The 203,624-nt window shown below is 33.0% G+C and overlaps 2 protein-coding genes across 2 annotated transcripts; one reads left to right on the top strand and one right to left on the bottom strand.

Annotated features, from left to right (window-relative positions):
• Positions 1–29,985: 29,985 nt before the first annotated feature.
• Positions 29,986–76,177, bottom strand: LOC129231579 (uncharacterized). Its single transcript, XM_054865937.1, has 8 exons — positions 76,161–76,177; positions 68,597–68,729; positions 61,392–61,546; positions 58,210–58,362; positions 46,988–47,109; positions 42,512–42,773; positions 37,996–38,054; positions 29,986–30,459 (listed from the first exon to the last, which is right to left on the bottom strand). The coding sequence occupies exons 2-8, from the start codon at positions 68,709–68,711 to the stop codon at positions 30,120–30,122; spliced, it is 1,206 nt and encodes a 401-aa protein (XP_054721912.1). The 5' UTR covers positions 68,712–68,729; positions 76,161–76,177; the 3' UTR covers positions 29,986–30,119.
• A 1,631-nt stretch (positions 76,178–77,808) lies between these two features.
• Positions 77,809–181,131, top strand: LOC129231482 (uncharacterized). Its single transcript, XM_054865811.1, has 15 exons — positions 77,809–77,984; positions 147,620–147,728; positions 148,612–148,769; positions 150,336–150,425; positions 151,293–151,373; positions 151,688–151,783; positions 151,888–152,069; positions 154,873–155,005; positions 156,518–157,311; positions 160,395–160,666; positions 163,428–163,618; positions 167,909–168,114; positions 168,780–169,076; positions 174,037–174,094; positions 180,480–181,131. The coding sequence occupies exons 1-15, from the start codon at positions 77,943–77,945 to the stop codon at positions 180,645–180,647; spliced, it is 2,877 nt and encodes a 958-aa protein (XP_054721786.1). The 5' UTR covers positions 77,809–77,942; the 3' UTR covers positions 180,648–181,131.
• Positions 181,132–203,624: the final 22,493 nt, after the last annotated feature.

The raw sequence follows: 203,624 nt of genomic DNA, 5'->3' as shown, positions 1-203,624 counted from the left end.
CTTTTAAATTATTTAGTTTATTTAATGCAAGTAATAGGATTTAAGGAATGTAAAAAAAAAAACTAGTTTTTCAAGGCTTCTCAATATGGCATGTTCTTACATGCTAGCATGACACTTCAATAATTAAAATACTTAGAAATGTATTCACTGACAATTTAATGCTACCATTTATAAATTTTTACTGTCCATTTGTCCTGAAACAAGAAGAAAAGTGATATGTGCATAAGCAAAGCCTTTGATTGCTATGCTCTGAGATGCGATATTTTTAAGGCATATGTGATGAAAGTTTCCTGAGAATATTCATTTGGTGCTCATTTTCCCTATAATCTTGTACAAGCCGTCCAAGGAGGCCTGCTCATAGCTAGTCTCTTTGTGTGCTGAAATGCAATGTATGATCTTTTGTTTAGACTTTATCTTGTACATAGTAAAAAATCTTGCAAAAAAACATAAACAAAAATTTGAACTGTTTTGGTTGTAATAACATATGTATTACGGCCACAGCTCAATCAATAGTTGTACAAATGATGAATCTGGGCTAATGGTACGATTAAAATGAGTTCTTAGCATTTAGAATGTGCAGTGTTCATAGTTTCTAGACTATTTTTAAATTTTGTGAAGAAGAAAAAAATGACTAACTTACATTTGAAGTTTTAGTTTTTTTTTTTTTTTTTTTTAATATTGAACATGTAAATAATGCTGTATTTCACTATAATATAATTCCGTTTTGCACAAAAAAAGCACTTGCATTCCTAATAGAACATTTTGCATAAACTACCATTTAAAAAATTTGTTGTTTGACAATTCTACCTCATTGTTTTTGATGCATATGTTATTAAAAATCTTTTAAAAGCGAATATTTTATCAATTTTTTGTGAAATTTAACGTGATCAAAGAAGCGGCATATATAGAACATTTTGTGATAGCGTTTGATTTCTATTATTTGTTGCTTGAATTATACTCTTGTTCTAATTTATCTGATATTTGAGCAGTATTTATAACTATGTTTTAGCTGCGAGAATCACATTTATGCTAAGAGAAAAAGGAAATCATCTGTAACTTTGTTTTATTGAAAATGATAAGCTACTTTTGTTATGTCTGTGTATGTGTGTGTATGTATATACATTACATATATATATGTATATATATACATATATATATGTGTGTATATATGTATGTGTATATATATATGTATATACACACATATATATATGTATATATATATATATACAGTATACTCCCGATTATCCGTGTGCGGATTATCCGGTTTGTAGATTATCCGTGCATCATTTCGGAATCACACTTTTCTAAAGCTTCGATGATGTTATCGATAATATCGGTAACAGCATTCAGGAAGTTAAAGAAATCAAAGGTTTCGAATCAGTTGACGCTGAAAATGTTGAAGAGTGGTTTAAAAGCGACAAATGCGAATCAGGATTTCAATGTCTAACTGACGAAAACATCATTGAATTTGTTACTGAATCAAACACAAGTGATGATAACGAAAACGAAGAACATGAAGAAAATACAATTTCACATTCTATTGTTCTACAATCTGTGGAACATTTATTGGATTACATGAGTGAAAGAAGTTACGATTACGGAGAAATAATTGCAGTAAGAAAAATTCGTACGGACATACACAACAATTTAAACAAACGAAGAAAACAAAAATGTATCACTGATTTTTTTTTAAGCAATACATTTCGAAGAAAAGTTCCTGGTTTGTGTGAGTATATATATTATTTAGTTTTTTCTGATTTCCCCTTAAATAGTTACCCTGCATATTCCTTAAACGATTTTTCGGATTATCCGTGTTTTTCGATTATCCATGCTACGCCGCCCGGTGATTAGCACGGATAATCGGGAGCATACTGTATATATAATATGTATATATGTGTGTCTGTATTCATATTTATAAACAGTGGGTGGCCAAATTATTAGGGACACTACTCAAATTCTTGTACTTTCAAGTTTACCCCGAAACCACATTTCCCCCCCCTCAGCATAGCAGCTGGTATCATCATTATTATTGTTTTTTAGAAGTGGCAACAATACCAGACTGCATCAATTTAAAAGTATTTGAGGTTATTCCAGTTTTAGTCTCTTGTGAGATGAAACTGCTGTTGATGTGAGGTTGTATAAAGTACTCTAGAATTTTTTCTTTGAAAGTTTTAGTGTCTGCAATAGTTAATACGTAAGTAACACTTATTAATAAAGCAATGTTGCTAGATTTTTGTGATTAAATTTAACATTTGATTTATATTACTGTTTGATATTGTTAAAACTGTTTTTTAAAGACTGGGCAAGGCTTTATGGTCAACAGTTTTGACAATATCAAGCAACAATATCAATCAAATATTGAAATTTAATCGCAAACTATAGTAACATTGCGTTATTAATAAGTGTTAATTATGTATTTACTATAACAGACACCAAAACTTTCGAAGTATTAATTCTAGATTACTTAATATAACCTCACAACACAGCAGTTTTTTCTCACTAGAGACTAAAACTGGAATAACCTCAAATATTTGTAAAATGATGCTGACTGGTAGTGTTGCCCCTTCTAAAAAATGATAATAATGATTCCCTCAACAATACAGAATTTAAAAAAGGGGAGGGGGGGTCCATGGTTTATTTCTTCAAAAAAGGAGCCTAAACTTGAAAAGAAGAGAATTTGAGACATGTCCCTAATAATTTGGCCACCCACTGTATATATACAGGATGTTCTGTTTTAACCTGCAAGATCTTTATTTTTGAAACCGTTAGTCCTAGATGTATACTTCCAATTGAAAAAATGTTCAAAATCAGATGCAGAGTTATATATAAGATATTGAAAGTTTGAAGCAAAAATACAAATAAGTCAAAAAAAAAAAAATATATATATATATATATATATATATATATATATGCAAACTTTAACTTTTTATATTGACCCCAGGTCCCCTAACTTATATTAAGGGAAATAATCTCCATTGAAAAAAATTCCAACTCAAAAAGTTTGAAATTAGTATGACCAATATTCACTGAGATATGAAATGCAGCGTTTTGTGACTTATACCACTTTTCACTCACCGTCAATAACGCTTTTATTTGGGGGGGGGGGAATATAGTGGTTTACAAGGGTTTAAAATTATACGCCTGCATAGAGTGCAGTTTTTCTAGTTCTTCAAAGTTTTGTTAGTGTGTTTTTTGAGTATCATTGCATAATGTTTGCATTTATTTTTGAATAGCAATGAAAAATATAAATACCTTCTTTTTCTTACTTTGACTACCATTCGTCTGAAAGGGTGATTAAGTTCCAATCTCATCTTCTGTATGGACCCTTTAAACTTTGAACTGGAAAATCTCCTTGAGTTTTGGCCTCCCAAGTGTCAAGTTTTTTGTGTCAGTAATGGTTTTCAATGGAGATTATTTCTCTAAATATTAGTTAGGAGACATAGGGTCCGTATAGAAAGTTAAATTTTGTACTTTTTACTCATTTTTGCTTTTGCTTCAAACTTTCTATGTCTTAACTCTGCATCCGATTTTGAACATTTTAGCAATTTGAAGTATAACTACATCTAGGACTAACGGTTGCAAAAATAAAGGTCTTGCAAGTTAAAACGGAACACCCTGTATATATATTTACATGCTATTAATTTGATATTGTTTATGGCAGGGAATGCTGTGTAGTGGAATAAAAAGTGATGTATAAATTTGTCAGATTTTGTAAAATGTATAATTTTAATGTTTTCTTTAATAATAGTGTATTATATTACTGTTTTAATTGTGTTAACTAAGTGACAAAAGTATGCTTTTTGTGATTGTTGTTACTCTGCTGCTTGACTTGAATTCAACAGTTTGGGAATGATTGATATTTTTTCGTTTTAAAAGTATAAGTATAGGTATGAGACTTATGTAAATCACTTAATATAGAGCTGCCTACATTTTTTGTTGTTCGGTAGTTATTTGTTAATTGATTAATTGTAAAATGTTAGTTTTGCATGCTGGAAATGCAAACGAGTTATGTATTGAATTTTTTCCTGATGTTGCTGACCTTATTTTAATGATAAAATTTAGTTGTATAAATCCTCATTCTAACAAATAGAACATACATAAATTTGCAATATTAATGAGATTTATGTGAGAACATAGTGATATAGAAATATAATTTTTTTTCAAATGAATACAAATAAATGTTGGTTATATTACTTTAATCATATTTTTCTCAATTCTGTTGGTTGCCCTGACTCAGTGAAGGGAGAGAGGGGGGGGAGTCAAAACTCCCAGAGCCCTTTGTTTTAATACATATTGGCAATCCTAATATAGTAGTTTATATACGTGTAAGGACTGTTAGCTCGCCCCCCCCCCCCCCGCCCAGAAGATAAATTCTTTTTGTGCTAGTGTGGTGTGAAATGTAGTCATTCCCTCAAGTAACAATGTTATAACCTCAGCCTGTACTCCACACTCTGAAAGACATCATATAATAGAAAAAATATGACTCTTGTTCCATTATCTGTATCTATAATTATCTATAAAAGTGTTATTATGTATGTACATATATATGTATAATGATAATAATTTGTCAACATCAAACGGGATAAGACTTAATTATTTTGATCCACTTGAAAAAAATAAACAAGAAAACTAGAGACTATGTTCAGAGGCAAACCAACAAAATCAAAACTATCCAAATGTAGAAATTTTAGTGGAATCAGACTGGTTTCTTCCCAGTGCACACTTGATAAATCCATTTTTTTTCCTTTTTTTCCCCCCTTCTTAATTTAAGCTTTCAAAAGAAATGTTAACACATTTGCCTTTTTAAGGCCTACACATTCTAATACTAGAAAAACTGAATTGGCAGGCTACCTTGAAAAGTATTTTTCACACAATGACATTACAGACAACTACAAAAGAACAGTGTTTTAACTACATGATATAAAGCTTAGGAGAAAATTTTGCATCTTTGTCATGTTGTACCTTGGAACATTTGAAAGTTTTGACAAGTGATGCTGTAGAGTAAGGGGTTTGGTATCTTAAGTACATTCATGGTGCAGCCTGAATATTAATACCTTTTGGTACTTTCATTCATTTTTTGCTTCAGAACCATGATTTTCATTTTTTTGTTTTGTTTTGTTTCTCCCATGATATTGTAGATAAGCGATGGGTTATTAATTACAAACTACTGTGTACCCTTGGTAGTGTTTTCATTATGGAAGATCCCCATCAAAAAAGCAAAGGTCATGTATCAGAAGTTCATATTTTTCTCTTACTTTTCTTTACAATACTGATGTGTGTGTGATTTCTGGTAAACAACTAACTTTCCAACTTTTGTTTTCTAATTTAGTAAATATTGTTCTTTATGATAGCATTTTTGCTTTTGTAAAATTGTTAGATTTAGCTATAATGCTCATTTGAAAAAAAAAAGAATATCTGGTATTCTTAATTTGATGAGAAAATACATATTCCTACTTAATTTTTTTAGTTACTCTTGATCACAATCTCTTTTTCGAGGTATATTATGAATAAGAACCAAGCAAGTAGTTTAAGCAGTGCTATTTAGGCAAAAAAAAAAAAAAAAAAATTTTTTTGGATATTTGATCTTGAATTTGACCATTCTGTGATTTATAATAAAAAATAATTTTCAAAGTGATATCTATCGAACTAATAAGTGTTCCTAGGTATAATAGTGTAAGCCTATTGCATTATTTACATAAATATGATACATATCAACCTTTCTTATGTATTTGAGAGTAATGAAAAAGCAGAAGGATAATGTGTTCTTTCCTGAATGATATTGCTAAAAAAAGTGAAAAATACATGTTTTGGAAAAAAATTTTCTAAAGTTCACCTTGTTTAAAGAAATGGGGTAAAAAAAAAAATTCTTACATCCTGTAAAGTTACAGTATTAATTGACATTCCTAAGGGGAAACAGATATTCTTGAAAGCTACTGGCCACTCAGCTTGTTTCCTGTGCTGTTGAAATTTGTAGAATTATGTGTATGTTATTACTTAGCTAGCTGCAAGCTAATATCTTCAAATGACTGGAATAATTTATATGCAATTGGAACCTTTTTCTGATCTACTAACTTATTTAATAGTTGACTATCTTGGAAAAATACATTAACAAAAGCTAATAGTAATGACATTCCTAATCTGAGAAAATCTTCAATAAGGTGTAGATCCCTTCATTACAAAACCTTTACAATTTCTGATTCCTTTTGCAGTAATAGAATTTTGGATATTCAGCATTTCTTATTTTTTTTCTTCTGGATTGGACAATAGCGATGTGAATCTTCAGTGGGCAGAGTTTAAGGAAAATCTAGCGAATACGGTTGGGGATCATGTTTCTTTTAGGAGAAAGGGTGTCAACACTAAAATTTGGCCAATGTGGTTCTCCAGGGAAACTAAAGGCGCTCTAAATTACAAGCAAGCTGCTTTTCATAGGTTTAGAGAAACAGGTCACTGTGCAGATAGGCTCCAATATTGTAAGGCAAGGCGTAAATTTAAGTATTTGGTACGGATTCAGAAAAGAGAGTTGGAGTAAAGACTGGCAAATAACATAAACAGGAATCCCAAGAGGTTTTTTGCATAGGCTAATTCGGGGAAAGTTCGAAATAGTCATATTGGGCCACTGGTTGATGAGCACGGAATTTTAATTCAGGATGATAGTGATATTGCTAATGTTCTTAATACCTTTTTTTCGAGTGTTTTTAACGATAACTGTATCTCAACAGTTGACACCAACAAGACACAAGCTATAGTACAGCTTGAGGACTTTATTTTCCAGGGATGACGATTTAGTTCATTTGAAAAAAATTAAAGAGACTAAGGCTCTGGGACCAGATAATATTTATCCAAAAATTTTAGTTGAATGTGCAGAGGAATTAGCAGATGTAATCGCAAAAATTTTTAATGCTTCTTATAATCCGGGGACAATGCCAGAGGACTGGAAGCTGGCTAACATTACACCGCTCTTGAAGAAAGGGTCTAAAGGGAGTGTGGGGAATTATAGACCTGTGAGTCTAACTTCGGTGGTTTGCAAAATTTTTGAAACATTGATGAAAATTAAGATTGTAACTTTTCTAGAGACTAATAATCTATTGACTAGTTTTCAGTACGGTTTCAGGAAAGGTAAATCTTGTGCAACTAATTTATTACATTTCTATGACAAAGTTACCATGGCTTTGGACAATAAGAAGCCTGTAGATGTTGTTTACATTGATTTTCAAAAAGCTTTCGATAAGGTACCGCATGTTGCTCTACTTAGCAAATTAGCTGATATAGGAATAGGAGGGAAAACTTTCATTTGGGTAAAAAACTGGCTGACCGGAAGGAAACAAAGAGTAGTTTTAAGGGGAAATTATTCTAATTGGAGTGAGGTCTTAAGCGGGGTTCCTCAAGGATCAGTGTTAGGGCCTGTTTTGTTCATTGTCTTTATGAACGATATTCACAAAAATATTTCTGGGAACATGAATTGTTTTGCTGATGATGTCAAAGTTATGGGGACTGTAGAAAATGAAGAACAAGCAAATCAGCTGCAAGAGGATCTAGATCATATTACGGAGTGGGCTGATAAATGGGGTATGGCTGTTAATGTTGGGAAATGTCAAGTGCTACATTTAGGGCATGGAAATAAGTGTACAAGCTATTATTTGCAAGGTTCAGTCATTAGTCAGGCAGACAAAGTTACTGATCTGGGGATCTTAATAAGTCAGGATTTAAAGTTTAGCCAACAGTGCGGCATTGCTAGCAACAAAGCCAATAAGGTGCTTGGGTTTATCAATAGATCTATTTCAAACAAATCTAAAGTTCTTCTGCCATTATATAGAAGTTTGGTAAGACCCCATTTGGAGTATGGTGTTCAGTTTTGGTCTCCTTATCTTAAGAAAGACATTAATGTATTGGAAAGGGTTCTAAGGCGGGCTACAAGGCTAATAAGTGGACTTTCCCGCTTAGATTATGATTCCAGGCTTAGAAGGCTTAAAATGTACAGTCTTGAGCAAAGAAGAGACCGAGGAGACATGATTCAGCTGTTTAAATTTATTAAAACGAAAGATGTTGCGGGGCTAAAGCTTAGCACTGAAAACAGGACAAGGGGTCATTGTTTTAAGCTATTTAAATCTCAGGCTAACATGGATATTAGGAAAAATTATTATTTTAGCAGGGTAGTGGAACCTTGGAACAGCTTACCGGAAGAGGTGGTAATGAGCAAGGGAGTAGACAGTTTTAAGAGGGCCATTGATCTTCACTGGGGATTGTAAATTGACTAGGATCAGTCTAGCTGGGCCCAGAGCCTGTTGCTGGTCATCACTTTTGTATTTGTATTTATTGGGAGTTAATTTTTCAGATTGAGTTGGAACTCTGTATTACATCTTGCATGTTTTGCTGTTTGTATCTCACATGGTGCTTATTACTTCTGTTTACAATTCAGTCCTCAATCACTGCCTAGATACTTCTTTTATCTTGGAGAAGTTTGTTTTACTCATATGTCCAAACCAGAATTCTCTTTTTTCTCCCCCTCCCCCTTCAAATTTCACTTTACTTTCCTCTTCATAACTATATAAAATTATGAGATCTTGTGAAAATAACTGGTATTGGTTTAATGTGGAGTTATCCCATTATTATCTTAGACACATTATTATGGATGATGTCATCCTTTGGACACTGGCTTCTCATTACAATTTATTGAGAATCAGATAGCTTGACAATTGATCATTAAAACAAACAGTAATGTCATTTTTTTTATGTATGGAAAAATATTTCCTGCTCTGTTACTAAATTTTTAACTAATATTCATGCAATAATTAAAACTTCACTGCAGGTTTTTCCAATCTGTGACCATTTGTTTTTGGGAAGCACCTGGAGGCTCTGAGCATTGCTGTTTAATTCTTTTGCTTTTGCCCTGAAATGTTTACTTATTACATTGATCTATCTTATTCTTATTTATGTACCCTCCTTCAAAAAGGTTATTCCTTGCTCCTTTTGAAGAAAATGTTTATCTTATTTTATTGGAGTTAAAGGAAGTGAAGCTTAATCCCCCATTCTTATCTAATCTAAGATTGCTACCCCAGCACTTGTTTCTTGCTTCTCCTAAGAATTCTACAGCTTGTATTACAGCCTTCTTACCACTTTTTAGTCTTCCATTCTTTCAATATTTCATTCCTTTTATTGGTTTAACTTTTTTCTTCCTGAATGTTATTTAAAAAAATATTTCCAATACTTTATAGTTTAATTTGAAACATTGGAAAGGAATTGCATCTAGACCCAAGAAGCATAAGTTTATATATATACATATATTTCTTTTTATTTATACCTCTTGAATAAAAAGCGCTATCCTGTGAGTAAAAAGTGTTTCTCAGATCTGCAAAAACATGAATTCTCTTTGAGATTATTCACCTGAGATAGAGAAAATGACAAAATTCACCTTAAAAGATAATTAATATTTTGTTGCAGTTGTTTTGGCATCATAGAGAAATATGGTAGCATTCCAATGTATTTTGTATTTTTCTTTGGGATTAATGTGCTAGGGTTTATTCTTGCTCAACAGGCATTCAGTTGAGCATGTTGCATCACCTTTTGCAATTTATTATGCAAATTACATTCTAACATATTTGCTATTTCTAACTTTTAAGATGATAGTTTTTAGGTATTCCTGCAGTTAAAAAAAAAAAAAAAAAGCATTAAAAGTCCGCAGTTAGATGTGTTCTAAAATATTTGCTAATAGGAGAATGAGAACTGATGATAGTCCCAATTAATTTTACCTAATGTAATTGTCCGATATTGAGCCTTTGCATATAATAGGGAATTAAATGAGTTTCATTAACTATAGAAATTTTTTACCTAAAATGAAAAATAAATAAATGAAAGCCTTACAAAGTTCATTTTACTTTTAAAAATTGTTGCCTTTTCTTCCCTTCCCTTTCTTTTTTTTAAGAATAATTCTCCTGTATGTCACCAGTTTTTTATTTATTATTTATATATATATATTTATTTTAATATGAGCAGGTGAACTTTTATTTTCTGTGTAAATATTTGCTTTCCAAACATTTATTTATTATATGTGTATATAGGTTACTTTACATAAAAACTTAACATAATTAAAATGTATTACCCAACAATAAATCGGGCCTTTATGTATTTCTTCATATAATTTAGAAGTCTGTTGATATCAGATACAGTAGTATTTTTTTTTTTTTCATGTGAATAAGTATTGTAAGATGTCATTTTCTTAATCATTATTATTTTAAGTATATGTAATGAACCAGTGTTTGTATGAATAAAAGAGGAGATTTAATATCTTTCTGTGTGTGTGTGAACTTACAAAGTTTGAAACTTTTCAAGGTAAAAACCCTTTTCTTTTTTTGCTTAAAATTTTGCCAATTTTATAATATTTATATTGTCATGATAGTGAAATTTCTGTGAACTTACATAGCTTATAATGGTTTTCCAAAAATTACTGTTTTAATGATTTTTCTTGAAGTATCTGTTCCCTTAAGAATTCATAACTATGTTTCAAAGATGTGCATTTTAAGAAAACATTTGATTTTTGAAATAATCGAACTCTTTATTTATTGTTATTGAAGAAAATTAATGAGAATGTTAAATTATTTCAACTAGTTTTTTAATGTATCATGGAGAATGCTCATTGAGGAAATTAGTTATACATTCATAATTTTCATCACATTATCATTATTATAAATTGATACAATAATACGATAGTATTTTCATTGCCTATTTTAAGTTTTAATCATAATGAAATTTGTGACCATGTCCTTAACAGATGTAAAATAATTTTTACTTTCTTGACTACTGCAGTGCTTGCATACAAGTTATTCTGTGAATATCGCGTGTGCCTCACAGATGTCGAGTTTTTAAATGCTTCTCTTTAGAAGCAAAGAAGTTTGCATGATTTCTGCAATACAGCAGCAGTGGACATGCACAAAGAGCTTCATCTCTCTGACACTATTTTAATGATTTCTATGTATTTGTGTTTAGTTGAAAGGAAGTTAGATCAGCTAGCTCATGCAGTAGACTGCAGAAGCCAGTTGGTCTACCTTCTTAAAAGCAATGAATAAAATAAATGTACCTGTCATCTGTGAAAAGCCTGCCACATGAGCACTGCAGTGTTAAAAAACTTTACCAACTTTTTGGGTTAAGTGTTTTAGTTTTTTTCTATTTTGCAAAAGCTGAATTACATGGTTTTGATTTAGTAACTTCAAAGCTAGTTTTACATAAACTTAACAAACAGTTGCACACAAATCATAGTTTGAGTGCGGGAATCAGAAGTAAGATTATCAGTGCATTGCTAATTTTCATTGGTCACTGTTTCATTGGTCCTAAAAATATAATGGTTTGGATGGGTGTTGCTATGTTTGAGTTAGATCTGTAATTACTAAATACTCTGTACACCAAGAAAGAATGCTACATCATGCCTACTATGGTTGTGGTAAAATATTACAATAAATATTTCTTGACTCATTTCTGAATGAAAAAAGCACTTTTTTTTCCGTATCTTATTGGTGATACTTTGGTAACTTCACACATTTTTTAAACTCATATAATCATTAAAATGTATATTAACATCACTTCATCATGCAAGTCTTAGCATTTTATGATAGTTAATTAATGAATATGTATGTATTAATCAGTTAACAAGAATGTTTACAATTTGTACATGTGATCTCTAAATAATTTGGTGAGGTTTCTTTATTTTATTTACCATTATTTTTTTATTTTAAATATACAATATTATACATGCTGTAAGAATATTTTTGTTTCTTTTCGGGCTTCTTATGCTTCTTTTTTTTTCTTTTTTAAATATTCCTTTTATTTGTACTTAATTATTTTTCAAAAAATAACATTGGTTTGATTTAGTTGGATGTTCATACTACACTGGTGAACAATTGCTAAGGATGGATGGCAATAGCAGCATTAGGAACCACAAAATGGAAGGCAAAGAAATATGGAAGTTAGCATAAGTGTGGGATACAGTAAGGCGTGTTGTGTGTATGCAAATTTTAGATTCACGACGATGCTCATCATATGATAGGACTGACAAGGTATATAAAGAATTTGGTGCGTGACGACCATTGCTGTTCAAAAGCAGAATTCGGCGGAAATGAATCACTTGACAAACTTGAATTTTTCCGGTATGCCTTCCCCACGTCCCTTAGATGATTTTACAAGTGTTCCCGTTGCTGGCAAGTTTGAAGCAGGGCAAAACGTAGCAGTTGTTACCAGGTGTTCGACCTTAGCCACAGGGTTCTTTCGAAGGTTTGAAAATCATTTCAAACAAAGGGAATGTGTATTAAATATCTTGGGGGGGAGGGGGTCCTGTACTTGGTGGGACATCAGCAGAAGATTGGTACATAATGCTAGCAGCAAAAATGGACTGGTGCAACACAGATACTAAGGTAGCAAAGCTGTTTCCTGCTGCTACTAGCAAGCAAATATCCCGAAAAACTAGCCAGGCATTTGCAAGCAGTAGGACTACACGCCTGACAGCTTCATTTGTACACCCCCATTGTCTACAATTAGCGTTTTGCCCATTTGTAATGATGTCGCCAGCATCACAATTGGAGAGTAGTCGATGGAGCTTTTGTACTATTCTCAGATAACAGCAGGTAGAAGGTTCTGTCTGTGGTCTAATTGTGCACGACAACTGATCTGGCGTGAGAGTAGTACTGAATACAGGCCAGAAAACATAAAGAAAAAGACAAATATCCTACTAGTGGTGTCATGGTGTGGACTGGGATTATGATTAATGGCCGTACGTCGCTCATGTGCTGCCAAAAGGACTATGGCTGCCCAGTGATACATTGATGTTGTTCTGCTACCTCATGTTTGCATGTTCCGTGGTGCTGTGGGCGATAAATTAGTTTTCATGGATGACAACGCATCATGTCATCAAACAGCCGCTGTCCAGGAGTGTCTAGAGAGCAAGAAAATTCAACCCAGTTGGATGGCCCTCCAATAAAGAAGGCACCCTCATCCGTGGCTGATAGAGCAACAGGATAAATTACCCCAAAAGCAGCTGGATATTGTTGTGCAAAACAGCAAACGATGTGTAGAAGCTTAAATTGCTCTCCATGGCGGCCATATCCCATATTGACATCTTGCACCGTAATGCCTGTGGACGGTAATTATTTTTTCGCATTTACGTATTTAGCACAAAATGATCGTTTTGTCCTTTGAACACTTTTCAACGCCTTCTGTATTTCAGAGCACAATAAATTATGGTCATTGTAATGTTCTAGTGTTCTGACATTAGTTTATTTCACTTGGCATCAAATTACACTTACTTTTTTGCGCATTACATAGCCCATTGTGATCCGTCCTTAGCAATTGTCCACCAGTGTAGTATGGTTCTACTTTCTTTGCTGCTTCACTTTTATTTCTCTTTAACATAGACATTTATGGTATAAATTAAGGGATGAATTTCTTTACAAAACAATTTTTAAAATTAGAATCATAAATTATGTACTGTCGCATTGTGTTTGTGGAATAAGCACTAGGCCTTAGTGACCCAAAATACAAGATATTTTCCTTCTACTTATTTTGCTTTTTAGTTATTGAAAAAATTGTATTGCTTCATCAGATTCAGTGATTTTAAATGAAGTCACATAGAAAGGAGTGCTTGATTATAGTTTTAATTTTGTTTTGAAGTGTAGTGATGGAATCAAGGAAGTAATGGAATATTTGGCCTGTGTGTATGTTATATATCTAGTAATAGACACAGTTGGCAAACCGTGTATATGTTTTTTTTTTTTATTCTTAAGAACTCAGCTCCTGCACTTCTATTTTTTTTTTTCATAATGAGTTTTTAACTATCAGATGGGATTTAGATTGTTTAGGTTTCTGCAGTTTGTTAGTAAGAAAGTATCGAGTTAAAAATCTTATATATTAATTTGTTGGAAAAAAAACATCTCAAATTGCAAAACAAAATATTTATTATTAATTATTTGTTTATTTTTTTCAACATGTGAAAAATTAGTATTTAAGTTGATAATTTATAGCGTTTTTGTACAGCATTTTAAATTTGAAAAAATTTTCTATGTGTGAAAATTTGGTGCATTAACTTGATTGTGTAAGGTGTAGTGTATATGCTTTTTGTCGACTTTTTATTTTAAAGTATTTTAGTCGGTTTTCATATATATGTGTGTGTGTATATGCATCATTTGTTGTGTGTTCATTAAGTAGCCTTGAATTTCATCCAAGTTATATTATACTCTTTGTAATCATATTGCATTTCACCCAGCTCAGTTTAGAAAGTATGGTGAAAATAATTTCGGCAAATTAATTTTATAATTTATTTTCATTAATTTTTTTTCTTGCATATTTGTTTCTACAATCCCTTTTATTATTGTTTTGCTGCAGGTTTAAACTTGAGTCTTTCAGTTTTCTCTTTAACTGTTTGATAACTTTGCAGTTATTACTTTTTCAGAACACTAAATGTAAAAATTAAAGAATTCTAACATTCTTCAGAGAATTTTCGTTTTTAACTGCCTTTGGTGAATCATATTTAAAACCTGACATTGTCAATATAATAAATTAAAATAAAAAACTATTAGACTGTTACACTACTGGGGGAAAATGCTTAAAGATTTAGTGATATGAATTGAAATATATGTGGTTTTTTGAATGTATTTCAGTTTGTTTTATAGTTATTTTCTATTTTGTGAGGTGTATAATAATATGTACATTCAAGTAAAAATTATGCATAAGAGATCACTTTTAGTTGCTGCTTTTTATAATTTGACTCGGTCCCATAGTTATTTAATACAATCAACAAACATATGGATTATTGCACAATATTGCTTTTGAAATAGTATCATTAGTGTTCATTAATGAATTTAAAGTAAAGTTGCTTCACATGTGCAAGATGCATAAAAAAATTTGCTAATACTCCTTCTGAGTTTTACAAAATTACTTATATTCTCTAAAAACCATGTAACACCTTTGAACCCTAAACCTTCAGATCTTGTGCCAAATAAATTACTATAAATTACAACTCAAAGTAATTTCCCGAATTAAAAAAAATCATTTACATCCTTCATGTTTAATAACTTCTTGAAACTGGGAATAAAATCTCGAGTTTTTGCTTTCTTTGCCAAATTAGGATGATTTTAGTGAAAGTTTGATGAAATCTATAACTCACCCGGCTAGTCTCAGCGACAACTTGTCAATCATTAAAATTCTAAATCAACTGCATATAAAGCTCATGCTATGGTAACTACCATATTTGTGTGGTTAAGGTTTTTGTTGATTTGTGGATTACAGTGCTAGATGAGTGCAATTTGTACCTAAGAGTGTTTATTCGACTTCAAAGCAAAGTGAAGGTTTCAATATGCATTGAAACATAATTTGAGTTATGTTAAGTAAAATAGCAATGCTAAAACTCTGGAGAGTGTAAGCATTAATTAGTGATTTACCATGTTTTGTCATTATTCAAAATCAGCACATTTAATGAACCACCAAGTGTGAGAGATAATGTGATTTAAAAAACAAAAATCTTTGATGATTAATATAGGGTGCTCGTAGTTAAACTGTCCTATTTTAAAGTTGTGTAGCAACAAAACTATTGCTGCAAAATAACAAAATGTTGTGTACATTACAATTAAGGGATGGGGATTTGTTTGCGCAAATAAAAAAAATAGTTAAAAATTTCACCTCCAGGTTGTGCTTCCTTTATAGGTTTACTATACATTACTATACATTTAAGATGGCTTTAAAAAAATCTTACAACAAAACATGTTCAACATGACGGCTCTCATTTTCGGCAACTTTCTAGAATCGTGAGATTGCATGTTCTGTTGCAGTTGACAGCAGTGAGCTCTGGGAAGTGCTAGGAACATTTTGTGATTTGCTGTATTTCAGATCACGTAAAATTCTAGAATTATCAAAACTTCATATACCTCTAAAGCTATGCTGCCGTGTGCAGGTTAAGGGCAGTAACTGCAAATTTTCCATTTTTGTCATCTATTGTACGTTATCTTTATTGTACAAGCTTGCTTATTTTGTTTCAGCTGAAAAAAGGGCGTGAAAAAAAAGTCTAATTTCAACATTTTCCCATAGTTAGTATTGAATCCACCACACAATTCTTCAAATATCTTGAAGACTCATTTCTGCAGATACTGCATTTTACCTGCAAACGGCAGTATAAGTCACATGGATCGAGGTTTGATGATCAGGAAGTAATCTAATTCATTAAAAAAGCACCTCTGATGATGAAATCTTGTACTAATGTTTTTTATTCCCTCAAACGAATTTCTATACCTTCATTGTGTTCTAGACAAAATTTCATTAATTTTTGAGCAATAATTTCGTTGCTAGACGACTTTAAAGTAGGGTCATTTAATTATGGATACCCTGTATATTTACTAGACATGCATAGAAAATTAATTTTAAAATATCTAAGACTATGTTTGAGCCTATTTCAAATAAAACTGAACTCTCTTTGCTTTCTTGTAGTATGCATTACTGAAAATATAGGAGGGCAAAATATAGGCGAAAAAAAAAGTTCAGTTTTTATCTTTACAGACGAAGTGGTTATATAAAATTCTTTTGAATGACAATAAATGTTTAAAATATTTGATTTTTATTTATTTATCTTCTGTAGTGCATAATTCCACATAAACCTCTATTTACCAAAAAACGGGTTCAAGCATTTGATTACAATTTTCCTAAGTCTCTTCAGAATTGTTTACTTTTAGAAATATCGATAGAGAGAGAGAGAGAGAGATTTATTGATAGGACTTGAACAGAAATACTGAGTTATATAGAGCTCATTAGGCTAAACAAATTATAATTCTGATGGTGAAATGTAAAATGAAGCTTATAGAATGTTGCTAATGCCGGGATTGTATAGAAAACTTTATTGTACAAAATATTATCGTAATTGGGGTATAAATGATGAGTAATTTAAAAATGTAATTTGTTATATGTTGGTGCTTTTAATCTACAACTTAAAGTTGGAAAATGAATCATATATATTTTTTCTAATATGTATTAGGTAAATAAGCTTAGATTTAGTGTAACAAAAATGTAACATGTTTCCTTTTCAAAAGATACTATAAAATCATTTGATGGTTCTTGAAATTCAAAATATCCACACTGTAAGAGTAAGGAACAATCCTTTTGTTTTTCTTGACTCATTTCAATTTTAAGTGGTACACTTTCGATATATGTTTTCATTTCTTTACCAAAAAGAAGAAAGAAAATGAATTGGAATGAATCAAGTATTTTTCAATGAAGAATCCAACCAGTAGGAAAGCGCCCATGCGATAGAGATTACAGTTATAGAGATTATTTATAGAGATTACATTGCATTTTCTTGGAACCTATCTACTGTACTGAAGGAGAATTACAGTCAAACTTGCTTATAACAAGCCCTGATTTAACGAGAACTCGGATTTAGAGAGGAAATCAAACAGATTTGGTTGATACAATGTTAAGTCATAAATAAGACATAATTCCTGAGAAAAATCCAACAGCCCTTGACACACTCAATGGCTTCTGAAGTGCAGAAAAACTTCAAACTACTTTGAAGCCACGGACGCAAATGACGATGTTTTTCAGGTTACATAATCTTAAAAAACAACAAAAAAGAGACAATAAGACAGTTCAAAGCAAATAACTGCTTTTTTTTCTGAACCCATTTTTTTACGAGCTCTTGTTTATAACTAGCAAATATATGGTCTCTTTGTATTTGTTATAAGTGAGCTTGACTGTACTTGTATTACATTTCATTTGTTGCATTTTGAAAATATAACATTTAAAACATTTTTTATTGAACCTCCTTTAAATTTTTTCTTTTATAAATTAAATAATGGATAATATTGAATTACCTCATATATATTTAAGCATTTTTATCATAACAGATTAACATTTATAGGGAAGAAAATGTCCCTACAACTTTAAAATAGCATTAAATATAAATTTAAAATAGAATGTACATTGCATATGATGACAGAAACTAGTTAAATATATTGTGAGGGTCTGAGAAGTTGAGCTCCGACTCTGACAATCTTTACCTCTGTTTAGGAAAATTGGGAGTGGTAATTGGCGCTAAGTTGAGTTGAGAAACTTTCTTGGTAGTTTTTCAAAAATATTCCAACTAAAATCCGAGCCCCAATAACACGTCTATTTTTCACTAAACTCTTCTAAAACAGGTAAACATAGTCAAGGTCACAGCTCAACTAACCAGAGCTGCACTATAGCTACTTTGGAAAAAATAGTTTGTTTTAGAAGTTATAAATTAAAAAAGATATCAAAAACATAGTAGTTTCTGTTTGTCCATCGGTAATCTTTTTAAATTTATAATTACGAACATTAAATATTTTTCTCTAAGCAACCATATTGACCTATATCAGGGCACTGGTGGGAATTAAACCCAAGCACTTCTGTAACGCTTGTAGGCAAGCACAACCACTGGGCCACAGAAGCCCTTGTCTGCTTATATGTTACATATAATTTTCCTTGAAAAATATCCTTGGTTCGTTACTATTCAATATTCTTTTACTGATTACTTTTATCTTCTACATCTTAAAGATTAGGTAATTTAGATTAAAGATTAGGTCCATTTATAACTAAACTATCAGGCTGTATTTGGCAGTAACATTAGAAAAAGGGTTTGGGTTTTGACCCTCCTCCGGAAATTTTCGAAATGGAAGCCCTAAAAATACATTTAGAACTGGCTACGGAAATTTTTTTTATATTGAAGTTTTAAAAATGCAATTTCGGGAGACATGTTGCCACGTTTGGGGAGAAGTTGGTTGCTCTCCCCGAGAAATTTTTTGAAGCTATAAGGCCTATGCCTGATGACGCTGGGAGAGAGAAGGTTCAGGGGAGGAGGGGGTCTCAAATTTTTGACAATAAGACGTGGAAAAACGCCATTTCAAATTATGTTTAGGTGAGGTTGAAGGAAGGAGGTGCATTTATGAGCTTTCCTTTCTAAAAACACATTATAAAGCTCTCTGTGTTAGAAAAGGACAGTTCCGCAGTGAAAGGGGGATTTTAGGGGTAATACACACAGTAGTTAATACACATATATAGACTATTTTGATAAAAAAACCCCATCCAAAAGGTAATTCTGACTGCGTTAGTGGACAAAGCTGAGAGGTTCCCCGGAGTCCAAAGCACATGATTTGAGATATTTTTCACTAATTTCGAACAAAGGAAGGACGGGTTAAGCGGCTGCTGTCCTCCCGTAAATTTTTTAACCCAAAATTCTAAAAATGCTCCTTTAGGTTGTTTTTAGTGATGCTAGGGAAACTAGTAGGAATCCAGGGGGATCTGATTTGAATTTTTTTTTCAAAACTAGGGTAAAAACACAATTTTAAGCTCTTCGATCTTGTCAGAGGGGGTTACGACCCTCTTTTGGATCAGAGCTAAACGATTTTAACTCCACACTTGAACTTACACTGCCCTTAGAAGTTGCTGCATGTAGCCTAGTCCGACTGCTAGGGCCGTTGCAAAGTCTAAACAGTAGGAGGTGTATCTATGAAAATGACAACCCCTTTTTTATATCAATTGTATCTTAAATACAGTTTTTTCCCCTGGAAATTTTTGGAATTTTTAGTCTTAAAAACTGTATTTTAGACTATCTTTAGTATTAAATACCTTTGTGCAGAGAAGTAAACGAGGATGTCTTTACATCCAAAAGCTCACTATTTTGCATTGAAAAAGGAGTTCCCTAAAACCCCCAAACACGTGAATTCAGTAATCTGCTAATTTTATGCATTAGAAAGTTGTTGAGTTCCATTTATATCTTTGGTAATGTTTCAGAGAGAAAAGATTTGGGAGCACTTCCCTGTGTCAATTTTTTGGAATTGCAACTATAAAAGCGCAATTGTTATGTCTCTGATTATGTAAAGAAACAGGGTTTGGGGGTTCTCCCGCGAAACTTTTTTGGAACTGTCGTTGCAAATATGCAGATTTAGACTAGTGATGTTAGGGGGAAGTGGGATTCTGGGCTCATCCCTGAGAATTTGTCGAAACCAAAATCTTAAAAATGCGATTGTAGCCCCCCCCCCATGACCTTGAATGTACCTTTTGTTTCGTATATCAGCTACTATTTTGTGTTGAAAACCAGTATTATACTGTTTTATATTTCTCTAGTTCTGTTAATAACTATTTTTTTTTGAGTGGAAAGAGAGTCATTCACATCTAGTATTTTCTACTCAAAATACTCATAAAAGATTCACCTTTTAACATTTTTGAATTAGTAAATATGTGTGCTCGTCTTGTTTCAAAATAACAAAATTCCTCTTTCTTTAAAATTAATTTTTTTTTATCTGCAGCAACTTTTAACTATTGCACTTCAGTTAATGTCTTCCTTACTGGAATAATAAATTCTTCTGTTAAATTAGCACCCATAATTAGTCAATGGCAACAATGTAAATATAAGAGGTTACACCAACAGAATGCATAAAAGCATTCTCTTTTAACATTTAATGTAATTACAGGATTTTCTCATGGCATTGTATTTTTACAATAATTTTGAACAGGGTATATACCAGGGTATATATAAACTGTAATTGCACTTCATATGTATAATAAAGCAAGGTAAAATGTAAGGGATAAACAAAATTTGATTTTTCTGTTTAGTTATAATCCTGTGCCTCTCATTTGTAGCATTATAAATCACTCACTTTTTTTACATATTGTATATTTGTATGATGTTTAAGAAAAGGTTATTCTGCAATGTAAGTAATTTATCAAAAAAGATATAATGTACAGTTCCAGCGCTTTTATATTTTATTCATCATTGAATTTTGCATGTAAAAAATCATTCTTTCATTTTACGAAATTCAATGTTGTACCTTAAAATTGAAATTGATATGTAAAAAAAAATTGTTATTAAAATATGTTTGAAGAAATTATTTTTCTGCCTTTTTTTTCTGTTTTTTTAACAATTCTAACACTTGTTAGAACGTAGTGTAGATAATTCTATGTTTTATCATGTCCATTCTTGAACACTAAAAATGGAATTCAAATATTATAATTTTTCTTTATTTTACTACACAACCAAACTTATTCAAGGGGAATGCAATAACATTTTACACGTATGACTATATTAGCATTAATAATGACCAGAAAACCGTAATATTATAATCATTTGGTTGAATAATAAGAGAAGGAAGGTTTTTCTTTCAACGTTTCGGCCTTAATACTTCAGGTTTACCAGGGGTGCAATAAAAGTGTGCATGCTTAAGCAGGATTGATTCTGCTGCCTATTGTACACAGTAAACATTTCCACACATTTCTTTTGTCAATCATTTTTGAGATTAACACGGTATCAAAGTCTTCCCCTATTAGAGCCCAATACAGAATATGATGGAAAACCACTTACACCGTCATCTGTCTACTCTAACCTGACGATTTAAGAGAGATTTCTAAAGAATTTCTAGTATGCCAGCTATCAAATGTATGAATTAGTAGAAGCTGGTGAAGTTTGTATAAGGGCAGTCACATGTGGGCTTGTTGGGCTACAATCTTTCTTCTATTTTTCTTAGACTGAAAGTTTTTGTTATATGGTTATGTTTGTTCAACTAAAATAACTGAGTAAAATCTTTTCATAAAAGATTAAATTACAGATCAAAACCTAAAACATCTTTAAGAAAGTCGAAAAACAGACTATTTATGAGCCAGTTTTGATAAGAACCGGGCAGAAATGGGGTGTTCGGATATACACCATTTTTTGATTTTGCTCAATTTTTTATGGTGGATTCTTTTAAAGATTTTAGAAGACAAGTATTTTTTCTTTTCCTCCAAAAAATTTTTTGGGGACCTGTAAAAATTCGTAAAGTGGAAACCGACCTAGAGGTTTTTCCAAATCAGCGTTTTTTAAAATGTGATTATTACTGTGTATTAAGCATCAGCTAAAAAAATTCTTGTGTTTACAATATGACATTTAGTACCTAAATTGAAATATATCGTAAATTGTGTGGCTGATCTTCTGTGCAGCCTTTCAGGGGTTCCCAAACTTTGCCAAAATATTTGAAAAAGTGCCATGTTTGAGGTCTTCTGGTTTCCTGCTTCCAGGTTCAACCATGGTTTTTGTACGTAATTTGGGTAAGAATATATATAAATTCTTTAATACCCACATTAGTTGCATGGCTCACCCTTTGAGCTGCCAAAAAATGGCCGTTTTTGTATTGAAAAATACTAAAAAGTGCAGTTTTCATAAGCCTTTATTTCAGTGCACTGAGGGTCAGTGTAGAACTGGATGCCTGCATTTCAAACTAGAGTATGTGTATTTTCACAAACAAGTGACAGAATTATGGGCAAATTCTTTTCAAGAACACAATACTATGTTATGTATTTTTAGCATTCAACATAAATTTTTTGTTTCAGACACGTCATTTATGGGGGTCAGTTGGGTCAATTTTTCCCCTCTCTGGCTTTGGAAAATTAATGCTTAACTATACAAGTTTGTGCGGTTTTTGTTGTTTTCAGATAAAATTTGCATTTAGTATACATCCTTGCTAGCCACCCCCCTGGGAAAAATCAAAATGACAGGCCAGTTTTAATTTTAATCAGGCAATAAAAACGAATATTGTTTTATTGGTTTGATGATTTTTTACCTCCTTGATCCGAAATTTTTGTCATGGAAAAAAAAAAGGAAAAATCCATGCATGGTAAACATATCATTTTTATCAAAGACAAAGATCAGTTACTAATGTTTCTCTGAGCATAAAAGGGAAGACGTAGTTTCTCTCAATCCTTACCATACAACAAAAATATTCATTAGGAAATTGTTCATGAAATTGAGAGTGAGGGAGGAGCACCTGGTATCAAACAGTAGATACGCTGCATCGGTATAATTGCCGCACCCCGAAAAGAGTAAGAGTCTGTCAAAAAAATTTTTAATGTTCAGAAATGCTGCATTGCTATAAACGCAGCACATGAAAATGATGAGCAACTCCTCGCTTTTGATGATATGTCAGAGCACAAAATACCCATTAAAAAGAAAAAAAAAATACAGTACATATTTGCTTGTGGCTTTATCGACCAACTTTTAAAAATGTGAAGAAATAAAACCAAAATCTCGCATTTAAATTGATTTCTGATTTTTCTCCAAAAATGGGGAACGTTTTGCCCGTGTTTTTCTTTTTTTGCAAATACACTCTTTGCAAGGAAAGGAAAGGAAATTTTATAATCATGTTTATGATTTAGAATGAACAATAATCATATTTATGTATGAAAAAAAGTTTCCTTGATTATTTTTGAAGTGGTCTGTGTTTTTACGAATTTCTCTTATCTGTCGCTTTTATTTTATACTAACATCAATAAAATATGTACAGTGTACAGGTTTTTCATTTTTTGCTTCTTTACGTTCCTTTAAAGGTTTTACATTGCCTTTCTGTTTAAATAGAGCTCCATTTCACTTGTAATCAACTATACAAAAATTTGGCGAATAGGAAATTCGGCTTTTCCCGCACTTTTTGAACAGTCGGCCGTTTACTTTAATTAAAGCTTCTGATTGACGGATAAATAATATATAATTGCATCAGAATGTACTAGTATCTATTTCTTTATTGTTTCGTTAAAACAGTAGGACTGAAGTTAGGGCGATAAAAAGAAAAGTCGATAGTGAACGCAGCAACCGCAAAAGAGTCACTTACGAAAATTTAACTTTTAAACACGCAAACGCTGTGGCCAGCGTTCCTTCCAGAAATTACTGTAGCCAGTCAATGAAAAGCTCTGGATCCGCTTGTATCTTTTGCTTTTCAAAATTAAAACATGCAGAAAATAATTGGTGTGGCATTGTAAAAATAAAAGTCAATGCACAATTAGAAGTGCTATACTAAAGAAAGAAAAAGTAGGAAAAAAAAGGAATAAGTCGGAAAATAAGAAGAGAGCTCTAAAAAGTAGGAAAAATAGGAGCTCTTCGGGGGCTGCAATACATATTTCAAAACAGTAAAGTGAACTATTCAGTTTTCAATTCAGTCAACATATCCGGGTTTAAACTTTCCTCCAGGGTCTTCCAGATACTATTTAAAAAGGTAGTATGATCAAAAACTTACCATAAAAGAGTTATAAACTTGCAAATATACTGATTATACTTACTCGTATACTTTATAATATAACTAGAAGCAAAGTGAAAGAAAAACATAAAAATACGATAAAAAATGTACTTTTTATTGGCCTGTATCTTAGTGCACTGAGGGTTGGTATAGAACTTGATGCCTATGTTTCAAACTAGAGTATATGTCTTTTCACAAACAAGTGACATAACTATGGGCAATGGTTCTGCTGGCTCATAAATTGCACTTCAAGATGACGAAATTGCATAAGAGTTTATGACGCATCCAGTTAGTTGTACTCAAGCTACAATGCTTTGTCTTGAATTTTTTTTAGTTGCACTAGTCAGTTAGGCAACTATACCCTTGCTTTATACTGTCATAGTATTGCTTTTATCATAAGTAATAAAATATGACTTAGTAATTGTTTGCTATGGTGCTAGTTTAGTGCAGAGAAAATAATTATTGTCACTATAATGTACAGCCTAAACGAATGACAACAAACTATTATGTACAGTACAAATGGAAAAAGCTATCTTAATTAAAATAATTAAAAATATTTCTAAAAACCCCTTCACAAAAGTGTTACACACACACACACACACATATATATATATATATATATATATATATATATATATATATATATATATATATATATATATATATATATATATATATATATATATATATATATATATATATATAACTTACGTTTTTACTGCAATAATGTTTTTTTTTCTCACTTTGCTTCCAATTAGTATATTATAATGTATGCGAGTAAGCATAATCAGTCTGTTTGCAAGTTTATAACTCTTTTATGGTAAGTTTTTGATCATACTAGCTTTTTAAATAGTATCTGGAAGTACCTGGAGGAAAGTTTAAATCCAGATATGTTGACTGAATTGAAAATGAAATATTTCATATTACTGTTTTGAAATATGTATTGTGTTCTTGAAAAGAATTTGCCCACAGTTCTGTCATTTGATTGTGAAAATACACATGTTCTAGTTTGAAATGCAGGCAGTAAGTTTTGTACTGACCCTCAGTGCATGCCCCTAAAAAGTACACTTTTTATCATTTTTTGATGAAAAAACTGCTATTTTTAAAGCAGTGAGCATTAACCATGCATTTAATGAGCCTATTTAATAATTTATATATACTACTACACAAATTGCTCGCAAAAACTATGGTTGAACCTCAGTGCATGGAACCAGGATGTAATAGGACCAGGATTCCATAAAATTTACAACATATTTCATTTGAGGCACTAAATATCATGATGTAATCATGAAGATTACTTTTACTGATGTTCAATGCGCAGAGATAATTGAATGTTAAAAAATGTCGATTTGAGAAAAACCCTAAGTTGGGACCAACTTTGGGAATTTTTGTGGGACACAAAAATTTTTTTTGAAAGAAAAGAAAAAAATATGTGTCTTCTAAAATCATTCAAAGAAACCACTGTAAAATTTTTAGCGAAATCAAAAATGGCATGTATCTGACCTGCCTGACTCTTATAAAAACTGTCTCTTATCATCTTTCATCACTTGCCAAATGGCCAAATCCAAACCCAATTTCTCAATATCGCCAAATCATTGACATGAACATTTTGCCAAAACAAATGCCTTGGTACGTCAAATAACTTATAACTCTCTTTTATTGGAAAAAAATTAGTGTTAAGAAAAAGTTATTCCTAAGTTAGATTTCAGTTTGCATGAGTTGGATTCTGATTCACTTAAACAGATAAGACTATGCTATTTATCTATATATATATAAAAATGAATGTTTGTCTGTATGTCATCCATGAACTCAAAAACTACCCGGCAGATTTGGCTGAAACTTTCACCGTTTGTTATTTTTGGTACTGGGAATGTTTATAGACCAGTTCGAAAAAAATCCGATCGATAGTTCCTTTTTTATTCCAATTTGAGTCACAATCCATTGGATAAATACGAATAAAATTATCGGCTGCAGAAATTAATTCGCGTGAAAGATCTCATTGATAAGAAGTTAGCTGTTGCCATTTTTCTTGAATTTGAACAAATAAATTCTTTCTTTATTGTTTTATGGCTTTTCATGCAACGGGGGGATTTAAAACTTTTCTATTTGATATTTTTAGCGATTGATTGATCTTGCAAACTGCGTGAGTACAAAATTTGAGTATAGTCACGGCTTCATTTGATACCTGGATCGATTATTATGAAAATTGCTATATATATGTATTTTTCCACGGAGAAGGTGCATAATATGCTCATTGAAGCCACTCGCTACCAGGTGGCACTGCAGAGTAGCAACTTCTGCCCATAGGCGGATATAGGCCGAAATATTTGGGGGTGCAACAATGACAGGGATCTTGGGAGGGGGGTATTCCCGGAATAACAAGGCAGTAGCGAAATCAGAAAATAATTTTAGGGCGGGACACATTTTTAAGTCTAAAAAACGCGATGTAAACCATATTTAGTAAGATTAGGGAATGGGCAATTCTTAACATTTCAAAACTGCAGAAAAAAGTCTTAAACGAAAGTCGATATTAGAAGCAATGGGTGAATCCAGCTACTGGTTTGGAATGGGATTCACGCCCCAGAAAAAATTTGAAATAATAGTTTTGAAAACGCAGTTTTACAGGTGATATTTTAGGGGCAAGAAAGGTGCGTGTGGCTCCAAGGCTATTCTTAGAAATTTTAGTCTTATAAATGTGATTCTAGTCCATATTTATAGTTTGAGTTAAGAATAATACTCATAGACTGTCTCCAATCGATTTTTTGAAAAGCAGATAGAAATACGTACCTCTACCTCTAACTTTTCACAATAGAAGTTCCAAAAATATTACGGAGATTAATTTTTGATGCTATTACCGGACGGGGTGTTCTGGAGCTCTCCCCTGGAAAATTTTCGAAATTGAAGTCCTAAAAATGAAGTTCTTCTGCAATACTCCATGGTATCAAAAAAAGGATTCTTCCACTTAAATATTTCGAAACAGAGTAGTTTTCAAAACCAAAATATTAACACTCCTTGATGATATTAGAGAAAGGGGGTCGGAGGCCCTTGTTCGAATATTTTCCAAAATTAAAGTCTTAAACACATGAGTGTAAGACGATATTTGGTAACGTTAGGGACACGGCAGTTTTTCAAAACTGAAGCTCCAAAAACGCAATTTTAAACTATTTTCGATATATTTAGGTGATTAGAAGATCTTCCTTGGAAATTTTGCGAAATTGAAGCCCAAGAAACGAAATTTGAGTCAATCTGTAATAACTTTGGCTGGAGAAAAGGCGTTGGAGAAGAAAAATTTTGAAGATTAATAGAAAAAATGAAAACGAAACAGAAAAAATGAAAAAATAAGGGAGGGGGGAGATATGAAAGAAAGAGAATTTTGTACGAGGAGGGGGGAGGAGGCACACAATTCGCCGCCAATAATCTGAAGCTGTTGAAAAATTTAAATGTCAATATTTCTTTTTGAAAGAGAAATCATGATTTTTTCCCCAACATTCTTTTTTTTTCGTAAAATAACTGCGTTTTCCCAAAATGAGATCTTTTGTTCTCTTTAATAATAAAGAATATTTTTTAAAAACATCTACTCAATATTTTGTGGGGAGGGTCACCAGTCTTGTGTCCCCTCTCCCCTGAATGCATCACTGCAGCAAAATGTCCGGGAGTCCTCCTTCAAAAATTTTTGAAAATTTACCTTAAAAATGTTGGTTTTCGGTTGATTTCGGTGTAGATTTTATTGATCAAGTTTCTTGCAATAGCCATGTTTTTTTCGGACTTTATTAGCCATTGTTGTTTCAAAATAGAAGAATTGGTATTGATATATACGAATAAATACCCAATTACATAACATGTAATTATTCCATACAGTAACACAGCACTGAAAAATAAACTGTTTGAGAAGTTTCTTTATTTGCATGAAATTATTTATTAGGTTTTTCTTTTCCAAATAGATAAAATTACTTTAATTCTTAATATGAGCACAGTTATGTTTTTCTTGCACTAGCGACGTGTGGCGATACACTGGATTCAAGTAAATTTACTACTATAGCAGCTATGATTTTTTTTCCCCCAACTGCGTTTCTGAGTGAAATGTACTAAACTAATTTTTTTCAGAACCCAACCAAAAAGTTTTGGGGGTGCGGCGCACCCCCTGGCACCCCTGTAAATCCGCCTATGCTTCTGCCTCGTTCAACCGATTGTCATGAAAATCAGTATAATGATGTATTTTTTTGTTGGCGTAGCAATGAGCATCGGGTACAGCTAGTATTAAAATAAATACAAGGGGATTAAATAATACCAGGTTTAAATAATGCTAATAATTATTGTATGTAATTAATGTATGGGAATTGTAATAATTAATGTATGGGAATTTGGGGTAGAAATATTTACTCTGCTTATAGTTCCACAAATCTGGTAATATTTTAAATATGTAGTACCTAGCACATGTATTTTATTCCAGTCAGGGGGAAAAAATGCTGCCAAAAATTAAAGCACATATGACAATATAGGCTGTTTTCAAAAATTGATACTTATATTGTAATATTTGTTGTAAGTCAAAAATTATTTTTGCTATTACAAAATGATTAAGTTTTTATTATTAGCATTTTAAACATTAATTGAGACCTTCTAATATTCGATGCTGTATTTATTTAGTTAACATTTATCTAATTTGTATTTTGAATACCTGACTCAAATAGTGTCTGAGAGAAGAGCTGACTTTAGGAAAAACTTTAATATTACTGAACAAACTACATTAGACTAAGCCAACAGAATAAGGATGGCTTTCATAAAAAACAAAGTACACTTGCAGTGTTTAATGACTTTAAGTTGGCTTTTACGAGTGTTTGGAGAAGGGGGGCTGTTAAAAAAGCTCTGTCAAATTGGCATTTCTAGCCACCTCTACAAATGGACCTTTGACTTCCTTTCCCAACGATTTATTGATGTTCAATTTGGTAATGCAAAATCTGGCTTTTGGCAAACTGCTCAAGGACTCCCACAAGGATCTGTGTTAAGTTCTGTGTTATTCAATCTTATGAAAAATAACCTTATTTATACCATCTCAAATGCTTGCCCAGATATACAGGTTCTCTAGTATGCTGAGGATCTGGTCATTTGGAATACTGGCTCTGATTTTCAGACTATTGAAAATACTATAAACGCTGCCCTGGACTAAAGATAATGAATTTTCTGTGAACATGGACACGACTGATTTTGAACTTTTTACTCTGAATACGAAATACCACCAAATCAATCTAAGATATAGAGACCGATGTTTTCAAAGAACCAGTTGTGCAAATTACTTAAGTATTGCTTTGGAGACAAAACTAAATTGGAATCAACAGAGGGAGGTCTCAAACATCATTAAAAACACTACTGGATGACTTGCTGTTGTAAAAGCTGAGTAAGCATTATATGTGTTTTCTTTCTCTATTCCTTCCTCAATTTCACTCCTTTTCTTTTCTATCACCTTCGGATTTGGTATTCATTTCGTAAAAGGTTTCTGAAATTTCAAGGCGAAATCAGCAGCATTCAACAACTTTTCAGTTTTAATTTTCACCCTCAACAAATAAATTTTCCATCCTTTCCATTCCTTAGATGAATTTTCTCAGAGCTTCATATCAGAGAAGAAACTGCCAATTGTTGCATTAATGAAACAAACATAAAAATTACATATTTTGCATTGATATTCTAAATTTTCTAAAATGAAAGTATTTTGGCACAAAGATTTTGATCTTACATTCATGAAAAAACTTTTCCTAGATGTCTCTATTCTTTAAAACATAACAAAATGTCTACAATAAATATATGCCACCTTATTAGCAAAAAACTGAACTTCACTCCTAGAGATAACCTCCATATTTCTGTCCACTAGAGGAAAACATAATTATATCTATTAAAAGGGTTATTGTATTTAATAGTTGACAAATTAAATCATTTTCTTTTATGAAATTGAATTATTTTTTATTTTTACTCACAAGATATGAACCACTAAAAATAACAAGGACAAATTGGAATGGTAATTCATTCATACATAACTACAAAGGTGAAAGTTTTATAAGCTCTTTGAATTTGCTTGTGATCATAATAAATATGTATATCCCAAAAAGCAAAAAGTTAAAGTTCTTCTTTTTTATTTATTTCAGATTTTTCAAACTCAGAAATATCATTTAATAATAATTTTATTTCACCACTCAATGACTGCTTTAAATCATCGTCAACTGGAATAGTACTGACTGTTTGAGAATTTGAAAGTTCTACAAGTTCACCTGTATAATAGGAAAATAAATGTTGGATAGTGCGAAGAATTTCTGTGTCCTTAAAGACTTGATGGCAAATAGGTCTAACCGCTCTCATAGCAGCAATAACTTTTTGATGAACCTCATAGTTATTTATTTTCAAAAGATGAGGGACTTCTTCGCAGATCTTTGATCTTTTAATTTGGTTCTCTAATATCCTGAAAAGAATAAAAATAAATAAATAAAACAACCATACCACATAAACGCTTATTATTAAACTTACTTCCTGGTTTGAACAAAAACAACTGAGTATATTTGTAATGCAGTAGAACCTTAAAAAACTGAAGTGGTCGGAACTGGAGTTCATTTGAACTCTTCTGGTTAAAAGAGAGGATTTTAAAAAATGACCCTCAGGAGACCAAGAAAACTTTTACTCTGGATTTTAACATGCACATATGAGACAGTGAGAAGCAAAGGGATGTTGGTGGACATTTTGAAGTTTTGAGTAAAACACATTTAAAGATAACACCCTAGGTAGGCTTTCATTTATTTTTTTTTCTTAATCGTACAGTACAGCACCACCTACCAAGACTACTTGTACTATATCTTGCCCCAAGACATAGGAGAGGTTCCCCTACATTTTGTACTGGTTATCTACAAACTTTTAATTTTGCCACTTACATCCCTTTGCTTCTCACTGCCTCATATGTAAAAACGATCAATAAATGTGGTGTTTTATTTTCATATTACTTCAATAAAAAACAATAACTTTATTTAATAAATGTTACACAAATCTAAAATTGAAATGTAAATTTAGTAAAACACATTATGTTTTTTACATACCTTTATGTAAATGCCTTTATTGACTTTGAAGGGATATTCCCTTTATTTCATATGGTATTTGATTACAATGTATTAATATTAATCACATAATTAACAGCGTCCGACCAAAACTTAAACCTTAGAACCCAAGAGAAATTTTTAGGTAGCAGCCAAATTATTGAATATAACCCAAAGTTTAGAGGAAAGTTCAGGGTGACAAGGCCATACATATAGGGGGTGCCCAGTAGAGATGAGTTCAGGCTCATTTTTGAAAGCCTGAGCCTGTGTGATACTGTCTTGTGCTGAATTCTCAGCCTGCCCGAGTCCGAGGGAAATTCTCTTGGATCAAAAACAGAGCCTACTAGAAACAGACATTATTGAATAAAATGTTAGTCTCAACTGTTGTTATTCATCAACTAAAGATGAATAGGGGAAAGTGGGGTAAAACCGGGACCCTAAGGTTTACAGGCTATCAGAAATCAGTTTTTAGCATAAAGGAACAAAATTTTGCAAAAGTATGCACTACTTATCTATTAATGCGAACACAGTTTCAAAACCATAAGTGTTTTTTTTTCATTTTTATTAATTTTTTGTAAAAAAATCATTTTACCCGGTTTTGTCCCACTAGCGGGGTAAAACCGGGTGGACATGTTATTGCTATGAAAAAATAAAAATTTTAAAAGTTTCCACAAAATTCAAGTTTTGTTTAGCGACAGATGTTAACTATTGTCATAACATACTAGAATAAGTATTAAAAGACACATATAGATAAGTTGACAGTAAATTTAATTGTCTTTACCATTTAATTTTTTGCTATAATAAAAAGCCTATTGACACCAGTCGCAAGTAAAATAGTTATCATCCTTTTTGGCCCCACAGCAGCTTTCATAGGCCCAACAACAACATTGGATGCTCTGGATCCATCCCTCACCAAACTTGGAGTCCGAATAAAGTTCATTGCAGTAAATGCAAGACCCAAAGCAGAATACTACTAAATTTGCGACATACATTGCAGAACAGATGCCTGAGCTGCAAAACAATTCTGTTCAAATGTTAGAGGAAAACTCAGACAAAATTTCTGAAGAAATTCTGCAGTTTTGCAAATTTTCTGCTAATATCTTCCAACTCGACACAGAATTTTGCACAGATTCCATAAATTTCTTTAAATTAGAAGAAAATCTAAAATTTTCAGAAATTAAGATGATTTTGCGGATCGGAACGTTGAATCCGATAAGTCATATCTGCAGAAACTTTAGATTTACTTTGAATTTAAAGGAATCTGCAGAATTTGTGCAAAATTCTATCTTGAGTTGCAAGATATTTGTAGAAAATCGGCAGTTTTTTCAAATATTTCATATTCTAAATCTGAAAAGATTCTGATTTTTCTAGTGTTTTTGGTTCCCCCTTTTATTTATTTTCCCAATCGATCTTCATCCACTGCACTTTCCTCCACAAAGGTATGCTTTGGAAACATGCCAACATTGAAACACGTCCATCGCCGAAAATTGCGTGTCTTGTTTGAGATTTCAATCCTTTTACATCCTGAAAATATTTTAATTATTTAGAAAGTTTTGCAGTGCTTTATTATATGCCACCCTAATTCGACTTATTTTACTTATTATTTTAGTAATTTATTTATTTGTTAAAACTATTTTAATTGCACCCCCATGCCATGTAAAAAAATTAACCAAAAAATAAAAAATAAATAAAAAAGATAATTAATTTGAATTCTGAAATTTTGAATTCAAATTATGTTTTTCGCAATCACGAACTGAGACAGGACCCTACTCATTGGAGTTATTGTTTCTAGAAACGGCTCCTGTCCCCCCCAAGCCTGCCTCTCCTCCTGGGCGGTTACGTGGGCATAGTCGTTTGTGCAAGTGTGTAGGCTTGTGTGTGTGCGTAGACCTGTGTGTATGTACGTAGGCGTGTGTGAGTGTATGTGTGTGAAGTCTTGTGTGTGTATGTGTGTGAACGTGCGTGTGTGTAGGACATGGACGCCTCCGACCAGGGGAAGCGGATAGCTCAAAACCGGAGTAGCCGCGCCGCGCCGCCAGCAGAGGACAGTGGGCGGTGGTGCTGCAGAGGCTTCTGATTCAAGTTGAAAAAGGCACGGACACCAAAAACGGTCAAATGAGAACAATAAGCAATCGTGATTGCTCAAAAAAAGAACGTGGTTTGGAACCAAGGTTTGGATTTTTATATAATTTTGTATCTTTCTATGCATTTTAGAAAGCATGTAAAATATTTTTGGAGAATCTCAATCAGTAAAGTTTTAAAAACTGGAAAAAAAAAAAAACCTGTAGGAAACGATTTTGATTTAGGGCTCCCGATTTGTAGAAAAGGTCGTGTTGGTTGCTTGTGCATACAATGCTTAAAGCACTTGCAGAACAATTTTGGTCAAATGATTTTACGTTGCAGAACAATGTCAAGTATTTCAAGTATTCTGCTTTGGGGAATGCAGACAGTATTGTCATCCTCTTCACTGGACTCATCCCTCATTTGCTCCTTTGGTTTTTCTTTTTTTTGGACGCTCATTTTCTGTCCGTTCCTTTTTGGCATCTTTATAATGTTGCCTTTTCTTTGATTCGTTTATCTTTCCTTCAGGCTTTTTTTCTTCCGCCCATCTCTTTGTGGTCTTCTTTAACCATCATTTTTCTTTTTCTTTTCTTGTAATGTTGCCTGAAGATGAAGCTTGTATGGGGAGCCCGTCCAAATGAGTTTTTCCTTTTCTCTTGTCCTCCTTCAGCTGCGTCTTTCTCTCAGTGTATGGGGGTAGTACGCAATTTTGCCCCTTGGTTTGTACCCGGTTTTGTCCCCCACATACAGCTTTTATAAAAAATGCCGTCATATGACTATACAGAAAGCTACAGTTACTTACAATGATAATGATGGTAATTAAATGTTGTGTACAAAGAGCTACATACCTCTACTGTTGAAGAAACAGGAACGTAGTATAATCGGTCTAGTTTTGTTCAAAAATTTTAAGCAAAAACCACTCGCACGGGATTTTCTACACAGGAACGAAAGAAGTGAGTATTTTGCGTTCTAATTTAATGGCCACTGCTTTTTCATCAAGGTGGAGGGTAGTTCCTCTCTTGTCCATGCGATTGCAGCATTTACAGGGTCTAGAAGGGGGTACCCGGTTTGCTCCCGACTTCCCGGTTTTACCTTACTTTCCCCTACTTGTTTTGCAACTGTTATTTGAACATAAAAAAAATCTTTTTTAAAATCCTTCTATTAATAAAGAATATATTTTGTTAAAATTTCTTCAAAATGCTCCTGATTTTTCAGATTCATTACTAAATGATGTGTTGTAAGCGAAAAACAAACATATTATAAATAACTTAATATATTTTTTGTTTTTGTTTCTGTTAAATTTTCATGTGCACTAGTGTAGTCATACAGCAAAGGGGGCAGGGGTGAGAGGTTTAGGGTAAAAACACTCTCTAGAGACCTTGGGCATCACATTAGTGTCAATTGATTCAAATGTTCTTTTTCCACAACATGTGTGAGTATGGAAACTGATGATTGAGTATTTTCCCATTAGCCTGGTTCATCTCAAGAAGCCCTAGCCACTCCCAAATCAGGAAAAAAAAACATAACTTAATTATTCGGTTTACATTCGTTCAAATAATTTCCTAAGATTTTAGCTCCAAAAAATAACTTTAGTGCAATTAAATAATACGCCAAACTTAAAATTTTCATTTTATGTGTGATTTCCTATTAACTGGTCATATTAAGACAGTTCAACTGTTTAATATGCAAATTAAAGTTTCTGCATTGTGTGAGAACTTTTTCTACCTGCTTCTGTAAGAATTCACATTTAGAGATAGATTAAAATTGAAAAGTAAAAAAAATTATTATGAAGCATTTACTATTTTCTCACACTTCCTTTTGCAATCTTTTGCTGCTTAAAATTATCCATAATTAAACATAACATTTCGTGGTAAACCCCCCCCCCCTTCACCATTCTAGCCGATTCTTGCGTAAAATGACCACCGGAATACAAATGACCACTATTTACTCCCATCACGTCCAACTTGTTGAAAATGGTGCTCTTTTTTTTTTCAGGTTTTGAAAGTTTCATAGCCTTTTTGTTTCTTTTTTGAAGGGAAAGGGAGCATTATATCAACCATTAACATTCCTCTGAGGGGCAAGAGAGGTGCAAAGTTCAAAAGCCTGAACATTAGGAGCAAGTTGGACTCCTGGGGGTTTTCCCCTCTAAAATATTTTTTAAATCAATACTGATCTCTTTTTCTACGGCTTAGTTTTACAACTTTTTCACTTATTTCCCAGCATAAAACCAGAGTATAAGACTCACTCCTATTAGCCCCATGTCCAAAACAATTTTCAAGTTGCAAAAAAAAAAAAAAAAAAAAAAAAAATATATATATATATATATATATATATATATATATATATATATATATATATATATATATATATATATATATATATATATTATTTGAACTAGCGCATATTGCATAGTCAGTCACATCACAGATTATCAAAAAAGAAACCTTTCCATGATATTCAACTTACATTCACAGATGCAATTAAAATTAAAAATGAACTTAAGTACACTTATAATATAGCATTGATATATGTACAGGTATCCCTCGTATAACACAGTTAATTCGTTCCGTGTAGTATCTAAACCAAAAGTTATATGAGACCTTTTTATAAATAATTTTTTAACTTATTTTTTAAACTAATTAATAATTTACACAACATAAATCAGGTCAATGTGTATCATGTTGTATCGAAACTTATTTAATGTTATATCGAAAACTGTGTTATACGAGACTGTGAAATAATGCAAATGAAGCAGTGTGTACCGTGTTATATAGAAACCAAATCTTGAGGTGCAAATTTTAAATTCGCAAAAAATTTCGGCTCATGAAAACATACAAACAAAAACTGGGAAGCAAAAAACACAACAGCTCACTGATCCAAAATAAGATTTGTTATAAATGATAAGGCTTAATTATTTAACATACCTCAAATTAAAACTTTTATGTACAACATGAAAAAACTTTATCAACTTTCATTGCTAAGAACAAAATGCAGTCTATGAGAAGGAAAATATGAGCTTTTCTGTAGCAATAAAGTATGTCTGAGCAACAACAATGAAAGAAAACATAAAAAAATAAATAGAATTATTCTATTTTTCTTTTTGGCAGCATTTTTTAATTTGTTAGTCAAATTTAGCTTATGTTTAATCCTAATGTTATTTTCTTTCAATGCATCGGAAACAAAACAATTTTCATCTATTTGTTTTTGGAACACTAATGAGAAAAATTAAGCATTTGAAAATTAAGTGTTATATGGCAAATTGAACTTTCGAGCATGGGGAGATAGACCATTTTTCGTATCAATTTCTTAAAAACAATGTAAAAACTTATTAAATTAATATCATACATTTTTTTAACAGTGTATCAAACAAAATTGCAAATCCATCTTTTCAAATCATTCAAGTTTTGAACCATGTAATATCCAAACCGTGTTATAATGATCACAAATTTGGTACTGTGTAATATCGAAAACTTGTTGTACAAGTACCGTGTTATACGACAGATGCCTGTATATACTTCTGAGGATGCATCGCCTCCATTGCTGTCCTCTAAATCAAGAAGTAATAAACAGTGGGGACGATGCATCCCCAGAAACATAACTACAGTAAACTCCCGATTATCCGCGGAATTGGGTGGCACAAGTGCCGCGGATAATAAAAATCGCGGATAACCGCAAAAAGACTAAAATGGGGGACAAATTAGGTAAAAATTATCCTATCTCAAATTCTTAACTGTATTGATGCATAACACTTTCTGCAAACAGTGAAAATATATATAGAGTACAGTACAAATGTTTTGTATTTTTGCACAACCGAACTTAACAAACAAGTGTATGTACGATGAAGAACGCACAAAAAAAAAAAAATAATAATAATAAAATTAAATTAATCAATCAAGCAAAAACAACTGAGTGTAAATTTAAAATTTTTCAAAAAAAAAAAAAAAAAAAAACAGCCACTGGTATTTGCTTTTTACTGCGAAAATACATGTTCGTGATTGTTGATTGATTCGCGGATAATCCGCCCCGCGGATAAACCGCTCGCGGATAATCGGGAGTCTGCTGTATATACATTGTTGCATTATAAGCATACTTAGGCTCATTTTTAATCTTAATTATACCTGTGATTTTAATTGAATAATACTGGAAAGATCTCTACTGAAAATCTATGCTGCAACTCCTACTATACAACATGCAGTGCTTCCAAAACTTTCGGAAAAAAATGTTTACACTGTAAAAAAAATCGGACATGCGAGTCATAGGGGCGAGTCCGACACTCTGGTTTTATGCAGAAAAATAAGTGGGAAAATTGTAAAACCAACCCCTAGACGAAAAAGATCAACTTTCATGTTTTTATAAATATTTAAGAGAGGAATACTCCTATGAGTCACATTTTCTCCAAACGTTCATGCTTTTGAACTTTGCATCTCACCAGCCCCTCAGAAGAACGTTAATGGTTAATTTAATGCTTCCTTTCCATCCAAATAAAAATAACGGCTATAAAACTCAAAAAATGAAAGAAATTGAGGGTGACATTTCCAAAAAGTGTGACATGACGAGGGATAACGGTGGTGATGTTTGGATTCAGGGGGTCATTGTACATAAGAATCAGCAAGAATGGTGTCAGAAGCATCTTGAAGAAATTCAATTATTGCCGGATGAGCTGACAATACTTAAGTGGCATTTTTGTGTCACCCCCAATTCAACCACTTAAGTAAGCACTTAAGGTGTAAGTTATTGAGCTGTCTGACTCATGTATTTAGTTACTATATTTTGTCTCAATTAAGAGAAAAGAGAAAAAAAATACTGGAAAGATAAGAGGAAATGTTTAAAATGCCAAATAAAAGCAGTCTTACACTTTCAGATTTTGAAGTCTTTGGAAATCCTGTGAGCTCACATCACTTTCACTTATTTGCTGTAAGAAAGCAAGCTAATTAGAGTCATGTAAGAAACATACATGAGATAACTGATATAGATTTGTTATGAAAGTCGAACTTTTCACTAAATTTTTAAAAATGCAATATCCTCCTGAAATTTATCATCAACTAAATTATATATTTTGGCTTTCTCTTCTATTCCAATAGATTCTGTTGTACAGTCAATTCGTGATAACTCGTTCCAAACTTTTAAGAATGCTGTGAAAATTTCCCATAACTTGAAGATTTTAAAGGTTTCTTGTGACTTCAAGTTACCAAGAGTTGAATATATTAATTAAGAATTACAGTTGCATCATACAGGATGCATCAGAAATCATTCTGGAGTCTTGCAGTGATATTTCATTTATTAACAACATGGTGCAGTGCTTGAGTAAGCTGGAACTGCAAATTCCTGTGATGTTCAAACTTTTATTTTCTTGTCATTATGTTTCAGCACTTCATACACTCCTGTTTGTGAAAATTGCAACACCATGAAGGATGCATCATAGTTGGATGAAATTTAATACACAGTTGAGTGGTAATGGTACAAATAAATGATTACATTTTCAAACCAAACAAACAATAAAAAGAGATAGAAATTAGTATTTTATGTGGCCACCACGCGCCACAATAAGAGCTGCTACACAACTCGGCATGGAAGAAAACAAAGTTTGAATATCTGCCTGGGAATATTGTTTGTATGCACAACCAAAGTTTGTCTGTCGAAGCAATAGGACGAGGATCACGAGCGAGACGCCGCCCAACGAAATCCCACGCATGTTCAATCGGTGATATATCTGGGGAATATGTAGGCCAAGGAAGAAGCTGTACTTGCTGCGAATCAAGGTAGGATTTGAAAGTCCTGGTGACATGTGGATGGGCACTATCCTGCTGGAATACAGCCCCTGGCAATCCTTGCAGGAAAGGAATAGCTTGGGGCTGTAAAACTTCGTTTATGTATCGGGTGCTGTTCAAATTGCCCACAATTCGTAGCAATTGTGATCATCCATGATATGCTATGGCAGCCCAGATCATAACTCTGGGTGTTCGTCCAATGTGGCGTTTGATAATGCACTCTGGAATGTGCCGTTCACCGCATAACGCCCGACACGAATTCGGTCATCATGGTGCTACAAATTGAAGCGGAATTCATCAGAAGAGACAACCTGCTGCCAATCAGCATGCCAGCTCCTATGCACATTGGCCCATTGTAGCCTCAGGCAGCAATGGTTTTGCGTGAGAGGAATCCTGTATAAAGGAATCCTTGCATGCAGCCCACACTGCAGCAGACATTTCCGAATTGATAAAGCACACAATGAAACACCTGTAGCTGTTGACCACTGTGCTGCCAATTGTCTAGAAGCTTTGCAGTTCGTCAGCGCCATATGCACCAGGTGTCTGTCATCGCGAGCTGACGTCACATTTTGGGGTCCACTCCCGGATTTCCGAGCTGTACGACCCTCATCTGTCTACTGCTTCCAAACACGTATGATTGTGCTGCTGTTACGCTGCACACAAACGGCTACTGCACGATAAGGCAATCCAGCTTCATGAAGGACGATGATTGTGCCCCGTTCAAACTCCAAAATTTGCTCAAATTTTGCTTTCTTTCGTGGAAGAGGCATAGTAAAGATTCAGTTAACGTTTACTCTAGCATATAACCACCGATAATCATACATGCCTTGCTACAGCCGTGTATTTATATTTGGTTCGATCCGCCGTTCAGAGGGCGCTGCTCAGCATACGCATGTGCTACCGGTCTGCAATTCTAATCATTTGAATATCATGCCCTACTTTATATTTCCTGCAATTTTCAGCTCACTTGCGTAAGTCCTTCGTGGTGTTGCAATTTTCACAAACAGGAGTGTATATTCACGGCATTTTGACCTCTTGTCTTATAATATGAAGAGTAATCCAAAACATTTCACTGCTTGTAATATTTTCATAATTAACTTGTTTTTAAAAGCATCCATTGAAATGGATACATTAAACCAATGCATTCAATCTGATTAATCAATCATTGATTCCGTCATTCAATAAATCAATCAATATAACTACATTGATTTATTCAATTAATCAATCCATTTGGCTCAATAATTTATTCAACCAATCAAACATATTTAATCAATCATTTAATCATGCAACCAATCAATTTTTGAATGTGATCAATTATTTTTTAATTCACTCAATTAATCATTCAACCATTCATTTAAACTAATCACTCAATCTATGCAATCAATTTTTTATATTTTCATTCAATCAAGCATTCATTTATTAAATTTATCAATAATTTAATTATTCACTCAATATTCATTACTCAATCTATAATTCAACCAACAAGTTTTTTTTTTTCTTTCATTCATTTACTTGAGCAACAAATCATTTAATTTATTGATGAATCAATTATTCAGTTAATCAAAAGGATACTATCATTTGATGGACCAATCAATCAATGAATCAATTCAATCAGTGATTTAAACAATCATATTTATTCAACCATAGTTTTATTTATTTGTGTAATCACTAATTTTTTAATGTAATCATTTTACACATGCATTTATCTATTTACTAATTTATTAAATTATTTAATCTTTCACTCAGTCAGTTATTTATTCAAGCATTTAGTCACACCATAAAATTTTAATCTGAAACAAATTTAGTGTATTAAAATTAATAATCTAGATTTATTTCAATCTGATTATTTAGTCTGAACTAAATCAATAAGATTAATTTCCTCTGAACTAAATTAATCTAAATTTAATTAATCTCTCTTCATCCACTAACCAAATTAGTTTCAACTAATCTTAATCCCTCTCTGTAAGTGAATTTAATCACACTGCAAATAGATTCAAAACAATAAGTCCATCAGATTACTTTAGTAAGTTGAGAATTCAGTTCATTAATGCTTAACACTAGTGTGATCTCTCTTCAAAATTCATTGAATCAACTTTACTTTATGCCTAAAAGTCCCTGTTTGCATAAGTGTAGTCTGTAAAAATCCCATTAGGTCAAGGATAGGCATAGTCCTTAAAAATCAGTCACAAAATGGTCGCATAAGTTTTCATTTGGGTAAAGACATAATCTGTAAGACTCCTACAAAGATGAGGGTACATTTCTCAAGAATACCATTAGTACAATGACATAGTTCTTAAAAGTCCAAGAGGGAATAACTACACTTCCTAAATATTTATTAAGAAAAGGACGCAGTCCTGTTGCATTCGTATAAGAAAAGAGTCTATAAAAATTAAATTAGCATAAAGCCAGCACTGAAGAGTACTATAACAGTTAAGGGCCGAGAAGGATGCAGTCTTGAAAGTCCCATTTGAATAAGGAAATACTGTAAAAGTCTCATTATGATAAGGACTTACCATAAACATCCCATTATGATAAGGACATACCATAAAAGTCCCATTATGATACGGACATAATCTCCGAATGTCTCTGCTAGAATAAGAAAGTCATTCATGAATGTCTCCCATAGAGTAAAGACAGCAGTTAAGTATCCAATTTGAAGCTCATAACTGAAGAAACTGCAAGTGCTGTCACATTATGTTTTTTAGCAAAAACATTCATCTTTAATAAATTTAAAAGAATTATTCTGAGTAGATAAAAAAGTGATTGAATATTTTAATTTATGAAAGCAGAGGGTTACAGGATTTATAGGCATTAAATTTCGCTCCCAGTTACTTATAAGCAGGGCTGCGAAGTCAAAGGGAAAATGGTCAACTTCGGTCTTGTTTTTTCATTTTTCCCCCTTGTGGGTAGGGGGAAAAATCCCCTTAACTGATTGAAATATAAATTCTGAAGTTTTTGGGTCATAGCTTATTGTGAATCTAAAATACATACAACTTTAAAAATTCAATTTGTAAATCACATTTTCCAATAGTTATGATCTTTTAAGTGAGATATTTAAAAAACCACAAGTTTTTCAAAAACTTGAAAAAGGATTAATTTATGCCCCTTTTAACATTTAACAAAAAGATGTTCATCAAATCGTGTACTTCCAATTTTTTAAAGCTGGTACTGGAAGAAAAAAGCTCCCTTGTGAGGTCAAAAGCTTTTTTGCAAGGGGGTCATCTGCCCTCTTCTTTAACTAAATGCAACTAACTGACCACTTGCTTCTTTAATAAATAGTAAGTTATAAATTAAGCAAACTAGATTGTAAGCACAAGTAGCTATTACAGACAGTTTAATAAAAAATCAAGCCAGCTGCTGCCTGCAATCAAACCAATTGGTTCTCAGTTTTTTTTTTTTTTTTTTTTTAATGTAAGGACAGTCTGAAAATTAAATAAAAAAAAGAAGCCTGGAAGTTGGCATGTTTCGTAACCACTCAACTCCTTTACAACAAAGCCAGTCTATTTCAGACTCAATCTCTACAGCCCTGCTTATAAGTACTAATACAATATCAACTGTTAATTGCTAATCAGGAAAATAAAACAAGGCACAAAATACTCACATGCTCAATTGACAAATCATGCAACAAATCAACAATTCTCATTTTAGCTTTTATGGCAACGGTTGAACTTCGTAATAAGCTAGTGAAATTAATAATTCCATCATTCTGATAAAAACTCTCCTGTGCTTCTGGCATATTACGAAGATATGCCGACAATGCAAACAAGATGTGAGAAAATGTATTATTTTTTTTAGACTTTAAACACTCAAGGAGACTGCCTCCCACCTTTTGATCCACAGCATGTTTTTGGACTTCTCTGTTACTGCAAAATAAGAAAGAACCAATTGAAACAAAGTTTTGATAAAAGGTACCACATGATGGAAGCAAACAAAAATGAAACAATTTATATTACTGTACAAAAAGGGAATTAAAATTGGTTTTTTTAGAATTACTATGAATATTTATTTATAAAGACTTCTTTGGATTACAGTTCCACGGGTCGGAATGGAGATTTAGAAACATTTAGGACACAATTCAAACACAATTTTAGGACATTTTAAAGATAATAAATAACAAATATAAGAAACTCAAACATCAGTATTTTAAGCATATGCTTCCTTTTTGTCAACTTTGTATTGAAGTGCATCTTCCTCCCCAAAAAGATGCTATACAGTCAAGTCCGAACTTACGCGATGGATGAGTTCCAAGACTCCTTGCGTAAGTCGAAATTTTGCGTTGTGGAAAAACATATGTATAACTTTTTTTTTTTTTTTTTGAAGCATACCAAATTTTTTAGACATTAACAAACATTCCTCAAACTTCTTTAAAGCATTCGATAAGTATACAGTTTCCTATATGAAGAATTGAACTTTTACTGTATTTAAAAAATAAAAAACTATTCAAGATGAAATACTTAACGATGCATAAAATGGGAGGGATCACTGGGAGGGAAAGACATAAAATAAAACAACACAGTACACACAGTATGTAGTAACAATAAAATGCTGCACTATAATAGTGCTGTACAGTAAATACAGGAACAATATTTATGAGTTAGAAAATGATGATAATGATGATTTAGGCTCCATTCTAAGATTGCTATTCTTATCTAATAAATTTTTAAATATAATTGCGTCGCCTTTTCTTTTATAACGTTTCAATTTATGGCAGCAGCCCCTCTTCCTGATCTATTTAATCCACAATACAAGAGCAGCTTCCATTTTAATATTTACTTTGCTAGACTGCTCTGCAAGCTTCAGTATTGAAACTAAGTTCTGAACTTTTACGGATATCTCTTTGCTTTGACTTTAGTTGTCGTACAGAAGATTCACTCAGACTTATTATCACGCTAGCGTAGTTTTTTTTTTTTTTTTGCAGTTGTTCAAGCATATTGAGAATCTTAGAATTTTTTTTCTTTTATCAGAAACTTTTTTTTTCTACCCATCTTCACAAACTTTAGATGAAAGTACCATTAAGGTGCCATTATATTTCACCAACTTTAAACTAGTTTGGTGTGGGAGCTTTCGCTGTAACAGTCAGTGATGCTCAAAGGGATGTAATAACGCTCACAAAAGCAATATTTAGTAGCCAATAACAAAGCCGATACTTCCTTCCAAAAAAAAAATCGTGTTGTGGGCAAAAAATTCGCGTTAACTCTAAAATTCGTTACACGTGAAAAATTTGTGTTATAGCCATTTCGCGTAAGTTGAATCGCGTTGTAGTGGGAGTCGACTGTATATGGTTTTTCTTGAAAGAAAAATTGGAAGCAATTCCTAAGCTTGTTTTATCATAAAATACTCATACATTTTGAATAGTTAGTTCCTTTTTTTTCCTCCTTCTCATATGATCTAAAGAAATAAGTCACACCTGAAGATGAAAGCCCAGCTTTGTGAAATAGAAGTTATTGGACTTAAACTAAGAAGAATAATCACTAGTTCTGCATCCCAGTTGCGGTGCTTACTCTTAAATTCAAATTTCATGAAATATTGTCATATGGATGCCATATAATCTTATATTTTAAGGAATACAAATTCACTTAAAATCTTTTAAACTTACATTCCTGTTTCAAAAAAAAAAAAAAAAACTATGTTAAACATCTTGTAAAAATAAATATAAAAACTTAAGTAAGTCCCAATCATAATAATAAATGAAACAAGTTACACAAGTTACAGACACCCCCTATTTATTGTGGTTAATACATTCCAGACGCTGTTCCAAAAAGTAAATTTCCGTGAAGCAGGACTCTTTATTTATAAATCAAACATTTTCCTATCTATAGAAAACTTATTCACAATCTTTTAAGTGTATTTTTAAACATATTTAAGATCTCTAGACATTGAAAAATTAACTTTCAGTCACCATTACAGTCGTAATATCCAAAATAGTCTCCAAAATATGAGAAAAAAAAATAATAGTGCAGCTGAGCATTATATATAGATGTGCATTAAACAACAAATACAAGCAGTTTTTACACACTATCATTTGAAAGTAGTGCAACTTGAAATGCTTGCAACTTGTTAGTTATGAAAGAAATGCAAATGAGTAACAGCATCTCCCCCGCTCTACCTTATTATTTTCTCCGTCGTGAAAGTGATACTTACTTTTGTGAAATCAATCAGAGCATAGTCCACAGATACATTGAAAACCTTGCAATAATACAGTGACAAAGACTCTTTAACAAGTGTTTAATGGTTTGTAACAGATAGTGATTTTTAACTCTCTTCAGCATTTTATACATCCCCCCTCTCAACTAGTCCTATTATAGTTCCTCAAAAGAACCAGTCATACTCATTTTTTTTTTAGTTCAATCATACTATTAGATAAAAAGTTTAAAATTATCTTCCAAAACCATGCAAAAAAAGTACAGTAACAGATGGAAAAATTTCTTGAAACATTAAGAACAATGGTATGGATCATAGCCAAACTGTAAGTTTAGGATTAGATTTTCAGTGCTAGCTTCATCCAAATCATGTGTTCAGAAATGAGTTTTGTGAAATTAAAGCCTACCTTTAAGAGCTTGAAATTATCCTTTCAAATTATCCCTCAAAATATCTTTGAGATTTGAAGCATTCAGTGTCTCTTCAAATTTATAGCTTCATCCAGCTTAGAATGAACATGCATAGTAAAATGAAATTGAAGCATGAGTTCTTGTTACTAATGCCCATTCTTGTTACTAATGCGAACAAGAATGCCAATGAGTATGTGTTATTGTGTTCTCATGTTACTAACGAGCATTCTTGTTACTAATGTGAACAAGAATGCCAATGAGTATTTCAAAATGCTCTGCAGATCATGGAGTGGAAATCATGTGTAAGGGGGGAATAGCTGTCACCCTACAAGAGTCAAATTGACAGCATACTTTAATTGATAATATTAAGCAAAGTTAATTACCACAGGAAATTCAGCTAAAAAGCAGGAACCAAGATGAAAAAAAAACTTAACTAGGAATAAAAACTGGTTAATTTATTGAAAAATATTCAAACATAATTAGTAATAAGAGTTACATTTTAAATGAGCCATAGACCAACAAATACTAAGCCTAATACTCACACCAAGAAAAATATTGAGATCAAACGATCCAGGAACCTTTCATGAGAAGAAAACTAACTTTATATTTTACTGGTAAAAAAATTCATTTTTGAAGTTTAGTCAATTACATTATCTTTATCAAATGTTATCAGTATCAGCCAGGTGCAGAGGTTTTCGACTCCCTATGGCAATCCAAGAATAAAGAAAAACACATGTGGGAGTACCTATCACTTTCAACAGCAGAAGTATTAAATCTCATTTGAATAAAAAAACACAAAAACATTTTTCAATGCATGATGCAATGCAATGACAAAGTTAGTTTGCAAGACTGTTACATGGTTTACGCCTGCTTCACTGACTGGTTATTCTGGAAATTGTATAATCTCTGTGATCAGAATTCTCTTCTTCTCTCTCTGACTAAACTCTCAGCAATGTTCAGAAGTGGCATTTTGCCTTTGAACATGAAGGTGTCAGTAGTTAAACTTTTAGTCTTTCTATTACCAAAATTGAATGTTTAGAACTAGATAAGTATTATTATTTGAAAACATACAATATAGATAACATTGAGAGGAATAAAATATGTATCATATAGTTAAATACTATGCAAGGAATAAGATAATACTTTAAGTTTGTGTATGCGGGTATCTGTAGCTTACTCTGCATGCACGGACACTCCAAACTTTAACTTGTGGTAGGGGGAAAATTCTCAATATACCAAACAAAACTTTGAAGTTTACCAAATGATAAAAAACAAGATTGCATGCATACATAATTCAAATCCGAAGAGACATTAAAAAAAAATCGTGTATCAGTTTTGCAAGAGTCTCAAAAAATATAAAAGGGAAAATTAATCAATTTTTAAAGTTAGGTTTTTTTTTCTTTCTTTCTTTTTCTTCTTCTTCTTTTTTTTTTTTTTTTTTTGTGCCTTCCCTTATTTACTGGATTGTTGAATAGGTTGAATTGCTTACAATTATACAGTAAAAAAAAAAATATTACTATTTTTCCTACCTTTGCAAAGCTGTTCCTAGCAATAAAGCAGCAGCTGATACTAATTCCTCCTCTGACGATAGTAAATAAGGTAATACTGCTTTTATGCCACCGATTTTGGCAAAATGTACAGCAACATCATACTAAAATGAGAAAGGAAGAAAAATAATACTGGAATGATATACTTACAGTATTTCTTAGCAAGTAACAAAATATAAAGATACAGAAGAAAAGAGTAGGGTGGAACAAACTCTTAATTAAGGTACATATACTACAGCTTTCCAAAAAGCACATAATCAGCCGGAAATATGAACTTCTATTAACTCCACCAAAATAATCACTACAATTCAAAGTAGCAGCAAAATTCAAAATCAATGGGCAATAAGATAATAACTATACTATTTTTTCTAAAAAAATAGGAGAAATCTTCAGCTATATTTAATTTTTATAGTATTCTTTGACAGAAATAAAGGACAGAGACATGCCATTTGAATTCTTATAAGTCCCAACATTAATAATTTGTGTCAAGGGTGCCCATCGCCCCCAAGTTTATTAGAAATGACGTTCCAATAGTGATCTCTGAAGTGAACTGAAGAGGAACCTTGCTAAACGCAAACCAAAACTGTAAACTGAAATGCGAACTTTCAAATCCAAACCAAAACTTTTTCATTTTTGTTCCGCGTTCGCGTCCATATTGTAAAACAGTCAGTCTCTCTCGAACCACCGTAGTGTGTAGATATGTGATGTAACGTTAGCTAATAAATGTATTTAATTTCTTCATTAGTTAAATTATTGAGCAGTGACTACATAAAGCATGTAATAATGACAACACTATACAATTAAAGGAAATATAAAATGATTATAGAGAGAAGGCCCAACGTGAACAATAGATGAACAAATGAAGGTAAGCTCTTTGCTTATCTATTATCATCTTGTTTTATTTAAATTGATTTCATATAAATGGATAATTATTATTAGAATGGCCTACCGAGTCATAAGATTATGAGACTGAAGCGCTCTTTCGCTCGGATCTCATTTAAAGGCAAAAGCTAATTAATACATTTGAATTAAATTATTATAATATCCAAGCACATCTAATAAAGGTCAGAAAAACGGTATAATTAAAATGGCTTCTTCTTCAAAAGAAAGCTTTACAATTGATAAATTAAATCAAAACAATTATGCCGTGTGGAAATTCAAAGCTGAAATGCTTCTCATTAAAGAAGATTTGTATGACCATATAATCGGTAATCCACCGAACCCTCTAACTGAAGCTTGGTCTAAAAAAGATCAAAAAGCAAGAGCGTTGATAAATTTATCCATTGATGATAAACAAATTGTTCACGTAAAAAATGAAGTCACTGCTCGAAGTACTTGGGAGGCATTAAAAAAGATCCACGAATTCTAATTTATCAAGCAAATTATATATGCTGAGAAAATTATACAGCACAAAATTAGAAGAGGGTGGTAATATGAATAACCATATTATTAAAATTCTTGAGATCACTGATAAGCTCAAAGCTATTGGTGAAGATATCAAAGATTCCCATTTATCTGCTCTCTTATTATGCTCCTTACCCCCAAGTTATGATACATTAATTACAGCATTGGAAGCACGGCCAGAAGAAGAATTAAACTCAAATTTTATACAGGGTAAATTAACAGACGAATATAACAAAAGAATTGAAAATTCCACTTCAATTAATGAAAGCGCTTACAAAGCAAACAATACAAATAAAAAGAAAAATTATTCAAAACGTGAGAATAAAAAATTCTGTACATATTGTCACAAGAAAAATCACGAGAAATTTGAGTGCTGGCATTTAAAAAAGAAACAAAGTAACTATCTGACAAATAATACCAAAAGCAATGAAAAATTCCTAAATAATTCATCGCTCTGTTTCGAGACGAATAGAGTTCCGAAATCAAACGCATATAGTGAAGCGAGTTCCGATGACCCACTTTCAAAAGGAGAAAGATATAAAACCTCAAGTAGGGATCTGGCTTATCTCTCCTCAGACAAGATCCAGAGGTACAGTGTTTTGGTAGATTCAGCTTGCAGCTCGCATATATTTAATGACAAGCGTTTATTTACTGAAATGAATAATGATCACAGCTCGGTAACAGTCGCGAATGGTGAATCATTAAGCTCCTATGGCATTGGAAGCGTCAAACTTAAAACGAGGATTTCGGATGGGAACACTTGTAACATAACACTTAAAGATGTTTTATACGTTCCAGATCTTGAAACTAATTTAATGTCAGTAAGCAAAACAACATTGAATGGTTGCACTGTAACGTTTGAAAAGGATCGTTGCAAATTAACATATGAAGGGGAAACTTTTCTGGAAGGAAAATTAAAGCAAAATCTTTATGAAGTAATATTAGATAATTCTAAAGATGAATGTTTTGCTAACCTAACTCATCAGTGCAATAAGAAAAATTGCATTGAACTTTGGCACAAGAGATTAGGACACAAAAACTACAATTCAATTAAAGAATTAGCATCGAAGAAACTTGCAACGGGATTAGAATTAGAAAATTGTGCACACAATTTTTCATGTGAGACTTGCATCAAATCAAAATTAACAGATGCACCTTACCCTAAGCAAACACATCATAAATCAAAACAAATTCTCGAGTTAATTCATTCTGATTTATCAGGTCCATTTAAGACACCAACTATTGGAGGAAAAATATATTTTCTTACTTTCATAGACGACTTTAGTAGGTTTACAATCATATACTTACTATCTAAAAAGAGCGAAGTGCTGACAAAATTAAAGGAATATATCGCTGTGACTAAAAATAAATTTGGGCGGATTTTACAAACTTTAAGATCAGACAATGGCGGAGAATATATAAATCAAGAGATTGAAAATTTCTTAAAAGAAAAAAGTATTCAGCATCAATTAACTGTACCATATTGCTCTTCTCAAAATGGGGTAGCAGAGAGAAAAAACCGAAGTTTAGTTGAAATGACTCGGTGTTACTGTCCCAAGCAAATTTGCCTCAGAAATTTTGGGGTGAAGCAATAAACACAGCCACCTACCTTCAAAATCGGCTCCTCACAAAAGCTAAAGAAAAAACTCCCTATGAACTGTGGACAAATAATAAACCCGATCTATCCAATATAAAAATATTTGGATGTAAAGCGTATGCGTATATTAATAAAACTAAGCGAGGAAAGCTAGATGACACAGCTATTCAAGGTATTTTTGTGGGATATGATAACAGATGTAAAGGATACAGAATTTATGCTGAAGGAAAAAATGTAATCAAAGCTCGCACTGTGAAATTTATTGAAAATGAAAATTCAAATATGAAAATCAAAGATCATTCAAACCTTGATTTACTGGAAGACAATGAAAACACTGCTGCAGGAAAATGTACAAAAGCAGGGGAAAGTTCTGGAGAAATAAAAATCAATATACAAGAAGATAACGAGAATTCAGATGATGAAGAAACAACTGAGCAACCGCGAAGATCAGGAAGAAAAAATAAAGGAATACCTCCTGACAGATTTGCTTACACTACAAATGTACAAAAAATAACAGAACCGAAAAACTGGAAAGAGTTGGAAGATATTAAAAACCCATATGAAAAGGCAAAATGGCTTGAAGCTATAGAAGATGAAATAAAATCCATTAACAAAAATAACACTTGGGAATTAGTTAATCCTCCCCAAGGGAAGAAAATAATTGGATGCAAGTGGGTTTTTAAAGCAAAATACAACTCTAAAGGAATTGTAGAAAAGTTTCGCGTACGACTTGTTGCTCAAGGTTTTTCACAGAAGTTTGGACAGGATTTTGATCAAACTTTTGCACCAACTGTTGCATACACAACAATAAGAACTTTCCTATTCAACGCAATACACAAAAATCTGAAAATAAACCATGTAGATGTGAAAACAGCATTTCTTCATGGAGAGTTGAAAGAAGAGGTTTACATGTGTCAGCCGGAAGGGTATGTAAAACCAGGTGAAGAAAATAAAGTTTATAAATTGAATAAGGCCATATATGGTTTGAGACAAGCTGCCCGAGCTTGGAATTTGAAAATTGCTGATTTCTTACTAAAACTAGGTTTTGTGCAGAGTAACACTGATAAATGTCTTTTTAAATGTTCAAGAAGTAATAATACAGTGTACATTATTGTATATGTAGATGATATACTGATAGCAGGAGAAGAAAAAGACATAAGTAACATAATTGAAGAACTGGAAAAGGAATTTGAGATAAAAAACTTAGGTTTCGTAAATCATTACCTAGGAATAAATATAGAAATAACAAAAGAGGGAAACATGATGTTAGATCAAAGAAACAAAATACAAGAAATAATAGAAAAATTTGATCTTGAAAATGCAAAACCTTGCGATACACCAATGGAACCGGGTTACCTGAAACTAAATGATGAAGAGAATTTACTCCCGGATAATAAAAAATATCGACTAGCAGTAGGAACACTGTTATACATAGCAACAGTCACTAGACCTGACATATCTGCCTCTGTAAACATCCTCAGCCGAAGGAATGAAAAACCCAGACAGAAAGATTGGGAAGCAGTTAAGAGAGTTATAAGATACTTAAAAACAACTATAGAATACAAGTTGATTATAAAGAAAGAGATGAATCCAATCTTAACAACCTATGCAGATGCAGACTGGGCTGGAGACATATCTGACAGAAAATCTACCAGTGGAAATCTCTTTAAACTTGGGAACTTTCCTATTCAATGGATCACCAAGAAACAAAATTCAGTCGCTCTTTCATCTGCTGAGGCAGAATATATTTCAGCAGCTAATGCAGCACAAGAAACAATATGGATAATTAGTCTTTTAAAAGATTTGGATTTACCGCAAGAACTACCAATAGTTATGATGGAAGACAATCAATCCTGCATAAAAATGATTCAAAGTGACAAGTATCACGCTAAAACAAAGCACATTGATATAAAGTACCAGAACATCAAACATCTGAAGGAAACCGGAATAATTGACTTAGAATATTGTCCAGGCAAGGAAATGACTGCAGATATCTTAACTAAACCTTTACCTAAGCCTGACTTTACCAGACATAGAAACAACCTGCAAATAATGACTTCAGAGATCAAGCAGGGGTATTAGAAATGACGTTCCAATAGTGATCTCTGAAGTGAACTGAAGAGGAACCTTGCTAAACGCAAACCAAAACTGTAAACTGAAACGCGAACTTTCAAATCCAAACCAAAACTTTTTCATTTTTGTTCCGCGTTCGCGTCCATATTGTAAAACAGTCAGTCTCTCTCGAACCACCGTAGTGTGTAGATATGTGATGTAACGTTAGCTAATAAATGTATTTAATTTCTTCATTAGTTAAATTATTGAGCAGTGACTACATAAAGCATGTAATAATGACAACACTATACAATTAAAGGAAATATAAAATGATTATAGAGAGAAGGCCCAACGTGAACAACAGATGAACAAATGAAGGTAAGCTCTTTGCTTATCTATTATCATCTTGTTTTATTTAAATTGATTTCATATAAATGGATAATTATTATTAGAATGGCCTACCGAGTCATAACAGTTTGGTGGTGCAAATTCCCCCTCAAAAATTTTCTCAACCCTCTTTCCCTTTCTTAATTTTTATCTCTCTTTTTTCATTTATTTATTAAAAAAATTTTTTTGTTTATTTATTTATTTATTTTAAATTACTATTATTATTAGAAAAGTTCTGTTCTATGCCAATGACATACGCACACACACAAACTAAATAAATAAATGAAATAAAATATAATAAACAGAATAAAATAAAATAATTTGAATTAAGAATAAATCAATAAATAAATTTAAATAAATAATTAAAAACCAATTAAAAAATCCCCCCCAAAAATGTTGATGGCACAACTTGCGCCATAATCCCCTCTGTAGGCACCTCTGATATGGGCATTGTTTTGGATCACACTTAGTGTGATAAGTTTGTTTTAAATAACTATAGGTTCACAGGTGGAGCTGTACGCAAAGGTGGCTGGTGTACCAAAAAAATTGGAGGTCAAAAGAGAAGCAAGTGGGCAGATAGAGGGGGAGGAGTAGGGCAGTGTTTCCGCTACAGTGACATTTTTCACAAAATGCAAAAATGCTATTGAAATTATGAAATTGAAATAGGCCATTTTCACTTTTCCATTCAAATAAATAAATGAAAGAAAAAAAACTGTACCGTTCAAGAAATGAAGCAAGCATGGAGAATTAACATAATTTTACTATAAACTTTAGCTAAGGTGCTTAAATTAAGACTAAGTAAGTATTGTTGAAATATTAAGTTCAACAATGCTTAGTCTTAAGGGGCACTTTTTCCCCCCAATAAAAGCAATACAGGGAAGACGAGAATTGTACTGTTTAAAAAATTACCTGTTAAAAAATTAACTTTTGATCTCTCACTGATGAATGCAATACTAATGTTATTGCTCCAAACTAAAAACGAGCTGATGTGTGCATCACATGACTTCCTTTTACTCCAATTTAATGTCATTTCCCCATTATTCGCTATTTTAATGTGATTCAATATTTATTCTCTAAATATCACCAACAATGGCCAAATTGAAACCAAAAAAAAAAAACTCCGCCAAATTTGTCGCCAAGTTGGCGACAAAACTTGGCGACCAAAAGACTGGCGATATATCGCCAAGTGTCCGACAAATTATAACGCCACTTGAGTTTACATCGAAATTAACAATGATTTCCCCCCAAAAAGGTGCAAAAGACCCCCTTAGGAACATCCGAAAGCAACCAAAAGGGGAGGTGCACAACTAGACCCCACTACGAGTCTATGTACCAAATTTCAACTTTCTAGGACATACCATTTTTGAGTTATGCGAGATACATACGCACATACGCACATATGCACATACACACATACGCACATACATACAGACGTCACGAGAAAAGTCGTTGTAATTACCTCGGTGATGGTCAAAATGGATATTTCGCGTGTCTATACATTCTTAGGCACTTTTCCGCATGTGGTCGAATCGAAAAAAAACTCAACATTCATTTGGGGGTGAGCAAAATGGAAATTAAGGGCGATTTTTGAGTGAAAATTTTTTCGCGAATACAATACTTCCTTTTTTGTAAAAGGAAGTAAAAAAGTAGATTAGCTATTGAGCAATGATTTCCTTAGCAATGTCTAAGCTGAATTTTGAATGCAGTTTTCAACTGGAAATGAAATAGGCATTTAGGAAGTCATATGATATATATTCACTAATCTTTGACATTAAAGCATTTTGCTAAAGCTTTTCTTTTTTTCCCAGTTTTACCTTTTTTTGTAAAAAAATTTTGAATTCAGCTTAACCCTGGGTTAGGGGGCAGTGTCCCTAAAGATTTTTTTCGTAAAACTGAGCTGTATTATTGGATTTTAATGTCATTATTCGTTAAATAACCTTCTCTAAAAAATAGAGACACAGCCGCAACAATTGGAATGGACAGCAACCGTAAACCTCTCAAGTCCAAATTCCATGTCCATTTTTGTGAAAAAATAACAAGAGAAAAGCTTATTTATTGGGAATAGCAAAAATTAAGATTTTTGTTTCATGAAATAAATCAATCTGCACTATAAACATAATGTTTTATGATCAATCATTAATAATTTAACATTGAAAAGGGGGGGGGTCGTTTTACTTTTGCAAGTTTAGAGGCAGTTGCTTCCTTACCCCCTGGGATGAGCCACCTACAGGGTTGCTATTTTGTACACTTTTTCATAAAAAAAAATCTGGGAAGCCAGGACAAACTGGACAAAATTGTACAAAATAAAAATCAACTGATTTTCCTTATGTTTGATGCATAAATTTATTGTTATGGTGTAATAAAATTAATCTGATCTGCAACCTTTCTTTTCAATGAAAAATAAGCTGAGATCAAATGAAGGAAGTAGTCCTCAGTGCAGTGTGAATTTTGGGTGAAAATTCAGCACTTTGCTTTACAAATTTGATTAATTTGTTAAACCCATGCATATGTAACCTTTATTTGTCATCACTTCTTTCAATTGTCAAATATTTTCATTTTTACAAGCGGTGCAATGTGGAGTATCACATTTATTTGAATTGAACGTGCCAACTGATGACAGCTCACAGGCAGTTGGCGATCTCCTCTCATTTGTCTTTGGGTAGCTAGAAAGTGAAACGATTTACCTGTTAACTCGGTTTTACTTTCGCGCTTTATCAAGTATATGTGTCAGTGCCAAGAAACTTTGCAGAAAGGTATAGTAAATAATTATAATACATTAGCTATTGTCAATTAATCATTTAATTAAAATAGAATGATTTTATATTTTAGAACCTAAGAAATCCAAAAAAAAAAGTTCTTTACACATTGGTGCTACTAATTTTAGGTTACAAACTATTTGAAAGTAATAAAATTTAACAAAGTGAACAAGCTATTGAGCATGATTACATATTACAATAATAGAAATTGAACTCAATGGAACAGTCAAACGCTTGGAGATATGCATACAAAACAAAGATATTTTTTTGAAAATTATTGATGAACATGAGGACAAAATTGTTAAAAACATAAAGAATATAATTAATAAAATTGGGTTACATAAATAATTTAAACATCTAATTACTCTTTTGAAACCCATCAGGATTTCATTAGATGTACTACAAAGAAATTTCTCAACTATTGCGCATCTAAGTAATGAATTTTTGACTTTTGAAAGCTGATTAACTTAAAATTCATAGCAAGTTTTATGGAAAAGATTTGATGACTGCATTACCCCAGCTCACATTTCATCAGAAATGCATGGGTGAAAGATTTACTAGTGAACAAGTAGAAATAGCAAGAAATTGGCTGAATGACATTGATAAAAAATCTCTTGCTTATGTTTGTTACATTTTCTATCAAAACATCTCCATTTCCAGCAACCAACACATCAACCATCTTCTGCTTCAATCATAAACATAATCTATGACCAGCAGATTGGTGAGAATCATTGAAGAGATACAATGATTTAGAAAGTATCTTCAATTTCATATGTCAACAACTTTTAAATTGCATAGCCACATCAGCAAGTACTGAACTTACTTTCAAATGTTGGTATGATACAAAAGAAAACTAAGAAATAAGCTTGGACTACAAACTGGTAACAAAAAATTGGTAATAGCTTATGAAAGCTGAAATTCTAAGAACAAACAGCTTACTGATGAAGCATTAAACAATTATTAAATATTTTTCAATCTATGCACATTGAATATCATATTAAAATTTCATAGTATGCCTTGAATGCATTGTTTAATTTTTTCTTCTTCTTATTCTGCATTATGCAATAAATTGAACTAAAAACATTTTTACTGTCGCATTTTTTGAGTTTTTTTTTTTTTTTGATGTCACCCCATAGTAAAATATTTATGCACACTGCATGTTTTTATGAATGCGTTAATGTCATTATATAACTAAATATTACATAAAAACTAAACGTTACATAACTTATGTACCGCATTTCCCTGCGTATAATCCGCAGGTTATCTGTTAAAAAAGTGCAAAGTTAATGAGGTGCAGATTATACGCTGCTGCGGATTATCTGCGAGTTTTTTCTCAACAACAACGAATTGATGCTCAATATTTACAGCAGGATTCACCAATAGAGATCGTTTCCGCTGCCTGTATGTTGTTTAATTCACATAGCTTGAATGTTTTGTCACTGCCTGTAGGTTGTTTATTTAACATATCTTGAATGCTCCTCTTACAGGATTCAGGCTATTTAAAATAGACAACATACAGTTACAGACGAAACCTTCATTCGCACAAGATTAGACTGTTTGCTCCTTTATCTTGACTCTTTGTCTTTAAGTAATTAGGGTACTATAATCATGATTTCAAGAAATAACTATTTTTTAAGATTAATTTTGATTATATCTTAAAAGTTATTACGGTAGGAATACTTCATGTTTTTAATTTAGTTTGCTAAAATTGTAAGTTACTTCAAAACTTCATTTCTTTTTACATCGTATTATCCGCAAATTATAGGAAGATTTTTTTTTAGGCAAATTTTAGGATCTGCAGATTATACGCCACTCATGGATAACATGCAGGAAAATAGGGTACACTGTATGCTTTTATGACTATGTTAATGTCACACAAATTAGGGAAAATTACTACTTTGGTATGGTTGTGGTCACTAGGAGTAGTTTATTGGAAGAGGCTATAATAAGTATAATGGGGGTAAATAGCTTTAAAAGGCCCATTAATCTATATTAGGGACTCATAAATTAACTAGGAATGCCTAGCTGGGCCTAGCGTCAGTTACTGATCACCACATTTGTATTTGTATTAAAAGAACAAATTTCATTTCATAGCAACATTTTTTAAATTAATATCAGTTTTTTTCATATGGTTTTTAATATTTTGAGACTCCAACTGTAAAAAAAAATTTTTTTCTACATTTTAGTTTTATAAATACATTTATAGTGAGCAATAACCTTGCATGTCACAGATAAATATCTTAAAATTTACTGCTGATGTGTTTATTTTTATAAATGCTATTACTGCATTAAAACTTATTAATATTCAGTTGTATTAGTTGCATAACTTTGAACTGATCTTACTATTTTCACTCTCATTCTAAAATATTTTACAATCAATTGTTTATAAACATGTTTATGTTTGCAATTTTTATATTAAAATATTACTTGAATGGGAAGACTCTATATACAGTGAAGCACTGTTTATACACTTCTCTTATATACGTTTTTATCAATTACACATTTTTTAAATTGGTCCCTGCAGAGTCTAATGCACAACCTTGCATTAACCTAGACCCCTATTATACATTTTTTCATTCATACCCTTTTTTCATACAGTCTTTTCAAAAATGTATAAACAGTGCTTTGCTGTATTTATTTATTATTTTCAAACTTTGAATTTTTAACTAAGTACATTCAGTTTACAAAAAAAGTGGACGAAATGATATTTTGTCCAGGTTGAACAAAATAGGACAATCCTGGCCGCCAAAATGTATCATACATTTTTATCATTATTTACAGAATGCAGCACAAGTAACACACACAATTCTACAGTGGTTAATGAAGTGCAACGCATGATAAAAATATCTCTATCAGAAAACTTTTTTTACCTATTCTCGATTAAAAGTATTAGTGAAAAGCGTAAAATGCTTAAATGTAAGTAATGGTTTTAATTAAAATAAAAAATGAAGTAAAGTATTATTATTATTATTATTACAATTATTTTAGTCATTAAAAACAGCTCTTACTTCATGCACTAAGTATTCAATTTGCTTTAGGATTGAGAGTTTATTGCTAGTGTCTTCTTGGAAAGAATGCAAAAGGTCCTGTACAACATCTGAATATGAGCTAATTGCCAGTTTTCTGCTGATGGATCTCCTTAGTTTCACTCCTTCACTAGGCTAAACGGATAAAAAGGATATGTTAAAAGTGATGCAGTAGCAAGATAAAATAATGTTAGTGAAAGAAAATCAGTAACATAAACATAGAATATTTATTCACTTAAAATTCAAAATTATTATTGATATTAAAGATCACTACATCTTGTGTCAAGTTTTTAGCTTACCTTTTAAAAAATGTATTTTACAGAGAATGAAAAGCTTCTTTTTGCTTCTTCCAAAAGAATTTTAAAAAAGGTTATCCTAGTGAGGAGTTAGGTGCAAGTACGAGGTGATTATAATTAAAGTTGCAATTTCAAAAGGGTGTAAAACAAGAAATCATTTGTTAGAATGATCTGAAATTACACTGTACACCAGTTAAATGTTGGAAATTTGTTACGGAAGAAAAAATTCAAAATTTCTTAAGTACATAAATAACGACTGCATTCAACTCTAGAGTATGTACCCATGGTGGATGATTGGTGCTAATTTTCTGACTTTCACATAGTAGTTCTGTCTCATTAAAATAACATATTTTATTATTGTTCAATAATTATTTATCATGATCTGTTAACTGTTAGTTAGAGCATACATTAGCCACATTCTCTCTGTCATTGTGAATAACATTCTTTATAATGCTTTCCCCAAGCTTGTGGTTAGAAAAATAACTGATGTTTCTTTTACCTTTATCTATCAAAATGCGGCTATTTTTGTGAAGACACAAGCACCTATCAAAGCAACAATAATGATAACTGGTGCAATCAAAAAAAAATTTGGGTTTGCAAATATATATATAAATAGTCAGGTTAAATGTAGGTCAGTCAAAGCTAACTGTCAATTTGACATTTGGTCCAATCAAAGAATTTTTTTTCTTTGGAAGTCTAAAATATTAGTTTAAGCAAATACCTAACAGCTGATAACAACATCCAGAGACTGCGGTTTCACCCTCAATTGGGATCATCAGTCTAGAGTAGTCAAAACAGAGCTGGAAGTAGTAAACCTCTCATAAAAGCTCAGAATACCTTCAAACTCATAGCAAAGTTAAGTTTTAGCACATCCAGAAGTTGATACAGAAAACCATTGCAGGGATATCATGTTGAAAAATGACCCCCACCTCTCCCCCACGAAAGAACCTACGGTTTGGGGTACAAAAGTTTCTAAACTACTTAAGGGTCAATAAGAAGCACGAAGTCCGCCAAAAATATAGCACCTAATTGGGATAAACAATGCAAATTAATTTCATAAGCAATGAAACTAAGTAGTAGTTCAAATATTTACTTTTAAAGATAATTAATGAATTGAAAAGACACTGTAAGTGTTTTCATTTTAGGCATAAAGTGATTCAACACAATGGCTGTCAATGGTTTGGGGGGGGGGGGGGGTCATGACCTCCATAGCCCTCCCCTTGTATTGCTTGTGTTGTGCTAAGCACATCCTATATACACTCAGGAACATTGAAAATAGTGCACCAAAAAAGGAAGCATTGGATTGAAGTGAAATTTAATGTACAGAATAATGCAGATGAGAGATACACTTGATCCCAATATCTAGACAATTAAACAAATACTGGCTAAGAAATGCGATAAACACCGTGCTACCCTAATAGCGTGCTGGACCACTTTTTGCTGCAATACATGCCCCAATATGGTCCGACATTGAGCTAATTAAACTTCCGATATTGTCCTGAGGCAGATAGACCCCCCAAGTTTTGAACAGCCACCTGTAAATCTTGCACAGAGTAGCACAGCGACATCTGGGGTTTCAGCTGATTCCATACGTGCTCTACAGGGGACAAGTCGAGGGGGAGCAGGGTGGCCATGGGGTCTCAAAAGGACGTAAGAAGTCTTGAGCAACTCTAGCTGCATGCGGGCGAGCATTATTTTGTTGATAAATTGCTCCTGGGATGCCATTTAAGAACGGTCCTATTGTGGTTGCAGCATGTCATTAATATAACGCTGGCCCGTTAAGATTCCACATACCACAACTAGAGTGGACCATTTATCAGAGGTTATAGCCTCCTAGACTACTATGCCCGCTGTACGGGCAGTGTGTTGTACGATACAATTGGTGGAGTGGTACTTTTCTCCAGGGTGCCTCCACATCTGTGCACCGATACTATCTGACCCCAAAACGAATCGGGATTCATCACTGAACACCACCTTTTGCCAATCAGTGACATTCCAGATCGCACTTTGCACCATTGCAGACGGAGTGACCATGTTTTGGTATTAAAGAGAGTACACTATAAGGGCGCTTGGACTGCAGATTTACTTCCGCAAGACGTTTAGAAATGTTTCGGGGAGCAACTACTACACCTACGCCTGCTGGTATGGTGAAACAAGTCACTCTGGGATTCACAAACACTTGCCGTACGATCCTTCCATTCTCTCTCCGTGTGGTCTTCCGGGTCACTCCAGACCCAGTTTTTTGCACATGAGTACCATCTCGTGTCCACTAACTCCAACAGTTTCTAACGGAATACTCAGAAAGGTTCACCTAGACAGCAAATCGGCTCATCGACGAGCCTGCAATTTTCAGGCCAATTATCAAACCTCCCTCAAACTCGCTTTACTGTGAGAAATGCTTTCTAGCTCGTCTACCTGGCATCCTTCACTCATTAAGGTTATCCGACAATCTGGATGTAATCGTAACATTTAGAAATCTTAAATTATGCACTGGTTTATATAGCACCTTTTTCCTGATTTCACCGATACTGTAGGGTAAACGGTCATGCGCATTGACACACCAAACTTCGATCATTTGCATATCAAATGTCACTCTTCTTATATGCAAAATTTTACGATCGTCCCTTTCTTCTTTCTTGGGGCGCTATTTTCAATGTTCCTCAGTGTATATCAAAATATCTTTGAGGCACCACTCGGTTCATCTCTTACAGGCAAGTAAACATTTCATGGGATTTGGTGAGTTATATAGAAAATTTATCCACAAATCAAATATATCAGAAAAATAAATAATACTAAATTTCAAGTTAAAACATTTAGGAACATTCAAAATCAAAATAGAATGAAATAATGAAATCATCAAAATCAAACCTCGTTAGGATTTTTATCAATGAATATTCCTCTTGAATGAGAGACTTTTTTTGCAATTCCATGAATAGATGAATAGTTTTCATTCGAACTTGGTGCATCTTTAACATGTACCACAGGAACAAGTTGGTCGTCTTCATCAGAATGTTTGTCTCCATCTATAGAATGAAAGACACAATGATAATATATTAAAAAGGGAAATAAGATAATTAGTTTTACACAAGTAGCTTTTCTTCAATTACATGTACTCATCGTTAAGGTTCACTTAAATAATACAATATGACCTCTTTTTCCCCTATAACAAACCATCACTAAAACTTTTCTCTCTCTGTCTAAAAAAAAAGAGACCTTCGTTTTAACGCATATTACCTATACTAATATGTTAGTTTTATATACAGGTAAAGGTTTTCAAGACTAACCCTGAAAGGTCATTTCTGACAACACACAGTCTTGAACCTAAGTTAGCTTCAATCATTGTGTATGCTAGAATCAGTGTTGGATCAATTTTTATACTGTATATAAGGGGTTCCCAAACTTTTTCAATTTGCGGCACCCTTTAAAGAATTCGAATTTTCTCAGTGCATCCTAGCCTATCTCTGCTATATTATATGTGTTAATATTGTGGGCATTTTACGGCACTCCTCGCCTCTTCTTATGGCACCCCAGGTTGCTGCGGCACCCACTTTGGGAACCCCTGATGTTATATAATGTAGTTTTTAAGTAGTTTGCATGTTGAGAAATGAGTAGGTTTTTATGTGGTTAATTTACACAAGCTCCACTATTTTTCTAAATGTTATGAAATATATGCTTTTTACTTGCATGTTTCATAGAATTTCAATTTCTAGCTTTAGCCCTTATGCACTGCTTTTTTTCTCATTAGATCTCTCTAAAAACTATAGTATGTAGTTTCTAAATGAGAGTAAAATGTTACTAAAAATAATTTTTACTTTTGGTATCCCTAATTGGAATCAGTAATAAACAGAAAAAATGGTTGTTGTGGTAGGAAAATTCATAAGAAATGCGGGACATTAAAGTAGAGAAAAAATATGTGGTTTATTCAAATACAGTTTCTAACTCAAACTTGGGTAACTTGAATTATTGGTTAATTTGAACTCATATTTAGCTCCCTTAAATTTTCTATTGCTCTCTATGTTAAAATTGTGTTTTTAATTCAAATTTTTCAACATGTTTTTACCCAAAACTGTCAAAATCAACATCAGAATGCTGTTTGTCTTGACATTGCAGTTTGTGTGAGTGGAGAAACAACTAAAAATATTATTCAAGCTGTCACCGGAAAAGATGATTTTTCAGACAAATACAGAAAAACTCCACATGAAAACTTGAATATTCCAATACCTTCTTTTGAAGCCAAAAAAGTACTTGAAAATCTGTGCAGCTTTGTTGACTCCCAAATGATGACTGAAGATTTCTTACGTAAAGTAAAATCAAGCAAAATGAAGGAAATGGTTATCACATGATTCTTTAAATGAGTCAAAATTATTATTGTGAATACAGTCGGACCTCCATATATCGAAATAGCAAATTGTCGGAAAAAAATTCGATATATAGAAAGTTCAATATATAGAAACAAACTTATTTTATCATAAAGATCTCATAAAACAGTAAAACTACAGCTAATTTTTGTGCATGAAACCCAATTTCTAATTTATACAAGCATCGGATTAAACAAAAGTTAATAAATGAAAAATTAACAGAAATTATATTTTTGTGCCTTCATACATCTTCATTCTTCGGCAGTTCCACTTGATTCATAAAACATGAGGGGATTTTCGTTTTGACAATGTAATCGAGAGAAAAGTAAAAAATCAATCTACTTAATTTGAATGATTTTTACTGAAGCTAACAGACAAAAAGGATAACTTGAAACTGATTTTACAGTGTTACTGATTACAACTAAGATTTGAAATAAATATGTCACACTTTTTTTTCACCATATTTGCCCCCCCCCCCCCCCCCCCCCCCCCCCCCCCCCCCCCCCCCCCCCCCCCCCCCCCCCCCGCCATACCTTCTTTCCCTTTGTAACACTACTCTTCAATCGGTAATTGAATTTTGACATCTTTATTGACTAAATTATCTTCTCTAAAAAAATAGAGACACAGTCTCAAAAAATAAGATAGATGGTTATAGCGGACTTCATCCTTCCAATTCAAAGAACCGTTTAAATTTGTATGAAATAATAAGATGAGATAAAATTTTAAACACACATTTACTGAGTCTTTTCTTCTTTCTTTAAATACCTATATAATTTTTCGATTGATCGTTGATTTTTAACTTAGAAAAGTGGAGGAGCAAAACCCCTTTGCTTTTGAAAGTGAGGGGGCAGCTGCCCTCCATGCCCCCTCATAAAAGCTGCCTATGCCTCCCCTTGTTACATGTTGCACCATATTACATAAACAAATTGTTATAAAAAATGCATTTTTTTCAACTAAAATGTGTGGTGTCACACTTCTGGTAACCCTCTCTCAGGGCCGATCCTAGCAGGTGTGCAGAGTGTGCGCCGCACAAGGGCGGCCAAAGCAAGGGGCGGCCGTAGGCCGCATCATATAATTTTTATAATCAAGTAAAATTCCTCAAGAATTTCTCACAAGATAACTTATATAATAAGTAGAATAAATATACTGATTTTTAAATGTTCAATTGTCAAAGTATGTGTCGATTTCCCGACAGCATAGCATAGTTTAAGAAAAATAGAATGTCAGGGAACATTGTGTTGGTTCATTGTCCATTAATATCTACTCTTAACACACATGCTTCATTTGGTTGCAAAGTTTGTGACAGAACCGGTAATCAGGCATGGATACAGGGGAGGGGAGAGGCCCCCTTCTGAAGCATGAAATGGTGCCGTCTAAAAGGAACACCGAGGGCGACCACTAATGTTTACCCTTCAAGCTTTTATAGACCTAAACAATGAAAACATATTTTATTTATTTTAAAAAAAAAAAGTTATACTGATTAGATACTCTCGCAAGCATTTCAAACAGCAAACTACGTAACAAACTCTGTGTTTACAATCGTGGATGCGTGGAGAGAAAGTGGAAAATTGCGACTCCCTTGAGAGTAACATATATGAATGACGAACTAAAATGTTGTACTTTTCCCCCTTTACGACAATTTTTCTGATTAAAATCTTGCATGAACTGCTCGGTTTCAGATTAGGTAGGAGGAAAAGACCCTTGCCCCGGGAAGTAAATTTAAATGTAGCTCCTAAACGAAGACCCAAAAGGATGCCATGACCTCCTTGACGAAACTAAGGAAGGTTTAAAATTGCGTTTCTAGGACTTTACTTTCGGAAAATTTCGCTGGTTGAACCATCGATCTTAAGGACCCAATTAAGTCTCTGATTCACCTCTTCCACCTTAACTTAATCAAACATAACCTAAAAATGTTGGCTCCAAAATTCAAAACGTGTTTTCAGACGACAGCCCTTCCCATCATCAAACGTCATATAAAATTGCTTTGGCATTTTTCGAAATTTTTGCAGTGGAGGACCCCGAAATCCATTCGCAAACATTACTGCCAAAGACAGTCTCAATTAGCGTATATCCCCGCACGCTCTTAGTCCCATCGTTATCAAACAATGCTTAAAATACGATTTTGGGACTTAAATTTCTAAAGAATTCCGGAGGAGAACTGCCAGGCCTATGCAACTTTTCACGGCGCTGGGTTATATCCATCAATCGTCGAGGTGAGGTGGACAAAAGTTTATAGTTATATTTTTCAGATATTAATGTTGAAAATATCCGAAAGATCCGTAGAAGCTTCTCAGTTTTGTTTAACGTGACCAAAGATAATATAACATCGCGATTTTAGAAATATTCGCTTAAGAGCCCCAAAATCCTTCCTTCCCAAAAATAGCCTATAATGGATTTTAGTTCCAAAACATATTTTGGTTCGGAATATTTTCACGTTTCCCCTATTGTTTTCAAATCTAGCCAATAACGGGTTTTTGAAAAAATAGTGCCGAGAAATTACCTGAGGATACCCGCCAGATCGCCTACCGTCACCAAAGACGGCCTAAATTTGCGTTTTAAACTTATAATTCGAAATCTTTCGATGGAAGACGATTGAATCTCTCTCCCTCTTGCAACGTCAACAAAGGTAACCCAAAATTGCGGTTTAAAATTTCAGTTTCGGAGATTTTTCGGGAAGAACGCCGATCCTTCCTAAGCTACGGTCTTAAAAAGTAGCTTCAAATTGATTTCAATTTTGAAAGAATTTTAGGAAAGAACTGCAACATTAAGTCTCGAAAAAAGTTCCTAAAATTGCGATATTTGACGTCAATTTCGAAAATTTCTCTATGCACCTTGAATATACTTGACTCTTTTGTCCTTGCAATCAAACAAAACTAAAGATTAACTAAAAATATTTTTCATACGCCAATTTCGATAATTTTCTTGGAGCAATCATCTTTCCCTGAACCCCTGACACCTCTCCCCACGCTTCCCCTTCCTCCGTCCCTTCTCTGATGTCACCGAATAAAGACTATAAAATGCGAAAAGTAACAACGTATAAAAAGCACAAATTCGCAGATGGTAATCTGCCGAATTTGTGCTTTTTATACGTTGTTACTTTTCGTTTCTTTACAACAGCACAAAGGTATTTTTTATCTTACTATAAAATGCGTTTTTACGACTAGTAAATTTTGGTATCTATTACTTTCTTCAAAGATATAAATTGTATCTAAGGAGTTTCTTACTATAAAAAATTTCTTCCTTTTTATAAGATCATTCTTCTGTCCCCCTCCCCTTTTTTTTAAATTCGAACTTGGCATAGAAATTTAAAGAAAGATTTATATAGACGTTAAAGATTAGTCAAAATATGCAAATTACTCTTGAGGGGCGGCACATTAGGTCTTTGCACACGGGCGGCCGACACCCTAGGATCGGCCCTGCCCTCTCTCTTCACCGTATCACAAACAGCCACAATTTCAAGAACCTACCCTCAAAGAATGACATCATTTGTTGACGACCATAATTCAAATTTTGGATGATTCAAACTTTTCCCGTTTCCTTTCGAAATTGAATATTTAACAGTCCTCTGAATAGTATAGAAAATGCAAGAAAGCTGAAACCAGCGGAGGATCCAGACAACCCTGTTGGGAGGGGCAATTGAGTAATACATTGGGGAGGGGGGGGGGTGACTAATGAAAATAAAGTTTTCAAAAATTTTAAGAACTAAACATGATGTTTTTTCAGTTTTTTTTTTTGGAATAATGTGATTATTCAAAGAGTTTGAATGAAAGTTACAAGTGTTTTGAGTACCAGAAAAATAAAAAATTGAAAAAAAAAAGAAAGAATTTCTACTAATATTTTGGATTAATTATCCACATTAAACCGTTCAACTTTTGATTCGTTTGAGAACTCGTGAAGTATTTTCACTAGCCATTTAGGCAGGGCCAGATTTGGAAGTGTGGAGGCCCTTGCGCAATGAAGAAGTGGATTCCCCTAATCAGGGATCGAAAAGATCATCATATTTTCGAAAATATCCGATACTTTGATATATATCTGAATATTTTGATATATATGTATGTATCCAATATATTCGACCCGTGAAAGTCAGTATATTTTGTAAAAAATTTATTGTGGGGCCCCTTTGTTGCGGAGGCCCCGGGACAGTAGCCCCGCCTGCCCTCCCCTAAATCCGGCCCTGCATTTAGTTCCTCAATTGTACTTTTTTCATTATAAAAGAAAGATTGCAGCATCAAGAGAGGGCATCATTTTTTACCAGTTTTTGTACCGAGCATAATTAAATACAAAAATAGCATTTGTAAATTAAATTTGAAGATAATTGTGAATTTGTTTGTTGATTGAGCTGTTCAAAATTTGCGTATAGATAAGGGTGTTTGCGGGCTCTCCCCCGAAATTTTTTATTAGGAACGCATTTTTAGACTCTTTGGTGGTCAATAGGAGAAAGGGAGGCTTGGGGGTCTCTCTCCGGGTAATTTTTGAAATTTAAGGGTACATTTTAGAAAACACAAGTATTTGCTATCTCTGGTGGCTTGAAGGGAAAGGATGAGATTCGTCAATTTTCCCAAGTCGTTTTTGATATGAGAGCTTCAAAAATGCAATTTTAGATATCTTTAGTGATGCTAAAAATCAGGGGATTCGGGGGAAATTTTTTGGAAAAGAAACCCTAAAAATGCAATTGTATTCCACTTCTGATGACGTAGCAGAAGACATGTGGTTCAGAATTTTTTTCCCAGAAATGTTTTGATGTAGAAGTTCTAAAAATGCAGTTATAGATGATCTTTGAATGATGTTGAAAGATAAGGAAAGAAGGGACATGAGGGCTGAAATTTTTCGAAATTGAAGTCCAGAAAATGCAGTTATAAGCCATCTTGTATGACGTAGGGGGAAGGAACTGAGATTGGAACTTCCTATATCGGAAATTGTTCGAAATTGGAGCCTTGAAATGCGATGGTTGGTCATCTTTGTTAGCGTTAAGGGAAAGGTTGGGTCCAGGAGTTATTCCTCAACTTTTCCATATTGAAGCTTCAAAAACGCAATGTTAGTGGATCTTCACTGATGTTAGGGGAAGGATTCAGGATCAGGGGCTCTTCCCTGGAATTTCTTTGGAACTGAAGTTCTAAAAATGAAATGAAAGGCTATCTTTAACAACATCTGTGATAAAAAATGTCGATTGCAGCGTTTTTCTCAAAATTGAAGCTTTAAAAATTCAAAATTTTTGATGATCTTCGCTGACATTGCAGAGAGGGCTTCAGGGACTCTCCCTTGGAAACGTTTTGGATTTAAAGTCGTAAAAATGCAGTTGTAGGCGATTTTTTGTGATGTGATGGGAGGGGGGGGGGGGGGGCGAGAGAGAGAGTTTGGGAGACTACTCCCGGAAATTTTTCAAATTTAAAAACCTCTTGTGGGGCTGATCGCCTCAATCGCCCCCTCCCCCAGTGGATCAGCTACTGGCTGAAACCCTATCAATTTTTCGAATTTTACTTAATGAAAAACAGAAACAAAGATATGATTTGTTACAGTTTGAAATCTGCATATAGTGAAACCTGTGTAAGTTGACCACTTGTGGTGCAGTACTTTAGTGGTCAACTTAAACAGGTGGTCAACATATAGAGGTTGAATTATATGATAAGATCTAATTCTGCTCCTAAAAATTGTGGTCAACTTAGATAGGTGGTCAACTTAACAGGTTTTACTGTATTAAAAATAACTAAAATTTACCCTTGCTCGACAAGTGTGTAATTTCACTCACTACAGCTAATCCTTGAAGTCGGCAAATTTTTATTTTGGTGCAAATGATTAGAAGAAATAAAACTGCAAATTCTTGAAGTTTCATGACTGTCAAACTTGATGTCTGAAATAAAAAAAGGAAAAAATATATTTTTTAGTTTAAGGCAGCATAAAATGCAGTAGGGCAAGTAACTAGCTAAGGGCATGTAAAAGTTTTTTTTTTAATTTGCATATAAATGTTGCAGCATCTTGTTGGAAACATGAATTGTTTTGCGGATGAGGTCAAAGTTATGGGTATTGTAAAAACCGAAGAACCAGTAAAATAGCTTCAAGAGGATTTCGATCATTTTTGAAATAAGATATTTTGATTTTGTATTATTGCACTATTTCACATAAGTTCAAGCTTTGTTCTTCATTTGTTTCACTATTTTTGTAGCATCAAAAATGTTTTAGAGGATAGTTCTCGGGAAAAAAAAAGGATCAATTTTGCTAATTTTTCTGACGCCAGGTCAATTTTACTTATTTTTTTACAAAATAAAATTTATTTATTGAAATTTGTATCAAGCTGGAATCAAACTTCGACTCTTGGGATGGAAAATAGATATCTTACCACTTGGTCACCCAGAAATATTTTACAAAATGAATTCTAATAGCCTTTATACAACTAAACCTAAGTAAAATATTTCATGATTACATTTTTATCTGCATATTTTCTTACTGTTTGCTAATTTCAGTTGATTTTCTAAAGAATAAAATTACCAACAGAATGAAACATTTTCAATTGTGCGTGAAGAACTCAAGCAGAGAGATCACCTGAATGAACCAAGTTGTTCAAATGAAAGACTCCAATGAATGGGTAAAAGAAAAAAGAATGATCTTCGAATGAACAGATCAAACAAACAAACAGAAAAAAAAGAACGCCATTGCTCATCTCTAATATAAACTATCAATTTTTTGGGGTATTGACATGTAAAAGGCAGACTGTTCCAGATTGGTTACTTTTGATGACAGTGAGAAGTTATTGACATCAAGAACTGCATATGAAAGAGAGGTACACTTTCTTCTGATATCTTCTATACTGAGATCGGGATATGGGGACTTGACAGGATGCCACGAAACCAAACAAATGTGAATCAAGCTCTTGGTTTGGATTGATTAAATCAGTAAAATATTACGCAGTTAAAAAAATTCTATTCAGCCACCATATATACTCCCGTATAAGTTGAGAAATTTAGTAGGATAAAGGAAGTTAATAGATAAGGGGTCTACTTATATGCAGTGCGAATTTCTAAAAATCTTCCCTGAGCAAATTTTGGGGGCAGAACCCCCCCCCCCCCCCTCAAAAAGATGGACATCTTCCCGATCTTAGTTCAACCCTTTTAAACAGATGCTAAAGAAGTAAATACTCACTTTCTGCTATAACTTTACATGGTATGACATAATCACAGCAAAAGCCCAACTTCTCAAAAAGAGTGGGAATTGCTGTATAAACCAATTTTCACAATAGTTTGTCACAAATTAATGCTCAAAAGAATGAAAAGAGTGACTGCTTGAAATTTTACTGATATAAATTCAAAATAAAAGCAACAAGTAACAAAAATCATTACCACGAAATTGTACTCTCTAAAAAAAGTATGATAGCAGAAATGAACTTTTTTTGCACATAAGAAAGTGCACTTCTTGTAAAGTGAGAATTTTCATTCTATTTCATTTTTCTTCTTAATACTTTCCACTAAACTTTCCACTCTAATACTTTTTCCACTTACTTTCAAAAATTGCGGCAAAACATTGCTGATTTTTTGAAAAATTGGGGCTTGTCTTTGTTGCAGTTTTTTGCTTTTTTCCTGACTTTCCGTCTAAAAGCAGGTTGGTGGACTTGCATATGAAATTGAATTATATGCAAGTATATAAAGTATTTGTTGATGATTTCATTACAGATTTGAAAGCAGATGCTATTTTTCCCCAAGTCATTTATCTCTCTTAGCGATGTTTTATATTACTCATAGTAATGCCTGATACGTAAACCAACAAACAAAAACTCAACAAACATTAGAAATGTAAACCAACAAAAATGCCACACATTTAATTGTGAACAAATAACCAAAAGTTAGATACTATAACCATTTTAGATAAATAAACAGAATTATATATACTATACAAACCATTGACGCCTCACACTTAAATTTTTGGGATGGAAATTCACAATTTGCCAAATAGAAATCCAAATTTTGTAGAATAATAAAATACAGGTATGCTTTATACCAGGGCTGCAGAGTCAGAAGAAAAATGGCCGACTCCTGACTCCAGGATTTTTAAACGTCCGACTCCCACTCTTTTATTTATTTTTTCAAATTCTTCCCTCCCCCTCATACAAAGGGGGAAAAACACCGAACAGAGATTGAAATATTAATTCTTTTTAATCAAATTTTCGCGTTGTATTTTATTATTAACCTAAGATGCATACAACGTTAGAAATTCAATTCAAAACTCAAATTATCCAATAGTTGCAATTTCTAAAATGAGATTACTTATAAATATAATTTTTAAAAAAATCAAAAGGATTAATTTGCTCCTCTTTAATGTTTAACAAATAGATGTTGATCAAATCCTGTGCTTTCAATCTTTGAAAGCACAGAGAAGAGTGAGAGAAAGAATTTTGAGAGAGAGGAAAAAAAACTTTTTTTGCAAAGCCAAAAAAACATTTTTTGACAGGGGACGGTCCCCCCCCCCCCGCTCCTGGGGGACACCCATATGGTGGGTGATACCTCAACTTAATTTCAGAGTTTATAAATATTGAAATGCTTTAATTCTAAAAGATTTCCTGCATAATAAATCTTAAATTTCATCTTTAAAATTTCAACAAAAATGTTGCACTATATTGCGGAGAGAGGTCGGGTACATGTACGTCAGGAGTAAATTTTACACAAAATGCGGTGGTATACAGCTTTGTATGAATAGCTTTTACTATAGCTACATTTCTTGGCTCAATTTTGAATTTTAATTTTATTGGCAGCTTCAGAATTAACCTTAATATGAAGATTTTAAGGATTAACTACAATTATTGAGTGTTGTAACAAGTAAATCATGTACTAATTCTATTTTGCACTTTTCAGTGATAACCAAGCTTTCTTAGATTAAGTGTTTAGATTAAAAAAACATTTAGGGGAAGGTTGCTGTCAATGGACCGGTTTCATGACTATACCGCGAAGATATTTCCCGTACCAGAGTTTGTTCAGATGTGTAATCAGTTTTAGTACCTTCCTTTGTCTGAAAACAGTCTACTGCAGAGTCATCAAGTAGCTAAAATTACTTCATTATATTGTTAATCGGTCGGATAAGATGTCTACCATTATCTTACTAATTATTGAGATTTTCATTTAATTATAACATGCTTTGAATATCACTGATCAATTAAATGTGAACATTGATTTGAGCTTTTTCAAGTACAATTCCCTATACTTCATGTTTCATCATGATTCGTCATAGCAGTAAAACCTACAAGAATATTCAAAATGATGCAGTTGCTATCATTGGAGCGGCAGGTGTTTTCACGAATGGACCAAAGTACGCTGACAAAGTGGTCCATTCATGGAAAATCGCAAATACTGTTGTAACTTCAGCTCAATTACCTTTGAAAATTGCTCAATCGTTACAAAATAAATATGACTTCATTATAATTTCAATTCAAAATTCTTTATAAAATTAATTAAAAATAAAACATAATAACACAATTTCAAATACTTTTCGCTGTTCCAGGAAAATCCAAAAATTAGTAATATATGGCCAAAGGCATGTGAGGTGCTACAGTAGCTTACAGAAATGGTGGCAGGGACCTTAAAGAAATCTGACAACAATATAGAGTCCTGAAAGCTACTTTAAACAGTCGCACGAAAGATAAAAACTAGTTTGTTGTTACCTTAGTCACTCATTTTATAATAAAAATTTAAGAGGTAAGCCCTCCAAAATAGGAATATAATTAGTGAATCATATTTTGAAACTAGAGAAGACGTTTTTGGAATTACGTCCAAAAAATTGGGGGAATTGGCCTTTCAAAAGGCTGAGAAAAATAACACGTCCCACAGATTTAATTAGGACAAAAAGTCTGTTAGTACTCTATTATTCTCAAAGAGTTTGAGACTTACGCTTCTGTTTTCAGTAACAAAATGGTTAATAAGTTCTTTGACATTTTAGAGAGCAAGAGCAATCTTGCATCAAACGAAAATTTTCAAAATGGATTTAACAAAACTCCCAACAGTTCAAAAAAGATTGAAAATGTATTAGCTAAGAATTCAGTGTTTCACAGGTTGGGAAAATATCAAGTGGTGAACGAGGCGTACTGACAACAGCTGTATGTTGTGTGAGCGCTGGAATTTTTTTATGTTCCTGTAATCCGAAAGTAAAACATTTTAGAAAATTAATCTCTTTTTCTATAACTTATTGTTGTTTGTAGTGTTTATTGATTGCATGTTATAAATATTTTTAAGTTTTGCATTGATTTTTTAATTTGCAAATGTGTTTCATCGATGGAAACTCGATGGTCCATCCATAGGAACCGGCTGCCATGAAAATCACACCACACATGCATGACCACATGCTAAAATATTTATTCGTAATTTTTATTCTTTATTGTGTATATTTATCATGAAAGTGAATACAGTAGAGCCTCTCAATAACTAAGGGGACCGGAAATTTTGTCCCTTAAATAGAGTTGTCCCTTCTTTGGAGATATTTGAGTTGATGTAGGCAATGTATTAAATCAATGTAATTTCAAAATAAAACAAACTATTAAGATAAAATGCTAAAAAAAATTCATCTATACTGAATAAAATTCAAAATTATTCAAATTTGAAAATTTATTCTTTTAATAATTAAAACTTAATAGAAAAATGGCAATGGTATAGTTTTGTAACTTACATGAATTATTTTGTAGTAATTCCTTGCATAAAATTGTTAGATTTCATGCAATTTAAAAAATTCAATTTTAATCAGTGTTCACATTTCAAATTTTCTACACAAAGCTATTTATGGGCCGTTGATTATTCATCAGATGTTAGCTTACATGAATAAAGCGAGTTACATTTCGGAACTAAAAATGTAACCTAAATTATTGTCTACAACATATGAATATTACGCATATCTAAGATATATGCAAATGCGCTTACCTTTTTTTTTATGCATCATAACACGAAGCAGCGAAATTACAACGAATTAAAAATCACAAGACTATGATTGCACAAATTATAATACAAGATATCCAAAATGGGGATTAACAAATTTCTTGCGCTTCATATGCTTAGCCCTACAAGCGCTTGTTTTCAGTGTAAAAAATAGTGCTTTTGAGTAGCAACTCAATAATTTTTCCTTTTAGCTTCTCAGCAAGACGTATTAATTGTTTCAATGATCAGTATAATTTCACCGCGGCCATTAGATATAATGAAAATTTCTATTTTCTTTTTTGGTTAGAGTTTTTTTTCTCCCCTTCATTTGGAACATTTTTGACCAGAAGAACTTGGCGCCTTTTTGGCTCTAGCGCCGTTGTGCTTCGCACGACCTTGCACATAGGGACAGCGCGGCCCTGATCCCAATGACCATTTTTTTCTTATTAGTAGGCTTTTATGCGTGTAATAAATTTAATTGGTAGTAAGTTTTTTAAAAAATGTAAGGAGAGTCTGGAAATTGAAGAAAAAAAAGAAACCAGGAGTCAGAGTTGACATCGGCATATTTTCGAACGACTCTGACTCCTTTACCCCAAAATCAGTCCAACTCTGACTCCACAGCTCTGCTTTATACAGTACATCTAATGAAAAGGGACATTTGGGCATTTAAATATTGCAACTATGTCTCCCAGGCCGTACACAACAGCTCTTACAAAACTAAATCTGTAATATATATTTTCTTCGGCTTAAACCTGCACATGAGAAAGTAACTAAATCTAAAAATTTGTAAAATCCTTATTCCTCCCTTAAAAAAAAAAAAAAAATAATAGTCTAAATAGCACTTAAAATAATCTAGGTAGTTATATGTTGGTAAGGAGCTTCTAAACAATGCCATGTGTTTCCTATTGAATTCTAATGACATCTACATCGTTTCTGGATTAACAAAATGTTAAGTTGTGATTGCTTGTCATATGATCCCTACTGCCGCAAAATTTTTTAAGCGCTCTTACCCATCAGAATTAATTGTTGACCTTGCTGCAACTCATTACTCAATAACCCCCCCCCCCCCCCCCAACAAATATTTTCCTAGTTCTCTTCCGACTTTAAAAAATAACATTTTTACCATTCCCTTTTAACTCTGAAAAAAAAATGTCCATCCACTGCATGCCCCCCGAAGTTTGATTCATTCATTTTTACAAATTTCCACACCGAACTATATTTTTCTAGATGTAATTTGATATAATTCAATATTTCCTTCCTTTTTACACTGTCGCTAATCTTCTGTATGGATGTGAGATACAAAAAATTACTGATAAACAATATTTGAAGTAAGATAAATAAATACCTTTGTGCTGAATAGTAAAGTCAGAACAAACAACGTAAGTAGAAGCACAAATTTGTAAATTACAGCAGACACGTGTTTCGGCGTTACAGGGAACGCCTTTTTCAATGCAAAAAATAATGAGCTTATGGATGAAAAGACATCCAACAAAAGCTTTTGTCGGATGTCTTTTCATCCATAAGCTCATTATTTTTTGCATTGAAAAAGGCGTTCCCTGTAACGCCGAAACACGTGTCTGCTGTAATTTACAAATTTGTGCTTCTACTTACGTTGTTTGTTCTGACTTTAATATTTGAAGTGTTCATTCCAGTTAACAAGTTCATATGTCAAAATAAAAATTTCTTCATACAGTACTAACAGTACCTACTGCTCTTATTTATTTTAAGCTTCTCCATCAGTTATCTTTCGGCAAATGAAACATATCAATCACAAACTATTCTTGATTTTAGTTCTTTGGCAATCTCACAGTATTTTGTCCAAATATAGTCCACAACATGACTTTTTTTGCCATAACTATATAATTTACTGTTTGAGTAGCACGTTGCTTTATTTTGAGTTTACATGTTCGTAGGATTAACTCTTAATAAAATTTTGCGCTGCTCAAACAGCAAATTGAATAATTTTAGGAAAAGAAGTGTCATGTTGCGGACTCTACATTTGGACAAGATACTGCAAAATGGCCCTCTTGTTAGTTTTACCTCATTTATCATTTCATTTTTTAAATAATCCAGTTCCCACAAAAATAGCAAAGCGGCACCCTCATTTTCTATTTGTAGTTTAACAGTAGTAATTTACAAGACTTCATGTCAACTGATAGATAATGTTGTACATTAAAAATAATATAATCAGATTTATAGCACAATGACAGTAACTTGCTGTACCGAATTTTAACTGAACGTGACTTTTAAATCACAGAAGACATCAGATTTAACTGCACAAAAATACTCAGAATAAATATTTCACCCTTTAAACATAATTTATTGCTTTCTTACATAATTTATTGTTTTCTTTAGTTGTATTTCGAAAACTTGTCGGAGAAAGGAAAAATATTACAAACCTGAATAATCCACTCTTTTATTTCTATGTCTCGTTTAATTGATTAACGCTAGATGGCAGGAGGAGAAAATCTGATGCAATCCAGCACACATATTTTTGAAAAATGTTTTACTCGTGCTGCCATCTATCATGTTAAAGGATTAAAATTTAGAAAACTTTAGTCGATCACCTTGATTTCAAAGTTTAAACCATGCAACTCAATTTTTGAAATTTCAGAAGACTAAAATAGACTCACGAAATTGAATTTTTTCAAAGAGTAAAGTTTATACATTTTTCGCTTATTATAGCGTTTGCCCATGAATCAGCTATGTCATGTGTCCCAATTGTGATCAGTTATAAAGTTTGTAAGAATGAGAAAAAAAAATGCTTAACATTAACTCTTGAAAACCTTTATTATTTTTTACCTTTATAAAAGTAAAATATATATACGCCCAGTACAGATCATGAAAAGCTGACAGAATAGTTCTTGAATTAATTAAAATAAAGAAATAAAAAGTATGATGATGAAAGAGATTCTTTTAATAAAATCTATGTTTACCTAGTTAAAAAGTAACATGACTTAAAAACGCATATGAGCTAATTAACGATAACTGCTGAAAGCTTTACCTATTTTGAAAACTGAACACCAAATTTTCCTATCTTGCACAATCTCAGGGGGAAAAATGCTTCTGACTATAATAATGCAGAAACAGAAGAGAGAACAAAATCTTGTCATTCGCTTGAGCAATTCTTCTATTTGAATGAGCGCCTGTTTAAATTATTTTTATTTGCTTTGCCATAAAAACATACATGAGCTTTTGTTGACATTTTGGTTTTGGAGTATAATAACGGTGGAGTGACCTTACAATTTGCCGATTTTATTTATATAAAAAAAAAATTCTACTGTTTATAAAAGCTCTCGAACAGAGGTAAATTGTTTATAAAACTTTGTTTTTAGTTTGCATTGTTACGAAGAAAACATAATAACGTAAATCTCTGCTGACTACATCGCACTTCGTTTTGTATCAGAAGAATCCATTCATCAAACATAAATCAATTTGAAAGTCAGAGCAAGAAGTTTTCGTACGTAAATGTATGAAAACAGAAATCGGCCTTTCCAGAAATAGGGACTGTCTATCTGTGATGAAGGATTTTGTATTCAGTGGTGCCTATTTCACTCAAAAGCGATGGCGCATACCCTATGGAGCCCTTCATCCCAAAAGCAAGAACCCCTAACCCCCCCCCCCCTTCCTAAAACGTTCAATGCCGGTGCCTGTGTCATAGCCGCCCACCACCCCCTCCATGGGGGGCACTCCTGGTGAATTAAAGTGTCTTTGTATCTTTAAAAGTCTCTTATTTAATATGAACTGACATAATAATTGACCGGTGTCGTGCCCTTTCATCATCCATTGCTTTCTTCAAACCGTCATTTTTTGAAAATCCTGTGTTTTTGGATACGCTATCTCTTCCCTTTCTGTTTGGGTGTAATTTGATTCAGCTAAATTCGATTATTTATTTATTTTTCTAAACTTTTAATGACGTAGTTGATTGATGCTTGAACTATCCAATGAAACAGACCAGAGAAAAAAGAGGAGGAGTTAAAAACTTTATCACGTGGTTTGCCCCTTGCCCACCAGTAATGACAGAACAGGTGTCTAGTGAGCGGAAACAGGGGAAGTAAATAGGGGTGAGAAGTTTCCGGGCAAACGGCAAACTTTTGGAACTTGCAATCGAGCCGAGATGTTGGTAACGCGATGATTACAAAGAGCGGAAAAAGAAAGAAATTGTACATAGAATCGTCATAATGGCACAACAATATCGAAGAACTCAGGATTCAGCCTCCACGGTAAGTTCCTGATTATTGTTTATAAACTTGACAGATCAGAGTGTGACATCAACCTTAAAAACCGCAACAAAGTAACAACATGAAAACAAGCTGTGTATGTAAACACAAGTTTGGTGATCTTTAGAAGTTATATTTATCTTGCTTGTATGTGTTTAAATCCTGAGTTGATATTTTCATTTTGTACTCCCGCGCATGCCAGCACGTTGCTTTGGCGAATAAAAAGCGATTCTGTTGAAGTGGCACATTCAAAATGCTTATTAAGGTCATTTTATTTTCCCTTTACTTATGTTTCGCTAACTTCATTTTGACGCTTTTTGCATTGAAATAGTGTATCTTCATGAATTTCTTATTCAAATGCCTAAATTTTATCAACATCAGCCGATTTTAGTCCTTTGAAAATAATGTCTGAAAGTTTTTTTCACCTGTCAAAAGGATTATTTGAGCAAAAAATGCTTTATTTTGACTAACTGCAATGCAGTGTTGGAGAAATTAAAAAATCAGTTGCCAATTTATTCTTGTTTTTTTGTGTTGTCAAAAATTTATTTACATCAAAAGTTTCAACAGAGTGAAAAATTTTTATCAGCTTAAAAAACCTATACCAGCTTTGTTGTACTTTAAAAATGACACAAAATAATTAATTTGTAGTGCTTATGACTTCAGTTCCTTTTTTTTTTTTTTTTTTTGCTGAAGTAAGAATATGTTCATCATTGTCGACATAATGTGATATTATATTCTAACAAGTCTAAGTTTAATAAGTGGCACAGCCAGGAAAACATTTTGGAGGGAAGATATGATTCAGTTTCAAGGGGTAGAGAAATGATTTGTTTTAGGGGCAATTTCACAGTATTTTGTCAAAATGTTGAGTCCTCAACATGATACTTTTTTTGCCTAACTGTTTAATTCACTGTTTGATTTGCACATCATTTTATTTTGAGTTCGTGTTGCCAACAGATAAACCAATATACCAACGAATCATTTTACAGGGTGGTTACACAACTTGGAAGTCAGGGAAATTTTTTAATTTCTGGAAAATATCAGGGAAACATCCGGGCATTTTGAAAATGTCTCAAAATATCAGGGATTATAACTTTCAATCGCCAAACTCAAACCTCTGAAGTACCTATTCCTCCCTGAAATTACTTTTCATTTGGACACTTTTTTTTTCTCTTTGCCTTTCATAGGGCACTTTTCTTTTCTTTCGCCCAATGAAACATGCTAAACATTCTGAAATTATTTTTAAGAACTGCTACAAACCAACAGAGCCTTGAGATTGAATCCGACGTGGAATTGATAAAAGTTGCAAAATCAGATGTATATATTTTCATTTTTTTTTTTTCAATTTACTCAAAAGTTCTGACGATTGTGTTGATAATTATTAACACCATTTTAATATATATTTTTTAGTTTTCAATTACTATTAAGCTTTATTGAAAAGCTTGTAAATAAAATGTGTTTATTTTCATGGAAACCTGAATAGGGAAATGTTTAATCGAAATTCTGCGGTCATTGTGAGTGTGAGTTTTCAAATGTCACAAGTTAAACCAAACAAAATTTAATTTAAAAAAGCTTAGTCTTAAAAGTATTCTTAAAAGTGAATGTTAAGCTTTCTTGTTTTCTGATATAAAAAATCTGTTTTTTCTCTTATTTTCAAACTAAAATATACTGTTTGTATTTCTTGCAAACATGTATGTTTGCTATATTAATGAAGTTCTATCTTTTAGATTATATATGATAATCACGATTGTAAATTCAGGGAAATTTTTGAAGTTAAATCAGGGGATTTTCAAGAAACTTTTTTCTTGGAACCTTGTTAATGTTTTTGTGGCTTTCTTGATGCTGAAAACTCTCATTTTAATTCCGTGGCAGGAATACCTACCGATTGTCGTAATTAAGAACCGTTTACTGTCGATTTTTCTAGTTGATTACTGGTGCCCTGTGCACGGGGGGGGGGGGGGGGAGCGGAAGGGACACCTGTTGAGCCCGAGCCTGAAGACGTTCCAGTTTTTTTAAAACTATGGGTGAAATTTAGGGGTAAACAATATGGAGCGGCCTTGAAAAAGTCATTTATGACTGGCCCCAAATTTTCAGTGCATGCCTCTGCACCCATGACCTGAGTGTCATTGGTTTTGTACCACTTCTCTGATGCCTTATTGATTGTTTTTAAACATATTCAAATTTCTGCTTCTTTTTTTAAAAAAATCAATATTAATTCTCTATGAAATACAGTGAAATCCCATTGCAATGCACTTAAAGAGAAGATAATTTTTTTTGTAATGGAATTCAAGCAAGGTAATGGAAATTAAATCAGACTGAAAGTTATTTCGTTGAAACAGATATTTCGCGTTGTGTTCATATTCTTTGTAACAGGATTCCACTGTATTCATTAATGTTACTTTGCTTGAGATTTATGACTGGAAATTCAAATAATAATAAAATTGAAAAAGTTATTTTCTACCACAAAAGTTATTTTAATTTGTTCCACCAACATCCAGCTTAGGAAATCAACTTTATCAGATCAGTTTGTGATTCAAAACATATGAAACGCATTAAAACATCTTAAATTGCATCAAACATTTTGCGATGTGAAAATTTTTTTTTTTTTTTTGAAATATGAATGACAAATCTAGATGTCGATGTAGTGTATATAATGATTTTATATGAATATTTTTATTATTATATGGGGTGCGAATGATTTTAATATTTTGTGATGGTATAAATTTAATTTTTGAAATTTTCACACCCTAATTATTCTAGTTTTTATAGAACCCTCAATTAGCTCAGTTCTTCTATTTTGTGAAAGTTAATGATAACAGTTTGTAAATGATGTTATCGTTTCAAACCCTTTTAAATGGCACGCATTAAATAGTTACATTTATTAAAACTTGTTTTTTTCTTGTTGAAAATGAAATATTTTGCAATTGTTTTAAAAATGCTCCGCAATTTAAGAGAACTGCTCCTCAATATCAGAATTTGAGGAGCAGTACTGCTTCTCAAAACAAAGTTCTTATTTCCCACACTGTAAAAACTAAAGTTTAAATGCCTTATGATTTTGCCCAGATAGCTTACAAACAGCATGACCAATTACCTCGGGGAGCTGATTACAGCTGGCTATAACTAATTAACCTGTGACTTTATGAGACCATTTCTTTTTAGTGCCTCGTGAGTTTCGGTCTACCAGGTGGTAAATTTGAGTGCAGCACAAGTTACACAATTCCTGCTAATAAAACCTGATTTAAAAAAAAGTTGAATTATGAAAGAAGATTTATTATTTATTACTGCGCTTATGAGTATATGGTGGAATGGATGAGTTAGACAAAATGAAAATCAACTGATTTCCCACATGTTTGGTGCATAGAATTTTTACGATAATGTAAAAATTATTTAAAATTTGTAATTTATTTTTTAAAGAATTTCTTTTGGATTAATCAATTAGTCGAACCTTAATAAGTGTATTTTAATTGTAATATAATAAATCCACAAAAAAAAGGCATTTACTCTTTCATGCAACAATATTTAAGTTTTTTACTTCCTTTCACGAAGTAAAGGAAGTACTGTTTACTGTTAAATAGGTCAAATTTTACAAAATGAGATACGGTTGTTGAAGGTAATTTGCATTATTATATTGATACTAATTTTTTTTAAAGGAAAGACTGCTTTTAATCACAGTAAAAAAAAAGTTTAAAATTAATAAATTTAATAATAATAACAAATTAAAAAAAACAATAATGTGTCATTAGTTAGTAGCAAAGGACAACATCAGATTAGGACAGTAAATTTAATGAATATTATAAACAATATCTTGCAACAACGCATAGATACGGCTAAGCTTTTGTACAACTTCTCTGAATCCCAATGTTGCAATTCAGTCTACATTTGAAATAGATATGTGTTCATGAACAAACGGATCAAAAAGCATGAATCTTTAAAATGAACGAATCCGTTCGTTCACCAAAAAAATGAATGACCATTCTTCTGAACGGTAAGCAGTCTGGAACATAGTATTGATGCACTTGTGATTAAATGATTTTTTTTTTTTTTTTTGAATTACATTCATCTTCAAATATTTAACTGTTAATCAGTCTCAAATTTCCTATTTCTAGGTGCAGTACAAAAAATTCATTTCAATCTCTTTTACTTTCTGCTTTTTTCATCATTTTTCTTTAGCCGTTGCAGTTCATCTGCAATTTTCCAATGTATCCATTAGTAACGTTTTGTGTAACTTGTTTGGGCGACTAATAAAATGTTTGGACTTTCCACCTCCTGTCCACGCACAGACTGAAATCCTTCTTGCGCTTTCTGTCTTTCTTTCACTAAAATAAATTCCACAAATATCCTTTATTTCTTTTCTGATGATCCTTTTCTCTTCTATAATATTCCTCCTATCAACAACCCTCTGTATTGATTTGACTTTCTTTTATCTAGGCGACTTCCAAGTCGCTTATTTTCTATTCAATATCCAGAAATTTTCAGTAAGGATTATTACTGCCTAATTTTCCCTCATATAAAAAAGTGTTGCGTTTTTTTTTCTGTTCTCATTGAGACTGTGGAATAATTTTGAATCGTCCTAATATTTAGGCAAGTTTTTTTTTTTTAATTAAATTATCCGGTACTCCGGCTGCGCTACCAATATAGTTGTTACTTTTTTCGGTATACATGGTTTATTGGTAATACTATAAGTATGTAGACAGATGTTTGTTTTAGGGTCAAAAAGGTCAGTTCCGACATCTTAGGCCAGTTCTTCTTTAAAAAGCAGACCTTTTATGATTATAACATTTTTGTTAAATTTATGTTTAACTTATATAGTTTTAGTGAAAACTATGTACATCCTCGTGTTTTATATTTTAGCCTTTTTTTACTTTTTATAGTTCTCTCTTAAATTGGTTTCGTGATTTACATTTTTTAAAAGTAACCTAATGTACACATTCAAAATTATTTTTGCTTTATTTTCACCTGTGACCATACTACACTTGGAGATATGATATTTCTGTTTAGAATTAGAGCACTATTTTACATAAGTTCAATTTTACAAATTTTCTGACATCACAAATAGTTTTTTTTTTTATTGTAAAATTTAATAACTTAATTATGTGACCACCTGAAATGGTACTTACAATTTTTGGAATGGAAAACATACCTTTCCATTCGGCAACTGAGAAATATTTTAAAAAATTGCTAAACTATAATCGTTTTATACATCTAAACTTCAATAATGTTTTTTTGATTCATTTTTCATAGGCATATTTTCTTACTTTTGGATAATTTTAGTAATTTTTCCATCAAAGAATATTACTGATCTAATGAAACACTTCGAATGTACGCGAGTATGTCGTGCAAAGAGATCACCTGCAACAACTTTTTGAAATGAACGAGTTAAATCAACGGATCAAAGGAATTGAACGATCCTTTGATAAACGGATCATTAAAAAGAACAACATTGCTCCCCTCTAATTTGAAAAGAGTTTTTCTGCTGAGTTAAGCCGGCAACTGTTAAATCTCAGATTTGTGTGTAAAAATGTTTCTCCTTTTTCCACCTCATTTTTTTATGATGCAAATTGCAATTTAATACATTTTGTAAAATAATAAACCTTTGCATTATTGCACTTAAGAACATGTTTGATTTAAATTGTTATAATTTTTGAATAAAGATTTCAATTAAAAAGTGTATACGTATTTGGAAGTACATACAGTAGAATTTCTCTGGAATGACTGCTCTCCTTTCTTAAATAAAATGGTTTTAATGGAGGTTAGTCGCTTTTGAAGAAGTTTTTGAAAACGTAAAAATCAATAATAGCACCCGAGGATTTATCATCACTTGCCCATTTTTTTCTACCCCCATCTACTCAAAATTTCTATCCTTACTGAAGTTGAAAAAAGTTGTATATGTTCGATGTTCATGTTACAAGAAGAAAAAACAAAATGCATTCACCAGGGGGGGGAGGGGTCATGGCACAGATTGTGGCATTGAAAGAAACTTTAAGAGGGGGTCATTTCAGGGGTATTTTTCTCTTTTTGTGTGTGGGGGGGGGAGAACATCCCCGCATTCACAAATTTATAATTACACTATGTTTGTAAAAAATCCAAATGAACTTAGCTTTGATCCCTCAAATGAACAGCCTGTAAAGTAGAGTTATTTTCTCTAAAATGGCAACAAAAGCAGAATGATCTCGTTCTCGAAGAAAAGACAGGCTGGGTGGCCCACCCTTGAAAAAGTCACTTAAGGAGCATACTCTATTATGTATTTCAAATTAATTTGTTTCAAATGGAAAGCAGTTAATCTTGTTAGTGGCATACCTTGCTCGTCATGATGCAGTTTAGATGTCACTATACGTCTGATTACGCTGCCCTGAAAATCAGCTTTCACACCATATTTTGTCATTTCTGATATAATCCTGTATCAGAATGTGGCCCCTTTTCCCCCCAATTACCAGCAGTTTTCTTAAGATACCTCTTCCCTGTTTTTTTTCACTATTCTTTTGTGGCTATAATTTCGATTTGGAAAGGGCAGAATATTTCAACCTTTTAATTTCTTCTGAAGCGTAAGGCAGGTGAATAGTTAAAATATGTATGTTTGTGGCAAGGGGGTGGGAGAGAAGGATTTTCTCCCACTTCACATTTTTAGAAAGCATTGAAACAAAGATTTTTTATCCACTTTTTTTTTTTCTTTTCTTCTTTGTAATGTCGGAATATTACTCTCACTCATGTTAAACTCCATATCTGGAATTATACGCATGAAATAAAATATTATAAAAAGATCTTGGAAGTACTGCACTATGTATGTGAGTTGCGCTGCAGATATTCATTGAAGAAACTTGCAGTAAGGCTTATATTTTTTCAGGTTATGTTCGCAAATATAATTATGGTTAAAAATTGTAGCAAATTTATAAAAATAAAGCAAATTAATAAAACACTTTGCTGGCATAGCTCTCGGCATGGATAAAATATTTTTTATCCTTTGTTTTTGTGTTGACATTTTTTATCAATCTCAACCTAATTAGCTGCTGCTTGATTCTTTCTCAATGAGGCAAGATCAACCACATAACTTTTCAGTCATTTAGGCACTTTCCTAAGTAAATTTGTCCTTGGGATAACTTTAAACTCTTTTAAATAGCATTGTTTTTTTGGTGTCAAATAGTAATTGTTGACATGAAAAGGTTACAATTTCCGATTTAACCTGTCAAAAACTGCTTGCAAACTTGAGCTCACTGATAAAATTTCAACTGTTGTACAAGTAATTTGCAGGTTTTAACAGCGCCACCTGATGAAAAGTCGCAGGAGGTCACTGACCTCTCAAAATATTTTCTGGTTTGGTAAATTTGGATAGTGTAGTGTTTGGTTTTTACTACTTTTTTTGTTCTGTCATTTGTTTTTTTAACGATGCCAAATCTCTTTTCTTATTACATGTAGATACGTGCATATGCTCGTATTTTATGGTTTGGTAAAATTTGAAATTTCTTATGGTAATTTGAGAATTTTTACCCTTCCCGGAAATTTAAGTTTGAAGCTCCCATGGGCCTTAAAGTAATCTTTATTATTTAAATTCAAGGAAAAAGGATTTCTATTTGCCGAAGGAAAGCCATTTTTTATAAGTCGTAACGTGTTTGGTATGATTAATGAAACATAGATTTCGGAGTCTGGAGTTTTCTGGGGAATGTCAATATTTCCACATGGGCTTTAGCTATTATTATAGAATAATTGCTGGAATAATCACTTATCAAGAAGTCCGATGACTTTTCTATATTGTAGATCTTAATAGGCAGATGATTTAGTTTGGGCTGCTCTTCGCTCCCTAAAAGGGATATTTATTCACCAAGGATATTTATTCACAGAGACAGGCCGATAGCTGTTCTCAGTTGCTTGGAACACCCATCCTCCCAAGAGTGGGGGCGTTCCCGCATCAATTTTGCCGTGTCCCCCCTCCCCGAAAAAAACTGCAGCCTCCTAAGGTAAAGACTGAAATCCTTTAAAAATAATTTCTGTAACATTGCTAATGGTATAGTCAGTGCCATGCCCTTTCCTTCCTTCCCCACGCAAATGGGCACCCATGCTTCAGCTATTATTATTAGAATAAATTAACTGAGATGGCTGATGGCTGTTTTCTATTGCAGATATTAGAATGCAAAAACTTTAGCTAGGGGTGAACCCCCACAAGAGTGGTGGAGCGTTCTCCCTGCAATTTACCCAAGCACCCCCCCCCCCTCTTCATATAGACATCCCCTGCTTTTACTATTATTGTTCGAATAAATGCCTGGAAAATTTATCCCCCGAGAATGCTGTTCTGTATTGTAAATACTTTAGTAGCATAATATGCATTAAATGAATATTGACTTTTCTCATTTTTGATGTTTATTATGCTATAATGCGAACAAATGAAATTAGATTTATTAGATAAATTAAAACTTTAAACATTAAAACCATAAAATTATGTACTCATCTGCTGCAGAAAGAAACCCGGTACAGATATATAACACCTTTATAAAAATTGTGCTACTCTGCACAGAATCTTTTCGATCAAAGAATAATTGAGCAGTGAACAGAAGTGTAAAATAGGGGAAGGGGAAGAGTAAGTGAATTATTTCCAGTCATGACACTTATGCAATTTCTCTTATGATAATAGCTGAATTTTAATTAAGCTTTTTTTGGCAAATTCAATCCACCTATTTAGAGCTATTTTTAGGATAACTCCGATGGAACAAAAGAATTTTGAGCATAATAATAACTTTAAAATTGCTCCTTTTTTTCCCCTCCAACTTTCAGCATAATGACAACATATAACATTATGTGCTTACCCCTTTCATTAAATATATTACTGTTTACTGTGGTTGGGCTGGATGGTAAATCTAATTTTTTTAATTTCTGAGAAATTGTTAAGTGATGGAATTTTTCGACTATTTTTCTTGAAATCAGCATTCAAAAGTCAATGAATCAATCAGAATCAGCTATTTGTATGTAATTACTTTTTTGGTTGTTACCGCAGTGATTATAGAACTTAAAAATGTAGTCGGTTGCAGTTACAAAATGCTGGGTAATTCTATTTTGAGTTTGGAATTTAATGTAAAAAATCATACTATATAGATCATAGGTGGCTTGAACGGGGAAGGGCGAGGAGGGGGGGGGGACTGCCCCCTCACTTCCTAAGGCAAAGGGGCCTTGCCCCCTCACTTTTCAGAGTTAAAAATTAATGATTGATTTAAAAAAATTATTTTGTTTTTGGATGGGTTGATTCATTTTACAAAAGTAAAAACTAATAAATGGACTTTTTTCATATTATTTCTGAAGAGTGGAATTTTGAAATGGTAGGGGAAAGTCTACGGTGGCCAGCGGTCCCGATTTTTGATGCATTTCACATTTTTACAAGTTATTCAATCAGTAACATTTAGAGCCAGTAATAAAGCCCAATTTTACATTAAAAAAAACACCCGCCTCGGGGGACTCGCCCCCAATCCCTCACTTCTTTTGACCCCCACTTTTTTGGTGCACCAGCCGCCTATGATTTAGACAGGGCCTGATTACCGCACAGGCTGCCTGGGCCTGGGGCCCCATCTGCCAAAGGGGCCACAAATTATTTAAAGAATTATGCATAGCATTACAACTATGAGAAAAATTCATGTATTTTTTAAGTAGCAATAAAAAATAACGACTTTTTAATTGGAAAAGAACTTATAAAGGATAATTTTTATTAATTCTACCAGTAGCGAGTTTACCATGTCCCAATTATGAGATTCCCTGAAGGGGTTCATGAATGCACATGATAAATAATTTACATAGTTCTGTGATAAACAAAGGGCCCCCCAAAAATCACTCTTCAATGGCCTCGAAATTATAGTGGGCCTAGGACCTCACTTTTAGTTAGTCGGGCCTTGGATATAGATTATTGAGTTATATTCATGGTTTTCCAATTTCACGCCGAAAATTCAATGAAAATTATCGTTTAAACTTCGAAGAAACGAAGAATGAAATTTAAACCTTTTTCGCAAATTGTAATGCCCTGAAAAGTCGAACCTTGTTTGTTACTGAGTTACAATGTCAATTCCTCGTAAATTCATGCTAAACTAATATTTGATTAATCAATTGTGTTTAATCAAGCGATTTTTTTCGGCGTGATTTAAAAGTTTCGTGCAATCGTTTTAAAAGTTCTGAAGCATTAGAAATGTAGTTGCGGAGTCTAATTCTACTCAATTAAACCAGATTTATTTTGTTCTAATAATCTGACATTTCTCAATACCATTTCTTGACCTTGCAAGGTAGACAGGTTTTTCTTCAGCTAAAAGCGCGGTCGCCAACCTTTGATGGTTGAGGGTGGGTAGATAACAATGGGTACGAGTTCTAGACATTTTCTTTTGGAAGTCTCATTTGCTCTACTCAATTAGTTTTCAGTCTCATTATTTAAAATTTAAATTATATTTTCCTCTTCTGTAGATTTATTTCGTAGAAATATGATACGTCATTCGTTAAGAATAGAAGTCCTTCATTTGTAAAATTTACAATGCTATTTTTTTTCCGATTACTATTATTATTATTATTATTTGACATATTAACATTCTTCTGAGTTAGCACATGCTTTAAATGTATGATTTGTTCGTAACTTCAATCATTATAAAAAATTAACAGATACCAAACGCGATGGTAAAATACTTAGCTGCTAATTAAAACAAAAGAACAAGCAAAGTTTAGAAATGTGACAAAAATGTTTTTTTTTTTTTTTTTTCCTATTTAACGTAGGGTAAAAGCACCAAATATGGGGTACCTTTTATTTTTGTTAATAAACAACTAACAAAAAGTGACATTAAGACCTAAAATGAAATACAGGATTCTGAGTTGGATCATTCGAGTTTAAAAACTTAAAAGACAAATTTTAATTAAAGCTATATTTTGTTTCAAAATCGGGAAAATTCTTGTTTACACGGGATAGCTCTTAGTATGGGATACCACCAAAATGACACTATAAAGCAACTATTTGCATTTCATAAATCAATTATTTGCACCCAAACAAGTTATAGGAACCCAAATGATGGGAGATTAAAAGCAACTCTGGTGATTCTCCCAGAGAAATAGTTCTTTTTTATTTGACCACTGAAATAGAATAAATCCTTTTTGAACAAAACTTGTTTTCTCTTTTCGATTTTAAGTGGATTTTTTCCCTCCTGTACGAACTTTTGTTGCTTTTAACGGGCTGAAGAAATATCCTTTCTCAGTTCACTTTTTGATCGTTTGTGATTCAACTCTTTTTGAACTTCACCTCCTCATTAATATTTCGAACTAATTTAGTTTTGACTCTGTCGGCTTTGCGAGACTTACTACGTGGGAGGCCTAGCTTAAAGCATTGTAGGCGGGCAGTTTAAAAGGCTCCCGGTTCGGGTCGTAATACAAATGATTAAAACTTTTCAACAACGAAAATAATGAATTGAAAGATTGAAGAGGAAAAAGAAAATCAGTCGTTTAAGTGAAAAGCTTCAGTTTCACTATGAAGGGTATAATCACCTCGATAAATTCGTTTTCCTTGCGGGCAGCGAAATTTTTTGTTTTTTTCTCCTTTTGCATGAAATAATACCGGGCTGGGCGAGCGGCATCGGAGGATCAAAGCTAGTTTTTACACAATTGGCAGTCGACATATAATAAAAAGGTCTCAAACTAACAAATATACCTGTTCTGCACAAATTTATTTTTAAATGCTTAAAAAAATATTTATTCTGCCGAACGTTTGCGTTTATTAAGCTAAGATTTCTCTTTACACCATTTTGCAGACAAATCATTTTTTTTCCACTAGCTAAAATTTTGGTAATCTTTCACGAAAGTATAGTTTATCGAGAGAAAAAAACAAGAACCTGTGTTTATTTCCTTTTCCGAAATGTTCCTTATTCTCAGTATCCCTCCCCCCCACAAAATGAGACATTACTACTAATACTATAATTTCGCATGAAGAAATGAAAGATAAAAAACTTAATACGGTAAAGGCTTAGGAATAAGTTCATTACTACTTTTCTGGGGGGTGGGGGGTCTACTAAAGCTTTTCGCTTCCAAGATCCCTGTTATATTTAAAATCTTCGTGTATGAAAAAAAAAATCATTTTCATGTTGCAGTTGCACAAAGAAATACATTTTTTCATTGAAAATGAAAGTATAGGTAAAACTTACATACGTAGTATAACATATAAGAAAATGACACTCAGTACAGCTACGTACGTATTTGCACGTTGCAATTAAACTACGCATCATAAGAATTTTTCCTGACACTATTCGGGCTGATTCTTATATAAATTGAACTCTTAAACTCGGGTGGGGGGGGGTCTCCCACATCTTCCGGAGAATTTTGTGATAATGATTTTTATCTGCAGGGGGGTTGGGGGGGTAGCATTGCTTTAACTGTTTTATTTCTTCTGAAGAGCTATAGGGGTGGAAGATTCAACAATAAATATTTGTAGTAAGGGGAGAAAGACTTGATAATTGTTTTGTCTCTTAAAAAATTTTAAAAAATAATAATTTAAACCGATTTATTTTTCAAATATTTTTTACTGTACATACATGAAGGGGGAGGTGGGGGTGGGGCTTCAAATACTGATCTCTTTTTTATTTGTTACTTGTGATGGTCGATATATATATATATATATATATTGTTTTTATGGTATATTGATTGAAAATAGTACAATGTAATTATTTTTTCATTTTTAATACAGTTAAGTTATTTTCATGTTCTTGAGAAAAATAGTGCATCACTCCAGTGATAAATATATATTTTGACCATAATTTTGAATGAGCTGATTTCTGTTTCTTTGACATCTTGAAGGTCGATAAGTTTAAGCGTTCAAAGTTTCGCCGCCCAAAAAATGTTTGAGGGGAAAGTCTTGTGGGAAAGGTCGCCTTGGGTCAAACCTCAGGGAATAATTCCTCCCATTTCTTTGAAGGATTTTTTTATTGCTTTAATAACTGAAGCATTAATCATGGGTTGGACATGGTACATTCGTCGGATGTCTTCATTCTTCAGTTATATTTGAATTGTTAGGAGCTAAGCTAATGTCTCTCAATAATTAAGATGATTAACTGAATTTAACACTCAGTGTTAGATGACAGGCAATGAAATGCGAGACGCTGCCTTATCGTGCACTTCTTCTTTTGAAAAAGCTTTGGATAAAGCAGAGTATTTGTGTGTCATCTCTCATCACACATTTTTTTTTTTTTCGGTATTGTTATTTATTTCATTTCCAGTTACAGCAGCGCACAATTACGTTGGATTTTATTCGGTTGTACGCACCCTGTAGTCTAAGATCCGGCCTGGGTTGACCTACGCTCATCGAGTTTCCTTATCGGTTATGTATGAAAATGTAGGCAAAAATGTTACAAACACGATGATATTGGGTTATATAAAACAAAAGTGGTCAAATCATGGAGTTAAAATTTCAATAATTGACTGATTCTGGAAATTTCCTGCAGTCATCTTCAAATTTTGCAGGAATCTGCAAATTGTCTGCAGATTTTTTTGATTAGAAGTAGATCTAAATTTCCCGCAAACAATGCTTACTCGGCTCAAAACTCGACATTTTCGCAGGAAAAAGATTGATGTCTCTAAGAAAATCTGAACACTTCAGCAAAATGTCTTCTTGAATCTGAAGATATTAGCAGAAAATCTGCAGAATGACTGAATTATTGGAAGTTCAAATCGCGATGACACTAGATTTGACCACTTCTGCTGAGACAACCCTTTAGCATCGTTTTTGTAACATTTTTATCTACATTTTTATATACGTAACTTATTAGAAAACTAGATGAGAGCAGGTCAACCTAAGTTGTATCTTAGACTACTAGAGCAATAATTAGATCACTAGTGTAAAAGGGATGGGTAGAGCATTTTTAGGGTGGTTTGACGGACCCTTAAAGTCCCCAGTGTTTTTAAACTTGAGGCTCTTCAAGTACTCTTTTTCTCATTTTTAGATTATTCATTCATTTATTTATTTATTTATTTATTGTTTTTGAGAAATAAGTGTTAGAAGACTTGTAAAGGTTATCCTGTCCGAATATTAACTCGTCCACAAGAGGGTTTTTTTTTTCTGCAGTTGTGAAAGAGTAATTATTAAAGAAATTAAGTCAAGAAAAGTTTCCTGATCAAGTCCACTATTTCGAATTTTAACGAGGGGGGGGGGGGAGTAATGTATATGTATTCAATAATGGCGAAAACCAATTCCACCTAAATGTAAATGCATTAATTTCTCAAAGCCGGGGGGGGGGGGCAGTTGACCTCCTTAAATGACAGCCTGAGACTGGTGTTTACTAACTTCCTTATTTTTTGTGTTGTGCCAAAATTTTTGTAGGACGTAAGCAAAAATCAAATTTTCTACCATTGATGAATTATTATAAATGAAACAAAATTATTTTCTGACCTTGAAATATTTCAGACTGTCTAATAGCAGCACAATTCTAGACGCTTCAGAATCAGTGAAGCGAAATAAGTTACGTTAATTATCATTCAGGTAGAAAAATATTTTTTCCCCATTTTGAATAGCAATATTTATTTTACGTTTCCCCTGTTTACATTAAATTGAATCGTTGAATCGTGACCCCCCCCCCCCTTTATATTCTTCGTAAAATCTTCGACACACTTCATTTTAACTCACTTTTCTCAGCAGTTACAGAAAAAGAAACATAACTTGTTTGGTATCGTTTCTTCATTTGACTTGATAAACAGCGAAAACTACATCAGACCACTATGAAATAGAATTCAGTAGTCCGTGAGACCAGTGATCAATCAACTTCAACTGAACCATTTCATTTTTATTTACCTATTTTACATTTCTAGTAATTTTTTTCTTGTAGCGTGACCTAGACTAAGGTAAACACTCCAGTAGTGGCCACTTCAAGGTTACTTATATACTTTGAAGAAAAAAATGAACAATACTAATGTAATTAATATATTGTTACTCAATGTAGCTATCATATTGAATCAATTCTATTCATCAGTTATTGGAATTTAAAGTAAGTAAGGTAAATTCTTTGGATGGGAAGATGGCCAGTTCTGAAATTTTCAGATTTTTAATATTTTACTCTTTATCGTATTTATTGCTCTTAAGTTGTACCATCCATGCCCTAGTTAGGAAAGAAATTATAAGTAATCCAAAGTGTCAAAATTAAAAATATAAAAAGATTTGCATTCAGTTTTGCTTACAAGCTTTTATAGAATAATTCAAATTTTGCAGTCCCTAAAATGTAGAGGCCTAGGGCCGGGCTGCCCTTCCTGTACATATGTCTTATACTTCTCAAATCCCATTTAAATACTCCCCCCCCCCACGAATCTAGTTTTAGGCCCACCGTTTCCCCGTTGCTACACCCGAAACAACTTTACACGGGTCTCAAATTAACGAACATGTCTGTAATATGCCGATACATTTTCAGATCGTGGGTTTAACTTCCATACTTAAATTTAATTTTGAGACCAATATCATGATTCAAATCTTTTGTGGACCTTCATGTGTCCCTACATAAAGAGTGATTTGTTTGTATCTTAATACAGTTAGGGAAGTTTCGACCTGGGAACTAATTTCAACTTGTTTATAACCCTTGAAAAGATTGATTTTATTTATTAATTCATTTATTCCCTCTGTGTGTAACTATGTTTACTGAAAGGAAGTATTCATGTCTGCTTTGCCAATTTCGTGATTATCTTTTCTTACCAAAGCAGCTAGGATCAATTTTGATCTGAAAACTCATGGCTGTATAAAATTGGATTCTTATTTTCCCCGAGACATTGAAGATTGAGATGGCGTTCTGACCCGACGGTATAACCAGCTAGTATCATCGCATTCTCCTTCAGACAAAGTCGTTAAATTCATTTTTGCCAATTCCGGACCTATGACGCCTCTGGGCTTTCAGCGAACATGTTGGGCAACTGTCTTCGGTTCTATATTTAATATCAGTATAAATTGGGATACACCCTGACCTAAATTTATTTTCTTCTTTAAAGGTTCCGGTTTTCTTCCCTTTTGGAGTTGGATGTTCTATAGAGGTCATCGCGTGCAATGCTTGTTTGTCATCAATTTTGTTATAATAAGAAGAAAGTTGTGTTTACTTTTATTTACGCATCTGAGGAATTGGCGTGTATGTTGTTAAAATTCTAGTTTAACAAGACATTGCTGATCGGCTGTTTTCTGAAAGCTCTTCTTGTAAATAGATATGACAATAGAACATTGCTCACACACAAAAAGCAGTAAATTGCCTCTTATTTGCAGTTGTACTAATCATGTTTTCTATATGCTTTCTGTGTAAGGAAAAAAAAAGCGAGAAACCTAAGCATATTCACTTATCAATGAAATGAGAGTTATTTTTAATATATGTATATATATATACGTATACAAAATGTGCTGTACTGTTCTACACCGTATACCTTCGAGCAATTATAAGGGACTCACTGAAATATCTTTTAACAGAACTACATTGAGAACTTGCCATCGGTACCTCACCGCATTGTACGAGGGGGAGTCGGAAAATAAGTTTCCCTTGCTGACTGTGGTCACAGTTGTGTATGACATTAAAAAACTAGAATGAGACGTTAATGGTAAGACATAAATGTGTCCCAGACAAAATAAACCAACAAATGCCTTTCCTCGGGTCACTCCTTTTTTTTTTTTTTGAAGAGCAAAATATTCAGTGAAAAACTCTGTAATATGCTTTTATTGTGTTTCTCCCAGGTCCCTTTGCATTTATATGCACTAAAGTTAAAAAAGCAAAAATCTGAAATTGCATATAATTCGGGTTCTATTGATAGGTGCTTGCAACTAACCAAAGTGGATTTTCTTTTTTTTTTTTTTTTTTTCGGTGAAAAAAAATTTGTAAGCTCAAATGTAGACAAACTACTTGTACAAATGAATACGATTCATTGTATGTTATTTGATATCATATCCCCATTTCCTGCTTCCACGCATAAAAAGGTGCAGTGTTCTATGGAGGGGGGGGGGGCAAAGGTAAAGAAACCTTCATGTATTGAAAGAAATAGTTTGCTGGAATTAAAATCCAATGAGGCTATGAAAGGTGGCTGACCGTTAACATAAGCAGAAATGCTTCCTTAAACATGAAGAAACGTCAAACATCTGAGAAATGCCTAAAAACAGGATTAGAAAGATAATGTAAACGAGTAAAGGAAATCGGTTTCATTAAAATAACGATAAACATTTATGAAAAAAGGACTGTAAATGATAAAAATAGTTAAAGCGAAAAAAAAAAAAAAAAAACACTTTCGCAAGAATGTACTGTATTTTTAAACGACAGCTGAAACGAAAGAAAATATTTTGGCATGTAAGTTTTTTTTTTTTTTTTTTTTTTTTAATCTTTCAGAACTCGCGTCAAAGCGTGTGACTGAGAGCTCGATGGGTGAGAATTTTAATCACATTTCCTGTTTACCTCAAAAAATGTTTAAAATGTTTTTTAGTTAAAAATCCAATTTCATATCCTGCTTATTCTAAACGCTTGTTAAACAAAATAATAGTACTTGCTGAAACAAATAACGTATTTCAGGAAACAAAACGAAACATTTTTTCTCTTCTTGGAGTGAGTGTTTTGCGCACAGTCGCGAGTTCTAGAGGGTTAGTGCATTTTAGATGAAAAAAAAAAAACTCTTTTCTGAAAATACTTGAGGAGATGTATTGAAAGCATAGTAACAGAAAATGCACTAATTTTGTTCAAGTTCGGATTTTCGTTTCGTACAATATTACATTTGGGCAAAGGTGCCCACATAGGGGAGGAGGGTCTTTTAAGGGGCATTTTTCTCTTTTTTTGAGGGGGGGGGCGCTCCCGATTTAGGAGGGGTTTTCGTGATATTTAGCAGGTGCGCCCTTGCTCTTGGGAGTAATGGGCATCTCTGATTTAAATTAATAAAGAGCATTAGCATAAGTTTTCATTTTTGTTTTTGCTGAAAGTACAATTAGTGATACCAATGGATCCAGTTTAATATGTAACTTTGCACAAAACAGGTGATGAATGCGGTTAGTGGTGGATTTACATTTTCACGTGCATCGGATTTAAATCAAGATTTCTATTTGGTGAATTTAAATAAAATCAAAGTTTCAAATTAAAACATTGGAAGAATATAGAATGACTCCATAAAGTATGCAACTGTGCATTTCACATCAGATTTTTAAATCGGAAAAACTACAACAGCTCACAATTAAGCAGCTTAAAATCTGTATTTTGATGTTTTTTTAAACATATCTTGTGTTGTGGAATATAGAAATATTTTGTTAATTAGCTTTTCATGGGTATAATTTTTGTACATTAATTTTCAAAAAAGAGCATCAGAAAATTTCAAATTATTCCTTCGCATATCGAAAATGTTTTTTTTCTTTTCTTTTTTTTATTTTTTGTTATTATTAACAGCTAAATATGTTTTACTGTTCACCTTCCCTGTTTTAAGAATAGAGATAAAAGACAGTATTTCCAAAAGCTAATGAAAAAATAATCTTTGCCTGTTATGGTTTGTAGGAAATAATGAAATATTGCCAAACCAAATGGGGATCTTTACAATTTCTGCTCACATGCATCAATAAACTGAAATTTCATACTTTTTTTTTTTTTTTTCTAGCTCTGGAAACGTGAGACTTAGTTTTAACGCCCCAAAACAAAACGCGCATGACGAAAGACATTCAAGCTAAAAATAGTTAATATTGCATCTTTTAATTTACTGAAACATGACGTTTTAAGTTTGATACTGATTTTTTCCCGAATCACTGCGTTACTTTTTGAGATACAGCAATCACGAGTAACGAAGAAACCGTTTGATTGCTCCTACTCTTAGGAGGAATTGGCGCCCGAAACTAATTAGCACCAGTGGCGCCGGTTAACATGGAGGTGCATATGTCGTGTGTACGATATTCTGTCCGATTTCGTGCAGCTGTTTTTGAATAGAGAGGTAGTAAAAAATCGGTCTCGCACACCGAGAGACATTTTCCAAAAATTGTCAAAATGGGTTCAGCACACCTCAAAATTCGAATCCGTCAAAATTCGAAAATTTCACGAATCCATTTTTTTCCCTGTACGGAGATATTTTTAACACACATACAACATACAAGCGTATTTCACTCATTGATAATCAAAAATACGCCTCAAAATTTTAGTCAACCGTCTTTTTACGCTTTGTAATGTAAACAAGAATTTATCATTCTGAAGAATTTGAGGGCTGGGAGGTGATCGGAATTTTAAAAATGTTATTGGGGTCGGAAAGAATGTCTTTTTTTTTTCAAGCAAATAAATTTTTAAAATCTTTTATTTTCAATCAACGATATAATTACCTTCGTTATCAACAACCATTTGGCGATGGCATTGTGGATCATAGGACAACTTTCAAATTTTCTTGTCACAAATAGATGAGAATGAAGGGAAATCAGATGGTGCAATGTCAGGTGAGTATGGTCGGTGATGCAGCCCACCACTGCTCATTATTTTTTTAAGAGTTCGCCTTGAGCAGTGTAGTGTTGCCTCATCGTGTTTCTGGATCATTTCTTTTTTGTTGAAAATAGGAGAAATATTCTCGCCACAAATTATTTCCCATTCTTCCAATCGATAAAACAATTTCTGTAAGACAAAATATTAAAAATTGGGCTTGTATCCAAGATGCCATTTCCAGACATTTTGTTTGAAAAATCAATTTTCTAGATGGCAAAAGACTGTTGATGACGAGGGTAATTACTTCGTTAATTAGAAATAAAAAATGTTAAAATTTATTTGTTTGAAAAGAAAAACGAAATTGCTTTCCGGTCGCCCTTTTATTACTTTTGAATGTAGTTTAATGTTATTCAAAATTTTAAACGTTCTTAATATTAAAAAATAAAAATATTACATATCTTTTCTTTACTTCCATCTCATTCTTAGATTTTTTTTCTTTTTCTTTTTTTCCCCTTCTATTGTAGTTTTTATTGTTTTCGTGTATTTTGATTCTTAAAAATGATTTTTACTCCTCTAAAAACAGTCAAGAAGTGTTTTCTTTCTTCGAAAAAAAAAAAAACTTTAGCAATATCTCTGTTTCAATATTTCTATTTCTATATAGAAAGAAAAAAAATCGATGTTGGCATACGAAAAGGCCCGCTTGTTTACTTTTGGACGATTTGTTTGCTTATTATTTAAACGTCCTTATCCTGCACATTTCTTTCGGTCCCCTCCCCCTTCCCACCTTTTTTTTTTTTTGGTGTGTGTGTGTATGTGCATGTGTATGTCCCTTTCGAAAGCGAAACGAGTTACGGGAACGGAAAATCAACTGCCTTGGAAAGAAAAATTCGTGCAAAAAGTTTTGCACCTGCCCTCAATTTTCACTATGGACGGATCTGTATGTGCCCCGATGACCCCTACGCCTATGCGCCTAGCTGACACAGTTTAATCCTTTAAGAATTTTTATGCAACTCTTAAGTATTCTTACTTTTAAGTAAACTTTTGCCTACAGCTTTACTTGCAGCAAACATATATGTGTTTTTCCTTACAATGTGTCAGCCCAATAGTAGGGGTTTTAATATCGTGTGTTTAGTAGCCGTTACTCTCTGCTACGAACAATGCTCGTTCCTGTGCGACATGATCCACACTTCCGCCTGTTCCGCTTGAAGGTATAATCATTAGCTTCTTGGAGTTTTGATGCTTCGCTTGGTCCGTGTTCCTCCCACACGTAGTTTCTTTAACAATGTTCAATTTTCTATTATGTTTCGCCCACAAAATGCAACGTCCACCGATATTATAAAATCTTCTGCTTCTGTAATGTATATGTATCTGATGTTTGTTCCAAATGTGTGATTGCCAAGTAGAATGTCTTCATTTGAATTCTTGTAGTATAGTGAATAAGTTTCGTAAATGTTTCTTCTATGACGCGTTAAAGTTTTTTTCTTAAAAAGCAGCCATTATGTTTTAACCACAATATAAAGTGTCTTTACGAACAATATTATGAGTTCTTCATACATAATTCATGTGCAGGTTTTGTTGTATAGGCGAGTCTGTGCGTAACTCACGCAAACGCTTTGGCGCAAAAGGTTTTAATAGGAGACAAACGCAAAATTCACCTATTTTTTCTTTTTTGTAGTTTGATTAATATATCCTTTTGTATATTGTTTTTCATGAACTTAAAAATTCGTCTTCACATTGTTGTATAGCGTGCCTTTCAGTCATTCAGGGTAACTTTGAGCCTTTGAGCCACGTATTTTCTATTTTAAACTGCCCCACTTTTATGTTTAACAGTTTAACTGTATTTGTTGGTACAAAACGAAATAAAAAAGCATAAAAAATTGAATAGCTATTCAAAATTAAGAAATAATAGTTTTTAAATCCATCTAAAAAGAACTATTAATTTGGTTAAAAGTGATATCCTGCCATTTCGAGTAGTTTTAGTCACGTCAGAAATGATATACAGAATAACTTATTTTAATAAAAGTAGGAATAAAATGTCTAAATGTTTGAAAACAATCCAGGGGTGTTGTATTTCCAGGGGTGCCCATTGGATGGTCATCTTGCGAGGGTGACCAAGAGCAGGGGCAACCCCCCCCCCCCTCAAATACCACAAAGACCGCTCATGAGCGAGAGCCCCTCCCAAAAAAAGAAAAGCCTCCCTCATAAACACCAACCCTCCCTCAAAATAAATACATAGTTATCACATTAAAATAAACTATATTTATCAGGTTTCTATAGCTGCTCTGTGTCCGCCGCTCCGGGGACATGGCAAATATCTATGCGGTATATTCATTCTCCTGCCACACTCGTAATACTGCAGTGGGAAGGTAAACCGCAGTATCTGCAGAAGTGAGATTTTGAGATATTTGAAGAAACGTATTTGGGATTCTATACTAACACCTTCTTTTTGTGCTTTATTTTCAGCAGAAACCAAATAAACAAGCTTGTACAATAAAGCTAAAGTGCAATAGATGACAGAAATATAAAAGAAAGTAAAAAATTTGCAGTTACTGTGCTTTACCTTTCCACGGCAGTATATATTGTTAATGATTGGAGCACTTCCGATATCCGCTGCTTTTGGGTAATGCCTCCTTTTTTGGATTTACAGGAGTAAATCCTTCAGACATAGAGGCATGAAAGAATTTTTAACAAAATTCCGTGGAAAAAAATACGAAGTGTTAGATCGGGGGATGTCGGTGGCCAACACAGCAATGGTATGCTGTTTGACCTAGCACGGGGGGCCAATCTGACTATGGGGTATGGCTATTGAGCTCAAACTAATTTATCCACCGTTCCATGCCATGACTATGTGGTGGTTCTTTATCAAATTTTGTGCAAAAATGTCTTTGAACGATGATAAACTATGTTGTTTTCATATATACCAAAACGAAATACAGTACGCTTTCTCCTGCGTGGATAGTTCCATTTTAATTAAGAGTGCCTTAATTGGTTTCGCATAATTTAATCAGTTTTAGAGTTTGTACTAAGCTATTTTTATTGCCTCATTCAGTATGAATCACTCATATTGCAGTGTAGGAAGAGCACATTCAAACTTTCAACAACTTTAAAAATTGCTTCTAAACAATAACTTTACTTAGAACTATTCAGTACAAAATATGCTATGCCAACTTCATTTTGTAAAATAAAGTGTAAAAATCTTATTTCATAACCTTGCAGAAGAGTACAGCCCTGTGGCTTCTAGTTTCTTTTTTTAGAGTCAAATGTTGTAAAACATTTAAAGTGGAGCAAAGTTAAACGGCATGGCACAAAGTTACTCCACGATTATACTTTTATCTTTCGCAGCAGTTTTGCGTTTAGATTTCTTGTGATGTACGTTTACGTAAAGGAGAACAATGTTTGCTATCTTATCAAATTTTTTCCTCAAATTAATGCAGGAGTGATTGTGATCCGAGAATTCCGAAAATTTTGGGTTGCCGTTTACGAAAATTTTGGACTAACAACACATTCTAAAATAAAAAATTATGAGAAAAAAGAACTTTCAAAATGTTTTTTTTTTCATTGATTTTTGTATGTATATTTGAAGAGTTTTTACGGGAAGAGGGGCGGGGGGAATCAAGCTTCCTCGTAGTTTTCGATAATTGCACCCTGTCTTCAGAAAATTTTCCTTCAGTCTACTATCATCCTGAATTAATGTTTATTGTTTGAATATTTCTCCTTGGCCACATGCTTTGCCCTGATCGAGATATGGTTAAATAATTCAATTTGATCCAGAAGTTGGTGTTAGTCAATGAAGCAAGATTTTGAGCAATGGAATGGTTCAGTAGCCACTATTGAACTAAACAACTACTGCTGTTCTGTTTTACAATTACTGTCTATCGGCAAATAGTTGAACGTAAACTTACACCACTATCGCACGAAGTAGAATGAGGTTAGAACTAATTTCTGGTGTTTATTTTGGGCCGTTATTTGTACGTGTTGCGGATGTGATTGTACGATCACACCCGCAACACACACACACACACGTACAAAATTATTTATTTTCAGCCCAAAAAATCTTCTTAGAAAGCTAATACTTTATATGACACACATAATGGCTTCTTATATTTAAATATATAACAATTAAAAGCCAAATTTTAAAATTCCGGGAATAAAGTGCAAATATATAGGTAAAAATTTCACACCAGTGGCAAATGAATTGAGCAATTAGTCATAATTAGGCCCCGAATTCGATATCATATTTTATGAAATATAGTTTCGATTTTCACTGTCTTCCTCAAATTGTTTCGAACATTATGAACTTGAACCTTTAACTAACTCATAAGGTGGTATATGTCACACCATAGAAGAAATGGACTTTTTCTTTCAAACGGTTTTGTGTTTGTTTACGTGTTTGGCTTTATATGAATATGCTTGTCACTTACATCACCGTTTCAGTTGTATCTATATAAATATGTTACACAAAAATCATTGGAAATTTTGCTACTTGAATTTGCTAAATTTTGTGGAGTCTGGAGTGCACCAGAAATATAATGTTGAGGTTACATACACCCATCTCACCAGTTAAGAGTTTGTAAGAATATTTTTCGAAATGTTTGTGCTTCCCCATAATAATCAAGATTTTAAAGAAACAACTAAAGATATTTATTAAAAATAAGGCATTGGTCTAAATCTGCTTTTCCTCTTTACGAAAATCTTAACGCAAATAATTTGGTATTGTATTTTAGCTAGCTACATAAATAAGACTTACATCTAAAAATACCACGCACACTTCATTAATTAGCATAGAATGCCTAATAAACCACTTCCGAGATAGCGAATAGCCACTTGCTAAGTTAAAAATTTATGTTCTAGATTTATCAGTTACGTTGACTTCACCGAGACTCGACGACAGTTGCATACCTAAACGGAAAGATCGTCTTCGTTAAGAGATTATTCCTATGCGTATTCTATTGGACAATGAGGTTGTGAAAGTTTAATAAATGAATGGCTTCATTAAAAATATTCTTATGCGAAACTCGGATCATGTTGCTTGTTTGATAAACCTCGAAACTGGTTCTTGCTGTTATTTCCTGGAAGTGGTCGAATGTACTTGTCAATGTTTTACTACCTTTTCAAGTTCAAGTTCGTAATGATTCGGTCATGGTAAATGAGCAGGAGATTGAATTCATGAAATTTTTTGAAAGGTTCATGCATTTTGAAAATTTATACGGACATGTTTTAGATGTGTACGCATTATTACATATTTGGAACAAAAAACTCGTCCAGAACCACTAGTGCAGAAATAACCAGTCGTTTGGCTTATTTTGTGACCAAAAATTTCTTTTTCACTCCCAGATTTTCAATTTTAGGTGCCAAAATTAACGACTAAAATTTTGGTTTTCATCAAACATTTTATTCCCCCTATTCATTGCCATCACAACCAACAATTGCCCTGATTGAATAAATTCAATTTTGACGTTTGAAAAATGCATTCATCTGTGCATTATTTCTGTTAAATAGATTTTTTTGAAAGTTCATATACGTGTTTTAATTCGTCAGAAATGACATGTAGATTTTTCTTTTTAACGCCTGGGAAAACTTTGTTCTGGCGCCATCATGACGCTTATAGGTTGTACATTCTCGCGGTCTCTTGCTCTATAGGGAACCCTGCATTGAACTATTTTCAAAAATCACATTTTATTTAAACATAACTGTTGAACAATGAACAATGCTTGAGTAATTTGGATAATTTCTGGTGTTTTGAACACAGAAAGAGACGTGCTAATTTTTTACTAGGTTTAAAAATGTTAATGATTTTTCTCTTAAGAAGTAATAGTAATTTTGGTTGCCTATATATTTTTTAATGTTTACATTATTTTCGTTAACTAGTAAACTACAGTATAATGTGTATTAAAAAAATAATTTTTTTTCCCAATTTTTCCAAAAAACAAGGGGGGGGGGGGGATTGTTTTTATTACGCCGCCTTGAAATTTCTAGAAGTTTTACATCTCTATGGATGACCCCTTAGGGCGCTGAGGTATGGATACCACGAAAGTTAAAAGTTTGCAAGACTGCTGCTATAGAAGAAAAAAAAAAACTATTCCTTACTCAAAGAAAAGAAAAAATAAATAAATAAATAAAACCTTGCTTTAGATTTTCGTTGCAAGTTTCGTAAAAAAAATGAAGCTTGATTTAATTATTTAAAATAAGTAAGCGTTTTGGGTTTGAGTAAAGGTAAAAGAAAATAAATTAATGCAAAATTTTTCTATGTGGTTTTTGCTCCATTTATTTCTTGCCTTCGCGGTTTCTGTGCATTATTCAAAGAGGGTGGAGGAGCTCTCCACGCACAATGACCTTTTTCATTCTGCATGAACTGTTCTATTCTTTTCTGGGGAAAATTTTCGTTCTCGGTTTAGCAATTTAATTTCCCTTTCGGTTTAGCAATTTTCTTTCCCTTTCATTACAATGAAGTCTAAGATGTCTAATGATGTTTAAATTGCCAATTATATATAAACCATTTCATTATCTAAAGAAAACACATTTCCATTTCTCCCTGCATTTATTATTACTGACGAAAAAAAAGCAAAACTTCTTTTTCCAGTATTCCGACAGGTCCTTCACATTTCACTCGTTTCTGCTTTGATTCAGCGACAAAGAACCCTTTAAAATGAATAATTTTAAATTCTTCTATTTTTTGTCATGGTGCTTTATTCTTTATTTTATTTCATTTTATTGTTACATTATTATTTATCTATTTATTTTCAAAGTTCTTTAAAAAAATGTTTTATCTCTCTTTTTCAATTATCTCTCTTTTTAATTTCACTATATTAAGAAGCAATGCACAATGAAAATATAAATATATATATTAATGCTGCTTTATAAGCACATCTAAATTCATTTTTAATCATAATTATGTCTGGAAATATTTGTTGAATAATACGGGAAGATTCGTTACTCAAGATCTACAATGCGACTATGACTCTGCAGCATACGATGCTTCCAACATGTATTCATTTGTTTTTTACAACGTGAATATTTTTTCGGACATGAGACTCATAGGAATGAGTGCTATACTTTGGTTTTATGCAGAAAAACAAGTGAAAAAATTGTAACCCTTAGGGGGGGGGGGAAGACGATCAGTTTTGATGATTTAAAAACTATTTTAGGATGGAACCCCCACTATCCTCCCAACTTGCTCCAAATGTTCATGCTTTTGAATTTCGTACCTTTCTAGCCCTACAGAAAAGTGTTAATGTCTAATATAATGCTGCCTTAGAAATAAAAATAATGGCTATGAAAAACTGTCAAAAGCTGGAAAAAAAATGGGAGGCGTCATTTCAAAAAAGTGGGACGGGATATGGGAAAACGGTGGTCTTACTTGGGTTCAGGGAGTCATTTTACATAAGAATCAGCAGGAATTTTGTAAGAAACATTTTAAAGGTTTTATTTATTTATTTTTCTGCTGTTCAGTGTTGTTGGTTATTCCTTCGATTGAACTTATTTTATGACAGAAAAAGAAAAGAGAAACAAATGAAAGGAAATTGATTTTTTTTTTTTAATTTGGAAAAAAAAAAATCGGGCCGAACATATGCTTAACGAGTTGTATTTATTGCGTTACAGTTATATTTGGGCAGCTGGAATTATTGTGGTGTAAGTCAAATGAATTACAGTTTGAGTTAAGCATGGGTTAAGTTTCCTCTTTTAGTTCCTTAAAGTGTACCATTTGCGCAAAAGGCAGACTGAAATAGGCAACTAGGAGAGCACTAAGTTGCTCACTAACTTGTATTTCTGTAGAAGGGTAGATAATAGTGGTGTAAGTCAGTTTCCATGCCGCAGATTGGATCAACAACCATAATTTTCTGCTAGAAGTTCTTTCAGTGTGTAACATTCCATTCTTACATACTCATATATATTTGACTTCCTTTTTGCAAACCCATTGTAAATGCAGATGACAGTGGTGTTAGACTTTTCAAGTTACTTTTTAAAAAGTTACATATAACTTCTGATTTCAGTTGATGCATAATTAAAAAAGAGCTTGTATGCTTGAGTACAAATCTTTCTCTTGAATTAAAATTTGCGCGTTTTTTTTTCTTTTGCAGATGTTTTTACAAAACTTCAATTACAGTGTGACTTTAATAATCCGAATTGCTGATTATCCTAATCACGCTCAATAAAAAATTCTTTTTGTTTGAATTTTTTTTCCTCCCTTTTTCATCACACATATAGTAAATTAAAATTGACCCTTTTTTTTTTGAAAAAATCCAATTTTCCGAATGTTTGATTATCCAAGTGGGTCCGGTCCCAATTGATTCGGATAATTGGAAGTTGTACTGTACTCGAAACAAAGTTACACCACTCTCATTTTAACCACACCATTTGTCATAATAAGTTGAAATTATCATTTACGACGCGTAAAGAAATTCCGTCATTTTTTTATCATATCACTTAATTAAATTATAAGCAAAAGTAAAGCTCTCTTTTTTTTAAGCTGCAGGTTTCAGAAGGAAACCACGGGTTTCTTTTCTTACTTGATTTTTTTCTCATCTTGCTTGAATGAAACCTTAACTGGTTTTCTAATAGCATCACGTTATTTATGCGATTTCCTGCTACAATTTGGTCGAAAACCTTATCTTTGGATAAATTGATGCGTTTGAAATGTTTATGGAGGAATTTTAATCGCTTTTTATGAGAAGATAAGACTCCTATATGAGTTAAATATGCCCCATAACTGTCACAAAATTAACTATATTCTGCATACTAATGGGATATTTGAAGGAAAATATTTTTTAAAATGATAAAGAAAGCAGAAGAAATATGCGGCTTTTTTAAGCATGCTTAAAATGTTCGTTTGCAGTCATTGTGATTGAAGGTTTGTGTTTTTGTCTACACTTATATATTTCTGTTAAGATTTTCATAATAGTAAAAGAGCCGATGAAATTAAGGTGGTTAATCTGCTTTAAATGATTTCTACATGGGATGATGTTGACATATTTTATTGCTGGTTTCTCTCTTATTTGTTTCTTCCGAAACCTCGGGACAAGAAGGATGAGGATAGGTGTTGCATCAAGTTTGCCTGACTTATGGAAGAAAAAAGGATGAAATCTTAATTTCAAGCTTTAAGTCAGCAGAAAGATCATTTCAAGGGGGTTGATCATAACTGATGGCACACTTTTTTTTTTATATATATATCCCTCCTCTATTCCCCCTCTTCATCATAAAATATCTCACTTCACCTTACCCCTTACCCTTGTCACATCCCATGCTATTTTTAACAAACCTGCTGCAATAAAAATGTGTTTGATGTCACACTTCTTGTTACCTCCCTTCCCTCCCCCTTGTCACAAACTGTTTAAATTTTACGAAGCCTTTTACGAGACATCATTTGTGTACGACTAGAAATGTCGTTCATTTCAGACATTATAAACGTTATTTTTCTCAGCTTTTTGAGACTTGTCAGTCAGTTTTTCTAAAATAATTCGCAATGTACTTTCATTTCATATGTATTTGTGCACGTTATAAAACAACAAAAGGGAACGAAACTGACAGCAATTTCCAAGAACATTTATCTTTTAAATAGTTGGAAAATCTCGCTATTTTTTTTTTTTTTTTAGTTCTTTGTGTAATAATAAAAAAAAAAAGTTGAAATCGGTAGCCTTCAAAAGAGACTATCATTGAGACTATTTTTGATGCAAGAATTATTTGCCCTCTATCCCCGTTATCGAGAGTTAAAGTCATAAAGTCTGCCGAAATTTTAAGAAAGAAATTAAGTGCCAAACTTGAAGACTTGGCGAGAAATTGAAAGTACTACTAATTTCTCGCCGATGATTTCACCGTCTGCGTGTTGTAGTACATTATCTACAAAGCGTATGAAAGATGTCTTCTATTATTTACCTAAACTCGCTAAATTTTGCTACTTTTCTTAAAATTTCGGAGGACTTTAAGATAGGGTTGTAGTTTTGGCCAGAAGAAACCCATTTTGGCCATGCCACTGGCAAAAACAGGTTAAAACCGGCCAAAACTGGATTGTATAAAAGCACACTAATATGTGTATACATACAACTTGCATGCATAATATTGCACATTTTAATGCATGATCAAAAGAAATATGATGCGTATTTATCATAATTGAAATAATTTTTAAAATTGATTAAATGCAACTTTTTTTAACATTAAAAATTATTCACAACGAAGATAAAGGGACACTCATATATTAGGAATACTAAACAGCCTACAATATAAACTAATAGCTATTCTTCACAAAACTTGTAGGTAACATGTATTCAATGTATTAAAAAATAAGTAATTTGCTTTAATAAAATTTTAAATTCATTTTGTGCGCATAAAACTTTGAAACAAATATTTATTGTGCTATTTACACTGTTTGAAACATTGTGATCTGACTAACCTTTAGGAATGTCATTTGTTACTTGCATAGGGTGTAAAATGAACTGTTTATTTAAATAATGAATAGTGACAGATTATAGGATTGATGTTTCATATTCCTTTTACTTATGTACTCATTTATTTTGATTTTAAATTTTATTATTTCCTATATCCAGGTCTAATGGCCAAAACTAGACAAAACTGATTTTATTCTAGCCGATTTTAACCGGTTTTATCCACGGTTAAAACCACCACTGGCCGAAACTCTAACAACCCTACTTTAAGACCTCGTATTTCGGTAGCCGGGATATGAGGGCTAATAATTTATGCGTCCAGAATCTTGTTTTACGATGCTCTTTTAATTGCTACTAATTTACATTTTTCCCCATTATTACACTATCGTATGGTACGAGAAAGTCAAATTTACTCCTAGCAGCATTGTACGGAAATAAACTTCAGTTTTGTATTAAATTCGACCTTAAAGTTTATATTTTGAAAAAAAAAAAAACTTTTGAAAGTTCATATTTTAACTTTTATTAATACATGGGAGCACTATTTTTTTTACTTCTCATGGCATCTAAGGTTCTTAATCCGACTGCTGAAAGGAAGAAAGTATACTTTTTACAACATTTTCCCGTGTGGACATAAACGTTATATTTGACCTTATTTTGGCTTCCGAATTTTCAACAAAAAAAGATTTTAAATGTTTCAGTATGTTTCTGTTTTGAATTTTGTTAATATGTAGGCGCATTAAATATTTTTTGTTCTTAGGTCATCCAAGGATTTTTTAATCCGGCCCTGCTCCGTGGGAATGATTGGCTTCGAACTCTTCCTTTTAATCTTGTTGACTATTATCTTGTTCATTTTATTGCTGAAGGGATTACGTTTGTGAATGCAGCAGTGGTTTGTTTCGTCATGCTGGTAAATCTAGTCGGAATTGTTGCGGGCTTAAAAGCAATCTTGACAAAATCTTGCTTTTCTTTTGCTATGTTAACTTGATGCTTGGTCATCTTATTATGCCGAGAACTCCCAGTGTGATAAGTGTCTCATTATTTTTGATGGGACTGGAGAATGGCTTCTAAACATTTTCAGCTTTGTCGTACAAATTATGATTCGAGTGAGTGTTATAATGGGCAGCTTTGGTCTCATGTGTTGAATTGTTAATATTGCTTGATGTGTGATTTTAATAAGATACTGTTAGGATTTGATGATAGGCACCTTTTTATGTAAATGGTGACAAGGCGCATATCGAGAGGAGATTGCATACTGCGAAGAGAAAAAAAAAAGTCTTTTGTTTTTCAAAACTGAGCTTCCCTCGCTTTTAGAGGCTATCTCCGGATTGCCCACTGATTTTCTTTCACTTTTTAAAATAATTTGGCTGCCATTTAACTGAAAGATTTTGAGCCCCGATTCAACTGAAAAATCACTAAGGGCCGATTTTAGCTGTTTGCTGACTATTGTGTTGGCAATGTGAGCTGTCGTTCAAAAGCTGCGCGCAAAATCAGCATTTGGAGGAATGATCGTGTCTGCGATATGAAGTTATCAAAATAAGCACTAACCGCTGCCCCACGTGATATACCCATAAAAACTGTTCGTGTATTCCCCCCTTTCAATTTGTATTTAAAAATGTGAAAATATAAATCTGTATGCATAAGCAATTACCGTCATTTTTTTTTACTCAAAGATTTTGTAAATTCCGAATTTAAAGAGTCAAAAAAGCCGATTTTAGTAAATTTTCCGAGCCTTCCCGAGCAAATCGCATGACACTACAAAATTGAAATTTTGTATGCAAATATTTCAGATAAAGTGGAGCTCAGAGTATCCTTATGCATGGGGCCTATTATAACTAAGACTGCCCTGGAAACGGCGAAATGAAATGAGGAGTCGGTGAAATTAAAGATTGGGAGGGCTTTAGGTGAAATAAGCAAAGCGATTGTGTACAGGGTGAGGAAAATGAACGTGAAAGAACCCAATCCGTTATTTTCTCAATCACTGATAAATTTAAGTTACTCAGAATCGTTAATCACAGTTAGTCTTTTAGTCACAGTAACAGGTTCGGAAATCCGAATTTGCCGACTCGATGATGTCACTGGGGGGCGGGCGGGGGGCATACTCACTCATCCTTTTTTTAGGGTTTTATTTTAGTAACTATTGGTGTACCTTAAAGCTAAGGTTACTGTGAAGCAACTATTTTAGGGTGTCTATCGTAATTAGAAGGATCGTAGTTGAGTACGGACATGATTTGGAGTGAAATTACAGCCAGTTAAAACCTCAATGCTAAATGGTCAAACTTCCAAGTTCCTCTTCCCTCTAATATTGTCGTTGGTAATTCTCCTGCTAGATAAAATCACCCACTGATAATCTATATAATTTGTCTTATTATATACTGGTTACGTAAAATTTATCATTTTTCTCATATACAACTACTATAAAGGTGCAATTATGACTGAGTTTATTATTTTCGCCGGCATTAGTAGATTTTTTATTGAGATTTTGAATAACGTACCAGAAAGAATATTCTACCGGTAAAAATAAGCGGATTATATAAAACACTCTGGCGGTTTTGCGGCTATGAAGTCAAAGAGACCTGCTTATCTACTTTTGAACTGATCTCTTTTGGTTGATTTCCGATGAAAATTGTCCTCCGCAAAATTTCAATTAATCTTCTTCATTGCGTTAGGAGAAAAAAATTGCAATAACACTACCCATTACAAAGTTTTTCCCATCTCCCAACAAAACAACCCTTGTAAATTATTGGAACGGAACTGCTCTACAAAGTTTTCGATTTGTGTCAGAAAACACCTCAATTTTCATTAAGGAAATGATTGTAGCATCTTGCCCTTTAAAGGTACCCTTCGGGATGCAGTAAACTAAAAGGACATCTTGGCGTTCTGCTTTACTGGCTGCTGAAGGTAATGCGCATGCGCTGATGATTGTCACGTCGGTTATCGCGCAATTATGATTGCGGTGGGAATGCCGACTTTTGTTTGATTGCGATTATTCCGTCACGGGTGAGTACCGTCACCAAAACCATTGTCCTCCTGCGCATGAACCAGAAGGAAGGATGCACTTTCTTTTTCCCTTCTTGTGGTGATCCCTTTCTTCGGTTTATTGGAGCCTCAGCATGGCTACTGCTTACACCTGTCGCGCTTTTATGCAAAGTGATAACCCGCTGTCAAACGTAAGTTTTTTTCGCGGATTGTTTACATTTCTTCTCACTATTTTTTTGCTCATACTTTTGTGTGTCCTGTGAAGCCCCTTAACTTTCTATTTATGTTTTGTATAGCAGAGCTTTGATTATCCGGAATTGGTTATTCCGAACTCCGGATAATCCGGACTGCTTTTCGAAAAATCGAACAAAAATCCAAATGAAACTGGAAATATCACCCTAGCTATCCGTAAATTTATGTTAAAATTTGCCGTAAGTCGGTTTCGAACTTGTAGACGTTTTGATTAGCTAATAGACAGTAAAAATTTGCTGGTCCCTTATTGTTTTTGTGGCTAATGAATTACCATAAACTGGGGCTACTTGGACCCGAAATTTTATTATTTTTGCTAGTTTTACACTGATTTTTTGGTTTAACTTATAATGTGCACTGATAACCTTGCTTTTACCACTTTTCAGACGTTCTGCTACCACCTTAAGCTTTTTTTAAACAATAATTTTAACCCTTTATATATATTTTTTTCTATTTTTAAAAATTGGGTTCATGTAGTCCCGCGCTGGGGCTACTTGGTCCCACTCAGCGAAAAAGCTGTAAAACAGGTGGTGGTATCAAGAAGAACCAATGATTTTGAAAGAAAACTCAAAACATACATTCTAGTGGGCAAACTATTATATAAATTGCCAATTACGTATATAAATTAATATAAAATCAACGTAAATTCAAAAAACATCAAACATAATTTCTCAAATAGAAGCATAATCTAACTACGACTAAAAACAATTGAAATGCTCATTATTTAAACATTAGAAAGAATAAAAACTTCTCTCTTAAATGGCTTAGGTGGATTTATTTTCTCTGATACTATTTAACACCTGTTCTTCCTCGCTACAAATAACTACAGGATGCCCAGGCTTGTTTGTGAACGATCTTTTAATCTCCTTTTTCGAGTTGATATACTAAAGCCAAAATTTTTCCTTTTAATAATCCGCATATTTCCTACTTCAAAGGGTTCTCTTTTACTTTCGGCCCCTTTTCATCGCTAGATCTGCAAGTTATCAGGTATAAATAGTAGCCAACCTGTTTATTTTAGAAGATTACAAACCTTACTTAACATAATTTAGTGATGAAATGTGGTCTGGGGCTGTTTGAACGCTGGGTTCAAGTTGCCCCATTTTAAGGCAAGCAGTGCACTTTCAATAACTTATATTAGATACTGTGTTAATTATATAGCTATAACCTTAAAACACTTGTTTTATTAAGAAATAGGATGCAAACATAAAACTATCTTTACCTTGATGATATCAGATGTTTCCATGAACATACATGTGAAAGTTTGCAGACACTAAAAACAAATGTTTAGACAGCTTACAATCATAACCTCCATCAAAAAAAGGCTGGAATAGCAGAAACTTTGTTTCATACTCCAGCCTCTGCCTAGTACTGCTACCTGTCATACAAAAGGTTTTTTAAGTCTATACATTGAGTTTTATAGGACCAGGACGGATTTTAAGCACTTTTTTCTCAGGTGTTCAAGTAGCCCCTCTAGGCTCAAGTAGTCCCAGTTTACAGTATGTGTTTTGTAGCTTATTTGTCAGATAATTCCTCCTTTCTTAGCAAGGAAGAAAAATCATTTCATTGAAAAAAAAAAAAAAAAAAAACATTAAATCTCATGTTTGATGTAGTAATAAATTGTCAATAGTTTTTAAGCAGTTAGGTGCTGAAAGCCGAACATTTTCAAAAGAACGTAAATTTAGACATATTTAAGTTTTTAGGTTAATGTAGATTGTTTCCAATTGCATTCCGGATTAACTAGGCTCTGCTGTAATTCTGAATTTAGTATTTATTCATGAAATATGTACAACTTATAGAAGCGCTTACGTATTTAACGCCTTTCATTAAAAAATGTGTACTAAACTACTGACATTTTTAGTTCTATTTCTGTACAATTAGAAAAGTTTCGCTTTAAATAGACGATTCACGTATGTAATTTCCATTTTAAATATGTCTTTGAACATTATATATAAGAAATCTCTAATCGACCCTAAGTAACATTTTAAGTTTTTTTTTTTGTGTGTGTTTGGGGAGGGGGGGGTCTTTTTACTGAAATTAGGTAATTAATATCGCATGATAGTGGGCGAATCGCGTTCTCTCTTCGTCGTTGTGAGAATTTCTTTAGCAAACAGTTTTTTCTATTTAAGACCCCAAACCTCGAATTGTCGTTATGTTTCAGTTTTTTTTATGTATATTAATTCATTTTGATTCTTTTAAAATTTTGTTATCGATTATTACTTTTCTATCAAAAAATGTATTCAGAACCAATATCGTATATATACTTTGACAGTTTCGTATTAAACATTCCTGAATTCCTGTTTTTGTAATAAATATTTTAATATGTTCCTAATGTAATAATTCCTGCCAAGATTAAATACTTGTTCCTTTATGTATGCATTCCATTCTGGAGTTTGATTTGAACGTAAACAATTAAGAATAAACGTCCTATTCTTTGAAATGCATCACAAGCAATTTCAGTCACGATCAACATGCTTATTAAGCTTCAACTGCTCAACACGTAACTGAATTTGGGTGTACAGCAGGGAAGAATTATGTCTAAATGCTCTTAATATATTAATTATAAAAACTATTCCTCCAAGCACGTGCATGTCACAATGTGTACAAATGAATTCAAACAACGCCAAAGAAAAAAAAAGGAGGCCAATTACCTCGGAAGATAATTTCTCTTGTAGAAAGAGGTAATGAGAGCTTATTCTATTGTTTGACATATTCTGATATTTTGCTATTCTGCTTTATAGCATGTGTTGCTTGTGAGAAATAATTAGGTGTTCTCCTCTGAGATGCTGAATTTATTTGTTTATTATTTTACTCGTGAACTTTTATCGAAATATATATTTTTTTTAATTTAAATGTAAGATTTTTACTGTTTAAGTTATTTCTGTCCTCTGTGACTAGATCATTTTCGTGGTCAATTTCATCCCAAACGGTTCTTATATGCAATGTTTTGGAATCTATTTATTTTTCATCTGTAAATTTACTTCTTAACTTTCTGCGTGAACCTTAATTTTGTGCTTTCAGGATCTAATTATGAATTATTTACTGTGTAACTGGAAAATATCGATTCTTATATTTGCCATAACGAGGATTATTTCGAATTTGGCTACTAAAATTATATTTTAAAATATTGTTTAAAATATTTTGATATTTTACTAATTTGCCTTTTATAGCATGTGCTGGTGGTAAATAATTAGGTGAGCTCTTCTGCGCTGCTGTTTTTGTTAATTATAAAAATTATTATTACGCTCGTAAACTTTAATTGACGCTTTTCTTTCTTTCTTTTTTTTTTTTTTTAAATTAAATGATGAAGGATTTTTATTATGAACGTTATTTTTAACCTTCGTGACAAAATTGTTTTCTTGGTCAGTTTCATATTTTTTACTCAAAAAGTTCTTATATGCAATGTTTCAGAATCTCTTAATATTTCATCTGTAAATTCCCTTCCTAAGTTTTTGCACAAAATATGATTTTGCGCTTTCAGTATCATGTCACCATTATTATTTATCACGGTCTGTGTGGCGAAAAACTCGATCCTTATACTCGCCATTGACGAAGAATATTTTGAATCTGGCGATTAGAAATCTTAATTTAACTTTTATTTGACGTTTTCCAAACGTCTTTATTTTTCTTTTAATTTTCTTAAAACTAATTTTCTCTCCCCTTATTTCACGTAACAATTCTACTGCTAGAATATTATCAAAAGTATTCTTAAAATAAAAAAATAAATAAATAATGCTTTATATTGAATGAATACTGTTTGGATGTTCAATTATATACGTTGCTCATTCATTTTTTGCTATGTTGTGTTATCGTTAGCCATTATATTAACATATCACGCATTTTTTGCTTATTTGCTTAAAATTAAACGATTTTAATAGAAGTTAAACTGATGTAAACTGTTATTAATCGTTGTTTATGAATGAATAAATTAAAACCAATGAAGAAGAAAATAGACACTTCGGTTTCTGTTTGCTTCGCCCAATGTCACAATAAGTGTTTAGTTGTTTTCATTGAATGCTTGTGAAAGACATCCGTTTCTGTTTCGGCGAAAGGTGTAGTTAGAATTCCATCAAAAACAACTTTGAGAAATTTATCTTTTCAAAATGAGTTTGTTTTAGTTTTTTAAACATCGTAATAAAACCTTTCCGTTATTATTAATATTTAAAAGTGAAATTCTAATAAGGCAAAGTACAATATCCCAATTGAAAGCAAGAATTTTGTCTTGCATGTTAAAGCTTCTAGTACTCCCTAAGTAGTGCAAAACCGAAATTGTTATTAGTCCAGTCTTGAAAATTTACAAAACGGATCCATTACATTGCACAACGCTTCGATGACTGATATATCACTTTGAAATTTTTCTTTCAAATTAGATTTTGCTCTAGCTAGAAAAGCTCTGTTATTTGTATTCAGGTTTCATCAGTGGACTGAATTAGGAATTTTTGCGACTGGGCGAAATGGCAATTACGAAAACTAGCGGAGAACACAAATTCTAATGAAGTAAAAGCATTTGTAAGAACGTTTCTGTGACATATCCTATTACAATCTCCTCTCTACATATTATAATTATTTTTGAACGATTTCTTACTTCTTTGTCCAGATGAAAATACTGGAAGTACGGACTGTCACTCAAGTGAATTAAAGATCCTCCGGCTTCGCTAGATTAACCAGGAATCGCACTTGACCGACCCAAGGAGCAGTAGTCATTAAAGATATACGCTAGGCGTTATCTCAAGTGTTCAACTATTAATGAGTAATAATTTGGGTTACTACCGTGTGGTGCGAGGTGCATTAACTCAATTTTTTATAGCGAACACACATAGAACTCGCTTAAAATCTTGGATCAAATATTTTCAGTAGCTTTTTAATGGATTTTTTTAAATTCTGATACTGTTATGTATTTCGGGATTAATATAAGATAATAACTATGAGGAAGGAAGGGAGGGCAGCAGAATCATGAGTAGTATGGAGTCTGTCGTCACTCGATTTGCTTTAGATGTAGGATGCCAAATGTCCTGATTTTTAGAAATTTTGCCTTGATTCTAAAAATATCCTGATTTTGTTTTGATTCAAGCTTTCATTCTGATTTGTTCTGAACTTTGTTAAAGATAAAATCAGTATTTTTGATCCGTAAGATGGAAATCCCATTAACGTGTGATTAGAATTCATGGTATTCTGAAGCATTTATGTTTTAGAAGGCCCATTACTTGACACTGATATCTTTAATAATTTATTGATTTATCTTAATACCCATCGATCATGAAATAACTGACTAGTCATAAGTTAGGAGAGTGAAACTCATTTGTTTCGAGGTTGTAAAAGACTAATTTTTTCAAAGAGAAAAAATGTTGGTCTTTCAATTCGTTTCAGAATAAAGTTATAAGAGTTTACTTCTTAAAAAGTCATATTTTAGCACAAATAAGTGTTGACAGATTTTCATTTTAATATTCAATTGTATTAAAAATAATTTTTTTGATTTGTTTTTTAAATATTGAGTTATTTAACTTTATTTTGAGCAGAACAAAATGAACTGTTTAAAAAACAATTGAATGCTCTCCTAAATATATATAAAAAAAGTTTTCTAGCCAAAAGTTACCGCCGGTACCTCTGCCCGCCTCTCATTACGATAAAATTATTTGAATTTGGCCTATGCAAATTTTAGTCATCTTGTATCTAATACCAAATCTGTTTGATTGTGATGTTTTATTGGGACATTGGAGCAATAAACTTTATTTTAGGAGTGTCTCGAAAAGTGCTATTTCTTTAAGAAGCCCGCCATTTTGGATTAAAGGTGGGAAAACTAAATTTGGTTTTGTACTTCCACTTATAGTTATTGATTGTTCAGGATGCGGTGCTGTGAAAATTCACGCTTGGATACATTTTTTGCCTGCTCGTGCTTTTCCGTATGTCTTTCTCGGACTCTCTCGTTGCTAGTTTCGATTTCAATAAAACCGGAATGAAATTCTGATTTTCCAGTTTGACGGTATTAAATTCTTCACCAAAAGGATAATTAAGTTTCATAAGCGAGACAGAGCTACTCTGAACGAATAATTTTGAATTTATTCTAAAGGTTATTATTGATTTTTAATTTGGAAGGTTCTATTTTCTGGAAAAGACTTAATTATTTTGATGATGTTATCGGTGAATTTTTACTAGATAAGTTTGTAAAGCAAGTTACGCTTGTCAAAGGGTTTGCTATTTTATTATATTATTTTATTTTACAGTGGGCGCCAGTTAATTGAATCGATGGTTAATTAAATCATCCGCTTTAATGAATCAAATTTTCAAAAATAGAACAAAATCCAGCGTTATTGAATTGCCGTTTTATGGAATCAAAACTTGAGAACAAACGTGATTCATATAAGTGGCGGCCACCGCCGCTTATATGAATCACCGTTTTCACAGTGAAGTAATGGAATAGTTTGATTTAGTCTCCATGCTGCCTGGCAGTGGGAGTTATAGTGGAGGGGAATTAATTTCATAATTCATTTTAAAATCAGTTATAAGGTTAATCCTGGACCCAAATTTCGATTGGTACGTGGTAGATGGATTATACACATTAATACTGAAATCCAAGTTTGAATTGATATAAAGACGATTTAACGGGACGCTAATTTTGATTTGATACTCTAAAATTGTGTGTTTCCTGATAAGCTCTTAGAATTTGGTTTTGTGTACTGCTCAAGAAGGATAACTTTTTATCGTACTTACAAACAATAATCGCGAATACGATCGTAATAGGTAATTAAATAAGCTTCTGCATATTCGAATTAAAACCTAATTTATAAATTAATCAACCATTTTTTCTGCTCATCTACAGTTTAGTTTCGTTAGGTGAGTTTCCCAGACCTACTCTCCCATAACCTTGAAAACAGTTGTGTTTTTTTTTAAACCTTTTTTGATGGTTTTTCTTGCCGCTGCAAATTTTCTGCTTCATTGGTCTGCACAAAAGAGTGAGTATCATTATTTCGTAAATTGCCGGTGTTTACTTATCGTCATGATTGATTTTAATTCTAGCTTTTGAGTAGAATTTCAAAAGTTAGTCGGTTTCTTTTGATCTGAAATCATCACATAGATTTTAAAGGGAGGGTCTCAGATTTTAAAGGGAGGGTCTCAGTATTATTGTCCTCCCTAAAACATTTGCCAATCAACAACTCCTCCCCCTCTCATTCTTATTTCCATTGAATAAAAGAAAATTTTAAAGACATCTTTTAAGTTTAAAAATAAGTATTTCTCATTTATTTTGTTATTATATTTATTTATTTATTTATTTATTTATTTTTTACGCTATTCAATTTTCAGAATTTGAAGAAAAACAATACTCTATTAAACCTTGCAAAATCTGCACTAAATATTTTGAATTATGTTACTTATAAAAGTTGGGACACCACCTCATATTGAACAAAAAATCGTCCTGTATAGGATTTTTTAGTGCATATTTTTCTGGCGTCATTAAATGGAATCATTGCTTAATGAATGCTTCATTAGTGTTTGTTCTGGAGGAAAGCTTTTTGCTTAGTTTTACTTTTAAATGACTTACTTGATTTATTAAATACATGATAACTGTGCAACTTGTACGTTTTCAGATGATAGGACGGAAATACCGGCAAAACATTTTCAGTCAGTTCTTGTAATATAGTTAAAACCTTGGAATTTCGGAGCTGTCTCGTATTGTGGATTTGTGGGTTCCCCCCCCCCCCCCACCTGAGTCTTGCTGGGAAAAGCAATGCTTAGTGCAGTCATTATTTGTAGCAAGGTGACTCTGAACCAAAACTGCTCTAGGGAAGGCTGTTTATTACCCGAGATTTGTCAGTGTCTCCAAAATACTATTGGCAAAATCACTGCTGTAGGCCGCAAGACCATAAATCAATAGCACTTTTATCGGGTAGGAATTTCTTGAAAATCGTAGAAATGTACCCGTGTCGGCTGAACATTATGTCCCTGTTTATTTGGTGAAATGGGCTATTTTCTCTGAGCTCATTACTGTCTGGTACAATGTGACTTCTTTTCTGGATAACAATAGGCCTATCTACGTGTCGTCGAGATTTCTTTGTAAACTTTGCCCCAGGGCCATGCTCTGCAAAAGTTATTGACTCCTTCAGGGTAAGGTAATCAGAGCATCATTAGCTATTGTGTTGGAAGAGGTGTTCCTATACAATTGATTGAGCTGTGTTAAGATACCGGTCGAAACTCAAATTAATGATGTTGATAAATAAATGTTTGTACTACCGGGTGGGGAAAATTACTGAAAGTTTTGTAAAAAATTTCACAAAAATACTATTTTGAGTAAGAAAATTAAAAGTGGTTTTTATACCTGTAATGTAGAACACAACCAATGTCAGGTTTTGACTAAATGTAATTGTGATATAAATCTCCACGAAGAAGAATTAATAGATCTTAAGTTACAATCTTCTAGCACATCAGAATTTTAGGATGTTCTTAAAATTAAAGGGACGTCTATTGTGCAAAAGAATTTTTTTTTTTATAACTCCGTACAAATACATTCATGTTATGTTTAAAATTACCAAGATTCAGTTATGCAAATGTCTGCTTCGTTTTAAAATTTCTCCATTTAAATTGTCGTACTGCATGCGGTCCGAATTAATCCTGATAAAAAAGCTTTCCCCTGTTCTATATGATTGCAAGTGAATAAAATTAGAAACAAGTAATAGTAATAGCAATTGTATAACAGGTGGAATTTTAATTAACTTTTCAGATAATATTCTATAGCCTTTGGTATTGCAATCTGATACCAAACTACGATGCTGGGCCGGTAAGTACAAAACGATATTCTACTTTTACGTTCGATTCGTATGTATACATAACAACTACTTTAGAGAACATGCCGACCTGTCCAACATTTTATTTCCAAGCGAACTTTAGATCCAATTTTGTTTCAAGTACAGTGAAACCTGTGTAAGTTGATCACTTGCGGTGCACTACTTTAGTGGTCAAGTCTGCACTTCAGAGCCAGAATAACATCAGTCCAAAAATCACGATTTTCCATTTATTAGTGCATTGTATGTAGAATCCTATCCCGCATCGAGCCATGTGAACGTAATTCTAAAAAAAAAAAAAAAAAACTTTGTCATTACTTGTCAATGTCAGTTGGCAACACTTGTCAGTGTTATTTAACAGTGTTAAAAAAGCGCACGTCCCATCCTTTGCATGCGCCAGTCAATCCGTTTTCCCTCTTTCCTATAAAATATCTGTTATGAGACTTACGTCCATCTGACTCAGAGGTACAGAACCTAAACGGGTGGCTAACTTATAGAGGTTGACTTTGATGACATAGAACTAACTCTCTGTACCTGAAAAAAGCGGTCAACTTACAAGGGTGTTCAACTTTACAGGTTTTACTGTACATATTTGTAAATACTACATTATTATAGTGGCTTGTTGCTACATCGTAAAGAAGCACTGTTGAGAAGTTGGGTAACTCGTCACTTAGAGCAAACCTAGCAAGTTAACTGGTTTCGTAAATTTAATAATTGCTAATCTAGAAATGTTTCCTGTGAACCCATGCCCGTCATTTGGAACTTTTCCGGGAGGACAAGCAATGCAAATTTAATCGGAAAACAACAAAAACCACTGCTACTTATACGTAAATATTAACTTTTCAAAGCCTGGGGGTGGGTGGGGGGGGGGGAATCATAACCCCTGCCGCCTAAATTACTCTCCTGTGTGAACCATTGCGTTCTCATACATCACTTGTTTTAAACTGGACTAAATGAAATCTCCTAATAGTCGAGCATTAGTCAAGCAACACATCTGAGTCATAGGTACCAGTTTGCTTTATTGCGGTTTTGGTGCATATTAGTGTTATCACGCTAACGCGTTCTCTTTTGGAACCAAAATGGCGGATAAATCGGCTCTCCTAGCAACCATAGTTTACGGAAGATTCGGTAATGTGTCAAATATTTTTTTATCCCAAATTGTGTACTTAACCGGTTAGAAAAAAAGGAATAAAATTGGAACACAAGGTGCAGTGGATTCTAGTTAATCACCGTTTTTGGTTTCACTCCAGCTAACAAAGCTAAACTAATTCATGTTTATGCAATCATTTTGGAGTGAATGCTTCAAAAAGTACGGATCTGTTGCGTTGTTTAAAGAAAATAAGAAAAACAATTTGTATACAAGGCATCGAAAACGTAAATACAGGTGTGTTAAAGTTACGATCAATTGGAATCCCGGAATCATAAGTCTTCTTGTTGGCTAAATTCGTCTGTTATTGCCGAAAGGTATAAAGTGTAGTGCTTAGGTTACTTTTTCTGTTGTACGAGGTTTTTTGCCAAGTAATTGGTAGTTTCTGTGTTTGCTTTAAAAGTCGCCATTGTGATTATCTTCAATGTGAAGAAATTGCAGTAATTTGCTCTGACGCGTAGTTTACTATTTGATCAAGTAGTTATTTTATATTATACATATTGTTTTTATGGCATTTAAACTTATATATGTTTTGTGTTGCTTAAGGTAGAACTATTTTAAAGCACAACCCGGCCTATCCGACATTTTGGTTCCAAGTAAACTTTGGATCCAGCATTGTTTTAAGTATAGAAATAACTTTAGTACACTGACTGGTTACTTTGTAATATATATATATTACACCTAAAGTTTGTAGTTACTGTGCTTTACCTTCCCACGACAGTATAACATTATTTCTCAGAGTTTATTGGAAATTTTAGAGTAACATGGCTTCTGGAAGATTCTTATTAACCGACTTCAAAAAGGAGGCGGTTATCAGTTCATACCGTATGTATGTTTTTTTTTTTTTTTGTTTGTCCACTCATAGCGTCTCACCTAGTGAACCGATTTCGATTATTCTTTTTTTAATGGATAGAGGATGGCTCAACTTAGGTCCCATTACTTTGTTTGACCATATGTGTTCTTTAGAAAAAAAAGTTATGGGCAAAAAACAGTAAATTTCCCTATTAAATGATTAAAATGATATTGTAGCGAAATTCGCACTTTGCATCCGTGGATAACGGTGGCTCAGTGGTAGAATTCTCGTTTCCCACACGAGCGACCTGGGTTCAAATCACGATTAAGACAACGTGAATTTTACTAAAATTTCGTTTCTACTGTTTCCCGTATTTTCTCGAATGTTCTATTAATTTCTGTATCTTTTCAAGTCTGGAAAGTTCCAGCACTTTTTCAAGTTGCATATAAGGAGATGTAACGTTCATTCGTGGTTCTGAATAAAGATCTCGAGTTGAGACTAACGAGTATTCGCTTCATTTGGCTTTCACATTGTCTTCGCTATCTTCATCTACGCGACAATATGAAATCCATTGTTATAAAAGTTTGCTGCCATATAACTGTAATATTAATAGTAATTTTAATGATAATTTTGAATAAAGGCTTTTCTAAAGCAATACAGTGATATAGATCCGCACTTCTTACTATGTAACTTCTTACTTTTACTGAAATATCTGCATTTACACTAAAAAGAATGAAATAAAAAAATTTTGAAAAAAAAATAGAACCGACTTCAAAATTGCTCTAAAAAGTGAAAAATAATTTTATTCTTTAAACACCATCGATAATACTTTTAAACATAATTTTTGAAGTTGGCGCAAAAACAAAAAGTAAAATCCATTCTAACCATGCTTCGTTCATATTTTTATCAAAAAATCATCCTAACTTAGGAACGAAACATTTATATCGTTACTCAAATATGCTGTCATCAATGCGTAATGCATGTGGTAGTGAAGAAACTAGACGTGGTTAAATTTATACTTGTAGTTGAGTTATGGCTGTGAATGATTTTATTGATCGTTTTTGCGCCAACTTCAAAAATTATGTTTAAAAGTATTATCGATGGTGTTTAAAGAATAAAATTATTTTTCACTTTTTAGAGCAATTTTGAAGTCGGTTCTATTTTTTTTTCAAAATTTTTTTATTCTGAAATAACAAGTCGCCGAAGTACTTTTTTAGTCGCTCGGGTGAACTGGCGATTGGGATTTGTCAGTCCCTGCTTATAACTGCTTGACGCGTTCTTAAGTTGCATTTCTAAAAGGATGCTGTTATTGTTGGTCTTTTCCCTGTTATGGCAATTCATTCCGATTTTAGTTTGTTATAATTGTTTCAGCTTCCATCAATATTTGTTACAACTCATAATTGTTTGAGCTGTTTTTAAGTTGTATTTCTGAGGATGCTGATACCGCACACACACACACAATGGCCTTTCCTTTTTAGTTAATTCATTCCGTTTTCCCAGTGAAGTGATGGAATAGTGTGATTTAGTCTCCGTGCTCAGTCATGAATAGCAAAGCGTAAACTGTTTCTGTATAGCAATCCAAGTATTCAGTTTTCAATTCATTTTCCATTGGATCTTCGGTAAATAATGAAAAAAAAGGGGGGGGGGAGAATTGATCGGTCTAGTCTAGACATCAGGGTCCAGGGAAAAAAAAAGAAATGATATTTATCCTTAGCTTAAAAATGAAATGAAGAAGAACGGTTTGCATATAACAATAAGTTTTTTCGTAGAATCACACAGTTGATTTTTGAGGAAATTGATTCCTTTTTTCCCTTCGTAGAGACAAACAGACCAGAACGGTACCTTGCCGACCAATTCCGGTCTGCTTGTCTCCACATGATGTTTACTGTATAGACAGCAATTTAATTTAATCGGTAACATGTTTAATGACAGGGTTGGGTCGTTCTAAAAGCAAATGTTTCCAGGAACAAGTCATCATTTTTCTCCGCTGAAAACGCCCCCAAATAACAGTACTCGGGGAGGGGGGCGGAGGGAGCATTCGCGTGAATCAGATTCACTGTAAGTTTCAGTAAACTGAAGAATTTCTCATCGTGCTACACTGCCGTGCTAAGCACAAAAGTCGTATCTGCGCTTTTTATCGAAGTTGAGTTACGGTCACCTTGTGTTTCTTAGTCACATATTTTTACCTAAACACAATGTTTTGTGGTCATTTGTCAATGGGAAATTTTTTTTTACAAAATTCTAAAAAAGTTGCACCAGGATGAAATACATAAAAGCACAAAACTTTAAACGGGAATTTCTCATTTTGAACTCAGCTGCAGATATGACTTTTGCGCTTTGCGCGACAGTAGTTAGTCAAAACATTAGATTTTAATGGTTAAAGTGAGCGAGAATAACCTTGAAGGGTCAAAGAAAATTTTTGCGCCATCCCTGTCATTTCTTATTTTTATGCAAAAAAAAAAAAAGTCAAGTTCAAAAGGCTCTTAAAGAAAACTAAAATAACAATCTCAAATCTAGTAATGCGCGTACAGAAGCAGGGCCGAATTTAGCTCCATGCCGCCCCTAGGCAGATTTGAAATCTTCCGCCCCCTTCCCCCTAAAAGAAACAAAGACTCAAAAATACGCAAAAAAAGTGTTCCCGAAATTTAATCTGCAACGCTTATGAAGAAATGATGACGTTTCACATTCAGAGGCACCCCGATGGGAAGTCACAGCGATCTCCCAAAAAAATGCCTTATTCGGCTAATTTTTCTGACGATTCGGAAAATTTGGAGATAATATTGTACTATATTCTTTTTTCTTCTTTTAAAGTTTAAAAAAAAAAAATTAATGATACCAAACCCTTTTTCTCATTAGATTCTTCTCATTTCCGCTTTTGAAAACTGCCCATTTGAAAAAAAATATATCACGTTAAAAAAATTTTTGAAGACTTTTTTGTTCTTCGATTTTTAATTTAGCATGTTTCCTTTATTCAAAATCATTCAGCCTTTTTCGCTTGTCACTCATTTTCTTTTGCCTCTGAAACTCAATGTTAACAGAAAACAATTTTTAAATATTAATAATGTAGAAAAGAAATAAACGTCAATTACTCAAGAAACCAGTTCTGAATAAACTTTAGTATAGCACTAAAAATCTTAGTCAAACTAAAATCTTGTTGCGACTTCATATTTGGTTTTCGTAAGACGTGTGAAAGTAATCATTATTAAACTATGAGAAAAAATTGTCTCCGAAAAATGAAAGAATGATTTACGTTCAAGAATAAAAAGTTCATTTAAATAATGTGTGGTTAAAGCAAAATTTGCCGCCCTTGGCAGTTGCCTACTTTGCCCATTGGGAAATTGGGCCCTGTACAGAAGTACACGAGTACAGGAAATCATATATGGTTTTCCTTCATTTGCATTTTTAACGCAGGAACATATGTTGCTTGCAACATGTATGCTATTCAGCTGGTCACTGTAGGGCGCAAATGCACAATTCTGCCGAGAAATGATGCAGTTCTTAAAAGAATAATAGTACTATTCCCATTACAAAAGTTACCTGTAGGATGTAAATGGTTTACGGCACTGACTTTAATTATGATTTAAATCAAATGATTGTTTCAAAAAAAAACATCTTTGATTTAAATTATATTTTAGTTAAATTTTATGTAAATTAATTAGTAACTGGAGTTTCTAAATTCTTTTTTAAAAAATAAAACAATCTGTTTAAATTGTAAAAGTCCGATAATTTCAAATTTGGATAGTAAGAACGACGTAACTAATAAGTACGGCAAGCTGAAGCATAGATTGACCGTGCTTTATTCAAACGACACACCTGTTTGAACCTTGTTAAAGAATTATATGAAAAATTGTAGATTTTTTTTTTTTTTAAATAATAATTCTCTTTTTAATTTTTTCGGCATTTTTTTTTTTTTTTTTTTTGTCATAATAGACGGTAAGTCTGCTTATTTGAGGATTTGCTTTCCGTATTACCCAATATTACCCGGATTTTCGTTCACCCGAATAGTCTTTAGTCCCCGTTAGTCCGAATAAAAGAGTTGCACATTAGCTGCGTTGGCCAGTGTTTTACGGCAAACTTCGAAAATAGAAGTTGTGTCATATGGTTGTGGTCAACAATTAGGCCTAAATAAAAGGGGAGGGAAAAATCCCGTTAACGTGAAGAAAAGAGCAATTTTATTACTCAACATTTAAATTAGACTTATTTGGATATTTTTTTTAATTCCAGAAATTCAGTTATTGTTATTAAGAAGCGTGAAAATTCCGTCTCGCGGATTTTCTTGCCGACCTCCCCCGTCCCTCCCCTATGTGAATTCTTGAGTATCAAAGGACTTTTGTGCCAAATTTGGCGACGATCCAACGTAAACTGGATTTGTGTAAGGAACACACGCACACCCCACATACAACCATTTTCATAAAAAAATGGATAAATATTATTGACTGATACTTTATTTCAAAATCATAAAAAATCTATAAAAAGTAAAATTTCGCTCAGGCGCCTACTCCTACTCTGTCCCATTAGACATTCGTCGCTGTGTGTCTCATGATTTTTCATGTAACTTTAGAGATGAAATTTAATGAGCGAAAAATTTCAGCAAGCTCTTCTCATTTTGCACGTGGTTGTGCTCTTTTGCACTTACAAGTCTAAAACATTTTTTCTCTCGCAAGAAACACAAATGCCGATTGGAAAAAAAAAATACATGTTTTCTTATTAAGAACTCTGAAAAGTTGGTTTTTTTGCAACGCTGGAGTGCATAGCAAGTTAGTGACCCGATTTTTCAGAAAAAAAGACATGAAAGATTGCATTATTGGGTACATTAGAGGATTTCTCATTAATGCGTATAATGCGTTTTATTCTTAGGTGACCCTGTTTAATATCTGGGCTTATATGGTACTGATTGAAAAGAAGAAGTTTATGATTCTTATTAAGTCCTTCCGGTTTTTTTTTTTTATAATCTTTAGATTGCGATTCACATCACTAGCTTAAATATTGTTAGATTTATTTCTAATGTTGGATTCTATAAAGCTTTAGATACAGCAACCTCTCGATATATCGCTTATTCGGATATACGTATAGCTCTTTTTCTTTGAATCTACATACAAATGAAAGAAAAATATTCTTGATTTCAATTTGAGTACACTGAAACAAAAATATTGTCTTTCTTAAGAAAGTTCCTTCTGTTTTTTATCAATAAAAAGCTGTTTTACATTCATCTAAATTCGCTGCAGTTCATCCTGCAACATTAGATTCTTATTTCACTAAAAAACAGTTGAAATATTTTGAAGAAAATTTGGTATGCTATTTCCCCCAGCTTTTCGGAAAAAAGCCGCTCTAAATATGATAACATATGAAATTTTTGTTGAAACATATATCATTTATTTATACTTTAAATGAATCGTTACTTTTCAAAACCTCAGTTAAATTGCAATTTTTCTTGTCTCCTTACAAGCGCGATATAACGCGCGATAATATAACAAGCGCGATGTATAATATTTACTGCATTTAGTTATTTTAAATTATATATTTATTTATTCGTTTATTGTTTCACTATCTATTCATTTATTCAACCATTATTTTATGAACTCATTCATTTGATCAAAAATAATTTTAATAATCAAATAGAAAATATTTCATTAGGAAAATATAAAAATATTTTATTTTTTACTTTGCCCCATGAAAAAAAAAGTGGAAAATTGCCACCTTTTTTTCTTTCTTTCTTCTTCTTCTTTTTTTTTTTTTTTTTTTTTTTTTTTGAAGCTACAAGCTTACTGCCAAGAATGAAATATAATATTACAATGCAAATTTCATTATAAAGTACATTGTTCTTTCTTTATGTACTGCAATTTTGAAAACAAATTTCTAATTTGTTCATTTTTAAAAAGGTAAGTTATCTAAACAATTTCACTTTGAACCACATTTCCCTAATGGAAAAAAAAATTGGGACCGAAAATTTATTTCGCTGAAACATATATTTCGTCGATACTTTTCAAGGAATTAAATCGATGACCTTGAAAGCTGAATATAAAACATTTTGGAAATTGAGGGGGATGATTTATTTGACGAATATGAACCAATTTCAATGGATCTCAAATACTTGAAAAGATTTTCTCTTTGATAGATGCTTAAAATTCCTTTAAGGTATATTCCTAATCCTATCAACTATGTTTATTATAGGATTCTTTTTGACCTCGTGCCCGTCAGCTTCCGATTGCACTTTGAATTGTAGAACTGATCCTTTTCAGATTATTCTCAACTTGTTTAAAGTGCTTGTGCGTGTATGTGTGTTTTATTATTATTAATTATTGTTATTATTATTGATATCCGCCGTTTGTTAAAAAGGAGCTCGAAACAATTCCATTAAGATATTCAGTAGGAGGATGATATTACTTACATAAACCAATTTCAATGCATCTCAAATATTGAAAAGATTTTCTCTTCGTAAAATGCTTTAATTTCCTCTAAGGTATTTTCATAATAATACCTGGTATGTTTACCTGTTGGATTTTTTTTTTTTTTTTTTTTTTACTTGTAGCCCGAGAGCTTTTGATTCCACTTTATATTGTACGGGAATTATCCTTCAGATTATTTTGAACTAGGCTAAAGTGTGTAGATGCTTGCTTTATTATTATTTTTACTGAGATCTGACGTTTATTACAAAATACAGTCGTAAAAATTCCGTTTCAAGAAAAATGTTTTTATAGCTATGTGCATGTTTTTAAATTTATTGCTTTTAGTGATTCGAAAAAAATATTTTCAAGTTAAAGCTACCAGCAGTTGACACTTGAAAAAATAAATTACCATGAAAAGGTATAAAACTGTACAAAATTGCAAAATTATAAAATGGTATTTAAATTTACAATGCTTACCTTTCAGTTTATTGTTAGCTGATCTTTTAGTACTTGTATTATTTCTCTTACTAATTTTGTCTTGTGTTATTTCTCTTACTTGTATTATTTCTTTTACTTATTTCTCTTTCTTGTTTCGTCTTCATAACTATTACAAGTTGTCATAAAATTGAACTAACTCGATTAATAATACCGTAAACAGGTTTTAGTTAACTGAAAATCCGGTCCGTTCGTTAAATATTAGTGAATTCCACCCAAACCCTACCCTAATCGTTTTCCAGCTAATTTCAGTACATTCCATCCGTTTGAGAACTACAATCTCTTCGAACAACCGCAATTTCTTCCACCCGATAATTTATAATTTTTCAGTTCGAATTATGCTTCTTAACTTCAGTAACTGAGTGACATAAGCTGTACTTTATTAGATGTATTTAAACGGCCTTTTCTACTTTTAAAAGTAACGCGCCTCTGTCTGCCTCACTGTTAGCTTATTTGATCCTTAATTTATTGAACCTTGAAATCTTAATTGAAATACTTGAAATTTTTAGATGGAATTTTATTAAAACCTTTTTATATTAAAATTTTTTTATGCTTTTGGCGTTTTATCTACAATTTCAAAAACATTACTTATTGTCATGGAGTTTTGCAGCTTAACAAGCTAATTCATTCCTGAACCACTGATTTTTGACGAACTAGCTGCTCGCTTTTTTGCTGTATCTCTTTCGTAACATGTAACTTACTTATAAGATGTCTTAGGTATAGGGATAAAGGCATCATATTCGATTCCAATTTGTTTGTGTTTAGGAATGCTTGTATTCCTAAACTGCTTTCTATGTATTTTAAGTTTTTTTTTTAAACTAACGATTGGATTGCAGAAGATTTCACGTGTTCTTCTAGCACATACACAATGTTGTTTGTGTAGATAGTTTGATTCAATTAAAACGCAGTTGATGTAGAAGAGTTTTATTCAAATTACCTATTATTAATGTACAAACATTGCTGAGGTGTAATCGAGACTTACTTGTGTTTTGTGGATAGTGTGAGAGCCAGGATAATATTTCAGTTTACCATTTGCGATTATATACTACATTTCAATTAACCTTGATACTTGCGATTTCATTGGGTTAAATATTTTCAGACTTTAATCATGGATGTCAATGTCTCACACCACCTTTACAGCTTGTGAATGAACATCAATGGTGCCCTCTAGATGCTTCACTGATTTTACGCAATTTTCCAGAGATGTGTAGGATTCGATGAAACAGTAGATAGACATTTTACCGATTTAATACCAGAGCCTTTTGAACTAAAAGGGAATTTTCAGACATGAACGGTTTTTCTCATAATTGAACTCAAGATGGAACGTTGTTAAACATTGTTGACTGCCTTTTTTTGAGGTCTTTGAACTAGGGAACTTAGGAATGTCAAATACGTTAAGAAGCTGTGTTCGTCGGAGCAAGGTATGCCTCTGGGAGACACGCTTAGATTCATCCCTGACTCTCAAAAGCAGTCACTACCATTCAATCTCTATTGTCATTGCTTCTGTCATCGATTGCAGATTGTGCGGTGCTAGGATTTCCTCCTACTACTTGCTGCTTTGAGTATTTATCTAAAGTTAAGGTTACTTCTGTGCCGCCTGACGTCTTTTTGGCTTTGTAGTCCATGTAAGGTCCAGCATGTTGCGAGTTCCAAGCGTTTTAGTGCTGTCCTCCGGAGGAGGTGTCCACATGCAAAGTTATCCTCCGTGCCCTCCGATTCGAAGATATCAAGGAAGAAGAGATTTTAAGGTTTGAATTTCTATTGTAGCTCGTAGCTAGAGATTTCTGTTTGACGGTATCTCAGTTTACTCAGTAGGATTATACTATATATATATATATATATATATATATATATATATATATATATATATATATATATATATATATTTGTATTTAACGTAACTATTATTATTACAGTGTTTAGATCGTCTAAAACGTTTAAGACGTATTCGTTCAAATTCTATGACAGCGCATAATTTCGATGCATTGCGAATAAATTCTAATATTTTGAGTAATTGATTTTAAACAAGTATCCTCCCTTTTGAATGAATATATATTCAAAAAGCTAGTTGTCAAATTTTCAAATGTATTTTGTTCGTAAAATAGCGATAAATATATGGCGAATATCCCCCTACTTCAACCTTAAAATTTGATGTGTCAATCCACAGCCATTGAAACTCTCCTAACGTTATTTTGTTATCGAAGCACATTAATTCTAGCCTCTAGACTCCAAAATAGATCATTCACTGTAATCCATGGGATGGAGATCTAGCGAGTAGTGTGTCCACTCTACAGATGATATCATGTCAGGAAAATGCGGCTTGCACACTCTTAAGCCTTTTTGGCCATGTGAGCTGGTGCGGAGTCTGGTTGAAACTTCCAGTTGATATTGCCAAAGTACTTTTTGACCCGAGGAAGTACAACAGCTTCTAAAATGTCCAGTCGGTACTTTTTTTCAATCATTTTAACGCCTCCTCGACAAAAACTGGAGGTTTTTTTTTTTGCCGCTTTTGACAATTCCACACCAAACCAAGATTGACTTTGGATTTTTTCGATGTTCGGCAGTTGCCGAGGTGCTTGGAATGTCTACAGACCAAATCCTATCGTTGTGAGAATTGGTTGAAAGGTAAAGAGCTTCTCATCAACGACATCTATCATGGAAACCCGAGGATTTCATTGAATTCGCTTTTTATGGCTTTACGGTTAACGGAAGTGTTCACTGTATCAAGCAAACGAACTGTCTTTTTCCTTTGTTAGACAACTTTAAAACAGCAGTTTTTTGCTTGCCATTGTAAAAAAGCCGAAACACTATGCGTAAACTAGGAGATACATTATAAAATATTTTTTATCTAAAGTGGTAGACAAAAAGAAATTAACGCACTCATTAAAATATATGACTTCACTTCTATTCGACGATGCAAACTTAGTCCGAGTTTTGTGCCGCACCCTGTATCAAATTATTCATTTTTTATTTCTTTCATATTTTTACTTTATATTACTAGCAGTACCCGCTCAGCGATGCCCGTGCTAAGAAGTTAAAGGAAGTCCGTTGAGCAACAGAAATACACGCCCCCCCCCCTCCTTCTGATGTGAGATATGATCATTTTTCTTCAACTAAAATGCGTACACACCTTTTCAAAAGACCTATTAAAGGTTCTTTAGAATTTATAAACTACTCGCAAAACACATAAAAATATTAACAGTAGCTTTAAAACTCAAAGTAATCCTTCAACTGCATAGTTCATCGCTTAACGTACCACGCTACCGTAACCCTTCCCTTTAGCAAGTCAAGCGGTTTCCCCCTGCAATTTAAAGTGTTTCGCCAAGTAAACAATGCTATAATAAAAACGTTGTAGTTGAACAATCTTCAATAGAATAATACGACAAATCAAATTTTTTGCTTACATAAATAACTATTTTCAACTATAAGAACAAAAACAAACGTTAAAGAAATAAGGAAAACAAAACCCAATAGAAAAATCCTACGAAATCAAATTATGTACCTGAAAATCGCAAAAAAAACGCATTCAAAGATATATTCGCTGATCACAACAGCGTAAAATAGGCATGGTTCCTTGCTGCTATCGAAACTGTCGGCCAGCGCCCTCTCGTTGAGTTAACTTACCTCGCTATCGATTACGAATTCATAGAACTAAACTTACCCCACCATCTATTAGGAATTCATAGAACTAAACAATTAATTAAACATTTAATTTGCGATTACAAATATTTCGGTCAATCTTATTTAAAAAAAAAAAAAAAGCCTATAGCCTTTCTCTGTAAATGGACTATTCAACACAAATAGAATTTTTCAATCCGAACCAGTTGTTCCTGAGATTAGCGTGTTCAAACGAACAAAATCTACTGCTTTGTATCATTAGTGTAGATTTATTTATTTTTTGTTTTAGCACAAGGACAATTTGACTTTTTTTAAATGTAACACTTGTGTTTCGATTTTCGTCCACTCTTTGTATAGTTTCTAGCTTTCGTGCGTTCAAAAAACAAAGTCTTCAGCTTTATGTTGTTAGTTAATTATATTATTCGTTAATTAATAAGAAAAATAAAACAATGATACGTATATATAAATATTTATATATTTTTTACAAATTATTTTAACATCGTTTAGGATTTTCTCTGAAAAGTACCTTCGAGATTTGCCTCATTACTGACTCAAACCTACGCTCAGTTGGATCGGGAAGCCAAAACGTTCAGGTCGAGCCACCGTGGCTACGAATATTCTGCATTCCATGCATTTGATATTATAATATTAATTTTCCCGTTTTCATAACACTTTTTATTGCTGCTCCACTCCTATTAGTCATAGCGTGATGTTACATAGTCCGTAGCCTTCCTCAATGAATGGACTATTCAGCACAAAAAGAATTTTTCAATTCGAACCAGTAGTTCCTGAGATTAGCGCGTTCAAGGAAACAAACTCTACTGCTTTATATTATTAGTATAGATTTATTTGTTTTTTGTTTTAGCACAAAGACATTTTGACTTTTTTTTAAATGTAATACTTGTTTTTCGATTTTCGTCCACTCTTTGTATAGTTTCCAGCTTTCGTGCATAGTATAAATTTTTGTCTACTTTTTCCTCACTTATGCAGCGTCAAAGCACTGGTTTTCAAATGTATTGGCTGCCTAAGAATTAAAGCAAACTGAAAGCAGTCAAAAGAGCTATGTATGACAATTATGTTTTTCATAATTTTGACTATACTTGATTTGCCCAAGTTCCATTTTTTATACAACTCCATTTTGCTAGTCTAATATAAAGTGTTACCACAGATTTGGTTTTATATCTTTGTATAACTTGTGTAATCTTTTGTATTTTGGGGTTGAGTTTAATCGAGCTTTGAAAAATCACTATGGATGAACTATTAATTCTAAGTTAAGAAGATATTGCGTCTTTGAGAAAGGAATGTAGAATTTGCTTCATCTAGCGTCACTTTTCACACTCCCGGATAGTCTTAAATCCTATCATTTTTTTTTTTTTTTTACTTTTCTGAGGCACCATTTGACCTATTAAATTAACCTTTAGGAAAACAAGTTTATACACGGCAGGTAATCTTGAAATCTTGTAAGAGACATAGGTAACTGCAGGAAAATGACAATATTAGGAGTTGAAATTATTAGGGAATCAATCTAAAGGGGAAATGATCAGTGAATGGACCATAAACAGCGGTTTTGCTGCTTGTTAAACCTTCCACCAAACCCGAAAAAGAAAATGCAATTGTTGAAGCATGAAGACAATAGATCACATCTGCTTCTTTGCATGCCTGTAGCAAGGAAACCTCGAACCTGGTTGCATTGTTACACGGTGAACGAACATTTCTTTCTTCTCATATTGTTTGCCCCGTCATAGCTTAATAGCAATCTAAAACAAAGTGTAGTGAAAGTTTCAGCTGTAAGCTTTGTTTCAACTGGTTTATGTATGTGAGGAAATAATAGCGAATGCTTAGTTCGGTTTCATTCGTGGTAAACGTATTTCGTATTTCCTAAATTTTATCGAAAATCAGAAAAATGTTTCACGTATAAGAATGAAAATGCTTTCCACAACAGAATTCAAACAAAGATTGGGTTATTGTTATACATGCTATTCTAGAAAGAATGTATTGTGCGCGCATTGAATGAATTTTAGCGATGGTCCCGAACGATGTTATAACTGTCTAAAATCGTAGTTCCACTTTTAGTCTTTTTTTAACAAAGATGGTGATAATGCCAATAAAAATGTTTAAAAACTTGTTTAGTACAATTTCGACAATGATTGGGAAAATATTTTCAGAAATTAAAGAAGGATCCGAGTATCTCTCTTGAGTCATAAGTAGGATCAGAATGATGTCATAGATTTAAAAATGTGTCGTTAATCTGTTTGTAGTTGAAGTTTAATAAAGGTGGGAACTGTTTTTATGATTGAGGGAAGTATAAAAAAAATCTTTTCATTGTTTAACTTGGCAGGGGATGAATAACAAAGAAAAAAAAATACAGATACAGAAGAGCACGCTACTGTAATAGTTCAATGTTGCCAATTATGTAACTGTAAAATATGTCCTAGCTAACTACACTAGAAAAAAAAAAACTTTCTCATGATTTTCCGTAACTAATTTATCATTTTTTTTAATCTTGTTGAAAAAAAAAAAAAAAAAAAAACCTCAGCTGTAGCTTTAAAAAAAAGTGTATCAGCAGCATTTTCGGCTATTGAGAATACGCTCGTTTTTATTGTGCAGCTGAAATTAACACTGATTTTTTTTTTTTTTTTTTTTATAGATTGTTGAAAGCGTTCAACTTTTAGTAAACCACAAACATACAGATGGCACAATTTAAAGCTTTTATTTTAATCACGTGGAACATTAACTACAATTAATCGCACCTTGCTGTTTATTTCGTTTTATTTTTATTTTTTGTTGTATGTGACTAGCAAATCTGCAAACACTGCATTATGCTTCTTATTCATACATATTTGTGCCAAGTTTGAGGCTACCAAGCTTAAATATACAAGTGGAAAACTCTTTAAGAGCATCAAATTCTGTCGCCCCCCCCCCCCCCCCCAACTGAGTGTATATGGTTTGACTTTGATTATTTGAATTCTGGTAGACAAGGGATCAAACCATTCCCTTCAGAAAAAGAGGCACTGGGAAAGAAGGTAGTATACCAATTGCGATAGTTATTGGCCTTATAACTAATGTAAGAATTCTTCCTCTTTCTAAATGAACTCGTTCAAGTTTAGACCCCTTGTTATCAGATCCATACTATATACCCGGTGATTAGAAAATGAGTATGCATTAAAAAATAATAATAATACACGGAATAATGTATGCAGATAGGTAAAATTTGACCCATATTTGCTTGAAATGACATAGGGCTTTACAGTAAACACGAAAAAATTTATGCGCTGAATTTTACGCAGGATGGTGCTTCACCTCATACTGCTAGATGAAAGATCTCTTGCGCGCGTCATTTGATGATGATCACGTGCTGAGCCGCCACTTTCGTCGAGCTTAATGTCTCTGAAACTAGGAAACATTATCTCGGGGAATTTTTAAAGGACATTAGGTCAGTCGCCATTTCACAACATTTCGAACTTTAAAAACAAACCCTACACAACATCTCAAAACTTAAATAGAATCTAGCAACATCCACCGGTAAAACAATTCTTTTTTGTTAACTCATATTCATAAAATTTACTAATATCATTATAAAATATTATTGTAAAAATTTATTAGTTTTTTTTTTCTTAAAACTAAATTTCCCAAAATACGAGAACTACTTTCACAATAAATTACTTTTAAATATAAAAAAAACCGCCTTTAAAAAATACCCAGAAACTAAAAAGCAAAAAATAACTGATTACACTGACAGCCCACCGAATCCTGAATTAAACACTAATTTAACTATACGCGAAATTAGTCTTTAAAACTTAAACCTACTCAGTTACGTTAGGTAGTAGTTTATAGGAGGCCCCGACTTCAAAAGGTTATTAAAAATTAAGAGATCGTATATAATTAGTTAGGTATTTAAAATAATTCATCGTATAGTAATTTAAATCAGTGTTTATTTTATAATTCGGTGTTAAGTTTAGTTGATTTTTGTACTGGAATCGTAAATCAAATTTCATTTCTATGTTTGGGTAGGAAATAGAATGTAAGTGTAATCAGTTATTTTTTGCTTTTTAGTTTCTGGGTACTTTTTGAAGGCGGTTTTGTTTTTATTTAAAAGTAATTTATTTTTTGCTTTTTAGTAGTGTAAATAACACGGCGAGCGTCTCGGAGACTTCCGACGACTGTGAAGAAAGGCTTTTTCAAATGCGTAACTATGTACAAAAAAAATTGTCTTCATCATTTGTTCAACTTTATCAAAGTTTGCTTTCCGAAAGCAAATGCACAAGTCACTAAAAAAAAATCGTTTCAATTTTAAATTGTAATTTATGTTTCGCAATTAGTGTCATGTAACTGGTAATAAAAGTCGCATGTTTCTTCACATGGCCCCACTATAGATTAAGATTAAAAATTCCACTAGAATGAATTTTATGTTTGCTTCAGAGAATCCTTAATTCAAAATTTTCATTATCATTACTCTTAATAATATATATTTTTAGTACTTTCTTTAACTATAGGTAAAGAAAGTATAAACCTTTGTTTTATGGCCTTTGTTTAATTATCAATGGGTTTTATATTTAATCGTTTGTGAGGGAAATTGCATGAAATTTATTGTTTTACCCTTAACTTTTCCCTAAGGAACAAATAGGGTAAATCAAAGATTAGGAATCTAAGTTAGACCACCCCTAAACAAAACCACCACTAAACAAAAAAAAACCATAAAACCGGTTTACTAAGTGAGACGATATACATATAGTTAATAAAGTACAAATCGATTTAAATGTGAGTCTGATATTTGAAGTTCCCTCAATTTCATCAAACCTGAACTTGATTACCGCCGAGGAAGTATACCGTTTCAAACAAAAAAAGAATTTTCCTTATCCGTACAGGTAGGGGCGTGCACAGAAATTTTAGAGCCCAACACAAATGACTTTTCCGGGCCCCTCTCCATATTGTTTACCCATTTATATTTCACCCTTAGTTATAAAAATATTGGTCCCCTTCAGGCTCGGGCCCGGGCCAACAGGTGTCCCTCCCCCCTCCCTGTGCACGCCCTTATGTACAGGTGTCTTCGAGTATTTATGGAACATTGTACAATGGAAAAACAAATCCGACGAGTTCAGAACCTCCTCCTTTTTTTGAAGCCTGCTAATTAATGTAACCCTAATTTCAAATTGAACTGGCGGCATCGTGAAATACTAAATCTAGAATACTGGTCAAACTTCAGAAATCATACACAGTTATAATGTATATTATTAAAGAATATAAATTAAATCGTGGGGGAGGGGTGTTATGTATTCAATTCCCCTCAATTGAACACTAATAAATTTAAAAACTGGAATATTAAATAAAGAACTTTTATATTTTAGTGCCTAAATAAAGTTATTTATTAGTAAATGAAATATTAAGGTAATTGATTCAACTATTAAAGTAGTATCGTTCAAGAGAAAGCCAAAACCTTAGGTGTGAAAATACACCGATCACAGCAACACCACGTGACCATGACGTATGAAATTTAAAGTTTCTTGGATTTCTCCGAGACCCCTTATCAGATCCAGACCAAATTACAATGCGACCATCTGGGAAGTATACCCTTCCAAACAAAAAATGTTTTTCAAATCGGTCCAGTAGTGTTGGAATAATTCGAAAACACGCATAAAAAGCCGCAATACGAAATCATTAACCTCCTTTTTTGAAGTCGGTTAAAAAGGACCTCTTGCAACACTACCTGGAACTAGCCCGCCCTAACTAAGTAATAAAATATTCTATGTTTTAAGGCTTCCTCTAATGTCTAATCCACCATCATTTCTGTACAAAGGATGTTATAAAGACTAAGGCTGTGTAAAGGAGTATATGTAGGTACGATGTATGTGCACTATCAATATCGTTACTTTTAATGGAAGTTCCAGTCTTGTACGAGATGTTGGATACAATTTCAATGAATGTATAAATACATAAGTCCTGAAAGAGGAATATCCCCCTAATTTCGTACGCCCTGATGCTTTGGTGGCAAGAAAGGTTTTGTTGCTGATATCTTTATCGGCTATAACTACAACTACTAAATACGCGCATGTTGATTGCTAAGTGCTTGAAAACACAGTTGAAAATGTAGCTTTGTGAAATACAGTAAAACACCGTTTATACGTTTTTGAAGGGACTGCATGAAAAAAACGTATGAATGAAAAAAACGTATACGTTATATATAGGTATAGGTGTACGTTTATTGGACTCTGCAGTGACCAATTTTTAAATGGTAAAAACGTATAAAAGACAAACGCATTAACGGTACCTGACTGTATCTCTATTTTTTGGGGGGAGGGGGATTTGGCGTTTGGCGAAGAGTCTCTTTAATAACATCAAATTGAGTGGGCAATTTGAAAAAACAAAAATAACTCTGATGCCATAATACACAATTTGAATGGGAGACTGAACAATGCCACTCACTAGCTCTCTTGCCGAGTATGAGATATTAATCTTGAGATTCTAATCACTGATAGGAGATGGCATTTCCTGTTGAGTCGATTTTGAAAGGGCGAGCTTGTGCGAAGTGCGGCCATTTTTGGTTTCAACTCTTTTCTTCTCTAAGGGAAGGTATGTCAACGCAGTCTTTGCGGGTGAACCAACCACTTTAAAATTAAAAAGTCGTCAATTGTATCAGATGCACTTCAGTAATTTCGTGATAGTTTATTATGGGATGTGTCGGTTATGAACGAACGGGTCTAAAAGACCGAATCCTTAAAATGAACGATGCAGTACGGTCTCCTAAAAAATGAACAGCCGTTCTTTTGAACGATGACATTTATTTTATAGTTCTCTTTTTTATTTAAATTTCTTTAAATATTTTCTTTTAATTTCTTTTGATATAACTTTTATTACATACTCATTAAAAAAGTTTTTTTTTTCTTTTAATTTCTGACCGTGCTATACTAGGAGATAAGATAATCCTATTTAAAAATATCCCTATTCCACGTGAGTCAATATCTTGTTTTAACTTTTTCTTTCACTCAGAAAATGTTTCATGGAACGGTATTCGGGGATTTTTTTAAGTGATTTCTGACGTCATGTCAACTTAATTATTTTATTTTTATTTAATTTTATTTATTTCTTTTTTATTTTTATTTATTTATTTATTTATTTATTTATTTATTTATTTATTTATTTTTTGAAGTTAAATAAAATGTATCCAATTTATACCATGTTGGAATCAAGCCTGCGACTTTGGGATGAATAACAGATGTCATATCTTACATGGTCATCAAGAAATATCTTTTAAAATGAACTATAATTGCTTTATACATCTAAACCAGATAAAATATTTTTTCATTTTTCATTTTAGTGGCATACTTCTATTCTGTTAAGTAGTTTTACTTGGTTTTCCTTAAAAGACTATTTCTGATCCAATGAAACAGTTTTGATGCACGTGAGTAACTTTCGCAAATGTGTCACCTTTTTGAATGAACGAAGTCGTTCAAATGAACGAGTTTAATGTACGGGTTAGAAAAATGTACAGTCCTTTGATGAACACGGATCATTTAAAAGAACGATATTGCCCATCTCTATTATGTATTTAAGTTACTCCCCCCTCCCTCCATCCCTTTTTTTTCCCTCGAGTCATCGTCCTATTCATTGTGGAACCATTTTCCCTGCATTCCTTTTAATCCCCTCCTGTGTGTTACTCCAAAATTGATTATTTTTCGCGCAAAATCTGTTGAACGAAGTAGTAAACGACTGTCAGTAAACTCAACACTTTCTGACTCCTTCACCTCTTTTTTTAAATCTTGATCTTTCCACTAAAATTTTCATAATTTCATAGTGAGAGATGGATTTATTGCTAGTAGAAATCCCTATCTTTTCCCAACAGCACCTGTTATTGTTTTTTATGTCCCAGTAATGTTGTACAGAGAAAAGTTCTATGAAAGAAGTGAGGGAACAAATATTCTTCTTAATTTATTTTCATATGTGTAACGCCCGAATTCCGTGTAGTATGTAAAAGTTCATACAAAATTCAGAGGTGCCCATCTCCCCCAAGAACAATGGTACACCCACTCCCACACAAAAAGACCCTTAAAAAAGGGGAAAATACCCCTACAAACACCCCATAAAAAGTTCAATTCGTGACACCCCCTTCAGGGCCTGACCGCACAGGCCAACTGGGCCTGGGGCCCCATACTCCTAAGGGGCCTCAAATTACTTAAAGAATTATACATAGCATTACAACAATGCAAAAAATACATGCATTTTTAAAGTAATAATTAAAAAATAATGACTTTTTAGTTGGAAGAGAACTTTCTTAAAGAAGAATTTCTGCCAGTAGCAAGTTTACCGTGTCACAATCATAAGGTGCCCCGAAGGGGACTTATGATTGGACTTGATAAATGATTTACATAGTTCTGTGATTGACAAAGGCGCCCCCAAAAATGCATTCGGACCAGGTTATAAGAGTATTTAGGGAGCCTCGAAATTAAAGGGCCTAGGGCCTCACTTTCAGTTAGTCGGGCCCTGACCCCCTTCCTTCCCCCAAGTGGGCACCCTTGCAAAATTAGAAGTGTAGTCCACCTCACACACGCGCACGATTATTTGCACTCTGCAAACTACAAAAACCATATTTTATGAACACGCTACTTACAAAATTGTTAACAAACTACGGTGCTTCATTAAGAAAACTTGTTTCGGCAATGTTTGCTTTTAGCGTCCCTGATTTCTCTTGTTTTCAATCCGTTTTGGTTTAAATTCGTCCGCAGACGAATGCCAACAATCCAGTGCCGGATCTAGGGGGAGCAAGCTGGGGCCCTTGCCCCGAGGCGGTAACTTCCAGGGGGTGGCTAATTCACCCGATTTCTGTGGGGTGTTTTGCCGTTGGAACTCGATATGAAAATTCAAAAGAAGATGGGTAGTGGCGGCAGTTTCAAGATTTGCCCCTGCTCGGAAAAATCGAAGATCCAGCACTGCAACAATCATGTGGTGGATTTGAGCTACTTGCAAATAAAGAACTGGTTGTATGTGAAAATATGTGATACTTTTTGCTGTGTGGGTTCATCTATATTTCTGTTTACCCCTAATAAATCGAAACGAAGTTGAAAACATTTGTTTATTTTTAAAGCAAAGCATTTGCATGCTTCTAAATTTTTCGCATATAAATTAATACAGCAATTTCCGCATTGCCACTATTTTTTCTCGGCTAGGTTATCATCTTCCCTTAGCATGGTACGAACGGAAAGAAAATAAATAAAAAAGAAAGAAAAATGGATGGCTTAAAATGGCGGATGGGACCTCTCAGCTCCGTCTGGGATGCCGTGTGGGATTTGCTCCGTGGTATTGCACAGAGCAACTTCAAATCTATTTTTCCTAGGAATAGGGTTATCGGTAGAGGGGTGTCTTTGGGCGGCAGGTGACCTTGTGTTCTACACCGGATGCCCCGTACCACGCGTCACCAGCAGACCGTTTTTTTCCCACCTTTTTCGTGAGAAGAAAGTCCAGGTGGAGCTATCTTGGCTTCACGTGATACCCATTTGAGGGCTTTCCCGTCGCGATTTACGAGGGGAGATCCAGATATTTTGATGTATCTAGTGTAACAATAAAAAAAAAATATTGTGTGTTTAAAAATGTGCACGGCTTTTGACGAATGGTGCTGAGGTTTAGTTGACAGATGAAAGCAAAGCGGTATTTCTTTTGTGAATGTCATAGCTGAATGCCGCATACTTTGCGTTTTCAGCTGGTACACATTTGAATAGAGTAAATACCCCTTTATACTGCACCTCGTTATTTTGCTCATTCGGTATATCACGCGTTTTTATTTCATTTATTTATTTTACTTTTTTGTATAAAAGGTGAAAAATTTTTGCTTTAAATTTTAAACTACCTAAGTAGTAAAAATATTGCTTTTCTGGAAAAGTCTTTTTGCGTAGTTAGGGAATAAAATCTTAGAGATTTTCTTTTCATTTGAATTATTTATTTTGTTTATGAAATAACATACCACATAGGCGGCTTTTAGCACCAAAAAAGTGGGGGTCAAAAGAAGCAAGAGGAGTTAGGTTAGGAGACGAGGACGCCGAAACCTTTTTTTTTTTCATTTTATATATATATATATATATATATATATATATATATATATATATATATATATATATATATATATATATATATATATATATATATATATATATATATATATATAATTGGGCTATATTTTTGGTTTTTAACATTACTGAGTAAATGAGTTCAAAAAATATGGAATATGGCAAAAAATATTGGGACGAATGTCCACCGTAGTCTTCCCCTTCCGATTCAAATTCCCGTTCTTATAAAATAACATGAGAAAATTCCAACATTTGTTTGGAATTTTTAGTTTTTACTTTCGTAAAATAAATCAACCCACCCTGTGAAAAATCATTTGTCAATCGATCATTAATTTTTAACTGTGAGTGAGTAAGGCCCCTTTACTTTTGGAAGCCTCACTTCCAAGGGCAGTTGCCCCCCCCCCCCCTCCCCCCACTTACGAGCCTCCTTGGCTTAGCATATTCATAATATGTAAGCACATACTAGTGGGGTTGTTCACCCCTTCCTGGGAAACATTCTTTTCTCCTAAAAGGACCAGTGTCGTACAAGGATGTCTCCTAAGCTAAAGTATTTATAAGTTATCAAATACAATTTTTTTGTGTAAGTTATTATTTTTCCCTTCATTTTTTTGAGATATCAGAATCTTAATGAATTAGGAACGGGGGGAAAAAAAGATTCTTTAAGAAATAAAAAGGTTCTTTTTTCTTTCTTTCTTTTTTTTTTTTTCATTAGTAAAGCAAGTTTTATGTTGTTTAAAACTTACAGATTTGTATTTGTTTCTGCCCTAATTTGAAAACAAACTCAATTAATCCATCAATGGGGAACTAAACTATTTCACACCGTTTACTTAATTTAAATGAAGAATGTGGTTACTTTTTTCTTCTTTTTTAATCATGTTTTCTTAATACGTGCTATAGCTTAAGCATAGATATTACTCAATTGGTTAGTTTAGGATATTTTTGTTTAAAAACTAAAAGTTCAAAATTAGTATTTGTTTCATAAAAATTTATTATTTTTTGTGGGTTTTTTTTCTTAATTATTTTATCTATTTTTTAAATGACTATAATTTGAATTTATTTATTCACATTGCTTTTATAGAAATTATACATTTAGTTTAAAGGCATTAATTAAGACTAGTTTTATTTCAAATATATAAATTTTTGTATACAAGTAATAAATGTCTCGTGATGTACAATCCAAAAATTGAATGAGATAATTTTGAATGAAAAACATATTTTTATTCATTATTTCAGTTGAAGTTTAAATATTATTTAAATTTGCTATTTTAGCATTATCTTGTTTAAAAAAAATTAATTAAATTGCATATAATAAGCAAAACATATGAGTAAAATTATTAAGTTAGATTAGCCCATGTACTTGGGCATAAGTCTTCTGCCCCCCCCCCCTTTTCCCTACAATTGAAAAAAAAAAAAAAGTTGGAAGCCTGCATATATGCCACCTTCTTTTTTGTGTCTGTATTTTAAAATAAACGTTCAAAAATAGAGTAAACGAAATGTATTGCACATATTTAAGATCGGTAAGGTCATCATACAAGTGTGTAAAAAAAATGTTTTTGCAATTTTGTTATTTTTGTAAACTTTGTTTTTGAATTGTAGTTTTTGTCAGCTGTTGCTTTTATTTTAGAGTTTATCAAAAAGACAACATAAATTAACAACATCCAAAAACACGCATGTGCAATTTTTGAAAATTGGTGCATTTTAATGATGCATATTAATTAATGTTGATTGAAATTTTGTTTTCTGCTTCCTAGTATCCTTAATTACAAGGTCAACTCTACGAAATTTCGTTCATACATGGAACTCGGCATATGCCCATTTCACAACACTCTGTCTTACTTCTAAGAATAAAATTCGCTATTGAAACTTTAATTTTATTACTGTTATTTATTCCATAGTCGTAATTTAATAATTCATGTTTTGTGTTGATTGCTTGCTTTTAGTATTGAAGATACTATATGAAACTATTGACAACCCCATTTTTATTCAGATCACAAAGATTTAATTCTTGAAACTGTCTATAAAAGTGTTTGAAATAATATTTTTTTCTCCCCATTGTTCACAAAGTTACCTTAATTCTTAAAGAGAATTTTATACAGTTGACTCTCTGTTTAACGACTTTCAAGGGACCAGAAAAAATCATCCTTAAGTAGAAAGCCTTCTTAAATATAATGCTTTTAACATGACAATGAATGCTTTTAACATGACATCTGGGACCGTGAAAAGCCGTCATTAAATAGAGAGAGTCGTTAAATAGAGCGTCGTTAAACAGAGAGCCAACTCTACTTGCTTTACATTTATAATTCAAAAGCGACACTTTTTTAGTGCACTTAATGTTTCATTAGCTGCCTCTTCATTGTCTACTGGATTTTTTAATGCATATGCCTAATCATCCACTTATGAGTGCAATGTTGTTCTGGAACTTTGTATTTGTGATTTCCACTGCTGATGAGATTTGTCTCAAGCAGCTATTTTAATTGATTTCTTTTGGTTTTGAACCATTGAGATCATTTTTAAGAATTTAAATTATTTTAATGTTTTTTTAATATTTAAAGAATTTTTATTCTTCATCTTTTTCGCGTTAATACATTTGTTAGAGCTACAGTGGCAACGCTGTCGTCATACCTGCACTTTTGAACAAAACTGAGTTATTATAACCAAGTTTTACTCTATTTTGTATTGCATTTTAGAGTCATTTGATCAGGAACTATTTTGTAAAAAAATTCTGGAAAAAAAAAAGATATTTGAATCACACACACACATGTATGCAAGAACCAAACTTCAAAACACAATATCTCAGCTTGAGCTCAACTGCAGATTCTATTTTTGTGCTTAGCACAGCAGTATACAGGATACGGAAAAAAAAAAAACCCTCGGATAAAGATTGCATCATCGAATGGAAGTAAAGTAATTTCATTTTAATGAGTGTCATATTTATTTTTGTCTCTCACTTTATTAGAAAATAATTTACAATATATCTCCTAGTTTATGTATTGTTTTTCGGTTTTCTTACAATTTAAAGCAAAAGACCTGCTATTTTAAAGTTGTTTAACCCAGTAGAAAGACAGTTTGTTTGCTTGTTGTGCCTCAGCAAACAGTATTTGATCCGGTATGCTGCTTAAGTGGCTTGAAAATGATAGTTGATGTCCGGAAAGTGTACCAGAACGAACAGTGAACATTTCAATTAATCTTCAGATTTACAAAAGTGAGTTCAATGAAATTCTTAGGTTTCCACTAGAGAAGTTGTTTATAACATGAGGGGAATTTGTGACTGATAAGGGCGACAAAGGCAAAAACAGCTCAAGTTTTACGAGTTCCAAAAAGTTCAGGCAATCGTGTAACTCCAAAGATACCAGAAACGTTTGAGACGGGCCGCCAATCCTCGCTGGAAGAGATACCTTTCACTGATTTACATTTCAACCAGTTCATACTTACCAGTGGTATGTGTATGTTTTTATTTCGGAGGGAGCCCATTTAACCAAGATTAGTCCCCCTTCCCCCCATTTTTTTGTAATTTCATTTTGGGGGGGGGGGAGCAACAGTGCCCTTATCTTCTCATTTTTTTCAAGGTGGTCCAAGAACTCCATACTGTCACCCAATGGTGCAACCAAAAAATTGTTTTAGGTTGCCACTCTTAAAAAATTCTCACTTCTAGTAAGGGGGTGAGGGGGGGGTCCGGAATTTTTTGGAATTGTAGTCCTAAGAATGCAATTTTAGACAGTCTCTGGTGATGCTACCAGGAGGAAAAATTAGAGGGGTCTCTGAGATTTTTAGAATTTGAAATCTTAAAAACGCCATAAAAGACTATATTTGTTGACGTTAGTGTAATGAAAGGAATGGGACTTTTTGAAATTGCCCCCGATTGATTTTTCTAAAAAAAATAGAGTGAAAGCCATTGAACCTCCATCCAAAAGGCAAGGCTTTAGAGTGGACGCTTTACTCGTTAGACCTCAATCCCATTTATTACACTGCATGACCTGTTTTAGAGTCAAAGGTCTACCCTAAACTACACATAAGTTTGAACTCTTTAAACCAATTACTTTATAGGGAGTAGGATTGATTAGAGGACTGGCGGCCTTTGAATAAAAATTTCAATTAGCAGTTGCACCTCTGTATTACTTCAAAAGGCGGCTAGTTTGAAACCAATTTATTTATTGATTGCTAAAGGTCTTCTCATATTATTATTTTTATGATTTGTTAATGTATTTATTTTTAATAAAGTTACGAGGAAAATTGCTTGCCGGGTTTTTATGCTGCATTCTGTACATTTGGTTTGCACAGTCAGCAAAAACATAGTTCTGTGATTAAAATTATGAAGTTTTATGAAGAAGGAAAATAAATTCCTCACTAAGGATATTGGTTTAATTTTTTTTGCAAAAGGTATTAAATGTTTTTTTTAAATCCATATGTAAATTATATTCTCATACAACAACTTGCATTATCAAAGTTAGACAGTATTTTAAAATACAAAGAGGGGGTGGGGAGGAAATTGCATCAGAATTTAAGTATGAGAAATTTCTAATCACTTTTGCTGAAAATTTCAATAAAAGCTTCCTGAATAGTTGAAAATAATAATTTTTCAATTTTTCCGGAGCGAAAATAAACTCCTTCGGGGGGAAAAAAGGTTTTTCCTGAAATTTTCCGATTTTTTTCCGACCGTTTTCATCTCTAGTAATTACAGAAAACAATTTTAGAGTAATTTTGATTATTTAATGTTTTAACAACCCAGTGATTAATGAATGGTAGTTCAGATGCTAAGAGAGGATATCATTTTTTCTTCCCATGCTGATCAGTTGGGCTTTGGAGGATGCGAACTGAAGTTTTGATGTAGAACTTGAATAATGTTTTTAAACTGTAGCAATGCCACAACAATGCTTCATTTGAAATGTTCATATTACATGAGTCAATTAGATCAAATACAGAAATTTATCTGTGATTCTGAACTACAATTTTGTTTGAGCATTGAACCGCAAGTCTTGAAAAGTTTTCAAAAATAGTCCATTGGATAAAACGTTTTGGGACCCCTGTTTTAAAGAATACCTAATATTTAGAAAAATTCCTTCCCTACAATTCCAAGAAGAAAAGAACAAGAAAATGTTTGTCCACAGATAAAATGTGTTTGTTTACTATGTTGCTGCCCTTTTTTTCATTTAAACGACCCAAAACACCTGAAGCAGACTCATAAAAGATAAAAGTTCTCCCAGTTCAGTGTTAATATTTACACATATCAATAAATGTTATGTATCAAATACTAATCTTTAATGGTATTGTGAAGTTCTGAAAATTAAATTGTATACCTGAAGTATTCATTTACTGCTCAGATGACCTTATTTGATTAAAATTTGTTTTACCATAAAAGATCTAACTGTTTAATATATTATTATAAAATTAATATTTGTTTTCTTCTTTTGATTATACAGGAATGTTCGAATCCTGACATTAGTTACAGTAATTTTCCAGAAGTGCCTCAGTCATGTTCTTTATATTCTCCTACACCAGATCAAGCTCAATCAAGTGCAACAGAAAACGGTGAGCTCTACATTATCAATGCTGTGTTTGCTTAAAATTTACTTCAAAAATATGTTAATGATCAAGTTTGTTGTAATACTAAATATGAACATTTTCATATAGATGTAATTACAAACAGAAAAAGAGGGGAATTGTTAATGAAACTGTTACTAGAGTTAAATAAGGATTTAACCTAACAGTTAACAATATTAATATTATCTTACTTACCCAGTGTATATAAAATCCAGAAGGTTTTGTGAGAGGGGCCAGCATTACACCTATGTTAAAAACTATCAGCTATGCAGGGCTACCCCCCCCCAGGGTACTGGCGCACCCCTCATATGCTGTGGAGTCCCCCTCCCTCCAAATAAGATCAAACCCTTTGAAATCCCCCCCCCCCTCTCCTAAATTTTTCAATGCCACAACCAGCACCTTGGATCATATTTCCTTAAATTTTCTTCAAATATCATATTTCTTTAGGTTTGTCACGTTACCCTAAGCTTTGGACATATGATATTACAGTTATAAAATAGTTGGGAAAGGCACAAACAACTCATGCATGTGGTTTGAGGTGGAAAAGTGCTCTGAAAAAACTTTTAGCTCATTAGAGATTATTGTTCTTTTAAAAATGAGCAAAACACTCAAAACAGCACTAGCCCAGTAATCGTGCTCAGTCAATCCTTTGAATTATGGCATGTTGAGAAGAAATACCCTAGAGAATCAAGCCAATTCCATGTACTATTTTTTGGATCTAAAAAATTGAAGTTGAATAATAATCATGTATGTATCATCATATGTATGCATTATTTTTTATGTTGGCAAACTAGTTTAAAAATGGTTGTCTCAAGCTTCAGTATTTGTGCATTCCTTCTTGATTTATAGTTCTCAATTTCTTTTACATTAGCGAATCCTTGTCCTGATAACAAACCTGCTCTACCTCCAAAGCCATTCCAAGGTCCTCCTACTTACAGAGAACCTCCTGTTCCTCCTGCTCATAGTGATTCAAATCATTATCCTGATGTTTGCATCAACTCTGCTGCACCTCAACCAAGGACAGTTGTGGTGAGCATTAAAATTTTTGATTTAAAGAATTCACATCTAACTTCTATTTGTTTTTACACATATATATACGCTGCTCAACATCAAAAATGCAACACCAAGAAAGAGTGGTCCAGAAGGGATAAAATTTAAGACAGAGACAGCAAGGAGCAATAAGCAATTTTTATTTCAAACCTATATTCAGATAACTTAATGAGGACGGCATCGACTCAGTAAGATAAGTAGGACTACCCTGAACAACGATGCACAAAGAAACCTGTCTAGGTACAGAGTCAGTAGGAGGACAGATGATGTCCTGAGTGATGGCTGTTCATTCCCTGTCAAGCATTTGCCAAAGTTCATCCTCTGAATGAGGCATTGACAGAGTTTGCAAGCGGCGTCCAATCACATCCCACACATGTTCGATTGGTGACAGATCAGGAGAGTACAGTGGCCACAGAAGCATCTGTGCACCTTGTAGAGCATGTTGGTAGGTGCGATACTGTGTGCTCAGGCGTTATCCTGCTGGAAAATTGCATTGGGCACCACCTAAAGGTAAAGGATTGCCTCCGGCCACAGCACATTCTACACATATTGTTTGGCCATCATAGTGCCCTGAATATGATCTAGAGGTCACGTGGCATCATACGCAATAGTGCCCCAAAACATAATGCCTTGTTTTCGAGAGGTGGGGTGCTGCTCCGCAGTTGCTGCCAGAATAGACTTGTCCCCCAGGACAAATTCTGGTGCACCCTATTCTTACGATGCCCCTTTCTTCATCATCATCTTCTTTCTTTATGTTTGCAAGTGTAAAATGTTGTAGAAATCACCAGAAAGGAATTTCTTAAAGCCAGCATGAATGGAAATAATTAAATTAATAAAAGTTATAAATTTGTAACCCGAAAAATAACCGGTAGTGAATAATTCCGGGCTGGATCTAGGGGGAGCAAGCCAGAGCTCTAGTCCTTGGTGGCAAATTCACCTATTTCTGTATTGCTTTCGTTGAAATTTGATATAAACACTTGAAGAAAGATGGGCAGATGTGACTCTAAATCAATTAGGTACAACAGGATACAAAAGCTTAATATCCTTCTCTAGGCATCATCAAACATTGTCTAAAGATGTATTTTTATACCTTCAATTTCAAAAAGTGTCCGAAGGAGGGCACCCACCTCCTAACTTAACGTCTCAAAATGTAGCCTGAAATTGAAATTTTTAAACAAGTTTTTCAGAAAAGATCGCTTAGCAAAAATATCCTGAAAGTGTTGTAAAAAGATTGAATAGTTTTAAAAAGGTTTTTGCTGATATGACTCATAGGAACGATGCCTATATCTACTTGAAAACCGGTGTGCAGTGAACTAAGCAGTTAGTGGACCAAAAGCTCAGAAATAAACACTTGCCACTGGCCCACTCATATATATATATACAAAGATGTAGACATACAGTTATATAATTGATTGGGAGGGGGGGTACCACTGTAACATATGCCGTAGAAGAAGGGAAAATTTTACAAATTAAAAATTAAATTTTTTATTTGTAGCATGTCCTTTTTCTAGGGACCCATTCAATTAAAGATTATACTTCTTGCAGGAACCTCACTATGCATCTCAGATCACCCACCATCGAGAGAGGCCTGACCATTTAGGAACAAGAACTCATGCTTGGGTTCAGGAACATAAGGTAACTGCTTAGTTATATTATTGTACAGTATAATCCTATAGTATATCAAGCATTATATAGTTAATTGTTTTGTATCAGAGGACATATTCTCTTTTAAATATTTAACTTTTAATTTCCAATTGTGAGACTTTTTAGGAAAACTGTCTGTGTAACTTACCTAAATACATCTAAAAATTGTTGTAAATCTTTTAAATTGTTTATCTTGTTTGGCGGGAAGCTTTTCAAAGTGAAGTGGTTGCTTGGTAAGCAAAAAGCTTCCCACCAAACAAGATAAACAATTTAAAAGTTCTATCCATATTTCTGAGGAGTTGAAGGTGGGAGGAGGTTCTAATGGAAGTAGCTGTGATGAAAAAGGAGAAGAGGGAGGATGATAGTTTGGCAGATACTTGGCGGGCAAACTACATATCATAACTTTTTATGACTGATAGTTTTTGGGTTTAAGATGCAGGTTTTCTTTTTTGTGCGGAAAAGTTAAAGGTTTTCTTGGCGGAGAAATTTTTACAACAGGTTTGTTTTTGATGAGATATAACTTACAAGAAATGAAGGTTTTTTAATTAATTTCAATAACCCAAAATTTCTGAAGCAAGTTGCTTCTTCAAAAACGAGGAATAAAAAACATTTTCTAACATTCATACAAAGTATAACAGCATATTTTAAAGAAGATATTTTTTAAACAAGTCTTAATGAAAAATATGTAGCTATCTACCAAGTGCTGTTTGGAAAATTAAGTTCTAGTCTATGTTAACGGCAAAACAAATGCTTTTTTAGAAGTAGACGTGAATGCTGATTTTTTGCAATACACATAAAAAGGTAAAAATAAGCTTTTAGTATCCTCCCATGTTTTCAACCCTTTTTGTTCCATTGCAGACTGGTGGTAAACTTGTTGGTGAAAAATTGTCTTCCCTTCAACGCAAGCTACGTTCACTATTGACTCAATCATCTACAAAAGTAAGAGTTTTGTAATCAATGGTATAAATCATATATATTTTCACCATGTATGAAGTTTTTATTTCAACGTTGTTTGACATTTATGGGAAATGTGTATTAATATAAACTCAATTATGCTTTATATTTTTGTTTCTTGTGTTTATTCTTTTTTCCCCTCAAGTTTTAGCAAATTATTATTCATTCATTTTTTAAGGTGTTTTATTTATTTATTTGTCTTGAACACAGCAGTAACTGACTCAAATGATCGTCTTGAAACTGACTCCTTAGTTTTCATTGCATGAAATTTAGAGTAAATTTCTGTTGCTTACTTATAGGAATCTGTAGAAGTAGAAAAAAGTTCTGTATCATTAGATGGGAAGCGTGGGACTCACTCATCAACTCCTTCCTGGGGTTTCCAAAGCTCAAATGAAGTAAGAAAATTTTCTTTAATATAATTATTTTAATTAGCAGTATTTTGCTTGTTTTGAAACTGAAAACTATCAAATGTAATTATCCCTTTTGTCATCGATTATAGCTTTCACATAGACCAAAAAGTTTTGGCAGTGTATTGCATAATGTCGGCTCCTCATCTGCCCATGACCAACGCATGAGCTACATTTCAACTTCAGCATTTGGTGGTAACAGCATTGCTCTCACTGCTTCTCGTCCAACTGAACATAGTCACCACTACCGAGGATATCAATCTCAATCAGAACGGTAATTTACTTGTATATTTTTAAAAATTTGCTATTTATTACTTCCTTTTTAATTCAAGAAATTAACAAAGGGGCAGCCTTTAAATGATGTGACACTTTTTCCCAGCATATTTGACCCCTCCTCCTTTGTTTCAAAGTGTCACTCTTCACATTACCCCCATTCTTCCCCTGTCACATGGTACATTATATTATCTATACATTTTGTTACAAAAAAGGCTTTAATTACTACTAAGTGTGTAATGTCACACATCTTGTTACCATCACCCCCTTGTCACAGTTTCATAAATCCCCTCTTCCCAAAGCATGATATTCTTTGTGGGCGATCCCTAGTCAATATTATGTGCATATTTTTTTATATATATATATACAATACTTGTATAACATATTATTGCTACAACTATTTATATTTTTAAAAAAAGAAGAAGCTCTGATATCTTTCAGTAAACCTTTTTCATCAACAGGAACAAAAATAGTATTCAGAACAAAATACTCAAGGCTTGGAAAGCAGTGGCATACTAAGGTGGTAGCAGGAGTGGCTCTAGCCAAGAGCGAGACAGCAAGAAGGGCAGCAATTTGCCAAGATTACCCCCAAAAAATGTTTTATATTTGTGTATGGAGCATTGGTTTAGCTTAATACAACTACACAACAGTGGTATATCTAGGAGGAGAGCGGGACGACTTTCCGCCCCAAATTATCCCTCTTTTTTGGGAAAGTGGCAGTGTTTTAACTCTCGATGAAAATAAATATTTTGAAACATTTTTCAGAAAAAATAAAATATATTCTCCCCCTAGAAACATTACTAAAGATTGTACAAAACTGAGTTTTTTAAGTGACAACTTCAAATCTATTCCAAGGGAGCGCCCTCCCTCCGCTCGCAAACAGCATAAAATTTAACTTAAATTCTGACTTCAATTTCAAAAAGTTTCTAAGGTTCAAAAATACCTCCTCTAACCTCACTGAAGGTTCGCTAAAATTATGTTTTCGGAGCTCCAATTCGACAAGTTTCCGGAAAATGCCTTTAGTCTCTGCTCCTCCTAACATCACCTGGATGTCAACTAAAACTGCATCTCTCTAACTATAATTCAAAAACTTTCTAGGGGGAGAATCCCCGTAACTGCATTTTTAGAGTTTTACTTTCAAAAATTTACCGGGGAAGGGCACCCAAACTTCTCCTTCAAGGCCTAACATTACCTAAGATTAGCTAAAACTGCATTTTTAAGACTACAATTTCAAAAAAAATTTGGGGGAAACCCCCCCCCCCCCTATTTCAGAGTAAATGCTTAAAACACGCTTAGGTTCATATTGTTAATACTTCAATCTAGGTCCAGTAGTGATGCTCTTCTCTCTCCAAAACCAGAAGCCGAATCCACTCTCCATCCCTCCTAATCATATATGCGTTTGAAAAAATTTATGGTCCTCAAAGCTCTCCCCTCCCCATATACATACACACACCTGTCTTGCCCTTGCCACGGCTGTGTCTGAAATAGAGCCCCCGAGTAAAATTTTACTTTTTATACTTCTTATAATTTTTCAATCATAATAGAATTGTTGTAAATGTTTCATCTTTTATTTTACATATTCTGTATTTTTTTTTCTTTTTTGCTCTTAGAAAATGCATAAATGATGTTTATTTACACTTACTATTCTTCTGCCATTTTCATTTAAAAAATATTACAAAATCAAAATTAATGTCCTTTTGAAAAAAAAATGCATTGGTATAAATTGAGTTGAAGAAAGCTCCCATAGTTTGGTTGAGAACGAACACTTTTTATGTTTTTAATGAATCGTTAACATTATTAAGTTTGTTGAATTTTGATTGAATTGTTACAAACTGAAGGGAAGGGGGCGCTAAAACCCATAGGTACGTCATTGTTGCACTTAACTTTGCCAAACATAAGTGTTGTATGCATGGTCCCTACATGGGCTGGAGGTTACCCGAGCAATGTAGCTTGGACTGAAAAGGAGCCTGGAATGAAAAAATAAGATTTAAACTTATTTTGTAGACCTATTAGCAAAAATAGATAGAGCCGCTAGCACAATATAGAAAAGGGGGCCTCATAATAAAAGCACAATATTTTTCCTTGGATCTCTGATTTTGGATTTTTCCCCCTATAGTTGGAATATTTCTGGTTTTCTGTTTTTTGATAATGCTTGATATTTTTTTTTTCTTGAGTGCTGTCAGCTGATTCTATTGCAAAGTGACAAAAGGGAAGAATTTTTTCAAAAAGAAAACGGTCATTTTCAGCAGGCGATTGTTTGAGGCAGTTGCTTAAATTATTGGGCAAGAATTCTGTTCAGTCAAACTTCAAACCTTTGCAGATATGGTCATTTGATGAATGTTGTAGATCAAAGAGGGCTGGCTCACTGCAATGTTGATTTTCTACTAGTTATTCAAATTAAAAAAAAAATACACTAACAAAATTTGTTGTTTGACTGAAACATTGTGATTTGCTGCTTCAAGAATTAAAATTTAAAAGTAATTTATAAATCTAGCATATTTATTGTTTGTGCAAAGCTTTTAATAAGTTTCCATGCTTTTTATTTCAAAATGTATATTTTGGCTATAATCAAAATGACTTTCTAATAAAGTGTTGTGATCTTTCTTTTCATTATCTTCTAATTAATAAAACATATGAGTTATTTTTAAAAAAAAAAAAAAAATATCCAGAGAAATTTTTTTTCTTTAAAGTTGCTAACTCCTTATTTTATTTTAATTTGAAGTCGCTTAACGTAATATCTTCGAATATGTTAACCTTAAAAGAATCGATTTTAATATTTTTTATATTTGGTTTAATATTTTTAGGCACCCTTTTGAAGCTCCTCTTAATACTTCTGAACCCGAAGATTCTGCAGATCCAGATCAGTTACGAGATACTTGCAGCAAATTTTTTTCACGAGATCAAAGAATAAGTTGGACAAATTATCTGAGTCCTAGAGTAAGCATTGGCACACTTTGTGACTTGATCTGTTGTTCGTCTTATAGTTGAATTATTTCTCTTTAGTTTTTCTAAGATCTTTAGTGTAAATATATCTTAAACTAATTAAATTGAAAAATGTCTTCAATTCTATTTATTGTTATGCTAGATTAAAACTTTCTAACTATAAATTTATATTAATAGACTGCCCTATAGTATAAAGGAAAATTAGAATTTTTTGGTGAGATGAAAGAAAGTATTTGTGGCAAAGAAAATTTGAGTAATGAAAATTTGAGTGGAGGAGACAAGTGGTTGTGGATGTCCTGCTTGTTATTCCAGTAATATGTGTTAAATTAGGAATATTGTCAATTAATCTAAGATTTTTCAATGTTTTTTTTTTTAATTATGGAATAGTCCAGAACTTGTTAATTGTATGTATTTTGAATGCAATATATTATTTGAATTCTTTGTTTAAATCATGACTTTTACTTAATACATTTAAAAGATATGATTTTTGATGAAGGAAAAAATTTATATTTTTAAAATACTTTTAGAGGTAATTTTTTTTTTCAAAAATTAAGTTAATCAATTTATGTATTTTCGACTTCTCCAATGTCTCACACTTATACATTGTTTCCTTTGTTTTCTTTCTTTTGAAATCTTAAAAAAAAAAATCCTTTTTTCAAAAGTTTCTAAAATTGTTGCAAAATACAGAATTGTAAATAGTTTGTTGCAAAAAAATTTGCTCCATTTTAGGAAATTTCTGCAGTTTATGTATTTACTGTCTTGTTCTTAGAAAAATGAAAAAAAAAAATTTTTTTTTTTTTTGACAGTAAAAGTTTTTCTGTATTCACAAGACAGTTGGAATTTTGAGTTTTTTAATGTATGCTATTTAGAGCTTTGAGTTTGCAAATATGTGTTATGCATTTCTTAAAAGTTTGAAGCAATCTCCTTTTTTCGGAAAAAATCCCTTAATTGTTCTACTTTTATTTTCTTTTATACCTTATGTTTTTCCATCTTTAAATAAAATTATCAGATATTATCCTAAACGTACAGTATAACCTTGATTTAATGATTGTCAAGGGACAGGAAAAAGTTATCGTTAAATCAAGGAAATCGTTACATCAAGGAGCATAGACATTGAATGCAGTCAAATCCGGACCAGTGAAATGTATCATTAAATTGAGGAAATTGTTAAATCTAGTATCATTAAATCAAAGTTATACTGTATAAATATTTACTTGCTTTAGTTCTCACTAACTCCAAAATGTAAATATACACTTTGAAGTGCAAATTTGTGAATGACAATTTGACTTGGTTGTGTATAAAGCAATCTTGAATCCAAAGATTATCATTTACAAGCATAATTTAGTGTTTAATTACATTGACTTGATTGCATTGTTTTCTTTGAAACAAAAGTTAAAATTTTTGTGCATTCATGCTTATGTATATTTTTGTATATGAGCTGCATTTTTAATTGTATTTTTCCTTTTGTATTCTTTTCACTAATCTAAATATATTTTTTCCCTTTAGAATTGTTATTCAAATAACATTAAATCATCTTATGATTATGATAAATTGGTGCCAAAAGAAGTCATTGGACGACCTTGTCAAGAGAAGAAACCCGAGATTCCTTCAAATTGTGAAGCCATTTATGGTGCTGTAACACCTTTTCCCAGCTTTGGAAAGACTTCTGATGTAACAGTTAAACCAGATGAGAAATTATCTCATGCACAAGAGGATTCATATTATTGTAGAAGAACACAAAATTTGGCTGAACCAAGCAGTCAAGAGGAAACACAAGTAGATGAAACAAAAGTGCCAAACAAGGATTGTGTTGATGCTGCTGAGTCTTTGCAGCCTGGTGCTGCAAATGACTGCTGTGGTGATACAAATGACCTGTATAAATCCTCTTCTGAATCTGGCAGAGGAACAATGCATAGCAGCATGCATGGCTGTAAAAGTGTTATATCTCCTCATAGTAGTGGTGTAAGTGCTGGTAGCAATCTTGATACAAGTCTTGACTCAGATCATAGTGCAAATGGAGCTATCTGGGCACAACAAAAGCATAGTAGTGATGAAAAAAGGTATGGCTCAGGAGAGTTTCCAACAGAACAACTGAAACATATATATGAAACACCAAATACTGCAATGAATAGTAGGCAACTCTTGGAGAAAGAGAGGCGAGAACATCATGATGATAGAACTAGTGAAAGCTTGTCTGTTACACCACCTCTTCCACCTTTATCCCCCGCTCCCTCACCACCTTTAAGTGCAGAACATTCACCAAAGCTTTCTCCAAGGGCAAAATACAAGTTGTCTTTAAGGTAATAATTCATTTTTTAAAATTTCACATGAAAACTCGTTGAACGGAGAAGCTTAAATTTTCCTTGTTTGTTTTTAGGGAGGGATAATCTTGTTCTGTGTTTAAACCACTTAAATGATTATTTTTAATGTGCATATCTTCAGTTTTTACGTGCATTCAACTTCGATAAATCATTTCATGACAGTGGATGCTTAAGTCTTTCAGCTCAACTGCTGTGGAAGTTTCTACATTTTTGTTTTTAATGATGAATAGATTTTTGCTATATTCTATTGTGAAATATAATCTATGCTTTTGCCTGTTGCATAAAAGAAAAAAATCTTCCATATCTAGTCTCTAAGATTAAAAAATAAAAAAGGAAATGGTATGAATTTAACCTAATATTACAAATTTTGTTGATAGATATTATTTCTATCAAGGTTGCCAACTGCTCCACATCTTGCAGAGTTGCTGAGCAAAAATAGCAAAACTCCGCAAAATAGTTATTTAGCTCTGCATTTCCCGGCGAAACGTTTTCAAGCATGACATACATGGTACGATCTAAAAGTAATAAGCCTTCGTTTAAAAAGACAGATTTATTGAGCTGATCGGTGCAAATGACTAATAGTTTTAAAAATAGGCACCTCCTGCAACAATGTACTTCTGTATGTAGCTTTTCCATGACTCAAAGACATTTCTGAAGTCATGTTCCAGGATATCTGCAAGGGCTGCTTTGACATGTGCTTGGATGTCCTTGGTGGAGTCTAAAAGTTTCCTTTTCAGCGCTGATTTTAATAGTGGAAGCAAAAAGAAGTCAGGAGGCCACAAGCCCGGAGTGTAGGAAGGCACACCACTGGAGCATTGACTTGGACCTTCTAAAGTCAGAACTCTTGGCACTAGTTTCGCTCAGACTTTCCCTTTGTGCAACTTCTCTGTAACAATGGGTTGCACAGTTGTCTCTGATAAGTCTAGGGTTTTTGCTACTTGGTAAAGACTCAGACACCATTTCGTATTCAAAAATTCACACACTCATTGCACATTCACTTCAGTACGGGCCACTGCGGACAAGTGTCCAGTCTGGGGTTTGTCAGTCACCACTTCCTGGCATTACAAAAGGCCTTGTGCCATTTTTCCACTTGCGAATAAGACAGACACTCAGTCCCAAATGCCTGTTGAAGCATTGCGAACATTTGGAAGGAAACCAGAAGCAAAATTTGATCTCTTTGCATTGCTCTGATGAACCATATCGCGGTTTCATGCAAAACTGTATAGGGGTTACTGTTAAAGCTGATGGTACCACTCCGAAAGCAGAGAGGCAACTGATCTGCATTGCACTGTAAAGTCAACAACCCCCCCCCCCCCCCACACCGTCGCTGTCATTTGGAGCGAGCTGCAGGGTGTGCATGCATCAGTATAACGTTAGGCTTATTACTTTTGGATTTTACCATGTAGTATAAGCTGGTTTTTATTTTTATGCTAGTGCTTAAAATGATTATCAGACCTCAAAAATAGTTTTAGATAAGTGGTTAGTTTTTGTTATTGAATTTAATCTAAAATTTCAAAATACTCCTCAAAATCACCACCGAAACTCCTGAAATTGTTTCTCCAAGATTTGCAACCCTGTTTCTATGTTTTAACCTGCTGTAATTTTATTAAATTAGGCATTTATTCCATTAATTTTCATTCAAAATTATTTTACTTCATGAAGCTTTATCTGTAAGTTGTTTTCTCTGCTTTGTCAGCAGTTAGCGTGAAGTTTTATAGGCTTTATGAGGTATCACCAATTTTTCATCATTTATGGTGAAAATTTTTCAAGAAATTGTAAAATGTCCCCAAACGTGGTGATTTTTTGAACCTAATATATGGATGTAGTTTTCACTAAAATACCCTCGTGGTATAAAAGAGCTGCTCACATCTCTAGTAAGTTAGTTCTTAGTTTTTGTAAGTTAGAGACTTGTGGCAGGCCAAGGTGCTATAAACTGTGCTATCAACATGATTCCATGTTAGTACTTTAATTGTGTTTGCTGTTTTGACTACAGTGTAATGTGAGATTTGTCTAATTGCTGAATAATATAGATATATTACTTTCTATTTCGTGGAAATTATTCATTTCTTATTCTTGTTTCAACCTCAGTTATTACATGTTGAATATTGTGCATTTATTGAGTGTGACATTTATTCATTTCTGGATCTTTTATTATTTTTGTAGCCAGTTATTTATTTTTAGACCAGAGATGCACAACCTGTGGCCATTAGGATGTAACTTACCCCCAAAGCCTGTTGAATTAACCCATAGACAGTTTATTATTATTATAAACCCAAGAAAGTTTTAAAGTCATTCACTAAATATTTAACCCCTTGCTTGTGATGCTCAAACTCAGTTTGGGCTGCGCAAATGTGCCAGATTTTTAATGCCCAAACTCAGTTCGCCCAGTGCATATCTAATTTACCATTTTATGAATGGATGGCAATGCTTGTTTTAAAATTTCCCAACAAAAAGTTCATCATTTTCACACTATTTGTCATATTTTATTGCTTTGCATTTCTTTCCAAATTTCATCAAACCACTTTATGTTACCAATGTCAAAATCAGATTATGATGAAGAATATTTGTCTGACTCTTTATGAGCAGTTACCAGTATTTCATCGGAAGAATGTCCAAGTTTTATAGGGTATTATTCAGAAGCTCACTGTTTCAAAGTTTTGATCAAAAAAGGCATGGGTTGAAACTCCATTCTTTTGCAATGTTATGTGCTACGTCTCTACTTTCTTAAAGAGACTAAAAATAACTATCACCTGCTATTTCTCTGTTTTTTTTTACATGAATATGTTAATTTATTTGTTTTTTACATCATCTCCACCAGAGTGAAGAAATTAGCTGCTTTATTGCAGGTTTTATATATTATCTGTGAATGTAGTGCTAAATATTCTGTGTTTTTACGACTTTCTCAGAACTTTTCCTTTCTTAGTGAGCCTCAAAATGATCGATTCCAGTTTTTGATTCTCGACATCTCAAAAATGTTGTGCATCCCTGTTCTAGACCTATGAGTCAAATATGATATCATGAGTCCAAGATAGTTTAATATTTCATTTTCTCTATCATTTCAGTGCATCTGCATTAAATGGAAACTATAATAAATCAGAACACCAAAAGCATTGTGAAGCACAATCCACAAAATCCACCCCCGGCAAGAAAAGTGGAGTACGACGGACAACAAGTATCAATCAATCTACATGTAGGCATCGCAGTGGGAAAACGTATCAATGTTCCAAAGCACCTCTTCCTTCTAATCACAGATTAGGGATTTCACATGGCAATTGTGGTACAAAAAAGTGTAACAGCTCTCCTCCTTCTAGACATCATTCCAAAAATCATTTAGGTATTATTTTTTTCTTTGTTTTTGTTTATGTATGAATATTTTCTATGTTCACTGATGGGATATTTTTTATAAAGCCCCTGAAAGATTTTCATTGATATCCAAGTAATGCTTTTGGTGATAGGATTGTCATTTTCGGACATAGGGGAATGTGGGGCGAATAATTAAGATCACTTACTTTTTCAAAATGAACAAATTGGAAATTTGTTTTGAAAATTACAGTAGATAAAGAAAAAACAATGTATTTTATAATAAAACTTGCATTAAAACACTATTTTTAATTTTTAGCACTAAATTTGTACCTTCAAAAAAGAGTGGAAATTTTTCACCTTTTTTTTCTTTGCATGATGCAAAGTGAAAAATAAAATATTTTTGGTCTAATGGATACGAAAATAGAAGAGTGAATAAATAAATTAATATAGATTGAAACATAAATAAGTGAAATAATTATTCTATGAGAAAAATACAAAGAGTAAATAAAATAGTGAGCGAATAAGAAAATACAGTCGGACCTCCATATATCGAACTTCCACATATCGAAATTTTCTATATATCGAAATTCCAGCACGTTTCCATGTTCAATACATAGAAAAATTGTTTCTATATATCGAAAAAAATCTCTATATATCGAAATTTTTCTCGAGACATTCGTAGATTTTTTTTTCCACTTTAAACTGTTTGTCTCATGAAAAATGAAGGTTAGAATATAGAAAATTATGTTCACTAAAGGTTGCTATGAAACTTATATGGAATCTGGGGCTGAGAGGTGTGTAGATATGTCGTTGTTCCGTTCTGGAGTTCTAAAATTCCGTCAAGTTCATTTCAAATCTTATTACCAGTAACACTGTAAAATCAGTTTCAAGTTATCCCTTTTGTCTGTTGATTATCATTTTTAGTCTTTTAACTTCAGTAAAAATCATTCAGGTTAAGTAGATTGTGGTTTTTTTCTTTTTCTCTCGATCACATTGTCAAAACGAAAATACCCTAATATTGCGGATCAAGTTGAATTGACGAAAAATGAAGATGTGTGACGACGCAAAAGTGTAATTTCTGTTAATTTTTCAATACTTAACTTTTAATCTGATGCTCGTATAAATTAGAAATTGGATTTCATACACGAAAATGAGCTTTAATTTTAATGTTTAAGGAGATTTTTATGATAAAAACAGATTGTTTCTATATATCGAAATTTCTATATATCGAATTTTTTTCCGGCAATTTGCTACTTCGATATATGGAGGTCCGACTGTAAATGAATTATTTACTGATGGATCATAAGTAAATCAATTGTAAAATGAATACTTAAGTGATTTAATAAATGATTGAAAAAGTAAGTGAAATGGACTATTTAATTTTGCCTCATCCGCTTTGCCCCACAAGCTCATGGCTAACTGTACAAAATATTTGAAAGAAATATAAGCTTAATATTAAATAAATAAATACTGCAATGACTATTAGTGGGTTTCAGTTAATATTTACAATGTTAATAACAAGGAATTTATTATTTTATAGTAACAAAATAATTTTTGACTTACTGCAAAATATTACAATATGAGTTTCAGTTTTTGAAAATTGCTTGTATTATCATATGCTTTAATCTTCAGAGATACATTTTTCCTGACCATAATAGACTACAGGAAGTACTACATGGTTAAAATATTACCAGATAGGTAGTGCTAAAAACGGATTAATTATTTCACTATTTTACTTTGCCCCACATTCCTATACTTTCTATCTTTTTGTTCAAAGGTTTTGTAGACACAATATTTTCAATGACTGCTCTGCAATTAATTCTAAATTTTTTGAGCTTGTCCATTCTCATCACATGCAGTACACAGGCCTTTTTTTTTTTTTTTTTCATTTATCCAAATATTGCTGAAAAAATGTGCTTAGTTGTTTTTCCTTACCTAACCGTCAATTAATTAGGAAAATTTCAATGTTGCTGGTTTGTTTGAAAAAGTACTGCAATAAAAGTCCCTCTGTCCAGCATTCAAATAATTGAAAGGATCAAGAACCAGAATTGCTGTCAACTGTCTTCATTTTCCATTCCTTATATAAAAAAAATTTAAAAAAAAAAAAACATTTTAAACTTCAATAGACACTGCTCTGGTTTAATTTTGAATTAGTACTGATATTTTTTGTCTGAAAATATTACATGTTAGTTTATCTTTTTGCTATTAAAGAAAACTTTACTACATGATAAACTAATTTTATAAAAACACAATTCATATTCTGTTCATGAAATTTCTATCCTATTTTCAATTTTCCATTGAATTGGTAAAAGCGAAAATGTTACATTTGAAGTAAGTTAAGCGTTAATTTAATTTCTCTTTAATTTGCTGCAGATAGGCATTTTTCTTTCTATCAAGCATGATTATTTGGAGTAAAAATTCTAAAAAATATATTTAGATGCAATGAGCTGTAAAGAAAAATAAAAACCATGTTGATATCATACTTTCTTGCATTTTATGCTATTCTTGTATCTTTTGTTAGACTGGAGTTTGTAATCTTGGTAGGGTGTAATTTATTGTGTCTATTTTAACAAATATTTTCTTAAATATTTATTTCAGACTTTAAAGTATTCTCCTTTTATTTATTCTCTTAACTATTCTTATCACTTGATTAAGAATTCTTATTACCCCACAAAAACTTTTTGTTTCCTAACTTTTTGCGACCTAATTTCCTATTAAACTTTAAAAATTAGCCTTTGTTTTCATTTCAATAGTGAGTTTAGTTATTCAAAAGGATTTTGCTTTATTCCCAGCTTTTCCTTCATACTTGGACAATATGGATCCTGAGTTAACTTCAACTACTACAGGATTGGATGTAGAAAGCCTGTTAGATGATGCAGATGAATACAGCAGCGATTTCAGTGCAACTGCCAGTACTATGGAGCCAACGGAAGTATCTATGATTAGAAAACAGCTGGAAGGATTAGAAACTATGTACTCAGAAGTAAGTTTAAAATCTGGAGTTTAATTTATAACCATTTTTTAGAAATGTTTGCGCTAATCTGTATGTGTATGTAAAGGAGACGTCATTTGTTTGTTTATTTGTGCCTGATGTCAAGGAAGCCCCCATATCTATTTCTTTTAATTTATTAGAACAAGAGGCCTAGTCTCTGCCCAGTACGTAAAAATTTAATGTATGCAACCCCCACCCGTGACGTCACTTTTACGTACGCAACAAAACCCGCTGGTCTCTGCCCTTTCTTACTGGACGCAAAAAGCACCTGGCAAAATGCGAACATACAGTAAATTAACTCCATGATTTTTCTGGCGTAAACCTTTGGTACGGACGTAAAAAGTCAAAACAAAGATGGCTGCTGTGTTCGCCACACATTGAGTTTTATGAAACTTGCTGAACTATTGGAACTCATCGAAGGAAAAGTATTTAAGGATCATCACATGCGTTGGCTATTTTAGTTACAAGGTTTGTCAAACTTTATAAATAGATCAAAAGTTAAGTGATTAACACCACAGAAGTGAAACATTGTTTTCTCTCTGTAGAGGATTACCAGCTAATTTGAGAGTACATTCTTCTTCATTCTGCAAACAGAACATCATTTTTAATTCTTAGCGTTCATTTATATTTATTGATAAGGGTGAAGTAAAAGATATTGCACCATGGTCCTACGAAAATTGCTGTTGATTTTGTTTGTACAGATTAATTATTTTTTGACAGGTAAGTGGGTCATTCAATTTTGAATCAAGCAATAAATAAACAAAATTCTAAAGCTGATCGTTTGAGATTTTCAAGAAACTTTTCCAAATCCTGCTGCTCTGACACCTCAAATATATATATAATTTTTTTTTTTAAATCTATCCTACACAACTGATCAGTAATTAATTTCTGAATTCATTAAAAGACACTATTTTGCCGGCAGTGTTTTAAAATGTTATACCTAACTCAAGTTCTATGGGAGCTTCAGAGTTGCATAATAGCTCATTTTAAAGAAAACTGAGGGGTGAGACAGGGCACAATAAATACATTATATAGGGAGATCAACAACCTATATCCAACGTTGGCCTGTGTTGGCTGACCGATAAGGTGTCGAACTCTTAACCCTGGGTTGCCCACCTAGAAGGGGTCTTGGCACAGACTGCACCAATAGAATTTTTAGGGGGGTGTTTCTAGAGGTATTTTTGTTTTTTTTTAGAAGAGTGTGCTTTTACTCTTGTGGGGGGGGGCACCCCTGCTTACCCGAAGGGTCTCTGGCCCAATGCCAGCCAAAGGTCCTCCATGTTTGTTAATGGTGATTGGGGCACGTTAAATATGTCGCAGTCAACGAATCAATACCTCTGGGAGTACTGAACCAGGGATTGCTCGTCTTCTGGCCTTGATCAGAAAACAGAGCTGTCTTCAGACCCCCATCCAACAGTTAAGAACAAAAATTGTAGGTACAGGGAATCCTGGAGTGTGATGTATCCCACGGTACCAGTATTGAATTGGCAGACATTGTCAGTCTAGTGGAGATGCGGTTGCAGACGGGCAGTCACAGAAAATAAGATTATCGACTATCAGATAATCTGTTATCCAAATTGTTCTGAATGATGTTTAATTTTTGGACTACAAACATTAAGAAATTCAAGAAAAAACATTTCAACAATTATTTTGCTTTTCGTAACTGCATATGTAAAGCCTAATAAATGCAAATTACATTCCATTCATTGGATAATTAAACAGAGATGGGTTTCTAATCTCCCTGGACCTGGGCTCAGTTGGCCCCAGCCCCAGATCCACATACCCGCAGACCCAGCAGCCCGGGACGGCTCACTATACTAAAGGGGCACGTGGCTTTCAGTGGCGTAGAACTCCAGTAGGCAGTTAGGGGTTCTGCGGATCTTTTGCTGGGGGGACAAAAGTTTATAGCCTGGTTGGCCCATGCGTCAATCAGAGCCAGGCGAGGGAGTATCCATCTCAACATGGAAGGGGAGGGCAGGCCTAGGAGAGCCCCAATGCAAAGTTGCTGTGACCTCCCAAAATTTTCCTTATTCAGAAAATTTTTCTGCAGATTCAGCAAAATTTGGAGTTCTATTGGGCAAAATTATCATCATTCAGCGACAATATTTGTGGAGTTCCATTCAGCAAATTGAGAGCTTTTTCCATCCCAAAGATTTAAGTTCATGGTCCCCCTGGGCAGGCCAATCATTTGGACAATTTTGGGATTGGTCTGTTAGCTCCTCCCCTCAAGATTTTGAAAGCAATGTAACTCTAAAATGATATCAGCATTAACTCAACACCAGTAACTTTTCCTTTTTAATAGACTCTGAAGAAGATGTATGCAGTTTCAAACTCATTGACAAATGTCCTCCCTTGATCCCCTGTGGGGGGGGGGGGGGCATGGGGACAGAAGTACCTGTTTTTTATTTGAGATCTGGCGCAAAAGTATTTTGAGCCAAATTCTTAAAAATATTTTTGTGTTAAAAATATTTTGATAGCTTACAAAATATATTCAAAATACCATGTAGGTTTCAAAGAATGATATTTTGCTATTATTAGGAATATTTTGCAATTTCTTTATTATATATTGATAGATTAATGAAGAAATATTAGAAATGAATTTAATTAGAACCTTCCCTTGCTTTGTTTTCCTTGGATTTTGAAAATTCCAAAAGTTTGCTAGTTCCTTTTTATTTTTTAGGAACTTGTTACTTAATGCTCCAAAAAAATGGTAAAAACTCCAACAAACATGCTCTTTTTTATTACCATTGTGGTTCTTAAGTCAAACCTTCTTCTCTTGTACCCCTTTTTTTCTGGTTCGAGTACCCAAGTGGTATAAGTAACAAAAAGAACATCTTTTTCATGTTTCTGTGATTGGGAACACACCGGAAAGAAGGAGAAACAAAACAAAACAACTGATGCTAGCCACGTCTTCTGAGCGTTTCAGGCCAAATATTCTAATTTTCCATTGGCTAACAGAGACAGGAAGAAAGGCATTGCTCAATACTTTCGGTACGTACGTTATCAAGCGTTAGTTCAGGAAATATTAGCGAACGTTCAGAATTTTTGAGCAGAGTCTAAAATAGTTACCGTACGTACGATAATAACTTACGTTTGTAGGGTTCGTTACGATGCATCCGAACGATGACATCATGATTAACGTATGCAATTTATGTGAGACTAGACCTCTAGGAGATATGAATGTCAAAACAAGTCTTTCATGTGAGGTTATTGGTCCTTTTTTGACAGTAATGAAATCCTTGTAATGAAATTTTAATTTTCTTTTGATGTATCATCTTCAAGGCCTTTGATTTTAATTTAAAAACATATCTTTTTTTTTTCTGTGTCCCTGTTCATGTTGGGCATATCTTGGACCTACTAAGCAAATGTTATCAAGTTTTGTGCAATTTGCCATTGTTACGTTTTCTTGCTTGTCATCATACACGGGTGCAGATCTCCCCCAAGTTCAATGGTGCAAACCCCCTCGCCCCTCCCCCCATTTTTCTCAACTCTTCTTTTTATTTCCTTATTTTTTGCCTTTTTTATTCTATTCATTTTTTAAAAAAATATATTATTTATTAATTTCAATTTAATTACTATTATTTTGTTAGAAAAGCTCTGTGCTGTATCAATAACATACACATACACGCAAAATAATGCAATTAAAATAAAATACTTTAAATACTTTAAAAATAAATGAATAAATATGGAAAAATAATAATTAACCCCCCCCCCCCCCAAAAAAAAAAATCTTGATGGCACAACTTGTGCCATAATCCCCCCCCCCAAACCCCTGTCATCATATATTTTTCAACAGTTGATCTAGCTTTGTAATCTCTTCTGGAACTGCAGACTGTTCTGATTCAATTTGACTGCTCTGTTTGATTTTCCCTGTATTCTTACATAAATTAGGCAACTGGCATTTGTGTTAACTTTTTCACAAATTTGTGATGCATTTAAGCAAGAATTAATAAAATTATTTTGATCATTATATGAGAATGCTTTCACATAATTTTAAAATGCCACTTAAGTATGAAAATTCAAGTATAAAATGCCACTAATGCAACAAATACTTAAGTAAATGCTAGTAAAATATAATTAGCAGAAATGACTTTTTTGATTCTCATTTTTTATTGCCAACGAATCCTGCTGCATTTTGCATCCTGTATATCCCTAATATGTAATTATATAGCTATTCCTTTTTACTAACTATAAGTACATTCAATCACATTTTTTGTTGATGCACGTTTAAATATAAATTTGATAAACTAATATGATTTTCTTTATTGCTTTGACTTTCAGATCCTTCATGTTCTTGGTGTTAAAAATTCCTGCAAAGGGGGTATGTCCATGGGAAGTTCCTTAGATATGTCAAGGCACTCCAGACGTCGAGTCAATGGCAGTATGTCATCTTTGACGGCTCGTAGCTCAGCAAGTAGAGGAAATCCTAATTTTGCAGACAAGAGAGGATTTTCAGAGAGAAGGCGTGTTAAAGAATATAGAACTAGGTACTTATATAAAAAAATATAATATCATCAAGTTTAAACATGTTTGTTTATATATTTATGCAACATTTTGATAAACAAATTTTAAAAAATTCAAATACAGTTGAACTTGGCTAAACTACCGATATTTTTAAGGGTCTAAATGTTGATGAAATTTGAAAGTGGTGGTTTAACAGGGTTCTACCAATCCTTCTTAAGTGCATGTTTTTATGAAAATAGTCTTTTATGTTGTTGTTGTTGTTTTTTTTTTTTTTTTTTTTTTTCAAAATGAAACTTAAATATTTGTAGTACCTCAATAATAACGATTTAAAGTGTTACTTTTTTGCACATAACTTTTAAACATCGACGTGGTGGCATTTTCCATTTTTAAACAACCATTGAGAGAGAAAAGTAAAATTAAAAGTTTTCTTTTTAGCTTTCAAACTATTATTGTATTGTTTTTCATTCATTGCTGGTCTCACCTTCATCCTTCCATAAGCTTTTTTAAGTTATTTTTTGTTACCTATTATTTCTTGCCCATTACTCTTTTGTGACTTTTAATTTTATTCAAATTAGGTCATCTTCAATATACAGTATCATATTCATTGTGGAACATAAGTTTGTTAAAGTAATATATTCACAGTTTTGTTATTTTAATCACAATTAAGTTTTTTTTTTTTCATTCTCAGCTCTGCTGGGAAACGTCTTCAACGCTTAGAAAGTCATGTTGTAACATTGGCTCGAAGTGTTGCTCACTTATCATCAGAAATGCGCACTCAGCATGTCCTTGTTCAGGAATTGGAAAATATGAGGCAAGATGTAACGTGGGTACAGGAGCGATTGAGATTAATGCAACTTGCTCAAGGCTGTCATCCAAGCAATGGTGGTGGAAGGAATCATCAATTAGCTATGCCAAGAGATTGGGATAATTTTCACAAAGAAGTTTTGGAATTGCTTAACCCTTGTAGAGCAAAAAAACTGACTAAGTAAGTGCCTTTACTGTTCTCTTAACATTACTTTAATTCTCATCATTATTTTTGATTTTAGTTACTATTTTATAACTAGAAAATCGGCCGTCGGGGTATGACGGGTGAAAATTGCTTCTACATTTGAACAAAACAATTGCCTGCTTAGTGATATTTTGATAGTTGCAATTTTACCCTAACTCCAGTAGATAGTTGACCACTTTTTCGTTTCTTCATTCCCCTGAACTGTCAGTCTCAAGGGCGTATATAAGGGAGGGGCTGAGGGGGCCCGGGGCCTCTCAAAAATGTGGAAAAAAAATTAAATAAAGGTAGTTATTTTTAGTTATAGTTGCTCACAAACAATTTCCAAACTTTTAGCAATAAAAAAAAAAGAATAAATAGTGATAATAATTATAATACGTTAGATCAGAGATTTCGGAACTGGGTGCCGCAGAAAGAGGTGAGGGGCCCAGGAAGTGTCCATGGTAGCAATAATATGTATATAAAAGTAGATTAGGATACCGTGAGAAAATTCCAATTCTTTAAAGGGTGCCACAATTGTTAAAGTTTGGAAACTCTGCGATAGATGGCACCAGGCATTGGTGGTCAGAAGGTGTCTGGAGATCCGTACCCCTTACTCAAGAAAAGTTATTTTAACAAAACGAAAAGCAAATAATGTTTTGAAAAAATCTTGATTCTTTCAAAAAGAAATCTTTAAATCAAAATGTTTTTAACAGATGCAGTTTATTGCTTTGCCCCCCCCAAAGTAAGTTCACCTCTCTCCCCCCCCCCTCCCATTTTTTACTTCTTAGTCAGTCTAAAAAGAAGGCCCTTCAAAATGTTTCTCTCTTAAACTCTCGTCCCCTGCAAGAAATTTAAAATATGTTTTAGTTGTTCTGTTGGAGCAATAATGAAAATTGACGTTCTAAAAATGCAAGTTCGGCGTTTTTCGGACATTTCTGGAGGAGTATCCCCAAACCAAACCCTATTCACGAAGGTTACTACCAAAAATAGTCTGAAATTGTGCCTTAAGATTTCAATTTTGAAAAGTTTTGGAGGAAGATCCCTAAAACCGCTCCTTACCTCTAAACTTCTTTAAAGATGACCTGAAATTGCATTTTACTTTTCAGAGGAAGATTCTCAAACTATTCCTTTCCAAAGATTGCCTAATGTTGGGAAAACATCTGAATTACTTTTTAACCTAAAAATAAAAAATTTCAAAAGTTACTGACTATTGATCAGGTAATTACTTCCAAAAACTCCTATTTCTTTCACCCCCTTTTTTCTCTTTTTTTTCCTAGTCGGTCTAAAAATAAAAATAGTCTTCAAAATGCTACACTTCGCAAGACCCCTGTACCCACTAAAACCACTAAAGTCCTGAAAACCTCGTTTTCAGGGCTTCAATGTCGAAAAATTTCCAGGGGACAACTACCAAACACCTTGCCTTCTGAAAGCATTGAAAATTGTTTAAGATTGCTTTTTTGGAGCTTCAATTTTGAAAAATGACCGAACACCGAACATTACCAAATAGGGTCCACAGTCACGCTTTTAAGACTTCAGTTACGAAAAAATTTCGGACAAGGGTCCGACTGCTCCCGTATGAAATCTGAAAATGAAAAATTTACAATTTCGAAAAATTTAAGATGGAGAGTGTTTAAATCCCTCCCCCTAGTATCATTGAATATCTCTTCTAAACTTCATTTTTTTAGGACTTTAATTTCAAAATAGCTTTTGGGGCAAGCCCCAAAACCGTCCTTACTTTAAAATCGTCGAAAGTTAGTCTCAAAATGCGTTTTTAGAACTTCATTTCAAAAAATTGGGCGGAGGGGTGATGGATTTCGCTGTTTTTAAAAAAAAATCAATCGGGGAGGGGGGGGGGCAAATTCAAAGAGTCCCATTCCTGTTATTGCACTTTCATCAAAAAATATAGCCTATAATGGCATTTTTAAGATTTCAATTTTTAAAAATTTCTGCACAAGGCCCCTGGAATTTTACCTCCCCATGGCATCACCAGAGACCATCTAAAACTGCGTTCTTAGAACTACAATTACAAAAACATTCCGAGGGAAGACCTCCGACCTGTTCCCCCACCAGAAGCGAGAATTTTTAAGAGTGTCCTCCTAAAACTATCCTTTGGTTACTCCACTGTATGACAGCATTAAGTGGTCTGACAGTATGAAGTCCTTTCCCCGCATCGAAAAAATGAGAAGATCAGGGCACTGTTATTCCCCCTCAAAAAAAAAAAAAAAAAAAGAGAAGAAATTTTAAAAAAATGTGGAGGGGGGTAGCTAATCTTGGTTGATTGGGCCCCCTCCAAAGTAAAAACATATATACGCCACTGGTCAGTCTTACCAGTAAAACAGTTAAATGACCAGATCCAGTTCAGCCTTGTAATAATGAAGCATTTCCCTGCATGTCAAACATTACCAGAATATATTATCAAATTATCATGCCGTGGAACGATTTATATTGTTGATGAGGTCAGGAGCATTACTCGATCATTCGCTATTATATATATGAGGATAAAGAATTTAAATGGTATATATATATATATATATATATATATATATATATATATATATATATATATATATATATAATCAGCATTTTAAATTTTTACATATTACTTTGTTTCTTTCAATGTGGATAAATGTTAATATTTTTATGAAATATGTTCTTATATACTATATTATACTATGTCTGCCAGGAAAATCACATGAATTTCATATCATAATGAAATGACACCATTATTGGATCATTGAACTCAATAGATTTTTTCAATTCAAATACTAAAATGATTTTTATAATAGTTCGGAACTTTTAATAAAATGCTTTGAAACCTTTTTGTAACCTGACATTAATGTCATCCAGTTCCTAAATTTGACTTATTCTACAACTACAGTGCAGCCTTTGTCGAATTTATAGTACAAACAATCTCACTTGTATTTTATCATTTGACATCTTACACCATCTCAGATGTTTTAACCAATACTGTACTATCAGAGATATTGTGCATTTATACTTGGGATGTCAGCACATTTTATTGATTTACAAATCAGGTTTTAGCAGCATTATGTGAGATCAGTTAAACTGGAAATTTGCATAATCCAAAAGCAGAAACATTTTCTGTATCATTTTGTGTCTATTAGTTTTTTAAGCTCTGCTGTGCTTTTATCTAGTTGAAATAGTGATAGAGAGACAAGCAGCAGCTTTTTCAGCATTTCTTTTCTGACGAGATAAATGCTGTTTATATCTAGGATTTAGTCATTTTTTATCATTATTTCAGTTCTGGGGGAAAAAATCTTATGATTACTCTTATTTCTACATGGTGCTGCAAAATAAGATTCTGATTTCAAGCTTAAGTAAAGTTAAACAAAACAAAGTTTTAAAAAATCTTGAATGTCCCAAAATCACAGCATATGACATTCCGAAAATTTTGTTGGAAAACTCGAAATCTGGTCAGTTTAAAAAATTGAAAATGCAGTTATGAATTGTTAGGCTAGATTGAGCCAGATCATTATGCCCAATCTCAAACTGTACTTTCTTCACCAAATCATAGTTTGTTCAAAAAGCTAATCTAAGAATAATTTTCTTTGATCTGTGATGTAGCAATAATTAAAAAGGACAATCTCCCAAATCTAAGGAGACCACAAACTTCAGTACCTCTGCCACAAGCTAAGCAATGATTCCACTTAATCAAAATATTTATTTTGTTGCATTCTTGTACTTATTTGCTGATTTTCATACTCTATATTAACAGGAGAGACTTCAAAAATAAGAACTTCTCAACTTAAGGTTTTTTTTTACCGTAAATTTCCGTGCATCAGCTAAGAATTTTTGAAGTTAAATTAAAGAAGTCGACTTATGTACCGATTCAATATTTCGCAAAACATTATGCCACTTCTATGCTGAGTGTGCAAACTATAAAACACAAAGTATTCCCAAAAATAGGGCACTTTATTCTTCTTACTAGTGTACTTTATTTTTCTTTAAGAAGAAATTAACTTTAAATAAATTGAGTTTTTTTTTTTTTTTTTTTTTTTTTTTCATTTTTTAAAAATATAACATGTAATATGTGTTTGTTTTACCTCAGCCAAAACTAAATGGCAAGCAACCATTTCCTCTGAAAACAAAATCACCTGCAGCTAGAAATTTGCCATATCAATCTGTCTCTCACTCATTATTCAAATATATATAAATTAAAAATAACACAAAATTAAGAAAATGAACTGCAAACGTAATTAAGAAAAAAATCATTGCTTCAGGCAGGGGTGCACCCGCCCAAATGCCAAAAAGACCCCCTCCCCAAAAAAGAGAAATACCTTTAAAAAACCCTCCTCACAAACTTAATGTCGCTGTCTGCGCCATGACTCCCCCCCCCCCTGTGTGGGCACCCTGTTTTAGGAAGGTTTAGCAGAGTTTAATTATTGTTATTAGCATGTGGTGTTTAACTTGTAATGGCTTGATTGGAAAATATTCCGCCCATTTTACCAACTTGGAGGTATTTTCGTCCTCTTGCCAAGATTTTTGAACATCTTTTTTTTTTTTTTGCTTATATACAGGTTTTGAATTTTTGATAACTTTTGGAAGAAAAACCTGCTTTTGCTTATGCACAGATTCACCCTATGTTCGGGAATATAGGATGCAGTATGTTTTTTAATATATAAATTTTGTTTTGTAAATAATTACTTAGCTTTCACAAATAAGTTTTAGATTGTGCAATTATTTCTAAATTGAACTATGAGACATAATTATTATGAATTAAAGTTAACAATTGATATAAGCATAAAATAAATTGCATGTTGATTGCTTTCCTTAAAAGCTATTTACTGCATTTGTACTGTAACACTTGACTAAAGGCTTTGAAATCATTGTTTAAAATATTGGTTCAAATTTTAAAATGATGTAGTTGGTTTTTTTATTGTCTTATGAGATTCTTGTTCATTATGTATTAATTTTTTTTTTTTTTATGTACTTATAGATTTTTTGGCGATGAGCCTCCATTAATTCGGCAGTTTTTGAAGAGATTAGGCTATGAGGTAAAATCATAGTTTAAACTGTTTAAATAAATCTTGTTTAATGCCTTTCAAATATATATATAGAAGTATATATGTAAATTATGTTTCAAAAACATGCTAATATTTTAAGGGATTGTCCACTTTCTTACCAAATTTCCAAATGTAAACCATATTGAATTGTGCATGTATAATGAACATTGTTACGAGAAGAACTTTCACTTTCCTGTGCGGAATTACTCTTCAAAGTGTTAGCATGAATTGCCCATGAACATTTTCCTCTAGATAACTCCATTAGGTATTCATAAAATTCATTTAATTTATGGCTGACTGGTCAGAATATTTTTTTTTAATTAGTCATCAATTCGAAACTGCAAAAGAAAGCAAAATGATTTATAGAAATTTTCTCTACAATTTCTTAAGAATGATGTATTTTTGTACATGTAAAAATTCGGGCATATCAAAAAAGAACTTTTTTTGGAAATTCAAAACTTAAATTAATAAAAAGTTGATTCTACAGACCCATATAAGCCACAATAAATTTAATTAAAATCAAAAATTATTTAGGTTTGTTGCACGAGGCCTAAAGTTGATAATTTTCTACAAAAAAATCTTTTTTCCACATATTTTTTTAACAAAGGTTTTTTTTTTTTTTCTTAATTTTAAGTTGACTCAGTAAACAATGAACATTGTTTAATAAACGTTTTTGCTCTTGTGCAATATTTAGGGCTCCTGCATAGTACTAAAAAATAAGAATTTTTTTTAAAGTAGATTTTTCATTATGAACAAACTTATGGCGCTGAGAGACATTATAACTACTTCTGACACTATTTCTGCTGGTTCTTATGTAAAATGACTTCCTGAATGCAAACATGACCTCCATTTTTCCCAACCACCCTCCGCTTTTTTGAAATGGCCCCTTATTTTTTAGATTTCAACAATTTTATCGCATTTATATTTACTGGTATGGGAATAGAGCATCACATTAAAATTCTTTTAGGAAATCTTCTTCTGATGAACATTTGTTACAAGTATGAGACTCATGGGAGTATCTGCCCCCCCCCCCTCCTCTAAAAAAAATAGAAAAAAGTTTAAAAGTCATCAAAATTATCCTTTTTTCCTTTTCTAGTTTATTTTTCACCTATTTTTTTGATACAAAACCAAAGCATCAACTTTACTCATATGAGCTCTTAACCAAATGTTACATGTTGTAAAAAAACAGAGAAAAATCTTGGAAGCGTCAAATATTGCATATAAATCGTGTCGCAGATCTTCAACTTACCTTCACAGATGTAATTGAGAGTGGAAATGAAATTACTTGTGTTTAAACTGCAGAATTAATGCATATTTATATTTTTGGTTTTGTATTTTTATGTTCCGTTTTTGTAATAATATACTTCTAATAAGGATTTTTTGAAGTTAAATTTTCCACAAGAAAACTTTTATCAGTTTCTATTTTGTTTTGTAAGTGTTGGTTTAAAAATTTATTTCCAAATAAACTATTTTTAATAAAAGTTTAATATTCCTTAATGAATAGAAATTCTTTGGATTTCCTTTTTGATCATATTGTAAGGAAAAATGTTTAATTTGCCGCATATTATTACAAGAACTGAATACGAAAACTCAACAAAAGAACCAGAAATATTAAAATATTATAATGCTTAATTATAAAGTTCAGTTAATTTCATTTTTAATCTTAATAACGTATAGGAGTAAGATTTGGGGTGTGATTTGTTTGCAACGTGTGATGCTTCCCAAGAGGTTTTTTTTTGTTAATTTTAAAAAACGAACATATTTTTTTATACAAGGTAGATAGTGAGGCCAATACTTAAAAAAAACTAAAATATTTAACTAAAAGCAGAAAAAAAAGAGTGTTTGATGATTTTTTAAGTATTTTAGGGAAATATTTAAGGGGAAAATACCCCTCTCTGCAAGTCTCTCTTCTAGGTACAATTGCTTACAATTTTAAACTTTTCATCTCTCTAGTCGTTATGAAGAATATTAACTGTTAGTATAATGCTCTGCTCCCTACCAAATCAAAATAATTGCAATAAAACTGTCAAAAGCTGAAAAAAATAGAAGGACGCCATCTCCAAAAAGTGGTGGGAGTCGGGGGGGTTGTGGTCATATTTGGATTTAAGAGCTCATTTAACGTAAGAAACAGCAGGAATAGTAACAGAAGCATTTTTTATTCTTCTCAATGTAATTAATTTGTTTATAACAAAAATTTTGACTTTAACTGTATTTTTTTTTTTTTTTTAGTACTATGGAAACCTAAATATTACATAATTGCAAAAGTTTTTTTTAACAATAAAGTTCGACTTCATTTCGGTCCACTTGAATTTTTTGTAGATTTTTTTTTCAATTTTGGCCTTTTGCAGCATACCTAAATATTTTTTGATTTGAATAAAAGTTTTTGGGGTCTATTTGGATCTGTAAAGGCAACTTTTTGTCAACTAAAAATTTTGAATTTTCAAAAAAAAAAAAAGATTTTTCGATACACTCCAATGTGTATATATAAATACACTCATGCTTGTAAAAATTGCAACAATATGAAGGACTCATTGGAAAGGAATAAAATTTATTGCACATGTAACTCATAGTGCTACAAATAAACGATCAAAGTTATAGATCAATGAAATAAAAATAACAGGCGTAAATTAATATCAAATGTAGCTACCCCACGCATACGTTGGGAATAACATCCATATGGCTTCAATCTGAAGTGAAAGTTCATCCATAACAACTGCTGGACTTCATTCGAATGGCGCGCCCGCCTGGCGGGCGTCATTGATGGTAGAGCTTAATGGCCCTTTTGATCAGTCTCAGTTAAAAACTTAACAGTTTAGCAATATAGTAAGCTAGACCTAATAAATTAGGAGAATTGCCTACCACATAAATCTTGAAGATCGCAGGTTAGGCCCACGTCTCTAGAGAAAACATCAAACAATGAAAAAAATTATTGAGCCGCAAGGAAGGGAAAGAGTGACAATAATTATTCAAATGAAAATTCGCAAAGATTTGAAATGGAACTTCAGCTGAAACAAGCAATTTCCACCTTCAGTGTTGGGAATAGTCGAGCGGCATGCTCATTGGACGGTCGTAAATCCGCCGCAGTAAGCCACGCCTACTCAACAGACAGTAATGGCGGGAAAACCAATTTCGGTAGCATCAAACGTAGAAAGAAAATAAACTGGTAGATAGCAGAGTCACAAATGAGTCCACTATCCACGCAGTTCAAGCAGAAGATTTTGGAGGGTAATTGTTAACTTTTCGATAACAGTGTTATTTGACTTGGGAGAAACAGGAGGGACCTGTTGATTTTCATTAACATCATTTGAGATTTTGGGCGAGGGGCCCAGATAGGTGCAAGTTTCAGATTTATTTCTCCGATTCATGGAGACGATGGGATTTTGTCGTTTTGGAGAACTTCTAAAATTTGCAAGATGTTCACCCTTGCAGTGAAAACATGAGGGTGGTAAGTTTGAAGGTTTTTTGCAGTTTTTAGTTTTGTGCTGTCCTGCGCACACAAGGCAAACAGGGGGACGAGCACAGCTAAAAGAGGAGTGGAAGAATTCTTGGCAGTTCCAACACTGCATAATGTCTTTTCTTCTGAGAGATTCGAGGGTGATATTAAAATCCCCTAATTTCTCAAGTGACCAAATTTTTTCATTTTCAGCTTGATCTTTCAAGTAAATGAGAAAGAGGGGCAGTTTACATTTGTCCTGTCCAATTTTATGCAATTGCGTAATGTGCTGGGGGACAAATCCTAGTATGGCTAATTTATCAGCGATCCACATCAGGTCTGTTTGAATAGGTAGACCGCGGATAACAATCTTAAGTTGCTTTTCTTCAGGTAGTCTAAGCGTATGGTTTCCTATGAAATTTTCATCAAGGTATGTTTTTAATTTTTTGTGCGCCTCAAAAGAAGGCAGAGAGCACATTATCTTATTATTTTTTATTTTGCCGGTGATAGTACTTCCGGCCACTTCAGAATATAATTTTAACCGACTATCAAGGTTGTGAGTACCATCAACCCAGATCGGAGGAACTTTAATTTTCCTAGATCTGGAATTCTTGACAACTTTGAATGAGTTTTCAGTTTTTATTTCACATTGGTCAGCGGCTTCCGAAAAAGCAAATGTTTCATTCTCATTGTCGGTTGGATAGCCAGAAGAGCTAACAGAAACAACCGAGACAGAATCAATTTTTTCATTTTTAACTTCAATTTTGTTTATACTTTCCACATTAGACTTGTGGATATATACACTTTTAACTTTTTTCTTCTTTTTGTGCTTCTTAGCACTTCTTTCAATGGGAGGATGTTCACGGATTGCAGTTATTTCTCCCACAAGGATTCTCTTCAGGAATTGGAGTACTGCAATCTGTTTGAGTATCATTATCAGAAAATGGGGGTTTCACTACAGGCTCAGTATTTGTAGTAGAGTCAACAGTTTTAGGTTTAGAAATAAAATCAAAAATAAAGTCCATTTTTGAGTTATTATCTTCAATTTTTAATTGCAATGAATCAAGTCGATCAACTTGGGTATCTAATGAAGTTGAATGTTTCAGCTGAATAGCGTTACATTCCAAATCAAATAGTCTAAATAGTAGCGTCAGGTCGCCTGGGTTTAACAAATTAATATTACATTTATATTCAAAGATTAGATTATTCACGAAATAGAGTAATTCCTCATAATTAATTGAATTAGAGTTAGAATTAAGTTGGGTTTCTAGCAAATTAATTTTACTTAAGTATTTCTGCATGAGACTTTGATCAATAAAGGAGCCAACACTCACCACACTTCCTTCGGAGTCAGCAGGCGGGTCCAGTCGTAATGAGGAATTGGAGTTCGGGGTTGCGTAATTGGCTGGGAGCTTTGGAGCAATTCCTTCTTCAGAGTTCGTTAAAGCATTCCTTTTCGGTAAGCCCCGGCCATACGTCTTACTACCCCCATCACCAGGTTCAATCACTGCACACGGCGAGGAGTCGCGTTGTCTTCTAGATTTACTGTAGCTCATGGCGGAGCTGTCTCAGGGACGTCCGTTCTCAACGAGAGCTGGCATCAGAATCAACCTTGTCCAGACATGGTGAGACTCTAATAGACTGCAAGTGAATGAACAACTGCTGGACAAGATGCATGGGCGAGTATTCAACCAACGCAATCCGAGACATGTCCGATAGGCATCATATCCGGAGAACGAGCAGGCAGAGGAAGTAGCCTAACCTGTCGTGCATCGAAGAACACTTTTATGTTACATGCAACATGTGGACGTGCATTGTCCTGCTGAAACTCTGCACCAGAAATGTTCTGAAGTAAAGGTAGTACCTCCGCCGTCAGAGCGTCCCTGAAGTTGCGCTCGCTATTGAGATTACCCATTATTTGGACTAGATGGGACTGCCCTTGATATTTAATAGCTCTCCAGACCTTGACGCTTGGAGTTATGCTGGTATGACGTTGAATTACACACTCTGGGAGGTGACATCCTCATGTATAACATCTGACGCATAGATGTCCATCGTTATAGTGCAGATTAAATTTGGACTCATCCGAGAAGACGAAATGTTGTAATTTTGAAAAACCTTTACAGCACTTGATATACAGTCTATTCCGCAGTTCAGAGGGCCTTTTTCGGTCCAGGCATGCGCGACGTCTCTGTAATTCTAATAATTTGCATATCTTATCCTGCTATACATTTCCTGTTAATTTCAATTCATTTGCATTATTCCTTCTTGGTGTTGCAATTTTCACAAACATGAGTGTATATTCTCTATCCATCTTTCGTAGTATGCTTTACTCTTTTGTGTAGTAAGTTTTCAGAAAATTTGTTGAATTCAAATTAGCCTCAGTTCATATTTGGATTCCCTTGTAGTACTACTACTTGCTACTTGTAGTACTACTTGATTGTTCTCCCTTCATATGGTGGGTTTGCCTGACCTCACGTCAGTGAACAAAGGGGGACACAGAACCTGAAAGGTTGAGAACCCCTGTTTACAGGAAGAGGCAAGTAACTTAAGAAAGAAAAGGGTGCCAACATTTGAAAAACTGATATTTATCAAATTACTTACAAAATTATAAGGAATAGGCAAAGCTGTAAATTGTTAGAATAGTAAATCCCAAAATTGTGTCTAAATTTTCTTTACATGTTTTTTCCCCCTCTTGATAGTTTTCAAAGTCATTTTTTCCCCCTAACTGGTACAAAACATTCCCAGTGAGTGGTGATCCCCATTTTAGTGTTAAATGTATTTCAAGATATATTGCTTACACCTACTTTTCCTCAACTGATCTTTATAATTCTAGGAAGTTGTTGAATGGCATATGTAATAAGATGTCATCAGTTTTATGTTATGTGCTCTAACTTTATATTAATTTATTTTATTTATTTATTTTTTGCTCTTAAATTTCAGAAATATGCTTCAAACTTTGAAAATGAAAAGATTGGAATTAAAGAGCTACCTTATTTGACTGAAGAACGCTTGCAAAAAATGGGAATCCCAATGGGTCCACGTGTCAGGATTCTTCAAGAAGCTCAATCATGTTGTCAGCAAAGTCAATATAAAGTATACATTGTATGATACTGTTTAGTTTTCCATACTGTCTCAACTTTCTCTTAAATGAAAGTTAAAGTTCAGTTCTTGGAACATACAATATGTATCTATAAACTAGATGCTACTACTTACTCTTGTGTCCAGTTGATTTGTATATACATAAAATCGCTCTTCATAATCCAATGTACTTTTGTATGTGTGTTCTTCATGTTTCAGAACCGTAAAAATACAATTATGTCTGGAATAAATATTTATACATTGTACAAAACATTGTTTTTTAGGCAATGGTAATAAAGAATTTGTATTTTTGTACTTGCTTTTTTGTATTACATGGTTGCCTGTAATGTGAAACATATCTGTATTTTGTAAGATACATATCATTTCATGAGTTTATTGCATTTGTATTTTATACAAACAATTATCTTGCATTTTGCCAATGAATGTACACTCATTGAAGTTTTTTAAAATTAGTCTTTTATCCAGTTTACATGGTTTCATATGTCACTTTCTGTGTTGAAAGTTATTTGTGTAATAAAAATTATTTTAAAGATATTTTAGTCTCTTCTGTTGAAATAAAAATATGCATTTCATCTGTGGCTAGAAATTTTAAATCTAAGATGTATTGAAACATTTTCAGCAACACAACTCTACATCTGCTTCAATGAAATTTCAGAACAGATCCTTTCCGTTTCTAGCAAGCTGACTGCTCCTTATTTGCTTCCAAACAAGTGCAGCCATGGTCAGACATTCATAAGACTTTTCTGAAGCTAATAGTCTCTCTAGAGCTGCAGTGTTAATTCTGTTGACTTAGAATTGATTTCACATACTAATAATAATGTCATCCTGTTTGATTCACATAGTGATTTTTTTGGTCTATAGCTTGTTTGCAAGACATGTAAAGTCAGATCATTAAATGCTTTATTAACCGAATTATTTAATTTAATAAAGTTCCGCTTAAAATGACAAATAGATTCGAGACTTAAATGCTAGATGGATATAAGTTTCACTTCAGCACATTTAGTTTCCTAAACAAAATTTTACCTAACTTCCTAACTGCATATGCAGGCCACATAGGCGGATTTAGGACTGAGTTCCGGGGGGGGGGGGCAGGATTTTTTTTTTTTAAGCAGCATTTTTATTGCCCCCACTCCCAGGTTTTCGTCTGCTTCCAGTGATGCATAAGTCCATGCTTTACTTTTTTGTGTGTCGTTTTCATTAATGTGTGTTTTCATGCTGTCCTTTTTGAATTGACCTTAAAAGAGGTAGCTGGTATCAAGAGAGTGACGCAGGGCTCCCTTTTAAGTGTTAAAAAGAACATCTCCAATTTTAGGGGGCCGGGGGTTTCTCCCCCGGAGGAAACTTTGTAAAATGGGTACAAAATTCTGCATTTTGAAGCCTTATAAAGGTTAAATGTATGGACATAGAAATTGATAACTAGATTAAACAGTTGTACAGTATTGTTCAAACTTTGTAAGAAACAGCCATTTTAAGTTTGAAAGAAAAAATAAACAATAGATTTCTCATTATAACAACCTTTTTTTAATTATAAGTAGTGCAGAAAACGAAAAGGAATAGAGGTAGTGTATCATTTTTTTCTTCCTTGGCTTAACAGATTAACAGTATGCAGTAGAAGTAATTGGAGCCCACTTTGCTTCGGATTTTCAAAGACTTATCTAATTATTTTCAAGGACTCTAGAATAAATAAAATTATTTAACTCCCTTCATTTGTACTTTCCAGTGTCTGATATTTTAGTACTTGATTGTAAATTTTCACAGTCCTGTTCTAACTTTGTGAGAAATAGCTATTTTAAATTTAAAAGAAAAAAGAAACCATGGATTTCTCAGACAACAACTTTTCTTCAGTTGCAAGTGGGGCAGAAAACGAAAAGAGATAGAAGTAGTGTGTATTTTTTTCCGTGCTAAACAAATAGACAATATGCAGAAGAAGAAGTAAGATAAAAGCACTCAATACAAAAGAATTTTCAAAATACTGCATTCAGGATTCAATAAATAGCGAGATATGAAACATGTGAGTCACAAAAATTTATTTCAAATAATATGTTACAAACGTGAGAACCATGATTTTTACATCACGGGACGCGGGAGCGTCCCGCCCCGCCAAGGAAACCAAACGTCAGCAGCCAACAGAAGCAAATTCACCGCCAAAGACGAAAGAAAATAAAGCGACCAAGAACAAGATTACGCGACAGAACGAATTGGGGTTTTTTTGGGGTTTTCACCTCTTTGTATCTCAGTCCCATGAAGACCCCCAGAGTTGATTTTTGGTACACTCAATTTCTAGTGGCCCCTGACGCCGTAAACCAAAATACAATCCCCTAGACCATCAGGGGGAGGAGGTATTAAAGTTATAAAATCGCTGTTCCAAAAAGTTTTCGCTTTCTTTGACAGGGCTACAGCCCAGACGAAAAAAGGAATCCAGCTGAAATTTCGCACACACATTCCTTGTGCCCTACTGATGTGCCTTTTGTGCCATTTGACCCCCCCCCCTCGTTTTTACCCCCCAAATTGTACCTTCCTGGGGTTCTATCACAGCACCCCTGGAGGCTACGGTAATGATTTTTTGTATACATATTCTTGGGGGGCCATTGAGTACATATACAAAAATTCAATCCCCAGGGACATCATGGGCCGGAGTAATTAAAGTTTGAAAATCACTAATTTTCCCTAAATTCTTATGTACTTACTCTCAGCTCATAGGGTTTTTTTTTTATCTCGGACTGCAATTGCAAGGTTAGAACAGATCTAACAGTTATTCCAAAGTTGTCTTAGGAAATGAAATTCAATCAAGACTAAAACATATCCAACAGTTCCAACTAGACGTTAAATCGCGGATATCACAAATTTGCCACAGCGACTGCGCATGCGCACAGACTTAGCTCGTTGGGCTTTCTGTTTTCAGATTCTATGTTTGTTTATACTTAAGCAGAGAAACAAATTAATGAATGAGATTAGAATGCTGTCAAGTTTCGCCGATACAAAATTTCTTTTCTTCCTGTTTTTCAGTTTTGATATATTTATAGAGGGAAGAAATTTTAAATGTCGGCGCAAAACTGGGGTTAAACCATTACAATATTTTACGTGACAAATTATATGAAACTGTACGCATATGAATATGGCACGTATAACTTTTTAATTGAAAGCGAAAAATAGCACTTTTTTATTGATTTGCTTATTTTCTAAATTAATGGATTTTTCACAAACAATACATAATGAATTGAAAATATATGAAATACGTGTATAGATATCCGTGCTTTTCAGTAATTTGTTAGCTGAAAAATTTTTTGCAATTAATTTATCAAGACTTTTAATGACCTTAGTCCACGCGCAAGATGCGCCTTCGCTATGGCAAATTTGGGATAGCCGCGATTTGACATCGAGTAAAGTTGTATAGATCTTCTGACACATTCAAATTCAAAATATTTAATGGCTTAGTTTTTTTTTTTTTTTTTTTTTTTTTGCTTGGTGATAACATGCGTTATTTCGTTTTTTGAATGAACTTTTTAACAAAACTAGGTATTAAACAAGACAAAGATTTCTATCAAGAAAAAGATAAATCACCAAACAATTAAAATTATCCCATAGAATGTAAAATAATCCATGATTTAAGAAAAAATGTAATTAAACAAAAAGTGAAAATCTAGATTAAAATAGCCCTCAAGCTGTAAAACATTTAAAGAAGCCTTCATGAAAATGTTGAATAATCTGTCAAATAAAGGAACTATAATAGAATTTATTGCGAAGTTGTAAAATACTCGAAAGCAATATAATTTAAAATATAGTATTTTATTATCCAAGAAATTTTCTTTGCAACAGAGGGAGGATACAAGAATTGTAATAAAATTTAAACCACCCAATTCTCGCAAAATGAACATAGAATCTTAATAGTCAGAAAATAACGACGTAAAATTAGGCTAGCCATTATTGTTCCTTAAAAACACAAAGCAGCGTTGTTTCAATTGAAACTTTTTTGACTTGATGTTCTCAATTCTAAAAATACAGACAAAGTAATAATATCAATGCAAAAAGATGTGATATCTCATCAAAAACAACCCTGTTGTAAAAATTTCCCCCGCCAAGAAAACCTTTGACTTTTCCGCACAAAAAAGAAAACCTGCATCCTAAACCCAAAAACCCTCAGCCATAAAAAGTTATAATATCTAGTTTGCCCGCCATGTATCTGCCAAACTATCATCCTCCCTCTTCTCCTTTTTCATCACAGCTACTTCCATTAGAACCTCCTCCCACCTTCAACTCCTCAGAAATATGGATAGATCTTTTAAATTGTTTATCTTGTTTGGCGGGAAGCTTTTCAAAGTGAAGTGGTTGCTTGGTGAGCAAAAAGCTTCCCGCCAAACAAGATAAACAATTTAAAAGATCTATCCATATTTCTGAGGAGTTGAAGGTGGGAGGAGGTTCTAATGGAAGTAGCTGTGATGAAAAAGGAGAAGAGATAGTTTGGCAGATACATGGCGGGCAAACTAGATATAACTTTTTATGGCTGAGGGTTTTTCGGTTTAGGATGCAGGTTTTCTTTTTTGTGCAGAAAAGTTAAAGGTTTTCTTGGCGGGGAAATTTTTACTACAGGGTTGTTTTTGATGAGATTTTTAATACAGGATGTGGCAAGGAGTTGAATTTGACATATTTTGGCATTCCTCCCCCTCTACCATTTGTTGGAAATTTTAAAATTTAAGGTTTGTAGCCACACGTTTCCAAATATTCAAGATTTTCAAGCACTTAAAAATGAAATTGGTTTTTTTCAAACAATTTCCATTTTTTAAGAAACGAATCATGAACTTTTTTTGGGAGTTAGGGACCCACTTCAAAGCAGGGGCCCTAAGCAATAGCTTATTTATCTTATAGGCAAATTTGGCCCTGCTTGTAATTCCCTCTTACCTGCAAATTTTTGCTTGATTTTTGTAATTTTTACGAAAATTCGTCAGTTTTTACGTTTAAAGGAATTTTACGATTTTACCAATCTTTGTTAGGATTTTATAGACTTTTATAAAATTTCAGCAATTTTTTTCCAAAACTTCTGATGACTCAATTATTGAGATTTCAATAATGACAAGGACTGACTCACTTTGACTTAGAAGATTATGACTTACCTTAATTTTTAAACAGTATTTATAAAGTAAGTAAAATTGTACTCTCCCTCTTAGTAAAAAGATTCATTTAATCAGAACACTCAGATAACTGAAATTTATTCAGTTTGCGGTAGTATTTATTTTCTCTCTCTCTCTTAAAAAAATAAAAAAAGGAGAGAGAGAAGGGAAAAAAACTGTTTTTTAGAATTTCCCAAAAGGCCAATTAATCTACTAAGAACATAAATATTATGCTGAAATAATACTTGAAATGTGGACACAAATCATAACGAGTAGATCGTTCTCTTAGCGCGAATGGGGGGGAGGGAGTTTTTTCCCCTTTGCTTTGGGTTCTAATTTGTTAAAATAGTCGGCAATTATTATAAGTGTTGCAGCTTAATGTATAGCTCGTTTAGCCTATATTTTCATTCATATACTTGCCCAAATGGTTTTCAGTCTAAAATAGTGAGTTTAGACACATTTTCAGCACCCCAGTGACAGCTGTACTATTTGTATTTAATGGTCGTAATCCCCCCTCCTTTTCTTTTCTCCCATCAGAAAAGGACATTTGCTTTTCTCTTCATTTTCATTCAACTATTCAAAAAAGATAAAGTCATGATTTATTTGTTTTAAGATTTTGGAAGATGTGTTGTTATTATATAAAGTCCTCCCAAAACTGGGGAGCATTGCCCACTTGCCCCCCTATAAATCCGCCCATGCCCTTCTGAACTATTCAAAAAAGAAAAAATAATATATATATATATACATGATAGGATGAACACAGAGTATTTGAAAATTAGGTGTAAATGAAATGCAGATAATGTTTTTTACTAAATGGAACAAAAAGAAAGCACTCCTGTAAAGGTCGTAATTATTTTTCTTCAGTAAATCAAATTCACCCTGAAGCAAATGTTATCCAAGTTTAGCACCCTCCGAAAACACAGTAAATATTTAAGCATTATTCCAGCTTTTGTCACACTTGTTACAGAGTACAGGAGCAATTATTAGATCCCCTTAGTTAACCGTTGCTTCAGGGTGTTCCCTTACGAAAATGGTTGATAGAGCCTAATAGAGTTCTATAGAAAGTTATATAGAAGTCTGTAAGAAAGTTTCTATAGAAATTATTTCTATACAATTTTATAGGTGTCCATATAGAAATTGGGTATGAAGTTTCTATAGAAAATTTATTCTATAAAATTCTATAGAAACTGCTATAGAATTTGACCGTATAAAATTTCTGTAGATAATTAATTCTACAAAATCCTATAGAATTTAATCATTAAATTTTTCTTGCTGTAGAATTCTGTAAAAAAATGAGAATTAGTTCATTTTATTTACAGTTATAGCTTTCATTAGTGTTTATATAATACTTCTAGTTTGGAAAGGTGAAAAAACGTTTATCAATTAATTTCATTTTACAAATAATTATTTTAACAATTAATTATTTGTTAAGGTCATTTTTTTATTGCAAGGGTGGATTGTAGTATGGTCTTCAGTAATAATACTGTTGCTTTTTGTCATAGTTCAAAGAAAAAAGTAAACGTAATTAATTAATAAAAAAAAATATACTCATAAAAGTAAAAAATAATTTATTATTAAAAATGTTTGAATTATTTATAGGAATAATAAAACTTCTAAACATTGAAATTAATTTTAAGTGTGGGAGGAATCATGACTTTTTTTTTTCTTCATTGTTTAGTTATAAAATAATCGAAATTCCAAGATCCAGTCTCCGTAATTTGTTATGGGAGCTTTCCGGCAATATTTCATCTCTTTGCGCATGCGCCATATCCGTTTCTCCCTTTTCCCCCTAATATGGAATCGTCCATCGTCCGTTTTACACGTGCATTTGTCACAAAGCGTTGTGCTGAAAATGGCCGAACATATCGCCGAATTCGTTGGAAAGTATGTATTAATTTTGTGTTGTTTTGTTGAATTTGATTATATTTAATCAAAAGGGAATGAATATATTTATAAATAGTAGTTATAAAACAAAATTTGAGTTTTTAATCCAGAATGAACTTCATTATGGATCGAAAATAGCACTTGATTTTAGTTAATAAATAAAACTCATGACTGAGTAATGACATTAATTTACTAGTAGTTTTTGCATTATTAATGCTTATGTAAGTCGCAAGAACCAAAAGCTTGGATGTGTTAACTTTTTTTTTTTTGTACTGATAGGGATTCTAATATTTAATTATCACTCCCAAATGGTAAGCTATTGTCTATTTTTATGTGGTATTTCTATCTAAGAATAATGGGTAATTTTTTGGAATAAAGTTAAGTAATTGCTCCGCCTATTTTTCTTTTAGGCGTCTTTTTTCTTTTTCAAACATACATTGATTATGTAAAGCATTGTTATTGTGTTTTATGAGGCTCTTAAGATCTACACAGGCTCTATAGGAAGATTTGTAGAGACTCTATAAGAAATACCTGTATAGAGTTTTATAGAATTCTATAACAAAAAAACTCGATAACATTCTATAAGAAGTATATAGAATTCTATAGAACTAATTTTATAGAAACCTATAGAGTTTTTCCCTATAGAATTCTATAGAAAATTGGGCCATTATCCTATAAGACTCCATATGGGTATTTTTATAGAATTTTTTTAATATAATTCTATAGACCATTTTCGTAAGGGTTACTTTCAATTCCCTTGGACTTTCATAGGTAATTCCTTCAGAAATGGAAACGCAAATACTTATACAGTAAAACCTCAGAAGTTGACCACCTGTATAAGTTGACCGCATTTTTCAGGCACAGAATTGGCCCTTATCATATAAATCAACCTCTGTAAGTTGACCACCTGTTTAAGTTGACCACTAAAGTAGTGCACCACGGGTGGTCAACTTACACAGGTTTCACTGTACCTTATCAAAATCATATTGGAAAAAACCACAAGGAGTTAGATATTGAAATTTTGGAGGCCAACAATGGAATGACATAATCTCATACTCAGCACAGCAATCTAGACATTTGATGATATATGCATGGTGCGATCCAAAAGTAATGAGCCGTCGTTTAAAAAGACAGATTTATTGAGCTAATCGGTACAATTGACTAATAATTTTAAAAATAGGCACCTACTGCAACAATGTTCTTCTGCAGACGACTTTTCCATGGCTCAAAGGCATCCCTGAAGTCCTCTTCTGGGATATCTGCAAGGGCTGCCTTGACATGAACTTGGATGTCCTCGATGGAGTCGAAACTTTTCCTTTTCAGCTCTGATTTTAAAAGTGGAAACAAGAAGTCAGGAGGCTACAAGCCCGGACTGTAGTAAGTCTAGGGCACCACTGGAGCGCTGATTCTGACCTTCTTCAGTCGGAGCACTCGGCACAAGTTTCGTGCAGACTTTCTGCATGTGAAAAGCATTGCACCGTTGTCTCTGATAAGTCCAGGGCTTTTACTACTTGGTAGAGACTCAAATACCAGTACGTGCACATTCATGTCAGCGCAGGCCAAGGACGGGCATCCAGACTGGGGTTCGTCAGTCACCACTTCTCGGCCTTACGAAAGGCCTTGTGCCACTTTTCTACGTGCGAATAGAACAGCCACTTAGTCTCAAACGCCTGTTGAAGCATTGCAAACATTTGGGAAGGAAACCGTAAGCAAAATTTGATCTCTTTGAGTTGCTCTGACGAACTTTCCATATCGACGTGTCACGCACCACCGTATAAGTGTTATTGTTAAAGCCGATGGTACCGCTTCGAAAGCTGGGAGGCAACTGACCTGCGTTGCGCTGTAAAGCCAACAGCCCCCACCACAGTCACTGTCAAGCGGAGCGAGCTGCAGGGTGTGCATGCGTCAGTATAACAGGTGGCTCATTACTTTTGGATCGTACCATGTAGTTTAAAGTTCGTATTAGAATAAATTTTTTGTTGCACATCATGTAGTACTTGCTTCTATTAAAATAATCAATTATCACTGCATAAGATCATAGTGTGTATATTTTATTTTTAAATGTGTACAAAACCGTTAATCATGCAGTACACGGTAAATAAGGGGTGATTTCTGAAAAAATTGATTCTTCAAGTTGATTTTTTTTCCTATTTTTGTTCCAAATGTAACAAAGAAGGAAGTGGATGACAGCTTTTTTGTGTACTATTTTCAAGAAAGACGAAATATCATACTTTTATGCTTCTTTTAAATGTCCCGTAACTTTCATTGTGTTAATACATTTATTTCGATACAAGGGAATTCAGTTTCTACCCAATACTTCTTATTTACAATCAAAAGTTGTTGACATGTTCTCGTTTTTACAAAAAAAAGTTTTCAGACTTTCTTTTAGGCTGTTAAGTTTCTTTCTCTCTCTCTCTTTGTCATCTTCTTTTTCAAACATAAATACTTAAAGCTTTTTGAAGCATGTACCGCTATTTTCACGGTAACAAATATATACAGCTTTTTTTAATTAAAAAATGAGCAGTGCTAAATGCACCACTTATAAATACTTTACCTTATCTCTCTTGATTTTGGAGTTTTTTCAAGTAATTTTATGGTGATTTTAAAAGAAAAAGAATGTGAGAACAACTAAAAACCTAACAACCAGTCCTTTTCAGAAGCCATATTGCACTTAATATGTCTTTCAACTGAATAATAATTTGTCTGATATCTAAAAAAATTTCCAGACTCCTAACTTTAAAAAGTTTTTGTAGGTCTCTGCTCATCATCATATAGATATAATGTAAACTAAACTTGCAATTTTTTGTCAAAATTTTATTTTAGGTTTACAGCTGGATCCCGACTTACGTGAGGGATGCGTTCCAAGATTAGCTATTGTTTAAATGTGCGCGAGTGATAATGATCCTTTCAGCTATAATCTTTCTAAGCTACTAAGCATTTGCGTTGTTTTCATTTAATTTAGCACATTATTCGCGGCTTCCGTACCACTTTATTCTGCAGGTAATAGAGAGTTTACTGTACATAAATCAGACCTCAAGATCAATGAACAACTTTTTTAAGCTACAATGAACCAAGAAGAAACAAAACTTACTGTAAAAAATATATCAATTAGTCTTGACGTGCTGTATGTGTACTATTGCCCAATGATAACCAACTACTTATTGACAACGCTTTACAATCAGTTAGACTTTTTGATGACTATAAAGTCACGATCTGGTGAACTTTTGTTACACTACATCGAAAATTGGAGACAAGTCCTTATTTTCACACCCACTTTATATAATATAACCATTCAGAAGGCAAAATGGCGACGTCCTTCTTTTCAATGGAGCGATATTAAGAGCCATTGTCTGTAAGGATCAGGCAGGTTATGATTGTTGACATTTTTAATTTTCTTTATTTTTGCAAATGTTGTTCCTTATCATGAATGTAATGTTTGTGCAAAATATGAGCTTTGTCTGCCTTACCGTTTTTGGGAAATTAAATTTTTAAATTTAGGGGGCGTGGCACATTTTTGCGTGTTTTTCAAATTTGCAGATTTTAAAGTTCTTGTTGCTTTAAGCGCCCCTATAATGATTTGAATTTTTAAATTCTGTACTATTATATGGTCTTCTTAGATACTATTACAGCTGTCAAATCGCTGTCACTACGAGGGCGACAGCCACAAACTCCGTTTAAAAATGACCGAAAATGATTTTTTTTTACTACATTCAATGCCAGTTTTCTCAAAGCGCCTTCATGATGACACCAACGTTTTTACATAAATTCCTAGCTACACTTGCATACATCAAAAATATGGAATAAAATTTGTGTCACTATAAGGGCGCCAGAAGATATTGGAACTTTTATGTGATAAATTTCACAAAAATGCAAATGTTTAAAACCTAACTACTACTCTCGCCCTCATAGCAGAGATCTGAAACTAATTAAGTTTGATAACCAACATGTTCGTCTAACATATGAACTAAAAAAAACGGTGTCACTCCTATTACTTTCGAAAATATAATCATTCGAAATTAGTACGTTATGGAGTTATTTAAAAGAAGACTTTTCTAATTCGAATGGCTTTTTGCACGGTTTGTTTTAAACTTTAATATAAAATTACAGTAGTGACACCTAAAATAATATGTTTCTAATGCTTTTTATAAAAAAAAGCTTTGTAAAAAGCATTAGAAACACAGTAAATCGATATAGGTACAGATGGACGTATTGTGTAATGTGCATTATAAGCTAAAATAGTCGTACTAATATTCATATTTTTTCAACCATACTAATTTTTTTATCTTTTATTTATATTAAAAATGCAACTATTTACAACATAATGTCTTAAGGGGGTCCGGGACACATTTTGAAATTTTTTTTATTATGTACTTTAGAGTTTTGAAATTTTTTGAACTGATTCATCATTTATTTAATAAGCAAAATCATAACATAAATATGAAAAAAAAATATTTTTTAATTTAAATTTAATTAGTTTTTTTCAAAAAAATGGGGTTGCTTTAAATTGCTATAACTCAAAATATTGTTGGTCAATTTTCAATTTTTTTTCAAAAAAGTATGCACAAATATCTAAGCTTTAGTTTTTATTCGGCGATTTTAAAAATATTGATTCAATAAAAAATAAAAAATATTTGAAGAAAAATTTCGAAAAATTCGAAGATACTTTTTTTTAAAAAAATCATAATTTTTGCAGTAAACGTTTTTTTCAAATTCGCCGAATAAAAATTAAAGTAAATTGCTTGAAAAAGATATGCTCCAAGTTTCATTACTTTATCTCTATCGGTTCTTGACTTATAAGAGTTTGAATGCAAGAAATCGGGAAAAATTGCATCATGGAGAAAAACGCGTTTAAAGTTTTAAAGTTATGTACACATTCGTTAGATGCATGCAACAAAAATAACTATAACTTTCGTTCTATTTAAGGTAGAAACAAGATTCAAACGTCCTCTTAAGCAGAAAAAAACGGAGCAATTTTTCAAATTATAAAAAAAAATTGCAAAATTTGAGGATTTTTGTGTCCCGGACCCCCTTAAATAGTTATAAACATAATATATTATATAGCGAGCATTCAGAATCTGAAACATAATTTGAGGATGATGTAGACTAAAACAAAGAAAACATAAAAAATCAAATCACCCAGTTTCAGAAAGACGGTCATCTCTTATTGATATCTGGTAATTTTGTAGCACTAAAGCTTGGGAAAACATGGTATCCCGGAGAAGTAGTAGAAGAATAATAGAAGTACCACAGACTCCTTTTATCCCATTCTAAGTTATATTTCAATTCCTATGAAATAATAGCATGAGAAAAAAAAATTCTTATTGAATCATTTATACTTTAAACTTGTGAATCAATAAGCACTTTGCTTGGTAAGGCGAAGAGATAGTCCCCCCCCCCCCGTTCTTGCGAGCCATCTATGTGGAACAACTACTTCAGAAAGTTTTTTCTAAAAGTCGATTAGTTAAGATTTTAAAAAACCACATTAATGTATGCAATACCTATACGTGGGGAAAAAAACTCCTGGGGGCATGTTCTAAAAGAGTAAGTAAATACGATAATTATATTCTGAAATTAAAGGATGGATTATTATATTAAAATATGATAGTGACCATATTCAAAAAAAAGAATGCACACACTTCTACATTTATCGCCTTTCCTGCACTGATAAATTTGGTCACCATGCAGCAGAAGGTGCGCTCACTTCAAGAAAATACTGTTACCAATAATATTATCACCTACTAAATTTTTAAAAACACTTTTTTCACTCCTGCCGTATATTTTTAGGTGTACTACTTTTTAAAAAAATCATAATGCAGGTGTAGGTGACACGTAAGAAGGTGCATGTAATTAATAACTGTTTCTTTAGACCCTAGAATAAAGCAAATGTTTCTATTTGCTGTCAGGAAAGGTGTAATTTCTGACTTATAGTCAGTTAAAAAGAAAAAAAAAATGTGCAAATCAAAGTGTTCTTTATATATTTTTTTTATTTTCATGAAAATGTATGAAATATTAAAGCAAACAAATAAAACTCAAAAGTGTTTGAGGTTTTTTACAATGTGTTTTGAAATCAAAAATTATTTTCCACTTCTTCAGTCCTGTGTTAAAAAATTATCTCATTCATCATTAATGAATGTTTCTTCTACAATATAATTCATACTTACGGACATACATTACTCAAAAAATGACTGTCAAATAAACAGAAACAGGATATTTATGCATTCATATAACTGAAGAAAATTCTGACATCAAGCATATATTTGTGTATTGTGCAAAGTGTCATTTTATTTTTTCATAAAATATTGCTCTTTTATCAAATGTTTCAGAAAATAGTACCCTATTAGCTTTAAATTTTATTTCAACTAAAAATGCTTACATCGTTGCTGCAAACTTACAATACAATCTGTCTATAGTTTGGGCAAACATAACCTGGCAGCATTGTGAAGGCAATGCAGATAAGAATCACAGCATTATGACGCCGAGACTTGCCTGAAACATAGCTTTCTAAACTAAAATAATATTAACATCTCTTCACACAAAAATATTGAGAAAGCAATGCACAAAAGTAAACCAAGGGCATCTACATGAAACACAATTTACAATACATGAGAAGGTTATAAGAATATTTAGGAAGCATTTGTGTATGATATTTACACACACACAATTTATAACTTGTTTGTAAGAAACAGCAAGAAGTATTATGCTGTTCAAAAAAAAAAAAAAAAAAAAATAGCATAACATCATGCTTCCTGCAGAAATTAAATAAATTAACAAGTATTTAAATGGTTCAATAAGACAAATTTTAATGAAAAAATTAATTAGTTAGCTGTATTTTTTAAACAAATAAGCAAACGATGAATATTTACTAGAGTTCCAGTTTTTACAACACATGCCATATTGCTATATTAAATGTAAATCCAAGTAAATGTAAATCAGAGGGGAAAAAAAAAAAAAAAAAACAGAAACATGTTTGTAGTTACAAGGAACCCATTTTTCGATGCAAAAAGATGTGAGCTGATTGAAAACCTCTGACAAGATTTTGTCTAACTTGTTAAAGTAGGAAAAATAATCTTTTGCCGGAAATTTTTATATTTACAGGCTCGCATCTTTTTGCATTAAAAAGGTAGTCCACCCCCTTAGAGCAAGGGCTTCCCCCTAAATATCGCAAAGACTTCCAAAGAAAGTGAAAGATACCCCTAAAAATTTCAATGCCGCAGTCGGCGCCATGCCCCTTCCTCCCAAGTTGGGCTCAAATGAATTAATCATTACTACATTCATGCCGATGACAAACTTTAATTTCTAGTTAAAAAAATAAATAAATATCATCACAGAAATCGCAGCAAAGTAGAGAAAACTACAGAGGCCACCATGTGCGTATATTTATTGGGAAGTCGAAGGCTGGTCCGGTTTCATACTGAAATCAATTTTTAATTACTCCATGTGCATACGAATTTCAATATTTTCAAACTTAAGGCTACGTTCGCCGACATCGACCGATAGCTATCAGTCCGTTGATCATATGACAGCTAATGATGTCAGACGAATAACACGCAGGTGAAAAATTACTTATAATTGATCAAAAATGTCGAATGTTTCAATCAATCTGCTTAAAAATTGCGGTTGACCACGGAGTAGGAAGCCTTTTTAGAGTGTCGGATTCGGGTCCGGAGGGCCCTGAGTTCGAACCTCGATGGTTGAAGACCAACCGTCGTCATTAAAGGGGACTGGGCCGTTAAATATGCTCGTGGTCTGAATGTCCTCCAAGTGAAACGATACCTCTGGGGGTGCTAGCACCAGGTAGCTATTTGCTCCTGCACTAGTTCTAAATTCAAATTAACTGTTCGATCCGGTGATGGTGCTGCCATCTATCGGTATATAAAATAATGGAGGCAAGGCACTTAGTATGCAGTTCTCGACATAAATACAGTTGTAGTCAGTTGTGACTCTGAATAGGAATAGGATAGGAAGCCTCCTGCGGTTGACCGATAGATCATTGAACGCTGCGGTTAGTTACCGGTCGATCAGTCGAGCTCGACAAACACACCCTTTGTTTGTTTCAGCTCCTCCCGACCGACGAAAAATGTTAAAAACAGTAGAAAATTTTAAACATAAAGACGGAAAGAGACAAAGAGATTAAAAATATTATAATGCAAAGTTACTCTTATATTAAAAATTGACGTCATACAATCGTAATTGGTCAGAGTGCGGAGAGGCTCCAGTATGGTAAGGAAAGGCGAAATTTTAAGTATTTGGTACGGATTCAGAAAAGGGAATTGGAGCAAAGGCTGGCAGATGACATTGATGGGAACCCTAAGAGGTTTTTTGCTTACGCTAATTATGGGAAAGCTCGAAACAGTCAAATTGGGCCTTTGGTTGATGAGTATGGAAATTTAATCCAAAACGATAGGGATATTGCAAATGTTCTAAATAACTTTTTTTTCCAGTGTGTTTAACGATAACTTTATCTCAACAGTTGACACTAACAAGACACAAGCTATTATACAGCTTGAGGGTTTTGTATTTTCCAGGGAGGAGGTTTTATTTCATTTGAAAAAGATTAAAGCAACTAAAGCTCCGGGACCAGATAATATTTATCCAAAAATTTTAGTTGAATGTGCAGAGGAATTAGTGGATGTTATTTTGAATATTTTCAATGCTTCTTATAACTCGGGGACAGTGCCAGGGGACTGGAAGCTGGCTAACATAACGCCACTCTTCAAGAAGGGGTCTAAAGGTATTGCTGGGAATTATAGACCTGTAAGTTTGACTTCGGTGATTTGTAAGATTTTCGAAACTTTGATCAAAATTAAGATCATGAAGTTCTTAGAGACTAATAGTCTGTTGACTAGTTTGCAGTATGGTTTCAGGAAAGGTAAATCCTGTACTACTAATTTATTGCATTTCTACGACAAGGTTACCTCAGCTTTAGATAACAAAAAATGTGTGGATGTTGTTTATATTGATTTTCAAAAAGCTTTTGACAAGGTACCGCATGTTGCTCTTTTCAGCAAGTTAGCTGACATTGGAATAGGAGGAAAAACTTTTCTTTGGGTTAGAAATTGGCTTACTGGTAGGAAGCAAAAAGAGTAGTTGTAAGAGGAAATCATTCTAATTGGAGTGATGTTTTAAGTGGGGTTCCTCAGGGATCAGTTTAGGGCCCCTTTTGTTTATTATATTTATGAATGACATCAATGAAAATATTTCTGGAAGCATGATTTGTTTTGCTGACGATGTAAAAGTTATGGGGATTGTCGAAAATGAAGAACAAGTAAAACAGCTGCAAGAGGATTTAGATCATATTACTAAGTGGGCAGATAAATGGGGTATGGCAGTTAATGTAGGGAAATGTCAAGTGCTTCACTTAGGTCATGGAAATAAGCGTATGAGATATCGTTTACAGGGTTCAGTCATAAATCAGGCAGAAAATGTTATGGATCTGGGTATCTTTATAAATCAGGACTTCAAGTTTAGTCAACAGTGCAGTATTGCTAGTAACAAAGCCAACAAAATGCTTGGGTTCATCAATAGATCTATTTCAAACAAATCTAAGAAAGTTCTTCTGCCTTTATATAGGGGTTTAGTAAGACCTCATTTGGCTGTTCAGTTTTGGTCGCCTTATCTGAAGAAAGATATTTTTGTATTGGAAAGGGTTCAAAGAAGGGTAACTAAATTAGTAAGGGGACTCTCCGATTTAGATTATGATACCAGACTTAATAGGCTTAACATGTATAGCCTGGAGCAAAAGAGGATTCTTCCAGATAATAGGAACAGGAAACATGCCAAAAGAGTCGCCAAAACGAACTCGTCGCCGCATTTATGCCAACCTCTGGTAATCGTTATTTGGAGTACTGATCACGGATTTATTTACACCTGATTTGATTTACACGAGGCGTGGTGGTTATGATCCGCAAAAATTGTTTATTTCTTGCATTTCTGTGTTTTGTATTTTACTTTTTTGTTTTAATTTATTCATTTTGATTTGTACTTTACATTCCTAACTGGTATGCGACTACTAATTATTGGTGATTCGATGATGAAATACGAATTTAAGAAGTTGATGTTCCCAGAAGAAATTTAAAATTGATGATATACCGGCGTGTTCTAAAAGTGAATGGAATAAAAATCTTGATATCCTAACTGCCTATAAAGTAAGTATTTTTAAAGTTAAAACGTATTATCTTTTGAAACGGTTGGTTATTTGACAGCATCGTAGATGACTTCCAAATCATATAACACAAAATTCCAAAATTCAGTAAGTAATAATTCACTTGCTGCAAAATCATATCATAGTCGGCTCTTACAAATGAAGAATGTGTTGTGCCAGGGAAGAAATTTATCGGTCAGATTATGTTTTTTCTACCAGCAAATATCAATTGGCATTGGTTCCTACTGTTATTTACAGTAAAAGATATAGAATGATCAACTTTTAGGATCTTAAAGGTTTGCAAAAATTTAGATGTTTATTCTGATTTCATAATGATATAGAGAAACTTCGTTTGTAAACTTTTAAATATCTTTGATAGTGATGTAAGTTATCCTCCTCATAACACTCACATTGATAACATGAATTGTAGGGTATGTGTTTGACTATTGAGAATTTTGCTCAACAAATTCTCAATAGTCAAAATTTTATGTCTTCATTTGATATACTTGCCAGGGTTCAAAATTAACAGTGGTCCACTAGTCCAGGACCAACCACAAAAGTATCTACTGGACCAGCGAAATACAAATTGTAGTGGTCCACTTGACCAGGGAAGTTTTATTTCTGCTTTCCTTTCAGAAATTGTAAGCATCACAATTTCGATACCATAAGAAAGTTTGCACCTTTATTTACAATGTTTAGATTTTCAGTCTGCAAAAAAGACTATGTTAAAAGATTTCTATAGCATTATAACATAGTGATTTTACCTCTTGTGTCATGTCGATTAAAAATTGTAAATTGTCTCTATATTATCATGTTACTTTATTTTGTTTTTTTCCCTTTTTTCGTATTGTTTAAAATCAGGATATGATAATGGACCACTAAACGTGTGCTGTTCTGGGAAATTTAGATTTTACTAGTCCATTGGGCCCGTGACGTATTTTTCTAAATTTCAATCCCTGCTTGCTTCTAGGAAGCAAATTTATAACACTCTTGTGGGTTGCAAATAAATAATTACATGTGAAACTGATTTTTGAAAGGTAAGAGAAATAAGTTATTGCTCTACCTTTCTCTGCATACTTACCTCACAAAATACTTTTTTATGTTAATGTACTTTATTTTACAGCTGCTGTGCAGAACTGATGAGGGCAGTTTTAAATTCCAATGCTTGAATTTTTGCAAGTCTCTTGGTGGCAATTTTTTTCAGCAGAGACAGAAGACCCACAAAACTAAGACTGATCCATACCTTATCCAAATGCGGAGTGGAAATTAATCCTAGTGTATGCTCATGCAGTAGTTCATTTCATGCTACAGTTTAAAAGTTAAAATGCATTTTTTGTTCTTTCTTTTCTTTTCTTTTTCTTTCTTTTTTTTAAAAAAAATCTTTTTAACACAATTTTTAAACACGCCAGCATTAACAGCTGCCAGTCCTAAGCCTGGATAAAGTGTGAAGGAAAATTGTACAACATTTTAATTAAATTTGTTTGTAGATATATTATAGCAGGAAGAATTGGTTTTAATTAGTGCCAACCTTTCTGTTGATGCTTTTCAGTTTGCATTGGAAGAAATTGAATTTCAAGGAAATATACATAAATAGTTTTAATTTGCTGTCAAGTGTTACTATGAAATTTGAAGAAATCCTAAGATTTAAATCTCATTTCCAAAGTGTCTTGTTTAATATTAAATCATTTCTTGCTTTTACAGCTATCCTACGACCTTTTGTTTTGAGCCCTAAGATCCAGAACTGGAACCAGGAGTTTCAATACAAGGATTGGTCCAATCTCACAATTTCCTTTTCAAGTAAATGTTTGTACTGAGTAGCATACAGCAGGAAGATTTGGTTTTAATTAATGCCATCCTTTCTGTTTGTGCTTTTCGGTTTGCATTATCTCTTCAAAGTTTCTTCAGAGAGCAGTGGATGAATTTTGCAGAAGCAGCTTTGAATCTACATTGAACCCTTTAAATTGCTATCAATAAATCACAAGTATAAAAAACTATATATATTTGATGCACTTCTATGATTGTAACATTTTTTGTGTATTCAATATTGTAATAAAGTATGATACCCAACATTTAAAAACATGGACTCAATTTTGATGCAAAAATAAATTGAATGGAACTGTCATTTGTCATGTTTGAACTTTATGCATAACATTGAATTTATTTGTTCAATTATGTAATATGTGTGCAATAATGATGAATTCTTATAAGTTACAATTTAGTAAATTTTATTTCAGATTGATTTGAATAATCATGAACAAGAGCAAGGATTGTTAATATTCATATTGTATTCAGTAACATTTAGTTAACAGTGACTAAAAAATATGTCTTTAATTTTAGCTAAGAGCAACATTTTCTTGTTAAACTAATTAAATGCAGTAGAAACTTGTTACACCTCAAGGTTTGAGGGATATATTTTGCACTTGCCTCATAACTTAACCATGGTACCACATTATTCATTATTGCCTTCCCATTGGGCAACAAATTATAAAAATTAAAATGAAGAAAATGTGTATTTAACTTGGGTGTTAATGTTTGACAGCTGTACTTTACATGTTATATTTTTTTTTCCCGATATAGAACTTGGGCAAGAGAGGAGAAGAATTATAGTTACATTACATGAAAATTCCAACTTTGTTTTGTATATGCATATTAAATGCTGTCATAATTTCTTTTGTTGACTAAGGTTGCAGAGGGCTCAGGGCGATGAGACCCCTGGACCAGGAGAAAGGCACCCTTTTCAATCTTCAAAGTAATTGTGTGTTTAGTATTATAATTTGCATCTGCAATAGTTAATCAAGCATTCTTTCATAATTTAACACATATACATTACATGATATCAGGCCTGGCTCCTGGGGTAGGAAAAATTGTTTCAAAGTTGAAACATTTTTTTCTTTTAAATATGAATAACTGTTTCAGAATCATAAGATTCACTGCTTCAATGCAGAATATATATATATATATATATATATATATATATATATATATATATATACAAACAAACAAAAAATCTCAAAAAATTCCATGACATAAAGAAAATATTTAATAGGGACGTTTATGGGGAAGTTCGTCATTAGTTCATAGACTAGTATGCATCTAACCTTAGTAAATGGGATGATTTACGAAAATTCTTCATTCCAATTTCCATTATTTTGACCTAAATTACCCTTCATCTTCATTTCAAATTTTAGCGTTTACACACTTTTTTTTTTTAATTTTCTACAAACTACCTTCAGTTTCCACTAGTAAAGCGCTGTACATATATAAACAAACCATGTCATGATTCACACCATGTGGTATATAAACCAATCTAATAAAATAATGTGGTGTATAAAACAAAATATAGTCCAAGTGGTGTATACCAGCTAAGAAAATGTATATCTGAAAAACATAGAGCAGATCAAATTCATCTAAAGTCAAACCCAGTGGCGAATTTACCATGTGTCGCAACTGTAAAGGGGATCCGAATGACGCACAAAAGTGCACATAAGTGCACTATGTTTTACATAGTTTTGTTTTAGAGAGGGCCTCCAACTTTGTATTCTGACGGGCCCTAAATCTAAAACCGCAGCTGGTCAAACCATCTATTTTTTTCCCCAAAATTAGGGCCTGGTTAAGACATCAGGGAGCCGTGTGTAGTCAACTCTTACAATTTTAGTCATTGACGAAATCAGTTTGAAAAAAAAAAAAAAGCCGTTTGGGGCCACAGCCTAGTTGCTATTCAGTAATCAGGCCCTGCCTGAAATTAAATGAAAAATTAGGTATACCAATAATTACCAAAATCATGAAATCGAAACCTTTTGAAAAACCGCGATCAAAAAAACGAAAGCTTTTCATACACGAGTATAAACTTAAAACATTTCAATTTTCTTCATTTTAGTCCATTTATTTCCCCAAAAATACAGTGAAGTTTTACTGATTTTCTTCAGACAATCTTACTGACCATATTCCTTGAATAGAGAGAGAAAAATTACCTTTTTTGCGACCTATATAAACGGAATTTAAAAAACTTTTATTTTCTAAATGTATTCATTTTCTGTTTTTATATTCTGTTTTGTTCTCAATTCCAGCGCACGGCAGTCCAGTTCCTGCACTTGTTTGCAATTTTTATTTATTATTATTATTTTTTTTTTCCAAAGATGTCCATTAAGAATGATGACGTACCCCTTCAGATGTTACAGAGCATCCACAAATTGTCCAAAACTTCTAAAAATCTCAATGGCGCAGTCTGCATCGTGTTTTTTCTCATTATCGACGGGATTCTGACTATTTACGCATTAATACAATTTCTAAAGACTTAGTGCAATTTTTTCTAGCCAAGCCACTATCTCTTATATCACTTATATCTCTTATTCACAGACGGGACGTCAGTGTATATGTGTGTGTGTTTGTGTGTGGTTTTTTTTTTTTTTTTTTTGAGCAATCACGATGGCTTATTGTTCTCACTTGACTGCTTTTGACGTTCCTTTGATTTTTCCTACCACCACCCTCCGCACCATCACCGTCGACGGGCTCCTCACGATGCTGCACCTCCAGCGAAAGCCGTCTCCAGGTTGCATCCATGTCCTACACACACGCACATACATACACAACTACACACACACAAACACATACACTTACACACACCTACACAAACACATACACTTACACACACCTACACAAACACATACACACACGCATACATACAGATACCCACACATACACACACAAAAACATCAACTACCCACACATTCATGCCTGCACACAGACACAAACACATATGCCTACGCACACATACACCCCCCCCCCTCAGACACAAACACACATGCCTACACACACATACACATAACCCGTACACACAAACACATACCCCTACACACAAACACACACGCCTACATACACACATTCGTGATTGCGAAAAACATAATTTGAATTCAAGATGTCAAAATTCAAATTAATTTTTCTTCTTTTCTTTTTTTTTGGGGGGGGGGAGCAATTAAAGGTATTTTTCGATTCAGAGTCACAACTGACTTCAACTGCATTTATGTCGAGGACTGCATACTAAGTGCCTTGCCTCCATTATTTTTTATATACCGAGAGATGGCAGCACCATCACCGGATCGAGCAGTTAATGAGAATTTAGAACTAGTCCAAGAGCTAATAGCTACCTGGTGCTAGCACCCCCAGAGGTATCGTTTCACTTGGAGGACATTGAGACCACGAGCATATTTAACGTCGCCCAGTCCCCTTTAATGACGACGGTGGGTCTTCGACCAGCAAGGATCGAACCCGAGGCCCTCCGGCCCCGAGTCCAATGCCTTACCGATCAGGCTACCACGGCCCCAGGTATTTTTCAACACTCATTTGTGCGCAAGTGATTTTTTTTTAAATAAAAATTTAAAATTAGGATAATTTTATATTCTCAAGTAGTTTAGATTATTCTGGAGGCCAAATAATTAAGCATTCAACCTTCATTTCTCGCGACATATCATCATCGTGAGCACATGAGCCCTAAAAATTGGGGGCACAGGGCAGCAGTCCCATCTATAGAGTCCCTATATAAAGTGAGTTTGGAGCATTCGATTCTCTCCCTACTTTTCTGACGATGCTCATGGAAGCATTAATTAAAATTTTACCAATTTTTCTCCGTTTCTTGTTCTTAATTATTATGTTAATTGTCATTATCTGATTTTTAAGAAAAAAAGACTCTGCGAATGACCTGCTTGATCTGTACAATCAAATCACAGAAAACACCAAAAATAAATTGACATAAAACGTAAACAAAAATAATTTAATTGAATTATGCGATGTTTTCTCTTGTTTGCAATTTTTTCAAGACTTTTTTTACGTTTGTGAAAAATACTAATTTAAAAAATATTA

This window comes from Uloborus diversus, chromosome 10 (genome assembly GCF_026930045.1).
Source record: "Uloborus diversus isolate 005 chromosome 10, Udiv.v.3.1, whole genome shotgun sequence".
Taxonomy (NCBI): Eukaryota; Metazoa; Arthropoda; class Arachnida; order Araneae; family Uloboridae; genus Uloborus; species Uloborus diversus.
This window is presented reverse-complemented; position numbering and strand designations above follow the sequence as displayed.

Coding starts and splice junctions, on each gene's coding strand:
- LOC129231482 (XM_054865811.1), top strand. CDS start 77,943: ATGGCACAACAATATCGAAGAACTCAGGATTCAGCCTCCACG. Junction 152,070..154,872: donor TATCAATCTCAATCAGAACG/GTAATTTACTTG, acceptor TAATATTTTTAG/GCACCCTTTTGAAGCTCCTC. Junction 163,619..167,908: donor TAGAAACTATGTACTCAGAA/GTAAGTTTAAAA, acceptor TTTGACTTTCAG/ATCCTTCATGTTCTTGGTGT.
- LOC129231579 (XM_054865937.1), bottom strand. CDS start 68,711: ATGAAACTTCAAGAATTTGCAGTTTTATTTCTTCTAATCATTTGCACC. Junction 61,547..68,596: donor TACACACTTGTCGAGCAAGG/GTAAATTTTAGT, acceptor TTCATTCTATAG/ATGGAGACAAACATTCTGAT. Junction 42,774..46,987: donor CTAGGAACAGCTTTGCAAAG/GTAGGAAAAATA, acceptor CTTATTTTGCAG/TAACAGAGAAGTCCAAAAAC.